A 288358-nucleotide genomic window follows, 5' to 3' on the forward strand; every position below is an offset into this window, starting at 1 on the left:
AAAAGGGGAGACATAGATGATTAAGCCAGGATGCTCAATATTTAACTGATGTTCAAAAACAGAAAATAGGAGGGATCATCATCGATGTGATAATAATAGTGAAGTTCACAGAGCTGAAAGATGTGTCTTCAGGTTACAAAGGTGCATTAGTACCAGCACAATGAATGAAGAAGACCTGCCTCTGCACACACCGTTGTTAAATCTCGGAATAGAAGGAATAAAAGAGAGATCCTAAAGCCTTCCAGAGAAAAGTCAGTTCGCCCACCAAGAACAAGATAGACTGGAATCATTTTTCCAATAATAAATGGTAAAATACAATAATGCCTTCATTAGAACTATGAAAGGGACATTTTTCAACCAGATTTCTGTATGTAAGTCAATGTTCAATCAGTCATGAGGTTGGAGAAAGGTACTGCGAACATGCAAGGATCTGGAAGGTTTACTTCCTGCGTTTCTTTGGAAGTCGCTTGTAGATGGTCTTAGATAAACGAAAGGACTAAATATAAAAGAGAAACCCAAAGGATTCAACGAACAATGGCTTCAGACAGGACAGGAGAGAAGGGAAGTCCCAGCGGGCGGCTGCACGCTGAGTCCAGAAGACATCCAGCCCGTCTCAGAACAGACGTGGAGTGAGGGCGGGGAGGCACCAGATGCTGCTCGTGAGAATTCCTAATATTGCCAGGGGCAACGACAGAGCACTATGCAGGAGAGAAAAAAGAGAGCTAATTAGAAGCCTTGTGGAGTCCGGGAGGAAAAACTGCCAAAAGCAAAATGTGGCTGTAAAATATGTTACCTGGGTGTGTTTTGAACAATAATTAGACTCTCTTTTTCTGTAATTAAATTTTACATTGGAAATCAATTTATATATAAAGCAAATCTATTCAGAGTTACAGGCACAACATAAATGTTACCAACCTTAACAGAATTACAGATAACAACTGAAAACTCAGATACCTGAGGTCGTGAGAATGATTAGGCTAAGCGAAGGTTAGGCAGTACTAATAAAGTCATCGAACTAAGTGGGAATTTCAGAGACCACCTATAATTGCTGGAAAAGAATAGTTTAATTATTTTATTGAAAGTTATATTTTTAATTTGGGGAGAACCTCCATGTCTTCCATACTGGCTGTTTCTTTTTCTCCACATCAAAAAATAAAAATAAAACTACCATATGGTCCAGCAATTCCATTTCTGGCCATGTATCTGAAAGTAATGAAATCATTATCCTGAAGATATATCTGTGTGCCCAAGTTCATTACAGCATTATTTACAATAGCCAGGATGTGGAAACTAGGTGTCCATCAAAGAATGAATAGATTGGGAAAATGTGGCACGTATACACAATGGAATACTATTCAGCCATAACAAGAAGGCAATCCTGCCATTTACAACATGGATGGACCTTGAGGGTATCATGCTGAGTGAAACAAGTCAGCCAGAGAAAGACAAAAACCATATGATCTCACTTTCATGTAGAATCTTAAAAAAACAAACTCATAAAAGCAGAGAACAGATTGGCAGTTTGCCACAGGCGGGGGCTTAGGAGTGGGGAAATTGGGCAAAGATGGTCAAAAGATATAAATTTCGAGTTATAAACAAGTTCTCGGCCTATAATGTACAACATGACTGTAGTTCTTAAAAATATATATTTGAAAGTTGCTAAGAAAGTAAATCTTAAAAGTTTTCGTCACAAGAAAAAAATTTTAACTGCATGGGGATGGTTGTTAACTAACCTTTTCGTGGTGATCATTTTGGAATATATACATGTAACAAATTACACTGTATACCTTAAACCTATACAGTGTCATATCTTAATGAAATCTCAGTAAAACTGGAAAAAAAGTTATAAAGGTGACCAGTAAAGAACTAAAAGTGGTGAAGCAAGGATACAAGAAGTAATGTGGATGGTGTAAGGAAGCTAAACCTCTATCTTTCATAGTAGGAAATAAATGGGTAGTGAATAAATTAAGTTTATTAAATACGTAATTGGATGAAGGTCATTACCAACAGAGTTAAGAACGTAACTGAAAGTTAGATGTGTCTGCCTCTGGGGATGGGTAGGTGGATTCGACATGAGAAATCAAACAGTAAAGTAGTTTTCATTTAGACCACTTTTATACCCTTTGGTTGTTTGAGTACGTTTATCTAAAAATTTTAAAGAAACATTTGAGAAAATTTTATAAAGAAAAGTTTTGTCAACGCGATGGCCTAATTTTTCTTTATCTATTTTCATCTATTCTAATCTTTGTTTTCTGAGGTGTTCCACAGAAATAGATTCATAAACGGGTTGGACAGATTTCTGACTAGTAAATTCATAAATCACTTTTTCAGAGAAATTTGGAGATTGCAGAAGATATTTTCAGTTGTATCTGTTATTTTGGAATTCAGTTATTATCTGACATCCTATAAAACATCTTATAGTACTGCTGTTCACTAAGTTCTTATAAGAATGGTCAGTAAGGTATTTCTGTCATTGGTGCAACAAAGGGATATATACCTTTTAGGGTTTGGAAAACAAGGATAAGTATCAATTAGAGTAATTATTGGAATGAATAACAAGATAGCATTATAACATATACTCTGTAGTGATGGTCATAGATGCTTTAAGTAAGAGTGACATGTTTTCTTGTTGCCAAGGTGAATGACAACACAGGCATCTTTTCATTGATATGGAGAGTACATAAGACAATGGTATAGTAGTCAGTGTCATAGTGAATTGAAGGTATAAAGTCTAAGTGTAAGGAGAACTTAGAAGAATGCTCTGAGAAATGGAAACTGCATAAAAAACTGAAATATTGGTGGAAATAAAAAGTCTGATTGAGGCAATAAAATCTGAATGAGAAACAAAATATCAGACTTTAATAAAATGACATTATTTCAGACAGGTAATTCCCAATACATATGGGAAATCACTCCATTTGGAAGAATTTTTTCCACTGTTATTTTAGATTTCTTTAACATTAACATACTAGTCGAATAGTTTTTATTGATTCAACTGGCAACTCTATATAAAATAAAATAGGAGTAATGGTCATTAACGATTTTCATCAAAAATTTAAGAAAGTACTCCAGTCACTTGGGACTAAAATTCTGCAAAATTCTGTGAGTTCAAGAGCAAAGAGCTTTAAGTAACGAAAGTGTCGTGCTAGCTAATAGAGCAGATGAGGAAAGTTAGAGGGTTGCCAATCTTGATTGTTACTTGAAAGATGTGAACTAAAAAAATACCTTAATCCAATCCTTTAGAGACCCATTTTATTATATTTGATGAAAATGATAGTACCTGCTTTTTTATGATAAGGATTTCAAGTAAGTCTGTGAAGCTACTTGTAAAGATTTGAAGCATATAGAACACAGAGACACACATAATGGTTTTCTAAATTATAGAGTTGAAATTCAGAGGATTATTTAAGTGATGTGGTTTGTATTATGTATAACATTTTAATTAAAAGCATCTACTTTATTATATACATTCAATTGTAATCATATAGGACTGGGAAAAAATTTTTTCCTTATGACTTTTGAAATTGTTGTATGGCATATACCCACATTCAAGGCATCTCTTACTGAACAAAACAATAAAACAAATGAAAAACCCTTTCTATAATTTTCTGCTAATAAAAGTAATATGTACTTTCCGATTTTTTTATCACATTCTTAATAAGGTCTCTGCCACCTTATTGGCTGCTTTGCCTTGGAACTGCATCCAATAAAACTGAGGTCATAGATAGAGTTCCGTATCCTAGCAACATGTCTTTCTCTTTCAACACTTTGCAGGTATTTCTTTTCATTCAAATATTTTCTTAGGGTTTGCTGGTTTCTAGGGGAGGAGGAGGGTGGTGGGATAGAGAGATAGCTTGAGAATGAATCTAGTAATCTTAGTACTCCAGGGCATGGCAGGAGGAGACCAGAAAACTAGGTGTCTGGGCATTACAATGGACTGTTAAGTTATTAGGAGGGTCAGAAAAGTAGGTCAGTTTTAAGGTAATGAAGTCAGATCAGAAGATCAGGAAAAGGACTTCGTGAGTCCAGGTAGTTGAAATGAGATAAAAAGGATGTAATTACAGAGTCAAGAATCTAATCACAACAGCAGATTTCGTGTACAGGTAGTGACCTTAATTTTGGAACAGGCATAGGGTCAGAAATTCAAACCCCAGATTATGAAGCAAATAAGTATCAGATTGAGGTCTAGTTGGGCAGGTGACCCAAGTTCATGGCCGTGAGCCTATCTTGGAGGCGAGCTCTGGTTTGGCGAGAGCCCTCTCGGGTGAGCGGCCGGGCAGGTGCAAGCTTGTGTCTGAGGTTAAATGGGAGAGAAAGGATGAAAGGAGTTTCTGAGCTTTTTAGGTTAATAAAAAGGAAAATAATCTTATAAATCACCTAATATACTGTCAGGTGACTTTGCTTGGCACGCGGGCTGAATGCAGCAGGCAACTAGCAGGCTACCTACCGGTGGTTTAACAGGCATCGGCAGCTTGGCTAATACTAACGAGACAGAGTTGCAGGCAGGTGACGTGGACGGAGCTTTTAACCACAGAACGGTTTTAGAAGAGCTCAGCGTTAGGTTGCATAGACCATTTTTGTTAACAAAACTGTTAATCTTAAAACATATTTGATGTTTATTAGTATTTGGTGGGAAAAAATCATATCACATATTTATCAAAAGTGTTAAGCTAATTGAAACATTACAAAATTTTTTTTTCAGTTCATTTCTAAATTTACAGCATTTTCCTGTGGGTTTTGAAAAATCTGTTGGTGTCCATGATCTTGAGCTAGGTAGCATTTGTTCCTTAGTTTGTTTTATAAGTATTACGATTAGGATCAGTGTGCTTGTAGCTAAGCATTTGAATGTCTAAGGTACATAACTTAGATTTCATAGATGTCCAGTCTCACCAGGGGCAGGAATATAATGCTGAAAAGAGTTTAACATTATATTTAGTTAGTGGAATCTTTGAAATTGCTCATCTAAATCCTTCTATAAATTAATTTAAAACCTTTGTTTTATGTAATATCACTATTATAAATCATATTTCTAATATCTGCATGCTGGTTATAGAACTATTTTAGAACTTTTGAACGTGCCCTTGAAAATATTTAAGAAAAACCTTTTTTATACTCTTACAGAGTCTGAGCTAAAAATGCCCCACGAAAACAATGTAATTGAAAGTAATTTTAGAGTAAAAAGGCTAAATTATTTTAAAAATTAACAATTGTATATTTTAATTTTATAAGCGGAGGTAAATAACGTCACCGTGGATTTATTTAGTTAGTGCACTTTTCCCCAGTTATTTGCATTAGCTTTATCCACAAAATGTCTGTTATACTAGGTGAATTTATTTTAATGAATAAAGTCAACAAGTAACATCATATACAAAAATACAAATCGTTATAGTAAGTTATTGTTGCACAGTCCCGGGACGTTGCTGCTTCTGTGTCAAAACCCTCAGGATGCTTTCGCGGATGTTTTCTTTCTCTCTTCTGTCTCTTTGTCCTAGACATAATGCGAGGTACTCTGACACTGAAGATACTTTGGGGAGGCCCAACTGGACAATAAAGCCGTCCTTTAAGGACAAGTTGACTGGGGGGGTACACTGTGCTACTGTGCTGGAAATGGCCATCACCGCCAGTGCCTTGGTGGCTTTAGAATGGGTTTCCTTTAGTCTGGTTATTTGAGCTTCTTTCAAAACTCCTAGGATCTATCAAAGATTACACTACTTCATGCAATTAGTGAAAGGAATATTAAACTAGATATGCTCACATGTCATCTGGTACTTGGGGGAAAATGGCTGAAATAAAACTTTTCAGGTTTATTCCTTTACATAAGATTATTGACTCATGTTTTTATCATACACTTAAATTATAAATGAGATTCTGGGATTTACGCGATACTGACTCAAAACATATCACTTGATCCTTCCGTGTTAGTTTCAGCATATATTTAAAGAATTAGTTGCATGAAGTGCACACAGTGCACACAGAAGTTTGCACAATGGGAAGGAAACGCAGTTAGAAGTGATAACAGGGGAGGAGGCGCCATGTCCGTTCTGACGGAGGTGGTCGCAGAGTCGGAGGTGGTCGCAGAGTCAGAGGCAGTCACTGAGTCGGCTTCTGTCCACAGGGCACAGGGCTCTCCTCCCTCTCACCAGCTCATTGTTAAAGAGTCAGCTCTGTGTGCCTCAGAATGTTCTAGAATTTCTTACATTTAATTAAGCAGCCCAAACTTCTGAATACTTTGCTTTGGTGAAGTCATATGATTGTTAGCCCGGTAATTAGTGTTTTCTGAATGGCACTCATGTAGCATGTGGGCTGCTGTGACCTTGGGGTATACAGAATGTTCGGGGAGAATGGCTAATACGGAACTGGCGGAAAACATAGTCAAAACTTAGCTTTTTTGGAAAGGGGAAGCATAGTAAATGGAAAGAGTGTTGAAAATCTGCTTACCAATTACTTGCATGTCATTTTTTAAAGAAGAAGGTTTCTAGTGAAGAAGTATTCAGCCTGAATTTTATTCTTCTTCCAAGGCAAGTAGGTTACCTGTCACTCCTGGAAACACTCTGTCAAGAAAATAGCTTTAAGTGTTTCTAGATGCTGCAAATAACATCTTCCCAAAATGAAGTCCTGTTTGGTAGCCCTGATTTTGTACCACAGTGAGCTGTGGATAATACATTTGTGTTGGCTTTTTAATACTCATGTTTTGCATTCCTGAGATGAGATCATTGCAAGTGCTGTTTGAAGATATTGTCTTTTCGTGTCATTTTTCTCAAGAGGAATACGTTTACTTTTGTGATTCTCTTTGAATCTAGAAATTTTATACATATCCATGTTTTGTGCTTTTGTTAATTATTAATATAGTTTAATCTATAGAATAAATGCTCATACATAATCATTTTAAATATAGTTGATATTGATTTGCAAATTCCCAACGTAGGTCAATGTGTTATGAATCTTTATTTTCTCTTTTAATCATAACTTAATGTAAAAGCAAATTGCTGTGGGGTTTTAATCCCTTTCCTCAAGAACTATTTTCACTTAGATGATTTGGGTGGTCCTTCTAGAATAAAACTAGAAATTTCAACATCAGTTATGAATTTTTAGCAGTATTGTCACTACTCACAAAACAAATGCAGCCATAATGTTTGCCAGCTCATTATATGTACTACTCCTTCGTTTTTTTCTCCAAATAGGCATGTAAATTAATGAGTGCTTTTCTTTCATACCTTCATCCTATTTCTTTTTTCTAATTCTCTACCTAAGTTCTCTCTTCTTTTGCAAGTCAAAATATTTTTTTCATTCTTGATCTCAGTCCTTCAGTATGTTTCAAAACTGACTATTATTTGCTCTAAAGTTTTTAACCAAATTAAAAGTTTTTTTGCCTTTTCTGTATGTTAAGCTCTGTCCTCTCTATCATCATGTTCGTTTAGTAGTATCACCGTGACCAACAACATGGCCTTTTAATTTTGTGTACAGAGTTCCTTCCAGAGTAAGCCAGTCTTTTGGAATTTGGGGGAATGTAAGTCCTTTTTTTCCCCCACCTTTGTAAGTGGTGGAGGGAATATTTTCACTGAAACACAAGGTAGGCTAATTTTATTTTTAATTACGACATCTAATAACTGTTGGTCTGAAAACACAAACGTGCTTTAAATGTAGCAAACATACATGTTTGGTCTTAGAGAAGATTTTGAATTGCTGTAAGGTAAATCTGCTGGCTCTTAGTTCTGAATATCTTTCAGTCAGTTAAGGAGTTAAAAAATATATATTTTCCATTGGATAGAACACAGGCATTATGTGTCAAGAAAGTTCTACTTTCGGCTTAGGTGCATTAGGTTAAAAAAAGAAAACATGCTGCCCTAAGAATCTTAAGACCTGGTTTCTTACCCAGACTTTTATGTGGCTTTACCTTTAATGAGTCTCTTTTCCACTTTTTATCAACCACCTGTCTTTCCCATGGCATATGGGAACACACTTTAAAAGCTTTAGCCCTATAAAAATACTATATAAAAATATAATTTTTTATTCAAAAACTCCACAAAAAATTACCTCACATTTAAAACCACTCTATAACACTTAATTTGAAAACATTAATTTACAAATTATATTAAAAGGTATATGTTGTAGGATATAATTTTTCAATAACTAGGGTTTTTAACTAGATGAATTTCAGTTTTTAATTTATAGTAAACATAAGATTTTATGTAAGAGATACAGTTTTATGCATTATATAAATTTAATCTATAAATTGATATGTTAAACCTTTTCAAAATAATATTTTTTATTCAACAAAATTTCCCTATTACTGTCTACTATTGGCTTTTTAATGTATATATTGTCCTTCCTTGAAGTCTGAATATCCACTTTCACATCAATTCTATATACTTAATCAAATCTCTCATATTCACATTTCATTTAGTGTATTCCTTTCATTAAGAAATAAAATGATGTATTTTATTTCAGTGGAGTAAAAGTTCTAGAACAATAAGAGTGAAGTTTTGCTTCAAAAATAACTTTGACATAAGGCGTGATCACAACCAAATATAACAGAAAGAATACCATTTGTCTGTTTTTTTAACTTTTAGCATGGAATAGTTCATGCTAAAAATATGTAATATAAACTAATAGCAAACATATTATATACTTAGATTATATGTCATAACTAACAGAAATCTGTAACTTTAAACCTAGTCATCAGGGTTTTTCTGCCCTCAAATTATATTTAAAACCAGCGGCAGGTTAAGTCCTTTCCTTCGCCCTCGTAAGATGGCAGCTGCCAACACTGACAGTTTTCTCCCAATATTTTCCCTTTGCAAAGGTCTCTGTGAAGTTTTAGGGAATATCATTGAGGACAGATTTGTGAATATTTACATGAAACATTTAAAATAAAAAACATACAGTAATAAAACTAAGTTATTATATAATAAACTCCTACATTATTTAGGATCTAAAGTAAAAGAAAGCTGTAAGGAGAATTTAATTGTATACGCTCCATAAAAGTAGATAGCAGATAGCAAGGATTGTTTTCACCAAAATTACTTATGGGATATCCATCTGGTCACCTTAGATTAACCCCAATCCCTTAAAACTTATACATTTATATTAATTTTTAGTGCTTATAATGATAACCTTGGGTTATTTTACAGTTCTAGAATATTTTCAAAATCTTCAAAGAAAGGTTAAAGGATTATAAGTGTGTATGGGGCAACTTGCTGTTCTCAGGACAGTACGCTCATTTCTTGCTGTATGTGCTACTTCAATGAATTAATCTTACTTATATACAGACCATGCAGACCAACAGCCCTAGTCCTTCCTGCATGAGATAAAATGAAAAGACTGAGTGAATAAAAGGTGAAAAAAATACCTAGGAAGGCCCCAGCGGTGTGTATAGGAGTACTCGGACCTTTTCTAGATGATGTAACCTGTCAAGAAATGAGCTGATCATTTCTTCAAACCTTTACCCATCTATGCGATTTTCGTTCCTGTGGCATTTAAGTGTCACTTTCTTGAAATGATAAAGTTGCAGAGCTTTACTGCCCTTCCCTATGACCAACAGAGATTCGCTGTGTACATTCTTGGACGCGTCTCTGCTGCACTTGTGTAAAAGTTTTTCTACAGAATGTTGGGACGTAGCTCATGAAAATGTTCGACTTTGCTAGGTAGTATCAAATTAATGCGCACTGGAGTTTCACCATTTTGCACTCATATCAGCTCTGAGTAAGAGAGCCACCGATACGCATCATTGCCAACATTTGTTACTGTCAGACTTCTTAATTATCATAAAGATAGTGATGGTAAAATGATACTGCATTTTCTGATGAGTAGGGAGGTTGGACAGCTTTTCTTGTGACTACCATCAAAAATTTGCCTTTCGTTAGGTGCCTGGTCACGTCTTTTCCTCATTCGGAGTAGTGAGTTGTTTGTCTTTATTTACTGGTATACTTAAGAAATTCTGGAGACTATTCTTTCGTTAATTACGTGTGCTGCAAATCTTCCCTTCTGGGTTTTATTTTTTCATTACTTCTGTGGTGTCTTTTGATGAACAAAGGTTCTTAATTATATTGTAGTCTAATTTATTACTCTTTTAAAGTTAGTGCCTTTCAGGTAATATTTATGAAATGGTTTCTTACCTCAAAGTCAAAAAGTCATCCCCATATTTTAAAAAAATGTTTTCTTTCATATTTGGTCTCTAATCTCCCAAGCATTGCTTTAAAAAAATAATAATTTTTTTTAGATATAATATCTATATCATACAATTCACCAATTTAAAGTGTGCTCAGTGGGGTTTAGTATATTCATAGACTTGTGCAACCATCATTCCAATCAATTTTAGAACATTTTATCACCTTCTCTCAAAAAGCTCATGCCCATTAAAAGTTACTCCTCATTCTCCCTCCCCTCCCAATACTCCAGCCCTAGGCAGACACTGATCTAAACTCTGTATCTCTGAATTTGCCTGTTCTGGTTATTTCTTATGAATGGAATCATACAATTTATGGTCTTTTGTAAGTGGCTTCTTTCATTCATTATGTTTTCAAGGCTCATTCACATCGTAGCATGTATTAGTTCTCCATTCCTTCTTATTACCGAATAATCCATTGTTTGTATATACTGTATTTTGTTCATCAATTGATGGACATTTTGACTTTTTCCATGTTTTGGCTATTATGAATAATGCTGCTGTGAATATTCATGTACAAGTTTTTGTGTGGAGATACATTTTATTTCTCTTGGATATATACCTAGGAATGGGGAGAAAAGTGATTTTTTGTCTATTGTGTAAGGGAGGGATCGGATTTCATTTTTCCTGTATGAGTAACTTACTGTCTTAGCAGTTTTTAACTGGTTCATCATTTACCCACTAAACTGCGATGCCACCTCTGTCCAGTGTGAGCTGTTTCTGGGCTCTCCATTATGTTTTGTTAGTCAAGTTTTTCTATTCTCTATGATAATATTACGTTATGTTAGTTACAGTAACATTATTTTAGTTCCTGATCTCTGGTATGGAATGTCAGTCACATCATCTGTCTCCTCTTCTTTAGGAGAATTGTGGTACCATGTTCATCCCTGCACATTTTAGATTCAGCTTGTCAAGTTTCTGGAAAGCTTTTGTTGAAATTTTCATTCAACTTGGATTGATTGATGCTGTAGATCAATTTAGAGAGAACTAATGGAGAGACTTTCCATCATCGTGCTATATCTCTCAATTATTTAGACCTTTAATGTCTTTCAAAAAAGCCTTATAATTAGAGTTTTGCACATCTTTTGGTAGAATTTTCTGAGCATCTTATACTTGTAATGGTTGTAAATGGTGTTTTATAAATTTTTTTTGCTGGCGTATAAAAATTAGAAATTATTTTTAGCATTGATCTTTTATTCAGACCTTTCTAAACTCATTATTTTTAATAATTTATACATTCAGTTTGTATTTTCTCTATGGACAATCATACCACCCATGATTAAAGGCAGTTTTATTTTTATTTTATTTATCTTTTTGTCATACAGTTAGTTATTAATACAAGTAGTGGTAGTATATCTTAATATATCTTAAAAGGGCTATTTTAAAACATCACAATAAAAAATAAATTTGCTGAACTTTTGGTAAATACACTTTATCTGATTAAAAATGGTCTCTTCTATTTCTGTTGTGCTAGGAGTTTCTGCCGTGGAATTTTATCAAATGTTTTTCTGTGTGTGGAGATAATTGCAAGGCTTTTTTCTTTCACTGCTTTAATGAAGGAGATAGTATTGTAGATTATTTTCTAACATTGCACCAACATTATGTCCTTTCAAATTTTTTCATGATGTGTTATCACTGGATTCAGTTTGCTAATAACTATTGAGATTGACCTAAGATTTTTCTTTTTTGGAAATGTTTTTTAATTGATGTTATGCTAGTCATAAATTGAGTCGCTGTATGTTCTTTTTCTGTTCTCTGAAAGAATTAGTATCAGAGTGAGTTATTTGTTTCCTAAATATTTGGTGGAACTGGCCAGTAAAGCCATCTGGGCTTGATATTGTGTATCTGGAAAGATTTTTTATTACTAGTTAAAATTTTCTAACAGTTATGGGATGATTTCATATTTTCCATTTTTTTTTAGTCAGTTTTGGTAAATTTTTATAGCTTAGAGACTTTTCCTTTTCATTAAATGTGATCTTTATCGGCATTTATAGATTTTTGTAAATGTTAAGCTGCCATTGTATTCTTTGCAACTTAGTGATTAGATATTTTATTTTTATACTTTACTGGACTTGTTTGCTAATTAATTATTTAGGATTTTTATGTCTATGTTCATGAGTGAGTCAACCTATAACTTTTCTTTCTCTTCCTATTCCTGTAATCCTTCACTATCAATATTATAACTTCTAAAATAGTTTGAGAGTGTATTTATCGTTCTTTATTCTTTGGAGAAGTTTATAAAAGACCAGAATGACCTATCTCTTGGGAGATTATTTTAGAACTCACCTATAAAATTATCTGTGCTTAATGTTTACTTTGTGGGAATATTTTAAACTATCCAATTTCTTCAATTTCTTTAGTAATTCTAGTTCTTTTGGCATTTTATATTTTCCTAGAAATCTGTTTTACCTATGTTCTTTAATTATTGGCATAATGTTCTTCTGGTATTATCTTATCTTTTTAATCTGTGACGGGACTGTAGTGTATCCTTTTAAAATTTTAATCTTATTAAAACTTTACATTAATTTATTTATTTAGCTGTTACCCATTTTTCTAGATAAGATTGTTAATTTATGCTTTTAAAAAAATTTTCCTTTATCACTCTTACCAGAAATTATTCTATATTACCAATTCCTTAAATTGGTTGCCTACTTCATTAATAATTACTCTTTTAAAAATATGTAAGTAGCATGTTAAGACTACATGTCTCCTATGGTTTGATTTCATCATTCAGGATTTGATTATATTTTCATTATCAGTCATTTCAAAGAATTTTTATTTAAATGTTATGAATTTATTTTTGAATAGAAAATATGTTAACATCAATCAGAATTTAAAAGTCGCACAAGTAGATACACTAAAATATCTCCCACTGTGATGAGAAAAACAACTTGCTGTCTACACATTTTATAGTGTGATAACTCTGTTCACACCCAGAGTCTGGACATTTAGATAAGGACTTGAGCTTAGGATTCCTGCCATAAGTACCTGCTTTGCTTTTCCTGGGGCTCCTTTTAAAATAACCACTTAGAGTTAAGCCTGTGAAAAGTTATTGAACTTAGTTTTTACCTAATGTCTTTTTTCTGTCCCAAGATCCCATCTGGAATAACATCTCCATTTAGTTATCATATATACTTAGCGTCTGTCCCCTTTGCTGCAATAGTTCGTCAGATTATTCTTATGTTTAATGACCTCGACAGTTTTAAGCAGTATCCTTTAGGAATTTGTAAAACGCCCTACCATTGTAATTTGGAATTCTTATGCAAGGAAGATTTGTCTCTTCTCCCTCACTTATTAATTGATTAAACAATTTATATCAGCATGTACTCATGAATATTTATTTTATCCTTTGGAATATAGCCCAATACTTGTTTCTAAAATCGTTGCAGCTTTGGCCGTTGGGAACTCCTTCATTTGGCCCCTTGTCCCTTTGATATACCTTCTTCAATGAACACTTCCTTATTCCTAGCACTGCAAGATGCCCCGGGCTGTTGTAGGGATTCCCCGCCCATTCCTAGAATCAGTTGTCCAAGGACCACCCGTCCCTTTAGTGGAGAATGGTTCTAGAAACCACAGTCTGGGCACCTGGTGTGCTCGTTGCTACTGGGATGTCATTTACTGAAGGTATCTCTTTCTTCCCCCACTTTGTCTGCTTTTAATTTTTTCTTCGTCTTTTGTGTCCTGCCATTTAATTACCTAGCATATAGATGCGAATTTCTTTCCTTTCTCTCATTTTTCTTTCTTTACTTTTTTTTTTTTTTTCATCCTGCTTGATCACTGTTCTCACTATTTCTATAGATTCTTGCTTTTCCTCAGTTCTGGAAAATTCTTAGTCATGATCTTTTCATATCTTTCCTATCTTCCCTTCTCTCTGTTTTCCTTCTAGAACTCTAGACATGCATTAAATCATCTTATTTATCTTCTATAGTTTTAAATATCTCACTTATAGTTTTTATCTCTGATGTTACTGTGCTGCATTATGGGTAATTCATTAATATCTCCTATTTCACCACATTTCGCTTCTGCTATGTTTAAATTGCCTTGACCCATTTTTTCCTATTTTTTATAGAAAAGTTTTATTGTTGGAAATTATGTTGGGTTCTTTCTCAAATGTGGTAATTTTTGCTTAATCTCTTCTAGTTTATTCATTTTATAATTTCATCCTTTGTTTCTTTAAATATTTAATACATGTTTCTCTTATTCCCCTTTAATGCTATTTTTCTCCTTCCATGTGGCTCATTGTTTCTGCCAGAAATGTCCTGTGTATCCTTCCCTGTTCCCAAATGGTACCAATTTATCTCTTAAGGCCTATCCTCAGATACATTGTTATATTTAGCTTTCTGGAATTCCTCCTAGCTCAAAGTAACTGTTCCCTCTTCTGAACTCTTAAGGCCCTTTGTCTTCTTTTATGGCTCGTGTGTGCGCGCGCGCACATGCGCGCATTCATGCATATGCATGCATGCACATGTACATGTAGCTCATGTTTTATGGTCTAAACTCTCGTAGGGAAAATGTTTTTCTGGAAGTCACTCATCATGGTGGCTTCCACATCATAGATCCTAATAAATAGTAAGTTATACATAGTTATAAATTAAATTGTCAAGAGTCTGGAAGAGTGAGCGCTGAAGTTCTGAGAAATCCGCGCCTGTTTTTTCCAACCCCTCACCCCAGCAAGGCGTTTGTGTGCCTTGGCATGACTCAGTTGATAGCAACACGATGTCGGGGTCTTGCTTCTAACATGGCGATGGGACACAGAAGACTGTCCCCTGGCCATGAAAGAGGGAGGCGAGGGCAGGAAGTAGACCGTTCTTTCCCCGCCACCCCCTGCGTGTGGCTGCACCTCCTGCCCCTCAGCACGTGGAGGTCGGGCCAGCCGTGGTTCTTTCTCCCCAGCAGCTCCTCTGAGGGTTTTTGCTTTTTCATGTTTGTATTTATTGTTGTCATTATTAATATCTCAGATTCATGCTCCTATGGTTTCTTATGGTTTATTTTGAGAGACCAAGTCAACAGCCCATCCTAGTCTGTCTGCCACCTTGATATCACTGAGCATTGATCCCTAGAAACATAACTGTTGTCACTGCCTACATCTTTCTACTCTTAGAAGATTTATCACCTATGTCATATTGTGATGAAACTGACAATGTCTTCTCTTATTAGGCCCAAGTATTGAATTCAAAGGCATAAAACAGGGAGTAGAAGGCGAGAGACTGCTTTCAGAATAATAGGTCTACAGCTGTGTATCTGTATACAGACATCAATACATCTGTTAATCTTTTTCACTGCAGGTGTACTGCACATTCCTTTGGGACTGTCCTAAATCAGGTTTTATAGAGAGGCAGGATGAAAATGGAGCGCTGTGTAACCTCCAGTCCCCAGGGCTCATATTTGTTATTATCGAGCCTTTTCTCCTCCTCCAACATAAATGTACTTGGCCTGTCATCCGTAACTCATGTCTCTTCCAATCTAGTGTAGAGAGGGAGTAGGGTCAATAGTTGAACTAATGGGTACTGACCACAATCCACAGTAAGGAAAAGCTTTGTGTATTAATAATACCTATCATATTAAGTCGTTGCAAAGATTATATAAAGTAATCTACATAAGATGCCTGTGTGAAGTAAATACTCAAAATTCTAGCAATTGTCATGTAAAAATTGTTAATGTTTAAAATAGAATGAATGCAGGATTTTTACTGAAAATGAAGTAGTCACTTACTGTAGGTATTTTGATTATTAAAGCAACTTCTCATCATAAGTTTTGTATTCCTATTATAACTTTGCCATTACTGTCACCTTTGGGTTTTCTGGTTTCCAGCCAGGGAAATACTGGCTTATGCAGCACTCATTGAAAGTATGTCATACATGAAATAGTTATCAAGTTTCAGAAAATGTTGTATTTATAGCTAATGTGTTGAAAATAATCATAATCATAATCATAAGTTCCTTTAGCTCGACCTAACTATTCATCTGGTAGCACGGAAGACTAGGTTCCTGATCAGCTGTCCCTCAGAAAATAACTAAAAAGGCTAGATAAAAATAATTTTTGAAGAATACTGTTAGTACTAGAAGAAAATATAGTGTATCACTTCTAAACCAGAAAGGAGAAGGGAGTTGAAGAAGTGAAAAAAAAAATTATTCATTTTGAATTTTTTTAAAAGGCAAAAAAAAGGGGGGGGGAAACAAAATATGCAAAAGACAGGGCAAATAGCACAGAAAAAGAGAAAAGTAAAGTTAAATATGTTCGCATATACAAAGTAATTAACTAAATTGGACTAAATGCACTATTTAAAAGAAAAAAGTTGATGAGATTTTAAAAAGAATTCAAAATATATATGCTATTTATAAGACAGGTATATAAAACTTGAGGACGCATGAGGATCGAAGTCCTAAATTGATTGATGTCTCCCCAGAATTCCATATCCACTCAGAACTTATAAACGTGACCTATTTGGAAGGGTCTTTGCAGAGGCAATCAGGGTAAAATAAGGTCACACCGGATCAGGGCGGGCCCTGAATCCAGGGCGACCAGTGTCCTTATTTGAAGAGGGAAATTTGGACACAGACGCACACAGAAAGTGACGTGATGATGGACGCAGAGGTTGGAGTGACGCATCTGCAAGCCAAGAAGCGCCAGGGGCTGGCAGCAAACGCCAGAGGCTGAGGGAGAGGCGTGGCACGGATTCTTCCTCGGAGCCTGCAGAGGAGCCAGCCTCGCCAGCACTTTGATTTTAGACTCGAATTCTGGAACTGCGAGAGAGTGAATGTCTGTTGTCTTAAGTCACTCTGTTCGTGGTCCTTTGTGGTGATAGTCCTGGGAAACTAGGATACCCCGTATGTTTAGAAATTAAAAAGCATACTTCTAAATGACTCATAAGTGAAAGAGAAATTGTAATGGAAGTTTTTAAAGGTTTTGAATTAAAAGAATTAAAAAGTTTTAAATGTTTTGAATTACAAGAAAATACCATATATCTAAACCTAAGAGATTAAACTTAAGTAGTAGTTGCCAGGGTATTTATAGTCTTAAGTTTACAAATCAGAGAAGAAGAAAGGATAAAAATAAATGAGTTCAATATCCAAAATAAGAAGTTAGAAGGAGGAATATGAAATAAACCCAAGAAGGTAGAACGAAGGACATGAAAATAAAAGCAGAAATCAATGAAACAAGAACAAAAATACAATAGCCAGTATTAGATGACTCTCAGGAGCATAATGTTGACTATCTGAAAAAACAAGTTGCAGAATAATATATGTGATCTTCCATTTACATAGATAATTTAAAAGAAATAAAACTGAATATGTCGTCTATGGGCGAAATGTTCTAGGCAGTGTTTCTGTCTGAGCGCGGATGGAATGGCATAGGTTTGGAGGATGAAGGAAGGAAGAAGGAAAAGAGGGAGGGAGGAAGGGGCATTTTCGCATGTTCGTTAGTCTTTTGCAATTCTTCCATAGCTTTCCTAGTCACAGCTTTTGCCTGCTTTTCCATTTTTGAAAACAAGGTTATGGCTGACATGGAGGCCCAAGTTCACAAGCTGAGAGAGGAGCTGATTAACGTGAACTCACAGAGGAAACAGCAGCTGGTGGAGCTCGGTCTTCTTCGGGAAGAAGAGAAGCAAAGGGCCGCGAGGGACCACGAGACGGCCGTCAACAAGCTGAAGGCTGAGTCAGAAAAGATGAAAATAGAGCTGAAGAAGACTCATGCTGCCGAGACGGAGATGACGCTGGAAAAGGTAAGACACGCAGCTCGATTTTTTGTAGACAGTCGAAACCCATACTTGAAACCCAGCTTTGCCACCCCTGTTTAATCTCCAGGTGGTGGACACAGAATTACTCTTCAGTGTATAAACTATTTAAATGGGTGACTTAAGTATCTTGCAGTATGTGTAAGTACCACTAAAATAATGCAGGGCGTTTCCTAACTCTTCTTGACTTTTCACTGAAGGGATTCTATAGAATATCCCATTTTCTAGTAATTAAGTACACATTGTGATAAAACAGTATCATGATGATGTCAGATATTATACTGGTTAGGAAAACGTGGGCTGTAGCCCTCAATTTTCTTAGGTTAAAACTAGGTTTCAGGTTATTACTAGCTTATTTAATGATCATTTCTAGATTTTACAGTTTTTTTTACAACAGTGTAAAATAATGACATATTTTCCCAGGTGGATATTTCAGATTTAGAAGTTTCTTTAGAATTATATATTTTTGAAATAAATGTCAATGTAGTGTTTACACATCTTGGGTTGACTGTTCTTCCCAGGAACAATCTCAAATATTCCTTCTTTCGATGTTCTGGAAAAGTGTAAATGGGTAGAAAATGCGAATGACTGTTAATCATAACAAATGTAAATTGTCCCTTGAGTTTCCAAGGACCATTCTATATTTGGGGATCAAAAAACCTCAAAAGCATAATTTAAGAATTTTCTGATTCCATTTAATTTTTCCCTTCTTCATTTTTAAATGATGTTCAGCCCTCATGGAGCAGGCATACCACACCAGCTAGGCACTACTCCACCGATTTCCACGGGTCGGGGTCCTAAGGTGCTTGCTTTACATGACCTAAATTGATCTGAGAGTCAGATTTCAGCCAACTTTGCCCTTGGCAGCATAACTCTGAACCCAGAAATCAATAGGACAAGGACTCTAAAGAGGCGGCAGGCAGCCTGGGTTTTTGGAGGAACAGCAAGGGGACCACTGTGCCTGGAAATGATAATGGGGGGGGGGGGAGAAGAAGAGGTGGTGAGGTCAGGGAAGACACCCCAGAGGTGGGCCAGGTCCCACAGGTGTGTCTAGGCCTTTGAAAGAGCTTCGTTTTGACTCTCTGTGATCTGATTCACATTTGAAGAGGACCTCTAGGCCTGCCAGTGCTGAGCACAGACAATCGAGGGCAGGGAGGCAGTAGGGAGGCCGGTTTAAAGGGCATCGCAAGACAGACGCTGGAGGCGCGGGCCCTGGGCAGTCGTAGTGATGAGGATAAGTGCTGATCAGATTCGGGTCATGTTCTGAAGGGACAGCTGACAGGACCCGCTGTTGGTTCAGATGCGGGGAGATGGAGAGAGGGACGGAGGAAGGGGGGCAGGCAGGGGAGAGAGAAAGGGCGGAGGAGAGGGATCGAGCAGTCAGGGGTGATCGCACAGTGCCTTGCTGGAGCCAGTGGACAAAGGAGTCGCCCTTACCAAAGGGAAGAAGGTGACAAAGGCAACAGGTTGGCCACCGGGACACGTTCCAGGTAGATGCCTTTTCTACAGCAAAGTGAAGGCAATAGAGACAATGCACTAAGCAGTACAAAATGATGTTTTGATGTTAAAATATGCAGAGTTTCAGGAATTAAGGAAATTTCTCTATATGGAATAGTTTTAGCCCTCTGACAATAACAAGTAAAAGACTGATGGAGAATGAAGATGGTGTTGCATTTATCTTTTCTGGTAACCCTTCCACGCACCTCACCTCAGCTCCAACGACCTCTGCCACCAGGTCACGGTATTTCTAAGTGACGTTCTTCAGTGACACAGATACCGGTGTAGCTCAATTTAAGAAAATTGGACACACTAAAGCTAGACTTAGAAGTCATACAATTTCAATCTTGATTTTCTTGCATTCTATATTCACATTTTAAATGTTTTCAAATATAGGGGTCTATGTTTTACTAGTTGACAGTTTACAGATAGTAAAAAAAAAAAAAAATCATATTAGAAACCATGGGTAATTCATTTGGCAAATATTTTGGAAGATTTTGTATAATCCAGGAAGGCATCGTCCCAGGCACTATGGAGATACACAGAAAAAAGTGGGGGAAAAGGTATTGGCCTCAAGGAAATTCTGAAGTGTAGTGACTGCAAGACATACACGTAATTGTATTGAAGGGTAGAGTGTGAATTGGGGAGAATTATTTTCTGTTAAGGCAATCAGGGAAGATAACTAGAGAGATGTCACTTAAAGTAGATATCAACTAGTGGATGTGCAAGATGGCATTCTAAGCCAAAGGGCCAGCAAGGGCAACCAGAACCCTATGCACAGCATAGAGGTGAATCAAGGAGAGAGGTGAGCGATCGGGCTAAAAGGCAGGTAGGGATCATTGCTAGTCTCCGCAGCTGTATTAAGTATTTTAACTTCGTTGGGTAAACAGAAGCTACTGAAGATTTTTACGCAACGGAGCGTCAAGAGTCAAATGATTATTAGGAAAATCTTCGTCAGTATGGGAAAGATGCCATGGTGGCAGAAGTAGTTGGTGGGGATTAATCCTCAGGTCCCCGAGAACAGTGACGATGGGCCGGAGCAGACATGCTGCAGAATCATTTCGGAGATGGCATCGATTAGACCTGTTAAGGGGTCTTCAACTCTTAATAAATTGGGAAGGAAGGGGAAGTTTCCGGTATGGGGAGGAAAAAGAATTCCGTTATGAACATGTTGAGTTTGAAGAGTAGTCGCTCAGAGTGGGGAGTGTCAGGAAACAGCCAGGCTTCAGGCCGAGCAGATGGCCGGGGCGCAGCCGAAGGGAAGCGGGGTAAAGGAATGTTTGCTCAGGTAGAAGTGGTGCTCCCAGGAGAGGGGGAGCACAGCGCTGTGAGCCTGGAAGAACGGAATGCTCCTGGGTTCACAAGGAATACAAGAAGAGAGAAGGGGGTTTTAGCGCAGTCATTCTAACCTATGCGGGCGAAGGCGCCGAGGCGGTCGGTCGGTCAGGGTGCGGGAGTCGCCGGCAGAGGCAGAGTCTGGGGATCAGGGCAAGGACGCCACGTGGCTGGTGTTACTGTCTTGAGTTTGGTTTTTGTTGAGTCGGTGGAATGAACCAACCCCGAAGTCCATACGGCAAAATTGCAAGTGCCAGGCTCTCCATATGAAGAGGAATTTGTATTTTCGATTGCTAAGTGTTTTTCCTCCACTAGTAAAAGGGATTTAGTAGTTTCCAGATGCAGTGGACACCTGGACTGTGGGTTCCCTGAACGCAGTCCTTGTGAAACATTCGTTTCAAACACTCAGGGTCACATGTGGTGCCTGGGACACAGGAGGCGTTCAGGAATGTTGAGCGAGTGAATAAAAGAGTGGTGATGAACTGAGAAACCCGGTACAGCCGCTGAGAATGGTAATAGGATTAAATACAAAAATCGTTATCGATTTTTCCAAATTTGATTTCAACCCCTCATAAATACTTTACATAGGATAAGATATATTTTATATTCAAATAGTCACTTGATTTTTTTTTTTTTGGTGTTGTAATTTCCTTCATTTTACTTACTAAGTTAAATACACAATTTTTTTTTCAGATATGGTTTTATCTTTAGTAGATATTTGAGTTCTTACTATAAAAGTTTGAATTAATACTAACAGGCCGGTAGGTAATCCTGTTGCTAAACTGTTTTGTCACTGTGCATGTTACTTGAATTCTTCATGTTGCAACTTATAGAAGGATTTTTCCATGTTTAAATAAATCTGAAAGTTAAAATATCTAGTCAGAATCGAGGGATTTAGAAATTTTCTATTACTAAGTATAAAATTGATGTTCGAAGAAAAGAGGAAATAACACCAGAATAATAAGTAATTTCAATGTGACATTCACTGTGGTGTGGGCTGTTCCTGTAGCCCGTTCAACATTAAGGTGATAGGAATTACTAACTCTAGATCCTGCCTTGCTCCTGTCAGCGGTGAGTCACACCTAGATGATGTCTTCAATGGCTTTGAGTTAAGAGATATGTGAAATACCTCCCAAGGTCAAAATTCTTGTAATAGAGAATCCAAAAGAATAAATGATTAACATTTGCAAAGTGAAAGCTGCCTTTTTAGTCTTTTAAAATCTTTTCAAACCAATTTGAAAGTCCATAAAATATGAACCTTTGAAACACTGCAGAACATTACTATTTAAATTTTGTTATGTTTAAGAAATCTATTCAGCTATTTTAAAAAATCACCTTTCTTGAAATAAAAGATATTTTAGAAAATATGGAAAATAGAGAAGTGTAAAATTTCCTGTTACTACCACCTCCCAGAGATAATCAATAATAATAATTTAACATGTATGTACAATAGCCACGTAAGCTGACTGAGATCATACTAAAAAAACAGTGTCTTTTGCTTTTTTAAAAGCTATGCTAAGAATATTCCAATATCATTTGACATTCTTGGAAAATACAGTTTTCATTGATTCATTGTATTCTATTTTATGGATATAGCATAATTTATTGTATTTTTTTATTTTTCAGCATTTTTAAGACCAAGGTCAAACGCTTATGATAGATTTGTTATTCACAGTTCATTTTCTGACAGGCGCCAGTTCATATTCATTGTCAATTTCTCTTACTATCCTAATGTTTTTCTCATCACCTGATATAACTCATTTTATATTTAGAATAATAATAAAACTCTTGGTGGCAAATATTTTCAGTATTTGCCTTCTAATTTTATCATTTGATTTTATGATACACAAAAAGTTTTGTTTGTATTTAGTGTAATCTGTTCATTGTTTCCTTTGAAAGTTCTTTATTATAAGTAGTAGTTTTAAGCTTCACGAATTGATATTTAAAAACATATGATCACATCAAACATTTTCCACACTGTAGTAAGTAAAAAGCTCTTATGAAATTGACATAGCATTTACCAGCTCGGGTTCCTGGGCTATAATTTTAATGGTATCTGAAGGATTATACTGGAATTCTGCCAGCCTGGAGTCATTAAAAGGCTTTGAGCAACAATTCAGCATCTTTTTTAAATTTAAGAAAAGCCCCATATGGTATAATTATTCAAAGCTAAGGTCATAGAAACTACTTAAACCTTTGAAATTTATAATTAAAGGATTAATATTAACTTATGAAGACATTGTCATTTTGGCTTAAAATGGATTTTTTAATCTCAATTCTGTGCTTTTTACTTTGATCTTTTCCCTGTCTTTTTTCTTGCTAAAAATATGAAATTTTGTATTCTTAAAATTTTAAATTAAATGTTATCCTCAGACAGTTTAGATGTATAAAAATTGCTTGACAAATAACATCCAGTATGGTTTTACAATATTCCACAAATGTGGATGACCTTTCTTCATCTGGGTGTATAAATACGCTACAGCTTAGTAAAATGGACTATAATGATGTCTCTAAATATAATAATAAATTAATGTACGATAGGAAAAACCCGCACAGATGACAACTTGGGAAACTTTGGGTGTGCGCATAATTTGAATGGGATAAATTGGTGTTCATTTTATTCAGGTTTAGAATTTTAAAGTATCTCCGAATGACTTTCATATTGTAAACCTTCGATGAATGGTGAACGGGGCTATGTCTTGTCTTATACGAAAGCTAAGACTTTTTTGGTCATTTTTGACAATATGTACTAATCAAATCAAATATTTTAGTTAAATCAGTTTGTGTATCTTCTTATGTAACAAGAGGAATCGGGTGCTCCTTAGAGACTCGGCTTTATGTCAGTCCCCAGCTCTCTCCTTTTTCTGATTCTGACGTGAGGCACCTGTTTCACAGTGATTTTGTTAAATAAATACTGGAATGATGTCTGGGGTGCTTGTTGATTAAGCAGAAGAGCAGAGTATCTGTCATCATTCATGCTTGAATATTTGCATTGTTGAGGTCTTACCGCCTCTACCTGAGCGGGCCTGCAAAGCTCAGTGCCAGGGTGGAGCCTCAGACACAGTAGATGGAAAAGCTCTGCGCCCTGCCCTGCCGAGTGGCGTCCGCTGGTTCCCAGAGACCCCTTTGCCATTTCTCCCTCCGCCTCTGCTGCATATTAAAGAGCACTCCTGTTTTCTGACAGTCTGGGAGGGCGAATCAATAGCTTCACTTCCAAGTCTGGTTTTCCTAGGCTGGAGAACTGTTTTACTTGGAGAAAATTAAAAGGCAGTCTATTTTATGTTAAGATTCTTTCAGAATAAAATTTAGAATTATAAATGAATCATTGCCTATTTTTAAAGTAAACATTTAAAGTTTGCGAGATTAATCCTACCCGTCGTTCTGTGGCCCGACTTTCTAATATTCTAACCATTATATGCAGAAGTGCTGCCATTCACCAGAAGTTGTTGGTTTTATCCTTTTGGACTTTGTTAAGTGAAAACATTTCTCCCTAGAATAAAGGAAAAATTTCTTAGGTCAGTGCAACAAAATGTAGTCATTTGACTTGAGAAGTTATTGAAAAGAAAAGTTTTATTCGCCATCTTAAGAGATTGATATCCAAACAGAATTGGGAACAAGTAAAATATGCAGGTGTTTGTCCTCAAATGCATTTGTGTGTGAGTTCATCCTTGTTTTTCGTGGGGTTTTGGGATGTGTGTGTGTTTAAGATGAGTACTAATAATTGTATGACCTTGTTGATACTTTTTAGCTTCATGGCCATATTTATAGGAATATTATTGGACAGTGCATCTTTTTTCCATAACACTGAAGAAAATAAAATAAATATGTATTTCAGTATTATCTTCATCCATATGAAACGATTACAAGTAAGAACAGAAATAATAATTCACAGCACTCTCCTCATAGATTACCATAAATAGGGTACTTGTACATCCTAATTTGCCTGGGAAAGGCCCAGTTTGCTCCTATCGTCTAGGTAGCCCATATGATTTAGCATTTTCCCCAATTTCTTTCACTCTTAAGCATGTGCCGGTTTGCACACTAAGTTATATGATTATCCTAACTATGAAGTACTTTCTGTGTAGAGGAGACACCTTTCCCTCTTATATCTCTTATGACTAAATTATTGGACACGATAATGCTGACTGCATGTTTTAAATGAGTGCCTTTTTAACAGTAATTCTGAACTAAGGTTATAGAGAACTAGACTCTAGTAATTTACTATTCTTACTAGCCTTTACTGATTTTTTTTTTCACATGAAGCAAACATTCCAGTAGTGTTTACGCCCTTGAAACAAAAGTATTTTCCATTTGTTAGAAGGCTCGAGGAAGCTGGTGCCTAGGGACAGACCCTCCCTATCTATACTCCTGCCTCCTTCAGAGCGTTTCTGTGAGGGGAGAGCAGAGGGCAAGCTGGCGCCCTAGGTGCTGGGTGTCGAGGGCCTCAGTTGCAGAGGGGTCAGAGGCAGGGGAAGAGCCCTGGGCTGAGAGTCAGGTCTCGTTTCAACCATTGTTCATAATGAAAGAGAAGCAATTATTCCATGTGGAATACATTTTCTTGACTCAATATGATAAGAATCAACTAAATTTAACTAGATTAAATATATTATGGGATACAGTGAAAAACAAAGTAAGTGACCAGAAAAAGTGCCATTGGCTTAAATAAAGCTCTTCATTCTCACAAGCAATCAAGGAAATACTAATTAAGACACTATTTTTCACATATTAAATAAGCAAATTATTTTAAATAATAGCAAGTATATTTTTAATTAACAATACCAAATACTAAGGGTGGAGTGAGTAAGTGCCCTAAAATACTGTTGATGGCAATGTCAATTGGTCCAACTTTCCTGAAAGCCTTTGGTACTCTATATTATGGACTTTTAAAACACTTATCTCTTTTGACTTAGTAATGTATTCCTTGATTAGCAGAACATTGATATAATTAGGGAAAACTCTGGGGTACCAGGATCTGGTTGCAGCAGGGACCATTTAAATAGTGTGGTCAGGGATGGCCTCGGAGAAGGCCGACGGAGGAGTTGGGTTAGCCAGGTAGTGCAAAGACCCCACGGCAGGAGCATGGCTGGCATGGTTAAGGAGCAGCCGAGAGGCCAAAGTGGAGTGGACAAGGGGGAGAGTGGGTCGGAGACAAAGTCCGAGGGATCCCAAGGGTCCTGACCGTGTAGGGCCTCGGAGGCTGGTGCACGGACTTGGACTTCAGCTCTGAGTGATGGGAAGGCATTAGGATATTGTGCCAAGGAGTGGTGTGATCTGACTCAGGCTTGAAGAGATCATTCTGGTTGTGTGAGAACCAAGGTGGGAAACCCCAGAAGGGCATGAAGTAATCGTGTGAGCTCAGAGAGATGCTGCTGGCTTAGGCCAGAATGGCACTGGTAGAGGTAGTCAGATTCTGCACGGATTTTAAAGTTGGAGCCAACCAGCTTTCTGGTGGATTTGATAAGGGGTGGAAGACCACAAAAAAGTAAGCCGCAGACAAGCTTACACAGTGGGGGAAAATGAAGATACTCTAGTTCATTTATTCGTGGGATAGGATTATACGTGGTTTTTAAGTTGTATCATTCAGTCTTGTCTAAACGTTTTTTATACTTTAACCACTTTGTGAGCTGAACAGTGATGTATAAAAGTCACCGCCTAGTTGCATCGCTGTCCTGCCCTACGTCCGAGGAGGGCATCTGCACCCTGCTGTCCCCTTTGTCACCACAATAAAAAAGGCTGTGCTGGCCCTCCCAGTGTGATTGTGATGTCACCGGCCCCTGCTCACCCTCGCCTGAGAGGTTGGAGGTTTCTCTCATACCCCGTCCCCTGGCCCAAGTCATCCTTCTGTCAGGGTGGGGAAGCTGGGCCCTCATTAGCATCAAAGAGAAGCTTCGCCTGGCTGCAGTCTGCTCTCATCTTTGCTTCTGCGACCTTTATGGGGGCCAAAGGAAATGTGGAACACTCTCACTGTAGACTGCTTGTCTCCCACGGAGAGCCAAGTCCCAGGTCTGATCAGAATAAAAGGAGGAAATGGTAATGACCCCAAGACAGAGCAGGCGGGTGCTCTGAGGCCCCTGAGGGACACAGGACCATCTGGCCTCAAAGAGAAGAAGGTAAGACTGAGACACCTTCCGTGTCCTTGAGACAGGGCCGTGTCTGAAAATCTGATCTCATCGTCGGGCTGGATTAGGCCTTCGCAAAGTAGAAAGAGATTTCTTTTCGTGGGTCAGGGATCATGGAACGAATGAAACTGTAATTACATCAAACTGAAATTAGAGTCATGCCCTGGGAAACACCCAGGAAGGTGTCTGGAAGTCAGTCTGTGAGGGAGGGGTAGAATCGGGTAGAACCTTCTGGACAAGATAGATTGTAAACTAATGGCATTTCCCTCCCTTGCTTAAAATCATCCAGAGAATCTTTGCCCACAACGAAGTGAAGCTGCCGTAGCTCCTGAGCTTTCTAGCTAAGGACTTGCATGATCTATTTTTTCTCTTCTACTTGCCTTGTTTTCCTCGTTTAATTTTTTAGCGCACAGTTCAGTGGCCTTGAGTACGTTGTCGTGCAGCCATCACAGCGTCCGTCTCCACAACTTCTTTCATCTTGCACAACCTAAATGGCCCCCATTCCACGCCAGCTCCCTCTTCCCTCCTCCTCCCCGCCCTTGGCCCCACCATCCTCCTCTCTACTCTGTGTGTGTGCGACCACTCTAGGGACCTCATTTGAGTGGAATCAAACGATATTTGTCTTTCCGTGGCTGGTTTATTTCGCTCAGTAGAATGTCTGCAGGGTTTACCTGTGCTGTAGCGTGTGTCAGAATTTGCATCTTTTAAAGGCTGAGTAATATTCCCCCGTGTGTGTATCAGACACTTTGTTTATCCTTGGGTCGCTTCTGCGTTCTGGCCGTCGTAAGTAGCGCTGCGGCGACTGTGAGCGTACGCTACCTGTTTGCGTTTCTGCTTTCAGTCCTTTCGGGGATGTGCCCAGCAGTGGAACCGCGGGACCACACGGGAATTCTGATTTTGCTTTTTCGAGGAGCGGGTCCTCCTGTTTTCCGCGCGCTGTACCATTTACGTTCCCCTCGGCAGCGCACAGGGCTTCCGATGCTTCCACATCATCGCCAACGCTGTTTTCGGTTTTTTCGTTGTCATAGTAGCCATCACAATGGCTGTGAGGTGGCACCTTCTACCTTTCCGAACCACGTCCCCCCCCCCCGCCGCCCCACAGATGCTGCGCTCACTCCGGCGACCCCCTTTTCCATGTCTAGGCTGCAGACAGCCCCCCCCCTCGGGTTTCACACGTGCTTCTCTCTCCACCTGGAAGACCTGACGAACTCCTCATCATCCTCTCAAATCTGGTATCTGTCTCTGTCTTTCACCTTCTACGCCGACTCAGAAGAAACCGTGCTCTTTCCTGTGCCCCTGGCACTCACGCCTCTCTTTTTAAAACATTTTTACCCAGATGTAATTTACTTGCAGATCATGTATAATTCTATAAATGTGACAGACTGTCGCCGCAATCGAGGAAGTATCCCGTCACCTCAGGTACTCCTCCTCACCCTTCGTTGTCACCTCCGTTTTTTCCCCTTTGCCGCAAGTCCTGGTAGCCACTCGTCTGTTTTCCGTGACTGCAGATTTGCCTGTTTGGGAACATAGACTAAACGAGTCGTTCAGTATGCTGCCTTTCGAGCCTGGTCTCTTTCCCTGGGCATCATGCATCCGAGTCACCCGCGTCATGTGTATCCGCCATCCATTCTGTTTTATTTCTAATAATACTTCGTCGCACTGATGTGCTAAAGTTTATCCATCCTCTAGTTGGAAATGTTTAGGTCGTTAAACATTTATCTAAAGGTTTTATGTGAACATACAGTTTTCATTTCACTTGGGTGAATAGCAAGGAGCAAGATTGCTGAGTTGTATGTTAAATATATTTTTTAACTGTATAGAATTTTGCCAAACTCTTTTTCCAAAGTGGCTTTATCGTTTTGCGTTCCCATCAGCTCTATATCTTCAGCAGTACTTAATATTGTCCAGTTTATAGTTTTATTTTAGCCGTCCTGATAGGTGTGTCCGATCACATACATGCGTATTTCTCTAATAACTAATAATGTGGAGCATCTTTTCATGGGTGTATTTGTCATCTGAATATCTTCCTTGGCAAAGTAAATGTTCTTCAATTTTGTATTTTATTTTCTTATTAAATTTTGAGACTCCTTTATATATTTAGGATACAAGTCCTTTATAAGATACATGATTTGCAAACTCTTTTCACTGTCAATGGATTAACTTTTTATTCTTTTAACATTATCTTTCAAAAGCAGAGGTTCTTAATTTTTATGAAGTCACATTTATCAGTTTGTTTGTTTATAGGTCATGGTTTTGGTGTCATATCTAAGAAATCTTTGCCTAACCTGAGGTCACAAAGATTTTCTTCTCTTCTAGACATTTTCTAGTTTTAAATTTTATAGTTAGGCCTGTGGTCCATTTTGAATCAGTTTTTTTTTGTATGTGAGAATGTGCAAGGTAGAGATTAAGGTTCAATTGTTTTAGCACTATTTTTTGAAAAGACTGTCCAATGAATTGCCTTTGCAACTTTGTTGAAAATCAATTTACCATACACGTGTGATATGCAACTGGATTGTATATATTTTGTTCCACTAAAATATATGTTTGTCCTTTTCCAATACTATATTGTTTTGATTATTGTAGCTTTTAGAGTCAGTCTTGGAGACAGGTAACATGAGTTGCCCAACTTTTTTCTTCCTTTTCAATATGGTTTTTCCTCTGGTAGTTGTTACGCTTTTCTTAGAATCCACATAAAGATATCTATACAAAATTCAGCTAGGGTGTATTTTTTTTAATTGTGTTGACTCTGTTTCTCAGTTTGGAGAGAATTAAAATCTTGTTTTTTAAAGATTTTTATTAAAATATAGCTAACATGCAATATTGTATTAGTTTCAGATGTGCACTGTAGTTATTCAACATTTATATACTAAAAGAAGTGATCGCCATGATAAGTCCCGCAACCATCTGACAGCATACAACACTCTTAGAACTTTATTGGCTATATTCTCTATGCTGTACACCACCTCCCCATTACCTACTTGCTTTATACCTGGAAGTTTGAACCTCTTATTGCCCTTCACCTTTATTGTCCCCTTTTTGATTTTTTAATTGCGGTTGACATTCAGTATTATTTTATATTAGTTTCAGGTGTACAGCATAGCGGTTAGACATTTATGTAAGTTACAAAATGGTCCCCCTCACCAGTCTGGTACACACCTGGCACTCTACAGATTTATTACCATATTATTGACTATATGCCCGACGCTTTGCTTTACTTCCTCATGACTGCTTTGTAACTACCAATTTGTGCTCCTTAATCCTGTCACCTTTTTCACCCCGTCTCCCAGCCTTCCTACCATCATCAGCTCGTTCCCTGCATCTATGAGTCTGTTTACGTTTTGTTTATTTTGTTCTTTAGATTCCACATATAGCTGAGATCACATGGTATTTGTTTTTCAATATTTGCCTTATTTCACATAATACCTTCCAGTTCATTTATGTTGTCAAAGAGGTACGGTTTCATTCTTTTTTATGGCCGAGTAATATTCCATTGTATCTACACACCACGTCATCTTTATCCAGTTGTCTGTTGGCGGGCACTTAGGTTGCTTCCATGTCTTGGCTATTGTAAACAATGCTGCACCAAACATAGGGGTGCATACATCTTTTCGAATGATTGTATTGGTTTTCTTTGGATAAATACCCAGAGTCTTTTGGTTTTTGTTGATTGTTTCCTTCACTGTGCAAATCTTTTTAGTTCGATGTAGTCCCATTTATTTATTTTTTCTTTTGTTTCCCTTGCCCAAGGTGACATATCAGGAAAAAAATATTACTTAGAGCAATGTTAGAAAGGTACTGCCTATATTTTCTTCTAGGAGTTTTATGGTTTCGGGTTTTAGGATTAAGTCTTTAACCCATTTTGAGTTTATTCTTGTATATGCTGCAAGAAAGAATCGAAATCTTAATGATATTGAGTCTTTCAACCCGTGAACCTAGACTGTCTTGCCATTTATTTAGGTTTTCTTTAATTTCTTTCTTCAGTGTTTATAGTTCTTAGCAAATAGATGTTACATTTATTTTTATTAGATTCAAACCTAATTATTTTATGTTTTTAACTTCAATTCCCAATTGTTTGTTGTTAATATGTAGAAATAGAACAGGTTTTTTTTATATTGGTCTTGTATCCTGTGATCTTTCTAAACTCACTTATTAGTTCTAGTCACTTTTTTGTAGATTCTTTGAGATTTATACATAATCAGGTAAATACCTGTTATTTAATAGTTTTTTACTACAAGGGATTAATTTTATGTTAATAAAGCAGCATATGTCAACATAGTTTATTTCTGACAGTAATGTATTTTATTACTAGACTGATGAATTTTAGAAAATAACTGCTCAAAACAAGCCTAGCATATGAAAAAATCAAACACACCAGTCAGAGAAAGTGCATACAGGGTATGGAAGCAGGAACATTTGTAATTTCCTAGTTTATTTTGTCGTGTCTTATATATATTATTTTTTAAAATAACAGTAATACTTATAAACATGATAAGAAAGTGATAGATATTTTTAAATACCTCTTTTTAAGATACTAGTTATTCTTGACTCTCCATATTAATTATTTCTAAAAATCGAGATGATTTTAAAATATTTTAGAATAATTAATACATATCTTCTAAATATTATGTTGAATTGAGAGCCTCTCCTACTTCGATATTACAAAATTTTGCAAATACAATATTAAGATCAAGCTCAAAATATATTTCTTCTACACACATGTTAAAAACTTGATGAAAAAAAGAACTGTCGTTTGTGGTATGCCATTCTTGGTGAATGAAGGACCTTTCTTAAAAAACAATATTTTGAGCTTCTCACATAGATGATGCCGAAAGTGAGGAAGGAGGCCCCTGCCTCTCCTAAACCCGAAGCGAAGGCTTTGAAGGCAAAGAAAGCAGTGCTGAAAGGCACCCACAGCCACAGAAAAAAGAGAAGATACGCACGTCACCCACCTTCCGATGGCCCAAGACGCTACGGCTTCGAAGACAACCTAAATATCCTTGGAAGAGCGCCTTCCCCCCCCCCCCCCCCCGGAGAAACAAGCTTGGCCGCTATGCTGACTACCGAGTGAGCCATGAGGAAGACAGACCACAATACACTTGTGTTCGTTGTGGATGTCAAGGCCAACAAGCACTGGATCAAACAGGCCATGAAGGAGCCCTTTGACATTGACGTGGCCAGAGTCAACACCCTGATCAGGCCTGACAGAGAGAAGGAGACATATGTTCGGCTGGCTCCCGACCATGATGCTTTGGATGTTGCCAACAAAATTGGGATCATCTAAACTCAGTCTAGCTGGCTAATTCTAAATATAAAAATTTTTCACTGTAAAACAAAAACAAAAAAAAATATTTTAATACTTGAGAAGTATTTTTTAAAATATTAGAATCCCAAATTGTGAGGATTCTTAAAATCTTTTTAACTCCTATGTTTTAAATTATATTCCTCTCAAAAATATTTATTTCTTTTGATTGATTTCTTACATACTTAGGGGTATATTTTGAACTTTATATTCTGATTCATAACCATTTCTTGCTCTTCTCTCTCTCTCTCTATACACGCGCACACACACACACACACGTATATATAATAGTAAATGTACACACATACATATATTCACAATTTAGAGTACACTGATCAATTCCAGTAATAATATGGGCTCTATCATTGCACTTACAGCTAAAACACCAGTTCAGCAACCAGGTGTAGAGTATTGTATAATTTTTTTCCTATATTTCAGAATGCATTACAAATTATTGAAAAAAAGAAAGCTACATTTTTAAGTGTGTGCAGATGTGAAGAAGTTTGGCTAGCAGAACTGTTTTTAATATTCATCTGCGGTATTTTTTTGGCAAAGAAAATGGACATTTGTTCCCACTGCGTGAATTTAGCAGATCAGTCGACTCTAAGGAGGCAACCCTGGGTCATGGAAAATATCTCATAAAACATTACTGTCTTTGAATCTTCTTTGCGACAGTTGCTTATGTTATCATACATTTCATATTATTATTGAATGAGAAATTTTAACATTTTAAATGAGCATTTAAAGGTTTATAATTTAGCTCTATGTTTCTATTAATTAATGCAATTGTAATATGGCTTATGGCATTTGTTCAACCCAGATGACTTTATTTAAATTAAAGGAAGTATCATACCTTTCAGAGACTTCCTGAGAATAAGCAATTATTAAAATCGCCATACCTAGATCATAACGAATGGTTCATTTAGTTCTGCACTTGGTGCCTCATAGCACACAGAGAGGATAGGTGAACTTCCAGGTGTCTGGTTTCCATTATTAATACCTTGTGGGTGAATGAGGCAACCTAGATATAATGGGCAGAGCATTTACTGTATCCTTAGCTCAGTGCTGATCACAGGATGGACTGTAACTTTGTCTCTGCTTTCTGGAAGCTTTTTTATTGTGGCGATAATGAGAAATACAAACATAAAAGGACTTTTAAAACTGTATAACTGTGCATAGTAAAACTCTAGATTAGGCTACAATGCTAGGAAATCTGAGAAGGTCTGTAGTCAGCAGAGGCTGTTTTATGGAGAAGGTGGTCCTTGAAATACAATATTTGAACTGGCACGAGATATGAAGAATTTTTTGAGGTGGTCCAAGGGGATAAAATGGGAACCTAAGTGCTTAGGATGAATTGGGGGAATGTCAAACAGTAATTATGAAAACCTACTTATAAAAAATATAGAAGACGACTTTTTAAAAATTCTTATTTTTAAACTTTTTATTTATACTACTGAAAAGTTTCAAAAATAATTTGTAGAGTTTTCATACACCTTAGACCCAGCTTCCGCCGTATCGGCATCTTATTATCCATAGTGCGGTCACCGAGACGGGAAATTAACGTTGGTAAAGTGCTTTACACTTACACTGGTAGATAACTACGGACCTTATTTAAATTTCACCCGTTTTCCACTAATCTTCTGTTGTTCCAGGTTCCACTCCAGGATCTCACATTGCATTTAGCTGTCCTATCTTTTTGGTCTCCGTTTATCTATGACAGTTTTTCCATATCTTTCATGACCTTGACACTTTTGAATAGTACTAGTTATTTGGTAGAATGTTTTTTCACTTTGGGTTTGTCTGATGTTTTTTCATAATTAGATCGAGGTTATGCATTTTGATTTTGAGCAAGAATACTACAGAAGTGATGATGTATCTTCTAAAGTACATTATATCAAGGGGTACGTGATACTGAAATGTCTTATTCCTGGTGAAACTGACATTGATCACTTGGTTAAGATAATATCTGCGCAGTTTCTCTGCTGTGAAGTTATTTTTTTCTCCTTACAGTACATAAACTATCTTAAGGAAATATTTTGAGACTGCAAATATCTTATTTCTCCTCAGACTTCCATCCACCAATTTTATCATCCATTGGTGAATCTTACCTACAAAATTATTGTTTTTTTTATTTTTGTTTTTACTTACAGTTTCTTTGAGGTTTTGGCATTTTCTACTTTAAGTAATGCAAGGGTGTTATTTTTTCATTTTTATTTTTTCATATCTTTAGGGGCACAATATATTGGAAGTCAAAGGCGACTTTTTAAATGCAAGTTTTTTTTTTATAATAAGGAATCAAACTTAGAGGGAAAATAAAAAAATAGTAAGATGAAGCTAGAGTAAGGTTGGTAAAAAAATACTGCCTGCCGTGAGGGTTTGTCTACCTCCTAGAGAGGGACCTCAATTTGACTCTGTATTTTCCAGGAACAAACGTGAAGAGAACATAACAGAACACGATTCAGTTCAATAAAAATTTAAAATTCATTAGTTCAAATTCCTGGAGTTGAAATCTTCAGAGAAAATTTTACTAGGGAGTTCTTACGAAGAAGACAGCATGTAATATGGTTAGCATCCTCAGCAACATTGTCATGGTACATAACACTTTTATAGGTTATTTTCTTAATGGAGTTGTAGTAAGTATTATTTTGGCTACTTTTCTAAAAATAGAATGACTATTAAAGTGAAATGTCAGTCTGAACTCCAGAAGTCCTTAAGAACTCAAACTATTAAAAGGTTTGTGAAATTATATGGGGATTGAACAAATTTAATGACCAGATACTATTACTTGAACAAAAATTGAATATCTGCTGTTTGAATATTATTGTACTAAATAACCAAAACCTTACTATAATAGTATTTTCTCTGGAGTAGAAATCATTTGATCTCAGACCATCTAAAAGGGATTAAATAGGGATGTCCCAAAATAACCTAGTTATAAGATAGTCTCGCAATATTAACCTTAAGGAAAAAGTTGGCAGAACTGAGATTTGCCAAGCATTTACCTTATTTGTTACAATTTTGCAATTCTTGGGAGATTTCTACTTCAGGTTTTGCTTCTGATGATAATTTTATCCACTGGAACTCAATACTGAGACAGAATGCTAGGAAAATAGAGAAAAGATATTCATATTCTGCTTAGATTATCTCATTAATTTTCTGATTCTAAAGAGCTAAAAAATAATTAAGATTTTTGACATTATCTTAAAATATGTGACTTTTGATCCACAGTGAAGGCTTTGCTGTTTTTAACAAAAAGCCTAAGAAACGTTTTCACAATATTTAAATGAATGGCCATCTACCTGAGGTACAATGTATGTGTGCATTTAGAACAACTTTTAGTGAAGGAAAACTAAATGTGTAATTACTTCTTTTATAGGATCACATTAGTCTCTGACTCTCTGGATTACTTTGCAAATTGATACATTACCAGTTTAATTCAGTTGAACTTCGTACTTAAGTTAGGCACTACAGTGTGAGCTAGGGAGTGTGCTGAGTTTGGCAGATACAAAGAAGAAAAGTTATCACTATTGATCAGAAAATATATTTTTACATAGAGACAGATTTTTTAAAGTTACAAATTAGTTTATATCCCATAAAATATAGCCGAGAATAATATAGCCCTAACCTAGTATCAGCCCAAATTAGATGAAGAGCTCACCCATGGTAGGTGGACTGCATTTGGCAGGGTCTGTCGAATTTACATGTTATCTGCATTTATTAGGTTATAACTGAAAATAAAATACTATAGAAGTTCCCAGTCTGTGATGTTTTGGCATGACTTTTAACTGCCCTATACCATCTTTCTAAAATCTGTCTTATATGGCCAGCAAATTCAACAGTATTTGAAATAAAATACAGATGTGAAAATTTATGTTTGTTTTTTTAAATACTTGGTGAGACCTTAGGATTGAACCAAGTGAAAAATGTTCAATGTTATAAACTCAATCTTTACAGTTCAGAAGATAGAAATAGCACAGTTTTGATCGACACTTTTGGAGACAGTCTTAGATTTGTAAAAATCACACGACAAGGACTTACGTGAGCATCAAAGTTTGATTTTGCTTTGATCAGACCTTTAAAAAAAGAAGGGAGGACTTTATTTAGGAAACCTTTTTGTAATCCACTTTTGGTTAAACAGCTATTGGTTATTTCAGCCTCACATGTCTTCACATCAAGTATTTCAGCTACTGTTTTATAATATTTTTAATTAGATAATCTTTTGGTTTAGTTCATATAACTTAGGTGGTTTTATTAACCGCCTAAATAAATGAAGAGCATTTGTCAATATGCTGAGTATTCATATTTATATTTAATTATTAATATATAATAATCCTCTTTATAATATTTGTAAAATAACCTTTATGTCCAAAATTACTTATATATTGTAAATATATATAAAATTTCACTTATATTTTCTGTTCTCGCACAAAATATTTTAAGTGAGGTAAGAAAAAAACATAATCCAGGTAACATTTTATTTTTTGCTTTCACGAATACTTACTTGGCAATCTCTAGGTACAAGTAGCTATGCTAGCATTTCTGGAAGAAAGAGCTATAAACAACTGCTTCTACAATTTCTTTACGGAATTATCCTAGGACTATTGAATGAAGGGATAAACGAGTACATTTTAAGCCCGATGACTGCACTGGTGAATTCTATCAATCATTTAGGGAAGAAATAACACCAACTTCACTCTTTCAGAAAATGTAAGAAGAGAAACAGTTTCCAACCTGTCTCATGAACTTAGGATCACCCTAACGCCAAAACTGAACAAAGACATAGAAAGAGAACTACAGACTACGGACACACTAAAGGTTCTTGACAAATTATTAACCAGTCAAATCCAGCAATGTATAAAAAGGGTAGCACATTATGGTCAAGTGGACTTTATCCCAGGAATGCAAAGCTGGTCCAACATTCAAAAATCAGTCAATGTACTTCACCACATTAAAAGACTAAAAAAGAAAAATCATCATGTCATCACAGTAGATGCAGAAAAGGCATCTGACAAAGTTTAACACCCATCCATGATAATAAAGAGCAGATACCAGAAAAAGAACCATCTATAGGTAACAGTGTACTTAATGGTGACAGACTGTTTGATTTTTCCTTACGGTTGGGAAGAAGACAAGAATGTTCACTTTCACCACTTCTTTCCACTTCGTGCTGGAGGTCTTAGTCAGTGCACGAAAAGCAGAAAGGAAAAAAAGGGGTGAGGGAAGGAAAGAAAGAGCAGACAAATCAGAAAGGAAGAAGTACAACTGCTTTCATGTCCTCTACATGAAATAATTAAAAGAAATCTACAAAAACCCCCAATCCTGTTTGAACTAATAAGTAAAGTTACCAGGGTCACAAGGTACCAGATCAATATGCAAAGTCATTTGTATTTCTATGTTTAGTGTGGATAAAGATATTTATTTTCTGAGTTTTTGTTTGCAAATAATTACTGTGTTTACTACCCTCCTTTTCCTTGTCATTTGCACCCCAACAATTTGATTAGGAAATGCAAGATTTTTTTTAAATAGAATTGTTCTTATTGAAAGTGGACATTGCTAATGTCATGAAACACATTAACTATCTTCTCTGTATTTGTATGTCAGAAAACACAGATCCTCTGTTTTGCATTTTCTTATGTTCAAATAAATTCTCGAAAATAATCGATGTAAGTTAAAACAGCTGATAAGCATACACAGCACAGCCCTGTGGGAGAGAATGTTTACTGTGTGCCTACCATGTGCAGGCCCTTTCACGTACCTTATCTCCCAGCCCTTTGAAGTTTATAGACCCTTAGACCAGCTGGAGATCCTGAGGCTCAGAGGAATTAAGCAGCTCACTCAGCGTTACACAGCTACAAGCTGCAGAACCAAGATTCGAATTCCAGTGTCTCTCCAAACCTATGCTAAGAGTTGTTTGCTTTCCATGCCATTAACCAGCTAATCTGGCCACCTGGTTCCATAGGTTACCTTGAGCAAAAGATAGAAGGAAATTGGTTTTATGAACCAGTTCATGCCAGTTGCGGCCCTCTTCATTCCCAGCCAGACTCTGCTCTGGGTCCCTAACTCCTCAGCACCCACACCTTTGGTGCACAAGTCTCCTCACCGGTGTTTCTTATTTCTGCCTTGATTAGTCTCCTTGAATATTTGATGTTTCAGCTCTTATTTGATCGCTTTGGACTTGGTCTCAGATCCATTCAACTCAGTGGAGTCCTCTTAATATACCTTTTATAGGAGAATTATTGGTCAGCTCCCTAGACAAAGAGCAGACCTTTTCTCAGTGTTTCTATATGGGATGACCAGAAGAGGAGTCCTTCCAGGATGTCCCTCAGTCACCTGGGTTCTGTGGCCTCACAGGAATGTTCTCCCATGAATTGTCTTATTTGAAATTTATGTTCTAGATGTTTGCTTTGTGCTTTAATTTGCACTATAGATTTTTACTTTTATATGAATAATTCTTTGGTTCAATAATAGCTTTAGGAAAGCAATGGCTGCTTTTGCTTTCAGTCTTAAAAATATTAAAATTGAGCTTTTATCCTGTGCAAATTCTAAATTTTTATACATTTATTTTTACAAAGTGTTAGTTCTCTTTTCGAATTTTGTATTGACATCTGTAGAAATCTCTATCTGTTTAAAGAGCAGCGCTTGAAAGTCGCTTTGATTTTTTGAAAGCTGCCAGATTATCGATGTCTTTGAGAGATTAGGGATGCTCGTTTGGGAGGTTGCCTTTGTCTAAATAAAACTAAAATCTTGTTCTTCTATTGTAATATTTCATCGTAATCTAATTGGTTTCTTATGGAGATAATATATAACAGGAACCAAAAATAGTTCAATAAAAAACCTTCAGTTATGAATGGGTTGACAGTTGTTTGATGGCTCAGGTGCCCTGTGCAGCTGCCTGCGACGGCTCTGTTGATAGACGTGGAAGTTTTCTGTGCTCCACGGGTCCATGTTGGGACAATGGTGTATTAAACACTTCTACTCCTTTTTTTAACTGCAAATCATCTACAAGGTGAAAAAGTCACTTTTCCATGTAAATATCCTGGAAAACAAGAAAGTGAAATCGAGGGGAGTAAGATGTTTTTCGGTAAGAAAAAGATGCTTTTAGTACATATGATTGTGACTGGAAAACAGCAATGAAAAAAATATATACTAATGGCAAGAAAACAAGAATAGTTTTATGTATATTTTAGTAGTAAAATGCCACTTGAATTTAGAGTTTTAGACCCAAAATGAGGCATCGTGTTATTGCAAAAATGTATGGCTCTTCATTTAACTTTCAGTTCTAAATAGGACATTGAAAAAGTTAAGAAAAAAATTCTTTAACTTAATTAAATAATTTGCTTAGAAAATTTAGATGTCGCTTGAAACACTCATTCATATGGCTTGGCCTTCATCGCTGTATCTTGTAACGTGATTGAACTAGCATGGAAGGAGCGAAGCGTGTCCTAAGCCAAACCATAGCTGCTCATAGCAAAGATGACATTAAATGTGTTGACCCATCGGTGAGAATCATTACCACCCACTTGCCTCTTGGTCATTTGAGTTCATCCCTCTTCTCCTCAGCTACCTTCTCAAGGTTATGACCTAGAGTTCTTGCAAATCCAGTAACTGTACCGCCCTGGAAATCTTGATTTCAGGCATCCCATTCTTTCAACCTCTCCCCAGGCCCCGTCTTTAGTGTAGGATTCTCACTCCAAGAGATTCCCCTCCCGCCCCCCATGGGGACTTCAAATCCATAAACATCACCGTTTTTCGCTTTCCACCAACTTCCCTGTGCCCTCATTTCCCCGCTTAGATTTCATGGGCCACCAGTGCAGTCACTTCCTTGAACTGCCCTCCACTTCCTCTCCTCTCTTTCCCTCTGCCTTCCTCACGGCACATTCCCAGCCCTGGGGAAACCAGATACTCACATGCTCTGCTCTCTCATATCCAAACAGTTGACATGGTTCAAGAGGAGAGACACTTATGCTAACTGGTCTCGTTTAAACTTAAGGCCAGAAAGCTTAAGTGGGCCCTCACTGCTGCAAGAGTCAGTCCATTTTCCCACCAAGAAAATGCCGTACCTCTTTTTCTGCTTAAACCTCCAACGTTGCCTTTTCATTCCCTACTCTCAGATGATGGCCTCTATTTCACTGGGAAAGCAGAAGGAACAGAAGCGGACCACCTCATCAGCCCCTCCATATCTGTTTTCCAGCTGCATCTGTACCTCACCCACTTGCCGTCCCTCCTGGAGGGAGCCCGAGCCCCTGTCCCAGGCCATCACTGGCGCACGGGGCTCTTCGCCCCCGCAGAAGCGCATTTCTCCTTTAATTAGCCATCTTTCCTGTTATATCAACATTTTTCTCTCTACTGTATTATTTCCAAAATCATAAAAACATGCTGCTATATTTTAAAGAATTCTTTGATCACCCATGCCAAATTATACTGCGGTAACGAATTGACCTCAAAATCTCGGTGGCTTAACAAATGTTTACTGTTAAGTTAAACCATACGTTAGCGATGTTTTTTAGGTCTAAGCTGGTTAATTATCAATTTCGTGTGATTAACTAATACTTTTGCAGATTGTGGGTCCATTGCTGTTCAACAGGAAGACTCCACAGTCTTCATCCCAACTGACCTCTCGGCAGTTTTGACACCGTCGATCACTCCCTCTTTGATAGACTTTACTCACGTGGTCAGTTAGGAGGAAGCTCACGCTCTCCAGGGGTTTCTCCTAACCGCCGGCTCCTCCTACTCCGTCCCCTTCACTGGCCCCGCCTCATCTTCACTCCTCTTCATGTTTCTTTACTCAGTCCCTAACTGATTTTGTTTAATCTCACAGCTTTTAGTGCCATCTGTACACCAACAACTTCCAGTCCATATCTCTTTTCCTAGTGTCTCCCTGGAGCTCAGACTTGTGTATCCAGCCCCTCCCTAGACATCTGCCCTGATGGTCTAATAGGAGTCTCACACTTCACACTTCTGCGACAGGGCTCTTGATTCTCCTGCAGTCTTCTGCAAGCCCGTCAGTAAGATTCGGAGTCATCCTCGACTGCTTGCTTTCTTTCAACCCCACTCCCCCTGTCCGCAAGTCCTGCTGGTTGTTTCAAAGCGCATCCCACATCAGACTGCTTCTCATCATCCCTGCCGTCACCGCCCTGGTCTAAAGGCCCATCAGCTCTTGGCGGGACCATCACAGTGGGTCCCACCTGGTCTCCCTGTTGGCACACTTGTTCCGAGTCTTTTCTCCACACATATCCCCCTGATCAAATGCGACCAGTGGCTTCTCGTTACTATTAGAACAGATGGAAATTCCTTAACTGTGGTCTGCGATCTGGCCCCTGTTCACCTCTCCAGCTTATCTCCTACTCCTCCTGCCTCAACTACGCAGATCTGGCCTGAGGCTTGCACCGTTTATAAATGAGCTGGGCTCGTTCCTACCTAAGGCCTTTAAACTTATCTTTCCCGTTTGTCTGGATTTCCCCCAGATCTTGTATTTCCCGGTGACGAGCTGGTCCCTGGCTAAATGTGAGACCCCTTTCACTTTCTATTATTGTACCTTCCCCTTTTTCTCCACATCACTTCTTATTTATGGTTTGTTTTTATTTATTTACTAACTTATTATTCACTATATTGTCTCTTGTGCCTAGAACAGTGCCTGGCATACAGTAAGCATCTGACAAAAATCTGATGCATTAGTAGATGAATGGATCGATATTTATTGCTTTTTCAACTAGAATGCCCCCATTAGACTGAAAGGATTTCATAAAGAATAATTCTTAGGCCTGTATTTCACCAGCCAGTAAAATCAACACAGACACTTATAGCTTGTTAACAACAGAATAGAACAAAACATTTTTTCTGCTTTTACGTCAAATCTGATTTGATACAAAAGGCAGCTTAAAATTGCGAAAATAACATAGGACTGGTAAACCTACGAAACAGCATAACCAAAGTAAAACTAAAGCAATAAAGGGAACGAAGCAGGTTCCATATGGAGATTTTTAAAGGTTTTCACCTTAGCAGAAGATTGAGAGATTCCATCATCTGATTCTCTGGTACCATGAATGGGTTAATTCAGATTATTTTTTCAGCAAGGTAATATTCAGAAGAATTTCAAAGAGATAATTTCAAGACAAATGAAAGGAAGTTCAAGAATGCCTCATTTATCAAATATTGTCCAGGAATAAAATGTTCCATGTGTCAGTTTCCAAATAACTGTATGTAATCCCTGTGTATGTGCCAAAACTTATGCTTTGAAGGCCGTTTCTCTAACATATCCCCTGCTCCTTTAAATAAAACGTGCCGACGACGTCAGCAGCCCTTTCTGACGACTCAGAGCGGTCGCTCAGCCTTGCGGAGCCACAGTAAGTGTCCCCGCTCTGTCCTTCTGCTTCTCTCTCCCTTTTAGGGTTCTCCTCACTCCTCCCTCTTCGTTCAGTTATCACTTTATTCTGATGGCAACTGCCTTCCATTCGTTACCTGATTTTTTACACCAGGAGCATGCGCAAGGGCCTCAAAGCCGCCCCTAAACAACCCACACGGGGTAGCCAGAACCCCAACGTCATCAGTGCTAGCGAGCTGTTGTCAGGTGACAGCACGAATGGCAGAGTCACTCGACCTGCGTTAGAACGATGGCGCTAACCAGGTGGCGCTTCCTGCCGCCACAGAGTTTCCTCTGCCAGTGGCTGTCCTTGGCTGGGTGGACGTGGACCTCACCTGGCCTGGTGGCACTTAATGCTGTTCTGTGACTAGGATGTCAAAGATGTAATTCATATTTAGAATGACCAGAGCTACCGATTTCAATGCGTGTTTTCTCAGCATAATTCCTAACACTCCATTCACTCTCAAAAGTTTTCCAATTTTGATGAATTACACATTTACCCTTATACATAATGCATTTTAAATAATTCACAAAGTGCTACTTTTTTTTTTCATTCAACCTAGAATGTAGCTGCCTGAAATTGGGAAATAAAACTCAGATAAGGGATTTTTTTATGATGGCATCAGAAATATAGTTAATGAAAAATTAGGCTCAATGTATTAAGCAAAAAAAAAAAAAAAAAAAAGTGAACCAAGGAAATTTTTGTCTGATATTCATTTCTTGTAGGGGAAATTTTGGCTGTTTGTATAGTACTCCCAGCATATGTATTGAGTGAATGATTAAATTTATTCATCTAATTTGACGTAGAAAATACCTAAAATTTGTTTTATAAAAAATTCTTTATAAATTTAGGTTATAAAACAATGTCATGAGCATAGATTATACATCTAACTTTAATAATATAGAAAAAACTTTGTTTACTATTTGTGAATCAAGATACAAAGCTTTTCATGTGCTTACTTAAATTAATTTTTCTTTTGGCTTAGGTAACCAAAAAAACACATTTTTAGAAATTATAGGTAATTAATCTCAACTCTTTTAAAACATGCTGAGACGTTATTGAAAGGTGGCAAATTCTTTTGGATGAGGTTTTGTTTAATGTTTAATTTCTCTTATCTGTGTTAAGTAAGCATCTGTTCTAAAGAAATATAATCTCAAGATATTAACAGCCATTAGCTTGAGGTTAAACAGGTGTTAAAAACAGAATTATTATTTCTGTCATTGTGGATTTGTCAACATCTAGGCTATATTAATCCATATTTAATACACAGTGGCTTGCCAGATGTAGGCGTGGAGATGAGAAAGATGGGTGAAGTGTTTTGTTTTATTTTTTAGTTTAAATAAATTGAAAAAAAAAACTTGAACAAAAAAATCTATAAATATAAACTATTTATCAACTTATTAAGTATCACGAAGTATGAGAGTGGTTCTCTCTGACTGTGGCCACAGTTATCTGCTCTGTTCTTCTGGTTCATACTCCGTGGTCCCGGGGAAGTCACCTTCCCACTGATGGCTCTCCTCATGGGAGGCCTTGCTCACAAACCTCGAATACATCCCACCGCATCCATAATAAAATCCAAGTTCTTTGGCCCGAGACTCCTGCCTTTGGCCAGAATCCTGAATTTTTACCTCTGTGAAGTCAGAGTTGAGTGGGAGACAAACAGGAAAGTAGATGAACCAATAATGAGAGATGTCCGGCGAAGCGGAGAGATCAGTGTGCCGGGGCCTTATACTGGGAATATTTGAAGCTTCCTGTCTGAGCTGTCAAGGACAAAGTGTTTTCTGTTGGTGGATATTCCTAAGGATCTCTGTTGCCAGCCACAGATTTTATTTCAAATGTGGGGGATAAAAACAAACCGTTTAAGGAAATTGCGCATAGAAAACATTTCCTCATTATTTTACCTCGAAAGAGAAGAAACACCGTAGAATTAAATACTACATTGTTATAGTTAAACTTTGTAAAACCAAGTGGAAGGGAACAGCTTTTTAGTCTATTTTGGGTTAAAAAATTCATATTATACCTTTGACCAGTCAAGGAAATTAAAAAATTTATTTTCTTCCTGTTTAGCTAGTGAGTTACTTAGTTCACATCTGTCGTCGTTGTTGTTGTTGTCGTTTGTTTTTAAACATTCTGAAGGGTTGTGACCATTTTAAAAGATTAAGAATCCACTAAAGCACTCCAGAACAAAGTCTGGTTCCTGATGCCCTTGCGTAGTGCTTTATTTCGTCTTTTTATTTATTTATTTTTTTGAGCAAGTTGAAAACAATAGTTACGTAGTTCATCAAAAAGTACTTCAAGGATTTTAGTAGCCTGAGATTCTAAAGCAATTAACTACATAACCTTTCCAAAAGAGAGACAGTAAAAATTCTTGGAATTTTGTCCAATTTCTCTTCTGAGATTACAGTACTAGAGATGAGTGCTTGAGACAAATGACAGGTATTAAGCACGCCAAGAGGCTGGTTTAGAATGTGAGCAAGGTTACGTGCAAATCGAAATGTAACTGAATAATCAGTAGAACATAGAATAACAGATAATGCCATCTAGGATCTAGGTTTCCTGTGGGTTTAGTCTGTGAGAGTCAAATAAGCCACGCAGGGCACTGGCAACGTTGAGTTTCTAAACCTACAATGCAGGGGATCAGATTGTGATCCACGGCATTTTCAACAGGTGAGATGCATCTCAGGGATGGCTTCACAAGGAGTGCTTGGGAACTCTTGGAAGTCAGCCGGCCAGCCAAGCTTTTCCCAGCAGTCCACTAACCTAGATTAGAATCGTTCATTCAGATGTCTATAAAAAGACATTGAGCTTCAATTGAATTGAGGTTATGCATTTATAATTTGTCTTTTATAACCAGATGTCCTGGAGCAGTGATAAGGATGTGATTTTCAGTTGATTGGGGTCGTAGGCTGACAGCTACCGAAAGATCCAAGGGGTAGGAGTCTGGGTAATGGAGAACCCCAGTGCTGGAAGATCAGCGAGATTCCAGGGGGACCTGCAGCTGTGCAGACCTAGCTGGCCCACGTCACCGAGGCACCACTTCACACACCACCCAGTCATGTCCATGGACGCTGCACACGTGAGCCGGGAGCATCTCCCAGCCTCTCCCACTTTGGCCAGGAGCCTGAGACAGCCTCGGATCAGTCTTCAGCCTCCCCCCTGCCGGAGCCACCGCGACTCTCTTCAGCAGCGCCCTCTCCCCTGGGTTCTCAGCGTCCAGAACAATGCACTTTCAGTGTGAAGATCTTCACACTGAGTACAGGAACCACTCTCATTTGGGCCTAAAAGATGACTTAATTTTTTGTGAACTTATTCACTAGCTTCAGTGAAGTAGGTCAATGAGTCTTCCTTGAACGGGCCGTTTCTAAACTATCCTTCCCAAGTTATTCAGGTTTATGGTGTGAAGCCACTGGAAATTTTTTAAGCAAAGATATTTCAAGACTGGAAACATGAGCCTAGGGTAACACAATGACGACACTGGGAATCAAGTGCAGAAAAACAGGCAGGTCATTTGGGCAAACGAAAATCATAAGCCAAACTTGGGATAAACAAATATGACAGCCTGAGGTCAGCTGCTGTCTCTTATCATCCTGAACTGAAAATTCATAGACTTTCAGAGCAGACAAGAGTGAGCAGGCAGATGGACACCAGCCAGTGAGCCAGGCTTGGTTGTTGGCACCAGGTACCAGAAGAGACAGCTAAGTCCGGAAGTTGACGTTGCAATCAGTGGGCGTCTCACCTGTCTCTCAGCAGACGGGTGGCAAAACAGTTGTGTCTGGGCTCAGCTGGTGAACTATGAGGCCACATGTTATACTGCTCCGGCAGAACCAGTCACTCACGATGGGAGCCAAGGAACGTGTGGAACAGAAGGCTCTGAAGTCACCGGTGGCCATCGTCGTTCCTGATATCCAGATGAGAAGCATGGTACACATCAAGGTGACCAGCTAAGATGTTGTCAACACGGCGACTAAAACAACAGTAGTAAAGATCTATACAGTTTTATACTTTTCTACTTTAATTGGTATTTTCGTACTATATAAGGTTTGGGGTTTTTAAAGTATGGTTCACATACAGTATTACATGAGATTCAGATGTACAGTGTAGTTATTCAACTTTGATATACCTTACAAAGTGATCACAATAAGTCTAGTAACCTTCTGTCTTTGCAGGTTTTTAATTACAGTTTAGTTTATGACTTCTACATAGAAGAAATGGAAATGTTAATGTTCCTTAAGTATTGTTGGCCAATTTTTAACATAATAATAAATGTGCGCAAAATAAAAATACCGTAGCATCTAGAATTTGTATGTTCTCCATCTTGGAATGTTATCCTGCTTCCAAGAGCTCCTGGATCATTCTTTCAGTTCAGCTCAGCAGGCGGTAGTGGCGACTTTTGCACAAAGCACTGTGCTAAACTCTATAAGGGAGATTCCAGGCAGAGTCCTGTGTTCTGGAGATGCGTAGTCCAACGGAGGAGGACAGACATAAATACGTAACTCTGCTACCAGACAAACTTCTATAGGTACCATCATGGCGGCCATGGTGCCTTTGTAATCAAGGGGAGAAGCAGAATGAGTGCTTCTCAGTGTAGGAATCTAGGGAAGCTTCTTGGAAGAGATGCGATTTTAACAGGTTCTTCTAGAATGTGTTGGAAAAATGACAAAGGCTTTCTAACTGGGGACAGCTTGAACAAAGGACTGCTTCGAGGTTCAGGACACTTTTAGAGAGTGGACACAGTGCAGCAAACTCCAGATGGAAGGAGTACGAGCTAATTACCCAAGTGTGAAAGGCACTGAATGTCCGACTCAGTTGTTTGAACCCTTGTTGTTTGTGTATTATGAGCCATTGAAGGTTTTGGAGTGGAGTAAGGTGATAGTTTTTAAGGAGATAATTCTGATATAGCAACCAGAGGTTGTCTGAGCTTTTGGAGTTTGAATCCTTCCTTCACAGCCTGGTAATTTAGAATGAGTTGTTTACTCTCCAAGCCTCGTGTTACATATTTGTAAAATGGCAATAATACCTCTCTTGCAGTGTTAAGTGAAGTAATTACGTAAAGCCCTGGGCACATGGTAAGAATTCACTAACTGTTCCTTTTAGACAGAGTAAACAACTCTTAAGGATCTAAGTAGTCTAGGGAGAGAGTCAAGAGTGTGCTGTGAGCCTCAGCGAGACTGATCCAGCCGCAAGTCCCAGCTCTCATTCTTAGCTCATGGCTTGTATGTTGATTAAATGGGAGAGCATGTGTTAAGGGGTTTTATATGTCTGGTGCTAAGGAAATGTGGAATTTTTCCTGAAAACCTACCTTGTGCCAGGTACCGTTGCATGCACCTGTAATACACCAGTGAATAAAACAGACTGAAATCCCTACCTTGTGGACCTCACGTGTAAATGGTCACCGTTGTTGGTTATCGGAAGGGAACACTGACCAAAGATGACCACAGCTGTCTTGGGAAGTGACACGGACGTTTGCTAGGCCGGTAGAGAGATGGAGGTGAGAGTCACAGGTATGATATCTGAGTGGGTGTTGGTAGAAAGCAGAGGGTCGAAGAGGACATCCAAGGTCATCAGATCATCAGCCAGGAGAGGGAGCACGGAGGAAAAGTATATTCAGCCATTCTTTTTGTTTCGTCAAGATCAGTTTTTTTGCATAACCGCTGTAGCAAGCCTTGATATGTAAGGACAGAGATCAAGCTGAAGGAAGGAGAGAAGCATAATGAAGTTAAAAGGATTATTGGCCAATAGTCCAAGAATATCTTTCCCAGCAGCACTTTTCCAGGAATACGCGAGTGGCATTTTTCCACAGAACAATTGTTAGAACTTAAGAATTTATTAACAAGCCCAGAGGGTAGAGATTTATCTCAATTTTACATCCAGTTTCCTTGAAGGATGGCTTAAGTCAGAATGAAGAAATGGAAATAAATGTATCTAGGTTTTAAAATATTTAGTGAATCAGATGAGCTCGCCACCTGCTGCTCAAGGACAAAAAAAATAAATAAAAAGAAAGGAAAAAAAATGAATCTATGAGATGGCGTATAAGTTCTTGCAAGCATTGAGAAACATATTTTTAAAATCACCTGTGTGGAAAACTTATAGGATAAACCTAAAATTTTTATTTTTCTAATTTTTTGGTTACAAAATACATAAAATAGGTAGATCATTAATATTCATTGCTGTCAGCAACACCAACCGTTCTGAAGGATTTAAAAGCATAGTGCAGACTGGCTGCAGGAGTTAAAGGAGTTCTAGAGGAGGTCAAACCCCGAGTGAGCGTCGGAAGCCCTCGGGGAGGCCGTTAGAAGTGCCAGGTGCCCACCCCAGACCTGCAGAATAGCATCTCGGGAGGTGGGGGAATTCTGAGGCGCCGATAGGTTCTGAGGCCAGGACTGAAGTAGGGGCTCCATAAATGCATTTCCATTGCTTTGCAGGAGTATCTTCTACTCGAAGTTTAGAAATCGGGTTTTCAAGGAGTGAGAATGGACATAATTTGGGCTCTATACAAGGCCATCGGGGTTATTGTAAGCCAACCCTTCCATTCAGAGGGCCTGGACATGCAGCTGGGGTGCGGGGCAGGGGCCGCTTTGCTGGGAACCCATTCAGTTTTCATTCTTGCGCCTAAAAAAGGTCAAGTCAGTTATTTTGTGTGTGTGTGTGTGTGTGTGTGTGTGTGTGTGTGTGTGTGTGTTCTCTAGAATTAGATTGAATATAGGAACTTCTATTGGCTTTGTCTATTTTACATCAACCAGACATGAAATCACACTTACATTAAGAAAACTACTACAATTCCTACATCAGTCTCGAGGGTCTTTGAAATTTCAGGTTGAAAGAGACGTAAGGTCTACATAGTCTGACATTTTCTGCCTGGCTACAGACTCGTGTTCGGGGAAAGGAAATTTCAGAGAAATTTACTTCTAATTCTAATTCAAGATCTCTAAATTTCAGAGAAATTCACTTCTAATTCTAATTCAGGATCTCTAAAAAGAGATCTTGAATTCACACGATTTTGACAATTCTATATGTAGTGCCTAGTTATCTCATTTATGCATTTTCTATATCATTATCAAATATAAAAAATTTTAGTCTCGATTCCTACGTTTGTGTTACTTATTTCAAATTAAATGGAGAAATTTAATCCTTTTCTTTGAGAAAGGAACATTAGTATGTGACTAGTCCCACATTGTTTTAATGAGAACAAAAGCAAAATGTTCCAAAATTACTTGCTTGAGGCTACAAAGCACGTTTAAGCAATAAAAATACATGAGAAAAAAAGAATTGTTTTGAAGTTCTTATGATCAGCTTATATAGGTTTCATTGTAAACTGATACTAAAGAGCCCCCATTATGATCTGTATATTTTGGTGCCAAGAGGTTTTTTTCTTATGCTAAATTATTAAGTTCTGTGAGCTGCTGGGCTGTCTTATAGAGATATAGTAAATCACATTATATTTTGTCATGGATTACACGGAGCAATAAATTTGGGAATAAAGATCAAAGTAGCTCCACAATCACATCTGAGTGTAGGAGGGATGTTTAACTTGTAGAAAACTGACTTAGGTGAAGCTGCTGCAGTTGTTGCGTGAATTTGAAGTGAATTTGGATATTTGCTTGAAAACGATTGGGGATCAAATCTCAAAATGACTTTCCATTTTTGTATTTAGTTCAGAGAAATTAATTCTAACACCTCGCTGTATGATTTGAATTAGATAAATAATTAATGCCAAGAGTAATATAGACTCAGTGAAAACTTTATTTTCATTACTTTTATGGTTAAACAATATATTCCATTCTATACTTATTTGGCATTTTGGGGGACCTCATGATTAGTTAAATACTCTCGTCATATTCTCTGACTCCTTGGAGCTGACTGCTTTTTACACATTTAAAACCATTAAAAATAAGCCAGCTTCAGATCACTAAGCAACCTTGATTATTTAGATCTTGATGCATATTATCCTTGCTTTGTGTTACCATAGAAATTATTTCAGGGTTTTCAAAGTTGATGATATTCATTTATTTAAAACAGCCAATCTCAACTTGTTGGGCTCTTTTCACAGAAAAATCTCAGTAGATGTGAGATAATTTAGCAGAAGTATAAGCAGAAATTATGTGCTTTATAAATTATTGTTCTAATACTTTTATTTAGGAAAGCGCTCTTAATCATATACTCGGTTAGTTAGCGCTGTGGTTTCCAAATTGGGCTGCTTGATTATCAGAAGCAGCAGAGAGCTTTAAATGCAGATTTCTGGGCCACAAGATCCTGGCCATTCTGATTCGGCAGTTGCTAGAATCTCAAGTAATATTTTTCTTTTTTTCACTCTGGTGTCACTCCTCCTACTTTCTCCTTTTGTTGTAACCCTGTTTGGAGATATATTTTTCAGTGTTACAGCTCATTAACAGACATTTAGGTTTTGCAAAATCATTTCTCGGGATTTTGGTTTTCTATTTTAGTTTAGTCTTCTGTTGTCATCTTTTTATGGATTTTTTTTCTCTAGTGAATTCTAAAGAATTTACACTGATGCTATAGCAAAGTGATCTTATATCAGACATAAAGAGCATGCTCTCCCCTAAAAATTATCTAAAGACTAAGACTCCCCATTCCAAATGGGGTCAAAATAACGTGTAATTGGGATATAGGTATGATGGCCTGTGGTGGTGCTGGTTTTGGTCTGAAAGTAAATAAAAGAAAGGCCAGTTGGTGAGTGCGTGCATCCCCAAGGGGAAGCGTTAGATGAGATGTATCGCGTAACACTGATACTGCAAAGGGACTGGTCAGAAGAAACCGAATAGGCTGAAGAACTCAGCGTCTATGATGGAGCCTGGGGAACACCCTTCAGAAGATCATGGAGATTCTGTTTGCAGGCCCCAAGCTCTTTTAACCGGCTTTTTCTCGTGCCCTCTGATAATGCTATGCACCTCCTAAGTCCAAGCTTCCCAGATTGGAGCTACTATTTTAGAGCATCACCAGGAAAAACCAAAAGCAAGTAGAGCTTTCAGAGAATGACCTGAGCCCACATGTTTGCTGTACTTCCGTGCAAGGGATCGTAGAAGCCAAGGACTAGAGAAATTAACACTGCAAAGAAAAGGGTTCAAGATTTTGTCCCCACTGCTCCAGGCTTACTCAGGGGCTAGTTGCTGATGCGAGTTGATGTGATCATATTTACATTTTAGATAGAACACCAGTTGAAAGGAGGCGGATATATATCAGACAGCCAAAAAAAAAAAAAAAAGTAGCTAGAAATAATAGGACAACCAGCTAGCTAGGAAGGCTATTGTAAAAATTCAAGAGTCTAGGAAGGTTATATAGTTCTAAGAATTTGTCCATTTCTTCTAGGTTATTGAATTTGGTAATGTATAGCCTTTCGTAATATTCTCGTATAATCCTTTGTATTTCTATGCTATCCATTTTAACTTTTCTTTTATTTTAGATTTTATTTGAGTCTTTTTTTTTCCCTTAGTGAATCTAGCCAGAGGTTTGTCAATTTTACTTATCTTTTCAAAGAACCAGCTCTTCATTAACTTTTTCTATTGTCTTTTTGTTCTCTATCTCATTTAATTCCACTCTAATTTTTGTTATGTCCTTCCTCCTATTAATTTTGTCCTTCATCTTTTCTTCTTTATCTAGTTCTTTAGAGCAGTGATCCCCAAACTTTCTGGCACTGGGGACAGGTGCTCCTATGAGAATCAAGTGCCTAATGATCCGAGGTGGAGCTGAGGCAGTGATGCTAGTACTGGGGAGCGGCTACAAATACAGGTGAAGCTTCCCTTGCTGGCCCACTACTCACCTCCTGCTGTGCGGCCCGGTACCTAGCAGGCCGCAGACCAGTACTTGTCTGTGGCTCTGGGCGAGGGTCAGGGACCCTTGCTTTAGGGTATAATGTGAGATTTTTCATTTGTGATTTTAATTTTAAAAATTAATGCTATGAACTCCACTCTTAGTTCTGCTTTGGCAGCATCCCCAAAATTTGGATATGTTGCATTGTCAGTTTCATTTTTCTGTGTATCTTTTGATCTCTTATTTCTTCTTTGATCGAATAGTTGTTCAGTAATGTATTTTTTAACCTCTGTATATTTGTGATTTTTCCAGCTTTCTTCTTGTAGTTAATTCCCAGTTTCATACCATTGTGGTTGGAAAATATGCTTGGTATGATTTCAATCTTAAATGTATTGAGACTAATTTTGTGCCCCCAACATATGGTCTATCCTCGAGAATGTTGCTTGTGCACTTGAGAAGAATGTATATTCTGTCATTTGGGCTCAAAAGCTTTACAAATATGAATTATGTCAGTTCGGTCTAATGTGTCATTTGAGGCCAATAATTTCTAATTGGCTTTCTGTTTTGGATGATCTGTCCATTGCTGTCAATGGGGTATTCAGAGGAAATATTAACATTTTCAACAATATGGGTGGATCTCGAGAATATCATGCTAAGTGAAATAAGTCAGATGGAAAAGGATAAAGTCCATATGATGTCGCTCATTTATGGGATATAAAACAAAAAGCAACAAACAAAACAAATGAACTCATAGACACAGACCACAGTATGATGGTTACCAGAAGGACGGGGGGGTGGGGGAGAATGAAGAGGGTAACGGAGTCGTATATGGGGATGGAAGGACTAGACATTGGGTGGTGAGCACACAACGGAGTATATACAGATAACATATTATAAAATCGTACACGTGAAACTGACATAATGTTATTAACCAGAGTTACCCCAATAAAGTTAATTTTTAAAAAATCAGGAAAGAAAAGTTGAGGACCTAGAAGTAAAAGTTGGTATGACTGTCAAGGATGAGGGGAAAGGATTCTGAGAAATTCTTCTCAGTTTCTGATTTGGGCGACTAAATGAAAGTGCCATTAACAAAGAAGAAGAGGAACAGTTATGGAGAAAAAATGACGGGGTTCATTTGGGACAGTTAGCTGAGTGCCTACGAGATATCTCAGAGAGTGTGTGTCCCACATGATCTGATCTGGATGCAAGGGAAGTCGAAGCTAGACATAAAGAGTTGGAAGTCATGTCAACAAAAAGGTGATTTAAAACCGTGAGTGGGCATGGGGCAATTCTTACTTAAAGTCAGCTAGAGATCAATAAACAATTGTCAGAGAAGCACCTGGAGAACCAGAAGAAATAATGTCATGGATGCCAAGGAAGTAGGAAATTTTAGTAAAAAGTTAGTAATTTAGCAAAAGCAAAATTTAATCTTTCGAAAGACTAGTAAAACACAAACTTTCCAAAAGACGAATCAGAAAAATAGGGAGAAGGCATAAATAGATAAGGGAGGAAATGGGGAAAGTGGCTACTGCTTCATTAAAGATCGAAAAGATTAATAGCATAATGAATGCCAATAAAGTCAAAAACCTGGATAAAATAGGAAAATTTTTAGAAAATGTGATTGAAGAAATAGAAAACTCTAATAGTCCTACAGGTGTTAAATAGAACATTTAGCTTTAAGTATTTCATCAATGATAACATCAGGCCCAAATGAGTTTATGCTCAAGTTCTTATCCAACTTTCAAGGAACAGATGATTTCAATAATATATAAAATCTATCAGGAGAAAATAAGGGGAGTATTCCCCAGTCCATTCAAGGCCAGTGTAATTTTGATATGAAAATCAGGGGCAGTAAAAATAAAATTACATACCAGTCTCATATTTACTGTTAAGTGTAAACCTTCTAACAAAAAAAGTAGGAACAGAATCTAGCAATATATAAAAAATGATTGTGACAAAGCTGGATCTAATGCAGGAATCCAAGGGTGATTTATTGTTAACAACCCATTAATATAAATCCACTGCATTACCAGATAAAAGGAGAGAGAATGCATATGATCATCTCAGATGAAGAAAAGATACTCAATGTCATTAGTCATTAAGGAAATGCAAATCAAAACAACAAAATACTACTTCATGTTCACTCAGATGGCTATAATCAAAAAGATGAACATAACAAATTTTAGCAAGGATGTGGAGAAATTAGAACCCTCACACTCTGTTGGTGAGAATGATGAATGGTGCAGTCACTTTGGAAGATAGTTCGGTAGTTCCTCAAAAAGTTTAAAGTACAGTTATCTTATGACCTAGCTGTTCTACTCCTAGGTATATACCCATGAAAATGGAAAGCATATTTCCAAAAGAAACTTGTACAAGATTGTTTGCAACAGTATTATTTATAGTAGCCAAAAAGTGCAAGCAACACAAATATTCAAACAACTGACGAATGGATAAACAAAATTCGGTACATCTGCACAATGAAATATTATTTGACAATGAAAATTAATGAAGTACCGATGCATGCCACAACATAGGTGAGATTTGAAAATGTGCTAAGTGAAAGAAGTCAGTCACACAAGGTCACATGTTATATAACTCCATTTATATGAAATGTCTAGCATAGGAAAATCCATAGAGACAAAGTAGATTAGTGGCTGCCAGTGACTTGGGGAGCAGTAAATGGCAAGTGACTAACAAATATGGGGTTTCTTTTTGAGGTGATGAAAATGTTCTGGAATTTGATAGTGCTGATAGATATATGGGTCTATAAATATACTAAAACCCACTGAATTGTAAAGATTAAAAGTGTGAAGTTTATGATATGTGAATTGTATCTTACTAAAGCCATTATTAAAAATAGGAAGTCTGACAATGCTAAGTATTATTGAAAATATGGAACAGAAAAAACTCTTAGATACTGTGGTGAGAACATAAGATGTCAGCGGCGTTATACTGTGAAGTTGAACGTTTGATTTATGAACCATCAATTCAACTCCTTAGCGCATGCCTTAGAAACTCACAGATATGCACCAGAAGACATGTACAGGAATGTTCACAGCTGCATGGCTCGTAGTGAAAAGCACGTGAAAAGTTCAGATGCCCCGTAAAAGAAAAATGAATGATTTTGATCTCTTCACACAATTGAATATTCTAAAGCAGTAAAAATGAAGGAAATACAACGTCAAATGAAACATAAACAAATCTTAGACATAGCAGTGTGTGAGAAACAGAACATTTCAGGAAATTACATAGAGCATGATTATGTTTGTATAAAGCTAAGAAAAATGGCAAACCTGAATCATCTGTTAGAGATACTAATACATATGATAATTTTTTAAACAAGGCAATAAACAAAATTTAAGAGAGTGGTTTATTCAGGGAGGAGGCAAGCAAGGGACGGAGTGGGCTGGGAGGAAGCACTGGCATTTCAATGCTGGAGATTAAGTCGTATGGTCATTTCAGGAGGGTCCTTTATCATGTTTTATAAACACGAAACATTATGTTTCTTTTGTATGTGTCAATTATATAATTTAAACATTTACAAATAAAAATTGTTAGCAATGGCACAAGCAGAGAGTACCCAGGCTTGGAGACATGTCCGAATGAAAATTGCTCCCCTACTAAAGAATCTGAGGTAAATAGTTATCTTCATGGGGTCAAAGTGGAAGAATGAGCAAGAAGGAGTAACTAGAACTGACTACAAAAGATGGATTTTGATAGCTAACTTTTCTAAAGGCCTGACCCTACCTATGGTTTTGCAAGCTCAGCTGTAGTGAAGTAACGTCTCTCTTCTTTCCACTTACTCATGCCTCAGACCTCAGCATTACTCAGCTAGTCCACGTCCAAGGTCTCAGGCTGTCAGGCTGTCCTTTCGATCACTCTTGCCTACCTTTCGTTTTCCCGTTCCCTCACGCTTAAAGAGCCTGGCCTTTGTCCTCGTTCCGGTGCTTCCTCCCCATCTCCGATCTCTTGCCATCTTGAACTTCTACCATTCCTACCTTGCCAAACCTCAGTTCCATTTCATCTTTCTTGTCCACTTTATCTGCAAGTCATAAAAGAAAGCCCAGGAAAATGAAAAAATCGCCCGTGGTCACACCGCCCAGGGTTAACTTCAAAGCTCGTGCCGTTACCCACAGTACTCGACTGCTCACCATTTGACAGTGGTTGCTGGAATAGTCAAAGCGTCTTTGAGTTAACGAAGAACATGGTTGGAGTGGGTTTGAGGGTTTGAGTGATGAGAAATTTTGCTGCACAGCAACAAAACTAACCGAAGACCCTGTGTTTGCGGACCGAATGTGGGAAAGGGCATATTTTATATAGGCATCGTGCTCACTGTTGTCACATGTTTTGAATATTATTTTTCAGTGAATCGGCATAGTAATTCTGTCTCACTCTGGATGATCCTGGAAAACTGGATAAGCTCTAGGACATTTTTCATTAGGAAGAGCTAATGACTAAATCTCTAAAGAATGTCCTCTCAACACCTATTCCAAACTTCCAAATTACCCAATAGAGGAAATAGAACTTTTGTTAATTATTGAGATTACTACTTTATATTGAACCCCCTACAAATCTAACATAGCAACTTCCTGGAATGCATTATTTTATGATATTTTTCTTTATACAAATGAGCCAAAAAGTAGATTTTCAAAAATAATTAGTAAAATATTAATGTGATTTATGAGTATGCCAAATGAGAACATCTAATTCCTAAATTCAAAACTTACTTGAGATAATATATTACTTGACCAATAATTTAGTTATACCATTTGACCATTGGAAAATGTCAACATTTTTTGATGTCTGAAGTCACATATTTGAAATAGATTTTCTATCTGCTTCTTAAAAGTAGTATACCAACAAATGTGCCACTCATAGATAAATATATTAAGTATATTTAAAGTTATATATGTTAAAATTTATTAAATGCAATAGTCATTTTCCTTTTGTCAAATCATGCAATATTAGATTTTGGCATAAAGCATAACAGTAACAAAAACATAAAATTATTATAGAAAGTAGAGATTCTTAAAAAATTTATTGACCCCATTTACATTTGGTCTTTGATGATAAGGGTCTTTTTTGCACATCAGAGAATAGTTGCTTCTTCCCTTGAGCAAACTCAAGTTTTTTTTCCTCCATCATTCTCTTCAAGTTTATATTTCTGCTCGAGTAATAAATGAGTTTCAGTTTCTGTGGCCTCTGCTTCAGTGCTTCTCTGAGGGTGAGCTTTTGAAATATGATTAGATCTTAATTCTTTAACTAGTTCCATAAGCTTGTTTCACAGTTTGCTTTCTTACTCAGTGAGTGGGGTGGAAATTCATGTAAATCTTATGTGATCATTTATGGGTGTTAGCCATGTAAATATATATGTCGCAATGGTAAGAAAATTAGTCCTTGTGAATTACAGTAAGAACATAAAATCAACTGTCCCTTGTTATTTTTTAGGTTATCTGCTATTAAATACACATTATTTTAGTCCACAATGTTGACCACAGTTATTCATTCTGTGTGGACAGAGAATGTATCTTATACTGATTCAGCGTTTTCAGAAACAGGGCCAAATTCAGGAATATGAGCACTTTTTCTGAGAATGGATTTACTAGTATTTATAGAGGATATAGCTTCTCTCTAGCATTTTTACAAAATAGGCAGTGGGGAAAAAAAAAACCACTTGAGAGTTCTAATTATTAGATTCTGGTCCTGGTTGTAAAGCAACTATGTAAAATGAGTCCGTCAGTTTTCTAGAAATGAATTAAAACTGAAGAGTCACTAAATAGGAAGCGCCGACATCTACAGGTGTTTTGCTGTTTATACTAGTTTGCCATTTTCTCAGGTCAGGTTTTTACTGTTTTTTTATTTGGGGGGTTAATTTTCAAGGTTTTGTTTATTTCAGTTCAAGTTGGAATTTATACATAATGGTAGAAAAGAAAAAGAATTCTTTAAAGTGTCCTTTCTTATAATAATTGTATGAAACTGAGACCTTATCCTTGACTCAAAGATTCACAAGTCTTAAGATGCAACTTAAGGAACTTTGTTTTATTTAGCTGTATCCTGACCTGGCATGTAGAGCCACCAAAGTCTCACCCTCACCCTTAATAGTGATACACCAGAAAAGGGTACAAATCTCAGGTCATAAATTTAGAAGTGCTTATTTCACTATCATCTCAATTTCTGTTTCGAGTCACCATTTGGCTGTGTGGCAGAAACTCCATACTTGTCTTAAGTCACCTCAAACTTCAGTCACTCTCCCCCTTCCCAAGGACAGCACGTAGGCCCAGGGGCTCTGCCGTGCCGTGGTGTGGGATGAGGCGTGGGGTCCTGTGTTCCTGGGCACCACCCGTCCACCCAGGCGTCCACTGAGACACCCGTTGTCCCCGCCGATCTTTGGTAGTCAGTGATTCCGGGTCACTTCTGTGTGATCCCTCCTTCCTCCGGGAGCCTCTGAGACCTGCCGTTCTCCGTGCTGTGTCCACACTGCGCTCAGACACCCACGGTCAGGGAGAGGTGCGAGTGCGCAGGGAACCTGCTTACACACACACACACACACACACACACACACCCACCCCACCCCCCCCCCATTTCTGCTTCGGGGCCAGTGTATCCGCCAGCGCGGCTCCGACGCGGGTCGCACAGCCCCTCGGCCCCTCCGGCGTGCGGCACAGGCCGCCCTGCCTTCCGCCGGCCCTGCCCGTGTGGCGCGTCCGCGCTGTCCCCACCCCTCATGCCTGGCCCGGCCAGAAACAGAGCCTTCCCTCAGGAACAGGCCCGCAGACGAACATTTTCCCTTCACCTCAGACTGTGTCTCCTTCCCCCAGTCCGGAGAACCATTTCTGGTGTGGAGCTGGGGAGAAAGTGGGGGGCGCAGGCAGAGCAACACCCACTGTGACTGACTTTAATGCCCCGATCCCAGCAGCCCAGGTTATGCCCGAAGGCCAGAAGTCACCTCCTCTGTCTTCTGTGCACCTTTGCCGTGCCGTCCTTCCCGAGGGGCACGGAGGTAGGACACCACGCCGGGGGGGTTGGGGGTGGGCGAAGACGCCAGGTTGGAAACTTCAGAAATCTTCTGATATGTGAAAATACGTTATTGCATGTAAAAAATCACTAAAACATCAACATTGCTACTCTGGATGATAGGTTACAGGAAATAGTATATATATTACATACATGTGGTTTTCTATACTAAAAAACGGCTTTATTATAAAATTTACAAACCATAAAATTCTTCTGTTTAAGAATATGGTTAATGAGTTTTTAATAAATTTACAGAATTGTCAACCATCTCTACACTCTGTATTTACTTTTATAATAAAAAATAGAGACTTTTTTAAATGGCCTCTGTTTATGCAGTAAGGTCATTGATGAGTTGAATGGAAGGAACAGGGTCAAATTGAGGAAATATGAATAGTTAGTCACCAAGCTTCTTGATAAGTGTCTTGAACTAACGAGTAAATGAAATGGAAGCAGAGGGTAGAGATTCCTCTTCAAGAAATGTGCCTGTGAAGAGAGGAAAGAAGGCGTGGTGCCTCAGCTTTACCCTGCTCCTTCAGGATTTTGTCCACGTTATTCTCGTCACCCGGAATTTTCTTCTCTTTCTTTTTCAGTTAGTTGATTCCTGTTCATTTCTAGCAGATGACCTTGAGCACGTTTTTTAACCTTCCTGTCTCTCAGTTTTACTGTCTATAAATTAGGATAATAATCTTGCCTATCTCAGAGTTTTTAAGCGAGTTAGATACGTCTAAAGCACTTAAAGAATATTTGTCAGTAGAGTAAGAGCAAAATAAATATTAGTAGTTTTGTTGTCGCTGTCATGATCATCATCATTATCATCATCATCATTATCCTTTAATATTCATCTCCTTCAAAAGCCTCTACTGTGAGGTATCTCATAGTTTTTCCCTAATAACACCCTGTGCGTAGCTCTTTCATGACACTTATGCTGTATATTATGTATTTACTCATCTGTCTCCTCCTCAACTATTTTAAATCTTTACCTCTGTAAATACACAGTGCCCAACACAGAGGAGGTACTCAACGTAAATGTTTGTGAAACCATCACAGGGACATGCCAGGATTTCAGGGAGGGGCTGTGTGTGCGTGCGTGCATGTGTGTGTGCGTCTGTGCGTGCATGTGTGTGTGTATGTGCTTGAAAAACTAGCCTCTTCATAATTACGTGGAAAGGAGTCAATGTAGGAAAAAAACAGTAGTGATATGAAGGGAAGGAAGACTGGGGAGAACCAATGGTGTCGGGGTTTTGATGGGAAGATTCACGTTTTGATGAAGGAACTTTACTCCGTTAACCAGTTATCATGGTGTATTTTCCAGAAGACTTTATGTGGAGTTGATATTATTTCTTCCTTAGATGTTTCATAGAATTCAGTAGTGAAACCACTTGGGCTTGAATGTAGGGGTGTGTGTGTGTGTGTGTGTGTGTGTGTGTGTGTCTGTCTATGTGAATACATAGGGATAAAGGACTCTGAATTTTCTATTTCTTGAGTTGCTTTTGATAATTCATATCATGTAAAAGATTTGTATATTTTGTCTAAATTGTCCAAAGCACTTTGGTAATGTGTTGTTGTTCATGACATTTCATTGCTGCTCTATCAGTGTCTGAAGGATTTGATAGAGATGCCCCTTCCCTCTCCTTCCTGATGTTGGTAATGTATGTCTCCTCTGTTTCTCGGTTTTATTTATCTCTTCTCAAAGAACCAGCTTTTGGTTTCATTGATGTTCTCTATTGTTTTTCTGTTTTCTATTTTATTGATTTCTACCATTATGTTTCTTATTTTCTTCTTACTTTTTTTTAAAAAAAATGCTATTCTCTTTCGAGCTTCTTCAGGGGAAGCTTATATCACTTATTGTAGATCTTCCTTCTTTGTGAATAAAATAATTCAAAGCTAAAATTTTTCACTGAGCGCTGACTTAGCTGCATTCCGCAAATACTTTGCTTCAATTTTCATTAACTTAAAAATATCTTCTAATTGCCTCTGTGATTTCTTCTTTGACTCATGGGAATTGGGTGTATATTTTTTATTTTCTAAATATTTGGGGATTATCAGATACCTTTTTGTTATGGATCTCTAATTTAATTTTATTTTGGTACGGAATGTAGCGTGTCTGATTTCAGTACTTTAAAAGTTTATTGATATGTGTTATATGTTCCAGAATGTAGTTTCTCTTGATTAATGGTAAGGCTGGTGGACAGTGTTTTTCAGATCACCTGTTTCCTTACTAGTTTTCTGTATACTTTTCTATCAGTTCCTGAGAGAGAAGGGTTAAAATCTCCTCTATTATAATTTGTGGATTTGCCTGTTTCTCTTTTCAGTTCTGTCGCTCTTTGCCTCATTTATTTTTAAGCTCTTGAAGTTAGGTAATAATACCCATTAGGATGGTCATATCATTCTTACGCATTAAATTATTTACCATTATGAAATATCCCTCTTTTTCTTCTGTTAAGCTTCTTTGTTCTCAAATCTACTTTTATATTAGCATACTGTCATATTCACTCACGTTTTCTTCTACGGTGCTGAATCTCTTGTTGATTCCATCCAGTGAAATTTTCCTTTCAGATAACATATTACTATGCTCTAGGCTATTTAGTTTTTATTTTTTATTTCTCTCATTATGTTCATGTTTTTGTTTAAATATTTGGGTTCACCATCTCTGTCATTTTAGGTCTAACTCCATGGACTGATTTTTCTCCTGCTCTTGGCTCACATATACCTGCTTCTTCTCCTGTCTCATTATTTTTTATTGGATGCTGGACATTGTAAATTTTATGTTGTTGAATGCTGAGTTTTCTTCACTTCTTTTAAAAAATACTGAACTTTGTTTAAGAAGCAGTTAAGTTACTTGTTTGATCCATTTGAGACTTATTTTCAAACTTCATTAGAGCAGATTTAAAGTTCACTTTAAGGCTAGTCTTACCCCATAACTAAAATGTGACGTTCTGTGAGCACTCCGTTCTGATTAGTCAGAACTCCGATATCTCTCAGCTTTGTGTGAGCTTTGAAAAGTACTTATCTTAAAGCTCACCTGTCACTTTGTACTTTGTCTTACAGAACGTAACCCTATACGTGCATAGCTAAGTGTCAGCAACAGTCTCAGGGGAACCCATGTAGATGCCGGGACCTCTGTGCGCTCCCTCCTGTCTGGTGCCCTGCGGCCATAGGTTCCAGCTGCCCCCGTCCTCCCGGCCTCTGGCCTTCCTCTCCTCAGTTCACAATAGTGCTGTGCTGTGCTTCGGGCCCAGAATGTGCCCCCAGAGAGCAAGGCGTGATTGCAGGGCCCACTTCTCTTTTTCCTTTCTCTTCCCGGGGCGACAGTCCTGTGCTTTTTGTTTCCCAACATCCTAATCCTAAAACAGCTTTTCTTATATTTTGTCTGGTTTTCTGGCTGTTTACTGTAGCAGATTAAATGTGGTCCCAGTTACTCCATCATGGCTCAAGCAGAAATCATGAATTTTATTTATGCTTCACAAATTTGTACCTATTTATTAGGAGGTAAAATGTAGAGATTTTCAAGTTTGAAAGTTCTGTAAATATTTCAAATTAAATTAAATATAAATATTTGTTGTGAATTCTCTGAATACTTTTGTCATAGGGTAGTGACAGTTATGTATTAACATCTGGCACCAACTTGTGTTAACTGTATTCGCAGTGTTTGAAGATGCTTCAAATAGATGCCTACAAAGCTTCACAGTAGAAAATACTGCTAGAAAATAATAATTTGAACTTTATGCTACATTTCAAGAATCTTGGAAGCATTCTTTTTTTTTTAACTCTAAAAACAAATATTTTATTCAGAAACATATGCTATTACATTTTAAAGAAAATTATTGTTATTAGATCTGGTCTTGCCTTAAATGTAAGTATTCTAGAGGAGTCTCCTAATTTTCTTCTTCCACATCACCTTCTTGGAAATTACGAATGTCTGAATTTTCACTGTTAGTGATAGGAAATGGAAAATAAAGGAATGGAGAACTTTTTTTTGAGTTAAGGCCCAATGCAAAGTACCCTGTGAGAATAGGGTGGCATTTTAAGGTGAATAACAGCCATTGACACCTTCGTGACAATTAGTCGGTGTGTTCCTTTCCAGTGCGTTTAAAACCGCAAGATTTTGATAGGAATTATGTAGAGGGAGTGGACCCACCCAGCGGGCTCTTTCACAGGGAAGAATGACCTGAGGAAGAGGCTGGAGGAGAGCAGAGGGCGCAGAGCAGGCCCAGGAATAAGCAGGAACAGTGAGAAGGAGCCAAAGATTAAAACAGCAGCAGCAACATAATAACCTTGATCACTTTAACATTATGATTTTTTCCCCTCATCTGTTATTCTAAATCTGTTCAGGCCATGCTGCAGACGAGTGTTTGAAAATTGTATTTCTCTACAGTAATGATAGTTATGAAAATAAGACTTGGATTAAAATACCTAATCATAACTTCGTCTTTGGTATGGAAATAAAATGTACCATCAGTGCCATCCTAAGAAGAAATTTATTCAAAAAAAATGTTTTGGGGACAGTTTGCATGATAAATTAGCTTTTAAGTTTCAACCATGCATAATCAGAGCCATTTAGATTTATCTAAGAAGTTCATAAATTTGGGCAGCTTTAACTTAGGTTCAAATACGTAGTAAAAACCTTGAAGGTTGATAAATTAGTTTTATTTCTTCGATGACGCTCATTATGCAGAGTATCGGTTTTGCCCCATGTCGCTGCTGTCAGTTCTGGAGGTTTCCATTTCACCCGCTGGTCTCACTTTAAATCCAGTGCTGGTCACTTCAAGCGGACCGTAGTTCTTCCTGGAGTCCTGGGACTCAGTCCCTTCCCAGTTTCCTGGATGCCTGTTCATATCCTCCCCTCACGCCTCAACTCTCCAACAGTCTCTCCTGCCATCCTCATGCTTGCCTGATGGATCTTTCCTTCCACTCCACGGGGAGGATGGGAAGTTGCTACCACTGTGGCTGGGTTTGATTTCCCCGCTCTTTGCAGCAAAGGCCCCCTCTTCCTCCCCGTGTGCTCTAGACCCCACCCCTCGCCCTCACTCAGGGGCGTGTGTCAGGAAATCTCTGGCATCATCTGATTTTCCCTTTCACAGCCAGACCTTTCCCATAAGCCCACACTCACGCTCTTAGTTCTCTCATCTTACGGAAGAAAACAACCAAACAAATCAGCCTTTTCTTCACCTACTTCCCCCGAAATCTCCAGCCCGTTTCTCTCCTTCCTTTTGTAACAAAACGCTGAACGAATTGTTTGTATCTGCTCCAGTTCCTCTCCTCACCCTTGAGCTCCCTCTAATCTGTCTTACGCCCTCATCCACTACACCAGAATTGCTTTTATCCCAATGACCGATGTCCTCCACATGCTTAAGCCATGTGGTTATTCCTCAGCCCTCACGTTACATGACCTCTCTGCAGCATTTCAAACAGTCGAATAGTCCTTGGAACACTTTCTTTACTTGGCTTCAGGATTCCTTGATTTCTTATCTCTCCGGCCATCGTCTGCTTTCTTCCTCATCTCCAGCCTTTTCACATGTGCAGGCCCAGGGCTCGGTAACTTAGACCTCTCTTTTTATATACACTTGTTGTCTCGTAGCATAGTTCTGTATGCCATTGATATACTGATGTCTGTATCCATGCCTCTACCTTAGACCAGTCCCCAAAGCTCCAGACTCTAATACCTACATTCTTACTTCAGCACCGGAGGTCCAGTAGGCATCTCCAAGCTTAATGTGTCCAAAACTGATCTTGATCTTCCAAAGCCCATTCCACCGTAGTGCTTCTGATGCAAGGTAATGACGACAACCCCATTCTTCTAGTTGCTTGGGACAAAAATCTTGAAGTTATCCTTGATTCATTTCTTTTTATCATATAGCATATCTAATTGATTCTACTTTCAGATCTTCCTCAGAATCCAACCACTTCTCACCACTTCCTCTGCTACCATCCTGGATTTTTAGTGAGATTCTCAGATGGCTTCTCTATCTGATTCTTGCCCCAAACAAAAGCTAAGTAATCTGATGAATACTTGCATTAATTCATGTCACTCTTATACGAAAATTCTTCAGTGACTTCATTTCACTCATCTCAAAAACCACATTCCCCACGGTTGCTTCGAACACCATGCAGGGTCCGGCCCCTTGAGCTCTCTTAGACCTCGTCTTGTCCAAGGGAGACATTGCTCACTGATCCAGATACACTGGCCACTGCCCTGTGCCTTGAGCATGCCATGCATGCCTCTGCCTCAAGGCCTTTGTGTTGGCTGGCTGGCTCTGCCTGGAGTTCACCGTGGATCCCTCGTCTCTTCCAGGTCCTTGCTTACATATCATCCTCTCAGCGTCCCTAACTTCCATATTTAAACATTATAAACTACCCCCTTCTTTTCTTCACTTCTCATCGCTCTCCTGCTTTGTCCTCTCCATAGCCCTTATACCCTGACGTATTATTACTTTGATAAGTTATTTTGTTTACTGTCTAGGATAGGTGTTCCATAAAGGTAGGGAGAGACTGTCTTTTTTGCTCACTGTCCTAGTCCTGATTGCCTGGAATGGATGGATAAATTGGACAGTCAACTGTGAAGGAACTTACTTGAGTTTGCAGGGTTCTGGGCTGGCTAGCATAGACTCATGAAGAGTAGCTGCAGCTGAGACACAGGCTGTCCTGCCCTAAGCAGCATCTCTGACTCCAACTTTTTTAGGGAAAAGCAACTTAATCTTTATGACGTTATAATTTTTATATTTCCTAGTGAGTAAATATTTTTAAAGCACTTTCAACAGTGCCTGGCAAATTGTAAGAGCTCTGTAAGTGTTTATTACATCAGCATCGAATACTTTATCAAGCATTTCGTGATTTAAAAAATATTGGCAGAATGTGAACCAAGAGAAATAGAACGTCGAGAGGTTCAGAGTGGCCTCAGTTCTGTAACGGAGAATGGCTTTGTTAATTACAGAGCTGGAATGCAGTCTGATGGCGTACCAGAAAGAATAGCAATAGTTGTATACCTTCTCTGTTCTCAAAAAACAAAACTGCCCAGTGTACTCAGTGGGATTATAGATACAGAGAGATCTATGAAATAAACTCTAAGGAATTGCTTTCGAACTTAAAACACATGGCCATTGTGTTAGCTCGGGTTCTGTGACAAAGCACCATAAACCAGGTGGCTTATCAAGAACTGAAATGTATTTCTGACAGTCCGGAGGCTGGAAGTCTGAGGTCAGGTGCCAATACAGTCGGTCCTGGCGGGAGCCCTCTTCCCATTGCAGGCTGAGTCTCTTCATCGCATCCTCACGTGGCAGAAAGGTCTCTGGCCTCTCCTGCCAAGGGCACTAATCCCTTTCGTGCAGGCTCCACCCCATGACCCAGCTGGCTCCCAGAGGCCTTCCCTCCACGTACCACACATTGGGGTTAGGGTTTCAGTGTGTGATTTGTTCCCTGGCCACCCCTGCCCCCACCCCTGATTTGCTCTCTGGAGAGATGGAATGAGAGGGACCCAGTATGGCTGAGGGCAAAAATGAAAATGGGATTGTGCAAGAGTCAGTATCCTGAACCCCTGTGTGCCCTTCTGAAAGCCTTGGCAGAAACATGGGGGCCGCAGCTCTGGGCAAGATCGTCCAGGAAGAACGTTTGGTCACATACTGACACGGGAAAGTCCAGGCACCTCTCTGACACCCTGCGATGATGTCCGTCTGTCACGAAGCCTGCGTATTTTAGAGGACCTCACTGTAAATAAAAAAGAAAACCAGAGGTTACCAGACATTTGAGGAAACTATCTAAAGTTAAAAACAGAGACCAAATCAGGCTGGCAAAACAAATAAATAAAAGGAACCCAGAGAAAACACAGATACTCATCAGATCATACAAAAAAAAAAATTAATATGTGTAGACACAGACATAGGTGTTTAAAGGTTTATATTGAATTAACACCCTCGGGAGAAATGGAGACCGTACTGAGAGGCGTCACGCGACCCGCTCTGGCGGGCGGGATCGAGTCCTGGCTGCGGCACGTGCCCGCCGTGTGCTGCCTGGCACGTTACTTAACCTCTCTGTGCCTCACGTTCCTCACCTGTAAAAACAGGAGCGGTGATGCTGTTCAGAGCATCAACAACAGCCAAAAACACTCTTGGAAACTCCAAATAGTGTGGCAGAACTTTTTCAATATCCAGTAGAAAAAGTTTAAAATTAAAAGTTGAGAAATCTCTGTAAAAGTTAATAAAGACAAAGAAATTGAAAATAGAAACAAGAATATAGAAACGGTAAGAAAAAGCCCGAGAGATCCAGCCATCAGAGCTCCAGAGAGACGCAGAACGAGGGCGAGACGCGGAGAGGAAGAGAGGGGATCACGGGGGGCAGGGCCGGGACCTCCGGCGGCGAAGGGCCTGAGCCCGCTCCGAAGGGCCCGCTGAGTGCCCGCGCGGTGGGGGGCGGAAAAGGCCCGGCCAGGGCACGTCGCTGTGACACTTACAGACACTGAGGGGAAGGGGAAGATCCCGGCGGCTTCGAGAGAGCGGGGAAGCAGGATTGGGACCCGAGTGGCAAAGGACATAATCGCGCTCTAAGTAACGCAGACTGACTCCGGCAAGGCCGCCCTACCTCCACGGCATAAAACATGTTTCTTTTACACATATTTGCCACTTCAAAAAATAGTTCCTGCGTGTTAGGCAGAATGGGGGCTCAGCTCTGGTCAGTGAATCCCAAATTCTCCTGTCCGCCTCTGCCCAGAGAATGTGTTTCTTTTTTCTCTTTAAACTAAGGGAACGAGTATGACATTTTCCCCCTCCTCCGAGTCCCCCTCACCCTCTTTCTCTTCCTCCTTCTCCCTTCTTTCCTCTCGCTTCCCTCACTTTACCTCCCGAGCCTTCACACTCTCGCTGTGTCTGGTTCTGTCTCTCCTCCTCCTTTTCTCTCTCTCTCTCCACAGAAGTCTGTGTTTGTCTAATAATTGGCAGGAGAGGTCTTTTTTTTTTTTTTTCTTTTTCTCTTTGCTTTTTAAGTGATGAATAGTTGGCATTAGATCAAAGACAAGCCCTGTGGTTTTCTGGCTTCTCCAGAAGGGCGGAGCAGCTGGCATCCGGCCCAGCTGCCTGGCGATAGGCATGTGGAAGAGATACCACGCTCACAGGTCACCGTGTGTGTGTTCACGTATGTGTGTTTTTCAGGCCAACAGCAGGCTGAAGCAGATTGAGAAGGAATATACTCAGAAGCTTGCCAAATCTTCTCAGGTAAGAACGCTGAAAGAAAAAAAGCAAAACCAAAAAAAAAAAAAACAACAAGCAACAAAGAAACCTGCTCATAGAAGCATTCAGTGTCTCCTGGATTAGTCTCATATTTTTGATGGGGATATGGATAAATAATATGTGCTTTTAATATTTATGTTAAAATTTTTAAATGCAGCATATTGAACCATTTGAACACACACGCACACAATCAAATGTTGTAAAACTAGCCCGTGCACTTGAACAAGCCCAGGCTGCTGCGTATTTCACAAGGGCAGGGGATGCACACCTACATTTGTGACAGCAACTTGATACCATCTGGGCTTTTTTGCAGTATTCCATTTTGCTAAGTCTAAAGACTGCTTAACAACAAAACTCAAAATGACAAATATTCTGTGTTAAATTAGCTCAACCATTGACTCCTTTTGGGAAAAAGAAGAGTTGTAAGTGCCTGTACCCATATCTTGCTGTACGTCGTTACTAGTGTAGGTTTAATACAAAAATGACCAATGATTGGGTGCGTGTCTCTACCTGAACTAATGCTCAGAGTGCCTTTCCTGCACTATAAGTTGTTATGATGATCCTACAGTGTCATCTAGGGAATCTCAAACATTCCTTAGTTGTATGAATAATTCTAAATAAATACTAATTTTCATTTTTACAGATAGATTAAGCCATTTAACTTTGTGGGCATCATAACTAATGACTTTAAAAATCAGCTTTTCTTAATATTTTGCATGTATATAGTGATTTGGGGTACTAAACTGAAATTTATGTACCATTTCATGAGTTACCACACAGTGGTAGTAACAGCAACACAACAAAACGATAATAAAATCAAGAATTTTATGAGGCACTAACCATACTGACTCATTCAGTCTTCATTCAGAATAACTCTGGGGTTAGGAACTATTATTGGCTCCATTTTTCCAGTTGAGGAAACTAAGACTCAGAAAAATGAGGTCACACAAGTTAGCAAATGACTAAGCCAGGACCCAACCTGGCTCTGACTTTGAAATGAAAGCTCTTAACCTTGACACCGCAAGCCTGGCCCAGTCCCTCACATTTTTAATATGGCAAAATTTCGGTGATAATAATCATGGAATTTCTTAGATTATACAATTTTTTTCTAAAATGTGCATATGTTACCTAATTCACATCCCATTAGAAAAGCAAAATGTGTTTATTTGAAAGATGGTTGCCTTGACTGCCATTATTTTAGACCTTCCTTGAGGAAGAAACATGAGGAATATCCTTTTTTATTCACTGAGAAAGATTCTTATAATCAAGAGAAATCTTATTTCTCCAAAAGTTAAAGTTTAAACTGAAACACGAAAGCTCCGCAGCTGGCATACCCTTTCTGTCTGCTTATTTTGCTTTATGTGAAATGGGGCGGCGGACCGAAAGTGAGATACGAGATAGCCTACAATGCTTAAATAATGAGCGTGAACATGAGTATTTATGTTTATCTAAAGGAATGTATGAGGAAGCCCAATTAGTTCATATTAAAGCAAATTAAATATGTTAGTGTAGAAGAAAGCCTAAGCTTTGGAGTCCAGCAGACCCGAATTTGAATACCAACCCTACCACTTACATGACCTTGAGCGAGTTACCTGCCCTCTCTGGAATTCAGTTTCCTCATTTGTAAAATGGGGGAGTGAGACTTAGGATAGTCATAGGATAGTTTTAAGTGTTCAGTAATACAGTGCCAAAAAAGTGCTTAGCTTAGTACCTAGAAAAGTATTTAATAACTGTTAGTGCTTATAATAGTTGTATTAAAATTGCAATAGAGGAAGGAAAGGAGGGAGCGAAGAATATAAAAAGGTATGGAATGAGCAAGAAATTCTTTATTTTTATTTCTTATTGCGTGTTTAAGAATTAATAAAAATCTCCCTCCAAAATTTGGCAAGGCATAGGGTTGCTAAATATTTTCACAAGTCAGGACATGAAGAGGAAGAGGAGGAGAAGTAAGAAAAAAAAAATTAGTAACAACTATCACATACTATTACCATCATTTCATAAATGAAAGAACAGTGCCATGGCAGAAAAGAAAAATAAAAAACTTAGAAAGGATAAAACATAGTTCACTCTTCTCATAAAAGGTAGGATGACAACCTTACATTGATAATATTTTGGTTGCCTACCTCTAAATATGAGAAGCATCGGTTGACAATTCAGTCAGTTCAGAAAAACAAATTATTTAAAAATGAACATTATAAAACAGAACCATGGATTGAATTTTCTGTTTTCCAGTTATAGTTTGCTGGAATCTCTAACTCACATCTAAGCAGAGGAGAACGCCAGAAGCAAAGTTGCTCAACTGTTTATTAGGTTTTTTAAATTCTCTCTCTCAAAAAAAAAAAAAAAAAAAACTTAATAAGATGAATGCATTAGTAATGAATGTGTTGGTGCCCAGGAGACCATCAGGTTAAATTTGGAAAATATTTTAAATATTTTTCTCCCTTAAAGGAATTTACTTGATCTTTAAGATTTTATCAAGTTTTTAAGACCTAATAGACCATGTACACCAAACCCTGATGTACCCAGGACCGTGCCCCTTCTGGGATTCTCAGCGTTTGCCAGGATGGCGTCATCTCTCTGGGCACACTCCCAAGTATTATTCTATCAGAATCACATATTTATTCTTCTAGGTTAATATTACATACTGCCCTTGCCTTTTCAGTTTTAATGCACTTTTCCCCACTCAACTGGCTCACTTGGTAGCCATTCATCAAAGAAATATTGCAGATCGCAGGAGTGTAGGCAGTTGTGGTAAAGGCCAACGCCGGCATGCCAGCGGGGCCCGCCCACTGCCAGGGGACAGGCCTCCCCATCGCCCCACGCCGGCCCCCACGTGCAGATGCAGATTGGTGTCTGGGCGTGTTCACGTGCCCCCCACGTCCCCACCTTCGTGCCACTCTGCAAGGGGGCCACCCGGAGTGCCAAAGGTGCCGAGAAGCCACTCTCACACTTACGGGGCAGTGTTCACGAACCTGCCCAAGTACTGCTTGTCTTGTCTGTTGTAGTTTACAGAACGGCTTTTTAAAAATCTCAGTCTGTGCTATGATCTGGAAAATCAGTAGAGCGAGTTAAAGGTGAAATCTCAATCTCTGTTTAGAATCCTCTTATTTTTAAGACCTAATAAGACCACTGACATTTATGCAAAGTATTAATTGCTTAACAATAATTAGTACCTGTCGTAGTTTTCATAGGTTAGGTTGCTTATAGCATCACCCCAAAATAGCTCTCCTTTTGCCTCCCAAAATACGGATTTTTTAATATTCATGTGGAAATGTCCTAATCCACTTCTTTCTCTGAAGCTAATACAGGGTACACATTTAGTTGAATTTTGTTTTGTAGTTTTTAATTATGATTCAATGAAAACTAGTGGGGTTTGATTATGATTGTATAGATTAGTTCTCATTTTTCTTAGAGACTTTTTACATTATTATTCTGAGAAAAGGCTAGATTATCTCAATGTCATATTTTTAAATGTGTTAAATTTACTATGATTATAGTTCTACTACTTAAACATTTAGTGAGTCCCAGTAACATGCCCTGGGCTAAGGTGAAAATAGTCTATTGTCTTATACTCTGTGTCTACAACCAGCTGGGTTTTGTCCCTTACCTAAAGCATCTTCATCTAGTTAGCATGATTATTTCTCAGTCTTAAAATAAATCTCAAATCTGTTTTGGAAATTGTCCGTATTTTAGCCACATCTGTTATTTCCATCTTATCTGTCTGTCAACCAGTTTATCCGTTTATCTACCCAAGGTGTTTCACCTTAGTGTTTTGACACTCTTCCTATATCATCTTCATAAGTTTTAAAAATAACTTTTCAAAAGTAGTGTCATTATTCCCCCCAAAGAATCTCATTATTCCCCTAAAGAATGTAAGGTTTCATTTTCCACAGAAAAGCAGGCATGCCATCCTCAGAACATCCTGGACTTTGCTTGTAGTTCCTTCCAAAACCTGCATTTATTTATCTATTTTTTTTATGTACTCTTGTCATAAATCTTCTGAAAATGAGAGATCCCTGTTTCATAACTGTATGGTCAGTTGAAGAACCTCAGTATTTTTTATCAGTCAATTAAAAAGGTAATCCAAATCTTAATATTTTTTAAAGAAACAGAATTACTTTGTACTTTAAAAATGTATTGCGTGATTGTGGTGGTAGATCTGTGAGTCTAGACATGTGATAAAATTGCACAGAACTAACACGCATGTGCGCGTGCACGCACGCACACACACACACACAATGAACACATTATAGAATTAAACTCACTACTTCTCCAAAATTGTGGTTCACTCAACTTGAAACACTGCAATAGTCATTGAAAGAGTAAGTTATTTTTACTATCTGGCCCCACGTTCTTATAAAATACCAGTCTTAAGTTTCATGTCAGGCCAAGGAAATCTGGCTCCTTCTTATCTCTGGCTCCTCCAGCTCCATGACTGTGAGCGAGCTGACTCTTCTGTCCCCCGGTTTTTGACATTTACTATAAGAATTTAACCTTCCCTGTTTCATTAGAAGTGCAATGAGAATTAATGGAATTTATGCCAGAATGGAAACATTTCATCAAAATTCAAAAAACAGATGAAAACATTTTCATTCTCAGTAAACGAATTCCTCTACTGGTAGCAGAAGGTTCAAGTTTGCATTCAAAATATTAACATACTCCTATTAAATATTTTGTTGTTTATTTCTCAGTTGTCTTAATAGTTAATTATTTACAAATTCTAAATGCTAAACTTTGATAGTGAGTTTGCTGACTTCTAAAAGCATAAATACTCCATACTTAATTGTAAATATGTTATCATTTATGTCAAGTCCTAATATTTTATAGGACTTGGCTTCTGAGAGGCCCCAGAAAGTTTTTATTTATTGCCTTATAATGCTGCAATCTAGTTTAGTCATCAAATAATAACTGGAAAAACTGAGATTTGAGGAAGATAAATAACTTGTCTGCTGTTTCTCACCAACTACCCCTGCCCGTAGAACCAACAGAATTATGTTCCAACCCAGGAGTCAGGGTCTTTAATGAGAAGAAACAGCCTTTTCCTGCTTTTAAAAAGTTGTCACTATTAAATTTGAAAGAAAGTAGATGCAGCCAAATCAAAGGAAGAGCAGCAAGGCCAGTGAGCCCGTTAATGCAAAGGTCCATCATCACGTGATCACTCGGCGACCTGGGAGGGAACCATGTCGTGGAGAAAATCAGTTCTCAAATGTAGAGAATACTACAGGAGGCTCTGAAATGGCACTGTGTGCACCCAAACAAACTTTCATCGATCTATCTCACTTAGGAAGAAAGCAACCTATTTGGAACTATGTCATAATAAACTTCTCTTCGACACTAAAACTTATTTTTAAAAAAATGAAGTAGGCTAGTTAGAGGAACCAGTTAGTGCAGTGTTTAATGTGACTGCATGGTTCAGATCTACCTTTCTCCTTGGCTGGATGTCATCTTCAACAGTGTGAAATATGTGACCTCTTTCTATGCCTCTGTTTCCCCATGAATAAAAGGTGGGCCATATTAATGCTGGTCCCCCAGGAGTAGATGACATTGGAGCTTAAAGTGTTTAGCAAAAAGCACAAGCATTAGTGAATACTCAAAAATTACTGTGTATAATTAGGTAACTATGAAGAAAGAACTCTGTTCCTTATTTTCTTTGGTTATGATAGTTCCAAGTATGAATGGCAAAAATAGCTTTTTCATTCTAATAAGTATATTTTTCAGTAAAATAAATCTGATGCATTTCATATTTTTGCGATCACAGATGTTCTTTCTTCTGATGAGTAAATATTGTGGAATGTTGGAGTGGAAATGTCTTCCAAATATATTTGGTTCAGCAGTTGTTCACCGTTCACAGTTTTATTATAGTCTTCTATTGTGTGGAATTTCATACGTTATAGTGTGTGATATGGTGATTGAAAATATTTAGTTTGTGGAATAGAGTTTTGCCAAATCCATTCTTTCGTTAAGCATAAATACATATAAAGTAGAGGGCTCTCGCGGAAGAATGTGAAGCTGGAGCATGCTGTTTTCATTTTAGATCATCGTGGAACTTCAGACAACCATTTCCTCTCTGAAAGAGGAGAACAGCCGGCAGCAGCTTGCTGCAGACAGGCGGCTGCAGGATGTTACCCAGAAGTTTGAAGATGAGAAGAAGCAGCTGATTAGAGATAATGACCGCGCAATCAAGGTAATCTGAAGACTTCAGTAACCAGTGGTACCAGCTGCTTTAATGTAATTAAAAGGAGGGCAGAAATCCCAGCAGTGGGCAGATGAATGCAGGTATCTGGCCTGTTCACACAGCCCGCAGTCATTCCATTCACTGGACTCTACCTTTGATGTATCCAGTGACTCAGGCCGACTTCCCTCTAAGAGATCACATGCCAGCATAAAAAGTCACTTTGGCAAGCCCAGTCCATTCACATTGAACAAATATTTGAAAAATACCGTGTCCTCTCTCTCGAGAACCACTTTGGAACTGTCTCTTGAAATTAGAAATGACTGTTTTAGCCCAGGACTGCTGGCTAATAAATTCAGAAGTCAGCTTCCAATTTACATTCTATTCTTTGCCCACATCCTTTCATTATGAATTCACATAATGAGAAATAACCTGTTTGAGGTTTGGAATGCCAACCATTTGATGTGCTTTGACATCCTACCGGGTGGATGAGTTGCTGCTGAGAACCTAGCTTGTTTCCACATGGCTTCAGAGGATCACACCTTTAATAGCAACAGAAAATTCCCTGGGCCCCAAGTCTTTAGGTGATAGGAAGTTAGATCTCAAAGTGGTTTTTTCTTGGCTTCATAGCAGTAACTATTATTGTAAGTGTCTACATCATGCTGTGTTTAATCTGTGAGGATAGCATCTGGAAACCTTTATAAATAAGATTTAAAAGGGAACAAAAAAATTTTTTTAAAGACTTCCCAGCAAAAGATTATTTTTCAGTGATTGCACTTTGTTCTAATAATGCTCAAAGCATTTAGAGTAATCATACAAAGCAAAGAAAAATAAAAGAAACATTTGGGTTTTGCCATTGCCCCTTTCTGCCTAACCCTTCTGTCTTTCTTTTCTGTAGCCTATTATAGGCAATCTGAGTAATTTAGGGGGAAGTTAGTGTTAATGTCAGTCGCTTTTTTATATATACGCCATAAGCCTGGACAACACAATGCAATAAAAAGCCTTAAGATATAGATGAAACCTTGGAGGCCATTATATTCAGCCCCCTCACTTTAAAGAACAGGACTCATTTTATTTGGTTATTAATGACACTTTTCGTGTATATTTTCATCTTTGATCCCCTCCCCCCACATGTGATATGAGGCAAAGACGTTTCCTTTTCATATTCTGGTAATTTAAAGAAATCTTTGAAGCTCTTTCCACTTATAAATGCACAGGAAGTACTCAACGAACCGAACTGTATAACTGTCTCGCTTTGTATGAACTAAGTTGAATACTCTGTTTAAATTATTTTAGTCATATAAAACTTTCATTTAAGTGAATTTCTTTTCCAGTGATGCCCAAATACCAAGTGGTAGGTGATTTCCAAATTTTAAATTAATAATTGAATCCCACTATAAGCAAAACGGGAAGACATAAATTTCCTTCATGACAACATAGTTTCTAGTATTGTTTCGTAAAGATTTAAAAAACTCGAAAGAAATATAATTAGTATAATTGCCTACTTTTAATTATTTGGTTTTTCAGTTTTAAGCCATTCGCCTGTTGAAAGGGAAAAACATTCCGATCCTAATTTCCACCAAAGTGTCAAATCATTAAGACCGAATTTAAAAGATGGCAGTATGTGTGTGTTCGTGTGTGTACAAAAAAGTAAATAAATACCCTCCAAAACATAGGTACCGTAGGTACCTGAAAATAATTAAAACTGCAGTGTAGAGAAGATATCATTTAGTTTGGCTTCCCTCAGATTTTGTGTAAAGTGAATGAAAGTTATTGTTTTTTACTAACCTACATCTGATCATTCATTAGCACGCATTGCCTTTTTTTTTCAGGCTGCATCACAAAAAAATAATAGGAATAATAGCTGATATCTATTCAGCACGTACCTTGTACCAGACTCTGCCAAATATTTTCATTCATCTCATGTTTTATCGTCTCGCCTAAGCCTTAACAGTAATCTTTATGAGGATCTGTCATCCCCATCTTACAAACGGGAAGAGTGAGGCTCTGAGGTTAAATAACCAGCCCAAGGTCACACTGGGCTGGTCACACCTAGCACCTGGCAGAGCCAGGCTCAAATCATAGTCTTTCTGATTTGAAAGCCGCAGCTATTAACTGTTACGCCATACCTCAGTCTCTGCATTCTGGTTGTGAAAGTGAGTCAGAGACCAGGTACACCAGCGAACCTGGAGATCTGTCCTCACTCTAATTTTCTGGCCTGAATGATGATAGCAACAGCCGTTTGATCTGGACCTGCTAATTTTATTTGCGGGTTTTATACATATAGATACATAGATAGATATAGATACTCAGAGACACAGTCGCTGTGAGGCTTGTATTTGGTTTTCTAAACCCAAATACACTGGTCTGTGTGTATATTAAAATGAGATCATATTTACCTAATATTTTGGAACATTAAATATTACCATATTTAAATATCAGTATTAAATCGTTCTGTAAAAGCATGCTAATTGTGCAGGGTACTTCCCGCCACTCTCTGGGTTGATAGGGTGCTGAGCTGTCAGGCTGTCGATGGAGAATAGCATTGGAGAGTGAAGCCAGTCCTCACTCTGCCATAACTTACAGTGTGTCTGTGGGTGAATGAATGCACCTTTCACTAAAGTAATTCTGTAGAGAAACATGCAGGCGTAAAGCAGTCTACTAAATGCACTTACTCAAAAGGCCACCAGGCTGGTGCAGGAGCACTTAATGAAACATTTCTGGAGGATCATGTGACTATCTATACCTGTTATTATTACTAAGTTGCCTGAGAGACATGCCTAGCCTTTGACCTATTTCCAGAGTTTGCCCCAGGCGACAAAGAGTAGCACTAAGCTTTGGCTGGCCAAAGAGATGCTCATCTTAGCATCCATCCATTTACCTATAACTCTATTACTTGCTTGCCTGCCACAGCACCTGCATTTTCTGTCTCCTTTCTGTACTTTTTCACCGTAGCACAAAAGCTGAAAACTATACGATAATGAAAATGATGTTGGAGAAGGACATATTTAAGGATATTGAAAATGTTTGCTAGATAGTTTGTAATGAAAATGCAGTTTATAAAACATTATGTACATATGAGATCACTTTGCAAATAGAAGAACACATAAAGAGAAAAATGATTGGAACTATATCAAACTTTTACCAGTGGATATCTTTGGTGGAATTTGTGATAATTATTCTCATCTTAGCTTGGTATTTTAAGTTATAACATAACTTTTACAATAAGAAACAATAGAAATTGTTTGGTAAAAAAGGAAGAGCCACCAGGCCAGAGGAGTCCAGTGAATGTTTGAGAGACGGGGTAGCCGAGGCTAACAGCGGGCGGGATTCCTACGGTCTAAGGAGCAAGAGAGGAGGCCAGGTCTTTCACAGAATGGCGTTCCTGGACTGTAAAAGAGTTATAAAAACAAACGTATTCTTACAGGTAGGTCTCTTATGCTATCAAATACCCTATCTTATAAAGTTGAACATGAAAAAAAAACTTTATCACTCGTTTACTGCTTTTACTCATTTCTTACCTTCAGAGTCAAGCTTCTAAAAAGAGCTCTCTCTACTGCAGACCCAGCCACCCCAAAACTTGGTAGTTTAGAGCAACAACGATGTTATGTGTCCATAAGTCTTTGGATCAAAAATTCGGGCAGGGATGGGCGGGGAGCTTCTTCTGCTCCATGTCCAGCATTGGCTGGAGTCCCGTGTGGGGTCCCACTCAGCAGGAAACGTGGCTGGGGCTGCAACATCTAAGTGGTTCCAGGTCCTCTCCAGGTGGCCTTGCCATCTCTCCAGGTGGCCTTGCTGTCTGGGTCCTCCAACTTTTTCCGCAGAAGCGGGCATCCAAGAGGGGAGTGTCGAGAGGGGAAGGCAGACCCACACTTCACTTAAGGCTGCCCCAGGAAGAGTCACAGCGGTACTGCCACCGCATTCTGTTGCTCAGGGCAGGTCCCAGGGCCAGCCCAGAATCGAGGGGGGAGAAATAGCCACCGCCTCTCGATGGGAAGAGTGCAGAAGTTGTGAGCCCGTCTTAAATCCACCACAGCTGGGTACGCTAAACGTCCAGTCGTCCTCTCCCAGCCATCCCTCACCTCACTAGATAGTTCAAAGGAGAAATGTCTGTATCTGTGTTCCTGCCACATGGGATCAACGCCGTTATTTAACTTTGTGGCATATTTGCAAACATCATCTTTTTTTTTTTTTAAGGATGTCTCCCTCTTGTTTTTGTAAAAATGAATATTGGCATATGCTCATAAATAACTTAAAATGCAGGGAGGAAAAAGGTAAAAATATTTAAAGTCATTCCAAATCCCATCACCCATAGCATTAAGGTGAACATTTCGGATACCATACTATGAGGAAGGAAGAAAGAAAGCTGGATAGACTTATAAAATGGGATAATACTTTAGAGTCTATGTTTTGATTTAGTTTAGAAAAATAAGTTAATGTTACTTAAATTCAACAGATAAAAGAAACTAGAATAGAACAGAATTGTCGAACTTTTGGACAGAATTTGGTTTTTGGCTGAAAAATGAGTACATCAGTATGCCGGTACTTCCACCCGTCACTCCTCGTTACCGCCTTCTGCTCGGGGTAATCGTATTATTTTTACACCGACCAGGTTTATGATATTCCTAATTTGTCTTTGACCATAACCTTTATACTCATTCCATCTTTAATGGGTGTGGTACTTACCACCAGGCCTGTTACTATAGCAACTTCATCCCCATAGTTTTTACTTGGATTTGGTTCTTAATTGGTTGGATTTCACGGTCAAATAGTTTCTTCAAGACTCATGGTACTGAGTTTTCTCATGTCTAAACATCTGCCGATTAACATACGTCTGAATGACTTGTTAGATGGGCACAGTATTCTTGTTCACATTTTTTCCCCTGAGAACTATAAACATTGCTCATCTGGCATTTAACATTGCTGTGGGGAAGAAGGCTGGCAAGACTAAGTCCCCCCACCCCGTGTAAATGATGTGCTTTTTGAGTGATTCCTGGAGAAGTTTTTCTTTATCGGCAAAGTTTAATAGATGAACCAAGATAAATTCAGTTGTTAACCAGGACACCTCTAAATGTCAAACCCAAATATCGGATGTTTCTAAAGCGTCCGGATTCTCTCCTGTCTGTGAGCCAAACTTACTGTAGCCTCTCTGCATTCTCTCTGACCCGAGGGAGAGCGGGTCACTGTGCAGTTCCCTGGTGTGCTCCAGAATCATGCTGCTTTCCTTGACCACAGGCTTTTTAGAGTTTTTGTATCATGTCTACCTTAGTACCCTTTATCAGTGCCGTTGGTGCATTTTTGCTGGTTTTTATTATTATTCATTCACTTCATTTGGTGTTGGAGAAGGAAATTCAGTCTACTCTGATCTTAGAAGCCTACTTGACTCCTTTATAACATTTGACAAGGAACCTGTGTTAGTCAGCTCTTGCCACAATAATGCTTCATGAGAAATAGTTCCCCGAACTTCGTAACTTATAACAACGTTTATTTTTCTTGCAACATGTCTGCGGATCACTGAGGTGCCTCAGGTGCAGACTGTGGATGGGCGAGGTTGACTGCAGCCTTTAGATTGGGTTCAGGCCCGGTTCTACATGTCTCCACAACCTCCTTACACTAGCGCTGTCTGGGGTGCCTTCCTCATGGTGGAGGACATCAGTGCAAAAGGACGGGCAGGAGAAAAGTCTCTGCAGCCTTGGCTCATTCTCTTTCACGTCAGTGGACAGGGAGGTGAAGACCCACGCTCGGAAGAGACCGGGGGCGTCTGGGAGCGATGGTTCAGCCTGCCGCACAGTCTCTGAAAGCCCCCGCGGCGCCGCGGCAGCACCCCTGCCGTCCGTCAGCCTCCCGAACCCTCTCTGCCATCCCCGCGTCCTCCCTCCTCGCCCTCCTTCTAGCACTCGGGTATCGGTGTGACTCAGACCTCTTCTGTTGTCTCTGTGTGCACTGTCCTGAGGCAGCCTCATCCCTTCCTGTAAGCATCCACGCACATGAATTTTGAATTTTCACCTCCACCCAGATGTTCTTTTCTGAGCTCTCAACCCATATTTCTAACTACTTACACATTTTCACTCGGATAGCCCATAAGCTGCTCAGACGAGACATGTCCTAAACCGAATTTATCTTCTTCCCACCCTTCCCTTGCCCCCAACCTGTTCTTTTTGTATCGATTTTCTGAATTAAAGTACCACCGTCGCCCAATCCACCCAGTCACTCAGTTAGATTCTGAAATCCTTCTTGAATGACCTCTTTCCCTCCCTTACCTCTCTGAGGTCAATTCTTAGAAATAACGCCTAAATATCTCCAAACTCTTACCCTATTCTCCAATCACTAGTTTCTGCCTTCTTGGTCAGACCTTCGTCGTCATCGACCTTGCCCATTACGATCCCGCCTATGTAGACTCACTGCCAGTACTCGAGTACTCTTAAATCTGTTCCTCATGCTGTTGATAAAGCGACCTTTCTAAAACACAGAGCATGCGGTTCACTACTTAAAATCCGTTAGTGGCTTTCCACTGCCTACAAATAAAGTCATGCTTGTCAGCATGGCGTAAGAAACACTTCGTGATCTAAACCAGCGGTTACCGAGGTGGTATCCTCAGACTCCTGCGGCTCTCAGACTGAATTTCAGGGGTCGGAACTATTTTTATAGTGCTGAGATGTCACTGGCCTTTTTCACTGTGCTCACGTTTGCACCGATGGTGTAAAAGCAACGATGGGTAAAACCGCCGGTATCTCAGCACATAACGAGGCAGTGACATGAGACTCTACTAGTAGTTCCTGTTTTCATCGCCACCACATAGTCGCGTTTTAAGAAAAGGAAGCAGTAAAGTATATTAATGTTGTCAAATCTCAACCCTTGAGAACAGACCTGTTTAATGTGAAGGGCCGGTACACAGAAGGCACTTCTGCATGCTGAAGGAGAATGGGCGTCTCAAGGAAAAGTGGCTGTGTGTGTGTGTGTGGTCTGAACTCAAGTCGCTTGGACAGAATGATTGACAGGCGAACTGCTTATTCAGATTTGAGTATTGGGCATCAGTTTTCTTGAAAATGAAGGACGTGAACCTGACACTTCAAGGACAACGACCGACTATATATTGTTGCCAATGATAAAGTTTGAGCTTTCAAGCAAAAATGAGAAATCTGGGGAACTTGCACCATCACTGTAAGCTCTACAGCGTCCCAAAACGTAAAGACGTTGCCGATGAGATTAGTGGTGTCGCTGAGGATGTAATAGGAAAAAGGGGGACTATGATGAAGTGTATCAACAAAGGGGCGGCTTCTGTAACTCACGGAGCCAGTGTTTTCCAAATAACCAGCACCCCGTGTTACAGAATCATACACGGCTAAAAGATCCATTCCAAGTACAAAAGAGGTCAGTGGATTTTAATGCAAGAGAAAGCAAATTTCCCTGATAGAGTCTCAGATCCCACATTGCAACTAACTTTTAAGAAACAATATCAAGTTTTGATGTAGTTACAAGATACAGTCACAATTATCCGAAAAGGCTACTAAAATATTCCTCCCTTTTCCAGTTACTTATCTGTGTGACACACTAGATTGTCTTCCTATATTTCAACTAAAGCAACATATTGTAGGAGATTGAATGCAGAAGCAGGTATGAGAATTCAGCTGCCTTCCATTAAGCCAGGCATTAAAAAGATTCGCAAGAATATAAAACATAGCCCCTCTTCTCACTAAGTGTTTTTGTGCTTTGGAAAATCATTATTTTTTATTAAAAAATACAATTATGTTCACACATAATGGGTTTATTACTGTTATTTCTAAATGACTTCATAAACAAATATTTTAATGTTTCTTGGTTTTAATTTCTAATATGGTAATTATCTAAAGATATAATCCACATAAAGAAAACCTCTTTGGGGTTCTTAATTTTAAGAGCGTCAAGGGACCGAAACCTCTGAGAACTGCTTGCCTAGATGCCGCTCTTCTCGTCACTTCATCAACTGTCGGTCCCCAGCATGCACGCCATGCTCCCTGCGACCCCATGAACTCCGGGGAAAGTCCTTTCCCTTTGGGATTTAAATGGCGTCTTTTCTGGGAAGTGTCCGAGTGAGAGGCTCCTACCAGCTTTGTTCATGATTCTGGAAAAGCTGTCACTGCACTGTGATGCTGATCCACAGTCCCTTCTCCAGAACCTCAAGGATGGTTGTGTGTTGCAAATCACAATGTGCACATTTCAGGAAGGTCATGTGGTGCTTGTATTTTATCCCCAGTGGGGTCTGCGACAACGCTCTGTACCCGAGCACACAAACACTCAGTGAAATGTAGGAATATCCCCCAAAACAGGACCACTAGAGACTATAAATGGCCCTGCAACATCAGTCAGGTTTTGTGGCCTCAGAAGGTAACCGCAACCTTTCAAAAATAATTCATCGTTTTCAGAGGAGTTTTGGATTTCAAGATTGCAGATAGGAGACCGTGAACTGTGTTTCAATTAATTCTCTTTCTCACTAACTAGACTCGAAGCCTCTTGCAAGCAAGCACTTACCACCATGTTTGGTTCAGTGGAAATGCTGGAAACACGCCGAATAAATGAATAATGCTCCCTCACAAATCCAGGCTCTAGAAACGAATAATGCCACTTTAGTCTCATGTTGTTTTGTTGATGGCAGCAAGCTTGTAAATATTTTCTGAGGGTGTGGCAGATATGCCAAAATAACAGATCCAGCGGCACCAGTGATGTGTTTTGCCTGATGAAGCAGCTTCTAATAAAATACCCTGCACCGTGCATGAGTTATCTGGGAGCATCATTTGGATGCTCCAGGGGGAGAAGGCCCCCAGAAGGCTGTGCGCCGAAGAAGCCAAGTTGTCTGAGCCTTGGTTAGCACCGGCCCCTCAGCTCGCAGCAGCTCATCGGGGGGCAGCATTCGAAATCGTTCTGTGGGAAGACTGTCGCCACACCGCCAGGGCTGAGCCCTTTCTTTGAAGCTAGTGTATTGAAAGTTCCTCACTGTGAAGCCAGATGTCCAAGCAGAGATTTCCTATCAGGGAGAAACGTTGTAAAATTCTTTGCTTGCAGGCATAGAAGAGAGGTTTTAAAGCCTTGCCGCTTCTCTCCCTTGGCCACTGACTAGAGTTCACGAGAAAAGGTCGGCTGCCGGTAGGACATCTAGAAATCTGGTCTGTGTTACCAGAAGGGCTTGAGGGGGGAAAAGAAAGAATATTTCATAAGATTGAGCTATTCTCACTGTGCTAAAAGCTTATAGGAATCCATTTCCCAAAGAATAAAATTGCAAACCTCATTGCGGGGTTTTAGTAGCATTGAGAAAGAGAAAGAAATCTCAGTGCCAAGCATCGAATGGCTTTGTTTGGGACCTGTTCATTATTTAATTCTTGTCTCCCCTGCATGCACATCCTAAGGGCACCGAGGGAAGTAGCATTTTCTGTGTGCCCTCCAGAATTAGAATTAATGGTGCTAAGAATAGAAATGTATTTTCTATCCCACCCAAGAAGGTTTGCCTGCTCACGCAGAAAGGAAGACAGCCATCCAGTTACAGTCGCATACAGCTTAAGTGCCATTTTCCAGGAAGAATGCTCTGGAAGATAAGCTTGGGTACAGTGTGGCGGTGAATTATGACCTGCTTCCTAGAGCAAGGAGAAGCAAAAACGATAAATGAGCAGAGAAGAAAAGAACAAAGTGTTTTACCCCGTACCTTTCCTCCAGTTCTACTGTCTGGAAAATTTTTATTTTATTTAAAGACTTGTTGAAGATTATTTGTTCAGCGGCAAAATCCTTCAAGCACTGAAAAATATTTTTAGCCCCTGGAACACTGCCTTGTATATACCAAGGGATCATTAGGATGTGATGAGTGAGCGCGTGAATAGCCAAAAGAGTGATCGAGGAACGCAGGTGAGAACAGCTCCTTCACCCACGGCTAGCCAGATTTCGGTGTCTGGAAGTCGCTAAGTGAATATGTGTGGTTAATTTTGTTATTACGTGCTTCAAAATATCTTTGGTTAATCAAATATGGGAATACGTAGGCATCATTTAGTTTTTTCAGTATTTAAGAAAAATAACTATATGGAAATATTTTAATCTTCAGTGATTCTGAACTAGTCATAGTAATTCAATCATCAGAAACCATTTCGAAAGTCAGTATGGTGAACCTAATGAGTACTGAAGTGTATAGTTGCAAAGCCTCAACAGCCAAAATTACTGAATGGTTACTGAGTATACTCATATGTGAACGTCCACATAATTATATATATTTACAAAGATGTATATATTCAGAAGCACTGGGTTATCTAGAACCCCAATTATGGAAGACTCGATAATGATTTAATATATTCATTAATAAAGTAATTTCGTGATGTCAATTTAATTGGCTGTCTGCCCATTCTTGCCAGCAGAAGCTGGGTTTCTGTTCATTCTCTGGTAATTCCTGCCCAACCTCTCCGACACCATTAACATTGAGGTCCGCGCCTCTTCCTTTCAACTGTCATGCTGTTGTCTCTGCTTCTGAGGATTTAGTCCTGAAGAATCGGACACCTCGCTCTTGTCCGCCTGCGCCCCACCCCCCGGCGTCAGCCTTGGCGGCCGCAGCGCCCAGTGGACGCGCTGGTGCCGCCTGCAGTGGCTCGAGTGAGCCAGGTGTTTCATCGTCAAGGATTCCGCCAGCTGCAGCATGTGTACCATGGAAATTGGCGCACACTGCTACAGACATTTTCTCTGAGAGCCGGTCATTAAACATTCGCCAGCGTACCACTGCTACAGCAGGTCCCTTTCCCCTACGTGCTTGATGAGACTGACTTCCAGGGCTCATGCCTGTGGTCATGGTGACGCCGACGCTCAGCCTCCTTACCACAGGGGCGTGTGGACAGGCAGGTGGACCTATGGTCTTCCACCCCTCTTGCTCCTCTTTCTAACTACCAAGCAATCGCCTGTTCTGCTCTTTCGATGTAAAGGATTCACTTCTTCCCACACTATTCCCTTAAAGTCCCTTTTCTAATTCCAGTATGGAAAGCATACAAAGTAGCCTATTACCTTTTCTCTAAATTCAGTGGCGTTTTCTCACTTCTAATCATTCTCTAAGTCTGGGCAGCATTTGACTATATTTACCAACAATTAATTGCCTTCTAGAATGAGGACTAGTAAACTTTTTTGTAAAGGGCCAGATACTAAATGTTTCAGGCTTTGCCGGGCATGTGGTTTATGCCCCAGTTACTCAGTCCTTGCTATTGTGCCATGAAAGCAGCCTTGGACAGTAGGTCAGCAGAGGGGTATGATTGTGTTCCAATAAAACTTTATTTACAAAAACAAGCTTGGTTCCAAATTGGGCCAGCTGGCCATAGTTTGCTAACGCCTGATGCTCCTTTAACTCGTCTCCTCGGCTGGTCTTTCCTCCCCGTGGGTGTTCCTCCAGTCTGTGTCCTGGACTTTGCTTCTCCTTTTCCCTTCCACAGTGAGCTCGTCAGCTCTGTGACTTCAGCTGTCACTTCTCTAGAGATGATTCCCAGAAGCCTCAGCCTGATTCCCAGTTGGGTCCTATATCGCACACTGCCTGTAAATCATCTCCTTTCGGAGCATGCACTACTATTTCAAACTCAGTAACTACAACATTGAATAATCATCTTCCTTTCCAAACTGGCTCTTGTTTCCAGTCTGTCAGGGTTACCCCCCGTCTTTCTGTTTCCTGTTAAAGCCTTTGGGCTCATCTTTGTCTTCTCTTTCCTTCATCTCAGTTTATCTGAAGTCCACCAGAGTCCTAGAGTGTATTTCTTATTCCTCTCATATGACCCTATTCAGAGCCCATCTCAACTTGCGATTGATTTAAAACAGCCTCCGCGCAGCTGATGGCCCTGCCAAAAGTCTCTCAGCTCCAGTCCAGTATGAAAGACTCTGCCAGAGAAACCTTAAATCACCGATTTCCTTGCCTTAGAAAGAGTGTTTAGAAATCAATAGGAAAACACGAACAAGCCAGTGGGAAATGAAGAGCAAAGGGTATGAACATGGAATTCACAGACAAAAAGCAATAACCCAGCAAATGTGTGAAAAAGATGCTGCTTCTCATTCATAATTAAAGCGATATAAATCAAAACCACAAAATTCCGAAGGGCCTGGCTGCCGCTTGATGGGCTTAAATTTTGAATTTGAAAAACTACCCAACGAGGAACTATCATCGCTGGGAGTACGAAGCAGCGCCGCCTCTTCAGAGGGCCGTGCGAGGGTACCGGCCCCCATTTTGAATGCACATATGACCTTTGGCCCAGCTGTTCCACTGATAGGAATCTATGCCATGGTTATACTTGCAAGGATGCACAGTATCTTTGTAGCGTTATTTGAGCAAAAAACAAGGAAATAAAATAAATTATATCGCTTTCATACGATGGAATGTCATGGAACATTGCTTATCATGGCAAGGTCAAAGTCTTGTGCCGGGCCCTCAGAGCCTGTCCCGATTTCTCAGGATCCCTCGACGTGAACATTGTGTCCTAGTCACGCGGGCCTTCTCACTGTCCACGTGGGCACGACGGTGCCTGTGTCCTGCCATCACTCACGCTGGCCGCCCTCCTCCTCGCGCCAGCCTCTTCATCTTTAGATTGTCAGGTATTAGCAAGGCCGTCTCACGGGCCTCTTCCCTCCTCCAGGAAGAGCCCTGGCTGCCACGGTCCCGGGCCCTCATTCTTTCATGAAGCTCTGTTATGAATGCTTAGTGGTCATTTCATTGTTTCACGTCTCATACTGATAGTTTCTGCATAGCACCCACAGTACTGGGCACCCAAAACTAAAGACTTAGTCCATTTATATATATATATATATATATATATATATATATATATATATATATATATATGTCTGTATAAACTCTACATATTGAATGCTAGATTTTACGTCTGTTATTGTTTTTGTTAGATTTTACGTCTGTTATTGTTTTTGTTTTTGTTGCTGTTGTTGTTAAGACAGCTTTAAGCACATCAACACCAATCTGGCAGTTAAAAGAAGTAGGGAACTCCCTCCCCTCCCCCACCCCCCCCCCCCCACCGCCCACCCACACACACAATCTGCAGTTAAATGTCTACTAAGCCTTTGGGTTAGCAAACTCCTGTTTTAAGACGCAGACATGTTAATGTGTTAACGTATTATACTACTCAAAGTAACTCACACTCTAATGTGAAATTGTTTATTCAGAGACTTTCTTCCTAACAGATGAGCTCGTCTGCTGGGAGGACTAGGAAGTGATATTGGAGGGAGAAGGAGGAGAGGGGAGCTGGAGAGGAATTTCAGAACCTGAGGAATGCAGCTCAGAGGTCTTCAGGGGAGGGGCAGGTACCTGAGGGCAGCAGGAGAAGCCACAGTTGGAAGAGAAGAAGGGGCTAGACTGGGAGGGGAGGAAGGGTCCCCGGAGCAGGAGGGACTGTTGGTGGACTTTGTTTCAGATGATCTTTGTTACCACGGAAGTTTAATACTTTATAAGGATTCTAACTGTATTTTACCTATGTTTACATGTATGGGTTGAGATACGGGTATATTTTTTTTAAAAGGAAATGGAATGTACATATATATATATATGTATGTGCGTGTGTGTGTATATACTTTTCCAAAAAAGATAGCATTCATATGCATATTTATATACATACATGTATATTTTCCAACAGTTACCCTATATTCTTAGAAAAAAAGTAAAGCTATGAATGAGCAATCATATTATCATAAATGATTCTGCATAAACATGCCTTATATATAAATCATGGAAAAGTTTTAAGATGGGTCTAGCTCATTGTGCTTTACATAGTGTTATTTTTAGGGGATGCGTCGCATAAGGAAATAGCTAATGAGAGAGTTAATCTATACAGTTTAATTCAGTTTCCAGGGAACTAAATCAAAATCAATAAATTAACGAAAACTTGGTTTTATATATGTGTTATGTTTTCCAAATGTATGTAATTGGGAGGAAAAAATAATGCGATGCTGTCATGCCATCAGAAATCACCAAAATGTTATCTCCAGGGTTGTCAATAGGAGGCTTTTGCTATCGTAGCAGCCGAGGCAGCAGCCGAAACTAAAGATTTGGAGCAAGAGATCTGGGGTGGTTGGCGGGTTATAGGAATGCTTTAATGTCAGGAACACAGAGGAAAAAGTGGAATTAAAAACAAAGAAACAGCCCCCATTGCTTTCGAGAGAGGCAGGACCATTTGCTTTTATGTCTCTGTCACTTGCTCCAGGATTCTTCATAAAGCCCTCCAACCACCTAAATAAATATTCATACGGCTGCTGAACATCTCATTAATAAAACAAGATTCGGTGGTAAAATATTTCAGAGTAACATATGATTTGCATCTCACCCTTGTTTAACTTTAAATCTCAAGCAATTAATAAATTAGACGAGAGAGCTTTTTAAGAAGTAACATCTTGCACCACAAATTGCATTATTTTTATGTGTAAATAATGATGAAAGGAGAGATTATTCCTTTGATGTCTATAAACTACACTGTAAAATATGCAGAAAACATTCTTGAGTTCACTTGGAGCCAAAACAAATAGACTAGTTCATAAAACAAAGCAGCAGCATTCTTAGAAACAAGCATTATTTTTTTCCTTTCTTTCCGATTGCTCTTTTTCATCTTATAGTCTTGCCATTCCTAGTGGCAGATTCATTCCCAATTCAAAAGTGGTGCTGGCTCACATCTCATTCAGAGAACTGGGTTCCCCTCAGGTTCCTCCCAATGAACTCGTCTTCCTGTACAGACCAGACCTCACCTGGAACGCCCACTTTTGTGCTGTGAACCATTTTGGTCGTTGTCACTTAAACTCTACTTATTGCAAATTTTAGCAAATATTGGCTTTCCTCAGAAAGATATATTTACTTCCTTACCTATTTTCCAAGATGGCTTATCTAATTTCAATTTATTTTTAAATAGTATCTGCAAATCCTCGTTTACAAAGTCTCTATGAGTTTGGCCTAACGTTTTCTTTGGTATAGGTAGTAAACAGTACTTCATCGTAAGTTAACGTCCACCATGGGCAGGATGCAGAAAGAGTTCGGGCTCCTGTTAGAACATAGAATAAGTTCAGTTTCAACATCACAGGGTGATTTGTGTTTGACTTCCGGACTGTGAATGTATTCTTCTTTGAACACGCTGTGTCTAGTGTGAGATTAAATACTAGGTAGATATGCTTATCTGGAGAGGCCAAAGATGGATGCTTGATCTAAAATGCCTCCCAGCCTGGACCATGAATATGCTTCCATGTGATCAACTTTGTTATGGCCCCTGGCTCAGCCTTGCTAACAAGTCTACCATTTTACTCCTTGGCCTAATGCTTTTTCATTAAAACTGGTCCTGAGCTCTGACCACCTCGGAAAAATGGTCTTATCTGTCCGATCCTGTGTCGCATTCCCTGTAGCTGGGTTTTTATTCTCATGTCTCTTCTGGATGACAGTTTCCCACTTGAGCTCATCACCTCTCTGTTCTCAAACATCATATTCTCATCCATCCTCCCCTTAATCTTAACAAAGTTTAATGAGCAACGTGTTAAATATAGTGGATTCACGTGGATCTATTTCATTTTATACCAGCTAAAATCATAGTCCCATGTTTTTTCGTTGATTAATATCAACTTAAAGCTAAAAAAAGTCTTAGAGAATTGGGCCCAGTGACTTCCCATTCTCCCGGTCCTTGTGCCCCATTTCACAGATGAAAATCTTGAGCCCACCTGACGCATAGTGCGGGGTCTTTCTCACGCGGAATCGGCAGCACCAGGACCTGGACCCGGTCTTTCTCTCATACTCCGTGTGTTCAAATACACCTGAAAATGGAAAGGCTACTTTTACTTGAAAATGTATGTGAGCCGCCAATCTTCTATGGTTCCTTGTGACTCAAGCAAAACTTCCCTTGGCTTTTAGACAGGAGCTCAAATGAAAAACCTATCTTTCATTTGGATTTTTAAGAATTGCTTTCCTCCGGTAGTTGGTTTCGTTGCTGTGATTTTTTTTTTTTTAATCATTAGTTGTCCTTGGAAACAAAATATTCAAAACCAATTTAGAAGAGAGGTTATGACTTGAAAAGCAACTTTCTAAACACTTTACTGAATTTAAAGAGTGGACATGTTATTGGTAAGTAACAGCCTCTTGCAGCCTCACAGATGTGAAGGTTCAGAGACATTTGTGCCAAGATCAGTTTGTGAGAAGGCTGAGGCATTTATTTGTTTTCCAAGAGGAAACTAATTATTTCGAGAATACATTTAGTACAAAGGACTTTATTTCTACGATGTGAAATGATCAATGACAAAATCGAGGGAGTGAATACAGCAGGGTTCTTGATTTTTGGAAGGGAACTAACAGAGGAATGAAGATGGCAGGCTCTGTATTATTTTGAGTAATTTTTCAAGCTTTGCCAAACTATGAAGTGTTATAAGAAACTTAGTTTTGTTTTGTTTTGTTTTTAATGTTGCCACTGCTCCATTTTTCTGAGGCTCAAAGTATCCTCTTAAATTAGCTTCCGTGGCGTTGTGTTAAAGAGAAGTATAGCACTTAATAACATGGATTCTGGAGCCAATCTGCCCGAGTTCAGGTCCTGGCCTCACCATTTATAAACCAGGGGGCCGCAAACAAGTTGTTTAACCCCTCCATGTCTGTTTTGTCATTTCAAAATGAAGAAGTAATGGCAAAACTTACAGGTATCACTGTGAGATTTAATGAATTAATGCTTGAAAAGCACTTAGAATAGTGTTTTCTACTTCAGTCCATATATAATTTAAATTATTTTTCAAAGACCTTATCCAAGAAGGGTTGAGATATATACAGATATAACCCATAGTAAATAAACTTTTCGACCTCACCCCCCTTCTCTTCTGGTTACTCTCTCCCCTCCATTCCTACTTGTTTTGTATTACTTTATAGTCTGACTTCCTTCCCTGCCAGAAACCCCACAGAACCTGCTCTTTGGGTTGCCGGTAGTATTGTTGTTGCTAAATCCACTGGACACATCATCACCTTCTGCTTGAGTCCCCTGCAGCATCCGACTCGGTGGAAGGCAGCTCCGTCCTTGCCACGTCATGGGCCCCTCGGCCTCTCTTGCCCTCAGAGCCCATCGTTCCTCAGAGGGACTCTTCTGGGCTTCCTTGCCTCATTAGGCTTGATGATCTCGCGGGCAGTCTCTCCTGCTACCCCCTACATTTTGACAATGGGCAGCTTTCCGCCTCTGGCCCAGATCTCCCAGATCTCACTGCATTCCAGATATTTCTAGAAGATTCTTGGATATCTACATAGATCTCAACGTACTTTCCGGAAACCTGACACTCACCATGTCCGAGACTGAAATTATCATCTTCCCCATCTCATGCCCGTTTCTGCTCCTGTGTTCTCAAATGCAGGCAATGGCACCATTCTCCCGCCTGACCCAACCAGAACCCTCGGCCTCATCCTCGTTTTCCTCCTCAGCGTCACGTCCCGCGGACAGCCGACTGCGGGCTCCGATCCCCCTCCGGCTCACCCTGTCCGCTCACCCGCAAGGGCCTGCCCCAGAGCAGGACCACACCAGCTGGCTCCGGGTCCCAAACAGGCTTCCGCCCCCAGGCCTGCCCCGCCCCCTTCCCTTCTCTGCAGCACACCCACAGTGACCTTTACTTCACTGGTCCCCACGGGCCCGAGGAGGCAGCCCGGACGCTCCAGCAAGGCTCCCAAGTCTCCACGACTGCCCGGCCAGCCTCGGTCATCTCTCACCTCTCCCCTCCTTGCGGCTCACGCTCCCACGATGACTTACCTTCTAACTCTGTGCCCGTGACGTCCTCTCATCTTCAGCTTTTGCCTTTCCCCGTCCAACTCCTACTGACCCCGCAGGTCTCATCTCAGATGTCTCTGTCCCTAGCAGATCTCGGTCATCCTCACCTCCCACGACTGGCCCACGTTCCGTCCTCGATGCTGCTCTTGTGCCCCTGACTCTCCCGCTGTGGCACTGACACACGTCCATAGTGGTCGCCGTTACTTCTCTTCACCTCCTCCTGGGCCCTCAGCTCTGTGAAAACAGGGCCGCTCAGCCCACTGCCTGAGACATCACGGTTACTCAGCATTCATCTGTTGGCTCACCGGGTGCTCACTGCCAAGTTAACCTAGACCTTAGTGACCCGTTGTGTGGGGACTGTATAAAGCAGTAAAAATATAGTTCCTTTTAAAAAGCACTTTCTTTTTTAAATGCTATGGCAATACATATTGCACAGACAACAAGCCGTTTTCACTTCTTAAGCATCAAAAAGTCCTTTCTCTCTCTCCGTGATGTGTTTTGGGATAAGGCCTCAGACTCACCTCCCCACCCCCCTTCTCTTTCCTTTCCTCTCTACTTCTTTCCGAGGCAAATAATTAATAGCATTTCTCTGAATTTTTCATCTAGAACGTGACAATTTTTTCGGGCTAAGAGAACAGTCATACTTACAGGCTTTACCCCAAGATAACAACATTTTCTGGTCCGTCCTCTCTCAGTTGTCAATCCCTAAACTATCTAGAAGCTCTGAAAAGTTGGACTTCTCTGTCTTTTCTCCTTACGAGGTTTATCCAAGTGTTTGTTTCATCATGTCGAGGCTAGATTATTCCTGACACAAAAATTTCTTTCATTTTATTAATAAATGTAAATATGTCCAAAAAAAGTTAAACTAAATCCTCCAAAAAAAAAATAATAAAATTTAATACAAGTACATATTTAAGTACTGGTGAAATAGACATTAAAGTAAGTGCTCCATGAAGAGAGGCTGTCTTCCTAATGAGGTGAGCTGAAGGTGCGCTTCGTAAAAATATAATCACTGATTCTATTCTATGGAAAAATAGTAAACGTTCTATTGAAATTAAAATAGTAAATGCAACTTCTAGTTAAAATATAGGAAAATACCACTTTTAGAGCTAGTGCATTTGCTTAGTCAAGTATGGAGAGTTTAAGAGATGAGTCAAATTTTATATGAATGGAGAAAAGTTGTCAGAAAAAAATATTTACAGGCAAAAAAAAAAAAAAATGGCAGAGGGACGGGAGGAGCACCCTTTAGTTTTTAGAGTGAGATTGCTACAAATGCCTGTAAGTTCTGCCAGGGGATTAGACAGTACAAACGGTTTTCATGCTTTTATTTCTCTTATTTCTTCTTGGCCAAGAAGTCAAAGGCCCTTTGAAACATTTTCACCTTCAGCCAACACTCATACCCTCACAAATTCTCTAGCTGCTAGTTTTCTAAGAAATAATGTGCAGGAAAATTAAAACTTGAAAACTGGGAATGTCCGTAAAAAAAGTATTTGAGAAAAACGTTTTGTATTTTTGTTTTTGTTTTTCGTTTTTTCAAAGCAATGCTTTGTATTTATTATGTGGCATCTATGAAGTACGCCTACTATGCTAGGAGACACTGAATGAAAATATGTACTTTAAATATCTGCCTTCAGGGTAAGCCCCAGAGCCAGGAGGAAGAGCCGGGGATTGAAAAGCCGGAGAGGAAAAAGTGCTAATCAGAGGAAGAGACACAAATTAAGTACATTGGTCAAAATTTGGCGTTTCTGAAAATCATCAAATAAGTTTCAACACCTTATTTTTGTTCTATTTCTAGTGTCTTTTTGGAGTTCTCTCTCTCTTCTGGGACTAACCTGTTTTCACATCTGTGAGATCATTATAGCTTAAAGAGTGTAAGAAGGAGCTGTGCACTGCCCATCCAGCCGCTTGCCCGAGGCACATGACATCCTTTCAAAGGCTGTTTCCTGGGACCAGGCGAGCTTCTAAATTCACAGTAAAGACTTTTAAGTGTGTTCGAGTAAGAAGTCCCAAAATATACATATTTCTTTTTTCTGAGGAAATCATATTTCCCAATGAGAGCCAAGTCATAAAGGTTAGTTGCATTTTTCTGGGAATTAAGTAAAATGGAACATGTAAATATAAATTTTATTGTAGCTGAGAATGTCCTCAGGCTTGAATTATTTGCACCATTGTTTGGAGACTCCTGGCTTATGTAGGTATAAAGTGCAGTTTTTTTAACTTAAAGGTTATGGCAATAATAAATAATTTCTAGAATTCGGACCTGTGACCGTAGCACAACTCCCAGTCCTCTGTTCCCTGCAGCGTTCTTGCCCGTCCCGGTCCCAGCAAGGCCCTCAGAATCAAATTGTCCCTGAAATGTCCCTTTATGGCCTCATGTCCTCTGTTTTTCTCCTCATAGTCTCAATTCCCTCTCTCATTTCCCCCATTCCCCCCAAATTTTGAACTTATTACCCTACAGGACTGTCACAGGGGAAGAAGGGCCCCCTCATCCCAGCAAGGAACTCCAAACACCCTTTCCGGCAGAAACGTTGTTGTAAGGGCTGGACGGGTCTCACAGCACAATGAGCACAATGTGATACTTCAGACACATGAAGGTTAAGTAATCTTTTTCAGGTTCATTTCTTGCCCTAGAAACAAACTCTGACTTCACTCTGACCGGTCCCCCCCACCTAGACTACTTCCCCCCGCAGCCTGCTACCGCCCCCAGATTCGTACGGGCGCAGGGCCATGCCTGCTGCTCGCCGTGCACTCATTCCTTGTCGTTGGCTTCGTACCCAGTGCCCAGTTCAGTATTTGGCAAATAGTGAGAACTCAGTGAATTTTTGTTGAATGAAGAAATAAACTTGGCATTTATATCTACCAACTAATAAAACCACATTCTTAGAAATGATCGTCTTTCTACTTATTTTTGGTATTAGCAGTAGTATTAGCAGTGGTATTAACAGTAGTATCAGCAGTAGTATCAGCCGTCACATCAGCAGTATTAGTGGTAGTATTAGCAGTGGTGTTAGGAGTGGTAGTTGTTGTAGTGATGGTGATCACCCCGATGGTGATGGTGGCCATGGCCTCAGCCATGACGCCCCCTATTCCCTGAACAGCATTGAGTTCTGTCGTCCGCCTGCCTGAACGTCTCTCCTTCCACAACGCCCCAGATCCCATGCTATCCTTACAAATGCCCTCTATGGTTCACCGGCTCTTCTTTTTTCTTTGGGAGTCCTAATTATAAATCCTGCTCCAATGCTCCATGATTTTTTTTTCCTCTGTTCTTTCTCCCTTAGCAGACTCTTCACTCCTACAGTCCTGGCTCTGTTCTACAGAAGAAACAGCCTCTAAGCCCTGACCCTGGTTTCCCCTCAGGACTGAGTAGACACCTCGCGGGACGATCTCTTGGCATCTGGGACTCCACATATCTCCTCCCACGCTTTCTACTCAGGACTTAAGTTACACTGAGATCCCCCGCTGACTTTTTTGCTTCCTTCCTTCCTTCCTTCCTTCCTTCCTTCCTTCCTTCCTTCTTACATAGAGGCCGTGTTTTCTGACTTAAATTAACCCCTTCCTTTCTATCACCATTACTTCAATCCAGTTCGTGTGGATTGCTTCTCCATGGACTCCGCTTGCGCCTTCTTGCTGCCTTCCGTCCAACTCCTCCATGTGTTACCAGAACAGATTAGTGAGTCTTGTATCTAAACAGACCTAATCATACGGCCCCCTACTCAAAAGCTTTCAACTTTTCCCCACTGCCCAGTGAAACATAAACAGCTCGACTAGCCTATCTACCCCTCATCTTCCAATGCTTCCTACTGTGTGCACCCCAGACATCCACCAGAGTGGACTGTTTTCATTGCCGAAATATACCCACTGTTTCCCTGTATGTAAATTTGTGATGAGGTCATTTCTTTTACTAGGTCAGAATATGGGAGGAAAGTTGGAGAACTGACCATATGTCCAGTTTTACACCTGCTGAGCCTGCGCCGTGTTATTGATATCTAGGAAGTAATCTGGATCCCTTTCCTGAGCTTAGGCGTTGCACCAAAGCCCCTCTCCTGTTCACCTAAGTAGGTGTGGATTCGGCCTGGAGTTCAAGGCCTCAGGTCTCTGACCCCACCCCCCTCTGCAGCACTGCCCCCTCCGCGTAGCCTGGGAGCTGCCCCCTTCAGACCAGCATGGTAGCTTCTCTGCTAAGCACACCCCTGTTTTCCTCGCATTTACTTTTGCAAATACTATTTCTTTGGCAGGCATTTCTTCCCCCTCCCCCACCTTCTGCCTGTCAGAACTGTAGCCATCATTCAGGGTTTTTCCCAAATGCGGCTTCCTACCCGGCGACTCTCCTGATCTCCTTGCGCTCCCCGCCCCCGTATTGTTTTATTGTATGTGGGCTTTTTAGTTTTCCAATTTATTATCGAAACGTTTAAACATACCCAAAAGTAGAGAGTATGTGTGGTACTGTGAACTCCCAGGTACCCATCACCCAGCTTCAGCAATTATCCAGATTCTCACTACATTGGCATTATCTCGCCTCCTTTTTTTTCTATGCTAAACTGTTTTAAAGCAAATTCCAGACATGTCATTTTGCCCCACGTATTTCAGAGTGCCTCCCAGAAGACATGGCTGTTACCTCATAGCCATGGTGCCCGTGGCATACCCGCGAATATTCACGAAGACCTTGTAGCATCATCTAATATCTACTTCATAAACATATTCCCAGTGGACTTTAAAATGCCATTTCATGGTTCATTTGCCTAAATCAGGATCCAGACAAGATCTAAGCGTTACATTCGGTCGCCATATATATTATTGTCTTTTTCAATCTAAATCAGACCATTCCTTTTTATTCTGTGCTGTTGACGAGCAGCAACCCAGTGACTTGTCCTGTACAATCTCCCACATTCAGCTTTTATCTGCTTGCTGCTTTGTGGTGCCATTGAATTCTTCCTCCATCCTTCCCTCTTCCTTTTGTTCTCTCGATTGGACGCTTAAGACACTCACCGTGTTCCCCTGCTTTTTGTCCTTGTCGCATACTTTCTGTGATAGTGGAAGCTCTTTGAAAGTCAGACCATGTCATACTGAACTTTTTGCTTTCTGTACGATGTCTGTCACATTGTATGTACTTAAAAATATCCAGTTGAATTATCTGTAAAGGGTTGTGATTCTTTTTTGCGAAAATGTGAACCAGAGGTCTTCTCGATGTGAAGAAATTTATTTTAGGAATCAAGTTGCCAGCGAAGTCTCAGTAATAGGTCACCATTTCCTAGTTTGCACTGAAGGAATTACAGCCGGCCTTAAAGTCGCACATGCTTACATCCGAAGATTCTCACAGTTCGGAGCATTATAAAGCACGTAAATGAAATTTCCAGGTCCCCTACATTGTCGCTAGGGCCACATAGAAGTGATTTCAGAAGTCAACTGTGTTGTGCATTCAGCGTAGAACTAGGTCACTAATCACTGTTTTGATCAGGAGAGTCTAATTTTGCTTAGTAGTCCAGAATTCAAACTGAAGGTCTGACTGTGAACACACTATCGCGAGTCCTCTGTATTGTTGATAACTAACTGCAATCCAAGCTTTAATAACTAAAAGGGAGTGGAGAAAACTTCAAAAGGTTGCATGATAAATGTTTTTGACAATGTGTCAGCTGAACATTAAACAGGATCTTTGTAAATCCTCTCATTCTAAGTGGTTTAAACGGAAAGTTTTAAACTTCTTCCTTCATACGTATTAGCTCTGGATATCACAGTATCCTAAGGTTCAAAAAGAAAGAAAGAAAAACACACTCTCTGGCATATATAATTCCACCCCCTGCGTGACTGTGGAGGTGCCGGAAACGGGCTCACCTGAGGCCGTCCACCTCCACCTCAGACGTTTTCTCTTTCATCGTCTAGGAATGTGCCAACATTCGAGCAGGATGACTTCCTTTACAACCCGATATGACCGTTACACACAATTACAGAAATATAGACGAACACACACAGTAGTAGCAATGCTCCCCTAACGCCAGTTTCCAGGGCATCTCACGATGAGAATACTGTTGGTCCTTACAGGGATAAAATGAGGTCTAGAGCTGGGTAGTACCAAGGAAGTGTGTGTGTGTGTACGTGTGTTCACGCGTGTGTGTGTTCATGTGTGTTTCACAGGGAAAAAAAATGTGTAAAACAAAGGAGGTTTCTTATCCGTATTAGTTTCCTAGGGCCACCGTAATGAAGGACCAGAAACCAGGTAGCTTAAACAACAGAAAGTTACTGCCTCACACTTCTGAGATCAGCACGTCAGCAGGGCTGTGCGTCCTCCGAAGACTCTAGAGGAAACTCGCCCCTTGGCTCGTAGCTTCTGCGTCTCCCACGATCTTTGGTGCTCCTTGGCCTGTCGGTGTATCACGCCTCAATCTCTGCCCCCATCACGGCGTCACGTGGCCGGCCTCTTCCTGTGTGTCTCTTCTCATAATAGTCTCCTCTGTCATATGGGATTAAAGGTCCACTCTACCCTAGAATGACCTCATCTGCCCCTCATCTTCCAAGCCAGGCTCACGTCCCATGTGGTATTCAGTGGCCTCTGACTGGTCTCCCTGCTGTGACAGAACGAATTCCTAAAGCAGGTTCTCCTGCACGAATTACGTCACACGGGTTAGAAAATCGTGATTTTTAAAATTGTTTTATTTTTTAGAATTTCCAAGCCATCTCTCACTTACTTAAAATTTCATGTGTTTCGCCTCATTCTATATTCCCAAGCTTTGGCAAAATGCTTGTGCCTGGCCTTTTCACAAACCGCCGTGAGGCACACGGGCACTTGTTCCTGGGCCCGGTTCCCCGCACACAAGGAGGGAGTGTGAACGAAGCCTCCTCCCCGTTCTGCCCCTAGATTCACCCACGTGTCTTGCCGAGACTCTTCAGGAGCCTTCAGTGGGCCTCGCCGGCCGGCACCACCGTCTCCGGTGATGCCCGAATGCTCTTCCTGTTTATCAGTCTGGTCGTCTTAGGCCCTTCGTGGTCCCCCACTGCTCCAGGATAGACTCCCCGGCCCTCCAAGCCGCCTTTCCCAGTCAGAGCCCGTTGTCCGCTGGCTGTGCCGGTCCGCGTCGTGCCTGGCCCTCTGGATGCAATCTGCGGGGACCCCCGCCTGCTCCTCCTGGCAAACGTTCTCCAGTCACACGCTCCCTCCTCGACCGAGTCTCCTCCCCGCGGCGCGTCCCCGGCACACGTCCCTTTCCTCCTGTGTTCACGCTCGATGCTCGTCAAGGCTTTTCTTCACTGCCTGAGTGGCGTTACAATTATCCTTTTAGAAGTTTGTCGGACACATTCGATTTGATGCTTTTTGAGGGTAGTGTTGGCACAATGCCTGGCACACGATGTGTGCTCAGATTACAGAAATACTTTTATTAATTTTTTTTTTTTTTTGAAATTGATTAAGTAATCATCCAAAGGAAATGGCATTTAGAAAGAATTGTGGAGAGAGAAGAACCTAGGTTGAGAAATGTCCACAATTAGAAGCAGCCAGTGGAAGAGGGAGGACAACCAGGATTTCGTGGCAGCAAAGGGAAACGTCTCTGGAGAGAGAGGGTCGCACAGAGAGGCCAAGGGGCGTGAAGATGTGGAAACGGCCGCTGGGTTGCCAATGAGAGGGTCTTCGCTGACCTCGCGGCGAGCACGTTTACAAAGGTGCCGGAGGCCGAAATCGGGTTACAGACGAGGAAGGGGTCAGGACCGGGGAGACATACGGGTAACGCAGTAGAAGGCTGGAGAAGGGCGGAACGTCAGGGTTAAAGGACCCCCAAGGGTGTCTCCCCTCAGCATGCATTCTCCCACACGACAGGCGACAAGCAAGGGGGCTGGTTTCTGGAGGGACGGCTGGTCAGATGCTGGCAGGGCCCAGCGGGGGGAGAGAGAGGGGTCAACAGGTGCAGCGGACCACTTAGGATTTGAAGAGATGGAGACGAGGACCCAGACAGAGGCGTCACCTCGAGAACACGAGGAGGGACGCCCCTTCCGACATTTGAGGGAGCGGACTGGGGGAGACCGCTGTGTTTATCCAGGGGCAGGGCATGAGGGGCCACGGTTACGTCGTCTGAGGTTGAGGGGGCGGCATCTGGAGAAATTTCAGTGGGAACATCCCAACTGTTTTAAATAAAGGGCAGCTTGATCTGTATATAGCCGGTCGATGTCCCCAGGAACTATCGTCATGCTGTCAACACTTTACCAAGCGTTTCAGAGATCACTTTAAAAATGTGGAAGGGTGGGGCTCATCGTCCGAAATGAGGAAAAGGTCAGATAAATTCATAATACAAAGAGGTATGTAAATATGGTGTCATATGAGCATAATGACTTGCTGAGAAATGAGAGTTTTCTGCAATCTAGATCTGAAATGTTTCAAATGAAATGTTTCAAATGAAATGAATCTCGACTTCAGTTTTGGTAGAGAAGAAATTCACAGTTTGTTGGAGGGAAATTAGAATCATGCTACAGGCTCAAGGCATCACATGCGTGAACGATGAGCCCTGCAGGACGATTGAAATTTAAGCGAGTGACCTAGGGGTGCTCCCTGCCCCCGACCCCCCCCCCCCATTGCTCCCTGGCCTCGCAGCAGAAGAGAGGTGGCCTGTGAGGCTTGAACAGTTTACACTGTTCTGCAGAGACCCAGCTTAGTTGTAAGTGGTTATCACACTGGCTGAACAAGGAAATTCCTCTGTGGTCCTGAGAAATCCTAGCTGTGGCTCTTGAACTTGATCCTGGATGTCTACCACCCGAGATAAGAACTTGTTCACAAGTGAAGCTGTCTGGATGGCAGAGGGGGGAAATGTGCTTTGAATTTCCCGAGCAGAACTATGACGGCTGCTCTCAGGGCAGAGGTGGGTCATGGCAGGATGGCCCTCTGTGTGACGAGGGAAACGTGAATGAGCTGCGCTCGGAGGTTCCGGCTTCCGTAGATCATCAAAGTCTTGGAATAACATGATTTCTTTTCCGGGAACCTCTGCTAAGACCAAGAAACAGTAACTTTTTAATAGGTGCATTTTTAGGACTTTTGCAGGAAGTGATTTAGGAATTTTAAAGGACTGAAAATAAGTGAGAGAGAGAGGAAAAGAGAGAAAAAGTGAAAACTTTCTTATTCTTTGGCAAACACACGAGTTGTTTTTTATATTGGCCACAGTATTTTTGTCTTTCATGTTGAGTCAGTAGCCTCACAAGGACTATAGCAATAGCTCATATCAAACCGCAGTTTCTCATACATGTGGTTTCATTGCAACAAGTCAAAAATTTCCACCTGAAAGGAATTTTGCTTTATGTGGAGAGTAGCATATGTATCGGGTTAAAACCCCCAAAGAGCTCCTTCGCTTCATACCAGTATCACAAGAGACCGAATTATGAGGGTTAACGAAAAAGCGCTTGCTTGGGCTGTGAAAAAAAAAATTAAAAACCTGAGTGTGAGCCATTAAGAAAAAAAAGAAAATGATACTGTTGTGTTTTGAATACGTTAGTGGCCTCCGCAGTAAATGTGGTTCTGGTTTGCTTTAGGTCTGTAGTACGAGCTCCCTCTCCGTCACTGCAGAATCACTAATAAAATTCTCCTGTGGTTGATTACTCATGCTGGAAAAGTCTGAATGAAGAAATCACTTGAAAAGAAATTTTGACCGGCATTTCAGTTGAAGAAGACTGGTTACTTTTGTTAGTAGATTTAGCCTATTTAAAAAAAATAAAAATAAAACAGGAATTATAGTGGCCACTGTGAATAGCCCGTGAGACCACCCAGTAAAAAATGTCACTCACTCTCTGCCATCAAACCGGGGGCTATATCTCCTCATCTGGGGGTTTGGTCTTCTTGCTGTATTCTACTTGTTTAAGATGTGATTTAAGAAAAACTAATTCTTCAGAAGTGACATCAAAATAGTGAGGTTTTTATTGCTTTTATCTAATTTCCCCTTTCACTTAGCAGTAGTAGAAAAAAAAAACATTCACCATTTCTCTGTCAATTTACATGTCAAAACCTACTCATCAGAAAAGATTGTCAGCACCATTTGTAAACTGAATCGAAGTAATGCTACTTAATCACATGTGGGGCTTATTTACAAAGCAGTTGAGGTTTACATGAGAGTCATCTTTATCTCCCATTTGTAATTAGTGTCTTCACTGTAGTCACAGATCAGGTGTCCCTGCTGTTTGAGCGGTAAACCAATCAGCGGGAGATGGTTTATATTAAGATTTTATAATCAAAATATTTTATGACACAAACTTTTAAATCATATTATATGTTCTAAATGGAAAGCAGACCATTACCATTAAAAAATAAACCTGGAATTTCACTGCACGCAAATTATATCTCAATAAAAATATAAATAAGGCTTCCCTTTCCATTTATCTTCTCCTTAGGTGAAAATATAAACCTTTCACTCTCTACTTCCTTCACCTTGTGTCCAAAGTACACACGGCACATCCTTCTGCACCCCACCTACAGATGAATGAATCATCTGTTTTCTCTGAAGTAAGACAGTAAATTCAAACCTCGTGAAAGGAAAGATATGGTGACTTCATGTTTTTGAAGTCAGAAAAGCTTAAATGTTTTTTTAATTATGGAAACGTGCAGACATACACAACAGGAAGGAGAGCAGTGTGCAGAACCCCCATCTCCCCATCACCCAGCTTCGCCAGTTTTCATCGGTTCGCCAGGCTGGCTTCTTGCTGGCAGCGGTCTTCGTACAAGGACTCTGCTTTCCTTCCTCATTCGGCTCGGCTGTGCAGCACTTGCTGCTCACAGGCCCCTTCTGCACTGCATCCTGCAGAGGCTCAGCTGCTTCCTTGCCTCGTGACCACAAGATGACTCTGAGGATCCCAGTTTTATAATTATGTAGGGCAAAACTTAATCCACAGTCCTTTGCTTACATCTGCTTTGATCTAGTCCCTTTAAATAAAAGGACACCATAATATTCAAGGCTCCCACTCCCCAGAGAACACGTGGGACGTGTTCCACGCAACCAAACCGAGGAAAAGATCCATTTGTCCTTTGCCCCTCGATGTACGGCAGGCCCAGAAAAACTGGCCCATAGGCATCAACAAATGATGATGTGTGAACAGGCCAGACACAGCATTTTGCCAAGACGAGGCAACACAGAATGAGGCAGACTGTGAGTGCAAAACACGCCAGATTTCACGTCAGCGAGAACTGGTCTGAAAACTCTTAGAAAGTGGGAGGGCACAGTTCCGGAGTCTGTGGAGCATAAAGGTGTAAGATAACGCACCTCAAGTGGGTCAGGAGAAGCGTGACTTCCATTCTGTTGCTAGTGGATTTTTCCACATTTCTCACCAGCGAGGTTCTGGTAAAGATGACAGAGTGGAGAGTTTGAGAGTGTCTGGTGAGGACCTGGAGTGCGGGTGTTCTGCGTGATGAGCGGGAGACAAGCTCGTGCTGAGACCGCCCCCTGGGAGAGGGTGGGACGGTCCTGGCTCCCACAGCGGGTGCACCTGCCCCACCCCCGTGCTTGGAGCTGGCTGAGACGCTGGCCGAAGGCAAGGACAGAAGTTTCTAGAAAGACTTCTGGTCATATCAAAACCCTAAGTCCAAAAGCCTCTCTGTCACATGCCTTGTGCATTGGGAACATTTTGATTATATCTTTTTACCACCGTGGCCCAGTATTTCCCCCTTCCAGTGATGTTGTCCTTTATTAAATAAGTTTTTCACCACTTTATAATTGAACTGAACTTTCGTTTCATTTATTCATTATTAAAAGGCGTCTATCCGCCATCATTTCATGTTTGTTTAATTGATTCAGAACTACGAGAGAAACTGGTTTTTAATAAGACGACACATAACTCCGTAGTGCATGGTTTTATAGGTTGAGTAGCTTGTTTGAATCATGTTTATAAATTTTATGAGAATAGCATTGACTATAATACACATTTTTCCCCCAAATCAACAGAAAAGCTCTAGTACAGGTGCTATTTCATGGCTGTGTTTTAACTACCAGGCCTCCTCCTCGCCCTGAAAAGTCTATTACCATGTAAAAATCTTTTACACTTTAATTCGCTCTAAGTATTTTCGTATTTTAAACAAACCATATCAAATTATCCTATGACCTGCTTCCTTGTGGTGGACCCTCATTGTTCTCGTAAAGCTTATTACGTTATTTACATTTTTCTTCTGGAAAGCGTCAGCGTTCGTTCCCCGCGAACACAGAGCTCCTCGGCTGCGGGGACAGCGTATGTCCTCCAGCAGGCCGGCTGGCGTGGCATTTAGAGGCGCGTTTAGTTGGAAGAAAAGAACTGCCTCTTTGGTGACGACGCAGGTTAACACAGCAGAGCTGAGGGCTGAGGAATGATGCTGCAGAATCAACAGTTTAACTGTTCCAGTTGGGTTTTGGGGGTTTCATTTTGGGGGCAGGGGGTTGACCCAACGTTGGATATTTTGTTCTTTAATTATCTTGGGCTTTTCTCAGGGGTAAACTGCAGATTTTGATGTGTGTGTGTGTATGTGTGTGTCAAATAGGAAAGTTTTTGAATAAAGAGGCCACAATGTGAAAGGAAGTTCCTTCTTGTACTTTGGAGTAATTGTGGTCATTTTCATGTAGTCCTTATGTCGAATTCTGAGGCTGGAGCTCTAACGGCCTAATAATTTTTTTAGAATATGAGACGAGGCACAGCTGCCAATATCAACTGCCAATTTCTTTTCATCTAGTACATTTTAACTTTTTTGAAAGTGGAATATTGTTCGGTTTCTCTTCAATTTTTAAGCTGATTTTTTGAATAGATAATAAAAGTAATTTCTAGACAAACTGCTTTCTCCGATTAACTTTAGAAAGAGCACGTTTTACATCCTTGGGTAAACTATGAGCAAATTCGAAAAGTGGTACCTTTTTGAAAAGCAAATGTAATTTCTCTTCTATTTTGATAGTATTGATAAAAAATGGTGGACTTAATAGTGTCCTCAAATGAGAAGCGCGGAGGAAGGATCAGATCTAATTCTGCCCCCAGTCCTGTGAGGAGCTCCGGTAGCTGGGTTCCTGTCACACCAACTTCTGCCCCTCCGCCTGCTCTTCAGTGCAAGTGTCACCCACAGGGCAGGTCTGAGCCTCTTCTCTCAGCGTTTGCCTCCCCGGGGAAGGGAACCCATCTGCATCTCTGTCAGAGACCCCCGCTCTACTGTTCAGACCCAGCTTCCTGGAGCCATAGGCCCTCTTGGAAATCCCACCAGCACCTTAAACTCAACTTGTCAAAAACTAAACTGCCCCCACCAACCGCCCCCACCTCTCTGATTTGCTCCTTACACCGTCGTCTGGCCATTCAGTGCCAAAGCCTTGCGGTACCTTTCAGCCCCTCTTCTCCCCGATGCCCCATTGCTGAAGCTGCCACACCCTCCCCCTTCTCCATCCCCACTGCCCTCTTTCCGGCCCTCGGCCCTCGCGGATGACCTTCAGCTTCTGCAGCAGCCTCCGTACACAACCCCCTGACTTCACTCTGCAGAGTTATTTCCACAAAAGTCAAGGGGAAAAAACAGTCGGGCGAAAACAGGGCCAAACGCTGCCATGGAATGAGGAAGAAAATTAGCTGTGGCTTTGACATTTGGAAAGTAACGAGTGAATGTGGAGGGTCGTGGGGGCAGGAGGCAGGGCCGATGGGTGCTGAGAGGATCCGAGGGGGATGGGACGCCGAGTGTGGGCCGCTCCCAAGGGACTGCCGTTGGAGCACAGGAGGGAGACAAGGCAGGAGACGGGGGACAAGGCAGGAGACGGGGGACAATTTTTTGTTTAAGACAAAGAAAATACATGTCTCCTTTATTTTCTTTCTGTGAAATAAAAATACAAGCTAAAAAAATAAATCAAGGGAGTGTTTATTTTATTGTGGCAGAAACCAGACAATACATTATTGCAAATAATAATTGTATGTGTGTATGTGTAGATATAGATATTTGGAAGGTATATTTGTATTTGCTGTGTTTTGAGAAACAGAATAACCTTTAGTTTACGGTGCCATATTATAGTTCCGATACTTCGTAAATTCTTTCACAAACATGAATTCAGTGTCAGGTGTGTGCCAGGCATGGAGGTGGCTTGGCACCAGACCCGCAGACACGAAGAAGAGAGAGCCCCGAGCCTCGCGGACAGGAATTCTCAACGCTAGGTAGATACAGCCCCGAGGAGTCCATACTTAGCTCTCGGGCTGGGTCAGGGCGATCACACCACCAAGCAGAGCAGGTGCGGCAGCCTCCAGGCAGAGAAAAGAGAAAATGAGGACAGAGGGAGAACGAGGCAGTGTGGCGTAGCAGAAGCGAATTGAATTTGAAGTTAAGTGTGTTAAAATCCTGCTCCAATGCCTTAGTCCTGGCCGCGCGGACCCGAGCAAGCTGTTCAACCTCCGTGAGCCTCAATCACGTCCTCTCTAATGCAGATGAAATAATACCAGCTGCTCGAGATTGCAGTGAGGGTTAAAAATCAATCCACTCCATGAATGGTCCGCTCCTGTTCTTGTTGATAATGGCAACGACATCAGCAGGACACAGAGGTTTCCTGGGTCTCAGCATGGCCAGAGCCAGAAGACCAGCCTCCCTAAACTCCAGCTGTGCGCAGGGCTTGGTGCAGCTGTTCTTCAGGGGTGCTGGAGTGTGGTTTCACCACTGCAGTTGGAGAATGACATAACTAGATTTAGGTTTAAGAAGACCACTCGGACAGTGGCATGAGGATGGACTGGAGAACAGGAAAGAGTGGGAGCAGAACAACATGGAGAAATGCTGTCTCCAATACAGTAATCGTTACTCTCCCCGATTATGCCATAAGAGAAGAGGCGAAGATCCTGTCTACTGCTGGCTATCACAAGGGGGAAATGCTGCTTAAACTACAAGCATAGGAGCATTACCTTCGTCATTTGGGAAACGAACCACAATAGCAGAATTATCAACGAGAAGGGAGAGTTTCAAGTTCATTGTCACGCTTGGTTGAATTGTGAATTTTATAGTCATGCATACTATCAAAGAGCACCTGCAGCTTTTAGACACGTTCTCAAACTATGTTAGTTTTAAAATTAGAGCCTCTTAGCCTAGGGTTCATTCAGGAATGGGCTTCAGACAATGAATGGACTCCCTGAAATCAGAGGCAAAATCATAAGCATTATTTTCCATGAGGGAGCGACCATATGGTACTCATCAGATGCTCAAATGGACCTAGAACCCAATAAAAAAAAATTACACTATCTGTAAAAAAGGTCGAAAGAATTTGTAATGGACACTAACTCAGGCATTTTGTCTGAATTCCAGACTTTTACAACAGCTGCTACCACCATCCCACTTGGATGTGTCATGGGCGCCCCAAACCTAACGTACCCCCGGCGAAGCTCCAGATCTTACCCACCTCTCCCCGCCCCCCACCCCTCCGGTGGGCATGCTTCTACCTGCTCAAGCCCAAATCCTTGGGGTCTTTTTTTTTTCTCCCTTCATGTTTCATGCTCTGTATCCACACCCGGGGCTGTCATATCTATTTTCAGCTATATTGGGAATCTGACACTCCCCCCCCCCCCCACCCAGTTGCTACCGGCCTGGTCCCATTCTCTAGCTTTCTTTCCCAGTATATTTCAGTGGCCTCGACTCTGCCCCCCTCCTTCTGCCCTTGCCCCCCTTCTGCCTCTTCACAGCCGCCTGCCTTCCCACCCACCCCTGAACAAAATCTAAAGTGCTCAGCCGCCCTCCGAGGCTTCACGTGACCCGCCGTGACTTCGCCCCCGTTATGGCCCTGACGCGGTCACTCGTCTGTGCGCAGCCTGCGCAGTGGCCTTCGTGGCTTCCTCCAGCATGCCACCTCAGGGTCTTTGCGCAGCGTCCCCTGCCTGGGAGGTTCTTCCCGTGGACATCCAAACGACTTGCTCTCTTCCCCCTCAGGTCTTGCTCTGTTAGGCCTTCTGGGGCCATTCGTTCAATATTGCAACACCTCTCCCTCCGCTCCGCTCCAGAATATCCTCCTTTCTGGCTTTATTTTTCTCCTGCACTTCCCGCTGACATGTATCGTATTTATTATTTGCTTGTTGTCTGACCCCCATTATAACGTAAGCTTCATGAGAGCAGGGAATGTTTTCGTCTGTTTTCTCTCACTGCTCTTTCGAACTGTAGCAGGTTCGTGACATACAGCAGAAACTCAATAGTCTTGTTCGAATGAATTTTATTTCGAGAATTTATTTGGCATGTTTGCAGTTACCATCTCGTGTGTTCTGCTCACTGTAACTCTCTGTGTATTATATCTGTAATTACATCAGATGGTTTGAATGGATCCTGTTTCTTTTCTAGTTCACCTTTACTTAAAATAGTTAATTCATACAATAATAATTATTGATCTTTGTGGTTTCTAAGGGCCTCATGTTAACCTGAATTCTGTTTCCAACAGCTACTTGGCATCCGAGAGTTCATCTCTGTGCACTTCTTACAGGTTCCTCAACTTCTACACCACCCTCAATGACTTAGTAAAGATATTCCTTTCAGGTTACTATAAGAGACTCAATCTACCATAGTATAATTTTGAAAAATGTCATGTTGTTCCCATATTATAATTCCTAGCTGTCACAACACTTTTCAGAGTGTAAGTGTACCTTGCAGGTGTGCCCATAGAGTTATTTTAATTAGAAACAGCTTTATGCTTTATTGCATGATTGTGGTTCTATGCTGGGAACATAAGAGACATTTTTATAAAATAAATTGACACCTGCTAATGTGTCTGTTTTATAAGTTTGGAATTTTTTATACTGGTTATTTCTGAAGTAGAAAACATCTGTGCTTGACATTTAAAATCTGGTTTTGTTTGCCTGAACTCTTTGGAACAGTAATAGGCTCGAGATCTGAGGTCTTTTTAATGCCTGTTTTTCAAGGGTGCTAATTTTTAATGTTTATGTGTTTATCTTACGCTGTTTCAGGCTTTACAAGAGGAACTGGAAAGCCGTTCTAATCAAGTGCGATGTGCAGAGAAAAAACTACAGCACAAAGAATTGGAGTCACAGGAACAGGTACTGTGCCCTCTCTCTCTTGGCTGGGTTGTTTGTTTACTTTCTCCAAGTCAAGGAGCTTATGTATTTCCTGTTTCCATTGGGATGCTTTGGCTGCAAGTAGCAGCCTCCTCCACTCCTAGTTGGCATAAGCAACAAAGAGGTTTACTACCTCACAAAACCAGAAGTCTGTAGGTAGGGCAGGCTCTGGGCAGAGCGCCTCAAGGCCCTGGCCTCGCTTCTCTGACGTTTCTGTGGCTCTTCCTCCTGTGTTGACTTCATCCTCAAAGCAATTCCAAAATGGCTACAGCCATTCCATGAAGGCCTAGCGATATCCTGAGGCAGAAAGGCACTTTCTGCTTCCGGAATCCCCTTCTAAAGAGTAAGGAGACCTTTCCCAACCACGTCCCACCTTCCTCCCGCCCCTGCCCCACACCCACACACACCTCCCTTCACACCTCATTGGCCAGATCAGGTCACGTCCTCAGCCTGGCACGTCCAATCCCTAGCAAGAGGACTGAGGGTACCAGAACCAGCCTAGACCAATCAGAGGCTACCTGCCAGTGATGGAATTAGCTGGGGAAGAATAACCTGCTCAAGAAAGAGGCGAAATGGATGTGGGGTATGCAGCTAACAGTGTCTGCCATGTCATCACATTAAAGTAAATGGACATGATTGCACTTAGAGATATAAGTGATGTTTTCTCTTGAACTTTAATTTTCCCCTCTTTCTTCCTGTCATACTAAAAAAAATAAATGTAATATAACCAGAATAATCTAGCTATGACAATAGCTAATGATCTGTTTCATTTCCAAATGATAAGATTATTTTCATTCAACTCTGCTGGTTATAGTTAATCATTCTTTGTGGTAATCTTGATAATTTAAACTAGAAAGTCAGTAACGTATCAATAAAGATGATGAGTCTCAACGAACCCTTTTATAAATGCATCATCCTCAGCTATTGGGTATAGTATTGCTAAGTAATCTGTACGCACAGAGCCTGCCACAGGATTGACAGATGTTTATACTTTGGTTGTATCATAGTAAATTCATTACAGGAATGTTGGGTTAGGTCATTTTGACCTTGTGGGAAGAGTCAGCACTGAAATTAGGCTGACAGGGAGCTTTTTTCATCTCTGGAGATGTTTACAAACAGGATCTCGAGGTAGGGGATTGCACGAAAGGGCATATATGTCAGGTAGGTATGTGTATATCATATATGTATATGATATGCATAAATACGTATATGCGTGTGTATATGTATGTTGTACACGGTCCATGTCATAAAGTCTAATAGCATCACATAATAGGCTAATACTAAGATGAAAATATTAACTACATTGACAGATACTGTATCAGAAACATTACACATATTAGTGTATTTTTCCTGGTGATAACTGTAAACAGCCAGCATTATCCTCCCCTTTTCACAGATGACACACTAAGACCCAGAGAGACTGAGTGACTCAGATGGTACAGGTGGACTCACACCCAAACCTGTGCTCCTTTTTTGACAGTTTTTAAGTTACAACATTGCTAGTTCATTTAAAAAAAATAAAATTTAATTTAAAAAGCTGCATAGCAACGACGGGGAAAAGTACGTTTATTGAGTATGGCGGGCAAACAAACATAGGCTCCAGACTCCTGATACAGTAGCGGTAACACTCCGCGGGCAGAGGACAGCCGAGGGCAAAGGAACCAGAAGCAGTCAGACAGCCACAGGTGAGACGCCTCCACAGCCGGCAGCGTGGGATGCGGGCGGGATCCGCACAGGGCAGCTGAGCTCCACCGTCTGTCCAGGACGCTTGTCGCTAAAGGAAGACAAGCTTCTGAAAAGCAGGAAACGATGCCCGCAGGAGAACTGGGGCTTCTCCAGTTTGTGATAAAACATAACCGAATGTAAAACTTTATTGGCATCACTCTAATTCATGGCAAAGCTTCACACAGAAAATTCCATAATATATTAAGGGTAAAGAACTTAAGAAATCCCAAATGAACAATAGGGAAGGGTTCAGGAACCACTTTGGGTCTTTCTGTTGTTGTCGTTGACTCTTTTTGATCATCAAAGTTGCTTTCATCTTTATGGCGACAATAGCTTTTTAGACTATTTCTTACACTAATTCCCGATATCTTCTGTTAGGCTACAAGTTTACCAAAGAATGTCGGAATACCCATGGGTAAAACTGAATAGTTCATAATTTTGCAACTATGAAATGTTGGGTTCTTTCCATCAGATCCTAGGGTGTAGCTAGGAAAAAAAAAAAAAAAAACGTTTCAACAAAACTGAAGAGCAGATAATGAGCACTTACTAAATACTAAATACTATTCATCTATATTTAATTTAACTTTTATTTTGCATGAATTTGACCTACACCTCCCCCCTTTCAATTTGTGACACTAATAGGAGTAGTCAAAATAATTAAAGATATTGTCACGTACAGTTTTGGGGGTCCGCTTATGTCTGAGCTTACTTCAGATGTTTAAAATCTTGAAATTGTTGTATATAATATTCTTCTTTCATCTGTCAAAGCAACTGCAGTAACAGTAGCTACCCAGGCAGCAGCCAATCAAACAACAAATGTGTGTAAAACAACTTCTTGAAACTTTCTTCTCTTTCTTTTCAACCCAGTATTATTATCTTGCTACTAGTTGCGTAAAGAATCAAAATTGAAATTGGCAGAATTACAAAGGACAATTTCCTGGACTTCTTTTTTTTTAACTTGCTTGCTTTAAAAAAAAAAAAAAAAAAGGTTCTGTTTTTCATTTAAGAAAAATTCCTGTGTTTTGATTCTATAAAAACAAAAAATGAATGAGGCATTTTAAAAGTTGTGTTTTTAATTAAAAACGAAAAGCTGCTTCTCATCAGGTCTTGATGGGTGGTATCCTTGCTGCCCAGCACTGGCCTCGGTGCCCTCAGCTCTGTCCCCGACCTCCTCAGCCGGGGCCAGGCAGGCAGCACAGTGCCCAGCAAAGGCTTGTTCGTCGTGGTTACAGAGTTAATTTGCTCCTCATGCAGATTCAAGATAACCCAAATACAATTAGAAAATACTAATTTTCTGTACGTCAGGCTTACAGAAACATGATCTTTCCTGTAATCCACAAATAGTAAAATCATTAAAAATCATTATTATTTTTATCCTCACCAGGAGTTAATAATTTCTAATCCCAGATAAGATCTGAGCAAGCATCCCATAATTGCAGCAAAGGAGGGGAGGTCAGAGCTCCGATCAGACCTCCTCCTGGTGAAACGGAGTCATCGGGACGGGCTGCAGCGGGGCCGCAGTGGCGGGCACAGGGGAGGACTGCTCCTCCCCGCGCGGTTTGCGGGCTGCCCACTCCCAGGATGCGGTTTTCCCTTATCGCGAACACCGCGTAAAATGGCTCTACATTGCGTGCCGGTCAGGTTCAGGGACGTGTAAACCTAACTCTCGTTTTCAGGAGCAAATAATTCATCATTCACAATGAGACTAAGTAATATGCTAGCCCTCGCCTAGATAATTCAGTCTGGTAAATTATAGAAAAGAGAGGGAAGAAAAGAAATAGTTTAAAAATTTACTTGATATTTTTCTTAACACCACACGAAGCACGTATTTGTCTCAAAGGTACTAAACAACGACAGGTTTTAACCTAATATAATGTAGATAATAGTGTACACGTAACAGAACCCCTGTTTGGAACTGGGTGTCCTAAGTTTTGAAAGTATTAATAGCTTTGATTACATTGGTCACTCAGTTTCCCAGAAGATTATTTTAAATAAATTATTGAGATAAAAAAAAAAACAATACTTCAGAGATCTCCTGATAAATAAAATGCAATGTCGTGCGTTTCTCAGCTAGGCCACACTTTTTTTATACTCATCCTTTTGGGCTTTGACAGGCATGTGCTGGACAATGATAGATGCTGAGAAGAAGCAAAAATGAATGAGTTACAGAGCAGTTTCCAGTCTTGAAGAGCAGAGAAGAAATATATAAAGTGTAGGCCCCAGGCATGGAATTTAGAGTAGTTTTTTTCCCTTCTAAATGGCTCAGAGGCTCAGAATCACAGGCGCGGAGAGAACACAGCGCCGGTCCTGCCGTCCGTCCCCCCCTGGCCCCGTGAGGAAGGAAGGGGGGGAGCATCTTTCGCTGGTAGAAGGTCAGGGTCCCACCGCCTCAGGCAGGGCTTGGAGTTTGCCGACACACAGCCGTTTCAAGAGCCTGCAGCCCTCAAGGGAAGCGGGTCCTCGTGGGCAGTCGGAGGAAGGGCAGTGCCCCGGCCCGTCTCCAGGGGCACCTGGGCTCCTGCCTGGCGCCTCTGTGGCCTTATGGCCAGTGTTTTCGAGCGGCTGCTGCTTTAGTATCGGATCTTGTCTGCTGTGTCCTGGCAGTAAGGGTCTGGGTATCGCAGGCTCAGGTAACCCATAAATTGTCTTAAAATACAGCGAAAAGCGTCGTACTTAACATTTCCATCGCGGCTCTGCAGTGGCCCACTTTATATTTCAGTCCTACACATGTCCATTAATTTAGAAGAGAATCCGGTGAGCAAAGCCGGTCTCCGTGGTAATCGTATGTTTTGGGGGAGGGAGCGGAGATTGTCCCAGAGACCACTGTGGGGAGGGGAAACAAGACAGGCTTCAAGGACAAGGGCGACCCAGTGGGGAAGCGCTGCCGGTTCTAAGTCCTCCTCTGCCACTAGTGGAGCAGTCACGTGGTCTCGGGCAAGCCACTTAACCTCTGCGGGCGTCAGGTTCCTGAAATGTCAGTGATAATACCTTCCCACAGGGTTGACACGAGTGTCAAAACGAGATGAGTGTGTGTGAGATACTTCAAAAACTATGAAACGTAATGCAGATGCAAGTATGCGGCTGTAATTATCCACAGAGGAGACGGGGACACGCGAGCTAGACAGACATCGACAGAAAGGACATCGGAACAGAACGAGGGAGGACATGGAGCTGAGACCAGAGACCGAGCCTCATTCACGTGACCGTTAAGGAAAGAAAAGAGCCGGCCCTGCTGCCCTCTGCTCTTCACCGAGCGCTGTGCTGGGCCATTGGAGGCTGACCTCAGACGCAGTGCTGAAGAATTCCCTCATTAGTCAGAAAGCAGTTGTCAGCATTGAGGACTTTTTTTCTTTAATCGGGTTTTACATGGTTGCGTTTATCCTTTAAAAAGATTTATCCGGCAGCGGATGAGATGAACAAGAGATAAAGAGAAATTCCGAGGTCGTAGGCACTAAAATTCACATCACGAGTCACAAGAGAAATCAAGAGGGTTTGAACTGGGAACAGGCGGACCTCCTTCTGTTGTGCTCCGTGATGTTTTTTTGCAAACCGAAAGCAAGACCCTGCACCCGCAGAACGGTCGTGACGCACCTGGCTGTGATGCTCGTGGTCTGGAACCGAACCCACCGTATCCCCAAGGCGCGCCTGTGTCGTCGAAGGGAGTGGGGAGAAAGGAATAGATGTGAGGCCTCACTTAAAATCCACAGAACACAAAGATGTAGAGGGCGAAAGGAAGGACTGTGTCAAAAATAACGCCCCGGGCCCGAACCGGCACGCCGGCGTGTGGCCAGCAGCGCTAGCGTCGCTCTTTAGATGTTGGGCCTGAGACGCCAGCAGCGGGACGTTCATCGGGCGACGTGTAGTTGAAAATCCGAATCTACAACTCAAGAAAGAGCCCTGGAAGTGTGAATGTGTCTGAGTCATCGTGATGAGCAGATGCAGCAGAAGCTCACAGATGCGGGTGACTTGGACAAGGAGTTGAGAGAGAGAGAGAAGAGGGCCGTGGGCTGACCCACGGGAAGGACCACATCGAAGGGACCGAAGAAAGCGGGGGAGGGTGCAGAGAGGCCTGCAAAGGAGTGAACGGCCAGAGATCGCAGAGCAGAGCCAGAAGGCTTTGAGGCCATGGTAACCAAAGGAAGTTCCCTACTGGGCTTGAAGCTCCGGAGGGCAAGGACCCTACCGTCACCCACCAGCGTTTGCCGAACCGCACTGCTCTGTAAAGCCCGATGGCCCTGCGTCTCATCCTTAAATGGCCTTGCCCCCCCGGGTCCTCCTTTCGTCTGTGCCCTTGTAGCGTTGTCCGTGACCTCTAGTAAGTATTTTCCCATCGGGCTCCGATGACAGCGGAGCGGGCTCCTGCGCTGGGACCATGTCGTGTTCGTCCTCGTATCTCAGCATTTAGCCTAGCGCCTGGCCCCTGGAGCACTCAGCGAATTCAGGGAAGGAGGACAGGGAGGAGAGAGGGAAGGAGACGGGAGAGGAGGAGGGAAGGGGGGAGGACGAACTGCCTCACACGCCGCAGGGAGGTTAAGGACGAGGAGCCCAAAAGCCACCAGACTTGGGTGATTACAGAGCCTTCGGTATCGTGCCTCCTAAATACATTCTAAGTGGAGTTTTTCTAAATATATTCTTGAGTAGACTTTTGTTAAAATGCGTGTTGTAGATATTCTCTTATAATTTTCATCTGGGGTGAGCAGGGTCATTGAGCCTTCTCATGGCTCATCAGCTGCCCCTCAGGCATCGCGGCCCCAGGAGGGTGCGCACACCGGGGGGCCGAGAGGAACCGCAGCGCCGGCGCCCGGTCCCGACGGCCCACCTTTCTTTCCTCTTGTTTTTCCCCTCAGTCATTTTTTTTTCAGCTTCATTGAGGCGTAATTGACAAATAAAATTGTACCTGTTTAAAACGTACAACATGACGATGTGGTACACTTTGCGAAATGGTTGCCACACTTTAGTTAATTAGCACGTGTAGCACTTCACATAATTACTTTCTTTGTGTGCGGTGAGAACACTTAAAACGTACCCGCTTAGCAAGTGTCTTAGCAAGTGTCAAGTACACAATACGGTCTTGATGCTGTAGTGAGCTCCCCAGAACCGCCTCGGAACTGGAAGTCCGTACCCTCTGACCATCGCCCACCATGCCCCCCGGCCTCCAGCCCCTGGGAACCACCGTTCTTCTCGTTTCTGTGAGTCCGACATTTTTCTTTTGTTGTTTGTTTTTTAATTCCACACGTGAGTGAGACCCTCTTTCTGTCTGGTTTACTTCTCTCTGCCCCGTGTCCGCCAGGCTCATCCTTGTTGTCACAAGGGCCTTGCGGCCCACCTTTCCGCTCCTCTCTAAGGGCAGCTTTCCCTCCCAGACCCCTCCCCTCAGAGCAGGAAGGGGACCGACAATGCCCTTTATCTTCTCCACAGAGAAACTTGGCATTCTGCTGCCTCCTTCCCAGATCCCTGGGTTTAAAGAATAAAATTTGGTCCCTTTAGTATCAATACCTTTTGGGTAGTGTTAGACATTCCTAGAAGTACTTTGGCTCCTTCTGCCCGTTATACCATTATAACTGCTCACTCATAGTCCCAGAGAATTTATTTCCCTCCCACAGTGGCCAGTGATCTACCGGGGAGTAACATGGATTTGAGGAGAAACGACATCAATATATTGAAAGCTTTCATTGGGTACCACTGGTTATCTTTAAACCACCTCAAGTCATCATCAAGGGTAACCCACAAATCCATAGAGTCACAAGCAGCCTTATGGAAGAGGATGCTATGTAGACAGAAAATCAATTCAGCAATAATCGTGACAACTGTTGAAAGGTCTTTTACAGATTTCCAAGCCTTTAATTTCCATTTTCCATAACGGATTTTAAAACTTCACAGTCTTAGCTGCTATTGGCTAACTCATCTGCAGTGAAATCTATTTAAAAGTCCTAACAGCTCAAAACTATGTTTTGTTCCAAAGCACATTATGAAAACAGGGATAATAATTGCAACAGAAATTTAATTCAAAGACTTTTATTGGCTTTTCATGTGTAATGGTTATTATTCTGGCTTGTTTCAAGTAATTTTAATAACCACAGTTTATTTACAAAATTCAGACTAATTCTTTTGTTCCCATGCCAACAAAATACATTTGTTCCCAGACAGCTGGTGTGATGCATCATTCTAAAATCTGAGTTGTTATGAGGGATACAACCACATTTAATTTTGGCCACATCTTACTGTCAATGAGAGTTGGAATACACGCCTGTTTTCTCAAAAACACGAATCACAGTGTCAGGGACATGAGTATTTTCATTAAAATATACATCTCATCACAATATCCCTTGTAAATCAGTTATTCTGGTAGATTTTAGGGGCAAAGCAAGTTAAACATTAATACCCAAAACCGCCACTACAAACTATACACGATCACAGGGCCATTTTAAGGGATAACCGAATGGGCCCTGCGTTTCCTCATGGCTTTCTCGGATTCTCTCTGTTTTTAACTTCAGTGGGCTTGTTGTGCTTTGGGGGAAAGGGGAGCAGGGAGGCAGGTCCCCGAAGCGCCTGCTGCATGTTTTTAATCCTGCCCTTTGCTGACATACCAAATCCAAGTGTCAGCAGAGCGCCCACTGCATCAGTGCAGCTGTCTTTCCACAAAGCACGTTCTGCATTGTCGAAGTGGCTCCTCGTCCGGGCAGGGAGCACTGGGGGACAGTGGGCACGGGGGCGAGGGCCACGGGGTGACCCAGGGCTCCGACCGGGGCTGCTGGCAACGCCCGCCGAGGGCTGCGGGCCTCATCTTTCACTCCTGTAATGGAGGAATGTGATAATACATTCTCATTTCTTTCGGTCTGATTTTTTTTTTTTCCTGACAGTTTTGGCTCTCATTTTAGTCTTTTTAAAAATTATTTTTAATCCAAAAATGACTTAATCCAAACGATTTACTCCAAATCAATAAATTATGGAGGCACTTAAAAAAAGGGCAGGAACAAAAGCTTTAAACCAAGTTGTGTTTTATACTGCCTTTTACAATAGTGGAGAAGAATTATCGAGAACTAACCTGATTAATATAATCTCCTGGGAAGATAAAAAGGGAGACTGTGTCCTCGAGCAGTGTCCTATCAAGGCTTACCCTCCTGGCAGCGACTAAGCCCTGAATTCCTGGACTCTAGTGAACAGCTGGAAAGAGGAAGTAAAAAGAGGAGATAAATACAGAGCTGGTAAAAGAGGGTGTGAGTCAGCTCGATACAAGAGCGGAGCGCTTGCTATTTATTGTGCTCGTCACGTTCAGAGAAGAGTATCGAATATTCCAAGATGGCACTTACTTGCAATTCCTTGTCGACTATATTCCAGACAGAAAAGATCTCATTTTCCTGTTGAGAAAAGGCTGTTGTGAGGTAGAAGCAACTGAAATTGTTTGTTGTCCAACAGATGACAGGGCAGAAGTATTTTTAGAGACACCAGGTGTAGATTGATTTTAATTAGAAATAAAGAAGGAAAGGTGATTTTTTTTTTAATACAAAGGAAAATTCAGAAGTTTAAAAGACTGTTTGAATATACTTTCCATGTAGATAACCTTTCGGATTTCTATATAGAATTAGAAGACATAGTTTTAGTTGGAAAAAATATTACAATAAAATGTTCAGGTGCAAAGGATGAATCACATGGAAAAACTAGAATTAGTAAAGAATATAGCATTTTTTCATACTTTTATTTTGTTTTATTATTTTTTTTTAGGTGAGGCAACCCTCGGTCGACCTCACAGATTGCAAGGACCTTGTCAGCTTACAATCCCTTATTTATTTTTTTTATTTTTTTATGCCTACAGCACCTGGTCTTCCTAGGTGGTCTCCCATCCAAGTACTAACCAGGCTCGACCCTGCTTAGCTTCTGAGATCAGACGGGATCGGGTTTGTTCAAGGTGGCATGGTTGTTGACGAATATAGCATTCAATAGCGTTATTAAAATTTTGTGAAATATAAGACCTATTTTGAATCAGACAGCCTGATACTCAGTTCTGAGTGCGTAGACACGACCCAGAAAATTCACCCTGTGGGAACTTCTATTATTTATAATGGAGGAAGACAGGCTCAGCGCCCTGCTGGTTCAGCAGAAAGGAGTCAGTGGGCTGACAGCACCTCGTGCCTGATACCCCCTGTAGAAACAGCAGCAGTTTTCTATCCTTCATCTTTAAGGTTTTATTTGAATGAATATCCTTGCCGAAAGAATGGAGAGAAATGGGAGACTAGACTGAATTATCCCAAATGCTTCATTCAGCACATAAGATTGGGAGATTTTACTTGGCTGGATAAACGGAGGAAGATAAATGAGATGGTAAATCCGAATGTGTCATGGTAACTAAAGGATAGCTCAGAGTGAACTCTTCTAAACCCATAAGTGACACTTTCAACATTTCAGTTCAAGCCACTAAATATTTACTGAGCACCCACTATGTACCAGATTGTTTATTGTCTCTGACATACGTCGATGAACAAACCAGAAACATCCTTCGTCTCGTGAAGGTTACATTTTAGTGATACGTTCTTCACAGCCTTTTGCATTTTCGTATGAATTTATACTTCACTTGTCAATTTCGAATAAGTCTTCCAGTCCATGGACATAGTATATCCTCTACTTTATTTTAAGCATTCTTTAATTTTTCAGTTATATTTTTGTCATTTTTTATGAAAGTATATTTTGCACATCTTATGTTAGATTAATTCTTATGCACTTGACATATTATGATGTGATTTTAATGGCATTATTTTAAAATTTTTATTTTCTCACAGTTTGTTGGTGACATACAGAAATACAATTGACTTTTGTACTGATTCCTTTTATCACATTAAGGAAGTTTCTATTCTTACGAAGAGTCTTTTTTAAAAAAAAAATATATATATAAATGAATGTTCACTTTTCTTAAATGTCATTTTACATCTTTTGAGATAATAGTACGTAGTCTGTCCTTTATTCTGCTAATGCACTGAACTTCATCGATTGATTTTTCTAACACTAAAGCAGCATTGCAATTCTAGAATAAGCCAATTTTGATCATGATGACTTTTTTACCTTTTGCTGGATTTTGGTATGCTAACATTTTATGTAGGATTTTTATATCTGTGTTTATGAGTGAGATTGGCCTATAATCTTCTTTTATTGTAATGTTCTCGCTAAATTTTGTGATCAAAGTTTGTAAGACTCATTAAACAAACTGTAATGTTCCCCGTTTATCTGTTTTCCGGAATAATTTGTGTACTGTTGATATCATTTTATCTTTAAATATTTGCTAGATGAAGCCATCTGGATCTAGAGTTTTCTTTGTTGGAAATTTTTCATTTAATTAGGATATACTTTCTTTAGTGGTTACAGTATTCAGAGTTTCTGTTTTAGCTTCTGACTAGTTCTTTCTCTCTTCTCTTTTTGGGGCTATAATTATATGTATAATAGGCCTCCTAACTTTGTTCCCTATGTTCTGTATTCTGGATACATATATAATGTTTTAATCCAGCTTATAGTTTACTATTCTCTTCTTAGCCGCGTCTAATCTGCTATTAAACTCATTCTTAGTTTTGGTTATTATATTTTCTAGAGCTGGATTTTCTACTCAACTCCTTTTTAGTTTCCTATTCTGTGCCAGAATTCACAGTCTTTTTTTTTCTTCTTTTTGTTGTTGTTGTTGTTGAACATATCTATCTTGTTTTTTTCAAAGTCTAGGTCTGATCATCATTATCTGGAGTTCGCATGGACCTTACTTCCTTGTCCTTCGTTTCTCTTGGCTTTTGGTCTCATCGTCTTTCTTTCTTGTCAACCTGGCTATTTTTGGTTGAGTACCACTTATTTTATATGGAACTGTATAGAAATAGTTTGAGACCTAGGGCGGTGTTAATTTTCTTCCAGGGAGAGTTTACATTTGCTTCTAGGTAGGCAAGTAGTGGTACTTGCCATCTCGAATGACCTTAATCCATTTTAAGGGACTGAGATGATTTGAAGTTAGACTTCAGTTCTCCAGGGGGCTGGCTGGTCTATTTCCAGTTCACTCCTCCTCCTAGGTGTAGCCCTTAGGGATTTTACCAGTCAGTCCCTTTTCGTGAGCCCTGGACTGCGTTTGTGTCCGCATGCTCTGTGTGTGTGTGTGTGTGTGTGTGTGTGTGTGTGTGTGTGTGTGTGTGTGTGTGTTGCTGTTAAAAGATCTGTTCAGTTTCTCAGCCTCTCACCACCCGCTCTAGGATTGGCAAAGGCCACAGTGTAAAAATGTCCGCAAGTGCCAGACTTAGAAGTTCTCTCGATGTCTATTATCTCCAGCATCTTAGCCCCATAATTCTTCCCTGTCTTGTTAGTTCCCTGCTTTGAGGCCGACTTGGGAGAGAATGATCTAAGCTTCTATAACTAGAAGCGGAAATCTCTTATTTGCATGTCTTTGAATTGCTCGATCACATTTATTGCTAATTTTTTTTTTCTATTGACTTTTTCTAATTTGATCGATAGAAATTTATTTTCTTACATATTCTGATTATTAAGGATTTGTTAGTTAAATAAGTTGCAAATTCTTTCTCCCAGTTGCTTATCTTTTAACTTCTATATTCAGTATTTTAGTTTTTTGAGAATTGTTTTGTTTTTTTTTTTCTTTATGGCTTCTCAGCTTGCTTAGAAAGGTCCTCCGTACCCCCAGATTATAAAATATATTCTCTTATTTTCCTCTAATACTCTTCAGAGTTTTGTTTTACACATTTAACTCTCTTCATCCACCACAAATTTATTATTATGTGCTGTGTAGGACAAGGATTGTGATAGACAGACTGTCCGCTCAAGGACGCTCATCCCCTAATTCCTAGAATAGTGAATATGTACATTACATGGGGGAAAAAAAGACTCTGCAGATGTAATTAACATTACTAATTAGTGACCTTAAAAAAGGGAGGTTATCTCAGAATTTTAGAGTACTGAGTCAAGTCTAAATTCAGGGTCACTTAAGGGTAGAGGACTTTCTCTGGCTGGAGGCAGAGGGGAGGGCCCGGAGAGGTCTAAGAGCCAACACGATTCAGTTCACCGTTGCCAATTCAGAGTTGGAGGGGGCAGTACCAGGAGGATTGCAGGAGGCCTTCAGGGGCTGAGAGAGGTTCCCTGCCAACAACCAACAAGGCAGTGGGGCCATCAGTCCTACAGCTGCAAGGAACCGAACCTGTCCACAACCTGAATAAGCTTGGAAGTGATTGCTCCCCTGGAACCTCTAGATGAGAGTCTAGGCCAGCCAACACCTTGATTTTGGCCTTGTGAAACCAGAGCAGAGGAGCCAGCTGAGCCCCTTCAGACTTCTGACCTATAGACCTCTGACATAGTAAATTGATGTTCTTTCAAGCTGCTAAATTTATGGTAATTTGTTGCAGCAACAACAGAAAACTAATACAGGGGTCTTATGTTATTAGTTTACTTCCAAAGAGATAGCCAGTTATTAGTACCATTTATGAACTGAGATGTTCTTCTGCCATTTATTTGAAATGCTACCTTTGTCAAGAGTCAGATTTTCCATATATACATGAATCTGTTCGGGCCTTTGTATTCTTTCCTAAGACTCCATTTCCTGTGCCAGTTTGAGTCATTTATCACCGTGCTTGGGAGCATGAACTCTGGAGCCACAGTGCCTGGGTTCAGATCCCGGCTGGGCCACTTCCACTTACTTCCTATGGCACTTTGAGCGAGTTACTTTAATGTTGACCTCAGTTTCCCTGCCTTGCAAATGGGTTATAAGTACTAGTACTCACCTCGTTAAACAGTCGTGAGGATTGGCATTTGTTATAAGTTAATACCTTTAGCAGAGCTCTAGCACATAGTAAATATCATCTGTAGGGGGAAGGCCCCTCTTGTCATCCTTTTTTTTTTTTTTTAGAATCATCTTATTCTTGATCATTCACACTTTCATATGAATCTTAGAATAATTTTGCCGACTTCCTTTTTTTAAAAAATCCGGTTGTCTGGTCGGAATTGCATTGAATTTACTAATTGGTCTGGGGAGAATGAACATCTTTGCAATACTGAGTCTTCCCATTCAGGAATTTTGCCTCTCTTTGCATTTCATTAGATCTTCTTCTGTGTCTTTTAGTATGATTGAAATTTATCTTTTGAAAGATGATGTACATTTCTTACTGAATTTATTTCCAAGTATCTTATGGCGGTTTTTTCCTCTCGTAAATTTTTCCTGTACATTTTCCAAACAGTTATTGCCAGTGTTTAGGAAAGCATTCATATTTTTTGTTTATATATATCCAGCCAACCAGAACTATCAATATTCTAATGATATTTCAGTTGATTGCTTAAATTTTTCTAAGTAGGCAATTACATCATTCCTAAATAGAGGTAATTTTTATTTCTTCTGTTCCATTTTTCATCTCTATTTTTTTGTTATTGCGCAGGCTAGACCTTTAGATCAATATCGAGGCGTAGCAGTGATAGAATGTGTCTTTGTCTTTTACGCGGCCTTAATGGGGATGCTTCTTAGGTTTCACTCAAGCATTTTGGTTTCCGAGGGGTTCGGTTAGCTACTATTTGTTGGGTTTGGGCACATCACCTTCATTATAATTACTTGTGTTATGTTTTATAATTTCCCGCGAGACTAGGACTCCTTTGAAGGCCGAGGATATATTACAGTGGGAACACGCGCGCACACGCACACGTATGTACATCTGCCCCGTAGTCTGCTTTCACCGCAGAGAAGATAGAGTGCGTCTGTGTCGTCGTCGGGGACTTCGACCATTAGAGAGACACACGGAGGGCCTGAGAGTCCTTTCGAACGTGCCGGGTGCAAGCAGCGCTCCCTTCCAACCCCTCCTCTCACCAGCCACGGCGTCTTCCTGGCCCACGCACACTGCTCCTCCGCGGGTCTCTTAGACACCAGGTGGGGCCTCGTCTCCAAGGCGTGGAACCTGCCCGTATTAGGGGGTCGGAGGGCACTTCTCCCCTTCCCGCACATTCGTACTCCCCCCCCAGCTCCACGCTGGAGCCCCGAGACTGCGATCGGGGGCCTCTTTTCTGCACCGTCGCCCTGTGGTTTGACCTTTAGATTCCTGGCCCGCCGACTGTGGTTTTCCCTTTTGCCACCTGTGTATAGCATTTCCCTTTCGACCAGCTGCATGTGTGTGTCTTACCCGCCGCTGCACAGCCACACAGCCTCAACAGACCCCTGAGAAGGGCATTTCCCTGGAGAAATGGCAGCAGACATTGCTTTATATGTTTATATCGTAATATATTATACCTATTATATTCACATTCTTTATTATAATGGTAAGTTATTCTTTTGAGGACAGTGATATGAGTTCACTCCCCAATCGTTTGCCTTGAGCTTATTAATCTTGGCGCCTGCCCCGACCACAGCATCCACACAGTGCTTTGCAGGGTAGGCATTTGACTTCTTGATCAGTGACTATATGGACAATCCATTCTGTTAATTTTTGGGTTCCGAGCTGGCTGGCAATCAGATTTATTATTCTGAAGTAGTGTCTGCCTAGTTTTCATTCATCTTTAAAACTGCTAAAATTTTGCTTATGCCTGTACTATTTTAGTGAAGTTTGTAAAAAATTTGTTGTAATACATGTGAAAATTATGTTGCCTAATTGTGGCTGGTTCACTTCTTCGTGAGCCGTGGCATTTAGGAACGTGTAAGACTAGGACAAGACGAGGTTAGCTTGAAGCTGGAAGAACACAATGTGTTTTATAGCTGGCTCTTTTTGGTATTTTGTTTTTAAACAGGTGACAAAAAACGATAAAAATGTTTCCATTCGTGTATCCAAAGATGTTGCCAGCGAATAGGAAACTTTCTGAGAATTTAAATTAAGAGGTTTTATTTCAATTTTTTCTGAGTTTTAACAATATACAGAAACTAACAGGATCCAAACAGTGAGTTGAAATCCTGCCTATTAAGAAATCCTGGCTTTGGTATATATGCAGCTGTATTAGGGTATAATTAGAGCATATTTTGAAAATGACAGAACACAAAAATTTTACACCCTCAGAAGCATCAACAAACCTCAAAGAAGATCTGCCTTGCTGAAAGGAGAAACAATTTATTTTCAACAGGAGAAGCCTCCCGGTCATGCACTAAACACTTATTGTACACCTACTGTGTGCCAGGGATGTCAGCCAGGCAGGGTCATCTCTCCCCAGAGGAGCTCCTAGGCCCATGCCCGACACCCTTAAAGTTAACTTGTGGTGGTCCGTTAACCCCGCGCCACCCCGTCCTCCTCCTGAGACCCCACCTTTGCGATCTCTCGCCGACTCCTGGTCGTCGGCGTCACCCTTTGCCACAGGCAGCCCGTTCCCGCTCTCTCTGTCCTGCTTCTCGGCTGCACGTTCTCGTCCCCACTGGCGTCAGCGGTCTGTGTTCTGATGGCTCCCCAGTTTCCATCCTGAGAGCAGAACTCCTCAGACTCAAGCTCTGCGTTGGTATGTGCGTGATGAGACGTGGGTCTCAACCTTATGCATCAGACTCCAGAGTCCAAGACCTGAGGCTTTAGGGAAAAACTCCATGCTGCTCAATCTAGATTTTAGAGGTGATTGAGCTGTTGAGTTTCAATGTCCTGACAGCTGTAAAAGGGAAGAGAAATGAGTCATTAATAGGCAATAGTCATAGGTTCATCTTAGTACCAGGCAAAGTCAAACTGGTGTGTGGGTTCGGTGCCAAGAGACGGGCCAGCCGCCCGGCTCCTAGAATGTTCCCCCCACGTCCTTGCAGAAAACTGGTTATGGGGCAGGGGGTGAAATGTCCAATGTCAGGGACCAGAACTGTATTTTTTAATTAGAGACTTATTAGTGTAAGTTATCCCTCAAAATGTTCACTCATCAGAGTCTTTACCCAAAGAAAGTTCTGCACGAAGGTGGTGAGAAGTAGGAAAGGACTGGGCACCAGAGCAGGGTGCAGAGGAGGCCAGGGCCCTGCGGGGGGAGGGACGGGAAGGAGAGCCCAGGAGAACAGCGTCACTGGACCGTGGTGTGCAGGTCTGGCCCGGGAGCCAAACAGAGCCCGCCCAGACCTGACCGTGGCTGAAAGGGCGGGGCTCGCTCCACGGAGGGCTGAACCGAGAGAAGAGAGACCAGTGTGAACAAAGCCGGAGAGGAAGGAAACCCTTCTTCTCCCATCCCGGGACGGAGGGGAAGGGGGCGAGCTTGGCGGCGGCGGCGGACAGTGCTCCGGTTTAGCTCCAGCTTGTGTCATCCCAGGAATGTTGCTCACCAAAGCCACATGTAGTCAGGTGGTTTTGGACTTTCCTCTGCCCTTTGTGGTTATGAATTATACAGACTTTTAGTGCTTAACTACAAACAGAGGATTTTGCAGGTGGGGGAGAGGAGTTATGAAAAAGAAAAATGCTGAAATACAAGTCACTGGGGTAATAAGTTCTCTTGGATGTGGGTGGAAAGTTCCTGACTTAGAGCCGAGGGCTTACCGTGTATGTTGAACAGCTCAGCATACCTGGAGGGGCCGGGGATTAGTCCCAGAACAAGGCATAGATGTTTTTGACATGTGAATTGTTTACAAGCTAAAAACATAGTGGGGGGAAAAAAAAGGCCTGGCCCTGTCACTGGCTTTCGGTTTAGTTAAATGAAGTAGGTCCCCTAAGAATGGTGTCCGGGCATCGGCCCCACTCGGAGGGGCAGGAGCAGCCGCCGCCCAGGTGCTGTGGGAGATGCCGGAGGTGACCCGAGCTGGGCCAGGGTGGCGCCTGTGACGGCTGCACAGCTGGGCATTCTGTCCTTGGTGGTGGGTCCAATTACATTTATCTTCGCTGTGCAAATGTCACAAAGTGATCCTGATCCTGTTTCCATCTTTGTCGGCCTAAATGTATGGAATTTAAAATATACCTGGACCTAAAATTAATTACCACCCTAACTACTACTGCTGATTTTTAATCTCTGTGAGACTCCTCTCAACAGACGTGTGTGTGTGTGTGTGTATGTGTGTGTGTGTGTGAGTGAGTGAGAGAGAGAGAGAGAGAGAGAGAGAGAGAGAGAGAAAGAGAATAGGAATGTTTTTTAAATGCATGTCCTTAATATAATAAATTATAACGGTACAAGAGAAAGAAATACAGGATTTTGGAGCTTTGGGGGGGTCACTATTTTCTCTGTTGTTCCGTTGGCTTGGTTGGGGGGCTTTTGTTTGTTTTCCGGGGGTTTGCTTTCTAGCACATCAGGTGGGACCACAGTTTTCATCAATCCTATAACATGTGCCGACTCAGAAAATGTAATTTTCTCCCTAACCTGTCACCCTGAAGTTGCGATCACTCCCTGTAATTCACTGGGCTTCTACGCTTGGTTCCCTGGACATTTTCCCAAGCTTGTTCAACCATTAGCCTTCTGGACTTCTGGGTTTAAGTACTGTCAGATCAAATTTAAATCATGTGTTGAGGCTTGGTGGGTCCATCATTGTCCTCAATTTAAGAAGCATTATAGAGGTCACGACATCGCTCCCAAGAAGGCAGCACTAATCCCTCCCTGTGTAAAGGGGACGCCGGAGTGTGCAGCACACGGAAGGCCGCGGCCCCTGCCGCCCGGAGCCGCGAGAGCCCGCCATGCTCTCCCTTCCTCCCCGCTCACTGTGTACTTCCAGGGACGCAGAGTGCAAAACCAGATGTAAACTATTTTTCAAATACTCCTCTGACTTAGCATTAAATTTCCCTTAGACCAGATGCCAGTGTTTAAATAACATCCTGAAGGATCCAAAGAGAAGGAATTACTCATCGTGTTTCATTCATATAAAATCTGAAATAAAGGGGAGAGAAGTACAAAGAAACCAAAGCACCTTGAATATGCCTGGCCAGACTCTAATAATGCAACAGGAATATTGCCTCACTTATGAAAGCTCAGAAGCGAAGGGCTCTTTTTCTTTAATTATCAATTGAACATCCCATTATTTATTAGCGCTCTTCAGTAAAAACAAAGGCAGACCGTTCCAATTTCTCTAGCAAAGCGGTTTGGTTGTATTTTCAGGAGATTATGCAACACTTGCTTTCAAGTGGCTCTGTGCTTTAATCACTTCCATTTACTTGTTTTATTGATTTATACCTTGCTCTCTGCAATTAGCGCTTTGATGGCCTGCGTCAATTAAGACACACAGCAAGTAACCAACCCCCTCATTTTGGATCAGGTGATTTTTGGTGGCGCTCCCCAGTCATCACAAAAGCTTCCCCAGGCGCACATGCCGGCGAGTCCTGAACTGCACCCGGGGCCGGTCACTGGCAGACGGTCCGCACGTTGCTGACCGTTGGTCTGTAGGTTTCTCGTAAGGTAGCGGTTTTGTGGAAAGGCCCCCGTGCAGTATAACGTGGAGGCCCGTCAGAGGTTCGCCAGCAGTGGAGGAGAGGCACTGAGGTTAAGCAGCACGAATTCGTAGCTGACCCCGTCAGCGCTGTGTGTGCGTGTGTTTTATTATTGTTTACCTTCCCCTGCAGCAAAAGGCAGCAGGTAGTGGGGAGAACCTAGAGCTGGGGTCTGGCCCGGAGGACCCAGCAGTGTAAGACGTTAGTGTAGAAAGCCTAGGTTAGCTCAGCAAGACAGTTCGTGAGGGAGCTGACCCACTAATTTGGAAGTGGGGAGGCTCCGAGTGACGAGAGTCGCAGTGCGGATCACGGCGAGGAGGCGGCAAGGCTGTCGGGGGTGTGGGGCGGCTAAGGGGTTGGGGCAGATGTCAGTGATGGATGAGCCAGTCCAGTCGGCAGGGTGTGGCCATTTACACAGTGGCCATGGTTACGTCTCTGGCCGATCGGTGGGGTTAGCTCGCCAGGTACAAAGTCACGGCCCTTGGCAGAGAACCTCAGCCCTGGTCAGATAATCCACTCGAAATAACTGGTTGGAACTCGTACTGGTTTCAACAATAAGAATCTTTCGGTTTATGTAACTGAGAAATGGTTGGCTTCAAGGGAGGCATAATCCAGTTACTCAAATTATGTGACCAAAAGCCAGTTGTTCTGTATCCCTGTTTTAGCTCCATTTCCTTGTCGCTGGCTCCATTCCCTGCATTGTCCCCTCGTGGTTCCAAGAGGACTGCCAGCCCTTCCGGGGCCTGTGCTTCCAGGCTTAGGTCAGCAGAAAAGAGAAAGTTTCTCTCCACAGAGGCTCCTGCAGAAGCCCTGGGCTCCTGTTTCATTGGCCCTGAGCGCTTAATGCCAGCAGGGACCGTGAGCAGTAAGTAGTAGTCCGGGGAGCCGGGGAGGCAGGTGCTCCATATGAGCGGGTCAGCGAAGCAAATCTCAGCCGGGGCCCCGAGGCCCCTGCATCCTGGGTCCAGGGAAACGCCTGGCTGTCTCCAGCTGCTGGGCTGAGGCTACCGCGTCTCAGCAGCTTGTTAGGGCTGCGCTTGCAAATATAGCAAAGACCAGGCGACACAGAGGCGTGGGGAGGAACAGCGGCTGTAGTGCGGAACGGAGTCGTTTAAAGTGAGGTGGCATTATGGGCTGAGTGTTCGTGCATCCCTAAAATTCATATGTCGAAGCCCTAAGTCCCAATGCGATGGTATTTGGAGATTTGGGGTGATGAGGTCACGGGGTAGAGCCCTCACAATGGGATTAGTGCCCTTCGTAGGAGGAGACCTTGCACCGTCTCCGCCACGTGAGGACACAGCAAAAAGCTGGCAATCTGCAAGCCAGGAAGAGAGCGCTCACTTGCACCCGACCCTGCGGCCACCCTGACCTTGGACTTCCAGCCTCTGGAGCTGTGAGCGATAGATGTCTGTGTCTCAGCCGCCCGGCCCGTGTACTTTGCTGTAGCAGCTCACGCTGACTGAGACAGGTGGGAGCCAAGAAGCCAGAGGCGTCACCATATGAATTTGTGAGGACACTGAGCCCCGACAGTGTGAGCAGGAAGACTACGAGAGGAAGACTATACTGGAAGCTTTGATACTATCTTGGACTCCGCCCTCTCCGTCAGTCGCAGTTTATAAGCATTTCACCGCCGAGTTGGGTTGTTTCCACCTCTAAAATGTCACGTCGCTTCTGTTCATCTCCATCCTCCCTTCTGTCATCTTTGAATCCTGAACACCTCGTGTTTGAATGAAATGGTCTCTTTCTAGCTGGTCTCCCTATATCTCATCTCTGAATTTTCTTCCTTAAATACCACTATCATCATGTTTTCTTCTGCTTGAAAAAAACAACTGGATCCCACTCGCTGCCAAACCTTTACAGTTCTCTGTAGCCTGGATTAATTGACAGTCCGATGTGATCTCAGCATTTCCCAGCCAGGCTCTCAGCCGAGCAGGCTCTCAGCTTTCTTACCACCCTCCTTTTTATCTTGGCTCCTGTCTTTTTTCCTTCACCTGGAAGGAAAATTTCTGCCCATCCAACTGCTCTTCACCTTTGGGAGCACAGCTCAACGCGTACCTTCTCCCTCAGACCTTCCCAGACAATTCCATGCCAGAAAGATCTTTTTATTCCCCCAAATTTCCATTATGCTGATACTCAGTCCCCCCATAGCTGGATGTATGATGTTTATAGGCTAATTTTGTTCTCAACAAGATCATAGACTCCTTGACGGCAGGGTCTAATTCTTCCTCTGTGTTCCCCACAGAGCATAGACTAGTGCTGGTAAGCTGGTAGGGGTTCATCATCGACTAGAAGAGGTAAATAGGGAAACGCGGATACGAAACGCTTGTGTCCGGTCCTGTGTGTGCTGCGGGCTGGGTGTCCGTGTGGCTGCTTCGCCAGTCCCAGCAGTTCCCCGCCTGACCACCCTTCTCGCTCTCCCCTCCCGTCCCCGCCTGACCACCCTTCTCGCTCTCCCCTCCCGTTGGCTTGGAGTAGTTCAAATTAAGAAGTCGAGGTTGCTGCTGACACGGTAGCTGAAAAGGTCTGTATGCCTAAGACTAGCCGCCCTTTGACACCGTGCACCCTAATCCTGAGACGGTCACACTGGCCACCCCGTTTTCTGCCAGAATTCTTACATTGGCCACATATGATCCAGAAACGAAATTGAGCTAAATCATGGGTAGATTAAATTTAAGTCTCAGACAAATCGTCTCAAAGTTCCTATTGCATCAAACGTACATACTTACTTTGCCTTAAGAAACATTGAAAATATATGCTAACCTAATTTCACAATACAACAACCCTTATATTTTCAAGATTATTGGACATGACAAAGGTCAAAAAAGCCACTGTTTTAGTACAGGGACATGGGCTCACTTGAGTATTTAAAATCGTCCTAACGCCTAGAGGAAGCAAGATTAATTTTCTCAAAACTGGAAAAAAATGTGAGCATAATAGAAGATAAAATGGTATTCTTGTCTCAAAAATCTTGGACTTTCTGCGGCCAACATCAGTTTTAAATACATGTGCAAAGAGAGGGAATGAAATTGCTGACGAGCCCTAAGTTACCCGCTCGGGCACGGTAGCTACATAGAAAGATCCTTCTGACAGCGGCCTCTGATGGCCGGAAATCAAGCAAAATGCACCCTCGAGAATTCTGTCCGAATAAGAAAAGACACCTTTTCTGTTTGTTTTCACTTATAAATGAGGGGGTTGGAATTTTCACCATAATACGTTTTACCTTGTGGTCTAATAAATACGAATGACAGCAGTCATAATATCAGCGCACGACATTCTGATTTTCAGTAGTGAATTTTCTCTGTCACTGAAGCAAAGAAAAAAGCTGTCCCAATGAGGGTCCCAGAGCCCTCGGCCACCTTTTTTGTTGTTATTGTCTTTTTACTTTCTACTAGGAATTCTTTGCAGATATCATCCGAATACGTGTCTAGATTTCAATACCTTTTTAATATTAAAGAAATGTCTTCAATGAAATGAACAAAATCTTTCTGCTCTTTATTTGACCTGTGTTAGTTTGATGTGTTTTAAGAAAGATCTGGGCAATAGTTTTATTGAAGAAGGCACCAAGACCTTTCTGGAAAAGCACGCTAGTGAAAATAACGATGAAAAAAGGGTTAGACAGGGAACCTCTCGCTCCATCTAACGTAACCAACCTTTGCCCTCCCCACACAGTTTCTGAAGGTCGCGTCGATTCTGTGTAAGTTAAGAGCAAAGTACTTAGGTTTTCAAAAGATAATTTAACCATTTCTAACAGAAATTTTACTTTCCAGTATGTCCAAATGGACCAAGCCAAGTTAATATTTATATTGCCAGTTTATCCGACACATAAAAGTAGAGACCTTAGTCTCTCCTAAAAGACAGAAAGCGAAGAGCTCCCTGTCCCCCTTTCTCCATCCAACGTAGGCAGGTGTAGCTCTGGTTAAACGAGCCCAGAGTGGCATGTCACGTGCATCCTGCTTCACGCAAAGTCCAGCCTACTTAAGGTGACAAAAATACCTTTACGTTGGCAAAAATAATCCATGTAATATTTTCAGACTTCAAATAAATAATGATGTAACCTTACTTTTTAAGCAGCATTGATCTCTAATAAAACAGAACCTAACTACTTATCTACCCTCAGGGAACCCACAGTCCAATAGGAGAAGGCATATGTAAGTCAATAATTATAATACTGCGCAATAAAAAAACAGAGGCTCTGAGGTAAAGAGGACCTGGACGTGGGTCCTGGCTCAGCTACTCATTAGCTGTGTGAGTGTCAATAAGACGGGAACCTCATTAGGCCTATTTCTTCATATGTGAATAGCCATAAAAGTACCACACGGAATTGGCGGGAAGATTAAATGAGATGTGGTACATGCAGGGGGGGTGCGATGTGGCGCCTCATACGCCGAAAACACTGTGTGAGCCTCAGTCGATGATGAGCCTCATCACAGCAGTCGTAACTGTTAGATGCGCAGGATCCCAAGGCGTCTTAGAGGAGGGAGTAGTTACCTCGACCGGAAGGCTGAGGAAAGGGGGCCCGGAGAAGCCTGCCGCAGCCGGTCGGGAGGAGGGAAGGGCAGAGAAGGGGCGGGGAACAGCATGTGCAAGTCCCAGACAGGCATGGGATGGGGGGGGGGGGGTGCGAGTTATTACTGGGGCACAAGGTGTCCTGGAGATTTAGGCTAATATCAGATAAGAAGGTTCTTAGGTGATCTGTGTATAAAACGTCTTGATAGGGGGAAAAAAAATCTTTGAAGTTTTTTTACAATGCGGGTGTGGGAGGCAAGATCAGATCTGCATTTTTGAGAAATGGGCAGCAGCAGAGAGAAGCAGGGGAAGAAGAAAAACGTGGAGCAGGACAGCCCCACCACCGAGTTCCTCCCCCTGAAGTAGGAGTCGGGATGGATCAGCCTCCAGTGAGAAACCTTGAGTTTTCCCCTTGTCCTTAGAGTAAAGCGTGACCTTCAGAGCCCTAACCGCACAGTCTGCAGCCGTCTCACTCGTCCCTGCCGATCACATGACCCCCACCCACACCTGGCCTCTTGCGAGCCCCCCAGCATCCCACACGTTCACCTGTGTGCTCCTGCTCTCTCCTCCGCCGGAGAGTCCTCCTCCCTCTTACCCGTCGAGAAGACTTCCATTGTCCCACTTAGAAGGTATCAGTCTCTCTTGTTTCTTCCTTGGCCCATTATACTTCACTTATGTGTTTGTGTAGCTCCTTTTTAAACCATTTCACACTCACCCTTTGCTCGTCCACTCAGAGCCACGCAGAGTAATCGCCCTGCATACAGACCCCGACGTGGTCATTCACGACACCTAAATGCAGTCTCTTGATAACGTCACGTTCTCTCACTTTTAATTGAATGAAAGTTGCTTTTATCTCTGCTGTGTAAAGGTGAACAACTGGTGAATTTAGTCAGTTACTGTTCACAGTGGTGTTTGGGGGTTTTCTGCCCCGAGGTTGTGGGGTCTCTGTTCCCATTAGCTGGGAGGCAGGGGGGATTCGTGCACAAAACCCTCATTAGCGTTAATTGAACTGCCTAAGTCAACCCCAGGGCACCTGCAGAACAATGGCCGCCTTTGTCCTCCCGGCGTGCGGTGTGTATAGGATGCCATATCTGGCAAGAAACGCCTTCTCGAACACGAGGAGATAATTGGTACTTTGAGGGAAAGATTTAACTTATTTATAATTGTCAAGTTTAAATATGCAGAAAAGAAAGAGCAGTCATAGCTTGTCTCTTTTGAAAAATGTTCCCAAACGAGGTCAGAGAATTCTCTGACTAAATCAGATATTTTGAACAATATTTAGCTCAAGGTTAGACGTGGACACTTCTACTATCAGTTTGGCTTTACAATAAGAAACAACGTCTTTGTCAACAAACCAGTTCCATCTCAGACCCCCTTTATTTGTAGCGTCGCTGCTCACCATTCATGTGCCGTGTAGATGGTCCGTGTCACACGTGGTGACGATGACATGCGAGCCAGAGGGCGGGGTGGCGGTCTTATCTTCCTTGGCTGCTTGGCAGCGGCCGACGCCTAAGCACCCCCCGTCCCCTGGGAAGCCCCAGGCCGAGCTCCCCCTGCTCCCGACTTGCGTCCCACCTCTCTGGCCACCATGCCTGACCCTCCGCTCTCATGTCCCAAAGGTTGAGCCCTTCGTGTCTCTTTGCTCCTGGGACTCTCCTGTTCTCTCTGCCCCCTTCACAAGCTCTTCCGCTCCCGGGCCTTCGGCTTCCTCTTCAGGCCCGTGAGTCTCAGGTCCGCAGGCCAGGCTTTTCTCGTAAACGCCATGTCTGCCTTTCCTCACGAAGGACTCCCTGGCACCTGAACTAAGCAGGTGCAAACTGAAGCCGGGTCTCGTCTCCCAGCCACAGGCAGACCAGCCCTCTACCCCTCGCCCTGTCACTTTCCCTCTGGGCAGGGAGATGGCCGAAGGCAAAAATTCTCATTTAACGCATCTCTCACTTTAAATGTTTACCAGCCAGTCATCAGCTTCTGCTTTATGACCTCCCCATAACTGTCACCTTAGAACGAGAGCTTCTCACTCTCCTAGATCACCCTAGCCACCTCCCACTGTCCCCCAAATCCCAAGCTAACTCCTCCCTTGAGATTTCTTTGTAATATTTCTAGGTTAATCCTCCCTCCTCCCCCTCCCTGCCTCCCAGTCACGAGGGGGCACGGTGCAGGTTCAAATGTCGAGTTCCAGTCCTGGTTCTAGCAGTTACTGGGCGCCTGTCAGCTCATCTGTGAAAGAGGAATGAAACTCTCCATCGCCCAGATTTCACCTAGGGATCAACGAGAATCTTCCCAGTGTGTAGCTTCTTTATCTGTTCCCGAATGCAGCGTCTGGCATAGATCGGGTGTTCATAAGTGTTCATTTCTCTTTACTTTCTCTGTTTTCTACTACATTAAATCAAAACTTGTCAGCAGGACTTTTACTGCCCTCCATAATTTCAAGGTCCCACCTACCTATTCGACCATAGATTTATTTAGTCATTAACTTCTTAAGACAATATTTACTGTGTGCCGAGTGTTCGAACCTTCCTTCAGCGTTCAAAGAGGAAACGTCAAATGGACTTCAACACCCCCGGCAGCCTTACTGAGTATCAGTCGCACTCCATAAGTCTTCTTGGGTTTTTTATTAACAAAGTCAGTTAGGTCTCAAGAGTCCTTTTTCCCCCTTGGTTGGGATTTCTTTCGGTCCTCCTTTGACAGACACTACCTTTGCGGGAAGTCTTTAAAAAGGCTGATCCGCTGGCTCTCTGCAAGGAAGGACAGGTACTGTAAACGAAGGTGACAGTCACTCTGCCCCGCCCCCCAGTGTTTCCTCCACGCCATTCAGAGATGTATCTTACAAAGTAAAGTGGGCAAGTTGCTTCCTTCTGACACGCATAGACCGGGCCCTCCGAGCGTCCACTTTCTTCCACGTGTGCCTCCCAGACGTCCCCATTCAGCCTCCTCCTTCTCCGCCCCTGGCTTTGCTGCACGGATCGCAACCCTTGAAAGGAAGAGAGTGTTTACAGTATACATCAATCTAAGTGAAAGGAATATCAGGACCGATATTAGTAGCAAGAAAAACATTAGAAATAGCCGCCGAAAGTATATGTTCTGCTGAGAAAGAAGCCCGCATTTAATTTTAGGGAAAAGGGGACGCGTGAGTCATCGACTGTCGAGGCCCTGCAGATAAAGGCAGAGAGTGAGGAGCGCGGAGGAAGCACAGAGCAGGGGGCCGAGCGGGGGTGCAACAGGCTCCCCTCCTTCAGGGAAAATCTCTAAGGTCACTTTTGATCTCAGCAGCCGGGCAGGCCCTGGTGTTCGCCTCCGGTCTTCTCCGCTTTGAAGTTGGCCTACTTATTAATAGCCACCGTGATGACAGAATCTGCTCTTTGTATTTAGGGGAAGGTTTTGAGATTAGTTTACCTTAGACATTCTGAAGATCCTGTCATCTTAAGACAAAGACTGACCCAACGCCAACACTTGTCTGCTCCGGGGTTCTGAGTCATTCATTCACTCAGCAAACATTTATTGCGTTTCGGCCATATGCCCGGCAGTGGGCTGAAGACGCGGGCCGCAGCGGTCGGCAGACCGAACCCAGGCCCTCCCTGCCCGTGGCACCACAGTCTAGGGCGCGTCTCAAGCAACTTTCTGTAAAGGGCCAGAGAGCGGATATTTTAGGCTTTGCCAGGCCATAGGATCTCTGTCAGGACCTCTCAGCCATAGATAATACATAAACGAATGAGCATAGCTGTTTTTCAAAAAAAACTATATTTGCAAAAAGAGGCCATGGGCCAAATGTGATCTTCAGGCCAAAATATGCTGACCACTAGTCTAACAGATGCCACTCATAAATGCAAGTTATTATTTAGTATATTCTCTGTTTTTTCAGTTAGTACTGTTTGGGTTGTAAGCAACAGAAAATCCAGCCCAAACTGAGAAATCTAAGGACAGGGCTAACTTTTAAGTGCGGCTTGATAAAGGGCCCAGTTTTTTTCTCTCTAGTCCTCAGCTCTTTTTCCTCTGGGTTGTCTCTACTCAGCCCAGCTCTCATTCTGTGGTAGCATGATGGCTGTCACAACCCCAAAATGACATTGGGCGAAGTCCAGCGAGTGAGAGTCTCTGTCCCATGACTCTCCGTGACTCTGCTTGCCTAGACATGGATCGGTACCCAGGCCCCAGACAGTCACACCATGGGTGAATGTGATGTGAGGACTGGCTAGGCCTCGTCACATGCTCCAGCCCTTGGACCGTGGGTGGGACAGAGAGCCGGGGAGGGGTAGATTCCAGTTACTAGAAGACTCTTGGGTGGATGCTGGGGGTCAGACCTCCCAATCATCCACTGAGTGTATCTTGTGAATTCTAAATGAGTGTGTACGAAGACCACATTTGCTTATAGGAGCTCGATAATATGGTTTCAGCTTCTTCATCTCCATCAGGAGATAAAGAATACAGCTTATGTGTCAAATACTGTTCAGAGTTTTAGTATTTATTCACACACGTTTATTTCACACCGCAACCGCAGACTTGATACATTGACAGATCTGTGCACCCCATTGGTAAATTCTTGGCTTCGACCACCTCACCCATCTCCCCACTTTTCTATGTGTATTAGTCCTTAGGAGTGGACTTAACAGACCCATGCTTGCTTTTTGGCATCAGGCGTAGTTTGAACTACCCGAAGCTGGATCTAGAGCATCTAAACCTAATTAAAGTGCTGGGTTCCGATCATTCTCTTCCTCCTCAGGCCGCCATTTGCCCTCAGTGCCAGAAAACTGTCCTTCCTGAAAGCCTAACCCTTTCCAGAAACCAGTCCGCACTTCCCATCCACTTCAGAGGCGCCGGCTGCTCAGTCAGTCCGCCACCCCCTCTCCTGGGGGGCCCAGGCTCATCAAGCAGCGGGCTTCACCCCTGTGGAGGGGACACTGGTCCTGTGAGCCGCACCCTCAGTTTGAGGGGACACCAGTTGAAACGAGCCATAAGATAAAACCAAATTGGAGAAGAGGGGAAATTAATATTTAAAGGTTTTTAAGAAAATTACGGTCGCTGTTATATTTCCACTTTACATCTTAGAATCGAAGTACCCAAGGGGTGCCACACAGCACCTTCCCTAAAATGGATCGCTGTCGGCAGTTGCTGTAGCAACATGTAATACCTTAGCCCCGCTAAAACTGGGATGTTTTAGAAGGCAGTGCGTTTTTTCTCAGCTGCACTAGAATATTTTTTGCACCATCTTTTACTACTAGTACTTTCAGTCGTATTCCTCAAACCACGTTGGAATTCAGTATTAAATCTTTACGTTCTGTATACTCACTCCCCCAAGAAGCCCATGCAACACCTCTCTGCCGCACAGAGGCGCATCGCCCAGAAACGCCCTCCACGTTTCCGTCTGTGTGACATCCTACCGCTCCCAGCACCCGCCCTCCCTGTGTCCCGCCGCGCCCACCTCTCATCGGAAACCCAGTGTCTTTTCGATGCGCTCTGCTTGCCCCACACCCCAAACTGCGGTGCCCGCCCGTGTTCGCCCTCCTTCGCAGTATATACTGAACTCTAAGTTCCTGTTCCCCCCACCTCCCGCGTCTCCTACCCCCTGCAGCCAACGCACCAATCACCACCTCCCGCGTCTCCTACCCCCTGCAGCCAACGCACCAATCACCACCTCCCGCGTCTCCTACCCCCTGCAGCCAACCCACCAATCACCACCTCCCGCGTCTCCTACCCCCTGCAGCCAACCCACCAATCACCACCTCCCGCGTCTCCTACCCCCTGCAGCCAACGCACCAATCACCACCTCCCGCGTCTCCTACCCCCTGCAGCCAACGCACCAATCACCACCTCCCGCGTCTCCTACCCCCTGCAGCCAACCCACCAATCAAACTCGGTTTGCTTTACGGCTAACAAGGACACGGTTCTAAATAAATGGAAGTCTCCCTTCACCGTAATTGGTGGAAAGCTAGGCTGCTTGGAGAGGGAGTTTCGAGCTGAGCTCCTTCCTTTAAATCATTTAGCATGGAGTGACGATTCTTCACCTGTGAGCCAGAGTTGTTGATGAGGGTCTGAGAAAATCCATACCCATACCAAGCATTGTCAGTAGCCCGGATGCATACTATGACTCGGAAACAGGTACTACTGGTTTTCAAATATATGATTGTTTTAATTATAAAATTCATTTAAAATTGACTCTAAATTCATCAAAGCTTTATGTCATCATGTACTTAATCAGTGGATACTAAATAAATACAAAAAGAGGTTTAAATGGAGTCCTCTAATTATGAATATATACAATAATTTTCTAGAAAGACGTATAGTATTGCAAATAATTAGAAAGCAAAAGTCTAATGATAGAGGATTGGCTAAGTTAAATATATATAATTCATAATATATAACATATAGTGAAATATGTGTGTATAACCTCCATTATATGATGTAATAACTAACATTTACTAAGTGCCACTTGTAAAACTCTGCACGTGTTACATCATCTAATCTATACAACAGCCTTGAGAAACGACGATGCCCATTTTTCTGGTGAGGAGGCTGAGGCACAGAGCGGTTAACCTTCCTGGGGCACACAGTTAGGGGCACGACCCAGATTCAGCTCCAGATGTTCCTGCTCCAGACTCTGGGCTTTTAAACCCCCCACTTTACTCAAGGGAATTAAAAGGCAGGGTACAGTGCAGCCTGCCCTTTTGTGCAAGATGGCTCTCCGAGGCCCAGTTATGAGACGCCCCTCTGCTCTAAACGCTCAATAGTGATTGGCGAACATAAGAAGAGAAAAGTAAAAGGAAGTGTTTGGTATCAAAAACAGGGTGAACATCTGTGTGGCCTAGAAACAGAATGGAAGCCCAGAGTAGGGAGTGAGGCCGAAACCACGGGCATGGGGCTCTGAGTCCAACAGCGGTGGAGGCCGCTAGGAGGAAAGACCCCAGGGTCCCAGGGACCGAAGATGCACGTAGGGCTCTTAGACAGGTAAATCACAAGGGACTGGGTCACAGCTTGAAAGTAAAAGCTGGTATGGCCCCCTTCTTGAAAGGAGACTGAGGAAAGCTGTGGCTCACCCCGACCCGGGGCTGCGGCTCCTCTGAGGTTGGAAGGCAGTTGCTCCAGACACAGCCTCATCACTGGGGCCTGACAATCACCCCACAGCAGGGTCTCCAGTGTCCAGAGGTCCAGATGGAGGCAGTGGGAAAACCCCGTGGGACAAGAAAGAATAATTAAAAAAAAAAAAATGAGAAAGGCTCTATGTGAAAAAAAGCATCCAGGCATTTGGCAAGTGAATGGAAAGAGAGCTGACGTGTCTGCTGTTCCAGACGGGAGGGGACCCTCCGGAGTGACAGGAGGCGAGAGGCGCACCGAGGCCAGACTGCGGGCCCTCCTTGGCTCCATGACGCACTTTGATTTTGAGTGTAAAGGTTAAGCAAGTTCAGTGCAAAAAACAAAACCACCATACCAGTATTACAGTCGTCCAGGTGCCCGAAGGAGATACTCTGTATGGCCCCAGCGGCGGTGCAGAAAAGTAGAGAGAGATTTAGGAGATCACAGCAACAAAATTCTTACTTAGTTACCTTTTTCCTCTGCTTAACTGACCCCAAAAATGCTTGGTTGGATTTTGTAAAGTAATATTAGACACAGTCACATCCCTGAACTGCTTAACTCTTACCTTAAAATAAAATAATAAATGACTCTGCATGTTATTTTAAAAAGCATGTAAAAAACAAAACAAAACAAAACAAAACCCATAGCACTTTTCAGTGACAACTCAATAAATGGCCTTTTCTTTTCTCACCTCTTCGAAAGCAAGCTCAGTAGTGGGTACAGTGGAAACTTTTTCAGAGAACTAATTTAAAGATTGAAAGGACTCACGCAACGTCTCAGGAAAATTAATTTAAAATAATTAATACCAAAACATATCCCAGTGAAGAAACTGAATCAAGAAAAAAGAAAATCAGATGGGCATCCAGGCATAGAAAGAAAGTCACAGTCAGGAGAGAAAAAATAATTAATCTGGCTTCAGATTTGACCATAGCTAAATATAATGCCAAAAGACATTGGAAAAAAATGTCTCGAAAGTGGGATAGAAGCATTTTTATACCCAGCCAAATTGTCTTTCAACTGTACAAACAAGTGGGCAGACACTCTGAACAAGCAGCGTTACAAGAAACAGAGAAAACATGAGTCCTTTTTAAAAGGGCAGTAATTCAAAATTTTAGAGCCATTGTTGAATGATAGAGAGATACAGTCAATACAATAGCTGTGAACCCTCAATAAAGGTTGCCCTGAAGGTCAAATTTATAAAGCATGTGTTTTGCTTTACATTTGCCTTTCATTGAATCAGCTGACAGAGATAACTATCGGACTTAAGTCCAAGAAAAAAAGGTGGGAAGGATCAAATAGTGCATCAGTGCGAGAGAGCATTGTTCATTATTTCTATTTTTCTGTTTAAATGACAGATTATAACATGTCTCAAAAAAAAAAAAACTTTGCCAAAAAATATGAAAAATGCTGGAACATTTGCCATGAAATTTTAATAGGTAATGAAATGAACAATTTAGACATATTTCTTCCTTAATTCAGTTTAGTATAAGAAAAGTTGGTACAATTTAAAATTATTCCCAGTAATCCATAGACTTTTCTAACTGAACTCAGTTGCACATATTTTCATAGTATATCATCTTATTTCTAGATATGTCCACTGAATCATTTATGGGAAACATTGCAATTCAGCTTTAATGTTCCGTGAAGGTCACACAGGGCACTGCACGACAGATTTTTAAATTCTGTGCCATCACAGATTAGGATGAAGGGAAACAAAGAAATATAGCAATAGAAAGACACCGGGGCACACGCTCGCGTTCAGGCTCGCGCTCCAGCACCTCTTCATCCACTCGGGCGCAGCCTTCCGCCTTCCTCAATCGTGTCTGTGTTTAGCTTTTAGAGAGATGAGTGGGACGGGTCACCGACCTTTTCTTTACCAGCCTCGTGGCCATCAGTTGTTGAGCACGGGCCCGATTGCATCTGGAGGAGTTGGGGAGCCCACGAACCAGAGACGCCCACGACGACAAGGGCGCTCTGGTCTGCCTGTGGTGAGGAGACGTGGAGGCACGGAGGAGTAGATTCTCCATTCATATCCTCATTATCACGAGGATTGTGTCACGCGCCCAGTTTGGTACCTCGCCAGTTTGGGAAAGAAGCACCTTGGACTGACATTCTGCGAATGGTCCTCAAACCACAGTTCATTTTGATCATAGTCCACGTCCTGATGAAGGAAAGGATACAGGGTTAGCACAGCCTACATCGTGAGCGGAGAGGACAGGTGTTTTGCTTGTCCAGTACTGAAACTTTCGTTAACAAAGATCGTGAAGAAATAAAGTCTTGTTACAGGGACTGTATCTCCCAGACTCACAAGGACAGACTGAGTACCTTTTTCAGTTTGTAACTGTTTCCTCTTATTTTATTATCTGGTTTTCAATGCCATAACAAACGTACCTCTGTGATGAATAGATATTTTTCTGGGATTTGTTCAAAAGAATTATTTCTGTGGTAGAAAAAATATATATATAAGCTTTTGTTTTTTTTTTCACTTCAGATAACTTACATACGACAGGAATATGAAACAAAATTTAAAGGGTTGATGCCAGCATCCCTGAGACAAGAACTCGAAGACACTATTTCCTCCCTCAAGTCGCAGGTAATTACGAGAATTGAGGCATTTTCCAAGGGTTTAGATGATATGTATATCCTAGGAAAAAAAAACTTGCAAATAAGCTTTATTCTGAATTGATGCCAGAAATCAATGTGATGTCGCAGCATAACCTACTCCCCAGGATGAATTGGCTATTGTTTGAGGTTTTCTTTTCTCTTATTATTATTATTTTTTTTTTAGAATGTTTTTCTTACTAGAGTAAGGACTCATTGTCTCAATGAGATTTTCTTGAAAGCACCCTTGAAATTGAAAAGTTCGGTTATGGTTACTTTTATTCATTTACAGTCTGCATTCCAGGACAGCGTCTCCCTTGTATCCTTGGTTCCGGGCCCAGCATGCCATCACCGCACACGCTGCTGGTCCTTCACCGTGCGCAGGTGCAGGGCAAGTGCAGACGGTTACGTTAGAGACATTCTCGCCCTGGTGCATTTTATGTAGTAGTTAAAATCACAAGGTGCATTTTAAATGTCAGGCAGAATAATGACAAGGTCTTCAAACAATTAGGTTAACTATTTCTCACTGAAATGTATAGTTCTCGGTAGTTTATAAAATATAATATGAGAGATAAAATTGATAAAAATTCATATCCTTAAAGTTATTTAACAACTTCCAACATGTTTTCTCTATATGCTTTATAAAGTTCTATAAACATATGTACTTCTCTCTGTCTTATATATTGCTAGTCTAATGAGTTTTTAACTCTAACATGAGAAAGAGTTCACGTATTTCCATTTCTAATACACTTAGAAATTTAAAACATACCTTTTTTCCTACAACAATCGTGTTTCCTCCTTATTTCTAAGAATTCTCTTATGGCTGAGATTGATTAAAAACAATAGATCGCACCCAGAACAGCCAAAACCATCTTGAAAAGTAAGAGTAAATTTGGAGGACTCACACTTCCCAATTTCAAAACTTAATACAGAGCTATAATAATCAAAATAATGTGACACTGGCAAAAAAAAAAATAGACATACAGATCAATGGAATAGAATTGAAAGTCCAATAGCAAAAAAAAAAAAAAAACCCTTACATTTTTGGTCAACTGATTTTCAGCGCGGGTTCCAAGACAATTCAGTGAGAGAAGATAGATTGTGACCGTGATGACTGTAATCCACGTGCGAGTCATGCAGGTGGAGTCCTTCCCATGCCGTCCACACGTTAACTCAGACGAATCACAGACCTAAATATAAGAGCTAAAACCACAATGAAGCTCTTAGAAGAAAACATTACTTACACTTCTTCAAAACTCTTCAGAAATCTTCTTAGAAGAAGGCATCAATCTGTGTGCCTCGGGGCTCTGGGTAAGAGGTGTTTTTAGTTATGACGCCAAAAAAAAAGCAACAGAAGAAAGAAATAGGTGAACTGCGCATCATCAAAATTTAACACTTTGTACTTCAAAAGGCACCATTAAGAAACTCGAAAACGCAAACCATGGAATCAGAGAAAATATTTGCACATCATTTACCTAAGAAACTTTTTTTAGAAGGACACATTTTTTTCTGGAAAAGCTCCGTGAGGAAAAGAGAGGTCTTTGCCCTATGTGCCATGTGACAGTGCCTGTCACATAGTAGGTGCTCAATACGTTTATTTATGACTAAAAGAAATGGTATAGGGTGATGAGCCTCACGTTAGCTATTTATAGTGTAAGATGAAACCTGGTGTCAGCTCTGCAGGACCCGGCACCTTCAGAAGAATGTTTTTTATAAAGAAAGAAAGGACGGAAGAAATCCCAGATCCACCTGCAGGGCTTCTGTTATCATTTGTATCGTTTCACTGTAATAAAAGCCACTTCAGCCTCCTAAAACTGGATGTTGACCCAGAAAGAGAGCGCCGCCAGCTGCCCTCGCGCCTCGGCGCTGCGTGGAGGAGTCGCAGGCCACGTATTGGAGCACATTTAGTTTGAAAGTACAGGTGCCTGTGTTTTGTGAAAATTTTTGGAATTCCAATTGCAAAGCATGGTGGGAGAAGGGAAATTGTATCAGTGTAATCTTTGTATCTATCAAAATTGTCAGTTGTACAATGGGTCAGGTGAACAATTAGACAAAATTAAGACCACAACGGTATTACAGGCAGGCCGCGCCACGGGCACCGTTTGGCCGCCCATTTAAAAGACTGTGCTCTCCCTTAGACAAAATTAAGACCACAACGGTATTACAGGCAGGCAGCGCCACGGGGACCGTTTGGCCGCCCATTTAAAAGACTGTGCTCTCCTCTCCCGCAAGCGCAGTTTCTGTTCTGCCAGATGTACTCTCTTGCATAACTATGTTTCAGAATCAACCGTTGCCATGGTTTCAGTTCAGACCAAAAACGCAAGAGTAAACAACTCCGAAATGATCAAATACCACCAACTCGATTACATCCGGCCATGGCATATGTTACCCCAAACCGTTCCTATTTGGTTGTAGAAAAGGTGCTTTTGAATTTATATCTGATCTAGGTATTTTTAATAGTAATAGAATTATATTCTTCAAAATAATCAAACCACATTGTAAGGGTCCGCTTTAAGAGAATATGCTAAGCCACCTAATTTTGTCCGTCTCACAGGCCCCCAGGAGTGGGGACATGGGGTGGTATTTGCTATGAGCTCTGAACTAGCCAATTCCTATGGGTCATTTCATGTCATCCTCATAACCTTGGAAGTAGCTGCCATTGACCCTATTTCTCAGATGAGGCATCAAGAACTCAAGTAACTTTCCTAGAGCCATAAAGGCCAAGCCAGGACCAAGTTGAACCCAAATCGGCCTGACTCCAGACGAAGCCGGGCCCTTTCCACTGCAAAACACCATCTCTCCAACTCTAAGGAATCCCCAGGATGGTCTGAGGTTTCTGGAAAGCAGTCATTTTCTTTCCACTCACTCATCCGTTCATTAAGCAGCCAGTGAATACCAGCTCCACGCCCAGCCCTGAGGAAGAAACCGGGGGTTCATAGATGAGTGAACATCACCCCCGCCCCCAAAGAGCTTTCAGGTTTGGGGGAGAGATGTGAAAACAGATGCTCACGAGGCCTGTGAGACGTGCTGACGGTGGAGTAGAGGGGGGGGCCACCGACCTTGCCTAGGGTCAGGGTCGGAGACAGCCAGCAGCTGGGGCGGAGGCGAAGAATGCAGTGGACGAGGTGACATTTGAAGTGGATAGTGGAGGATGGATGGGAGACAGTTAGCCAGCCATTCCAGAAAGAGAAATGTCCTGTGCCAAAGACACGGGGTAGAAGGTGTGATGGTGGGAGGGCGTGAGAGAGGAAGCCGCGAAGAGAGGCTGGGGAGCAGTTCGAACTTGATTCTCTAGTCTCTGATGGGCTTTCAATAGGGATGTGGTGCTATCAGATGTAAAAAACAAAAACAAAAACGGAAAAACCCCACCCCCACACCATTGACATTCTGCAAATCCTCTGAGTTTTCTCTAAGGAATCATCTGAATTTAAATAAAGTCCTACTATCAGTTTTCATGTTATTTCCATTTTAGCTACGTTCATCTCTTCTCATACAAGGTGTCTTTTCTAGGTTAACTTCCTGCAAAAGAGAGCATCTGTGCTTCAAGAAGAGCTGACCACGTACCAAAGCAGAAGGTACAGCCCTTGATCAGAATGCCTCCTGGTCAGTTTGTATTGTTTTACACCTGTGAGTCTCCTGGTTTAATGTTAGTCTTGATTAAAATTCTTAAATATAACATCAATTTTTAAAGGCTTATTTTTAACAAAAAGCCTGTCTTTGAGAAGTCTCCCACCTCTCCTACTCACAGTGCTTTAGTCAGTATGATCAGAATGAGATGAGAGAATCCACAGGCACCTGGCAAGTCCAGGCCACACCTGCATAGTCACGACAAGATGTTGTCTTGAAGCCCAGTTGCAGGATTAAGGAGACAGAGTGTCTTCCTTTTAAGATAGTGAAATGATGCAATTCTTAATATGGTAGCCCACATCTTCAAAGTCATGTATCCCCTGGAGGTTTGGAGCGGTTACAGATGTTCTCCAGAACAAAACAGATTAACAGCTCAGTGATACCGCCACGTTCGCCACGACTTCTGTGCCCCCAACGTGTACTTCTCGGGGATACGTGGGACCTTTTCACCAAAGGTTCCCGGAGACATCACCGACACAGGTGATATTTACCTGCCCCGATTCAGTCGAATAGCCTTCCTTTTAGTGTAAAAGTCCAAACCACTTATTTGGCATTTAATTAAAAGTGAAGACCCTGCAAATCATTCACTTTTCAAGAGTCTGTTGCTTGCCGTAGATAGGATTTGACCCCTTATAGGCATAAGTGATGAAATTCCGATATCAAACGTTCTTTTTAACCTCTCACCAGCTCCTCTTGAATTAGAACATATTTTATGACCGACATGACACCCAGAGAAAGTCGTAACTGAGATTTTTGACTTTCAGGTAACTGCATGAGGACGCACCTGGATAATGCCAGGGAGTGCAATGGAGTCGCCTGCCTGGGCAGCACTGTGGACTTCCAGCGGGTTTGAAGATTTGGAGAGTGGAAAGTAAACTGTGAGATCAATGGCATTTTTTTTAATACTTAAGTGTAATTAAGATCATAAAAACATTCATCACTCATACACTAATGGGGTGGTTTTATTTGTGTCTGCCTAAGTTATTTTTTTAACATTCCTTTATTTCTGATTTCCATATTTATGTGCATATGAGTGTATACTGAGAATTCCGTTTATTGGGAAAAGAAGTGATTTCTTACAACATGCCCGGTTAATGCTTTCGCATAGAATTTTACCAGTTGCATATGATCAAAATCACGTTTGTAGTATCATATCAGAATTTTTTAAATGTTTACATTGTTTCTGTGTTCATATTCGTATTTTATTAAAGTATTATTTTGTATTTGTCAATTTTTTTATTTTTTCTTGCACCTCGTTTGCTAAAATAAATATGACATATGCATGGTATTTTTCCCTAGAAAGTACTGACAGTCTCAAATTATACTATAGGGAAAAATATCTTATGTCATGTCAAAGATCAAATTCATACCTAGTGCATTTATGTAGAATAAAAATCACTGGGTCGCCTGATACCAGTCCAAGTACTTGTCATGTTGGTCTCTAATGTGATCCTGGGACTCCCGAGGCAGAAAGGTGTCAGAATTTCATGTGGCAGCTATGGTTTCATTGTTACGCTCTTGATCTCTCTTTGTACGATTGTTGTTTTAATCATAACGTCAACCGACACTTCTTTAAAAAGCCTGAAAACCTAGGGGCGCGTTGGGAGGATACTGAACGCGCTGGCAGGTGGTGGCATGGTAGCTTCGGCTGGTCCCGTTTTCCTCCTTGAGAAAACCCGGTGTCTGCCCTCCTGTGTGGAGGTGTCAGTCAGCACCCAGATGCCGGCAAGCAGTGAGTTGCTGGCCGGTTAACCCTCACTGGCCCCGGAACTTCTGAATTGCAGTGGATGGACGCGCGATATTTTTTTTGACTGCATTGTTGTGCGTGCTCGGGGCCCTCTGAGACACTAAAACTCTGGACCGTGGGCGGGGTTGAAATCATCTGGTTTACAGTAAAAAGGACAGGGCCAAACATTTATTTACACTTCTTCAAAATTATTTTCTCTTTCCCACGCCCAACTCTGTCATTCGCTGCCCAAGGATTAATCGTCCCCTGTTTGCACTGTAACTGAGACGTGGAGATGATAAGGAAGTGAGTTTTCACAGCCACTTCCAAAGCCAGGGCCAGGACCGGCCTGAACCCTGCCCTGGGCTGGCTCGCAGTCGGGGAGCCTCATGCTCTCCCACTAGATCATCTCTGCCCGGTCACCACTCTGCCTGGCCATGTTCACCCTGACACCTCCTCCAGGAGTACAAGTCTCCGTCTTTTGAAAGATCGGGTTTTTCTTGCATCTATAATAAATTATAGTCCCAGCTTAAAGAATAATCAGGAAAAAAAACAAGATTGTAGCAGAAGCTATTAAAATCCACCTAACGGATGAGGACAATTGGTACTCGGTCTATGATTTAGTACTCGGGAAGGAAAGATTAAGGCCACATGATTAATTTTAAGTAGTTCTCTACAGACCATGAAAAACGGGTTGAAGCTCAACAGATTTCATTAGGAAGGTTATTAGCTGCTTGAAGTGAAAATACTTTGTGGATTGTATCGTATGCTGGAATTAGAACTCCCACTCAAGAGTATTTGTTTTCCGTGAGTCAATGTCAGTAGGTGTTTTGGAAAGTTGCCTGCTATTCTTTCTTTGCCTTATTTCAAGGGTTATGAAATTACAAATACCGGTGAACCTTTGACATTACCCAGATCCTGTTTCTTTTCAGAAGCGTGTCATGTTCGCCTGGGAGTAAACGGACTGAAACTTTAGGTCAGTTTGATTGTATGTGATAGGAATACGTGGCCGACACTACTGTTTTTGTGAACGTTCTCGGATAAAGGAAGAGAGAAAAAAATTGCTCTCGGTATGTTTAAGATTTTTTACTGAATTAAGCAGAGTACAGAAATGGCTACTGAGAGAACAAGCAAGTGCTCAGGAAATAAATCATGAACATCGTGCCTTATGACAAAATCATCTAAGGTTTCATCCTTCCTTTTATCTGGAGGAAGATCAGTTGTTCATCACAGCACCTAATTTAGTTTCACTTCGAGTTATTGTTACTGGTGGTGGCTCCCGAGTCATCCACCTGTAATTGTCAACAGGTAGTTGTGATAAAGCGTCAGGAGGAAGCTGAGCAGAAGGAAAACTGGGATTGCAGGGTTCTCGGTGTGTGTCATTATCCAGTTATGGGGTCGGGCAGAGAAGGGTTAACGTGGAAGTTAGCCGTCAGTCATCTGCCTATGTCGTGGTTTTGTTTGAGTCCACCATCTCTGCGTCACCGAGCAGTGAGCCATTTCAAGGGGCTGACCCTTGATTTTGCAGCCTCCCCACTCAACAATCAACTCCTCAAAGGGTAGCTCTTCAGGGCACAATGGAGAAAAAAGGAGGACTAGGAGAGCGGGAGCAGAGAATGGGTGGACTTGCTTCATAGTTTGTATAAAAGAATTGACTGTGACTCAAAGGAAATAGCTCAGATTCAGACATGACTCTGTCATGTCACATATTAACAGCGATCGTCTCAGAAACGGACATATGCTTATAGTGGTGAGCAACCTCGTTAAAGGAATCTGCAGAGAAAGTGCAGAAGGAGGAAACTGTGAGTTTGAATTAACAATTAACGGCTCTCTTATTGAAGTAACATCACCATCCACAGAAGGCCTTGGCGTTTCGGCTTTCTTTCTAAGAGTAGAAAGGAAAGGTAAAACATCAAAAATGATGGGAGAAAAGTTTCAGAACACAAGGTCATTTTAATTCATGGTTTCCTTAAAAGAGCTATCTCTTCTCAGCTTTCATATTTTGTTCAGAAAGGTCGTCTCTTTTAAGCCTCGTCATTAAAGACAGTTTGTTCTTTAAAGTGAATTATCAAAGGGTGTAGAAATTGCAAGTTACTGAAACTAAAATGCATGATCAATTTTAAGTCTGCTAACTAAAGCTTACTTAAAATTGGATGTGCTTTTGTCCTGGCAGACCCTTTGATAAAACCAGGAAAAGATACATGGTTGGTCAATTCAAAGTAGGAAAAGAAGGTAATTAGATAAAACTTTTTTTTTTTTTCCAACTCTTGAAGTGGTCCTCGGATGTGGAGACTTGATTAGGAAGCTGTGGCATGAGCTGTAATAGTATTTGAAAAGTAAAAATTTATATCCCAGATTTTGACCCGTATCAACATCCATCACTGTGTTGGGTTAGGAACTGAATTAAATTTCAGATCATATTATTTATCTCTCATGTGGAGGAAGAGAAATGGCATTTGTAACATAAGACCTAAGGAATTTTAAAATCTGGATCCCTCACCAGTATCTAGTTCAGGTGAAAATTCTTCCAGACATTTCCAATTGTAAGCGAAGGTTTCCATCAGGCAAATGTGTTAAAACCAAAGACCCGAGATGTTGCTGTAGATTCTGCTGTTTTTAGAACAGAACTTAGTCTAGACGTGAGGCTAATAAATGCTCCTATATCCTCTTCGGGAGTCCAGCATTTAAGAGAGGCCTCATGAAAAACACCTCGTTGGACACAAAGACTTGATCACCGAGCAAAGGGAGAGGGCTGCCTAGTGAGAAGCTGGTATGTTAATTAGCTCAAATGCAGCGACATGGGCGGGGCCATTCTGTCCACACCCCTTTACTCCAGCCGGAAAGAGAAATTAGTTGGTAGGAGGAGTCAACTTATTAGCTTTGTTTCCGTAGACAATTCTCTTCCCCCGTCTGGGCCTCACTTGTCTAATCCAGAACAGAAAGGGGCATGGCAACACCAGTATTTCCCAAACTGTGCGGCTTCGATCCCCTAACTCAGTGTTTCTCAAACTAGTACTTCATCAATCCTCTTCTGTACGGTTCATCTTGAAGTAGCCGCGTCACGTGTAGGAAACGCGGCACGCGACATCCGCTTCCTGGAAATTCACACTTAGATCGCTCAGTCACTCCTTCATTTAACCAATAGTTATTGATTGCCTACTATGTGCACATGAACCCCCTCCAAATCGAGTGGCTTAAAACAGTAATTTGTCATCTTTTGGTACTGAAGGTTGGCCAGGCTCAGCTAGGCCGTTGTTACTTGAGTTTCAAACAGCTGAAAGTCAGGTGTTGGCCGAAGCTGCAGTCACAGGAGGCTCCATGGGCTCGAGCCACGATGGCTCACTCACAGCTGTGAGCATCCTCAAGAGCAAGCCCCACAAGAGACGAGACGTGAAAGCCACCAGCCGCGTAGACCTGAGCCCAGCCATGGCTCAGCATCACTTCTGCTGTATCCGTCAGAGACAGCGCCCACCAGAGGCAGAGGCAGAGGGCATAGGCCCAGGAATGCCACACACAGGGTCATTTTAATGACCTGTGCCCATCTCTAATCTGCCACACCCCATGCTAAAGAAACCTCTCTGTATCTTCAGCCTGGACTCTCTCCTAAAACAATTTAATCCGTGGACTGGTTTTTCTGTGGTCCACATATTTTATTGTACAGAGTTCTGTGAAATACTGATTCGAGAAGCCCAGATCTAGGTGATTGCTAAAAAGCATCTTCCTCTGCAAAATGCTGTCAATCTGTGTTGCGTGCGATCGCAGGTTAAATGAGCCCCGAGTTAGGGATTTCGGTAAGGCCGTGTCTTCCTCCGAGATGCTTCGAGAGGTGGCAGCTACCACGGTCACGTGTCCTTTCATCTCTTCTCTGTGTGGGGCTTGGGATCCGTTGTTCATCGTAATTATCTTAGCGAGTGTATTGTTATAAAGGTCCACCAAAACCCATACCCTGTGCTTAGCACGGTTTTTTTCTTCTTTCGTGGAAATATCAGGCACACGGAAGGATGTGAACTTGATGAGCCTGTGAGGGAAAATTTCCTGAACCACAGAACACTTAAAAACTACTCAGCTAAGCAGAGCATAATCATCCAGATAAACAAATGAATCAGCCTCCTAATTGCCCCGTTAGCTTTCTCACGGCTGCTGAGTTATCTCTATCTGTGCCACTTAGCCCGGCCCCTGGGCCTTACGATTCTCGGCTTAAACCTGCATGCGGGATGTAAACATGTAGAGGAAGTTCGGGCCACCATCACATTGCCCAGCTCTTCAGTTCTTACTGAACGTTGCCGATGACTGCACGATCACCCCCAACCTGGTGATTCGCGTGTGTTTTGAAAACTGGAGTTCAGCTCTGTTCAGCCAGCAGAGCCTGACAGTCAAAGGGTAAAAGGAAAATAGAAAAGACATCGTTTCCCTAGGAAGAGGAAGTATTTTCCTAGTAAGGTGGAAGAGAGTCCTGAGAATAGTATGCTTTTTGCAGAAATATCTTGACACCGACTGAGATTTCTGAACAGCGAGCTTGCGTTTCCCAGCCTTGCTTCACGCGCCGACCGAAGCCATCATCTCCCTGACATCCGCCCCCACGTCGCTCGTCAAGTTAGGCGTAAACTCGGTTCCAGTCCAGTTTCCCTTGAACGCTTTCGTTTTTCCCAGCTACTGCCATGTCACAATCCCGTGTGAAATCCTCTTCAGAACTGATAACTTGGCCCATGACATATCATTGTGTTTGTAATAGAAACATTTATCCAAGCCAGGCGCGGCGGTTCCCGCGAGGAGCCCGGGCGGGATGGCCTCGTCGCGTCTCCACCTGCTCCCTCGCAGAGTTAAGGATCTGCCGGCAGTGCCCCGCCTGGCGTGATCCGTCCCACGACAACGTCAGGGAGCCTTCCTCTGACTGAGTTCCCACTGTGTTATCTGATTTTCTTCTGGAGTATTTTTATTTATGCTTTCGGGCCTGCGAATTTGGAAGCTCCTAGAATACAAATCAGGTGGACTAAGAGAATTCTTTTTAAAAAAAAAAAAAAAAAAAAAGCTTTCCTACATCTTTTTTGGAGTGTATGTATGTGTGTATGTGTGTCAATTTTTTTTTTTTTACTAGGCTAATTAAGATAGTAAAACTAAGTAGACCTCCTACTGCCGGCGTCTGCTGTTAGGTGCTTTGCCTGAAACCATGCGATGTTCATTCTCTCCGCCTTTTAATTGGTGGGGGAGAAAGAGCGATTGGCCCCATGTCCACCTCACATTGCAATGATCGTTCTCTCCGTGATACCACTTCTAACGTGCGAGCAGCATTCGGACTTCAAGCAAACTAGAAACTGAACTCAACTCTTCAACACTTGAATAAATTTGCTCCAAAACTGAACATCCTGCAGTCCTTTGCCGAATACCTCATCTGAGCCTGGGACTGTGAGACGTACAAAGACCTGCTCCTTGCCTCTAAGGAGTTTGTGATCCATGAGAGAAAATAAGACTTACGAAGAGAAGAAGAGACGAGACAATAATACAAGAGAACGTGATTTTCGTATAGCAGAAATGCCAGATATTGTGGGAATTCCAAAGAAGTCGCAACATTTTGAAATCGATTCTCATAGCAGAAAGTGACATTTAAGCCGGACATTGGAATATGAGTAGGATTTCAATCGGTAGAAATGTGGGAATGGCATTCGGGATGGAGCTACCTAGCCAGTAGAGTCTTTCAGATCGTCTCGATCAGAGCATACTGTGAGAAGCATGGTGTGAGCGGTGTAAAAGGTGTCTTGGAGTCGGATTATGGAAGTCAAAGGGAACTAAGTTCACTGGCCACCTGCAGCGCCTGCGAGGCCTTGCCATGTGGAGTTAAGGGCTTTGGAGTCAGGGATCTGGAGTTGGGCCAGTTGCTTAGCTTCTCTAAGTCTGTTTCCCTATCTTAGAAAATGGAAGAAAAAGTAGGACAAGATCATGAAGATTAAATGAGATAATACATCAGACAAGTCTAACATGCAATACACATTCAAGACGCGGCAGGTATTTTTATTTCCTGACAATCCTCAATAATTTCCTAAGGCGAAGTGCTATTTATATTTGAAGAAACTGGAGCCAAGAGAAGTGCTTGGCCAAGGCTGTGCTTCTAACATACGATGAAAGCAGAAATGGGAGCTTATGTCTCTCTAATTCGCCCATCCTCGTTCCTTTAACCACACTGCATTGCCTCCATGGGTAAGGAGAGGTTTGGACTTCATTGTATAAGCAATAGGGGGCGATTAAAGAATTTTGGGCATGGGAGAGACACCATCAGAAACGGCAGTAGAGCATTTGCCTGGCAGCAGCATGAAGCCGGGATAGTTTAGCGGGGACAAGAGGCTGGAGGCAGAAAAACAGTTGGGAAATGTGAACAAGAGTCTTATAAATTGGACCAAATCCCCAGCAAGAGAAGCATCTCTCTGTGAATGGAAAGTAGGTCACGGATTCAGTAGCTACCGTGGCACCTGAATGAATTCGAGGTGATTGGGGAAGAGAAAGTAACAAATGTGGGGCCAAGGTTTCTAGCCTAGAAAGATGTGGGGTATAGATTTGAGCTGGGGGAGAAAGACGGGTTTGGGTTTAGACTTGTACTGAGCTTCATCAGGTAACTGGAAACCTGGGTGAAATGTTGCTGAGACAGCTGAGGATTTCACCAGAAAGGGGGAAAGTTTGGGGAAAACAAAAGAAGAGGAAGAGGCACAGAAGGGAACCAGGAGGAAGTGAAACATCAGGGAAGCTGAAGAAAAGAATTTATAAAAGAGAAGGAGGGGTAAGGAGCGGACTGCGCACAGGATGAGGCAGGGTGCTTCGGGGATGACTAAGGAAACCCTTGAGGAAGAAGTCAGGATGCAGCGAATTCATTCCTCAAGGGTCCAAACAAGGGCGCGGTGGCCCCCAGACATCTACAGTCCTGAGATGAGTGGCAAAGAGCAGGTTTCCTCCTCCCATTCTAGAAATCAGTTTGCAGTTGACAGTGGTTCTACCAGACATCAACCCCACGAAAGCACGGGAGCTCATGCGGGCCCCGCTGTGTGAATACACGCCTGGCATTATCTACGGAAGTTTAGGGAAATGTTTTTGAAAGTTCAGTAATTCTCTCATCATACAGTCTGCGCCAATTCGTAATTTTTGCAGAGTCGCTAAATGAATTTAGCCATTTTGCAAACTAGCCTTCGGGATAAATCACGATAACAAAATTGATCACCCTGGAGGGACATTCCTCTACATTCAAATATTTTCATTTCTGATCCTTACTGATGTGGAATTATCATTGGTTTTCAGGCATTTTTATTTTTCCAACAACAAAAAACTAGGTATCTAAGTAGAACTTGATCACGAAATTACTTTCTTTAAGGTCCCACAGCCCGCCCGCCCCCCCACCAAAGAAAACAATAGTTAAGAAAACCAGACACACGATTGTGAATATTTTGGGGGGTAAAGAAGAGTACTTTCAAAACAGCAATTGGAGGATGATATGAGGGCTTTAAAATTGAACACCAGGAGTTGAAACAATCATTATAAAAAGGAATTAAATTTATTACAACTCTGAACAAATAGGCAAGACTTTCTCATTACATAAAAGGATTTCGATACCCTCAATTTATTAATATATTTTATAAGTGTTTACCACATGTCTAGAAGCCATAAATGTCTTCCTTTCCTTATTTTTTTTTTTATAGTATGGCATCAAAGTTTCCCTTCATGCCAACACTGAAAGTTATTATTAATAGGAACTTAGAAAGAAAATAAGGCAAGACATTATAATTCTTTCAAAATAGCTTAGATTATGGGCTAATTTTAGAGGGATAGAGAAAAAATGTTCTTTTTCTACTAAGAAAAATGGAGAACAGGGCATTTGGTCACTTTATAACCTCCAGCAGGCAAAGAGGAGGGTATAAATGCTTTAGAGTTGCTGACTATCCTCCAAAGAAGTGACAAAGCATTCCCGATTTAGCCCGGTGCCCTGGGACTGTTAGGAGAATTCAGTCAACTCAAGCTGGCCAGACCATGGCTTCCCCATGGTCCCCCACTCGGAATGTCTAGAGATGGTTATGGTGACTGACTGTGCCACCATGAACATAGCTTCAGATTTCTTTGTTATGATGGAATATGCCCCTCCCAACAACCAAAAAAAAAAAAGAAGAAGAAGAAGAAGAAAGAGAGAGAGAGGTTGGGACCAGGCACATCTTCCAAGCATGTCCGTGTACAGCTCGTCCATTGCATAGGTCAGCAGTATAGACAGTGAGAGGGAGGTGTGTAGACACTGAGTCAGGACTTCGCTGCTGCCGATACCCTAGAAGTGGTGCCACCTTTCCGCCAGACGGCATCAGCTAAAAGCAAGCCGAGCGATGCCGTGGGTGATGACGAGCTCAATTTTAGAACACTTGCCACTCTGCGCTGGATAGGACGTGCTTTTCCAAACCCAGGTGCTTCAGGAACTTCAGATGGACAAGATTCCAACAAGTGTTGAGAGGTCTTGAGTTTTGTTCCTAGAAATATATGTAAAATTAGGAGTAGCATTTACCATCATCTGGAAGGAGTTTTTGGGGCCAAAATAAAGAGTCTTATTTTAGATTCGTTTCACTATAATGCCATCTAAATAACTCCATTTTTCATACTTAGATTTTGCGCTGTAACTTGTACTTGGCCATAATGGTTTTGTCTGTGATTGTGCCCCTAAGGCTGATTGGATTTTCCACTGTGCCTTCTGACCAAAGAGAAGAGAAATATGATTCTCTTGTGTCTTGAGGCAACTTATTAAATGTCTCATTGTGCAAATATAGTTTATAATACTGGAGGGCAAGAGCTTGTATGGATGGACACATTTAATTCCTAACACTGGCTACACCAGCATTTAGGCTAGCCTTAGGTTCACCATCCAGATAAACAGATGAGAAATAATGGCTACAGAATTGTCCAAATAGTGGTACGTTTAAGATACAGAAGTCATAATGTCGAAATCACTTAGACCAACTTGAAAGGGGGACATGCCACCTGCAGCTGCTACAGACAGCCCCTCACTTCCAGCAGCTCGTCTTGGTACCCAGCCCTGCCTGCAGGTCTTCTCTTAACCTGCATCAAGATAGTACTAACCACCAAAACACATATTTACTAAATCAGCAGGATGTACAACCCATCTGTTCAAAGTCAAAGCGGTAGGGATTCTTCTGACTGACTGTAGCTTAGAAAAAATAGATCTTTTTTGCAACATTTTATTTTTTAAAAAAATCATCAAGTAGGGGAGGGGAGATGTAAAGGGGTCGAATATTTGGTGATGGAAGGAAATTTAACTTTGGGTGGTAAACACACAAACACTGTACATATCACAGATTATTGAACTGTACACCTAAAACTTATGTGATTTTCTTAACCAATGTCATCCCAATAATTTTAGTTCAAAAATAGTAATTAAAAAAAATCAAGTGTTAAAATGTTTTCATGCTTTACTATATCTGAGAAAAGCAAATGTGATGTGTGTGGATTCTTGAATCAACAAAAGGATAAAGAAAGGCCCTAGTTTTGGAAATAAAGCATTTATGCAAAAGGAAGATATCTTATTTGAGCACGATTTTGAACGACACAAACATTTTTGAAGCATATATAGAACCAGTTCCTTGGTTATAAGAAAAAGTGATAGGCTCATTTATAAAGTTGGGGAAAAAGTTAATGGCATAGTAGAAACCAAGTCCGATGCAGCGAATCCTTATGCCTCAGTTTGGGCAAAAGAATCGCTCCTCTCCTAAACACGTCAGAACAGGAAGACATCTCAGCAGCACCAAAGCCGCGTTCCATCACTTCTGGAAATGAACTTGTTGGTTCGATGTCAAAGTGCAGGAGAAGGCATCCAGCACCTATTCAGAAGCATCAGAGAATTCTGCAGAGAAGCTAATGCGAGGGAGCAGCGCAGCCTTCTCCGCCAGCAGTCACCACTCAGCGGATTTCTAGAGCATCCACTCACGTTCGACCCACAGTGACCGTTTTCTAGAGATGACTCTAGATTTGAATACAGTTCCGAGGCCCTTGGAGCAATGAACGATGCTGATACAAAGATGCCATTTTCTGTTTAACGCCGTCGAGCTCATTTTAAGAAAACTCATCCAACCCAGCCCATGAAGAAAAGCCTTCAAAAAGGAACATTTATGATCTCGTATTTAAGTGATTTTTCTAAAATCAAAGTTCAGCTATTGAGTGGCCGAATTATGTCTAGATCCCAAATTTTTGGTTCCAAAGCCATTCTCTTCCCCTTGTTGCTTATTTTGCTCCCAATTTCCCCTTAATGTTATAGACACATTAACTTTGTGGTGATACGAGCCAAGCTATTTCTGTTGCAGTGGTCACACTTGGGTCAATGTCCATTTACTGGTTTCTTCAATACTTTATGCGTCCTCCTGGAAAGGCTAGAAATACAGCCCTTAGTGACCCTGCGAACAAAAAATGTGCTATAAGGCATCAAAGCTTAATTTCATGAACCATCTGATAAGACATTTTATAGGAGAACAGCACTTGCCAGAGTCCCAAAGAGTGGCGTATGCAAGAGTCTGCTCTGGGGCAGGAGGGTGACGGAGTGGAAATTGCAAGATGCCTCCTGGCACAACTTGCAGATGCTCTCTGGTCTCAAGCGATTGCCCTTCCGGGCCTGGCCTCAGTTTCCCCTCTCTCCAAAAGAGAAAGATTCTTCTGCGCAGTGGGAAAAAGGCCTGTGAGGAAGCCGCTGCCACTGCCAGGGCCGAGTAAGGAAATTCCTTTCCATTTCTTTCCCATTATGTGCAAGGTTAGAGTGGCCGTCTGAGGTAGGCCTTCCCTTCCCCTTGAAGCTAGCCGGTCTTCGCACGGTGATGTCATGGAAGCAGCAGGGAGAACGAGAGTCTGCACTGTGCAAGCCTTCGGTCAGTATCTCACAGGTCCTTTGGAACTCGGAGATTCTGTGACAAAATCCTAGAATGCAGATAAGTAGCTCTACTTGGGCAACGGGAGAGAAAAGTGTGGAGCAAGCAGACAAATCCTTGATGCCTAGCCAGATAACCTCACGTGGGGGCGTTATTAAAACTGGATGCCTTTGTAACGGCTCAAACTCATAAGGACTTGGCTTTCTCCTTTCTGGCGTCTCTGATTTTCCGTTTGGAGATGATGGAAACACAACTGAGGGACGTGAATGAAATGTTGCTGGTTCCCAGATGTCGCTCCATAAGGAAAGAAGCAAAGCCTCCCCTTTCCAAGTCCGAGTCTCCCTGTTGCTGAAGACAGGCTCAGAATGTTACATCTCATTTGTGCTTGAAATTAAATGCTCCAAGACAGCATAATGTGCAAATCATACCTCAGGGGCCAGCTGCTCCTGGACCCTTCACAAGTCCTCAGGAGGTGGGATTACTTCAGAATACTTCTGGAATTTCCATCTCTTCTGTAGTTTGCACATAGCTTGAAAAAAGGGGAGGCAAACAATTCCTTGAGAGAGCCCAGCCTTAGCTGCTGGCCGTGTTTACTCTTGAACACTAAGAAACATACCAACTTTGAACGAAAAACATTCACGTGCAGATCAGTCCTGATTGGAAATCTGTCTTCTGAGGGCAAGCCACTTTCACAGACATTTCTCCCTGAATCCTCACACCTGTGCTGTGAGTAGATCGATCGATATCAGCTTTTCTTTACAGGTGGAGAAACGAGGCTGAGAGGTTATTCCCCAAGGAGAAACAGTCCTGCTGGTGGAACAGGGACTCGAACCTAGGTCTGTCTGATGAAGGCCTTTCCGCTAACCCAGAAGAGTGGACAGTGGGCCTCACCCTGCACATTAGAATCACCTGAGAAGCTTTTAAGACACACCCAGATTTGTTGCCTGCCTCAGACCAATTAAATAAAAAACTCCAGTCTGGAGCTGGGACTGCAGCCTGCAAACGCTCCTAGATTATTCTAACGTGCAGCGCCAGGGTGAGAACCACTGCTAAAGGAACATCCAGTCCCAGACCAGAGATTTCCAAGAATCCCCTGTGAGGAATGGAGGAGGAACCCCCGGGGAGGAGGAATCCCCCCAAGGCGTGCCACAGCCGGCCACTAGACGCACACTTCGTGGGTGCTCTGAAGTGTTTTCTGCTGACGGACGTGGACCTGCCACACCGTGGAATGAAGTTGCCTCTGAACTGCAGAAGAGGCCACTTCTTTCCTACTTCCGTTGGCCATTTGGCTGCCTGTGGGTGACGAATGCGTACGGGGAGCCTGCGGGGTGGCCCCAAAACGTTTGGCCTGGGCGACCCCAGGCACAGTTGCCCTGAAATGAGACGAGAAGGCCGCAGGTGGTGCTGCGGGTTGAAGGGAACAACCAGGAGCTCGGTTCGGAGATGTCCGTTCGGTGCTTACGCCCATCGAGTTTGTAGAGTCCGCGGCACAGCGCAGGGGGAAGTCGGCCGCGATGGCCGCCGTCCCCATCCCCGTGATCACGCTCCTGCCGCCGCTCCACCTCGAATTCCGCAGCGGTCGGAACTCAGTGCAGGAGCTCAGTGCAGGTCAGTGTGCGCTGTTTGCTGGCTTCTGATTTTGTGCAAGGTGCTTCCGTGGCCTGGTGCCTCAGTAGTGCAGGCGGGGTGGTGTCTGTCCTGCAGGATCCCCAGTGCTTACCCCAATACCCGGCCGCTAAGGTACCCAGCCATCTCCTCAGACGCCATTTTCCTTGCCACCGCCACCTCCCCATACACACACACAAACACACACACACACCCTAGATGTCCCAAGGCATAAGAATAACCTTCACACCACATTTTTTTCTTATTCCTTTGGACAAAAGAGGATATTTATTATATAAAAGATCAGAGGACAAACACCACAAAGATTGTGTTGAGTTCCAATTCCAGTAATGGTGGTATGGCTTGTATTGAACTAACTCTCTCTGGAAGATAATAATTAACTCTTGACAAGACCATTAAAAAACAAAACAAAACAAAACACTATTTGGAGGCACTGGAGAGTGGCCAAAAGCAGGCATAAACTAGAGGGGATTCCACTCTTGAGAGAGGGGAACTCTACTGAGGACCACATTACGTAGTCTTTTCCCTGAGGGTCATCTCCAGTCTGCGTGACATGAGGAGACTAGAACTTAAGCGAAAGCCACGGACTTATTGCTCTGAGGTACCAGAAGACATCATCGGAGCTGCCAGAGTGGCTAGAAATTGAAGGTGAAATCTAAGAAAAGTGGTAGCTCCAGGCAGGGAACCTCAACATCTGCAGATGAATTTATCTCAAACTCATGGCCGACCCCTGACCTGTCAGTGTGCGGGGAGACACTTTTAAATTAAGGAGCTGCAGAAAGCGACAGCTGGGAAGCCGAAGAAGCACAGAAGATACGTCGGCGCTGCTGCCACAGAAGAAACCGAGCTCGCAGCTCGTGTCTCATCAGGGTAGCTGTGGGCCGGCAACAAGCAGCCACTCTGGTGGTCTTCGAAGAAAGATGACATCCAGTCACTGTAGCATTTAAATCACGATGACTAGGATATAATGAAAAATTACCGAACATAAAAGAAAACCAAAAAGTAATCTTGCCTTAGTCAAAAGAAAAAGCAGTCAAAAGAAACTGACCCCAATATGTATCAATTGTTATCATTAGCAGACAAGGGCTTTAAGGCAATTTTTATAAATATGCTCAAAGACTTACAAAAAAGATCATCGTAATAAATTTTAAGATGGAAAATTTGACATGGAAATTTTAAGATAGAAATAGGAGGTTAAAAAACAATTGAATTCTAAAACTGCAAAGTGTATCTGAAACGATCGTTTTACTGGGTGGGCTTGACAGCAGGTCGGAGACAGTGAAGAAATGTCGGCAAACAGTAGAAAGCATCCGATAGGAAGGAAAAAGAAACACTGAAAAAAATGAACAAAGCTGCTGTGATTTCTGGGGCAATAACATGTGGTCTAACATATGTGTAATTAGAATCTCAGAAGCACAAAGAATAAGGAAGAAAAAAAATCTGAAGAAATAATGGCTGAAAATTTAGTAAATTCGGTGAAAACTATCAACCCACACAGATCAAAGAAGTTCAGCAAATCCCAAGCAGAATAAATTCTGTAAAGAGAACTGTACTTAAGTACATCCTAGACTGTTGAAAAACAGATGTACAGAGAAAATCTTGAAAGTCACGCACACACACGAAAAGATAATATGACCAAGAAACTATGTTAAGAATGAATGAATACTTCTCATCAGAAACACTGGGGGTCAGAAGACAATGGATCATGTATAAACTGCTGAAAAGATGTCAGAAACAATCTTAACTTCTACTCCCCCTCCTACCTGACTGCGTGCGCAGCCTGCGTGTGCGCGTGTATGTGTGTGTGGTTCTATGCAGTTTTACCACACATACCTATTTTGTTTCATTTTGATTTTTTTCCTAATGTCTATTAGCATAAGACATGGTTTTGTGCTGAAGAATTTATAGTCTGGTTAAGAAGACCAAGGAAACATGTAAGAAAAGTTAAAATATATATTTAGAAAATGTTTTATTTAGCTTTGTTATTGAGGATAATTTATACATAGCAAAGAACGCAAATTTTAAATGTAGAACATGATCAGTGTTACATATGTGCACACAATGTAATAAGCACCCAGATGAAGATGTGAAGCATTCCTGTCACCCCCCCCCCCCCGCCCCGGAAGGTTCTCTCGTGCTGTTGCTCAGTCGAGACCCCCAACCAGAAGTAACCACCAGGCTGGCTTCTATCACCAGTTAATTTTGCTTGTGGTTAACATTTCATATAAATGGAATCATATAGTATATTCTCTTGCGCCTATTTTTTTTGTTTGTTTTTTGTTTTTTTAAATTAAACAAAGCCCCTGTTTTAGCTATGTTATTGTTTGTATTTACAGTCAACTTCTTTTTATTAGTTTGTTGTATTCCATTGTATAAATATCCCACAACTCATCACTCACCTGTTGGATACTTGCCCTGTTTCTGGTTTGGGGTTATTATGACTGTAACTGCCATGAATATTATTGTACCTGTCTTTCGGTGGACGTGTGCCGTATTTCCTCTAGAGCCATGTTGAAAGTAGGATTGCTGGTACATAGGCCAGACATAGAGTTAGCTTTAGCACATAGTGCTAAATAACTTTACAAAGTAGTTGAACCAAGTTACACTCTTGTCAACACGTACGAGAGTTCCCATTGCTTGCCATGCTTGCCAACACACGGTAGTCTCAGTCTTTTTAATCTGAGCCATTCTGGTGCCTGTGTAGAGTGAGGTCACTGTGGTTTTACTTTGCATTCCCTAATGAGTAGCGATGGTGGACGTGCTGTGTCATCCGAGCACGGACGGGCCCATGTAGGAGGTACCTAAAGTTCGTTCGATTAAGTTGAGTCGGCTCACTCCCCTGTTGCTCTTCGCCAACCCCCTCCCTGCCTCGACTTCGCATGGAGCCCGTGGGACAGAATTTTTCAGGAATCAGAATGGGAACTAGGAGAGAAATACACCTACCCATCCCACCTTAAGGCTCTGCCTTTGAGATAGAGGCAGTAGCCCTGCATCCTTCTTCCCAGGGACCTTCAGTGGGGCATTGTCCTGGAATTCTTCACAGCTTCCCTACAGCGGAATCACTCAGGACTCTCTCTATGAATTGGCTACGAGAAGGAGAGTGGCTGTCTAAGTTTATGACATCAAGATGGTAGCACAACTAAGGTGGGAACCGGGGTCCCGAATCTAAACCCATGGCTGAGCTCACGCAGAGAGCCCAAGACAAGCAGCACCTGATGCCCGCACGAGTCCCTCCACTCCGGTGCTGCCGGGTTTAGGACAGCAGCCCGTTGCCAGGTGGCAGATACGTGGGGAGCAGCTGCCTCTCTGCCTTGGACCCTGGATCGGAACGAGCGCTTTTCATCCCCACCTAGATATTAATCACATTGCGAACTGCCAGCCCGTCGCCAGCTGCATTCCTTGACGGCCCATGTGTTAATAAGGCCCGAGCACTCCTGGCACGCTGGGACACAATGCGTGGATTCACCAGACAGGATTACAGAAGGGGCTTTTCTTTGCTGCGCCAGGCCCGGGAGTTTGTGTGCATTTCTGCTTCAACACGGCATCTCCAAGGAGGCTTTCACTTTCTAAGAAGGATGCTACCCACTGAGCTATTCAGAGTAAGTAAATGAGAAAATGGGTTAATAAAATCCATGCTAGAGAAAAGGAAAATAAGATTAGGAGGCTGACGTTTGGGCTGAGAGTGCTTTTCTGGGCTCCAGGAAAAACGGAACAAGATGATTTATTTTTTTTTTTTCTAGCCCAAAGGACGTCATGCCCACAACACCAACACTAATCCAATTTTCCTGTTCTAACAAGTATTTTATCAACACCTTGAAAGTTTAGTTCTCATACCGACTTAGCTACTAGTTCCACTTTATAGATATATTTTCAATTTCTTTGGCAGAACTTGACGATACGATGCTTATTGGCCCCGACACAAAAGTCGCGGGGTATGTTTGATATCATTTTTCAACCATAACCACAATTTTGGGAGTTCCCACTTTTAAAGCCCAAAGAACCTGTGAGTTAATTAAGAGGCGTTTGGGTAGCTTGGATAGTGAAAGTCCGCAGCCAGCCCGGGGTGCCAGGCCCTTCCTGGCCTGGTTAGAATTCACCTTGTTTGGCGAACAGACAGTCATGACTTTTCTCCTTAACCAGAGTTAGGAAGGAAAAAGACACAGAGAAGCTGAGAACGGACAATTTCACCGGTTAAGACTCTCTCCCAAACTTTCAAGCTGAAAGGTTTTTGAAGAGTTTCAAGCATGTTTTTGCAAGACATTAAAAAAGAAGAAAGGTTAACTATAAAAATTGAAGTTTGGCAGGCAGTATTCCCCGAACTCAATGCATTGCTTGTGGTATTTGGAAAAAAGAAAAGAATTTTGCTTTGAAAATGTCATACTCCAAAGAAGTTTTTGTAGTTATTTCTAGGGGAGTTGACTCCTATTTAGTTGAATGGATGATTTGACTGTTCCTTTAAAGATACTTCAAACTGTTCCAAACAGCTTTTTTTTTTTTTTTTTTTTGGAATGACAGAGGACCCACCCTACACAACACTCCAATAAAACAGAGCAGGAGGGAAGTCGTTTCCATTTCAGTGGAGAAACGATAATTACAAAAACGTTACATTACACGGCTCATGCCTGATCATCTTAAAAAACATGGGAACATGTGCCATTCAGCTGGCCCCAGGAAAGTCCCCAGATGGGAGGCGGGCAATCGGGTGACCGTCGGAGCCTCAGAGAGGAGCTCGCCACCACGCCGTACACGCGACGGTTCTGCTGCTCTTCATTCTTCCACGTCACGTGGCTCGGGGAGGCGCTGGGAGGAGGGCGGCTGGGCTGTCACGTCTCTGACTTGCTTCCCTCTGCATCAGGGGACAGCCACGCCGCCAAGGCCCTGGCGTTGCGGCGGTTTTAATCAGGAGGCTGCCAGCAGGGGATGGCGCCCAGCGTGGCGGGCACCCCGGGGTGGGGGGGCCAGCTTTCCACTGGGGGGAAACCGTCTGCGTGCGAAAGGACGTCAGGTGACAAGACGTGATCGTGACGGGCGGTGGGGCAGCATCTCGCGGCTCCGGCACCGCTGCGTTCGCGCAGAGCGATGGCAGTTGTCTTCCGTTCCGCGCGGGTCGTGGTGCTGAGACTGTGTTTGCTGAAAGAGACCGTGGAGGCGATCGAGCCAGCCCAACGCCCTCACTCCACCGAAGGAGAAGCTAAGAGATGGATTGGCTGGACCGAACCACTCCAGTGCCCTTGACTCTAGGTGGGCACTAAAATGGGTGTGTCCCCTGGAGCGCCCCCTCCACTCCGCCAGAGGAGGGCTTCAGTCTTAGCACAGTGCCCGGCGCAGAGTGGGTGCTCAGTGAATGTCAGCGGGAGCGAGTGGACAGCCTCGGCCTCCATCCGCTCCTCCCAAAACCAAAGGCTTCTTGCTGGAACGAAAGGGTTCCAGCAAGATCACTGAGGAGTGAATTCTGCTTTCCTGTTGACTTCTCCTGCAAGGCCAGACAGAGTTCCTGCGTCCTGGAGGTCCAGGGGACCTCGAGGATTAGTTCAGTCTATTAGCGCACACATCGAGGCCATGGCTTCGGCCCATCCCGTTGTCCCTGCGCCGGCACTAGAGATTATGTCCTAGTCCATCGTGTATGCTTGTGATGGGTCGTGGAGCCCAGACCAGGGAGCTAGAGCGGCTGGAGGCAGATTCATCACCACCGCGGGATGGGCAGAGCCGGTCGGCAGGATCAGGTTGCAAGGAGGAGGAGGAAGGTCTAGGACACCTCGGATGTGCTTAGTCATGGGCGTGGCAGACTGCCAGGGATTTTGAGAACTTGGTAGCATTTGACTCTTCCTAAGAATGTCTCCTTCACCTTTATCTCCTCTCCTGTTGCTTCTCGGGCCAAGGATCCCCCAACTCTGAACTTCCTTCTGCTCTCCCCAGCCCTTTGAGCTAATTGCCGGCAATGTCTAATAGAATCGGGTTGCATTTCCGAGCTTCACCAGTAGGTGCCCCTGTTTAACTCACGATGGGCTTCAACTTGTACCTGCCATTTGTCACTTGCCTTCGACGGAGCATCAGTGTTCGATTTGGACAATACTGTAAGATGACGGTTTTGTCAAACAAAGGCTACTGTAGTTCTCGTACCCTCAGCAGCAAGTCCGCAGTGGTCTGCGACGGCAGCCACAGCCACGCGCCGGTGCCGCTCACGCCCCGGAACGTGCTAGGACCTGAGGGTACACAGGAAGGCGCCGTTTCTAGCCTCCAGGAGCTTATGGTCTTGGGGGCTCGATGACTCCATTCTTATCCATTTTGCGTACACAGATCAATTATTGAAAAAATAACAATGAGTGTCCTGAGCTCCTGCTAAAACTGCGCCCTCTAAGAATCCCGACAGTTCTCGGAGACAGGGACTCTTCGCCGTCGCACAGGCCAGGAAACTGAGGCAGGGGGAGGTTGGGTAACTTGCCCTGGGAAACTTGTCCTCAAGCAGTATGAGACAGAGCGAGATGTCGACTCAGGTTAAATCATAGATGCAAAGCCAGGTGACTGGGGTGGTGGGTGTGACTTGCCGTGGGGTCTGTGGGTCTTAAGTTCATGCTTCACTTGTCCCCTCCTTCCTTACCCCTTGTACGTTCACACACATGCACACACACACCTCATCTCCCCTCCAGTGGGCGCCTGGGGGTGAGGAAGGGAAGCCGCCCATCCTGGGAGTGCCGACTGGGGCCTGTTGCTGCTTTGAGGCCAGAGTCTGGTGGAAGCTTGTTAGAAAGAACGTCCCTGGCGTCGGGCCCTCTCGCGCCTCCGACACAAGTAGGTGTTCCTGACACCTGCTCTCATCACACATGAAGCTTTTCTCTCTGAAAGAGACATAAAAGGAAGGCCTCTTACTCGGCTCCTGAAGTTAGACTCTCCGGCCTGCAGCCCCTTTGGAACCCTCATGGTAAATTCTAGTTTGGTTTCACTTGGTAATGAACGTCCATTTTCTCTTGCTGCAGAAATGTCTGTCACCCCAAAGGGAAATATGGATAGGACAAGGGATGCAGAGGACTCAAGCCAACCCCTGACTCCAGGTCCCCCAAAACATCTGGGGGTACCATGCTGGAGTCCCAGGGCCTCTGTGCCAGCCCAGAACCCTTCCCCACACGCCTTAGTGCCAGGCCCTGACCAGCAAGCAGAATTACCCATCAGAAGCCAGGATTAGACTTCCCAAAAACAATAGTTAAAAACACGCTTCATATCATATCTTCTTTTTGTGAGGCGAGAACATTAAAAGAAACATTTTCAAAAGTATTTTAGAATAACCCAGGGCATTTTAAACCTCTTTAAAAACAATTCCAGTCCTTCCATGTTTTTTTTCCCCTGCCATTATAAACATCCCCGAGCATCTTACTTTCCAATGTGCAAAGATTAGAAAACCACTATAAAAGGCAAATCCTGGAGTGAGGAGGAGAGATTACGATTATTCCTAACGTGGGCCAAGTTAGGCTTACCGTGCTTTTAAAACCTTTTATTTCTTGACTGTCAAACTGTTTGAGCAGTTGTAGTTCTGGAAAAAAAAAAATGCAAACGAAACCCTCCAATTCAAGTAGAAGTTCCTCCAGGGTCTGCACAAATCATATTAGTAAGCGGCTTTTATGTATCTAGAATAATTACGCTTGATTTGAAGAAGTTTGCTTTTTGTTAAGCTAACTTTAGCATCCATTCTAATCGGGAGCAGATGCACTGTAGACCAGGCAGCGACTTTTGCTCACATATAAATATCTGTGTTTACATACATGTCACTTGTCAGAGACAAACACAACCTGTGACATCCGCCGCCCTTTACAGTTGCTCAAGTGACCCTGAGTTTTGGTAAATTCTCACTGGGTAGACGAGGTCACCTGCCCCCCTCAACTGGGAAGTTGCTGCCCAGGCTCAGGTGCCCGCGTCTTCATCCCAAGAGCAGAATGGCTCTAGCACTGTGGCTCCTTCCGAGTGACATGCCCACATTTGCGACGCCTCCCCCTCTGAGAAATGGCAGAGTGACCTGGAAGAAACAGTCAGCTGAGCCTTTACAGGAATCCTCTCTCAGAGAAGGAGTTCAGTCCCTGGGAGAGAAGAGCCCCAGGCCTTCAGAGAAAGTATGAGAAACATTTTTATCTTTTCACAGAAAGCAGCCTACTTTTCAGAACCTGCTGCTTTTTGATCCCCGCCCCCCACCCCCGGAGTGCTCACCGAAGAGTGTGTATAAATAAGACAGAAGAAATAAAAACGCAGGATGAGGCGTTTTGAAATAAAAACCTAAGACGGGCTCATTTCGGATCAAATCATAAGCATAAATATTGGGGTCCCCAGGCAGTTTGCCCTCTTCCCCAGCTCTGGCGGGAGGGCCCGACTGATTCCCAGGGACACAGGAATGCACGGCTGGCCGTGGCTTCCTGTCTGACGGACTGGGGAGGGACCCGGCGGGGCGGGGGGGGGGGGGGGTAGGGGGGGCACGAGCTGCCGCCCTTAGACCAGCAGGAAGGCCGGGCCCAACCCTGGGCTCGGAGAGCCCGGCGGAGGTCTCGCAGGCCGGCGAAGGGCAGACCTGTCTGCTGGGCTCTGGGTGCGGAGTCCCACCCCGCAGCTCGGTGACACACGGCAGGAGGTCTGCTCTGTCAGGGCCTAGCAGACGGAGCAGGGAGCTTTCCAGATGTTGTGCACACTCAAGCGAGGTTTTATTGTATTCCTTTTTTTTTTTTTTTTTAATGAGAAGGGGAGTAGTAACAAGGGCAAAAACGTGAGCTTTCGCATCCTCAGTTGGCGGTGCGCGTGCGCGTGCGCGTCGGGCGGGAAGAGAGGCGTGGGCGGCGCTGGAAATGTCGCGTCTGGACCGGGAGAGGGGCCGCCTCCCGTGACCGTGACCGTGACCGGAGGTGGCTCCGTGCTGCAGCGCTGCAGGGACGCGCTCTTCCCCGCTCTCCGGCTTCCATCCTCTCCGTGCAGACGAGCGTTCCAAGTGGGATCAAAGGAAGCGGAGAAATGAAGCACGCATTGCCAGCGTCGGTTAGCACCCCACCATTCCTGCCTCACCCCCCTTCCCCCCCTCCGCCCCCAAACAAGGAGAGACAGACAGGAGAATGACCCAGACTTTGAAAAAATAAAAAATAAATAAATAAATAAATAGAGGAGAGACTCGTGATGCCTTTTTCTCCCAATGATGAGGATCCACGTTGAGTCTGACGTTTCTCTTCAGTGGGCCGCAAAGTTCCCTCTCTCCTCTCCATCAGAGAGCCTCTTTGGGGGAGAGACCTTTTTAACAAGCCATTTCCTGGCACGTGAATAGCCGGTCCCTTCCCCACTTGAACAGTGTCCTGCACCATGTCAGACCGCAAAGCCCTAATTAAACCCATTCTTTAATTGTGTCTTTTTGCTTCATTACCCCCCCCCCTTTGATGAGGGCTGAATCTCTCCGATCGCCCCGAAATCATCCCTTTCTCTTTCTTTTCGAAAGAGGATGGAAAATCGCTCACGGGGGAGCTGTCATTGGGGATTTCCCTCCTTCCTTTTTTTTTTCTTCTTCATCAAGTTGGGGACACAGGCCCTTCCCTGCCCCATCCCCCATCTTCTGGAGCAAGCCAGCAGTTAAAGGACATTCACACCTTCCCCCTTCCCAGCTCCCCTATTCTTATGAAGTTTCCATTGATTATTGTCCCGAAATTCCTTGGTCGGTCATAGATAAAAGGATAATGACTTCAAAGGGAAGAGTTAAGAGTTTAACCCCAAGCTAAGAGAGTGGACAACTAGATAATTGAGGGTAATAACCCATCACAGACTTGCTTTCAAAGGATCGCCAAGCTGAAGTCTCAGGTGGCTTTAATTTTATTAACATTTGTAGCCACTGACTTGAGAAGACGGTCTGGAGTCATTAGGGGCTTCAAAGCTGCAGGTAACACTGCGCCCGGCCAGCAACCTGACATCAATTTGGGCCTGAGCGCTCACGGGATGGCAGCCATTGCCGCTAACTCCGAACTGCTCTGCCAAATCACAGACCCCTGCAACTCCGAGGGGGGGGGAGGGGATCAAAGGTCCTGCTTGGCCCCCACCGCTTCACGACGGAGGCAATCAAGAAATCAAACCGAATGAAGACTCGCAAAAAGCGCACGCGTTCTCAGAGGCCGGGGATCTTGGCTCCCGCCCTGCACCCCAGATCTGCTCTGCACTGGTCTAGGGGGCGGGAACTAGGTGTCAGGAGGTCTCTGGAGGTGGGATGGGGCCTCCTGACCTCCCCTCCCAGCCTCAGCCCCTCTCAGCCTTCCTTGCATCCTGAGAGATGCTCACAACATTCCCTGGTAAGAATGAGGCCTGAGGCCTGGCTATCAGGCTGATACCCATTATATGACTGAGAAAATGGCATTTCAAAAGGGTGAGGTGTCCTGCCCCCAAATCACCGGCTAGCTGTGGGCTAGCTGGTGGTCAGCAGAACCGAGACCAGGGGCCAAGCTCTGACTCTGCAGCTCCCTACGAGCCTTGGGGACCACAAGCTGGAAAGTCACCCGAGGGCAACTCCACAGTGATTGAGCGTAGACACTTGCAATGTCCCCGCTGGTGGGCAGCTCTCCGAACCCCGAGGTCGCCGTCCCGCTCTGCACACCCGCATGTGGCCCTTCACTCAGTCCCGAAGGCAAGAGAGAGGTCCTCCTCGCAGTCTCCACGGCCCCTGGGGACCCAGCACCCTGACGTGCTGCCGGATCGCCCAGCTCCTGTCCCCATTCTCCAGGCTTGGAGGGGAGCTCGCTAGCCTTCCGGGTCACTGAAATTGTGAGGCCTTCCCGGTGCATGGCTTCAGGCTGTCCTTTTGGCCGTTAGAAGTTTAACAAAAGGCCTGGGTCACTGAAATTGTGAGGCCTTCCCGGTGCATGGCTTCAGGCTGTCCTTTTGGCCGTTAGAAGTTTAACAAAAGGCCTTTGAAATGGATCAACGCTTGAAGAGCTGCCAGGGCAGCTACAGCCTCTCTCTGCAGCCTGACTTTGAGCCTGGTTCCCCAAGCGCATTCCTGGGCCTGGCTGTTGGGAGACAGGACTGGGCCAGGGTGGACGGAGGGTGGACGGAGGACCTTCACGCTGCCGGCATCCTCTGCCCTACCCGCTCATCTCCTCCCAGAGCCACTCGGGTCCCCCCAAGCGCCAAAAAACAGCCCCCAGACCACCGGGGCACCGCGGTACTCACCACGTGACCCAGACGTGTTCACGCGGTCGCCCGCAGGCCCGACACGGTCCCATCCATCTACAACCCTCACTCCAGTCCTTGTAAAAACCTGCTCTCGAGAAGTCTGCGACCGTCGCAAAAGGGTTGGCAACATCTGAAGCTGCGACCCCAATTCCTGGAGTGGAATTTCACAGTTCGGGCCTCCGTTTGGAGAATTGGGAGGGCAGGGGAGTCGTCCTGGCACCTCCGAAGTCACACCTTCGTCCAGGCCCCCCTGACCAGGGGAGGGGGCTGGCTGTGGCTGGGAGCCGGCCCGGCCCCTTGGCTTTGGCCCCTTCAACACCTGTCACCTGTCATCCAATCAGCTGGCCCACCACAGACTCTCCTGGATCACACGCAGGTTAGGCACTCCAGTGAGAGAGCGTGGTCAGTTCTTTGCATTTGGTTTGTTCTTGGAAAATTACCAGAGGGGGAAATATATATATACACACACACACACACACACACACACACACACATACATGATTATATATGAATGATTCATTCCAGAATCCAATCCAAAATCTTTAAAAATCATCTGCTAATTTAGATGCAGCCCAAATATTCCTACAAGAAGAAGGAACTTGGAGGTAACTGGAAACACCCCCCTTAACGTGCCCCGTCTTTCCTGCCGGGAGCTGCGCAGACACCTCCTGCATTTCTCTGCCCCAGAACTCCTTGTCAGCAGAGATGTGCCTGAGGTCGGGGTCACAGATCCCGGGCTCCGGGACAGAGCAAGCCCACATGTGAAACTGGATGCCGAGGATGTGAGTATCGCCAACCTTTGATTTTTATGATGTCGTAACCCAGATGTCTTAGTTTACACACATGTGCGGTGTGTTGGAATAAGCCCAGACTTTGAAGTCAGACAGACATGTGCTCCAGTCCAGATTCTGCCATTTACCCACCAGCTTAGCCTGGGCAAGTCCCATATAGCCTCTCAGAGCCTCGGTGTTTCCGGTGACGTGTGATGAAATACAGTCGCTTGGTAGTGAGGCCTCAACGCGACCTACCTGTGCTGGGCACCTGCCTCATGTGAACTGCTGGGAATGTAAAGGAGAGGGAATCTCACCCCCACCCCACCCTTGAAGAGTTTAGGGTTCAGGGATATGGACGGAGGCTCCCTTGCCATCAGTAGAATGCGAACTTGAATGTCCTAGGAGAACCTGGCCATCCTGGATCATGCCCCCTCTCTCCCATGCCCACCTGGGGCCCCAGCGTCACCCCAGTGAGATGGGACCTGAACCCCGACAGAGGAGCCTTCCGAGGTGACACTGTTTTATAGGGAGTCGTTGGTTCGTGGTTCTACCAGAGAGAGAAGGCGGAGGAGCCGCCAAGGGCAAAGGAAGCTGATTTGCCAAGAGAGAGGCAATGGCTCCCCTGCCTTACAGAAAGGGGCTCGGTGGCTGTGGAGCACCCCGAAAGGCTGGCCTGGCCCTGGAGGCACGTGAGGCAGGACAGGCCTCACATGTGGCTGAGTGTCAGGCCACAGGGGAGGGAGAGCAGGGAGCTGGCTCTGGGCCTGGTTAAAGGCTCATCAAAGTCGCATCGACTGGCTGACTTTGATCTCTATCCTCAGGTCTGAAGAGGTAACTCAGATGTTCAGTGATTAATTGCATTTGGGTAGTGATCACATGGCTTCGTGGTGTCTGTGGCTCGTAGGGGCAGACCAAGGTCTCTGCTGGCTTCCCTGCTGCAGGTCGAAGTTCTGCCCCTTCATCTGCACGAAGCCTGCAAGGGCGGCCACGTGCCCGCAGGGGACGCTTGGTAAAAGTCCCTTTCCTCCCTGCCGGCCCGTGTCTGACGTCACTCACCATTTCGTCACCATTTCGGAAGTGGAGTGTGCCCGGACATTCTTGGAGAACTCCCCCAGGCTGGAATCATGTTTTTATCCTTGTAACAATCTTAGTGATGGGTAGGGCAGGTGGTGACATCCTGGTTATGGGAACCAGGGGCAAAGGGCACTGAGTCACCAGTGGATGGGGACTTGCCCTTGCCCCACATCCAGGTGAGCAGTGGCCGCCCGAGGTCAGGCCTCCGGGCCCTGCAAGCCCAGCGCCGACTCCGGCTTCGAAGCCCTGTCGGCCGTGCGCGTGGTCCGTGGCTGGCTGTGAGGGCGACGTGGGGCCGGCGATCCTTCCTCTGCCGTGCGCCTCGGCCCCTCGCAGCTGGGAGGAAACTTTTAGGGCCACAGGGGCCCCGTCATCTTGGAAATGGAGCTGATGCCACAGTCCTGGTTTGGACTTTCCTTGACCGCCTAGATTTGAACCGTGTCCGTGCTTCCCGAGCATGGATTCCTGGCCAGGTGTGGCTGAGACCAACGCCCCGCGATGGCTCCGCGATGCCCAGGCGGCCGGTCTCCTGCCTGCAGCAGACGCCTCCGGGCTCTGCTCTCGCAGCCCTTCCCCGCCCCTCCCCGCCCCTCCCTCACACGGCGAGGGCCCTGAGAGGACAAAGCCTGCGTCTGACCCCCGCTGACACTGTCCCTGAGCCGAGGACGGCGCATGGTGCGTGGCAGGCACCTACAGACAGGTGGGGGGCCCGTCGACCTGGCGATGCTGCTTGGAACACGGCGCTGTGGTCTGACTGTGTTCCCCTCGAACCCTGCCCCCCCCCCCCATGGTGCTATTTGGAGGCGGGCCTTTGGAAGGCATTTCCTGTTAGATGAGGTCATGAGGGTGGGACCCCACAATGGAATTAGCATCCGTATAAGAAGGCGGGGAGAGCGGGGGCCCTGTCTCTGCCAAGTGAGGACGCACCGACCAGGTGGTGGTCGGCTGAAAGCCAGGAGGAGAGCTTTCACCTGGAACCAGATTGGCTGCCGCCTTGATCTTGGATCTGCAGCCTCCAGAAGTGTGAGAAACAAATTTCTGTTGTTCAAGCCACCGAGGCTCTGGAATTTCGTTAGGGCAGCCAGAGCAAACTAATGCACATGAGCACGATAAACCCAAACAGGTACATTGCTGAGTAAAAACCAATTCCAAGGCACCTCTGCTGGATTCGAGCGTCGACACCTGCTAGAAGTTTCTGTTTGTTTTTAATTCTGGGAGAGGGAATTAAGGCATTTCTGGCCATTATTTTAGTCTGCATGTAATGACAACTCTACCATCATTTTCTTTTAAGGCTGTCTTGGCCCGGTCTAGTCTGAAAATCAGCAGACTAGCTCCCTGACCCCCACCCCTGGCCCCGAGTCTCCGGAGCAGAGCTCCAGGCGTCCCCAGGGATTCCGATTCAGGTGACAGGTGCGGCCCACGGTGCTGTCTGGCACCCCTGGGCCCACGAGCAAAGGCCACGTCTAAAACTGGGCTGACACGCTCTCACTCGGGGATCTCAATTGATTCTGTTATCCACTTCGTCCCACTTTTTCTGTTTTATTTTTTGAGTTTCATGACTTATTTGCATGTGACATACAGGGTCGACAGTGAGGCAGGTCTCCCCACAGCCGAACAGCGTCACCCCAGCAAGGACGAGAGCAGAGAGACAGGTCCGGGAATGCCATTCTGACCGCTCTCAAGGCACGTGGACGTTAGCTGCACCTTCTCAGGCCCAAAGTCACCGCTGTCCCCGGTTCGCTGAGTGTCGGCCGGAGGGGTGGTGTGCGTGTTCTTGAGTAGGGGGGACTGGGCGAGGAGGGATCTCCTAGACCCGGCCCTGTTCCCTGTGCACCTCGGGCCACTGAGCAGCACTCAGCGCCTCCCGGGGCCTGCGGGACTCCCGGGTGGCGCCTCCTGCCTCTGCCAGCAGCCAGCGCTGCCCTTGCCAGGAGCTCTCAACTGTGGCCCCACAGCCACGCTTTGCAGCTCCTCGCAGAGCGAGGGGCTGTGCGGCCTCCTGTCCCACGGACCCAGGGCCCGTGGGGCTCTTCCTTCCAGGCCCTCAGCCCTGAAGGAGCAAAGCAAGTTCTGCTCTGGTCCCCTGCCCGCTGCAGGGAGGGGCTTCCCCCGGGGCCCATGGGGGACAGAGACCCACCCATGCGGGAAGCCTCCTCTGCTTTCCGTGCAGAAAGCCCTGGGGTTGGGGCAGGAGAAGAGTTAAGTTCTGGGCTGAGGCTGCAAGGCTCAGTTTCCTGATTTCCTGTGGATGACATTGCCTTCCTACAAGCACTGACACATGTTGCTTTCATCTGTTTCGTTTCAAGACATGAGTACACTCGCTGGAAACTGCGCTTAATAGCTAAACTCAAAACATTTGGATTTCCTTTCCTTCTGGACTCTGCTGGTATGCCGCACTCTCTTCTGGGTTCGTTTTTTTGGGTGGTGTTGGTGTGTTTTGTTCTGTTTTGGTTTTTTTTTCGGCCACCATTTTTAACCCAGCAAAAAGAGGCCGGTGGCTTCCTAGTCGATTGTCTCAGGTCCATCTGCTACATATGGGCTATTTTGCTGTTATTTATTTATTTGTGTGTGTGCGTGGGTGGGGGGGGGGTGTCAATGGCTTATCCAACGCCCTGGTTGTAGTGGGTGAACAGCATCTCCCAGCCTCTTCCTCTGCTCAGCCCTTGCCCCACCTGTCTCGGAGAGGCCTGGCCTGCTTTTCTGCAGGATGGGCCAACGGGCTCTCCTGGAGGTGGCTGCATCCTTGGGCTCCATGACTCACGGCTTACACTTTCTGAATGGAGCCTCCAGAGCAGAGGTGAGCTCGTCGGTCTGGACCCAAGGACCGTGGGGAACAAACAGGCCAGGCTGCCAGGGGGTGGGACGTGGACAAGTCTCCCCGGGGCCAGGACTTAGAGGAAGCAGGCCAGCATCATCCGCTTGGAACTGGGTTGGACTCGTGTTTCCAGACCTGGTCGCAGCCGCTCACGCTCCCTGGGGCCACGGCGGCATTGTCTGTGGACACAGTCTGCCAGGCGAGCCGTCAGTCTGCACATGGAAAAGTCTGAACAGCGGCCGCCTGCCTGGTCTGCGGTGACTGCCCCGTGCTCAGCATGCCCAGCCCGCACCAGGCTCCCCGAGGATCTCAGCCGTTTTCCTCTGGGGAGGCCAGGGCGGGAAGGGGGAGGGGGTCACAGCCAGTTTCCACGAGAAGGGCGGGGAACGTCGACAGGGTAGTTCATTCCCATTTCACAGCTGAAAAAACTAAGGCTCAGGAAGGGCAAAAAAAAAAAAATGTGCCCACACTGTAGACCTTCTAAGTGGCGAAACAGATATGAGTCCAGGCCAGAGGCCTCCCAAGTGGCTTTCCTCCGGGTGGGGGTTTGGGGGGCGCAGGAGGGGTGATTCCATAGCGTGCGTGCGTCTGGCTGCTTCGGGAAGAGTCCCCACTCCTCCCCCTCTTCTGCCCTTTCCCCCTGCTCCCCTCCCCCCCAACTCCGGCCTCTTCTGCCCAGCAAGCGCCATGTCAAGCAGGTAGGAAGGATGTTCACAGAAGCTCATGGACAGGTGGCTGTGGTCGTGCGCGCTTTCCCCAGGACGAGAGGACAGGACGGTTGGGGCCAGGCTGCCGCCCCTTTCAAGTCCGCGGATCTGGCGGGAGTCGGAGAGTCGGAGATGGCAGGAAGTGTGGAGAACAAACGCTTCCCGGGGAGAAGCCTGCACGGGGCATGGAAACACTGGAAGGATTACAGGAAATTTATTACTCTTATCTGCTCAGACTCGCTAACAAAAGTCCCCGCGCTGAGGAAACGGACTTCGAATTCCATAAAACTATGTATACATTTTCTTCTAAGTTCTTGTCCGGTGGTTCCCGGCGATCTGTTCTCTGGCTTGCATGTGTGTGGGCGTGAGCATAAGGCAGTACAGCGGCCCGGACGCAAATGCAGATTTACCGATTGTTGTCTAAAAATATGGTCGGCGTGAGACAAACAATGCCACGTCGCCTTCGAAGGTGGCATTTCTGAGAGGGACAAAGCTCTGTTGATCTGTCATGTTGTCCCCAACAGGCCCTGGGTGGGAGTGTCTGATGCCAAAGTCCCTTGATGGGGACCCTGGGTTGCACGACATCCAAATGTCCTTGAATGGCATCGTCTTCCGTAACCATGGGAGACAATGCGATACCAAGCTCATTTCACATATTCAACCTGTTGGACGAAGGCATTCCTAATTGGAGGGGGCGGGTCACCCAAGGATGGCCTGGAACACCCTCTTTGGTGGTTAATTATTTTATTAAAAGTAATATAAAGTTGCCATAGAAATTTTGGAAAATACAAGATAATATTGTTTGTTTGCAAGGACCAGAAACCCACTCAGTTGACCCCAAGGGGAGATGGGGGTGTGCTACAAGAGTGTGTGTGGCTTGGGGGGCTTCTCTGTCCCCCAGGACAAGGCTTCTCCTTCTGGGCCCTGTTCCCGCATGATTTCAGCAAGTCCCTGGTCCATGGCAGCCTTTCCCCCAGCCTCACTCTGGCCCCCGGCCACAGCTTTGGCTCCCAAGAAGCACAATTTCTTATTTTGTTTCTTAGAGCAAATTTCTGGGCTCAAGAGAAAAGCTGAGCAACCCAGCTCACCTTTCTAGGCCTGGCTACTCAAGTCATGTGGTGCCAGGCAGCCTATGACGGGCTGTCCACAGTGACATGGCCAAACCTAGTCTGTCTGCGTCGCTGCACCCAGAAAGGGGGTGGGGTCACATGGCACGAAATGCCCGCCATCCAGGCCTGCCCCTCAGGCCTGGGCTGGGGGTGGGCAGCACCCCAAGTGTGCTCACGCGAGTATAAAAGGCAAGAGAAAAATGACCCATAATCCCACCACCTGCTAGTCGAGTCTTTTTCCTATGCTTTGTACCTGGTCCAATGCGTGTTCTACACAATTTTCACATCTTGCTTCTTGGAGTTAGCTTATGTCATAAACATTTCCAATATCATTACAACTGCGTTACCTTTTAAATGACTACGTACTATCCCTATGTGCTACTTATATTGTGTATCTAATTTACCTAATCCTCTAGAGATATGAATGTTATTTCAAATTCCAACGATTATACATCACCCGGAATGCTTGGAACAGCATCGGTACACAAGATGACATGCTAGACTCGTTGATTCTAGGTGTGTTTGGGAAATCCGGGGCTTTCTCCAGAGTCGGAGGAAGGGTTGCTCTTCAGAAGAAGCCACAGGGACAGAGGGTAGAAGTGGGTCCCAACCTCTCAGCCTCTGCCCCAATCCATGCTGTCGTTCTTGCATGCGGGACCTATGGGTGGGACCGGAGACCACAGGCCGGCACCTCTTCCCCCATCCAGGGAGTCCCAGGAGTACCTGCTCCGACCCAGGCTGTGTGTGCGGGTAGCAGCCTGCTGCCTTCTGAAACCTTCGCTCTTATCTGATGAGCCTGGCCGCCTCCTGTGGATGAGCCGTGCAGTGGGGAGGAGGAGTGGAGTGAAAGGTGCCGGTGTGTGAGGCCCCCGCTGGTGCAGGGCAGGGCCCCCGGGCAGCCCAGAGGGGCCTGGGTCACAGGGCGAGTCGGAGCCAGAGCCGGAGCCAGGCCTGGGCTGCAGACCTGGGCGCTCACCGCCGACCCTCCCCAGTTGTGCATTATATTAGTAAGAACACGTTAGCCACCTGGAAAATTAATAAAGCGCCTCTTTAGTTGGATGGCTCTCATCCTTCAAACTAGCGGCTCAGACCCGATGGCTTCAGATATTTAGGCCCGTCGGTCAGAGAATGGGAGGCAAACACTGGACCAGCGTTCTTAGGAAAACTCCTATCTGCTGAAGAGGCCAAAACACAGGCAGGCCTGAGCCCTGGGCCCCGAGGCAGCGAGTTCCCGAGGGGCAGAGCCCACACAGCTCCTGGAGGGACGTTCGCCAGGCAGCCCCCTTCCAGTCGGGGCGCCCCCACTGCCCCAGAGGATGTCTAAGCATTGACATCCTCCAAGGCGACGATGGCCCACCTTGAATTCCCTGCCTCATTGGGAGGATCCCCGTCTCAGGGAGCTGTATGACCTTGAACTGTTTACTTACCCTCTCTGAGCCTTGGCCTGTGGCTGGTGACAGCACTGTGCGCGTTGGGGAGGCCTGGGGAGTCGAGAGGCTGCCCCCCGAGCCTTGTTCTCCCCTCTGCAGCGTTCACGCCCAGCCCTGCCGCTGTGTGCTCACTACCTGTAACCTCGGTCAAGCGCCCCGGGCTTTCTAGTTGGGCTGGCTTCGTGGGCGTTGGGTCTGTGCCGTCACATTCCTGCCGGGGCCCCCACATTCCTGCGGGGTCTAACGCTGCGCTGTTGCCGTCTTGAAATTCCTCAGAACTGCTGGACACGCCGCATTTTCGCTTGTCACTGTGTCCTGCCTCCGGGCCTGTGTTCCCCTCTAAAATCGGTTGATAATAGTAGTCGATAATAGGGAAGTAAGCAAGGTGACCCTTGAAACCCTTCGCAGAGGGCCCGGCCCACAGGAAGCGCCTCTTCTCCTAAACCACGTGGATGCCCTCAGCAGGACCCGCCCTGCCCCTTGGTGGGCGTCTCCTCCTCAAGCATCTTCTCTCCCCCTGTGGACTCTGAACCAAGGATTCGAGTATCTAGGGCTTGCGGGAACCCCGTCGGTCTCCTCTGAATGCTCGAGGCCCTTATCTGGAAGGAAACTGCTAACGACTCTGTCTCTGGTTTATGGCGGCTTCTCTGTCTTTATGGCCTTTTTACTGCGCTCCGCCCCGGGGGTTCAGACATCGCCGCTCTTTGTGTGAGAAGATGGCGCCAAGGAGGAGCCATCATGGGTGGTGATGGCTCGTGACACCCACCTTCCCTCTGGGGGACAGTTCAGGGCAATTCCTGACATCAGCAGCCCAGAAGCCACACTTACAGGACCAAGTGCGGGTCACTCTGCCCAGGCCCCGGGATCGGCTTCCTGGAGCCGCCGTGCCCTGAAATGTACGAACAGCAGTAGTGGTCATTCTGCTTCCCTGTGCCGGACCCCGGGGCGGCCACTCTGCATGCACGGTCTTGATGCCCGCAGCTCCCTGGGCCTGTTGGGTACGCGGGACTGGGATGTGGGAAGCATGTGAAAAAGGGGAGCTTGAAAATCACTTCATCCTTGAACGACCCTTAAAAAAACGTATGTACCCTGAGCTCCACGTTATAGATGTGGGAAAGTAAGGCTTATCAAAGATATATACACAGCTTACTCAAGGTCACAGCTAGTCGGTGGCAAGGTCAGGGTGTGAAACTCGATTCATATTTCTGACTCCAAAGTCCAAAGCGCGCTGTTGCTTCTCATTCATTAATTCCTCTGCTCCCTCCTTCATTATATCATGCCGGATACAAGGGGAGTCAGGCAGGTGGAGAGGAAACCTCGAATGTATTGCTGGTCGAGGAAGTGCACGCGACAAGCCGCCATCCTCGGCTTCCTAGAGCTGTGCCCCGCCCGGGTCAGGCTTACAGGGGACACTTCTGCCCTTCTGTCCCCTCCCCACCCACTTTCAGCACGACGTGCCCTCGGTGCAGGGCACGGCGCTGGCTGCAGAGACAGTGGGAGACGCAGGTGGGCTTTGCGTAGCCCTGCGGTGTCTTTTGATGAGGCTCTGCCCAGCGGGGCTCTGGGAGCCCAGGCCAGGCCCATGCAGCAAGAGGACCACCCAGGCAGGGGCACAGGGCACACACAGGAGTCAATAGTCCAGCACTCAGAGGAGCTGGGAGGGGCTTAATCCTGGATTCCATTGTCACGCTCCAAGCCTCCCGTCCACACGGCAGGTGGGGCGGCGGGGGTAGTGCCAGACACCGCTGACCCCCACACCAGGATAGCACAGCGGGTGTATCTAGAAGACACACGGAAGCTGCCCAGTGGGTGAGACACGCCCGCATCTCACACGTGGGCACTTCGTCGGGATGTCCTGGCTGGCGGCAGCACACGCGCCCGGCAGGAAGTCACAACATGCCTGCGGCCGTCGTAACGCTCGCCCCTGAGGATTCTCTTTGACAGTTCTTCTTTTTTTTTTTTTGGACACAGAATATGAATAACTTATGGAATCTATACCAAAAAGAATCGATGAAACACAGCATCTTGCAGGATTTACAAAGGGAGGAACGAACGCACGGGAGGCAGGAATCATACCCCCGGTAGTCACACCCCGACTGCTAAAAATGTGTGAAAACCAAGAGAGAACGGCGTGCGTAGGGGGCATCTGTGGCCGGTCACACAGAGGGCGGCGGACAGCCCGGGGAAAGAGCACGCACTACTGGGAGAATGAGAAGGACCAGGACGGGCACCCTGAGCTCTCCTGACCTCTCCCCTCGGGGCCTGTCATAGGGATCCTGGGGGGGGGGAGGGGAGCAACAGAATTACAAACCACAGCAATGCTGTTCCATAGGAGCCCAGGGAAGGGCCTGGAGGGCGGGAGGTGGGGGTGGCAGGTGCCGTCAGGCTTGGGGCTGGAGGGGGAGGGTACTGGTGCTTTTGAGGGTTCAGGTCCTAAGGACACAGAGTGGTTGACCATTTGCAAGTATAGTTTGGCTTCTGCTTCCCCGGGCTCTGCATCCATGGTTTCACCCAAAGGCGAATGGATAATATTTGAAAGAAGGTCACGTTGCTGCTGACATGTACCGCGTAGTTAGGCCCGTGGTGGTAGCGATGGCATTATCTCCTAAACAATACAGTGTAACAACTGTTTACATAGTGTGTACATTGCACGGGGTAGTCTAAGTGCAGTAGTCCTCGATAATCTTCGGGGGACGTGTTCCAAGACGCGCACCCCCGGAGGATGCCTGAAACCACGGATAGTCCCGAACCGTGTATAGGCGCTGGTTTGTCCCACACGTCTGCACCTGCGATAAAGTTTAATGCCGTTTCCATCTTAGCTAAGCACTTGTCACACGCTGTGGCTCTACCTTTTGCAGTTCGAAGTGTGACAGCAAAAGTAGCATGTCTGTCTTTCTCCTGCTCCACAACTGCAAGGACGGAAGATGTGTTCTGAGTGACCTCGGTGCACGAGGTTTTCCATTCCTCATGAAGTCGAGAACCTCCGCCTTCCAACTGAAAAGAGCCTTTTGCGGCTTCTCTATGGCAGGCTCGAATCGCCAACCTCACTGCTCTTGCACTTGGCACCGTTGTGGGGCAAAATAAGGGTTCCTGGAACACAAGCACTGTGAAACCGCGACAGTCGACCTGAGGTTCCATCGCCCGTAGCGTTACTAAGGTGACTAAGGGGCAGATACACTGGACAAAGGGACAATTCGCCTCCCAGGCGGGACAGAACGGGATGGCTTGAGATTTCATCATGCTCCTCAGAACCTTATGCAGTTTAAAACGTACGACTTATTTCTAGAGCTTTCCATTTGGTATTTTCAGGCCATGGTTGACCTCAGGTAACTGAAACGGTGGAGAAGGGGGGAGTACTGTGATCTAGAGGTGATTTAGGGGGTACGGGAGAGCGTGTGTAGGTTACATGCAAATACTACGCCGTTTCGTATAAGAGCGACCAGAGAGTGTCCCTTATCTGTGGGGATCCTGGAACCAATCCCCTGGGATGACCAAGGAACGGCTGCACCCGGAAGTGTCACTGTCATCTCAGTGAGGCTCGGGGGAGGGGTGCACCTGCAGGAGACTCCCCTATCCCCCGTTATAGACTAGTGGGGCGCAGAGGCAAGGTGGAATGTATGGCAGGCCCGGGGGACAGGGCACTGACACCTCTCAGAAACTGAATCGACCTCCGCTTCGAAGGTGCGTTATTTCATTCCCATTTTATAGCCATTAAGAGAAGAGGGTCTGGAACAGCCAGGCCGTTCTTAGGTTTCCCGCAAAATGGCTCGTCTTCGCCAAGTGCTCACCAGTTACCGGGCGGGGTTCTAGCCACTTTACTCTCTCACCTCATTTAACCCTCACGGCAACCCCCAGTACTTCCGTTCCTCCCACTTTATACTTAGGGAAACTGAGACACGGAGCAGTGACGGACCCTCCCAGGTTCAACCAGCGCACCACACACTCCCCTGGCTCATAATTACCCTTCGGGATAAAGAAAACCCCTTCTTCGCAGGGCCCCCGGGCTCTGCCAGGCCCAGAGGCCGGTCCGCCCCACCCTGGCCCTGGCTCTAGGTTTCTATGGGTTCCTGGAGAAGGCACAGCTCCCCCCCGCCCCGGCTTGTGCGGGTCCCGCCCCCCGCTGCCCGCAGCCCAGCACGCTTCCCCTCCGACGTCCTGCCCAGAGACTTACACAGAAGCGGTCAAGATAGCCCCAGGGTTATCAGCGTGGCCCTCCCGCGACGTCCCCCAGAGGCAGTGGCGGGGGGCAGCGCTCCGCCTTCGGTCCCACTTTGGAGACAGGTGCCACCCTGGCTCTGGTGGAAAAGGCCCCCCTTCTCAGCTGAGCTCACAGTCCTGAGGACCCACGCAGGACCCTCCATTGTGTTGTAGAGTTTAAAGTTGACACCTTTTTCCCAGGGAAATTCAGAGGAGGGACCCCCCCTGGCGGGGGGGGGCGGCTGGAAAGGGGGAAGGAAGGTGCCTTTGTAGGGGTGGAAAAGGTCAGAGCTCAGGGTCGGGGCTCGGAGGTCACCGGCCGGCCGTAAGATAAGAAGAGCCAAGTTCAGAGGAAGCAGGGGCTGGACCTGCACAGAGTGGGGGCCGCCTGAGAAAGCAGAGGACGGGGCGAGGCCTCGAGGGCATCCCGCGCCCCACACCCCCTTCCTGGGTGGCCGAGCATCTCCTGGCCTCTAGAAGCTGGGGCTTCTCCAAGGCACCCCCTGGGCTGCCACCAGGACGAAGCGGACACCTCCAGCCCCTCTGCCGGCTGCTGTCTCGCACCTGCCCCTCACACCTGCCTGCTGCTGTCCAACTTTTGCCCACCCTGGACTAGAGAAAGGGAAATGGGAGGAAGCCCCTCATTTTTTGTGACCGTATTTTTCCGACCCCCAAAATCAGGCACCCAGATTTTTACCATTTCCTGATTTGTGAATTAACGGAGTCAGGCAAAAAGTTTTCCAAAAGGCAGGGATAATGCATTGAAGAAATTGATCTTTTTGGGACAAGAAATACTCGGTTCTGCCAAAAAGAAATACTCAGTTCAGTGGGAGGGGAAATGATAGCATCAGCTAAAAGTCCGACCTTCTCGCCTGCTCACCTGTTGCAGTTGGTGGCATCTGGCTTCAGCCTTCCTCGTCGGAAGAGCTGGGGCTGGCTCGAGGCTTGCTCATTCCACTTCGTTTTTTTCTAACATTCCCTAAGTGTTGGGGTGATTCGTTGCAATTATGAGATTTCGTGGTTTCAATAATTACTGTATCTTTTTCGATGCTCCAAAGTCCTAGGGGAAAGTATCAAGAGAACTTAGGTAACAGGAGGTGAAGCTCAACCCACACGTTTTAATGTGTTTGAGATACTCATGTTTTTGCTAAGAAAACCGTTAAATGCGTTCAGCCACATCTGATGTGCAGACAGCTTCTTCTTGTTTGTTCAGGGGCATATACTCTCACGATGCCCCGGCATTAAAATGGTCGTCAAAGAACAGAAAAGACTTCTCCAAAGTTGTTCTGGGCCGCCCCGTTCAGGAATTCTGAGAATGGCTTTACAAAGGTCATCGTCATTCAGAGAATCAGCCCCTCACCCCTGCGACTGTGGGCACCGCATTTTAATCCTGGAGCTGCTCTCGCTCCCCCAGGTGCTCTCAGTTAAGGAAGAGAGCCCCCATCCCGCGCCCCAGGGGAATGGACGACGGGGTCTACCACATGGGACTGCCCTTGGGAGGGGCGTGGAGCGGCGGCAGGAGACAGGGCTGGAGACTGGCCAGAGCCAACCATCTTGCCCACCACGCGAAGGGCTTCGGGCCTTCTTCCGAAGGTTCCGTGTGGCCAGGTGAGGCCCCGAAGCTGGGAATGATGTGCACAGTTTCAGATTGCCGAATGCTCTCTGTGGTGGCAACGCGTAAGGGAGGGGTCCCAGGGGCGGGTGGCCATTAGCCGCAGGCAGGGAGCAGGACGAGAACACATCGCTGTTCGTGGCTCGGGCCAGAGCCGCAGCTGTGGCTGTGAACACGTGGAGAAAGCGTGACATGAGGAGATTTTTAGGCAGGAGAAGCTACAAGGCTGAGTGGCCCCGGGTTCTAAACCGAGGTAGCTGGGGACGGCGAGATCACTGTCATAAAATCTCATCGTCAGGCACCAGAGGGGGATGGAAAAGGAGAGAGAGCTGCATGTAAGCCAAGCCACTCACCGGGAAAAGTGGCCCCGTGCGACTTAACGGCGAGGACGTCCTTTGCCTGACTGAAAATGGTCTTCCAGGAGGAGAGACTGTCTCGGGTGGAGGACACAATGAGAGACATGTAGACAGCGAGTGTAGACTCCTCTGGAAAGAAGTTTGCCGGTCAGCAGGCAGGAGGTGAGGACATTGCAACGGCACCTTCAGGTTACATAATAAAGCAGCAGGTCGAGGACTTGACCTGCGGAAGTTTCCGTAATAGAGAGCAGAACCTCTCCAGATGTCCGGGGCTGGCCTGGGACGCTGCCTGGCATCCTGGCCCACTGTGACAAATCCTTTGGAGGCAGCGAAAGCACCTAGTCAGCAGAAATGCTCAAAGCAAATCAAGAAACACTGACAAGAGAGAATAAAGGAACTGATTTCCAGCTTGGCAAACCTTCACTTTCCAGAAGTTGTTAAAAACGAGCAAGATGAGATGTCAGGAGTAGGAAGGAAAAAAAAAAAAACACATCTATGAGAGAGCTTAGGAACAGACCCATTTATTAGCAAAGTCTCATGTGTTTCTAGCTGGAATGCTGACTTCAGGGTTTCTTTTACTTATTTTTTACTTCCTTTTCTGAAAACGACTCTGTGTGTGTGTGTGTGTGTGTGTGTGTGTGTGTGTGTGTGTGTGTGTGTGTGTGTCTGTTTGACACAATGGAGAAGATAACTTTAAAGATCAGAACCTCTTTCTGGATTTGTTTTAATATTGATGGTCTCTTCTGGTTACAAGCTCAGGCCGAAAAGCCCAACTCCAAGATGATGAATGGGGAAATGCCTAAGACCCCAGACATTTGTAAAACGCACTTGAAAGTAAATCAGATCAGCACGTTTTAAAATTATTGTTTCGCTTAACTGTGTTTTAAATTTAACATACCAAAGATGATCAGTTTATTAACAAGTAAGTTTTCCCCGACACATCAATAGACAGACTTTTTCAGGAAAACTTGACTTTTTCGCTTGTGGCTTCAAAATCTCCACTTTGACATTCTGGGTCCCTCGTCTGCAAAGGGGAGAGGAAGTAGGGAAGCGGAATGACCAGAAGTTAAGTCTGATTTCTCTCCACTCTTCCTCTTTAGTAAAGTGAACCACTTACACGGTTGGAAGAGAAATCAGAGTATTCTCTTCCTCTTCTTGGGCTTTGTTAAAGTCCATGCTCCCTAAAGTGGGCTCACCCCACTGAGGGGCCCCGAGGAAACACTGGCTACCATAAAAGACTTGGTGGAACCACCCAGGCTCTGGCCAAGGGTAGCCCAGTGCTGGGGGTCAAGGCCACATGTAAGTAGGGGCAGAGTGATGGGTGCTTCAGAGGAATTTCAGGCTGAAGCCCTGTGGCGATGCTTTGAGAGGAAAGCATCCCAAATCATACTTATTAGTCCTGCCCGGACAGAACGTGCTCAGGCCCTCTCCTTAGCCAGCCCTGCCCTGGACTCCTCCCCGCAGAGTGCAAAGCGAGGAAAGGGGAGGGGCCAGGAGTCGGGACCAGCTTCAACACAGGCGGAGCGAATTTGGGAAGAATGTCTTCACCTCCTCTTTGTTCAATTTCTCCATCTTAAATGATGGGTTGAATTAGATGACACTTTAAAGGTCCCCTGGCTAGAAGATTCTGATATTTCCTTTGGGGTACAAGGTAGGATGGGCTTTGAGAGGTGGCGGAAAGGCACAGCCACCTTTGCCTGCCAACTCCCCGATATCCTCTTCAGGGAAGATGGCGGTCATGGGCGCTCACCTCTGCAGGACCTCCTTGGTCAGCTTCCAGGAGTGGGGCTTCTAATCGGTGCGCATCTTTGCTTTGGAGTTGGAAACTTTCTTCCCAGAACAGGTAACAGACTGTTGAGGGCTGACTACGCAGAAATAACCACCATGTTTTGAGCACTTACTGTGTGTCAATCACCATGTTGGGCGTTTATCTTACTGCTTATCCTTACAGCAGCCTTTTGAGGGGTGTGTCCCCCATTCTCCAGGTGAACACCTGGGGACTCAGAGTGGTTAGGTGACCTGCAGTCTTAGGAAAGGTTACCTGCGTCTCTCTCTACCTTTCTCCCTAAACAAAGATACATTGTCTAAGGTGGCACTTTTCCAAAGAAATAAAACACAAAGTCACTGATTTTTAGTGAGCGATGCTTGGGTCTGAGCTCCCTGGAAGTCACAGCTGCTGTGACCTCCCCTCTTGGGGAACTTGTGGGGCTGGCTAAAGGTTGGAGACCTGGCCAGATGCCTCTCAGGAGTGCCGAGTCCTCGTTTTCTTGGATTCTAGGATTACAGCCCAGTACATAATTCCAGAAAAGAATTACTCTCTGCTTTATTAAACTTGTCTGCACTTAGGCAAAGTGGACTGTTTATTCTCTGTAGGGTTTTTCTTTAAAGGAGGGGGGAGAGTGAGCATGTGCAGAAATCCATCACCTTGCTTTACAGTTTCCAGGCAACCATGCAGGATTACAACAAGTCACATGATATCACTGCTGCCAGCGAGAAGGGGAAAATGGAAAACTGTGCTATCTTGAGAAAGGGGCTGGGTGTAGGCAAAGGACTTTGGATTCTCCTCCAGAAATATTATCAACAAGTAGTCAAAGACCTGGAGGCTCCAGAGGGCTCCTGGCTTCTCCTAGCCCAGCCTCCTGCTGGATGGGCAACGTACCACCAGATATGAAGTTGGGGCATGGGGAGGAGGAGTGAGATGGAGGGGGAGTCATGGGCCCAAGGTGACCAGGCACCTGCTCTAGAACCCAGGCTCCCTGAGGGGTCATTAGTGAGAAGATCTAACCTGAACTAGGCCTGACTCCTGCGTCCCCCTTTCCCGTCCCTCCCTCTGGCTGCTGCAGCCCTGAGATGATGAGGGAGCAGGGCCCGGATGATTAGGACTGGCTGGGGGACAGCGAAGGGTCGGCGAGGACAGCTGGGGGTGGAGGAAAGAAACCACCCGCGAAGACCAAGTTTCCACTTCCTTTCTTAAAGCCTCCTCTTTCTGATCGTTGGTTATTTTGATTTTGGATGTTTTGATTTTTCGGTCTCCCCTCCCCCAACACGTGGATGAGTGTGTGTTGTGTGTGTGCGCACACACACACACACAACACACACTGTGCTGTTTATACTGTAGACGCTTCTGTGGCAATTCATCTCCTTCTGGATAGACTTTTGTTCCTGTACTAACACCCTCTGGGGCCTAAAGACTCCCTGGAACCACAGGGACAGCTTCGCTTCTGGCTCTCCTGGGTCCCTGAGGGGGGTGGGCATGCCCTTGGCATGGGTCCCACATATCAGCCTTGCCGAAGGCCGAACTGTTAGAGAGGAGCCGCCTGCAGTGGACTGGCTTCCAGTTTGCTCATGCCCAGCAGCTGTCCCAAGGCAAAGATGAGTCATCGGGCCACACTCTCACTGGTCTCCCCGGTTTGCCCTGAGGTGACTGTATTCCATAGCCTGGACTGCTGGCTTTTTGCCAGCCTGGCCGCCTGGGGAGGTGAGCCCAGAAGGGCAGACCATGGACACAGAGAAGCAGGTGTTGGGGAGGGAGATGCCACCCGCCTTGGCACCTAGTCCCTTGTCGCAGCCCCGGAGGCCGGGGGTGGTTGAGCACAGCCCCTGCGGCTTGCCCTATCCCGGCAGACCATGGGGTGGGGGGGAGGGGGGGTGGTGCATGTAGCTTCCTTCTCTTTTCCTATCCTTCCACACTTCTTGCCTGTTTCAAAGTTTTGAACGCCTAATGACAGGTTGGAAGCACCTCTGCCCTGAAAAGGGTTTGTCATCCTGTAAGTTCGAGAAGAAAGCAAATAAAGAAAAAGAGACTAGGTTGAAGAGCCAAAGCCTTCTACAGCTCTGCTGGCGCTGGGCTCTGCCTTCCGTTTCTGGAACAAATTTGGTTTACACCTTTATGTTTTTTTAAGAGGAGAAGTAGTTAATTGTTAGCTCGTCATATGAGGGGTCATTCTATAACAATAGATGAGTAGATAAATAATGTCCTAGGTTCGTGGCATATTTTCTTGTTCCATGCAGTGAGAAGGTTGTGCCTCATAAACATAATTGGGGGAATGAGCAGGAGTTCAAAGGTGACAGTGGGGTGAGGAGTTTTCAATACATTAAAACTGTGGGTGGAGGGGGAAAAAGACATCACATGTCTGTTTAATATGTAACACGGGAGGCTGGGGGATGCTTGCGGGAGAGTGTTGGGTATGCGGTTGTCACGGAGAGGTGGTAGGTGGCTGTGTGCTCAGGCCGGTTCTGATGGCCAGGTTGGGAAGCCAGGGTTAAATCTTCAGAGAATCGAGGCATGCTTTCTAACGAGGGGCTGGCAGATTCACACCCCCATTCACACATCCACAAACTCACACACTGCCCTGTGGTCCTAATTCGCAGGCAGGTACAGTGCCTGCATCATCGGGAGGCACATGACTTTCTGTGTCCCGGCCAGCGTTCGCCCTATGACATTTGGCCTGTGGATCTCAGGGCAATAACTCCTTTTTCAAGATCCTCCAAGCCCAGATTCCCAGGGAAACTTGAATAGAGGTGGAAAAGCGTTTGATGATAGGAAAAAAAAAAAAAATTCTGCTTGCTTGCAGTTCTTGCGACGGCCAGAATGCTACAATAAACTGTTGCTTTTCAGAGCTGGGAGGACCAGGGCCGGCAGCAGGAGGAAGACAGAGCAAAGGGGCCAGAGAACTTTAAAGACTGAATCAGAACTGGGGCGGCGGGGGCCTGGCGGGGGGCGGAGCACGGCCGGGACCGGTTCGCAGGGAGCGGAGCGTGCGGCTGGGGCGGGCCGACCCCGCGCGGGCGGGCGCCCGGCGCTGTCCCTTTAAGCCGGGCGGCGCGGGCCGGCTGAGCGCGGCTGTGATTGGCGCGGCGGGATCACTGACTCCCCGAGCCCGGCCCGGGGGAGTCGGCTGGAGCCCGCTGCGCTTTGATAAGGTCCTGGCAACTCAGTAATAACCCAAGAGTCGGGAAATAAAAATAACCCCTCATAGCAATGGATTTCGGGACCGCCCGGCGTCCGAGGCGCCCGTCTTCCCCGCTGAAAGCCCTGCTGTAAAAGGTGGGGGTGGAGGCGCCGCCCCAGCAGAGCCGCTTCAAAGGAAGCCCCCCTGGGACAGGGGGCGAGGTCGCGCCCAGCGGCGTTGCGGGCGCCAGGGGCGGGAGGGGGTCCAGCCGGCCGAGATCCGGCCGGGAGGGGCGGTGCGACCCTGGCGGCCCCCAGGAGGGGCGGCGGGGCCACGGGGGTCGGCCCGGGGTGCGGCCGGCGCGTACCTCCCTTTCAGGACCGTGCGCTCGGCTCGAGCCTTTGAAGTGCACAGTTAAATCCACAGCGCAGTTTTTGTTGGAAGCGCCCGGAGGACATTTGGTGCGCGGAGTGACTGCTGGAAACAGGACCTGTGTTGAAAGCTGGGCCGGGCGGGGGCCGGTGGGGCCGGGGGCGGCCGCAGCGGGGGCGGAGGCCCGCTCGGATCTTTTGCATAAAAGGGGCGGCGGGGCGCGCCGCTTCCCCCTCCCTCTCCGGTAGATCTCGCACTAATCCGGGATTGTTTCCCCTCACCCCCCTCCCCTGCTGTGCGACTCCCCATGTTCCCCGACGCCGGGACCGGCCCGGGGGGGCCCGGGACTGCCGCCGCGAGCCGACCCGGGGTTCGGGGCCGGGGCCCTGCCCGGGGCACCAGCGAAGTCTCGCCGCGGAGCGCGCGTGCGGATCAATGGTGAGTGCGGAGGCCGCGGCGACTGGGCGGCCCGCGCGCTTTGATGTGCCGGGCGGTCCTTTGAAGTTGGCAGGCCGGCTATTTCGGGGCGCGCTCCGGGCGGCTGCGGAGGAGAGCGGCGGGCCGGGCGCCCAGCGCTCCGGGGGGCTTGCCCTGGCTGCCCTGAGCTCCCCGCGCGCGAGCCCCCTCCCCAGCGGGGTAGCAGGGGCCCCGGAGGAGAGACTTCTGCAAGTGGCGGCTGCGGCGGGGGCGGAGAGGGGGCAGATCCCCCCCGGGGAGCACATCGCTGTCGTTGTTATGGATGTGAGTCGGGTTTGAGTGTGCAAGGCTTTGGAAGGTGGGATGAAAGGTTGGCGGCGCCCCCCGCTTGCCCTCCCCTCCGCCCCCTCCCCCCGCCGCTCCCCCCGCCCCATCCTCCCCTCCCACCTCTCCCCCCCTCCTCTCTTCCCCTCCCAGCCACTGGTCCGCGCTTAGGGCCCCTGAGCGCTGGCCGAGGCTCAGTCTGCGAGCAGGAGCTGCCCGAGCCCAGGGCGTCCGCGTCCTCCGCGTCCCTCCACCCCGCCCGGGCCCCGCGCCCCCCGCCGCCCCGGCCCCCTTTGCGGAGAGGCAGAGACTCCGCGCGTCGCCATTTCTGGACTAGGCTGCTGCTTTCCGTGCTTTTTCTGCGGGCGCCTCTGCGAGCGGCGGCGCGGGGCACCGACCCGCGCCCGGGCTCGGGGCGCCGCGAGCGCCTCCCGCGGCTCCGGCCCCGCGCTCCGCGGCGCCGGACGCGTTCAGTCGGATTCGGGCCGTGGGGGCGGGCCGGGGGGGCTCTGCGGAGATGAGATTCCGGCCTGGGGCTGCCTTCGTCTTCCAGGTAACGGGGCCGCTCCACCTCCCCTCCGCCAGCGTAACGCGGCGCTACCGGCGGCCCCGCCACTGCCGGCTGAGCTAAGCAGCCCCGCGGCCTGAGGCCCGGGGCGGGGGCCGCGCGCACCCATCGCGGACCCGGAGCCCCGGCCCCTCGTTCCGGGTCGCGCCCCCTCCCCCCGGCGCGCCCCTGCCCTCCTTAGTTCGATCCTTCCCGTGCTGGGAAAAGAGCCTTGTTTATTGGTTAGATAAGACTTTTTCTTTCGGAAAAAAAAAAGAGACAGGTTTGATCAGAGTTTGGGATTCTTGGCACAGGCAGTGGTAGCGTGAGACGGTTTCTGATCCGGTTTTGTAGGGTTCACGGCTTCGGGAGGTGGGTTGGGGGGGCGGGGATCACCGGGGCGGCGGATCCGGAGGCTTCCCTGCTCTCTTGCAAAGTTTGAGGATCAAAGTCTGGTGTGAGTGAGTTGATTTCTGGTTCGGGGGAGCGAGGAAGACAGAGGTGTAGACTGAGTCATATTCTTGGCGGGAGGCGGGGGCGCGGGAACGTTTACAGCCGGGAGGGGGGGCGCGTTTTCTAGCTGGGAGTTCGGGAGCCCATTCCGCCCGGTGCTGGGCGGGCTTCTTTCTCCGTCGAAGATCTTCTGAATTTTTAAGGAGTGGGAAGGGGGAGCGCAGAGGGAAGGGGTGGGTGGGGGAATGGGAACCAGATGCCGGGGAAGGGCACGTTTGGAGCTCGAGTTATCTGTGCGCAGAGCGGAGTGGGGAAATTTACCGAAATTGGTTTCACCTGCACACAGCCCTGCGGCTCCGAGTGCGCGTCTTTGGAGTCGATGCTGTCGGGGGGAGGGGAGGACAGCCGGGTAGGCGAGGCCCCCGCTGCCCCGCGTGCACCGCGCCGAGTGGGTTTTGGGAAGGTTGTCTCACACCTCGCGTGCCCCTCCGCCCGCGCCTCCCACCCTCTCAGCTCGCATCTCCCCTTCCCCGCCCCTTCCCCATCAACACCCCCCACCCCGCCCCCCAAGAGTGCGGAGCTCAGATTTCGCCTTTGAAAAAGCTGCGTCTGATACTTTAGATGAGCACCTCGCAGATAGCTGGGTTGCTTGATTTGAATTTGAGGAGTTGAAAAGCCTGTTTACTTTTTTGCTTTGATGTTGGGTAGATCTGGTTTTGATTAGATCAATACCCTTTTCTCTCCCTACCTCCCCCCTTCCTTTTCTTTCCAGAAAGGAGGCTCAGATGAGCCCCTGCTGACTTGAGAGAGAAAGAGAGACCACGCTGATTGCTGAGAGGAACTGGAAGAAGAAGAAAAAAAAAAAAATTCCCAAACTCAGTGAGGAGAACTCGCTCATCATGAGTAGTGCTGTGTTGGTGGTGACTCGCCTGCCAGACCCCAGCAGCAGCTTCCGCGAGGATGCCCCCCGACCCCCGGTCCCTGGTGAAGAAGGGGAGACCCCACCATGCCAGCCTGGGGTGGGAAAGGGCCAGGTCACCAAACCGATGCCTGTCTCCTCCAACGCCAGGCGCAACGAGGATGGGTTGGGGGAGCCTGAGGGGCGGGCATCTCCGGATTCCCCCCTGACCAGATGGACCAAGTCGTTGCACTCCTTGTTGGGAGATCAAGATGGTGCTTATCTCTTCCGGACTTTCCTGGAGAGGGAGAAATGCGTGGACACGTTAGACTTCTGGTTTGCCTGCAATGGATTCAGGCAGATGAACCTGAAGGATACCAAAACTTTGCGCGTAGCCAAAGCAATCTACAAAAGGTACATCGAGAACAACAGCATTGTCTCCAAACAGCTGAAACCTGCCACCAAGACCTACATACGAGATGGCATCAAGAAGCAACAGATTGATTCCATCATGTTTGACCAGGCGCAGACCGAGATCCAGTCGGTGATGGAGGAAAATGCCTACCAGATGTTTTTGACTTCTGATATATACCTCGAATATGTGAGAAGTGGGGGAGAAAACACAGCTTACATGAGTAACGGGGGCCTGGGGAGCCTAAAGGTCGTGTGTGGCTATCTCCCCACCTTGAATGAAGAGGAGGAGTGGACTTGTGCTGACTTCAAGTGCAAACTTTCGCCCACTGTGGTCGGCCTGTCCAGCAAAACCCTGAGGGCGACAGCGAATGTGAGGTCCACGGAAACTGTCGAAAATGGATACAGGTAAGACTGGCCAGGGCCTGGCGGGGTGGGTGGTGGATGATACTGGACTTTGCATATGTTTTGAGTTAAGTAAGGTGGATGGGATGGTTGGTTGGATGTGCTGCAGAGGCTGACAAAGGTCTGTTGAGAGCCAGGACCTCTGGCCGGGAACCCTTTGATCTTGCTTTTTGTTGTTTAAAGGGGGGCGGGGGCGGGGGGGAAGTGATGTACACAAAGCTAAATGCCTGCCGTCTTTCCAGTGCCAAATTCAAACACTGGCAAGCAGTATTTATTAACGTGGGTTCCTTAGTATCCCGGGCCGGTCTTAGAAAGGGTTGAGAGAGAGAGAGAACAGCAGCTTTTGATGCCTCTGAGTCACCCAATGCACTAAGCACCGGTTTTGGAAGGGGTCATTCACCACTAGTCAGTAGAGAGTGGAATTAATGTGGCTAGGGAGGCAGCTGGGTTGTGGCGGAGGCACAGGAAATAATGTGTGTACCCATTGGATGTGGGGGTAAGTGGGATCTTTTGAACTATTATGTGAAGATAAGAGCCAGCAATTGGCTTAACAGCTGAGCTTGTGGGTCTCTTTGTAGAATTAGGTATTTACCCAGCAAGAAACCCTCCTGACTAGGGAGGGCCCTGTGACTTTCCTTAATGAAGGACCCTTAGCTCTGGAGTCTGCTGGTATATTAAGCTAGGTTTTAAATGCTTGCAGCCCGAGGGGCAGACCTCAGTTGATTATTTTGTTGCTCAGTGCTGACAGAGCAGAGGTCCTGGCCGGAGAGGAATGGGGCCCTGGAGTACTTTCTCTTTTTGAAGCTTCAAAGACAAACAGTCCTTTACAGAATGGCCAAGTCTTAAGGATCTTGACCTTTGCAGGCAACTTTAGACCTCCTGTGAGAATGAGTTTTTCTGTTTCCTTTTCTCCCCTTGCTGAATATTCAAAGAGAGAATAAGCCTCTTAATTCTAGGTTGTTGCTTATGGCATATAAGGGAAGGAGGGTGGGCTCTTGATTGCTATCTCAATGGCTTATCTAGCTAGCTGATGTGTATTTTTCCATGTGTTAGGAACCTGGGCTGCTGTGGAGATTGACCTCTCTCTGTAGGGGAGGGCCTCCAGTGTCCCACAGGAGGAGCAGCAGGAGGGGCAGGTTAGCGAGGTCTGAGCCTAGGGCAGTGATTTAGGGGCAACCAAGACAGCCCACTATTCGCGAGTTGGGAAAGACTAGTTTACCAACCACCAGGGGGCGCTCTTATGACCCTGGAAGCCGCTCTCAGACATCTGGTCTACACGTAAGTGCAACCAATTGGCTTTTCCATAGGACCACCTGAAGGAGTTGTTTCAGCATCTTTCAGCTTATGGTTTCAGGTTGTTTTGGAGGAAGATACCGGGTCTGGCCTCTGCAGCTGGGCAGTCACTGGGCACCTGCCGCTACTTCCTCGTTCCATTATATTGACATTTGGATAAACCTTTGCCAGCCTCTGTCCACTGGTCACTGAGACTGCTTAAGGCCTGGGGTAAGGCCGCTTCTCCTGGGGCCTTCTAACAGTGGGGCTTCTGTGTCTCCCCCAGTGTCAGGACCCAGAGTGTCTGTCACCTTTGTAAATAGCACCATGTGTGGTTTTGGATGTCATCAGTAAGAAAGCACTCAGAGGCAGGACCCTGCTGTGACCCCTCCCCTTCGTGGGTGGGCAGTAGAGACCCAGCCTCGGGGTGCCCCTTCCCCTTTCAAAGGCCTCAGCTGGGATAGGAGCAGGATTAAAGTTTGGGGAGGTTACTCTTTGTGAAGCTTTTTGATCCTGGAAGCCAGGACCAAAGATGCTTTGTGCTTCCAGTACTTGCCTTCTTGATGCGTGACCTGTGGGCATTGTTGGTACATAGATGGCTCCTTTCCATGGGCCTCTCGAGTTTCCATACTGTATTCTTGCGTGCTTTCTCCCACTGTTGGATTGATACAAAGTATTTTACCTGGGCATCATGAAGCCCAGATATGTTAGCTGGGCGTTGTCAAAGAGAATTTGAGCCATACCCAAATGTCATTTTTACACGCAAGATACTGAAATGCACAATGGTGTGTTGGGAGGCATCCCAAATTATTCAAAGGCCCAGCTCCCAGCCCCGTCCACCACTTACTACCCCATGTGCCATCTGTAAAATGAGCAGGCACCATCCCTTCTGTTTATGTCAGGTTGCTATTAGGATTGAAATAATAAACATGAAAGCCCTTTGCAGAGGGAATTGTTTTGAACACATGTAAAGCATTGTAATTAGTATAATTTAGTAACGATAACGATCGGGTATGTGAAAAGGGCAACTAGGTTAGGATACCACTTTCAAAGAGTGACTTCTGGGTTCAAGCCCATGTTCACTGTAAAGCTTTAAAGTATTTCCCCCTTCCCACGTGTCAGCTTTCTCTACTTGCTCAACAGTAGACAACTAAACTTTCCAGCTAGTTCTTGGGATGCGTAGGGGTCCTCCCTAACTCTTTAAGCCCCTCTCCCAATACACTCATCAAACACGGTACCTGGTATGGGACGGGCTTAGGCAGTTAGAAAAATGAATGAAGCGGAAAGCCTGGGTGATGCTCGGGGTCTCCCTTCCCCCGCTGCGAGGAGCAGGCTTGGCAGCTGGATGCCCAGAGCACTGGCTAGTCTTCCAAGCCCTGTGTTTACCCCGGGCACTCAAAGGAGCCTCATTTTTCATGACTTGTTTGTGTCCTTACTGATTTGGTGTCAGGTTTAATATAAATAGTTGGAACGGAAGAGCAGGAATTATCCTCAGAGGGAAGGACTCTGGTTTGCAAGTGGTTGAGTGGGAGGCCTGGGCTTTTGATGGTCTCTATAAATAACCCAAAGCAAGAGTGACCTGTTGGTAGAAGCACGTGTGAAAACCCCAGCACACAAACACACACACAGGGCGGTGAGGTGTGTGCGGAGGGGGCCGTGGGCCCAGGAGCTCGGCCCAGCATTTATTTTGGGAAGGAGAAGACAGCGTTGGGCGCACAGAGCACCCCCTGTGCCCGCCCCGTTCTGCGCTGGTCCGTCCTCGTGCGTTGCTGCCCAAGGCGGGTCTCATCTGTCTCTCATTGGACCCTCTGCTCTGGCCTCACTTAAAATAAGCCGGGCCCAGATGGCCCTCTGCTGGCTCCAAGTGCCTCCTGTTCTCTGAAAGAACTCGCTGATGAGGCGCGTTTTTGTGCGAAGCCATTGGAATCAAGCTTGGCTTCAATTATCAAAGAAAATGATGCCATAGGAAAGATATGCTGGAAGCAGTAGGCCACAATTAGGGGATGGAGGCTCTGATGAAGGCAGTTTGCTAAGATCCACTTGTAAACGTTCGCCTGTTTTCTCAAGGCCCCGTTGCCCGCTGCTGTCTCCATGTCCCTTGATGGTGCCTGAGAAAATTGCTTGTCGAAGACGAGTGTTGCCTTCCGGGCAGTGACTTTGTGAGTGAATTGTCAGAGGGCTTTTGGAAAGCCTAAACACAACACAGCCTGAGAAACCAATACTTTTTAAGCTGCATTGTTTTGAGAGGGGACCAGAAAGAGGCCCCAAAGGTCAGTTCTGTCGTGCTCCTTTTGGGGCCGCCTTTCCCTGGTGCCTGGGGAGGGGGCAGGGGCCAGGGCATCTCATCGAGAGGATAAGAATAAGCTAGAGGGAAGAGCAGCAAAACATTTCACTCCCCTGAGGGTACCGGAAGCCTCCGCTACCTGACAGCTGAAAGTCCTTTGCATATTGGAGCTGCAGACTTGGTCTGCCCAGTGCAAAATCTGTACCATAGGCCTCCACTCTCCCTAGGAATTTAAAATCCTTCCAGCAACTGGGAGCACAAATCCTGAAGAAATAATCAAAGCATCTGGGTACAATTACTGTAGCATAGTCGAGTTTCTTTCCTTTTTTTTTTCTTTTTTTTTTTTTTTAAGTAATCACAAGAAAACAACTCTAATCCATTTTTTTTTTTTAAATTATGTGGTCATTTTGACAAAGTTTAGGGTTCTTCAGAATTGAGTTTCTGTCTCTCTCCGCCTCCCTGCCTCCTTCCTCCGCCTCATCGTGTTATGGTTGTAGGAAAATCTAAATACTCCACCGCCGTCAGCTGAGCGGAGAGCAGTATATTCCATTTTTAACGACTGGTCACACAGTAGCCCTCTATTTTGGAAGCGAAGGGAAAGGAGTTTATTTTGGGACCCATGCGTTCTAGTAGTGCAAAGCTGTGTGAGCACACACGGGATCTGAGTGAGGTGCCTTTTTGGTGTGGGGGCGGGAGGAATGTCTCCGAGTCATTTTCTCCCTGGAGGCTGAATTATAACCCTCGCGTTTGGGACATTGTTGATGTGTTAATACCACAAAGATAGCAACGCGGAAGGGGTGGAAAGAGTGTTTGAATGCTATTTAAGGCTGTTTTGATCCTGCTCTGTGCCTCTTAGCCTGAAAAAAAAAAAAAAAAACAACTTTTCAGCAAGCCATTTCGAAGGTCCCAGGTCCTTCAGGGACGTTCAGCAAAGTCTTGAGCTTCCGCCCCCTGCCACGGACTCCTCTGTTCAGCACTGGGACACACGGGTGACGAGGACGCAGCTGGTCCTGCCCTCATGGAGCTTACAGCCTCATCCCCCGGGGCAGGCGCTCAGCACGTAAACACACCGTGGCTCTTAACTAAAAGCCACGATCACTGACTGCTGCGGAAGAAAGAGCTCCAGGAGGTGTCTGTTTTTGTTGGCGGAGGTTTGTGTGGAGGGTGAAACTGCGGTCCCCAGCCCCCCTCCCCAGAGTGCAGCGCCCTCATCGGGCCTTTCAGAGGACATGAGGGTGTCGTGCAGATAGCCGTGTTGGAGCCGCATGTGTTTTAGAAGGCTGTCCCCACCGTCCACGGAGGCTGTGACTCCGTGACTTACCCACGGTCACCCAGCTGGCCCAGAGCTAAGACAGCGCCAGCACTCAACCTCTTGATTTCCGTGCTCTATCAAGGGCTTCCAGAACTTACTTGTTTCTGTGTTTCCGAAGATAGGAAGGGGTCCCAAAGAAATGAGCTCATCCATCTTGCTCCGAGCAGTGGCCCCGTCCAAACACCGCAGACAGCTGGGGACTTCGGGCTGTCCCCATGACCTGCCCCCTCCGTCCACTGCTGGGGCCATTACGAAGCACTTTCCTCTTTCCGGCTTGTGAAGCCCACTTCCCCGTGCTCTGCCTTCCGCGGTAATGCCCGACAGAACCATCCTCCCCTTTTCTAATTCCCTTATCAACAAAGACTTTCTACTGAACGGGCCCTCATTCCTTCTGTTCTCCAGAAAAAAACACTGCGTTTCCTTAGCTGTCACCCCCTCCCTCCGCCCCCTAGCCCTGGTAGCTGGGGACCCCAGATTGAGGGCCTGGGGAATGGAAGACCTGACCATCCTCATTTAGTCATCCTTCAAAGACCTGGGGCGGGGGGGTGACAGCTTTACAGATGTGAGAACAGGACCAGGGTGACCAAGTGGCAGTTCAAGTTCACTCGGCCCAAGGTATTTGACAGGTTCAAGTGCGACGTTCCTCGTTTGCGCTTTCTAGCCAGTTCTGCACCCGCTCTGTGTTCCTGTCTTGCTCAGCAGCACAGAATCGCGGTCCCTGCCACCGAGCTCCTGCAGCGGTCCCGACGTGGGTCTCGTGGGGCCGAGTCTCCAGCCTGGTGGCCTCCCGCCCGGTTCCTGCCCCACACCACTCCGTCACCCCCTCGGGTGGTCGTGAGGATGCAGGACGATGATGTGGCGGGCGTTCCCTGAGCACCTGCTGTGTGCCGAGGGGGCAGCCGTGACAGAAGCAAAGACCCCGCCCGTACTAGGTGCGCGTTCAGGGGTAGCCGCTGGTTTTGACCGACTAACGCTTCGGAACGGAGGGGCTCGGCTCAGATGGTTCCTGAGAGTTGCGGCCGTGACCCTGACGGCTCTCGCTTTGTTCCGTCACTTCCAGATGCCAGCGCGAATGCTCCTCAGAGACGGGGACTGGCTCTGCTGCCTTCCTCCAGTGCCCCCCCCCACCGTGGCAGTGACTCCCCGCCCCCCCACCTCCTCCCGCCCAGCCTGGTGGCACAGCCTCTGGAAAGCCCTCGAGGTCCCCGCGCCCCTCCCTAAGCCAACTCGTTCATCCCCAGACTGAGGAGGACTGTTACCCGCGTTTTCCTCCCCTGGTCCTGGGCGGCCTCGCCTCAGATTCCTGCTTTTTCCCATCGCGGTTCACCGCGCTCCCACCTGGCCCAGGAAGCCATCCAGCCAGGCACGTCCTGCCCATCACGAGGTGCACCGGGACGACCTCCTCCCGGTCACTCATCACTCGTCCTGCCTCTTCACTCTGGAACGTTTTCGGACGTGGAGGCGAGTCCCCGTGTTAGGAGACGAGACGGGACGAGAGGGTGAGGCGGGGCCAGGGTCAGCCCCACGCCCACCAGTCCCGGCTCTGCGGTCCAGGCCCGGCCGCTGTGCTGGGGACCACCGGGGGCACACCTGTAAGGTGGGCACTGGGCTCCTCCTCCCTCAGGTGGCTGAGGATTAAAGGAGGTGATGGGCAGGGAGGTGCGCCCCTCCTCGTGGGCCTGCGATGACGCTGTCTGCCTCCCTCGTGCCACCACCCCCGCCCCCGCCCCCAGACCCAGGGTCCAGGGCAGTGCGGGACACGTAGTCAGTGAACAGAAGCTCAGAGAGCACACGCAGAGCGCTTCGACCTTGCATGGGTTCCTCTCAGCCGTCAGCCCCAAGGTCACCTTTCCAGATGGGCTGCAGTGGCCTGATAGAGTAGGTTCCCTTTTCTGAGCCAATCCCTTCTGCAAGTGATTTCTTTGCCATTGGTGTAGACTCGGTGGGCCCAGTGGTGAGAGCCTGGTCTTTGCAAATAGGCGTCCCTCAACTTCAGGCTTTACAGACCTCTTCTACCCCGCCACCCTGCCAACCCCCCCCCCCACCACCCCTTAAGTCCCTCACTGGTGACACAGAGCAGTGTGACCCAGCAGGGGACAGGCGCACTGGTTCTGAGACGAGATCAAGAGGGCAAAATGGGGAGGCCGAGGCCACCGAAGCAGAAGTGGGGAGACACCGGGGGAGGGGCCCGGGCCTGCCTGTGCCCCCGCTGGCCTCAGCAGCCCTGGGAGAAGGGGGCCTGGGTGGGGGAGGCGCGCAGAGGCCCAGCTCAGGATGGGACGGAGGTCCTCCACATCACCTTGAGCTTTTCCGTCCCATCTGTCCAACCCCCTGGGCCCAGGGCGGAGGTGAGAGGACCATGCCAGACTCCCGGCTGTGTGCACCCCAGCACTGTGCGGGCAGCTGTCGTGGGAGCTAAAGATGCCTCGGGGTCCTGAGTCTGTGTTCTTGTGGCACAGGCTTGGACAGGGGGCCGGGAGGTGAGAGATACCCCATCTGCACCAACTTAACTCCCCTCTTTTTATTCCACAGCCTCTCCTCCTGTACCTCCCCCCTAAACATAAAAGCGTGTATTTAGAACTTCGCAGGATCCCCTGGACTGCCTCTGGGGTCCTCTGTGTGGGAGACCCGCCTTTGGGGGCAGAGGAGCGCAGCCCGCTGCCTCCCCGGGGCGAGGTGCTGGCTCCACAGGCCCCTTTGGTGGCCCCTGCTTTCTGCCCGCACGCGCTCCTGGCCCCGGGCAGCAGGCCGGCTTTGGGCAGATTGTGGGATTGAGCACTCAGCCGTCCTGGGGCCACCTGGCCACCTGGGCTCCTGGCGAGAACCCGCGATGCACTGCTGTCCTTGTGTTCCTGCAGGTCCTTCAAGAGGAGCGAGCCTGTCAATCCATACCACGTAGGGTCTGGCTACGTCTTTGCGCCAGCCACCAGTGCCAATGACAGCGAGATATCCAGTGACGCGCTGACCGACGACTCCATGTCCATGACGGACAGCAGCGTGTAAGTATTCCGGTGTCCGCGTCGTTACGTGACTGGCACTGTGACCCACCAGGCCAGCTGCCCAGAGTCCCAGCCATCCTCACTTGGTTTGCAAATCCCGTGTGTGTGTGTGTGTGTGTGTGTGTGTGTGTGTGTGTGTGGACACCTGTGTAATGGGGGGTGGCGGGGGAGGGTGCCAGGGGTGCGGTGCTGCCTGTTGAGGGTGACATGGTCGGCTGGGTAGTGTTGAGCTTAGAGCCTTGAAACAGAAGTTGAATAGTACCGTAACAAGAAAACTAAAGCAAGGGCAAAGTTAAGAGGAAGAGGAATATCTGTGAATTCCTTGAGCTTGACACCCCATCTTCTGGTCCCCATTTTGCCTGCCTTGCCCGTGGGCGGAAGCGCTCGGCTGCTCTTAAAAGCCAGGTGTCCCATCTGCAGAACCAGCAGGTGGGGGACAGGACGGCACCAGAAGGGTTCGTGTTCAGGTGTTCATTGTCTTTGAAGGAAAGGCATCGAAGGTGGTGTCAGAAATCCGGAGCTCTAAAGGGCCACCGCGTGTGATACCCATGGGTGTGTTTGCATGGACATCATCCAATTCAACAAGTGTTGGAATGCCTGCTCTGTGTCGGGGGGAGGGGTGCGGTTCTGTCCTAAGTTGGGGTCGCTTCCAAAGTCGCGTCTGATCTTGCATCTTTTGCAGATCGATGGCAGGGTTTTGAGTTTTGGGTCATTCGCGGTCATACAGGGCGATCGCTGGGTGGAGAACAGTTCACATTCTGTATAAGTTTCCTAGGGTGTGTATGGAGGGTGTGGGCCTGGGCACCCTCCTCTTCTTTCATCCTTTGAGATTCTGATTCAGGAGACCTGTGGGGGGCGGGGCAGACGTAAAACTCCGCAAGGGCTTCTCACCCGATACCACCCTCTAGAAAGGTTCTCTGAAGCCTTTTCCCCAGATATTTTCCAGTCGGCATTTCTGCACTGAAGGAACAGTTTCGAAGGGCAAGCCTGCTGAGCAGTGCGAGTTCTGGCATACGGACTTGAGAGTTTGCTCCTTTTTCTGGACCATCTATTCTTCCAGCTTGTTTGAAATGATCTGGTTTCTGTTGGCCAGTGTCTTGTTGCTTGGCCATGGAACCGGTTGGAAGGAAGAGGGTGAGGCTGCTTGGGGACTCTAGTATTGATTAAAGTCCTGTGGCTTTTACTGCGTTGCCTCAGATTCCCGTTGGTAAAGGGAGGGATATCCTTAAGGTGAAGCGTTGCACTTTAATGAAAGAATAGCATTTTGGCATGAGTAAAAATAAGGTAAGCACACACATCTCTCATCCAACCTGGAGAAAAAAAGCAAAAAAAGCTTCCCTTGAGGCCAGACTCTTTTAGGTATCCATACTTGAAAACAAAACAATACTTTCATGGATAGAACTTGAAGAAAAATTATACTTTGGTGAACATAGAGTTTTTGCTTTGTCTTTATTGAATAGTATTAGACAGGCATACTTTATTTCCTGATCCGAATAGTAAACATCCAGATCTGAATTTCATAACGTCAAGATCTGTTGTAGATTTACCTCATGGAATACAAGGTTATATGAGGCTATCTGCCCCCACCCATGGGCGCCCCCATTTCAAAATGGGTTTTCTTTTTTCTCATCTTTCTGTTTGCTGTCATTTTTTTTTTTTTTTTTTTTTGGTCATTATCTATGTGCTTGCTACTAGTAGCATTATTCCTTCAGTTTTTATGATTTTGTGGATTGCATGGGCATCTTCGCATTATGTGTACAGTAATGGTAAGTTGGATTTGAAGGGAGAGCACTGAGAGAATCTCCTAAGTTAAAGCAGTTTACGTAAGTCTAAGAGGCTTTAGTCTAGAAGGGTTTCGTTTAGAAGGGTTTAGTCTAGAAGGGTTTAGTTTTCTGAGAGGCTCATTTTGGCTTGCTTCCTGGGCCCCAGCCTGCATTTTGGTCCCCATCTTCGAGATGTTATTTTGGGTTCACGATGAGATAACTTGGGTGTGGTCCTCTTACCTGTTTGAGCCTCCCAAGACCAATCGGAAAGGTCAGCGGTCCCTTGTGACTCACAGATGAGGAAGTAAAGGTCGTACTCGAAGGCTCCTCAGGTAAGAGTTGGAACCCAGGTCCAGGCCAGACACAGACCCCTGCCCTTTACCTGGTACTCCCCGCCAGAAGCACAGACATTCCTGACACGAGTTACGTTAGTAGAACTAGTGCATAACGAGACCCCTGAGCCACTTTGAGTTTCTTCTATTTTTACTTAAATCAGTGATCACTCACACTGCTGCTTTTTTAATGGGTTCAGGGAAGAGGGAACGCGTTTTATCTTCTTTCCTGTACCCTCCTCCTTTGCCCCTCTTTCTTCATCCCCTTCCCAAAAGACAAACTTCCTCATCTTCATAGAGGTGCCATTAAAGCTCGCAGCCTTCCCGGCTGTCGCTGAAGCACTGTGGACTTGTGCAGGAGAACCACTGTCAGGGCTCAGAGGAGCTACCTGCGCGAGTCAGCCATTCTGGGTAGCAGGGCTTCGAGTGTGGGCTAGTGGGGTCCCCTCTGATACGGCACCGGCAGGGCAAGTCCCTCATGGAACAGCTTTCTCTTTGGGACACAGCACATTCCCTTAGGTCCCAAATGGCAGAAGCTCAGGTTCCTCCCAGGTGAAGCTACCTTGGCTCGGTGATGAATAAATCAGGGTGCCAGTGCCAAGAGGAGGTACCTGGAGACGGGGGGCTCAGAGTATTGGCTCTCACCTTCCTGACATCAGCATTGGGAGGTGCTGAGCCTTCTCCCAACTGAGTGGGCAGGTAGTCAGGTGTCGCCGTGGCAACTGGACCCCCCTGGGCATGTTTATACCAACTGGAAAGGCAGTTCTCATGGGTGCAGGATCACCCTCTCGGGAGTAGTTTGTCCAGGGCTGTTGGCTTCATACTTCCTGTGGTGGGGACAAGGAGGTCTTCAGAGTAAGAGCTCGTTGGATGGGATGTATGTTCAGGTTAGAGCTTCCTGTGGGTTCAACTGCCAGGCACTGGGGGTCCCCAGGGCCCTCCCTGCTCTCCTGTCCAGCAGACTTGACGTCCCCTAAAAGCCAGGTTGTGCGTGGCACTTTCTGGCCAGCTGGCCCTGGGTGTGTGTGATCTGCCCAGTGTCAGGCGGGTCACCCGGGATCCCAAGGCTGGGATTAGTCTCCTCTTCAGAGCTCTGCCAATTGTGGGCCAGGCGCAGATGAGAGCACCGAGCGCGGCATAGAGTGTGTGGGGGATGAAAAGCCGAACTGAATCGCTTTCAGCCCATTGTTCATCCGGGAAAGCTTAGAGGGATAAGAGGGTAACAGGCCCTTTTGAAATTTCCTTGGCCGAGTGAATAGGAGCGCCCCGTAAAGCATGAAAAGGTCCTGGCTGTTTCTCCTGGTCACAATGGCCAGCTCCGGGGCTGCCAGGGGGGCTGCCAGGGGCTGGGGAGTGGGGCCGGCTGCCCTGCTGGGAGCTGGGGAGGGGACGCGGCTGGGGAGGGGGGAGAGGGGGTCACAGACGGCCTTCAATAGACTCCAGAAGGTTGGAGTTCATTAGATACAAGCCCAGGGAAGCGATCGTCTCATTTGCAACAGCACCAATTAAGTCCCGAGGCCTTAGCGAGAGAGGCCTGGGTGGAAGGAAGCCTGGCTGGGCCAGTCCTGCCCGTGGTTTTTCCAGGGATGTGGGACGCCCAGGCCTGGAGGTGCCGGTGGGCAGGGGCTTTAAAGCAGTCATCGCCTTCCCCCAAAGCCCACTGCTGACTTCTGTTTCCCCACTAAGTAAAAAGCCCTGTTCAAGATGGCTGGGATGTGGGTCTTCTCAGTAGGCCTCCGAGAAGGCTGTTTTACGAGGCTGTTCCTCTGAAGCCTGCCTTCTCAGAAGGAATGGCTTTTTCAAATTTTTTTTTTTCTTTTTTGAAAGTTAGCTGCCAGACTGCTAATGATGTCTTAAGTCCCAGTCTTTGGAGTGTTGGGGACAGAAGCGTTTTGGGGCTGCTCCGGGGGGGGGGGGGGGGCGAAAACCTCAGAAGCAGCAGGTTCTTTGCTGCCCAGGTGCGATGTCCCTTCTAGAGGCGGCCAGGAGCTGCGAAAGCGACACCCACACGGCGTGGATCCGGGTCGCCGCCTTTTCATTTTGTGCAGGAGCCGCCCTTGGGATCCGGACCCCCTTGACTCATAGGCTGCATCTGCTCTGGAGTGGGGGCTGGGGGGCGTCGCAGAACCAGGGCGAGACTGTGCACGCCGGTGGGGGGGGGGGCGGCGCGCAGGTCCCCTTACTTATTTATTTTTATCTCCTTGGATCTCATTTACGGGTTTAGGTCGGACACCAGGGAAAGCATCCGTCCGCGTGAGCTTCAAATAGCCCCTTATCTGACAAACGGGGCTTTTGATGCCGGCGGCGGCCGGAGGCGGCCTTCCGAGGGGCCGCCAGATGGAGACGCGCGCGGGCGGCTGAGCGCACGCGCGCGCAGGTTCAAAGCCTCGGGAGCGCGACGCGCAGGTTAGGCCGGGCACCGCCGAGTCGAAAGGCTGAGCTAATTGGCTCGGCTTAAATGGCAGCTAAGTGGAGTCCACACTTCAAACCCAGCGCGCCCCAGAAACAGCTGGGCCCGGCAGCGGGCTCGTTAGCTAAAATGTTTCTAATGAAAGGAGACTGCGCGGGACCCAGAGTCGGGTGCGCTTCAGCCCGCAGTTCTGAGCAGCCGGGAAGCGGGGCGTGGACGTGCAGAGCCCGGAGAGAAGGAAGAGAGGCCCCTCTTCTGGAACGAGGGGCTGTTTTGGAAGAAGATGCTTGGCAGGGGGAGAATTAAAGCCACATTGCCTCGAAGGCGCCTGCTAAGCCTCTTTGAGCCTCTTCAAGTGGAAGCCTCCCTTTTCCTGTAGTGGGTCCTTCAACTGCCCTGGGTGTAATGGGGTGTGTTGGTTGATGTGGGGTGGGAGGGGGTGGGGGCGGATGTGCTTAAAAATCATTCGTTCCTCTGACCTTTAATTGGCCTGTGACCTGCTTCCCCTGCCCGCCTTCCATACCTACCTCTTTCCTTTCTGCATTATATGGAAAAAGAAAAAGGTTAAAAAAAAAAAAAACCATAGAAGCTCTGATTTCAGTCTGGGAGGAAAGGAGAAAAGTGGGAAGGCTCCTGGAGGACACTCAAGGACAGAGTCTGGGAGGAGATGGACAGGAGTGTCGCATTGGGGCCCATAGGGTGTTTTGACTCCTGCCCCCCAGGGTCGTCCAGAAGAGGCCTGGAACGGTGTCATCCTTTCTTACGGCCGCAGAAGCAACGCTGGTCAGGAGAAGGATGTGATCGTGTCTTGCAGCCCCGGGTAGCAGAACTTGATTAGCCCAACATGAGGCCCAGTCTGTGGGACCCATTTTCGGTGGGAGACGGGGACGGGATGGTCACTGTGGGGAACCGGCTGGCATGCCCCATTGCCAGTGAGTACTGAGTGGTGGGGGAGGACTTTCCAGAATGTTACCCAGAGCTCCCATTTCCCTTTTTTAGAATGTCTGGTGACTCCCTGGGCCTTAGGGAATGGCGCCCCCATGCTCAGACAGGAGGCTTGGCTTCTCCTCTTGAGGCTGGGAGTGTAGGTTGTTGAGTTAAGGACTAAATTCGGATCTGGGGACTGTGTGTGACGCTGGTCATCTGTCAGAGGTGGGGAATTAGGGCTTTGGGGACAGCGAAGCTGGATTATACGGCAGGTGTGTCTGACCCACAGCGGGAAGTCGGTACATGGCGGCCGGCAGCATCCCATTGGAATCGGTCACCTGGCGTGGAATTTGGTTACTGGTCAAGCCATGTTTGCTTGTGAGAGCCCAGTTTTCTGCCATGTCTTATAAGCGATCCCAAGGTGAAAACACTGAGTTTTGGTAAATAAGCCACAGGCGATTCAGTAAATTTCTGGACTGAGAACCTTTATCCTACTTGGCCTTCAAGGGCCCAGTCAAGTCCCAGGCCTGAGCGAGCAGAGGCTCTCTGGGCAACTCTGCCTGGTCTGGTCAGCCGGCTCACGCTCCCACAGCGCCCGCCGGCTCTGCCCCTCTCAGCTGTCCTCTGGGACAGGACTCACAGGTGTAAGTCCTCGCTTTAGATCTTGTTCTCGCTTTTCCCCTATACCCTCAGTATGATCGATTATTCTTTATGTGCCTCTTAACCAAGGCTTGGCTAAGAGGCCATTGATCTATCGATCTGCCGTGGTCCGCACCATCCCCACGGCGGCCCTGTTCTCTGGCCCAGGTCAGCAGACTTCCGGAAGAGGCAGCCACTTGGAATTCTAGGGCCTTGCAGATAAGGAGCCAGAGCAGAGGTCAGCCTCCGGCCGCCCCTGGGTATTTTTAGGCCCCGCTGTTTTTCACCCACTGCTGCTGAGCCAGAGATGTGTTTTCTTCATTTCACTCTACGATGAGCAGAAAGGGAAAGGGAAACAGCCAAACACCTCATTTCAATATTTACAGCCTCCCCAGTATGATTCAGTATGGAACTGTTTGAACCCTGAGGCTTTTGTAAATAAGTGGCCTCCGGTGGTGGGAAAATCGTTCCACCTTGACCACCCCACTGCTTTCAAGAGCAAAATTCTTCTTAAAAACATCATAGCATCTCCGGGTCATGCTTCTAATGAAGACTAACCGGACTGTAGTGTACAGGCTTTTCTTACCTCCACTTGCTTTCCTCCTCCTCTTCTTCTTCTTCTTCTTTTTTTTTTTAATATAATGATGAAGGCCCTGGGGCCCATACTGCCTTCAGGTCTTTGCGAGGACTTCATGACACTGTCCCCCTGCCCGCCCCTGGCTTGCCCTAAAGCCAGTGAGTACTAAGTGGTGGGAGGAGACTTTGACCTTGCCACTCCGGTCCCCCCGCCCCAGACCAGGGGTCCTCTCTCATTTCCTGCAGTGTACTTCATTCATCAGGGTACTTACCACCTCCTGAGGAAATGCAGATCTTTCTTTTATCTTTTGGCTTGTTGTCTGGACCACCCCGTTAGAATATAAGCTTCAAAAGGGCAGTCCTCTGCATTTTTACCCACTTTCTTCACTGCTGTCTTGCCCAGTAGCCTAGAACAAGGTTGGGTCATAGTAGGTATTCACATAGTTGAACGAATTGCGCAGAATGCCACATAGTAGGTAGGGGCTTCCTATTTATGGCCCACATTGGTCCGTCCATATGTCTTTGACATTTCATTGGTTAGGAGTGGTAGGGTTTGGAGCTGAGGGAAAGAAGAAGCCCAAAGGTCGGCCTGTGGTGATTTATAAGAGGGAGAAATTTGGAAATGACGGGAGGTCGACCATTGGAGAATTACGCATACCTTCACTGATGCCCAGCTCAGCCTGCTGCGACTCTGGTGCCTGTTCCTATTTTGCCCTGGTGTGCTCCATAAGGCATACCTGGTTTCCTGATTTGGGGTGGTGTGTCACCATGGCAACGGACTGTTAGGTGGACCAAAGGGGTCTTGGAATCTCCTGCTTGGAGAACCTATAAAATAGGGGAGCCTTCGCTCTGACTCGGCTGGCTGGAGCATGACCCAGTTCTGAGAGAACAGCCTGAGAGATGAGCTCACCAAGCTCTTTCCAAGTCTATGGTCCCGAGTCCAAGAGAGAGCCATGTCCAGACACGGTCGATGGGCAGGGGGTTCAGCCTTGGCGCCTGGGGCGAGTGGCTCACGCCCATGGAGGCGTGTGGCCCTGTCCGCTGGTGGGGTCTCTGCACGTCTTGTAGCATCCCGAGTGCTGGAAGCATCCTCATGAGCCTGTGGGTTCTGTCTTTTCCTTTCCCGTAGAGATGGAATCCCTCCTTATCGTGTGGGGAGTAAGAAACAGCTCCAGAGAGAAATGCATCGCAGCGTGAAGGCCAATGGCCAAGTGTCTCTACCTCATTTCCCAGTGAGTATAGCAGCGCGGGGGTCATCTAGGGGAAGGGGGTGGAAGGGAAGACCAAGCAAGAGGTGCTGTGTGAGTCACTGGGGTGTGACGCTCAGGGGAGCTCACACTGACCTACCTGGACCTTTACGTTTTCTCAATTCACAAAAGAAGATTCTCAGTGAGAAAGAAACCAGTTGCTTCCCGAAACCAGGACAGAATAGGTGATAATCCATGTGGCTCATTGGGTTCCCACTTGAATGGAAGCCCCCCCCCCCGCCCCGAGCTTTTGTCCATTCTGTTAACATCCATATCCAGAGATGCTGGAACCGTGCCTGGCACATACTAGGTGCTTAATAAACACCTGTCAATTGACCGAGTGAACGAGGAGGCTAGAGGAGTCTCTGCCTCCTGAGGGGGGAAAATCACATCCCTGGGACATTCTCCTTGTGCTGACTGTGCAGCTTGGTCTTTTCAGCCATCCGTTTGGCCATTTACTCGGCCATCTCTCCTGCTGGCTTCTGAAGCTCTGGAGGGCAGCCCTTCCAGCTTGTCTGTTTCCAACCCCAGACCTTGGCTTAGTGCCGCTGTGGAATCTGCACCTAGCACGTGCTAAATGAATGACGTGTGTAGAAAACGAGGATCCCATGAGCAGCTTCTTCCCGCAGTTGAGATGAGAGGCCGGCGTGCCGTGGACATTTCTGGGACCGCCCCTTTTGTGTCCACGGCCTGGAGGACAGCCAGCACGTGGCCCCCTGTCTTTGAGAGAGCCTCCCATCTACACTTCAGGAGCTGTGCTTCTGGCAGGACCCAGGCTGCTGCTTAGGGCGGGGAGGAGAAGGCTCAGCTTCGAGCAGCATCCCTGTTTGTGAATCCTTCCTGCATGCTTCCAAGAATCCAATAGGTCCATGGGTTACATTGCATTTAGAAAATTAACACTCCGAATTGCTAATCCCGTGTTGCCTTAGTGCAGATTATTGGTGGGGCATCTTCTCTGACAGCTCTTTACACAGTCTTGGGCAGACTTAACCTTGTCCTAAGTGAGCGTATTAAGATTGCTTTCCTGGGGAAGTACCCCGCCACAAATACAACAGTGTTGACGATATAAACTTTTTTTTTTTCGATGGGGCAGGGATGTATGTGTGTTAATAAAGTTCTATCACCCAAGCTTGTAAATTAGATAATTTCATCCTGGGATGTGCAAATCGACTTTCTGCACAAGGCAGCCCTTTGATGGGGGGCCGCATGGAGCCAGCCTGAGTGAGAGGGGTCATCGCCCACAGAGGGGGCTTTCTGTCCCCTCTGCAGCTAAGTGGCCGCCTCGGCGAGCCCCACTCACCTGCTGGGGGAAACACCGGCCCGTGCGGGTTGGCTTTTTGCTGCCCCCCCACCCCACCCCACCCCACTGAAAAGGCAAAGCCAGAGCGAAATGAGGAAGGAGGCAGAACGGCGGAGGAGGGAGGGGGCGGGCGAGATGACAGGGGAAGGACAGAGAGCCGGGCAGCGGGGGTTCTCTCGCCGCTGCTGTTGGCAGGCGATCTCGCCGCCTTTTCATATTCCGCACTTGATTTGGAGATGTTCCCTTTTCCCTTGATAGATCAGCTTCAGGCAGCCAAACTCAGCAGTGTTCTGCTACTAGCCCGCAGCAGCTTTCTTCATTTTCTGTACAAAGAGACAGAGAGGCGGGGTGGAGGAAAGCAGGCAGATCTAGGCCAGTGTTGAGACAACACCGCCTCAAAGGTGCGCAGTGTGCGGCCAGGAAATAAATTACCGCTTCTTCTGATCCGGCCCTGCGACTCCCTTCTTTTCCCTCCCTTTTCCTCCCCCTAACCCACCTCCCTTCCAATCTTATTTTTTTTTTTTTTTAATTTCCAGCTCCCTTTCTGTTTAGACTCCACTTTTTATTCCTTGAGTTGGTCTCTCTCTCTCTCTCCCCTCCCCACCTCAGAGGCTGCCTTTTTTTTTTTTTTTTTTTTTTATGTTTGACAACAGTCTTTGAAGATTTTCTACTTCAGAGTAGCTACTGATGGGCTGGTTGTACTACAGAGAGAACAAGCGGGGCCTCTCGGAGTGCGACCAACTGCTCCTGCCCAAGGCAAACGCTGGTGGGGACCATGGCGCTCCATGAGGCCGCGGCGCCGGCGCATAAAGCTCGCGGCTGCCGGTCGCGCTCTGCCCGGACCCGGAGCCACCGAGCACGTCGCGGGGCCGGGGAGCTCCGGCGTGGCCGCCGCACGCCCCGGCCGGCCAAACATGCCCTGTCCCTTTCCTGTAGAGAACCCACCGCCTGCCCAAGGAGATGACCCCTGTGGACCCCGCCGCCTTCGCCGCCGAGCTGATCTCCAGGCTGGAGAAGCTGCAGCTGGAGCTGGAGAGTCGCCACAGCCTGGAGGCCCGGCTGCAGCAGATCCGAGAGGTAGCCCTGGCCCTGGCCCTGCCCCGACCCCGCTGCGCCCCGCCGCGCCCCGGGGTCCCTCGGCTCACCCCGCGCCCCCTCTGCCGCCTCCACCGCCAGGATGAAGAGAAGGAGGGCTCTGACCTAGCGCCGGGCTCGCGGGACGCGGCGCCCCCCCAGCACCCCCTCTCCCTCCTGCCCTCCGGCAGCTACGAGGAGGACCCGCAGACGATCCTGGACGACCACCTGTCCAGGGTCCTCAAGACCCCCGGCTGCCAGTCCCCGGGCGTTGGCCGCTACAGCCCCCGCTCCCGCTCCCCGGACCGCCACCACCACCACCAGCACCAGCAGCAGCAGCAGCACCCGCACCCCCTCCTGCCGCCAGGGGGCAGGCTGCCCCCCGCCGCCGCCGCCGCCTCCCTGGCCGGCTGCCCCCTCCTGGGCGCCAAGGGCTTCGTGACCAAGCAGACAACGAAGCACGTCCACCACCACTACATCCACCACCACGCCGTCCCCAAGACCCAGGAGGAGCTCGAGGCGGAGGCCGCGCAGAGGGTGCGCTGCTTCTGCCCCGGCGGCCCCGAGTACTACTGCTACTCGCGGTGCAAAAGCCACCCCCGGGCGCCGGAGCCCGGGCCCGCGGACCAGTTCGGGTAAGTGTGGGCAGACCCAACTGTCGGGCGGGGGCTTCTCTGCAGACCAGCTGGGGGGGTGGGGTCAGAGGTCACAGGCATTCCCCTTCCGGGAGGCAGGGGGGGAGGCCCAGGATGTGTGATGGGGCAGGGGCAGCAGGTGCATGTCACCTCACTCCCTGCCCGTCTGTCCATCCGGCTGGGGGAGCCTCAGAGATGTAACGCCCTGGGCGGGTGTGGTCTCGGGTCCCCACAGGGGCAGCAGAGGCAGTACCCTGCCCAAGCGCACCGGCAGAGGCTCGGAGCCGGGCCTGCCCCTGCCCACCAGGGAAGGAGCCGGGTCCCTGCAGCTGCCGGGGGAGGAAGGAGACAGGTCGCAGGACGTCTGGCAGTGGATGCTGGAGACTGAGCGGCAGAGCAAGCCCAAGCCCCATAGGTAAACACCGCAGCCGCCACTGGGCACCAGGGTTGGGGCAGTCGCCATGAGGCATTGTGGGGATGGCTATTTTTGCAGTCGGCCAGATACTGATGTGACAGGACTGTTTGCTTCTGCCATCTTAATATTAAAGGTTGGCCTGAGCAGACCACAAAAATGCCATGTTTTTGGCAGTGCCTCCTGTTCGTGTTATGGTAGTTATTTTTTTCTCCTTTCTGAAGGCAGAATAGAGAAGTCACATTTTCCAGTTTTTCTAACCCAATTCCTTTCCTTCTGCTTTCTCTCCCCTTATTCCATGTTCAGTGCCCAAAGCACAAAAAAGGCCTACCCCTTGGAATCGAGCCGTGGGTCCCCAGCGGAGCGAGCAGGGCGGCACCACTTGTGGGGGGGCCGTGCCCACCCGTTTACCCAGGACCCCGCGATGCCTCCCCTGACCCCGCCCAACACCCTGGCACAGTTGGAGGAGGCCTGCCGCAGGCTGGCTGAGGTGTCGAAGCCCCCAAAGCAACGGTGAGTGGAAGAGGCATCGGGGTGCAAGGCAGGGGTCGGATATGGAGGTGAACACCTGGCTTGTTGCTAAGGGAAGGGTCTTCTTTTCTGCTGGGTCTGGTTCCTTCCTCAAGGAGGAGGAATTGCTTCTGGCCACATAAGATTCACCTTTCCAACCTCTAGAACTTGTTCCCTTTGGTGTCCTTCATCGTAGAACTGACCAGGACCTGTTTAAGTCATGCTTAAAAGGAGCAGAAGACTTCAGTGATTCCTTACAAATGCCTGGGTCATTTAAGGCTGGTTAGATGAGTGTATAAGAAGCCATGACTGATGAGGAATCCTGGGGCCTTCTACCCTTTGCCAGAGCTGGCTGTTTCCAGTCCTGGGCCCCCAGGAGGCTGAGGGTGGATGTTCCCAAGATGCCTTCCAGGCATCCGAGAGCCGCTGTTAACATGAGGTGTTAGTTAGGTCTCCCATTGGCTGGAAGTCGGGTCTGTGTCTCTGCAGGAGACCCCAGAGAGTAGTTTTCTGTCTACTCCCCATCCGCCCTGGGGATAGCAGGCTTACCTCTGAACCCTTTGTCCCGGCTGTGTCCTCAGGTGCTGCGTGGCCAGTCAGCAGAGGGACAGGAATCCCTCAGCCATGGGTCAGACAGGAGCCACACCCTTCTCCAGCCCAAGCCTGGCTTCAGAAGAGTGAGTGTCTTTGCCTGGCATTGCTCAGTTCCATCCAGTGGTTTCTGTTTCAGCGTGTTCATTCACCCTCCACAGTTGTGATTTTTGAAAACCTTTTTTTAGTGTGTGAAATCACCTTGATTGTAATGTTAGTGAACACAGATGTTGCCGTAAATTAGGATTTCGAACCCCCTGCCTGTACTGAGCCGCACATCGTGACTTGTACACAAGTGTTCCTTCCTGAAGTGATGGCTGGCTCGGGGTTCCTGGGCACCCACTCATCCAAAGCTGAGGCATGAAGTCATTAGCAGGTGGGGGAGAGGGACCCTTAAACCCGGCTGGAAAAGCTGCTCGCACCCAGCTTGCAAGTTAGCAGGTTGGAAACCTCTTTGGGTCACACTGAGTGGGGGAGATGGGGCCTCCACCATTGCAGAGATGGAGAGACAGTGATCTTTGTTCTGCTTGGGGAAAACTGTGTCTCCCCTAATTGTACGTGATTCATTTCGTAAATTTATACTCTTGCAAAGTGGACAGAGAAGCCTGGCTTCTCGTTTAATTACAGGATGGATGGTACATTTAAGAAGAAATCTGCGGAGATCTAGAATGGTCTAAATAATTTTGAAAAAGTTTTTCTTAGTTCGTCTTGAGCAATAAGCAAATGTTTCAAGTCCTGAATAAGCTACCACCCCGGACCCTTTTGTTTTAATTGGTTGACGTTAGCCTCCCAGCTGTTTGGGCCTGTAACTTTTTTTTTTTTTTCCAAGCCACTCTACAGAAACTCAGAATAGACGGGGAAGTCGGGATGACTGGAGCTTACCCATAACCCAGTGGGCCGTAGTGTCCCACGTCCCTGCCCTCCTTGCCCTCTTGGGAGGTGCCCTGAGTTGGTCCCTACAGCACAGCCTGGTCAGGGCGAGCATCCCTGTGGCTGTCGTGGCTTCTCCTCTCTCGTCTTCGTGGCAAGAGCCCCGTTGGAGCCCGCCTGAAAGAGACTACTCTGATCCCCCCCCCCCATTTGGTGGTAGGGAAACAGGAGCAGTTGGTACAGCCAAGGAAATTGTCCCTTCTCGTGCGCCTCATGCAGGTGACCCTGGGGTTGGCCTGTGTCTCCGCCAGAGTGACTGGCTCACACCCAGGTCGCGTCTGAGCTCACGGCTACGGCCTCGCTTCACCTCTGAAGACAGCGTTTGGAGCGCGTGTGAGTGTCTGCTGCCTTCACGTGCTAAACTTGTTTTCCATCATCTTCTTTTCAGTCACAAAGAGCCAAAGAAACCAGCAGGGGTCCATGCACTCCAGGCCAGCGAGCTGGTCGTCACTTACTTTTTCTGTGGAGAAGAAATCCCGTACAGGAGGATGCTGAAGGCTCAGAGCTTGACCCTGGGCCACTTTAAAGAGCAGCTCAGCAAAAAGGGAAATTACAGGTACGAGCCCTGCAGCTTCTTCCTGCTCCAGAGCTCCTTTGCTCAGAACCCAGAGCCAGAGTCTTCCCTGGCCTGGCCAGACCTGGGAGTGGTCAAGAGGAAGGGGGCTCGGGACGGGCTCAGGGTGGCTGTGGGGGTGGGCTGCCCGGACGCTCCGTCCCTTCTCATTTCCTCTCCCATCACCACTAACGAATAACTTAGCAGCAGCAGCTGAGAGGGGCTCTGGGTGCTGGAAGGGTTTTTTCTACCAGGTGAACAAGACGCTGAGTTTAAAGGGGACATTTTGCTGTCAGAGGAGAGCTGGGCTGGGGCCGTCTGTGGAGCCTCTGCCTGCAAGGGAGGTTGGTGCAGGGTGGGGAGACGGACAGACAGACACACAGATGGGCAGACCAGTAGTTCGGAGACTGCTCTCCTGGCTCGGGTGTCGAGGAGGCCGTCTGAACCAAAGGCTCGGGGCAGGGCAGAGACCACCGCCTGGAATGTAAGCAGCGTTCTCCTCACTTACTCTTCTGCCTGGGGAACTGCCTCGCCCTGTGTCGTGGGTCATGGGAAGGAGGAGCTCTCTTTTGTCCAGAACAAAGAAGCGGGTGGGCACTGGGTGGACAGGGCGGCCACGCTTCCTTCCAGGACCTTGGGAAGGGACCTCGCCTCTGGGCTTCCCTTCCTGGTCTGCACAGTGGAGATGCCCTGCCTCCCAGCGCCCTGGAGAGGGTAAAGAGCCGAGAGCCAGCCCTGGGCCATTTCTCGTTCACTTTCCCCTGACACGGGACAGGTGATGACTCCACCTGGGCTCATCTAGAGTCCTACCTGCCCTTCTCAATGGCCTTCATCCCAAGGGAGCATGTGGGTTCTGCTCCATCTATATGTCGGGTCCGGCATGCAAGCTGGGACAAGGGGGAGGCAAGTGAGGTGCTCAGTAGAAGGAGAGGCACTGTGTGAGCCCAGAAAGTGCCCAGAAAGTGCCTACGCATCCCGCCTCCAGCTGAGGAGGGCAGTGGAGAACTCTCATGGCACTTAGCAGCCTGCCAGGTGGGCACGGGCTCCTGAGCCCCAGACCCGCCCCTCCCCCAGCAGGCCCTGTGTAGTTTTACACCCACCTCCACCGGGAGCCGATTCAGGCAGGGGCCCGGAGTGGTTCCTTTGTCAGGGGAAGGTTTGGGGCTCTGGCTGGGGCCCCGTAGGTGGCCGGCGAGCAGGGCGTGGAGCCAGGCTTGCATCTTTCCCTTTTGCACCTGGGCAGAGACAGTTCTGAAAGTGTATCAAAGGGATTGAGGAACAGGCCCGGCTTCTTTCTCTATCCTGAACAGACACAAGGTGAAACTAATTACACAAGCGTGCCCCTCCGGGGCTCCATTCTGATCTCGGCTTTGACCCAGCGGGGCTCGGAGGGGAACTGCAGGTGACCCACGGGGAGAAGGGCCGAGGCCGCGGAGCAGGGGGGCTGCAGGGGAGGCTCGGAGCGCAGCGCTCCGGCCACATCTGGCTCTGATTTTTTTTTTTTTTTTTTTCCCAAGGCACACTTAATAAGCCTGGCTTTGAAGCCCCGGCCTCCCCTTTAATGCACAACGACTCGCACAAACGGTCCACGCTTAAATTCTTTACTGATTGGATCAGGCTGTGGCCAGGCCCTTCCCAGCCCCTTATCTCTCTGTGCGAGCTCTCCCGGCTGGCTGGAGCGGGGCTCGCGGTCCTCCTGGGTTGTGGGGGCACGGGGTGCCATGCCTCGTGTGTGCCCCGCCCCCACCCGCAGGGGCGGTGCCCTAACAGTTAATGCACACCCCCTCACCCTGCCCCGCCCCCCAGTAAAAAGCCCCATGAGGCCGGGGCCGGGGAGCGGGGGACCTGGGCCGCGTTGAGTAATCTCACTGTGGCAGCGGTTCACAGGGAGAACGGCCCCTCCAGACGTGCCAGATGCGATTGGTGCCAGATGTCAGCAGCAGAGTTTGCCACATAAAGCATGTTGCAGTGGAAAAGCCCGTTTTCTTGGAGAAAGTGAGGGCAGCGAGCCCTTTTGATGTCTCGGGGGCGGGGCTCCGGGAGCGTCCCCTCCCTCTCCGGGAGAGGTTGCAATTATGGAAAAGGTCGTTTGCACCGTTTGCCATGAAAGCCCCACTTGGGCATCGCGAGGCGAGCTGGGGGTCGCCTGTGCCCAGTACCCACTCCCCGCTTTCTCACCGTCTCCCCCAGATAGTCCGAGCCCCCCCTGCATGAAGCGTTTTCGCCGCCGGCCCACCAGACCCATGCTGTTCACCCCGATGCTTCAGCCCAGCCGGGAATGCTAAAAACAAAGAACCTTGACTAAACCCAGCTGTTTCGCTCAACTTAGCCTTATCTCCTATGAAAGTATTTGGCTTGCCTTCATTAAGGAAAAAAACTTAGCTCTAACCAAGGGGAATTAATTTTTTTTTTTTTCAGAGAAAAGATAAAAGCAAAAAAACAACCCATAACCCTGAGACAATTAAATATTTTAGAGAGGCTGTCCGCCTCCCCCCAGGGGACTGTGACCCTCCCTCTGTGAGTGGCCCTTTATTGGTTGAAGGTGACAGCTTGCAGGGGCCAGTTTAATCCGACTGAGGGGTCTTGGTCGCTGGGGACAGGGAGGGAAGAGGACTTCGCTTCGTGTCCTCGGGAGGGGCCTGGGAGCCGGCCGTCGCTTCCGAATGGGTCTCTCCTGAGAGAGACTGGTCATTTGAGTCCATACAATTAAACAGCCTCAGAAGAAAGAAGGCTGGGTGGGATGAAAGAAGCCTTTAATCAGCGGGCATAATAGAAGGGCCCTTAGTGTTTGACCTTGGAGGGGTGGGTGAGAGGGGGAGGGACCCAGGGGAAGAGGGGCTGGTGTTGTCTGCTACCCTGGGAAGCAGGACCGCCTCCCACAGTGGCTGTCCCGTGGCCGTGCCAGAGACCGGCTGGGAGAGCTGGCACTCGGGCACCGCATGGTGGGAGGCACAAGAGGTGTCCGCCTCCAGACCGATGAAACGAGCCGAAGTCTGCCTTCCACAGACTTCCGCGGATTCAGGCGAGGAGTCTGGGGTCTCTTGGAGGGGACCTCCTTCTTGGCGGCTGCTGCAAATGAACTCTGGGCCTGCTTTGCCCTTCCCATTCCCGCCTCCCACCAGCCCCCCAAAAAAGGGACAGAAAGGAGCAGCTCTGGTCTGCAAAGTACGCTTTTCACAATGTGCATGCTCGTTGGTGAGAGCAGCCTCAGAGCTGTTTGCAGGGGGGGGGCCCGCCCAGGCCGCCACTCCCGGGGTGCCCAGCTTACCCCCGAGTGGCCCAGGCCTGCTGGTTTGTGCCCCTCGGCCAGCCCGGGTAGCCGAAGGCCGAAGGCCTTAGTACAGCTCTCAAGATTACCCGTCTTCAGGGCGCACTTAGCGCTTCTTCTAGAGTAGGAAGCGCACTTTGACCGAGACGCTCTCCGGGTTTTTCCGTTCAAGGTATTACTTCAAAAAAGCGAGCGACGAGTTTGCCTGCGGAGCGGTGTTCGAGGAGATCTGGGACGACGAGACGGTGCTCCCCACGTACGAAGGCAGGATCCTGGGGAAGGTGGAGCGGATCGACTGAGCCGCCCCGTCTGGCGTCGGCCGGGCGTGGGGGCCACAGCGGCCCACGGGAATGGTTCTGGACGTTCGTTCGTGACCGCGGCGAAACATTTCGAAGGAAAAAAGAAAGAAAGAAAGAAAAAAAAAAAACCAATGAAGACACAGTCTAGGGATGAACCGGCCACTGGGCCTTTGGGAGGGTGGTGGGGGGAGGTTGGTTTTCATTATTCACGAGCTGGGTACTGAGATAAGAAAAGCCTGAACTATTTATTAAAAACATGACCACTCTTGGCTATCGAAGATGCCGACTGTATTTGAGAGACTGCCATACATAATATATGACTTCCTAGGGATCTGAAATCCATACACTAAGAGGAACTGTGTATAGCTCACCTGAACAGGAATCCTCACTGATATTTATTGAACAGATCGATGACCCCTGTCCCGGGTTTATGGATATGCTGCTTTAAATAGGAAGGGGGAGAGAGGGAGGTTTTCCTCGTTCCCTCCAAACGGAGGAGCGGAACTCGGAGTGCGTTAATGGTGTCTTCATTAAAAGAGGAATTAGGCTCTGCCCTGCGTTTCTCCAAGTGAAGACAGACTTTTATTTTTTTTTTTAAACGGTGCCCTGCCATTGACACACGCAGAAATTGGTGCATTTTTTTTTTTCCTATGCTGCTCTATTTTGTCATAAAGGTCTTGAGGTTTGACTTAGATTACACCATCACCGCCACGTGGAGGGTCATTATTTAGGGGGGTGACCCATTGCAGAGGAAGGCAGAGCCTCATGGGGAGGGGTCCCGGATTCATCCTGTAACTTGTAGCTCCCTACCGGGGCCCGGTGGCTGAGGCCCGCTAGAACCTCGCGGCTCACCTTGTGCTCTTCTTGAAATCGTAGTTCCTCGGAGTTCCCCACCCCCCCTTGATTAGTCTTTGTGCCACAGCCATTCTGCACAGAAGCGAGCCGTGCGGGGAGGCCTGGCCGCACCCCCTCCTCCACACCCCTTCATCCTGACGTCCGGGTTTTCGTGTTAAGTTAATCTGTACATTCCGTTCGCCGTTGTTACCTGTACTATACGTGTGTATATATCGTACGACAAAAGAGTATTAATCCACTATCTCTAGTGCTTGACTTTGAATCAGTACAGTACCTGTACCTGCACGGGGTCCCCCTCCGTGTGTCGCCCTATATTCAGGGCTCCAGCTTTCCCTTGTTTTTTGAAAGGGGTTTATGTATAAATCTATTTTATGCCTTTTTATTACAAGTCTTGTACTCAGTGACTTTTTGCCATGGCATTTTCTCCTACTTATACTGTAAATTATGCATTATAAAGAGTTCATTTAAGGAAAATTACTTGGTACAATAATTATTGTAATTAAGAGATGTAGCCTTTATTAAAATTTTATATTTTTCAAAGCATTGGCCTCGTCTTCGAATCCTGGGGGGCAGGGAGCAGGGCAGAGGCGGCCTTTGTTATGTGAACATCTTTCTTATGTGCTCAGTGTCTCGGCTGCTCGGGCCTATCTCTAACGACCTGATCTGGGCCAGCCCTGGGGTTTTTAAAAACGATTTCTTCACCTGGGTGCGGGCTGAGGGTTTTCTTGTCCTGGACCAGGCTGCAGACAGCACTTCCTCTGATGTCCTACAGCCTCTTCCGGAAGTACCTCAGGTGAAAAGCTTCTCAGAAAATGGTATATAGATGTGGAATGTTCCGTGAGCTCATCGCTGACCAGCCGCCTTCCCAGCGGGGCTGGGTAGAATCGACCGATGGCCTCCTGGAGGGTCTGGGCTGGAAAGGGGGCAGGAGCAAACAGCAGGTGGTCCTGGAAAGGGACAAGGGCAGTTTCTGCAGAGCAGTGGACGGTGTAATACGTGTGGCCGTGGAAGTCGGCGGGCAGTTTGCTTAGCGTCCAAGCACGTTGCCCTACGCTAGAGCACTTGGGGGGGCCAGATCGCATTTCGCATTGGGAGAGGAGGTCTGTGTAAAGGAGTCCTGTGATGAACTGTTCCCAGCAACAAGTTGGACTTGATGTCTCATGTGCTGAGTTTTCAGGAGGTGAGGTCTGAAGCGGATCTGGTTCCTGCTGCAAGTTGGTGTGAGGCCGACAGGTTAGATTAAGGAGAGGCCCTGATTGATTGGGGCCGGGGGCCAGCTTGAACTAGACAGTGTCGAGGCGCCTGGGGCAGCTATGTGGGGGAGTAGTTGAGGCTATGTGGGAGCTGGACACCAGGCTGCAACATTCCTCTCTTGATTTTTGTCCTAATGATGCAGCTTGCTGCGCCCTTCCTCTCCAGGCTAGAATGGGGTCCCGCAGCATGGGTATCCCAAAGCCACATTCAGAAATGTTAGGCCCTAACCCAAGAGAGATGCAGCCTGCTGTGTGTGGTGGGGGCGAGGGGTTATGACTTTAATCTTAGGGACTTTGAGTTGGTTCATCCAATGAGAATAATGAGGAAAAACAGGCTTGGGGCTGAGACTCAGCTGGGTTCAAGCCTCTGAGCCACCACCTTCTGGGGGACCAACCATACGCATCTGTGAGAGGAAGCCAGACTGGCCATCGCCCATGTTTGTACCTCTTCCCAGAGGGTCTGTTTCTCTGTTGCTCTCACTTTAACCACCAGGCGCCCTTCGCCTGGCGTGGGTGGGCTTCTGGGATGTGGGCCCCTGGCGTTGCAGAATCGCCTGTGCCTTCCTCTGAGGAGAGGGCCTACAGTTTTATTAGAGCCTTAAAGAGATCTGTGACTCAAAAAGCTAAAACACAGCTGTGCTGCCAGCCCCTTCCTTCCCTGTCCCCAGCTCTTCCAGAACCCCTCTCCCTCCTCCCGCCCCTGGGTTCTCACCTGGGATCTGGCGAATCATAGTCACCCGCCCCAAACTGACAGATGGGACAAGACTTGTGCGTCTCCGGCCTCTCCGGGTGTTTCTCTGCTCTAGTCTTCATGGCTCCAACCCCTTCTAGGCCCAGCTTCGAGTCGGGCTCACCTCCTTGGTCCTCATCTCCTAGGCACTCTCCGTGTGCGCCGGCCTTATTTCTCTGACGGTTGACCGACTAATCCTCAGTGAGGGGCAGACCGTGGGGCTGAGTCCACTTCAGGTTGTGTCTCCTCGGGGAGCCACAGTTTCCTCATCGATTAAGTGGGGATCATACATGTGCCCACCTTCGAGGGTGACTGTGATGAAGCGAGGTGACCTGGCCCGGCATCTTTGCCAGCATCTTTGCTGGCAGCTCCATCCTCATGACCTGCGTTATCAGCTGCTCCTGTGGAACTATCACCCCCCCTCCGCCCTTGCTGCAATACCTGGACTCTGGCACCCTGCTTCCGCTCCTGCGACAGGACCAAGAAGGTGGTGGGCAAACGGGCTGGCAGGCTGCTCGGTTTGGAAAGGCTTCCAGCTAGAGCCGAATCTTGGCTCGAAGCTTCTTAACGTTGTTCTTCAGTCAGTCTGTGACCTTATGCTCTCCTTGGAAATTCTACGTGGACTCTCGCCTATGTGGACTCTTGACATTTTGTGCAGAGCGGCTGGAAATGGGGGGGTTGGGGAAAGGAGTGCCGATTTACTCTCCTCCCTCCCCAGAACTTGGTGGGACCATAATCACGCTGTCAAAAGGAAGGAAATTGGCAATTTCCCCAAAGAAAATGTTCTATCTATTTGAATTATTAGGTAAGATTTTTTTCTCGTTATTTTGGTAAAGAAAAATGTTTCTTTTTTTTCGCTGTTAGTGAACAATTTCACTGTTAGTAAACAATTTGGAGAATGAAACTCTCCAAATGACACAGGCGTTTCAAAAGTGTGATTTACATCTTAACAATTATTTCACTTTATCCACCTAAAAATCTGATAAGAGAGTGAGCGCTTTCTGGCCTCTGTGACTTGTCCCAGGAAGTAAGTAGTAGTGACTTGGTTTAAACAAATAAACAATTATGCACACACACACACACACACACACACACGCCACCACACACAAAACACACGGCCACACACGAAAAGTTTTTTAAGACATTTTGGTAAATGCTGGCTGTCACCAGAGTTATCCCAGGGAGTAGCCGTTGTCGTCTCTGTGCCTGAACAGGTAGAGTTTGCCCAGAACCTTAGGTCGGGCAGCTTATGAGACATCTGTGTGCCCAGGCGTGTGCGTGTGTGCGTGCGTGCGTGTGCGTGTGTGTGTGTTGGGAGGACTGTGCTTCAGAAAGGATCTGCCACAGAAGGAACAGTGCCCTGAACAGGGGGTTCTTCACCTTGACAATGCCCAGTTCTGAAGACATAATCAGTCTTGAGTTCCAACCACACTGACCTGTTGACCCGTTAGTTCTCAAGTGCTCTGCTGCTCAGGGCCTTCGCATGTGCCGTTCCCTCTGCTGGGCCTCCCCCTGTCCCCCCCACCCCCACACACACACAGCCTAAGTTCATCTTAACTTTCTAAGTCCGTCTCCTTTTCAGCCCTCAGGTCTTGACTTAAATGTCAGAGGTCTTCTCTGACCTTTGGATCCACGTGCGTCCTCACCTGACCCTCCCCATCTCCATCGCCGGACTTCATTCTTTCGCCGTACGTTCCAATCTGGAACTATACAATAATTACTTAATTGCCCACTTATTCATCTATGAGGCAGGGAGTAAATGTGCTTTTATTCACCCTCGCGTGAGGTGCTCAGTATCCGGCGTAGTGGCTGGTATCTACCAGTCATTCGATATGTATGGAATTGAAGCAAAAAAGATAAAAATAAAAATAGTCTATAGGAGTAGGACCTAAGATTAAGGCAACTGCTATCAACACTTCGCAACATCCTTCCAGGTTAAACTACATAAACACACACACACACACACATGCACACACACGACCATACAGTGTACACTATTTCGTAATCTGCATTTTTCACTCAATAACATGTCATCGGCGTATTTGCATATCAATAAATATTTTTTATATTCTACAACATGACAGATGTATGGCTGAACTATCATTTATTTAACGAGTTACTTATGGTTGGGCATTTCTCTAGTTTCCAAAGTCTGCACTTATAGGTCACGTTGTAATGAAATCTTTATAGCTAAACACTCCCTCGGAATGCAAAGTCTTTAATTATTAGAATGAAGGTTTTTCATGTAGGATTTCTGGATCAATGGTCCTTGTTAGGGCTTTTGGCCACATCCTGCAAGACCGTCCGAGGCAGTGGCGTACTTGTCTCTGAATCCCCAGGGCTTTGCACGTGATCGACACCCAAGTTTGTGCCATCGATTTAAATCTCCAGCCTGGATAGTCAAGGCTCCCTTCAGTCTGAGCCAAGATGGCCTTCCTGGTGTTATTTCCACTTACGGGCTGAGCCGAGCAGCCTTGAGCAATGAACTTCCCTCTACCTGGGTCCGCCTCTTCGTAAAATGAGGATGGTCGTTCTTCACAGCACTGATGCAAGTTGCTAAGGTGAGCACCGTTCTTAGAAGAGAATCTGGCCCACGATAAGGGCCCCGTACCTGTCAGGTGCTCTCGCTGCCTCCAGCCTCCACTTTCTGGTCTTCGTGCCGGACTTTGCTCAGCCCTTCTCCCCCCTGGCTGTCACCTGTGCCATGTGAAGCCAAGCTGACCCCATGCTTCTCCCTCCCCTCCCCCAGCCTTCTCTCTCAGGACCCCAGTGGACTCTGTTTTTCTCGAGTGCTGAGCCTATGCTCACCTACGCTATTTTTTTTCTTTTTTCTTTTTCCTCCCCGGAGTTGTAAGCCACATCGAGAGCAAGGCCTGTGACTGAAGCCTTAGGTAAAATTCATCCAGGTACCCTGTGACCAGACCAGATCATCCTCCTTCAACCAACATTCGACTTCGCTCCATCTTTCCAAACTTGGGCTCAAATTATGTTTGGGGAACCCCTGCTACTGAGCCTCCCATGCTGCTTGTGTCAGACATGGTACGTGGAGAGGGTCAGGGCGAAGATCCGATGGTGGCGGGGGTTGAGGGCCGGCTTTCTCTCCTGCCCTCTCCCATGATCGCAACAAGAAAAAGCTGGAAATTAGCTGTGTGCGATGTGTCTTCAGTAGGCTTGCCAGATTCAGCGAATTAAAATCCAGGATGCCCACTTAAGTTTCGATGTCTGGTAAACAGTAATTCTTTAGTATAAGTATGTCCCATGCAATAGTGAGGCCGTATTTACACTAGAAACGTATCTGTTTATCTGAAATGCAAACTCGGTTGGGCATGCGGCATTCCACCTGGCAATGCCAGTTGTGGTGGATGCTGTGGATTGCCCCTTCGGCCATCTTTCCTCTTTATTTGCAGCGTGCCTTCTCGTACTGCGGAGGTGGGAAATCTAAACGCCACATTTTCCAGACCGCTTTGTGTCCAGAGGCAACGTGGGTTCCAGCATTTAGGTTTGCTCACTGGGAGGCAGAGGCATCTTCCTTTGGCTCTAGTCTGTGGACCAGCAAAGTCAGGGTGACACAGGGCTTTATGGCAGCCTTGTGGGCCTCTGTTCCCAGCTCCCTGGGTGCCAAGGGGCATTGAGCTGGGAGAGGTGGCCAGAGCCTAGCCATGGGCTCCTGGACGTGCAGTGGTTGTGGCTGCTTTGTGGAAGCGCAGATGCCCATGGTAGGGCATTCATAAACACGCCCTGGGCAGGCGGAAGTCACCGCCAAGGACTCAATCTATTCCATTTGTTAACTAACGCCTTTAACCAATTTCGAAGCACTTCATAGCCTATATTAATTCAATCTCTGTTAAACTGCTGTCTTCGTTTGGGGCTGCTGTAACGAAGCGCCACAAACTAGATAGTGTAGAACAACTGAAATGAATCATCTCACCATTCTGGTGGCGGGAAGTTCAAAATCTAAGTATCTGCAAGACCTGCTCCCTCTGACACCTGTGGGGGTAGCAGGGCTCTCTGCCTCTTCCAGCTTCTGGTGGCCCCAGATCCCCGAGGCTGGCTCGCGGCCTCATAACTCCGATCTCCACAGGGTGTTCTCTCTGTGTCCTTCTTCTGTACACGTCTGTGACTGTGCCCACAGCCCCCCTTTTCATAAGGGCACCAGTCGTAATGGACGAAGGTCATGGTGACCTCATCCAAACTCAATTACATCCTCAAAGACCTATTTCCAAGTAAGGTCACATCCCAAGGTGCTGGGTATTAGGACTTTACCATAATGTTTTGGGGGACACAATTCCTCCCATAACAAATACCTGAAGTGGTGTTTGTCTCCTGACTGATGAAACTGTGGCACTTGTCATTTTGTCTGTCTCCACACACACACACACACACACACACACACACACACACACACACACGGGCTGTGTTAAATCTTTCAAAGAGAAAAACTTCAAGCATCACCTCAAAGAGAAACTTACTATGACTGCGTGTAAGACCTCTGTACTGCCCCATCCCCAGTAATGACATCCTCCCCACCTTCTCCCTCCACAGATCTGAGCAGACTAAGCCAGCTTCTCCTGGGTGCACTCTATCCTGACTCCTACACACACCTCTGCTTTTCATTTCCTCTCAGCCTGGGGCAATATGGAAAATCCACGTTGTCCCAACTCTGCCTGGCTGAAGGTTTGGTGGGGCCTGAGCCTGTCTCTCCAGGTTCATGGTAAAACAGGATGAAAAGTAGGATGTGGCAACTGTCTCTCCAAAAACTATCTTGGTGACCAGGACATAAAACCCTGAAACAGGTCGTTGAGTGAAATAACGGAATTTCCATCTCCAAAGATTTCCACATGGAGAATATGAAGCCGGTGTACCTCCTGTGGCTTTGACACCTCTTCTGGCCCAGAGGCTGCACCTTGACCAGACGAGCCGGCCAAATCTCTTTCTCGCTAGGATTCTGAGTTTGGCACGCGTTTTCCCAAGGTCACTAGGGGATCTTTTTGGCTTTCAGGAGAGGGTTTCTGTCCTGGCGGGGACCTCCACTGATAAACGGAATCTCAGCTCACCCCCAAGCAGGCAGAGGGTGCCCCGGTATCGATTTCCATGAGGGTAAATTCTTTTTGCGATAATCAATTATATAAATGATTTGCGAATCCGTCAAGTACTTGGCAGGCCGAAGACAGCAAGAAGCAATTAGTCTTCTGATCAACATGGTTTGTCAACATAAAAGCTTTGGGCTGAGGCATCCTCCAGATGACACCCACTTCTTGGCATGCCTGAGATGGCCACAGGCCTTTGTTGTTTATTCATCCTGCCCAAAAAAGCCCGGGGGGTGAGGGAAGGGGGAGGGGCACACACCGAGGGAGGATCACAGCTGCCCTCCATCTGAGCCCTGTTCGCTCAACAGCAGCAGGCTCAGTGGGAACCACGATCTCAGCTTGCAGGCCCAGCCCCTGCCTGGAGAAAGAGACCCCTCCCAACCTCTCTCTAGCAGGCCGGGCTCCTTTAGCCACCTGCTTCCCAGTTGGCCAGAGGCTAATTATCCAGGCTGAGGGGTAGTCAGGTCCCCAGAGTGAGGCAGAGGGAAATAGTGAGAAAATGAATTAAATGGAAGAGTGGATTATGATAGTAAAAGGTTGGCTTATAAAATGTTTGACATGAGCACCTTAGGTTTGTTTGTTTGTTTTTCCTTCTTTATTTTGTATTCTTCCCCTGACCGAAAAGAGTCATGATAAAAAATTCGAAAAACACATAGAATTATACAAAAGACAAAGAAACTCACCTATAATCCTACTATCCAGAGATGCCAACTGATAATATTTTTTTGGTCTATTTCTTTCTAATAGATAGCATACTCTCGCTCATACTCTAAGCATCTCATAATCTTTAGGATAAATCCCTACCTATGTGAAGACTTTCATTGTTTCAAGCAGACTTTGTGGCCATTTCTGCAAACTGCCCCAGATCCGCCTCAATGTCCCAACATGTACCAACTTTTCCAACAAGAGGAAACAGCGCAGCCTCTGCTACCTAGAGGCAGGAGGCGGGCCATGCCGAGGACAGGCTACTAACTCTCCAGGAATTATAAAATACACTTCTGAACTGGGAAGGAAGGGCTTGGAGTTCCCGCCTGCCCTGCCCCTTGGCTACTGGGAGGTACCACTCCTTGATCAAACCTCTTGATTCACCTCCTGCTTGCCTCCTCGCCTCCCAGCTTCGTACAACCCCGGATGAGGCCTCGTTTCTTGTCCTGGTTTATCTATACCATTTTGTCTCCACACACAATGTCCCGACAATCTCTATACACGACATGAGTTCAATCTGTTCCAGCCCAGTGTCTATATTTTTGTCTCTGGAAAAATAGCACCTAGGTTTTCCTTTGGGGGAACACCCCTTGCTATAAAAATGGCACATGGTCCAGCCAATGAACATGTTCTATCACTTCAGCTACCATGATTGGTTCGGGGATGAACATGTGACTTGAGTTGGTCCAATGAGAGTCAGCCCTGGGATTCTGAGAATGAGGTTTCTTAAACAGTAGGACTAAATCCTGGAGCTTCTGGGGGCCATGGCAGGAGAGCGCCCACCTGGGGTTGAAGCCAGAGAGGCGTGGAGGCAGAGAGAAAGATTCTGATGACATCACTTGGATCCTTAGATTCAACCACCCAAAAGCCCAGCCTCGTGAGTCAATAAATCCTGTCATCTCTTAAGTCAGATTGACTCGGGTTTTTGTTATACTCGGCCAAAAGAATTCTGACTAATAATACTGCTCCTGTCCTGGGGGTGGAGAGATCTGTTCTCAAGGCCAGTTTCAATGTCAGAGAGCCCAAGTTCCTGGAGGTTCAGGTTCGCCTAACACACGGTCCAAAATGGAGAGAGGGTCAAGAGGAGAAACTGGCTGCTTTGACAAATGGGATGGAATGATGAAGAGATTCTTCGAGTTATGGAGGATGCCATGTTTGGAAGCTCACAACCAAAGGCTTAGGGTGTATAATGGCCTTTATTTCAAGTGACTCTTGAGACCTGAGCCCAGTTTCACTTTTCTCTGCCGAACGTCCTCATCACCAGCATTACGAGCGCCTACTGAGAGCTACTAGGTGCCAGTGTAGGAGGCTGGGGTGGGCGACACAGAAGGTCCCCACCCAGGAGAAGCACTGGCTGAGACATCATAAATCAGTGTGAGAAGCTGCCTGAGTAAAAGTTTGTCTGGAGGCCAGAAGGGGGCCATCTCTGTTTGGGACCCCAAGAAGAAGGTCACTTCTGGGCTGAGACGGCAGGGGTCCCGGGGATTCATCAGGAGAACAGTGGGAGGGCCATCCCAGGAGAGGGAGCCGCTCTGGCTGAGCCATCTGTGGGAAAGAAGAGGTGAGAGCGGCGGCTGTAAACTGGAGCAGGTGAAGGGCGCCTTGGGCTCTCCCAGGTGGGTGCTGTACCCCAGCTGAGGGTGGGAGTCGACTGTTCTGGGAGAAGCTAACCAGGTGGAGACATGGCAGACGAGGATGGAGAGGCCCAGAACCAGCAGCACCAGCCGAGTACTCAGTCCTCTGCCTCCCCTGCCCCTCCCCTCCCCTCCCCCCTCCCTCCTCCCGGCCCTCCCGCCCGCCTCCCATCCCCCCTTCCCTCTTTCAGTCTCTTCCTCCTCTTTCTCCTCCCTCCTACCCCTTTTCCTTCCTTTTCTGTCCCCCATCCCTGCCTCCTCCTCTTCCTGTCTCCCCCTCTCAGCCAAAGTAGGGGCATAATCTCTAGGACTGGGACAGCCCTGGTCCTTGCTCTTCAGCAGCTACAAGCTCTCACTGGCTTATTTTTGCAAGAGATGCCCCTCCCACAGCCCTGGCCACCCCCCAGCCCCCCAAAAAGGGGGCCCTAGAGGCCAGGATGCCCCCTATCTCCCCTGGAAGGGAGGTCCTGAGATAGAAGAGTCGGGGGCCTGGGGAAGCTGCCAGAGCGTCAGAGAAGTGAGGACCGAGCTGACTCTCTTGTTATGATTTTTCTCCCCCCAGGGACCACGAGCAAAGACTTCTGGGCTCAGAGCCTTTATAGATTCTCACTCCCTTGGCAACCCAGCACCCCTGTCCAACCTGGAGTGTTTAATTACCAAGGAAAAGAATGATTTTTTTTTTTTCCTGAGAATCCATTTAATTATTTGATTGCACAGTAACCAAAGAGTGCGAGAGGCCTGTAGCCAGAAGGGACTTCAAAGCAATACCTTGATGTTGCTGAGTGGGGCATTAATGGGTTCTGAAGGCAGGAGATTGCTAAAGAGAGGGAAAGTATTCAAAGCGCCTCGCCATCCTGCCAGCAATCTCGAAAAATGCATAAACACTGGACTGCTCCTCCGGAGAGGGAAGGCGAGTTCAAAGGGACGGGGAGAGTTTTCATGTAAAGTTTAGAGTTTAAGGCGTGACTGTTGGCTATGGAGCCTGAGCGTTTGAACTCTTGTTTATTAAAAACAGTTTCCCAGCCATTCAGCGGGCTCCCAGAGACAACAGAGAAACGCAGACTTTTTCAGTGCGGAAGATTTAAAGGCTGCATGGATTTCTACCTAGGGTTTTCGCCCCCCACCCCCACCCCCACCTCCTGTGCTTTTGTGCTTTCTTTTCTTTCTTTTTTTTTTTTTTTTTTCTCTTCCTTTTCTTTCCTTCTTTATTTTTGGATCAAGTGTTTTTTTAATCCCACTATCAGAGGAAGATGGCAGCAGAGAGAGGCCTCCATTCTCAGTTCTACCCAGGAGAGCAGGTCGCCCTGCTCCTTCTGCAGGGAGGCTGGGTGCTAAGCTGATAATACCCCCTCCCCAGCTCGCACGGGTGCCCCAGGAGCCAAGGGTGCAAAGCGGGGGGGGGGTGGCCTAGATTCCACCCCCTGCCCCCTCTGCCCCTGGCTGGCCCAACAGGGCTGCCAGAAGTGGGGCTCTCACCGCCCTCTGCTCCTTTTCGTTTCTAGGGGATTGGAGGAGGCCTATCACCAGCATCTGCTCTCGGAAGAAACTCAGAGAAGGCCTTCAGCTCTCCAGGTCTGATTTCCAAGCCCAGGAACACGGGCCTGTATCTTATAGTGATTGTACACTCTTCCTTAAAGAGAGAAAAAGAAAGAAAAAATCACATCTTAAAGCTGATTTAAATAAATTCTCGGAGACCTCTCCAGCCACAGGGCTCTGTGGCTCCCACCTCCAAGGCCTCAGTTTCCCTGATACTGATTGAGCCATCCTTTGGGCTACCAGGTCAGTCTCATCGGCCCCTGGGGCCAGGGGGAAATGAACTTCACCTCATGGGCCATGCTGGCACCCTGAAGGCTAGAGAGAGAGCTTACTGGCAAAGCCGCAACTCACCAGAAACTCCGGTCTCTGGGGACTCTTTCCTTCCAGAAGCACGCGAGCTGTTCCCTCTCTGCCTGCCCCTCGCCCTGGGGTCCCCCACGAGCACATCTGCCTTCTGGGCGCCTGAGCCTCCGGAAGGCCATGGCCGGGCTCTCCGTAAATGACGGCTTCTCAGCTCTTTCTTTGAGGCTGAAATCTCGCCCAACTCTACTCTCCCACGCAGCTTTATTCCAATACGAGGCACAGGATTTCTAAGTAAACATTTTGTTTCGCTTAAGCAGAAGCCCCTATGCTACCAATTATCCTTTTTTTTAAACCTTTACATGGAATGTATCTGGGCCGCGCCCTTCCCCCCCTCAAGTTTCATGGGAAGAGGGGTATTCAGGGCAGTTGCAACTGTCTTTAGGACATAAGAGGAAAAATCATACATTCCAAACCACAACATGCATGTTCACACCCACGTGCACTCTCTTTTCAGTGTGAATTTCGTTTCTTTCTGAGTCAGAGGCAGCCGCCTGCTGGCAAATGTTTACCAACCAGCTCTCTAAAGAACAAGCCTTGATCTGTAGCATTTGCCAATTTCCAGGGTGTAAATGCTCCAGAATTGCAAAGTTTCTGAGATGACCCCCACGGAAGCCGCCTTGCCTTCATGATGGCTCCATGCCAAAAGACTGCTCCTTAGGTAAAAGGTTAAAAAGCCTTTGGCTTTATTAAAACACCCATGGATGTAGAGATAAAAGCCTAAAGGATGTGGGGTTGGGGCAAAGGTTATTAACATTTATTATATACTTTCTTTGTGTCGGACACCATGCAAATGGCATACGGGCAAATGGCTGCGTGTCCATGTCCATATATGCACATATGCATGTATTAGCAATATAGCGTAACACTATCGATTGAACAGGGCACATCTTTATCCTCGTTTGCACCTGGTTCGACCCTCTTCAAATTCTAATTGGGAAACATGGAGTCAGTTTCATAGGATGTGAAGGGTTTTCAAGTCACTGTTGTCTCACATCCCATGTCTCCAATGCTGAGAGATTTGTTCAGGGTGATTTGAAGTTAGAATCATGCACTTTTAGTTACTTGATGGATGGAAATTAAAAACAAAAAACAAAAACAAAACTTCAAGGTAGCGTTTAAAGTCATTTAAAAAAAATCCATTTTATTGAGGTGTCATTTGGCTAGAATAAAATGCTTCCTTTTACCACAATGAAAATATAAAACATTTTCTTCACTCCTGTGACTTCTTTTGAAGTCACTCTGCTACCCCTAGTCAGTAGCAACCACCAGTCTGCTTTCTGTCACTGTGGATGAGTTTAGCCCAGGTTTGTCAACCTGGACACTTTGGACATTCGGGTCAGATAATTTTTTCCTGTAAGAGGCTGATCTCTGCACTGCAGGGTGCCAAGCAGCATCTCAGCCTCTCCTTACTATATGACATATGTCAACTTGTGACAAACCTAAAATGTTTTCAGATATTTCCAAATGTCCCCTGGGGGCAAAACCACCCACAGTTGAGAATTCCAGAATTTCATATAAATGGACCGTACAGTCGATACTCTTTTGTGTTTGACTTCTTTTGTGCAGCTTAGTTTTGGGGGTTCATCCCCGTCGTCGTGTGTCTAAATAGTTTGTTCCTTTTTATTGCTGAGTCTTAGTCCATTGGATGGATGTACCAGGACTTGTTTATCCACTCACCTGTTGATGGACATGTGAGTTGTTTTCACTTTTGGAACGTTAGGAATAAGTCTTATGAACATCCATTTACAGGTCTGGACATATATTTTCACTTCTCCTAAGGAATGAAATGGTTGGGTTATAGATAAGTCTATTTTTAAATTTACAGTTCCAAAGTGATAAGTTTGATCATTTTATATTTCTGCTAACAATGTATGAAAATACATGAGAGCTCAGGTTGTTCCACATTGTCTCTAAATTGGGTCTGATTAGTTTTTTTTTTTTTTTTAACTCCCTGCATTTCTTTGACAAGGAATGACATCCATAACCTTTTCTGTGCTTTACTGGTCATTAATGTATCTTGTTTGATCACATCTTTTACCTCTTTTTAAAACTGGGTAATTTGTTTTCTTCTTATTGAGTTATAAGAGTTTGTATATTCTGGATACAAGTCCTTTGTCGATGTTTATATTTCAAATGTTTTCTAGCAGTCTGTGGCTTTCTTTTTCAATTCTTTAATGATGTCTGCAAACAGTAGATATTTTTATTTTGATGAAGTCCGGTTTATTCATATTTTCTTGTTTGATAGTGCGTTTGTGTCTTTTCTAAAACATCTTTGCTTACACTAAGGTCGATAAGAATTTTTTTCTATTTTTCTTCCAAAACTTTTAATAGTTTTAGCTTTTGAAAAGCTTAGCTTAGTGCTCGATGTGTTTATTTTTGTCTGTGGTATGAAGTAAGATTTAAGGTTCATTTTTTTCTCATACGGATATTCAGTTTTTCCACCACCACTTTTGAAAAGGCTATTCTTTCTTTATTGAATTATTTCGGTACCCTCATTAAAAAATCAACTGACCACATATACGTGGGGCTATTTTTGGACTTCCTAGTCTATTCCATAAATTTATCTTTATGCCAATACCACAATGTCTCATTTATGTCACTTTATATATAAAGTCTTGAAATCAGATAGTGTAACTCTTCCTAATTTATTCTTTTTATATAAAATGTTTTGACTAGTTTATTTATTTATTTTTTTTGTATTTCTACATACATTTTATAATCATCTTGTCAGTTCCTATCAAACAACAACAACAACAACAACAATAAAACCTCTAGGATTTTAACTGAGACTGAGTTGAATTCATAGACAAATTTGGGTAAAACTAACATCTTAACAACACTGAGTCTTCCAACCCGTGAATGTAACATATCTTACCATTTATTTAAGTCTTCTTTAATTCCTCTCAGTAACATTTGGTCATTTTCTGTGTATGTATTTCAGATATATACATTTTAAATTTATTCCTCAGTATTTCAGACTTTTTTTTTGCTATTATAAATTGTATTTTTATATGTTATTTTCCAATTGTTCTTTGGTAGTATATAGATACATCATCGACTTTTAATTTTGACCTCATACCATATGTGCTTGCAGAATTCACTTCTATTAGTTAAAAAAAAAATAGTTTCATATCTTCTATGTGTACAATCATTTTATGCACTGACTAGAACCTGATGTAAAATGTTAAATAAAGGTTATGAGTTCAGATATCCTGTCTCATTTTAAATCTTCAGTGCAAAGTTTCAGTCACTTATCATTTAGTTTGAGGCTAGTGACAGGTTTGTTGTAGATACTCTATATCAAGTTGAAGTTGTTCCCTATTTCTATTTCTTCAGAGTTCTTATCATAAATGCAAGTTTTACTTGGTCAAATACTTTTTCTGTATCTATTGATCTGACCATATGATTTTTCCCCTTTATTGTGTTACTGTGATTTACACTGGTTGATTTTTAAATGTCAAACCATCTTGGTATTCCTAGGATGACTCCAATTTAGTCATGATATATTTTAACTACTGCTGGATTTGAATTACTAATATTTTGTTGAGTAATTTTACATCTATATCCATGAAAAAATACAGGTCTGTAGTTTTCTTTTCTTGCAGTCCTTTGTCTTGTTTTGCTGTCAGGTTATGGCTGCCGTCATAGGATGAGTTGAGAAGTGGTCCCTGTTTTCTGAAAGAATTCATGAAAGATTGGCATATATCTCCCTTAAATGTTTGAATTTACCAGTACAGCCATTGGACCTGGAGTTTTCTTTTGGGGACAATTTTTAATTGCAAATCAACTTCTTTAATAGATTAAGGGTGTTTCCAATTTTCTACTTCTTCTTGGGTCGGTTTTGGTCATTTTTGTTCTTTAAGTAATTTTTTCATTTTATCTACATTGTTAAATTTATCAAAAAAATGTTGTTCATGATATTTTCTTATTATCTTTTCATTATCTTTAGGATTTGTAACAATGTCACTATTTTATTACTGATAATGATAATTTGTCACTCATTATATGTTCTTAATATCATATGCTTAGAAATGCTTCCCCATCTGAGCTCATCATAATTATTTACTAATATTTTTTGTTTTTCTTATTAGATTTCTAAAAATCATAAATTTGTCTGTTTCTTCTCTTTCCTTCGCCTGCCTTTTTTTAAGTGGTCCATTTACCCAATTGGTGTCTACCTCTGGGGCTATACGTCCTTAAAACCTAACGATCTGGCTACCAGCTCCCTTGCCAATTAAACCAAAATCTTCAAAGGACAAGGAAAAGGAAAGATTGCTATCATATAAAAGTAGCCACTGGCAAACCTGAGGCATCATAAGTTACTTCTCTCTCAAGACCTGCCCATCCCAATTTCTGGTTGTGCTACATCTATGAAAAGATCAAGACAGGACGATCTCCACCCCAAGGATGCTGGTCTTCAGAGACGGTAGTCCTGGGAGGTCAGTGATGGCCACGTTCATCAGGCCTCAGACCTGTGACTGGAAGCCGATTTGTCCTCCCTGGCATCTCCCTCTCTCTAGCCCTTTCCAGACACAGCTGAACCACATGACACCAGGCTGCTGGGTTTACCCCAAAGCATAAACTCTAGAGATGGGTAGCAGCGGGAGTGGGAGAAAGAGAAAGAACATGCTTAGAGCGCTATGTGCTAGATTATATATATGTGCAACTTCATTTAACTCCACAGCTGCACCATGCACAAGCACCGTCCAAGGCTGTCGAGATGCTGGGCAACAGAAGTAGAAATGTCCATGTGATTTGGGTCTGGGAAGTCATCAAACAGAAGCACCCCAGTGGAAGGTCTGGGGCAGGAGCAGGAGGTGAGAGCTCCCAAAGAGCAAATGAGGTAGGAAAAGATATAGGGTCCAGGCAGGTCGACCTTGAAGAGACTAGAGCATGCCTGAAGACGAATGGAGAGGACCCAGTTAAGAGAGAGCCATTCGAACTGCAGGAATGAGAAGGGATGATTGACAGCGTCCCAAACTAAGGCTCACAAGAGTCAACTTTTTCTTGACTGCCACGCAACATTTCCAGCCACAGTGGATGAAAAGAGTAAAAAAGTGGAGTAAAATGCTGACCCCCCCCCCATACCCCTCACTTCATTCCCATGACCCAAGTCAAGTACTGTTCTCCTTTCCTGTCCTCCCAACCCCCCTACAGAAGCAGATTCACGATCACTTCAGACAAGCTAAGTCTCTGCTTGCTTTGAAAGAGCATCCCCAAGGATCAGAGTTTGGGAACAGGAGGCCCAGGAGATCTCCACATTGACAAAGAGAAGGATTCCCACTAACAAGTCCAATTTAAGCTGGTTTCCCTCCAGCCGAGGGAGGGATGGGCATGGAGCTGTGGTTCACCGCCTGAGACCCTAACACAGGGCAGGGGCTGTGTGGGGCGAGCTGCCTGCCGGATTTTACCTCCTGCAGCATCTCGCTTTGCTGAGATGCCTCGCAAGGGTCAGAGCAGGGTGTGGGCAGGCGGTCACAGAGATGCTGCTTTTGGAGTCCTCCAGCCGGACCGCCCTGCTCCTAGCCTCGTTCTAGATGGGGCAGCCTGGACTCTCACTCTAGATCTTAGTAGCCCCGGGGCCAGAGAGCTGAGCAGTCTCTTATTAAACCTCAAAGACTTCTTTGTTCTATAGTCGAGGACCGAAAATTCAGGGCAGCGTCTCTTGGCTGGTTGCTTGGAGGTTGCTGGGAGAATCCCTCAGTGAGAGAAAAAGAGGTTTGGACCACGATCACAAGGAGGCTCTGTCCACTTCTTTTTTTTTTTGCTTGCTTTCTTCTTTTTTTCTTTTTAATTTAAATGAAGAAACAGGACTTCAAGCTTGCGTTTAGTGCTCACCACACAACAGCCTTGGGAACTTTAAAACCTACTGAGGCTTGGGCGCCACCCCTAAAGATTCAGACTTGATGGGGGTGAGGTGGGATCCCCCAGGGAATGCTCATGTGCCACTAAGGCTGAGGGCCACCGGCTTATAACTGCGGCGTGTTTTACATGTTTACCTTTAATACTGATTGTGGGCCGGTGGGCACCGGTTTCCACCCTGGCAGAGTGTGGTGGCTATCAGCATCAGTAGGAGCTCAAAAGTCTACGTTCGAAGCCCTTGATAAATGAGTCAGTCCCTGGACCTACTCTGGCCCAGAGCAATTTTTTTTTTTCCTGTAATTAGTACCAGCTAGTGCAAGGCCTGAGGGTGGAGGATGCACATGTAAATAAAGCATCTCCCGGCCTCTGGGCTGTTGATGGTTTTCTCTCTCCACCTAATCACTAACCCTAATTAGAACTTTCGAGGCCTGGTTCCCCCAGCGAGGCTTTCTCTGACCAGCCTAGACCCCGGTTCCTTTTCCACGCTCCTCCCCCCAGGGATTTCTCTGCCTTTCGAATTCAGAAAGCCTATTTCGGAGCTTCCATCCACCAGCCCAACTAGAAACATCATCCTCTTTGGGGCAGGGCTGACCTTGAACTCCTCGGAAACCCACAGGGACGTCTCCGTGATAGGTACTCGGTAAACATTCTTTATTCTGGGAGGCTAGTTCTCCTTGAGTGGATGCTCTTGGAGCTCTCTGAGCCTCAGTTTCCTCATCCGTAAAACAGGAATCATAGTATCATTCGCGTTGAAGAGTTGACGTGATGATTAAATGAAATAAAAGAACACTTTTTCTGGACCAAGGCATGTCTGAAGAGCTTTATTTGTATTAATCCGTTGGGGTTCTCACAGAAAGAACCCTGTGAGACAGGTCCTATTGTTACCTGCGTGTGACAGTGGGGAATCTCTTTCTTCCTTCCTCCTTCTGTCCCCTGGAGGACCTCTGACACAAGTTGCTAAATACTGGGGTTATGAGGGAGACTCTACGAATTCAAGGTCAGACATCCCTGCTCTAGATACGGGGCCTCCCTCCCTCTTTTTCATGGCTCCCTTTCACGTCTCCCTATTTTCTAGGCCTCCGCTTCATTCCTGCCTTTCTGGATTAAGCCCAAGGAATCTTACTTTTCTCTTCCTAGAAGGCTCACCGAGGCAGCTGCAAGGGGTTGCTTAAACCTCCCCCCTCCAGGATGAACATTGCCTCCACCTGGAGACAGAGGCAGCTGCAGTCAGCATTGGGTTTGAAAAGCAGTATCTCCTTTCCACTAAGCATGGAAGGTCCTTGATACAGAGATGACGCCCTATGCACACTACTTTCCTTACTCAGGACCCGGGTGTTCCCCTGGAGGAGGTCCCAATGGTGCCCCCTCCTGCCCACCTTCTCCACCCACCTCTTCCCTTCAGGAATGTGGTTGGAGAAACTGTGATCTGTGGGATGCTGGCTGTGCGGGAGCGACAGGACCCGGAGGGCTCACGCCCGGTGCGCAGGAGACGACCACGCCTAGTGTGCTCGGCGAAGGACAGAGGTGCTCGCCAATGGCACGGGGCACGAATCGGAAATCCAGGAAGGACTTCAGAGAGGGCGGTCACAATCGTAGGAGAAATCAGCAGACAGAAGACTAGACATCTAGGAGCCCGGGCGAACCCTGAGTGTGTGGAAGAGCTGGACCCCTTTAAGAACCTCCAGGAGTTGCTGGCACACGGGACCCTGGGAGAAAAGAGATGCGAGGAGGTGGGAGACCCGGTCAAGACCCCAAGACCCCGTGTGGAGGACCTGGTGCCTCCATCCGTCTGGCTGAGTTTTCACAATGAGTCTTAAAATCCATCGAGGGATGAAATTAGCATAGAGGGCTGCAACCGGCCTTGAAAATACAGAGTGGGAAGTGTAAATGAATGGCGCGTAACAGCGGTAAGTGTCTGCGAGATCTGAGTTTCACGTGTACGGAGGCGTGTAGGTGTAGGGGGCGTTGCCAAGGAACACGCTGGCCGCCGCGGGTCATCTGTGGGTCACGGCCCCGTGGAGGAGGGCCCAGGGAACGCTCTAAGGGCTTCATGGTCCATCTCCCGACTGCTCTGCCTGGGTGCGGGAGAGCCGGGAGGGGCCCGCGGCGCCCCGCACCTGTGGGCTGCTGGCATTTCCTGAGGCTGCTCGTTCTTTGAAGGCTTAACTGCAACGTGCTGTGTAGCAGCTCTTGCTGAGTGCAAAGCATTGGCAAGGGATAGGGGGTGGGCGTGTGGACTCACTGCTTAATTAAAACAGGGAGAGGTTGACATGAGGGACCTTTCGTGGTTTTTGATCTCTCTCTCTCTGCTCGCTTTCTAACTTAAGGGGGGAAGAAAGCTGTTCCCTTCTCTTTCTTCTTCAACCTCTTCCGTCTTTCACGGGCCTGGCAGGTGCCGCTGGGCGTTCCGCCCTCCCCGCGCCCCCTCCCCCTCCATCCCGAAGGTCTGCATTCTGGGTGCAGTTTATAACAGGGTGTTGTTTGTTGGGAGAGTAACCATTCGCCCTGGAAAATGACTTCGGTCTTGACCTTCTAAAGGGTTTTAAAAATATAACCGTTTTTGTTCTCCTACAAACCTACGTGAAAATATTTCATTGCAAGTTTGGACAATGCCTGTGTTAATTGGCAAAAATGGAAGTAACCGAGGTGTTGCGGCAAGCAGGTCCAAGTTTCGCTTCTGGCCCAGTCCTTTATTGGCAGTGGCCTTGGGAAGGGTAAGTTCTCTGAGCCTCTGTCCTTCCCCGTGGAATGGGTTGCCATGGGGATACATGAGCTGAGACAGGCAAAGGGCGCAGCGCGTGCGGCAAAATGGAACGGTGCTCCAGCCGACTGTGGCGTGGTCGGAGACGTCGTGGTCTGTGTCCCTCAAAATCTGCTGTCAATCAGTGGCCATGGGAAGTTGGAGCCAAAAAGTGGGTCGCCCATCCGAGCCCTTTATTTTACTATGTGTGGGGAAACTGAGGTCCAGAGACGTGAAGTGATTTTAAGCTAGCATCATGTGATGAAGAGATCAAATAGAATACACCTGCGCCAGTCTCTATACAGGGCGGCTCTTAAAATATCAGAACGGCGTATTCCGCTCCTGCCCTTCGTCCCCAGAGACGTACTCGTACAAGCATCGGTTGTGTGCGGTCGGCAGACCCTTTTGTGATGGTGGTCTCGTGTAGAGCAGAGCCTGACTGTTCCCCGAGCCTTTTCATTCTGACAGCTCTTATTTCATTCCAGCAGACCAGAGGCAGGCAGGGTTACCGGTGTTGGCACCGTATCTCTTTTTAGAAAGGGAAACTGAGGCTCAGAGGATTAAGCGTCCAGCGCAAGTTCACACAGCTCATGAGTGGTAGTTATGGGGGCCCCAGTGAGGTGCCTCTGACCACAAACTGCTGAAGAGGCAGTTAGGGAAACGGCGGCCACCGTGAACCCCTCAAGTCAAGGACAGCCGTAGCTCAAACTGGGAACCTGCCAGCTGGTGATGGGTATCAAGGTACAGCCAGTCTTCATTTCACGTCGTCAGTAGACAAAGTGCTGTAAAAGGAAACTGGTTTTACTGTAGGCTAACTGCTATAGACCAGAGTTAAATTCCTGCGGCGCCTCATCAATGTTATAATGAAATGAACGTGAATGAAATGACGTTATCCGAGGACGCTCTGCAACCACTGAAAAGCAGCTGTTGGTGATCGAGACCTTCCATAGATCCCAGCAGAAGCCGCCTGGGCAAGCATCCCTGTGAGGCTCCGTCTCCAGCGGAGTGAGACCAGAAAACTCACCTGGCATTTTGTCTCGTCCCTTTAGGTGACAAGGAAGATGCGCTAAGGTAAGCTCATTAGTCGTGCCGGTTTAAGGGAGACAGAGCTAGGCCCTCGGCGATTCCATCGGTCAGCGAGTGTGTGTGTGTGTGTGAACTCATTTCTACGTGGAGCTGCGTTTGCTCCTGTCCGCAGGGCCTGAGGACAAGAGCTGAGGTGCCGGCAGTGTTTCTGGGCCCTTCCCTGCCCTGCCCCCCCACCCCCCTGCTGCCTGCCAAAGACGGGACCAACGTATGGGATCTTCACTGCAGCACAACCTTTCACTCTCTTCGGATATTGGCGGGTTTTCGTTTGTTCGTTTAACTTTTTATTTAGAAATCATCGTAGATCCAGAGGAAATTGTAAAAAAAAAAAAAAAAAAAAACTATGGGGGCTCTGTGTACTCTCCCCCCCAGATGTTTTCAATGACAACGTCTTGCATAATGATAGTTATAGAACAACGTCAAAATCAGGCGCTGACGTTTGTCCAGTCCTTGAAGCTCAGGCGGCTTTCGCCAGCTTCACATGCGCGCATTTGTGCGTAGGCGCGGTTCTGTGCAGTTTTAGCGCGTGTCGATCGGTATGATCACTGCCGTGACTAAGATTCGAGGCTTCTGTCACCCTCCCCCGCAGCCCTCCACTCCTGGCAACTGTTAATCTGTTCTCTGCCTCTGTAATTTAGGTCTCAAGAATGATACATAAACGAAATCAAATAGTATGTAACCTTTAGAGACTGGGGTTTGAACTCTGCGTAATTCCCTTGAACCCCACTCAAGTTGCTGCGCATATCGACAGCCCGTTCCTTTTTCTCACTGAGTGGTCTTCCACGGTATGGGTGTACCTCAGTGTGACCGTTCACCCACTGAAGGGTGTTTGAGTTGTTTCCAGTTTTTGGACCGTTAACAAGTAAATCTTCTCTGAACGTTTGTGTGTAGGCTTTTGGGTGAACATCCATTTCATTTCTCTGGGATGGATGTGTTGGATACTTGTATGTTAACAGCGACGCTTTGAAACCTTAGGGAGCGAATTCTTAAAGCAAGGAGGTCAGACACAGCAGGGTGGGAAAGATATTTCTAAGCACTGGATTCTGTGGGAACGTCTCAGATGACATCATGCGTTGTAGACTTCTCGAAGGTGGTGGGAGGTGCCTAGAATGTTCTAGAACCAGGTCTTGGGAATTGCTGTCATAGACCTTAAAACCTGGGCCCGCTACGCAGGGGACTTCACAAAGAACAGACCACGGACAGCTTCAGGAGAATGGAGTAAGATCCCAAACGCTGTCACCCGGTCCCCTCTCCAGCCTAACCATCCTCAATCATCCGTTTATCAGCTTGACTCCTGCCCTTACCCGAGAAGGCCCCTTGCTGCCCCAAGGCCCCTGGCCGGTGCTCACTGCGTTCCCATGGTCCGCCTCACCCAGAGCCCCACTCCCTCTCCCTGTCCAAATTCTAACCATCTCTGCCCCATCTCTCCCAGCCACTCCTGGTTTCTCCTTGCCTTGATCTTGTACTGGAAATAGTAAGCGGCTTTCAAACATTCTTTTAGTCACAGATCCCTTTGTTCCAAGGAAATCATACCCAGAAAAATACACAAGTAAAACTGAGAAAGGCAGAGCCCTCAGATCAAAGTTAGAGTGGGGGAGGAGGGGGCCCGGAGCCCTCCCCACCGGGGCTCCCTCCCTCAGACGCTCCCCTCCGCCCTCCCTGCCCTCACCTGACCCATTCCCCCCGGGCTCCACAACTCCTGGCCCGGATGGCGAAACCCAACATTTCACATGATACAAATGTCTCGTTCTTGCTCTGAACATGCGGGGTTCTCTAGCACCCCCCCCCCTTCTGTCTCTCTTGCTCACACAGCAATGGTTCTTTTCCCATCGAGCTGTTGTCTCATTCACGATAAGCCCTGTGCCTCTGCCCTCCTGATATAGCAGGTGCAGCCTCTGGGGGTGCGGGGGCCCGGGAGGAGCAGCCCATCTCTCATGCCCCGGGACCTCAGAGGCTGGCGGGCGGGGCTGGAGCCAGGCCGCAGGGGCTCTTACGCCAGGGCTGGCTCTGCCGACAATGGCCGTGCGGCCCTGGGCCAGGCCCCAAACCTATGAGGGCCTCGGTCGGCCTCTGTCGGGCACGAGGCACTTTGCCGAGGCGGCATTTGTGAGCTGTCTACATGCGTCTCGTTTCATATGAACGAACGTGCGTTGGGAGCCTGCTGGGTACAGAGCAGGGTGTGAGTTTGGGGCCCTCATCCCCGACCTTCACGACGACCCGAGGAACGAGGGACGGCCGCTGACCCGTTCCCGACGCGAACACGCGGGCGGCACGGCGACACAGCTCGACCACGGTCACCCTGGACTGAGTGGCGCCTGGGATTTAAGTCCCCTCAGGTTTCGACCCCGAAGCTCACATGTAACCCCTGCCGGTTATTCGGGCTCATTTAATTGGTCGCCGGGTTAATGTGCTAAGAGACAAGGACCCCTTTTTTAACCGCCGGTCACTCCCAGTGAGTCTCGGGCCCCTCCGCCCCTCGGCAGAGAGTGAACACCCCTCGAGGGGCATTCGCAGCAGCTACTACCTAAGGACGCGCGTCCCGCTCAGGGGAGAGACCGGTGCTCATGTCCTTCTCACGACAAGTCAACAGGTGCTTGTTGGTCACGTCAGCTCCCACGCAGTCAGCGCCATCCTCGTCAGCCTGATGAGTATTATTTCTTACAACTGTGGGGAACCCAGCCCGGCTCACAGAGAGCCAGAGGAAAAGAGACCTAAGGGAGGTGACTCAGGAGGGGAGAAATGGGGAGCGGCGATTCAGGGCTCATGCAGGACTCCCGGGGCCGGGGGACAAAGTCAGCATTTGCCTCGTGTGGGTCCCAGCCTCCTGCCGGCTCTGCAGACGGCTGGCTGTGGGTGACAGTGTCAGGGCCATGGGCCTTGCTCGGGGGAAGAGACAGGCCACAAACAAGAGGCGGAGCACGTGTAATTATATAGGGTGTTGGAGATGGTAAAGTGCTCTGGGAAACAGAAGAAGGGGAGCAGAACTGGGGGGAGCAGGGGTACAGTGTGGGTGGTGGGGGGCTTCGTGTGGGCATAAGGTAATAGGTTATCATAATAAAAAAGGGAGGCCGCGCGGAGAAGGTATCATCCAAATAAAACTTGACAGCAGCAAGGGATATCTAGAGGGAGAACATTCTAGAACAAGCCTGGTTATGATGCCTGCCTGGCCCAGCGTGGGCGCCGGGGTGTTTGCGGAAGGAACAAACCTTTAGTCCCCGGATGGTGAAGCCCGGGGTCAGCCGGCGTGGAGGGGGTATGTTTAAAATCCCTGGCAGTGGTCCCCAACGCCCTCCTCCCCGTTGAAAGTGACCTCTGAGCATCAGGAGCTATTTCTGCTACAGCTCAGATTCGCAATTTAACCTCCTCTGTCCCCTTCTCTCCTTCCGGCCGGCGGTACCCTCCCAGACACCCACTCTCATCATTCTTGGGCCCCCCTGTTGCCACCCTCTAATTTGGAGCCCTTATCACACCCTACCTTTTGTGTGGGAACCAAACTAAACATATTTGGGGACTGTTGTGCTTTTTTCATATTATGAGTCAGTCTCTCCAGCTTTCTAATCCATTCTCCCACGTGAATAGTTGGCAAGAAATAGGGACCTGGTTCTCTGCTAAGAGCCACTATTACCTTCAGCTCACAGGGGCAGGCCGGGCCACATGGCCTCCTATGTATGACTCCCAGAGGGTGGGGGCGCTGGGGATGCCCCTCACCCCCACCCTGCAGGCATTGTACCTGGCCTCTCCTTCTCAGGCTTGTGCACCTTTTCTCTCAAGGGGTCACCTGCTGACTTAACGAGAAGGGAAAACCAGCCTCGGACTGAGTTGAGAGAGAGGTGGTCACCCGGGAGCTGGGGGTGACTCCAACTCAAACGTCTGTTGAGCACCTACTATGTGCCAGGCCTTGCCTACATGCTGGGGATTCAAAGACTCAAAAGACAAATGTGCAAACAAATAATTGTCATAAAAATGTTAAAGGTGCTCCGAAAGAAGTTCTTGGCACAGGCATCCAGGAAGGGGACATTGCGTTGGAGACGAGAGGGATGGGGAAGTCTTACGAGGCATTTTTAGTTTGGAGTTAAGAGCAAAGAATTTAGAGACAGATGTGGATTCAAATCTTGGCTCTGCTGCTGACGAGTGGCATGACCTTAAGTTTCAGACTGGCTGAAACTTAGGTTTTTAACCAATAAAATGGGGGTGAATAGGGTTGCTGCGGGGATTAAAAAAGATTGCATACTACCTGGTAGCGATCATGATGATGGAAGGAGATGTCGTTATGTGCCTACTCCCTGCTGCTCAGTGGGGTCCGAGGACCAGCAGCATCTGCCTCACCTGGGAGTTGGGAGAGATGCGGACTCTCAGGCCCACCCCAGACTCACCGAGACAGAACCAGCATTTGAACAAGATCCCCGGGGCTATTTAAAGTTCGATGATCACATTTCCCTACCCGACCTCCCGGGTCTCCGGGAGAGCAGATGAGAATAAATGAGGAGCTGTTTGAAGAGCAGAGGCAGCTCTGCCCAAGAGAGTACCGAGGAGAAGGCATGTGGGGTCCAAGGCCAACACAGAGAAAGGTGACAGCAGGGCAGATGCCCCCGAGGCTGCTGGCAAGGAGACCCCAGCGCCGTTTGTTAAAGGCCAGTGCCTTTGTTGCCTCCTGTTAATCCTGTGAGGGAGGGAGGGACTCTTCCTGGGCTTGTGGCTATGGCGGAAAACGTGACACCTGACGGATGAGATCGAACGCAGTGTATTGTTACACGTCCTCACATCCCAGGGGAAGAGGAGACGGCATGCCATGCAGGGCCACGTGGGGGCTGCGCTTGGGCACAGGGCGAATAACCACACTTCCTCATCCATGGAAATGATAGTGGATCAGGTCCTACTGCCACGTAAGTCAAGTCCTTTTTGAAATTCTTTGACCGTACTGGAATGCAGGATGTTGGTTCTCACCAGGTCCTGGGAGTCTTTACACGACACGGAAGTTCTGTTGCGATGGGGCTTGCGGTGACCACGCGTGACGGGCGCACCTCAGTTGGCTTAAACTGCGTAATGGACTGCACCATTTTCTGATCTTTTCGCACCTCTGTCCTGATGGCGGGTCCCTTCGGTGTGGCTGGAGGCCAGGTTTAACCTTAGGGTACCTAGGAGTCTCAAATATCCTGAGAGTGGTTTAGGGTTTGACCTCTAAAGGTGCAGGCAGCCAGATCATCCAGACCTTAGGTGTTCGTTTTCTCTTCTGTGCACGTTGACAGGTGGCTGGAGTCTGCACTGCCATCCAGTGATTGCTGGAGAGGGCAGCCTGTGCCAGGAAGGCTCATTGTTCCCAGTAAAAGGAGTCTTTCGGTTTTGTGACTACTGTGTGGCTGATGGTCATATCTGAGATGGAGTGTCCCTTATGTGCAAAGTCCCACATCTAGTTCCTAAGGGGGTTTAAAAGCTAGAGATTCCTGCTGCACAATCGCACACGTACACGTAGGAACAACTCAGGACTCTTAGGTGACTGCATGTGGCCGGGTGCAGACCAGGAAGACAGCCCCGATGTACACTTCTTCAACATACTCCTGTCCAAAATGGGGAAAGAGGCCTTGGATAGTTTTCATTCTTTAGTTGCAAGTCAAAGAAACCCATGTGAATTCGCTTAAGCCGGGGCGAGGGCTTCTCTCTCAGGATATTGGGGGGATCTTTTGTAAACCGAAGACAGAACACCATGTGTCTAGTGATCTGTTGCTGTATAACAAGCCACCCCCCAACCTCGTGGCTTCCAACAACACTCATTTATTGCTCCCGCATCTGCAATCGAGACGGGGCCCAATGGGGAAGTCCGATCTGTGGGTCACGCGGTGTCAGCTGGCTTGGTTTCTTGGGGACCGGAGCACCTGCTTTCAGGATGGCGCACTCATATGGTCGGCAGGTTGACGTCACCACCTGGTGGCTCAGCTCCGGTCCTTACCTCTCCCCACGGTCTGTGTCTCATGGCAGGGTACCTGGGTTCCATTGATGAGTGTCTCCTGAAATAGAGCCATGTGGAAGCTGTCTCGCCTTTTCGGACCTAGCCTCAGAAATCACACTGGTCATTTCTGCCACGTTCTAGGCGTAGAGGGAGTCACGAGGCTCGCACCATTTTGAGGGGAAAAGACACAGACTCTCTCTCTCAGTGGAATGGCGAGGCTCTGAAAGAGCATGTGTAGAACAGGAAACATTGTAAACATTCTAAAAAATACAACATACCGCATTCGTCACGCCTCAGAACGAGCCTGGAAATGTGAACGGGAAGGCTCCTTCTCTCTCCAGTCTCTTGCTCCATTTTTCTTGGACATTTATTCCATCTCCTTCTCTCTGTGTAGACTAGTCTTTTCTGTTCTTTAGTCCCCACAGCAGCTCCTTAGCTTATAAGTATTTGTGTTGTTCCAGTTTTTGCTGAGATAAACTCTCTCCTGCTTATAGTTCCCAGGAGAGGGAGTGTAATGGGCCCAATCAGGTCAGGTGTCTCTTCCTGGATCAACCAGCATGTCCAGCGTCATTGTCGTGAGCCAGAAACAAAAGTGTTAAGAGCATCTCTGTGGGAATGGGCAGACATTTTGATGAATGTCTACCACAGGGTCTTATAGCAATGACTCGTGAGCAGGACATAGCACCAGGCTCTCCGGGTAGTGTTGTTGATCTTCCTGGGATGACCGGTGAAGGAGTGATTTGTTTTGGTTGGAGCAGGAATGTAGAGTTTCATGAGCAGAGCTTATGTAATTGTTCTCTGCCCTTGGGAGATCAAACAGGAAGAAATGAGAATAAAAAAAGAAAAAAAGAAAACAACAAAAAAAACCCACAGTCTTTGACTAGAATTTGATGGATCTGGGTGAGACCATCTGGTCTACCATTTCCAACTTCAGTCAGGTGAAATAGTTATATTCTCAGATGTGAAGACTGAAGAATTATAATTAGCTAGTGACTGAGAAGGGGAATAGAAAACAAGCTCTTTTACTTCTTGATATAATTTTCCCCCCTATATGGACAACTCTCTTGGTATCTTGAACAGGCTAACAATATAATGCAAGAATTGATAATGGCTAAGACATACTGTGCTTACTGCAACAGGCTTTCTGAGAACCAGCCTAAGGAGACAGGTGTTACTATTACTACTTCTGATTTACAGATGACAGTTGAAATAGCTTGTCCAAGGTCACAGTCAATGAACAACAACAAAAAAAAACTAACTAAATTTGAACCCAGTCTGGCCTCACAGCCTGTACATTTGACCTTGAAACCGTTGACACATTTCTAACCCTAGGCATTTAGAATGGCTATCCTGTCCACAGTCTGCTGAGAGATCAGACTTGTCATTATTCTGATATCATGTGACCCCTTCCAGTTAGCTGATTGGACCAGAGGAAAACACCTGACTTAAGAACAGACAATTCATTAGCTAGCTGGTAGCCTATGGGAACTGTGGCCCGGAACTTTCCCCGACAGAGATAATGATGACTACATTAGGCCCCTCAGATTCTCTTTCTTTAGAATTTGAACTGGAGATTTAGAAACTGAGAGTCAAGTGGTGATGGGGATAGAATCACAATAATCACGTGCTGCAGAAGATAAGGAGAACTTACCTGGATGCTTAAGTTGTCTTGGGTCCTGGTCTTTTTATTTTCATCACATTCAGTCTCTGGAAAATCTGGGTTTGGGGCTGTTCCAGGGTTCTCGTGGGAATTCTCTTTCTCATTGACTCAAGTTTCTTAAGGTATATCCTTCTTATTTGAGGCACCCCCGAGTGAGCCCGGAACCCTTGCCAGGGGACATCTGGAAGGCAGTTAGGCTTTTGTTGTACAAGTAGAAACTAACTCGATTGTCAGATGAGAACGAGATATTTGATTTGCCTGGTAAAAGGCGAAAAGCTAAACTAGTTGATCCTGCTAGACCTGGCATTCTGTGATCCACTGATGTTGGGTTGTCTGGAAGCAGGATGAATCTCTAGGTATATAAATGATCTCATCTGAGTGAACTTCAGCACTGGATGAATTATAACTAGTTCTATACCATATTGGTCAAGACTATTTAGGTTCTATATGATAGAAAATCAATTCAAACAAACTTAAGCAAAAAAGTAAAAAGAAAGAGAAAGAAAGAAAGAAAGAAAGAAAGATGGAAGGAAAGATGGAAGGAAAGATGGAAGGAAAGATGGAAGGAAAGATGGAAGGAAAGACAGAAAGACAGAAAGAAAGGAAGAAAGGAAGAAAGAAAGAAGAAGAAAAAAATTTACGGGGTCTGGTTCAGGCATGACAGTATCTAAATCAGCGTTGTCTAATAGGACTCTCTGTGACAATAGAATGGTCTTATATCTGTGCTATATAGTATAGTAGCCACTAGCCCTGGCTATTGAATACTTGAAATGTGGCCAGTGTATTTGAGGAACTGAATTTTCAATTTTATTTACTTATAATTAATTTAGATTTCAATAGCTTGATGTGGCTAGTGGCTACCGTATTGGACAGCTATCTCACTCTCTTGGGAGTGCTCTGACTGGCTCTTCTTGGCTCATGGGTCCATGACTGCACGAACCACCCTCATGGAGATTGGAACTCTGCCCAGATCTGGGTCACGTGTCTGACTCTGCAAGCAAGGTTCGCCTCATCTGAACCACATAAGATATAGGTCCCTAGTGGACAGAGGGTGTCTGTATCAGAAGAGGGACAGCAGAACAACTTGGCCGGCAAAAACTGTGCCCGCACAGCCCACCCCAGCGCACCGTATGCTCCGTTCAGAGGAAGAGGGAGTGGAGATGGCAAGAATGAGGGCTCGCTCTGCAAACATTCATCAGGACCCTGGGCGCCAGGCACTGTGTAAGCTGCTAGGAACACACATGCAGGAGTCATGCCCACAGCAAGAAAGAACAACCCTGTTCCTTCCCACTTTGCCAGGGGAAGCCGGCTCCTGAAGATACAGTCCCAAAACAGGGTGAAAAGTGCCCAGATAGAGATGGAGAAGTACACTGTTATCAGGACGACTCATTTTGTCTTAGATTAGCAAAAAAAAAAAACAAAACAAAACAAAAAAAAAAAAACACAAAAAAACCAGCAAGCTCTGATTTCTCATAGTTTGCAAGCTGCTGACATGCCGAGGAGAGACTTCTGTGTATTTCCCCCTCCTGAAGGGAGCATTAAGAAATTGCTTCAGTTCTCTTTTTTTTTTTTTTAAAGATGGTTTAAAAAAACAAACAAAAAAAAATCTGAAAACAAAGTCCAGTCTTGGAGAGGGGCCAGAGTCTGGCTGATGGCTAGGCATGAGTTGTCTAAAAATAGAGTGGGGCTGATTAATGAATGTCTAACACCGAGATCAGACCTGGAGGATGCAACAAGAGAGACAACATGTACTTTTTTGGGACTCTGCGCTCCTTTTAGAGAATTGCTCAAAACCATGTTACCCAAGAGCTTGGCCTGTGTGCCTGCCAGTCCACTGAGCTGGAAAAGAGGTTCTTCTCAGTAACGCCTGGCGGACGGTGGCAGGGGCTGGGGGGCTGGCCTCCAGTCCCCTTGGCCTTCTCTCCCCATCCCCACTCTCTCTGGTCAGTGCCCAGCAGAGCCTGTCCTCATCCCACCAAGCCTTATTGGGGTCAGCGTCGGGGGCGCTCAGTGGCCAGCTCCTTCCATCTCCCAGAAAACATTCCTGGGCTTGGTTAGCCCAGATCTCTGTGGCATGGGCACCCCTAGGCAGTGGGATGTCCGAATAATGGTTCTGTTTAGTGAGGGATGTTTATTAAGTCTTATCCCACTTAATCCTCCCATCAAGCCTGTGAGGTGGGTCCTTAGTAGCTTTAGTTCCACAGGAGAGCTGAGGAACTCAGACGTTGACAGCTTGCCCAAAGTCATGGAGTTCGTAAATGGAGAACCGGGCTTTGAACCCAGCTACTGGGTCCCAGAGTCCACACGATCCACCACTACCCACACTACAGATACCCTGCAGTATTAATATCCCTACTTCACAGGTGGGGACAGGGGCGGGCTGGCTGGTTGAGGGAAATAATTAGGAAGTTGGTTAGGGATCTGGAGCCCCAGGCTTGGTCTGAGTTCCGCCTCCAGTGTGCTCTGTGACGCGGGGCTGCCACCCACCCTTTCTAGGCCTTAGTTTCTTGATCCGTGAAAAGCAGTGTCATCTTTACCCTGCCAAAATTATAGCCATCGCTTTTGAGCTCTCTCCACCCCAGTTCTGGGCCTCGCACTGGTCGCTCTCCACGTTACCCCGCTGAACCCTCCAACAGCACTCCGAGGCAGAGGACACCGGTCACCCACAGGGTTCCACGAGTGACAGACTCAGAATTTGAACCCAACCAAGTCTATTTGGTCCCAGGCCCCTTAGCTTCTTTCTATTTACAATGCGAGGGGAAAACGCTGTCTGCTCGTGGTCCCGTCCCCCAGTGAATGGGGGTCTTTCCGAATGGGGGCAGAGAGGGGAGGGGTGAGGATAGGAGCCAGGGACAGACAGACAGACAGACTGTGGCCCCCAAAGCTGAGGGAGGGAGGGCTGAGGTGACCACAGGGGCCCGCTTCCCTGTCCTCACCTCCTGGTTGGAGTTGGATGGATCCGTTGACCGTGCCCTGTGCTGGGTCTCTGGGCCTCCTGCAGCCACCGTGAGGTTTCTGATTCTCCCCCTTCCCTCCTGGGTGATAGACGTTGTTTTCTGGCCAGTGCCTGCCTACCCGCTTCCCCTCACCCACCACCCTCGGATTTTCTATTTCGTAGCTCCTTCAACTGCAAAGAGAATTCACTTTGTCCCCTGAGGACACTAAAACCTCCAACAAACAGTCTCTAATAATAAATGCCCCCCGCCTCTTTTTTTTTGCGGGGATCAAAAGCTCCCCAGGCGCTTTCAAAGCGAGCCAGGGCGCTTTGGTGATCCTGCACGGCCTGGAATGCTGACCGGCTCAGGAGAAAGGACGCTTGGCTCGGGGTGGTTCCTGGGCTTTTCCCGGAGGCAGCGAGTGCCCTGCCATGCAGAGGGCAACTGGGAACAAAGTGGGGAGAGCCGGAAAGAATTCCAGGCCCCCAGGGCTGAGAGGCAGGCAGAGGGGCCTTGCCTTCCCCTACAGGAGGCGGCTGGGCCCAGCCTGTGGGGCGGCTCTGCCCGGAGGGAGGTGGCAGTCTGGGATGTTGGTGGGCACATCTGGACAGTTCTAGCTGGCTTCCTAGGCCATCCTCGGGATTGGAGGAATTTCTGAAGGCTGAGCGTTACCATGGCCACCGGCCTGTGTTGGGGGCTTCCAAACAAGATGAGTACCCCCTTCCTTCCCAGAGGTCCTCAGCGAGTAAGGAGCGAGGTGGTCAGCCAGCTGCTGCCGGCCCCTGGGCATCCCTCAGGCCTCCCCTGGGCCAGGTGCGGTCTGGCTTTAGCATCCGGCGTAGTACGTCGTGTCCCGTTTTCCCCCAACTGGCTGGGCTCCACTCGGAGGGGCTGCTGTGAGGGGCGCCCCTACCCCGTGTAAAACCACTCCTCGGCCATGATGTGGCGGGTGTGGGCGTGGACTCTGGGGCCAGGCGGCCCTGCGTTTAAATCTTGTGACCGATTGCTCTGTGTGACTCTGGGGCCACGCGGGTTGCGCCTTGAACCCCAGTCACCGGATCAGACGGATGGGCATGTTAAGGTGGCTCGGCTTTACTCAGGTTGTCGCGAGGGCTCGGTGAGATGGCGAGTGCTTCCTTAGCACGCTGCCGGGACTTAAACGGTGTTCAATAGATGTTCGCTAGTCACAGTGATGACAGACGTCATTGAAAGAGCGACTGGATTCCGCCAAGTGTCCGGCATTTTGGTCAGGAAGCAAGGGGGAGACTCTGGCGGCCTCGGTCTTGCACCATCCTCCTCGCTCAGCTTCCCCAGGACCTCAAAAAACAAAGTGTGCCTTTCTCTGGTTAGAGAGTCCGTCGCTCTGCGCCTCCCAGGGGCAGCCAGCCCCTCGGCCCCTCGGCAGGAAGCCCCCTGGTAGATAAGGCCTTGCTGTGACCTTTCACCTTTTGGCCCCCGAGTGAAGGACCATTAACCAAGCTGCCTTCCCCAGTCTTTTGTGGGGTGGGGGGAGGCCTTTGTCCAGCTGTCCCACGGAAAGAAAACGTGTACAGCAATGGCTTCCACCCTCAGACCGCATCTGAGCATCACGCCGCCATCTTTGTTTGCTCAGCCTTATAATTCATAAAGTTCCCTCACGTGTGCAATCTCATTGGGTTTTCAGAGACCACATGTGTCTTATCCAAGGCCAGGACAGGTGGCCCGGTCTCCTAATTTTCTAATTCGTTTCCATCGATTCTACCAGGCTTCCAGGCAAGAGGCAGGAAGGGCTCCACGATGGCCTCCATTTCTGTCCCCACACTCCTTACTAGGCAAGATTTCTAGATAAAGCTAAAGGGGAGATAGTTACTCTTTATGTTTATTGAGGTCATTCTTTTGCCAGACACTTTATATAGGTTATCATATTGGTTCCCATTTAGTCCTCTTGAGAACCCCGTGAGATGGGTGTTCTTACAGTTTGAAGAGGAAGAAATGGATATCAAGAGGTTAAAGAATGTACCCAAGGTCACAGAGCTGCAGAGAGGGGGCAAGGGTGTGTACCTCGATCTGCCCACCATCCGTGTGCCTTGCACTGCGGTGGGCTCTTACATATGCAGCAACCCAGAACAACTTGAGCACAAGCCTGAGACTGCACAAATTTTCCAACAGCAAGGTGGACATGGGGATTTGGGGAGTTGAATATGGGTTTTGGGGGAGCTCAGCCTTTGGAACCAGGCAGACTCAAACCTGGCTCTGCGGCTCCATCACTGTGAGCCTTGAGTCAAGCATCAAACAGCATCCACCCAATGGGAGAAGTGTTCCCTGGCTTGCAGGATTGCTGACCGTGTGTGTGAACTGTGTGCAAGGATAGTAGCCTGATTATTCCTGGGAGACTGGAAGAGAACGCAAAATGAGCAGGGAACCCCTTCGCTTTTTCTTTACTCTCTTCCCTCCATACTTCTCACTCACTGTCAGTTCACTACAGATGGAACAAACTACCCCACGGGTCTTTAGGAGCATGCTCTGCTGTGCTCAGATGGTAGCGAAGGGTTTTGTTCTGCCTCACAGACTCGCCACTGCAGAGAGCTGGGGTCTAAGGGGGTCTAAGAGCCCCTCTGCTGATCACTCACAGCCCTAGAGGCTAGAAAGAGTCTAATGGTGAAAGCACACGAAGGTAGACGAATGCCTTATCACTCCCAGCGTCAGCACAGACGTAATTCAATTCCACAAACACGTAATGGCCACTTATTTTGAGCCAGGGAAGGGACCTGACTGTATCAGTTAGGATTAGGTTCAGCTGCAGGTAAGGAGACCTCCAGGAGGAGCGGCTTAAACAAGATGCCGTTTATTTCCTCTCTCCCATAAAGGCCCAGAGGCCACTGGTCCAGAGTTGGTGTGAGGGCTCTGCTCTGAGAAGCCCTTATGGACCGAGGCTCCTTCCAGCTCACTGACCTCCCTTCCCAATGCCTCCCAGTGGTCTGAGTTGCCAGCTCCAGCCATGGCGCCCATCGGCAGCAGGAAGGCAGGCCAGATGAAGAAGAAATGCAGAGGATGTGCTCTGGCGGTCTCTTCATGACGGCTCCTGCAAGCTCCCACATGGTACTCATGCCCAGGTGGGACCGGCCAAACTTGGTCACATGACCACACTTAGCGGCAAGGGGAAGTCGGGTGTCTATATGCCCAGCTAAAAATTGGGGTCTCTATTATTGTGAAAAAAGGTGCACTGCCGTGTCTCAGTTTTTATTATAGAGTAGGCACTAGATTTTATTCTCTTTGTCTTGACAACTCTGCCATTTGATTCATTCCATCCCCTTTATATAAATGAGAAAACTGGTCGCTAGAGAGATTAAGTAACAAGGTCTGGGTCACTCAGGAAGGGCATCGTAAAGCTAGGCTTCTAGGAGAGGCCCTTCTGACTCTCAAACCTGTGCTGCCTCCTTCTCCAGGCCAGTGCTAGGGGTCGGGGATCCCCCCCAGACAATAGGACACATTCTCTTCCCAGCATTACTTAAGAAACGATGCCATTGTAATTTTGTGGCTTTTCAGAATGAAAGGAGGTAACCGAAGTAGATTGTGTAATAGATGTTGCAATGGTCAAATGTGTTTCCCCAAATTCCTAACACCCGCTACTTCAGAATGTGACCTTACTTGGAACTGGGGTCCTTGCAAGTGTAGCTAGTTAAGTTAGGATGGGTCATACTGAAGTAGAGTGGGCCCCCTATCCCATATGACTGGTATCCGTAAAAGAAGATGGCCATGTGAAGACACAGAGATGGATACAGGGAGCATGCCACATGAGGATGGTGGCAGAGATCAGGGCGATACAGCAGAAGCCAGGGGATGTGGCAGATTGCCAACAAACACCCAGAAGGGGAGAGATGTCGAAGAGATTTCTCCCTCACAGTGCTCGGAAGGAACCGACCATGAAGGTACCTTGATCTTGGATTTCAGGTTTCCAGAGCTGTGAGAATACATTTCTCGTACGTAGGCCGCCCAGTCCTCAGTCATTTGTTAGGACAGTCTTAGCAAACAAATACAGATGCAACGTTTGTCCACTGGTTCATCGTAGAAATTATTTCAGATATCTGTGAAGATGTATCCGATTCTTGGCAAGGAGGCACCTGGATTTCTTTGATAAAGGGACAGGGGCCTTTACTCTGGGTCGTTCCCAGGTTTCGTCCAGGGCCACCAAGTTCAACACAACTTTCATCGAAAACCCTTCTAATGTTCCAGGCACCAAGCTAGATGCACGACCCAAAGAAATCAAACTAGACTCAGAAGAAATCAGGGTACTATACTTAACACAAAGGAAAATCTTGGGCTTGGCACTGGGCCTCTCTATTTTAAGCTCAGACATTCCTGGTTGCTGGCTGCTCTGTGCCTTGGCATTAGGTAGGGTGAAAAGGGCAGGCCCCAGTTAGTGAGCTTCTCTGCCGGATGAGATCAATAAGCCCAGTTCAGAGGCTGGTATGCAAAGACCAAGTCCTTTCCTGGTGGGTGGGTGGTGAGCCAAGTTGTCTCGGCATTTGAGTTGCTTCATCTGTGGCTACTTATCTCACTGGGTTACAGCCAATGTCCCGATGTGCTCAGGACTGGCTGGAGGGTCCTGCCTATGAGTGCGGCCTGCACTCCTGACCCATGTGGCTGATTTCCAGGCAAGTCTGCACACTGCTGTGGCACGTTTTTGCTTCATGTTTCAGATCTGTCCCCTTGCTCCATCTTTATCACATGGCCTGGAGCGTGAGCGTGTGTGCGTGCACGCACGCGCGTGCACCGGGATAACACAGATTAGATTTCCTCTCCTTAAGAACAGCTGGTACTCCGACAACTCGACAACGAAAAAAACAAACACCCCGATTAAAAAACAATGGGCGAAGGACTCGAGCAGATATTTCTCCAAAGAAGATACATGAACAAGAATGTGAAGAGATGCTCAACATCCCTATTCCTGAGGGAAATGCAGATCACAACCATGATGAGATACCACTTCGCACCCATTAGGATGGCTCTTCTAGGGGGAAAAACTCCCAGAAAATAATAACTGTTGTTGAGGATGTAGAGGAATTAGAAACTCCTGGGCATTGTTTGTGGGTGGTTCCTCAAAACATTAAACATAGAATTACCGTTATGACCCAGTAATTCTGTTTCTAAGTATACACCCCAAAGAATTAAGAGCAGAGACTCGCATAGAGATTTATGCCCATGTTTCTAGCAGCGTAAGTCACAAGAGGCGGAAGCTGCAAACAACCCAAATGGATGAGTGGGGTGTGTGCACATGACAGACTATCACTCTGCCTTAAAGGGAATTGAACTGGCACACGCTACGACATTGACAGACCTCGAAGACATTACACTAAGTGACGTAAGTCAGATACGAAAGGACGAAGATTGCATGATTTCGCTTATGTGAGGTCCCTAGAGTAGTCAAATTCATCGAGGACCAGAAGGAGAGCAGTCATTGCAGGGACCGAGGGGAGGGAAGCGGGAGTCAGTGTTTCACGGGCACAGAGTTTGACTTGGGGATCATGAAAATCTTCTGGAAATGGACGGTGGTGATGGCCGCACAGTAATGTGAATGTACTTAATGCCGCTGAACTGTGTACTAAAAGTGGCTGAAATAGTACATGTTATGTTACGTATTTTGCCACGATAAAAAAGAATGGCTAGTAATGACACCTGCTGTTTACCAAATCCTTCATGTATGGTAGTCAGAGCATCTTACACGCATCAGCTCCTTGAGTTGATCGTTGCTACTGGCTTTGTTTTAAGGAGGTGGGAGCGGAGGCTTAGAGAGGCTAGGTCGTTTCCCCAGGACCACGTGGCCCATCATGAGTAGCAGCAGCAAATCCAGAGCCTTCAAACACAGCACACTCTGCCCCCTGCCCGGGGTTCGTCATCCTGCCCCGGACACTGCCTCAGACACAGTAGACACTTGTTTGCTTCCGATCACTGTGGAGCGAGGTACGGACCCCAGCAAGTAACCGGAGCTCACCGGGGTGTGGTTGAATCCACATTGCATAGGATATGTCGGAAGTGTCCGAGTTTAACTTTCAAAAAATTAAAAACGTGACTATGACCAGCGTAGTGAGCATGAATCCAGGCCCAGGACTGGGACAGGGCACAGGTGGCCCCCTAGGAGAGATCCTGCCACCCCAAGTCCCAGCCCCGCATGAATGGAAGGTGTATTTAATCCATGAGCTGGGGAACCAGCAGGATGGTAAAGCCGGGTCACGTGGGTGAGCTCCGAGAGACTAACGGATGTGTCGTCACTGAAAACAAGAACGCTGGAAATGACTTTGCTCGGTTAAATTAAAAACTGGTTACTGTCCTGAAGGGGACTACAACGTCACCTTCGGGGCCTTCTTTTCTGCCAGACAGGAATCCTTGCGCCCCTACTGGACGAACATCCTCGGCTCCTTATCGATCTGCTGTAAGGGGGCATCTAGAGTCTCGGTCTTAATAATAAATAAGAAGAAAAGATGACTGCATACTGAGCGACCCTCTGGTATTACTCAGATCCCTTCTTCGGAGCCCAGTGGTGTCCCCAGCCACTGTCATATCAGTTCGGTATTGCTCGAGGCGGGAAGAACCGCCTCCCCCCAGAGGTCACGCCCTCCCTCCCCCGCCACCCTGGGTGGTCGGGCACAGGGGTTACAAAGCCTGGTTCTCTTGCTTCCATTTGGGACCGCACCGGAGGGCCACTCCAGATCCAGTCCTTTCTGTAGGATGGCTGAGGCCCCGGTGGCGACCACACCGCAGGCCAGCCTCCCCTTTGCCCAAGTCTTCCTTCCTCGCCACTCACCACCTTACAGGTGTATCTCCTGAGAGCATCCTCAGCAAACCTTGTGCCCATGACTGCCTGCCTCAGTGCCACGTCCAAGTCTCACCCGGGATGGGAAGGCTCGTTAAACAATACTCTTCTATGACTTTGGAAGGGCACGAAGTAATCTTTTGGCCTTATTTCCAAGTTCTTGGGTATTTCTCCTTAACAGAAGTTGGTAAAAAATCTGTGGAACGAACAGACAAGAGTGGGTGGAAAAGCTCCCCACACCTGGACAAACATCGCCGGCTCCCAGAATCAGCCTCCAGGCCCCAGAGAGGTGTTGGGAACTCACAAGCAGTTGTCCCCTGGCGAAGGTGAGGAATCTGACTGGTCAGCAGTTGGTGCCTGGGATCAAATGAGATTCTCCACCTTCGGGGAAGAGTGAGAGAAAGCGTGCTGAAATCCTCAGGGGTTTGTTTTCGGTTATATCAAACGGGCCTGATTGGAAAAACGGCCGGGCCTGAGTGCCAAGCCGACAGCCCCCACGCTCGGAGCCCACCACCGTCGCCGAGAGCCAAGTTAAGCTCAGAGCACATCGGGGCATTTCAGCTCCTGCCTCTGCCTTTTCCTTTCTGAGACAAAAAAATAAGGTTCTGGAAGGTGCAACTTAAAATAGACCTTTCATAAAAGATTCATTCCTGAACAAGAATGTCGCGAAAGCATGAACCGTGCAGTGGGCTCCAACGTGAATTCCACTCCAAGTATTTGGTGGTAATTATTTTTAACATTCTCCCACAAAAGGCGCTTTTCAACTCCGGGAGAGCAAGAAGGATCCGTAGGGATCGGAGCCAGGTAATTTCTTCACTGAGGGAAAGAAAGTAGTTTCAGGTTTTAGGTACTGATCTAAGGCATTTTGGAGAATAAGGATGAGTATTTATTAAATAGCTATAGGTTGAAGAGAGAGAAAAAGAAAGGAAAAAAACAAAAAACAAAAAACCAACCAAGAGCCACTGCAGAAAAAAATGCCTGAAAAGCAGAGGCTCCAATAAGACGTAAATCACCTCCAGGAGAAGACTGGGTGCTGACGAGCCATCAGTAAACACCCAGGCATTGCTAAGGGCGTGTGCACCAATGGCGTTAGAACCATCAGATTGTGGAATTACTATGAGACTAGAACAGGGTGATGGCATTTCTGTCTGCAGAGGTGTCTGCCTTTGAGACCTGGCTTCCATGGGGATCCCCCGTTGGAACAGACAGGCTTGCTTTCCACCGACATCGTGTTCACCAGCGAAGTCAAGTGGGCAGAAGCGACCCTCTCTGGGCAGTCTCTCCACCTCCACCGAGTTTTCTGCTCTTCGGTGTTCTTCCCAGATCATTTTACCAGGCTGATTGGGGACATACCACATGTCAACAGCATGAGTTAAGATTCTGCGCTCATTACAGCCTTCTGCGGAGGGGTCCCTCGGTCTCCTTCCTCACCTCCATGGGGGCTCCTCAGGGTCCATCCCACCTGGTGTCTCGGCCCAGATCGGTTCCCCGTGGCCAGTTTCAGAGCTATATCATTTCTAGGGGCCACAAGTTGCACACAGCCTCGGACCAGAGGAGATACATCAAATCCCTAAATGTCTGATGTGGTTATGGCTCTGACATTCACCATAACCGCTGGGCTTTCTTTCTTATGCTTTGTGGATGATGATAACTGCTGCCCTGGTCCACAGGTGCGCTTTCTAGAAGCTTTGGAGGAAGGTAAAAGAACACTGATAAGTCATTGAGGTTTGGCTCCAGCAATTCTTTTCAAGAAGAGAGAGGCAGTGTCGAGGGCCACCTGGGTGGAGGCAGAGCCCACGCGAGCAAGAGTAGGGATGCACCGAAGGGCGGGCGCTGGCAGCTGGGATGGAGCCGGGGCCGGGGCCGGAGCAGCAGCTCCTCGAGGACAGACTCTGGGCCCAGCGAGGGGATCGTACCACGGTCAGGCTCCGAGGCACAGGGAAGGGACAGAGCCAGATCAGGACAGGAGCCAGGCATGGCGCCCACATCCCTGCAGAAGCCGGGGCTAACCCGGGCTTGCCGTCCGTGGATTTGGGGGATGGCAGGGCAGGAGTCCCCCAGTCCCCCGCTTCATGTCTCCTCTGGGAATCGGGTTCAGGCCGTGGAAATCCTTTTAGCTGGCGGAGCGGCACTCCTGACAGGAGTCTAAACAGAACCCCGAACTCTTGGCTAGGGCGACCACGTCACCCTGGCTGGCCCAGGACTTTCTGGGTTTTAGCCTTCCAGGAACCCTGTCAGTCCTGGGCACACTGGACATGCGCACCCCACCTATCAGGCACCCCCACCCCACTCCCCACTCTCACGGAGGAGCAGTGGGGAAAGACTTGCACAGAGGCGGCTTCCGGGCACCCAAGGTCACCTCCGCAAGGTGAGTGAGGCATTTATAGGAACATCACCCTTCCATCCGCTCACCGCCCCCATTTAAAGGAAGACGACAGATGGCAGAGAAAGGAGAGAAAAAGAAAAATTCCCAATGGTGTTTGGAGGCCAGTGTCCCGTTCCCAGCCTTAAACACACACCCATACAACACCTCGGTCCACTCGGTGCGTGGGTGTCTGTCTGTCTGTCTGCTTGTTTTTTAACACCTGCTGGGCACCGGTGGGAGGTAATAGCAATCCCCATTAGTCCTAAAGCACTCACTGCGCGCCAGTCACTGCTGCAGGTGTCTTTCCGACACGACCCCTGAGGTGAATACAATGATTATCCTCATTTTTCAGCTGGGGACGTGGGACCTCGGAGAGGTTAAGACATTTGCCCTGGTCGCAAGTGGCAGAGCCACAAACGGAGGTGTAAACGAGACGCGGAGGTGGGAGTCTGTGCAGGTGGGAGAGCACGTGGCACGTGGCAGCGTCACAGCGCAGTGTGACTCGCGCGGGGCGGTGTTGGCGTGGGGGGGGCGCAGCAAGTTCGTTTGTTTAACAAATGCTTATCGCTCGGGCTGCCTCCCCTGGCAGGCACCGATCTAAATGCATTCGCAACTGTGAACTCAACTCATCCTCACCGTCACCCTGTAAAGTAGATGCTCGTTGATGCCGTAAACCAGGGGTTCTCAATTACAGGCAATTTTGCTCCCCCCAAGGGACATGTAGCAGAGTCTGGGGACATTTTGGGGTTGTCGCAACTGCAAGGGGAGGGATGTAGTGGCGTCTGGTGGGTAGAGATCAGGGATGATGCTGACTATCCTACTGTGCATAGGACGGCCTCTCTCCCCCCACCCCCCATCAAAGAATATCCAGCCCGCGATGTCAATAGTGCCAGGGCTGAGAAACTGTCATAACTAGGGCCCTGGGAGGCGTCGCCCGAAACTGGTGGTCCCCACGGCCCGCCCCCCATTCCAGAATCAGGCTAGAGCAGTTTGTCCTTGGTTAGCTTCTCGCGGTCTTTCCACCCCAGAGTTTTAGTCGCCCTCTGGCCACGCCCCCCGGCTTTGTTCTGGTTTGTTACGACAGGGAACTGTGTTTTACAGTTACTGCCCTTGAAAGCGCTGTCAACGGCATTCACAGCCATTAGCAGGGTTGGGGGTTGCCAGATCGGTAGGTTCAACCCCGCGGGATGACTAAGGCTCAAATGCCCTCTAGGGTTCATCCAGCTGCTCGGTTGCCCAAGCCTCCGCCAGGCTGTGGAAACGCTGGCCAGAGACGAAACCAGAGTTCAAAAAGGAGTGAGGTCATTCCCGGGGAACACCTCCGAGCTTGTGCTGGCTGGCTCCCTGCTGCAGGCCGGCACCTGCTCTGAGCAGGCCGGAGTGGGGTAACTTGGCAGCCCAGGGACCCCGGGCTCCATCCTTTATCTCATTATGCACTGCTATTCTTAAATCCAGGGGATTTGAACCAGCTGGGGCTGCAGCCGGAACTTAGTCCTTGGAGGCCCGGAAGCTTAGCTGCCTCCTCCTGGGAGGCGTTCCGGAGGTCACGCCATCTCTCTCTGCTGCACGATAGAATTTTCCCAAGACCGGTTGCATAATTTCTAGGGCCCAGCGCAAAACAAAAATGGGGGCCCCTTGTTCAAAAACTATTAAGAACTTCGAGACGGTGACAGCGAGAGCCAGGAGCCACGCACGGGGCCCCAGAGGGTTGCACGGCTCGCGTGCCCACGAAGCCCTGCTCCCACGTCACGTTGCGGCCCATGACCAGGTGATCCTGTGAGCTGGTTTACCTGAAATGGTCCTGGTTTACTGCCCTTACCCCAGAGTAATCAAGAGCTCCCTCCCCCTTTCACACTCGACACTACCCTGCTTTGGACACCAAATTATATGGTCACCTTATGATTACAGAACCACCTTCTAAGTAGTTGTGCTTTCATCCTATTTATGTTACATCGCCACCCGAAGTCTGGCCAGTGGGTAATGTTATTTTTGGGACGAAGTGATAATAGCCCTTTGCATTGACTGTCATGGTACATTAAACACATGTTCTTATGCTAACGTCACTCCATCCTCACATCCAGATCTGTGGAACAGCGGCTTTGGCTTTGCCGTGGCACTAAGTAAGGCTTAGAGGGAGTGACTGGTCTTTTCACAGATGCTTGAGTGGCCGCTCAGTGGCAGATCTAAGGTGAAAGCCGGGTTACTTTGATCTTCAGATAAGGTGACCAATTGTCCCGATTTGCCTGATATCGAGTGTGTTCTTGGGGCACGGGGGCTCTCAGTTTTAAAACTGGAAAGGTCCTGGGCAAACCAGGACCAATTGGTCACCCTAGTCACAATCCATCATACTACGTAGCCCTCATGAATTTTTTAAAAAATGAATAATATTATAGTAAGCATCTTATGACAATCCCTTCTGGGGCTGGACTTCTCTTTAATACTAAGGAGGATTTTTGTCATGACTGGTGGTTGAGTATGGAGACGAGATGCTCAAATCAAGAACAAGTCCTGGATGACATTTTGTTCTGTGTCCCCCTAGACTTTTGTCTATGTCTCTGTGTGTACATGTAATACATTTTTGGAATCCTACTGGCGACATTTTTTTCATTTATAGCAGGGATCAGTACAAACTCTTCCTGTACAGGGCCAAATAGTAAATATATTTCGCTTTGCGCACTATATGGTTTCTGTCGCGGCTCCTCAACGCTGCCATTATCACGTCCGTGTTACGATAAAACTTTATTGACAAAAACAAACGGTAGCCCAGGTTTGTAGCTGGCCGATTCTTGATCTATAGTGCATACATCTTTCCACGCCGACTGTTAAAGGATAATTTTCAAAAGGTAAAATTGCGACAGTCAAGCACGTATAAAGCAGATGTGCCGAAGATTCTGTTCAGCTCATTAACTAATGAGGGAACTCTTGTAAGATGTTACAACATGTTCAAAGGGGAATCTGAAGAACAGACACGTATATCAGCGATCGTAAATGCTGAAAAGAATTTTCTAATAGATGCAAATGTGTTAATACCTTCATGGCAATACTGCATTATATGTGGTTTTAAGCGCTGGCCTTGAGTCAGACAGTTCTGGGCCCCCATCCTGGCCCTGCCCACTGCTGGCTGTGCCACCTTGGACAGGTTACTTCACCTCAATGTGTCCTCATCTCCAAAATGAAGATGACGATAACGGCAACTACGTCATACGCTGTTGTCTGGACTACCTGTGATAACCCGGGTAAAGCCTTTTTTAGCACAACGTCAGACCAAAGGGCCCCTCGGTAAATGTTAGCTCTTGTGAGCCGTCACCAACAGGATGACTGCTGCTACACAGCAGCCCCTTTCCAAAATATACTCCTCAAAGCTGGGAGGGTGAACCACTGACTAACCATTCCCGGCCCGTCTCCATCCCTTGTAGTGAGTGGATCTGTTGATGCCAGATCAAGGATGGAGTCGACTTTACTCTCTGTTCTAGGCAAAGGCATGTGACTCGGGCCTGGCAAATCAGAATATCGTATTCCTCTTGCCACTGGAATAGGCATATGACCTAATCAGAGCCAGTGGTTCCCGATGAATCTTTTGCTGGGACTTTTTGAAAAAGAGACTTATTGGGAGAGAGGCTTGTCAGACTCAAACCTGGGAGGAGGTAGGCTAGAAATTTGCCATTGTGTCTCCACATGAAACTTGAGGATAAAACAAATATGAAGTGGAAACAGAGAGGCTGGGTCTCGGTGACATCTTTTGAACTCCTGGATCAAGCCATACCTGAAGCTAGATACTTCTTAACTTTTTAGTTGCTCTAGCCAATACAGTCCCTCTTTTGCTGAAGTCAGTGTAAATTGGGTTCTCTATTATCTTAACTGAGAGACTGGGATGTTCTGATCTATGGGGCATCGAGACTCTTACAAGACCATGGCCAGGGAAGTCGCATCTTCTATCCGTCTTGTACCTTGGGGACTTCCCTGGTCTTTGTAGAGGAGCTGACTATGACAGGGTCTGTGCAGATTCGGGCACTGATCACCTCCAAGATGATTTAAAGGGAGGGGTGAGCCTAGGAGAATGTCAGAGAACTCTCTCGACCCTGAAGTCCTAGAAGTCTACAAAGCAGCTCAAAGATGGTAATTTCATACCTCCGATAATGCTGCAAAAATCTCATCTGGATATGGGTCAGCTGCCAGCCCAACCTTAAACACTGGCTACGCTTTGGTGTCAAATTGTAATGCTCCACTTTCATCTTCCCCTGCAGTTCCTTCTGTTTTTCATTTCTCCTCCTCTCTTTCTCTGGGCTTTTGATCTGTTCTCTATTGTTATCGTTCAGGCATTTCATGCCCGAACTTTCCAAGTCCTTGTAATCCAACCATAACAACATCTGGGATCCGAGGTCGTGTGTTAATGTCAGCTCCACTTGATGCGTCGGGACCGTGTGCTTTGCCGGATTACTCTACACCTTTGTTCCATGAAGCTGATTTTCCTCCCAGCCTGAGCGCCAGGATTGTCCAAGGAACTTTCCACGGTGGGCAGGATGTAAGAAGAGCTCTAGGAGAATGTGCTTTGGTATCTCGCCTGACCTCTTCACCACTGCTGGTGGTCTACGCACCCCTTTGCCTCTGACGACTGGCCCCTGGGGATCATGGTTCCAGATCTCGTAATGTCCCTTCAAGGCACCCGGGCTGTGGATTAGATGTGTCAGACCTGCCCTGAGCTACTTCTCTGTTGTTCCTTATTGGCCGTTTAGTTGTGGACAAGTCACCTAGCCTCTCTGAATTCCAGTTCCTCTGGAGGATGATTTCGAAGTGTAGGGTTGTCGTTAAGGGTCGTGTTCAACACAATACTTTATATAAACACTTACTATAAAATAGAGTCATCGCCTACTGTTTGTCAGTCGGGACACTTTATCAGGTAGGTTGCTTGTGTCTTGCCATTTAGGCCCAGAGCAACCCTACCGAGGAGATACTGTTTCCCATCTTACAGACGAGAAAACAGAGGCTCGGTAAAGTCAATATCAAAGTTCGCCCTTGCCCGGTCTCTCGTGCTGCTTGGCACAAAGCGGAGACATACAGTTGTCGCTTCCAGCACTAGATGTGACTTCTACATCTCTCCTTTCTCTGCACCGAAGTTGCTGTGGCTTTTTAGACGATGCTGTCACCACCTGGTACTAGGAAATAACAACTGTTCACCGAGTCCCAAGACTACATTTTATACCTGTGACAACTGAAACTCTTCAAGGGACAGAAATCAAATTCTAACTAGACAGAACCATGTGCCTTACTTGGGTAAAGGAAAGATTCAGGGGGTAGATCTGGTTTCCCTCCCAGCCAGCTCTGAGTCCCGGATGGTCCTTCGAACCCTCCCTCTGCATCTCCTGGCCCTCCATGTCTCTGTCTCTACCTCAAGATGCCCCTGAAAGTGCCTGGGCTGTCCCATCTTTCCAGCAAAGCCACAGGGAGGTCTCTCTGGCTCTCTTAGATCACGTGCCCATCTTCAGGACAACCACTATGGCCAGGCCTGGGTCATAAGTCCACCTTGGTGTGGGGAAATAGAGTCATATCCTCCCCATTGACTCAGGCAGAGTGGGGACGCAGGCAGTGACCGTCAAGGGCCTTGCTGGTCAGCTTCATGGTTCAGTGTCCTGAATTCGGTTCCAAACTTTGGTGCTCTTATCCACTTTGGTCTCATCCCAAGCAATACTCTCCCTGATATTACAAGTTTGGGGTGTCTGTCTATGTATGTATGTATGTATGTATCCATCCATCCATATATGTATCTAACTTCGTATCTATCATCTATCTATCTTGTATATATTTTTCTAATATACATGAAAGTAAATATATAACTGTGAAAAAAATATGTACTCGTGTTATCTAAAACAATCTCTTTCCACCAGGAGTTACATCAGACTTAGGGAAGCCCTGAGCTAACCTCGTCCACAGCTGGAGAAACAGGGTCTAGTGCAGCTGAGGAGCCCGCAGGAGGGCAAAGCCAAAGTGGCAGAGACGGGACACGAAGGCTGGTTCCAGCTTTCACCTGTCATTATTTTTTAATTCCCCAAAGAAAGATAATGTCGTGACCCTGACCCCTACCCTCTCCATGTGCTTAGCTTCTCTGTGCCTCCGCCTGTAAAATGGGACACGGTGAAAATGTTTACTTCATAGAATTTTTATTTGTATCAAATGAGTTAATATTTATAAACCACTTAGGGCAGCACCTGGGACATAGTGAGTATTATGTGTGTGCGTGCGCGTGTGTGTCTGTGTATGTGTAGTCATGGTAAATATATGCTCGTAACTCATATTCCAAATCCCCTGGGGGAGGAATTCAAATTGTCCTCCATCACTTATTTGGGAACTTCATTTTCACCCAGAGGTGGAGCTGGAAAAGCCACGGGTTAAACAGTTCGGGTAGATATCACTTTACACAAAATCGACACACGGAAGAATGCCAGAAATGCTCTCTTCGTTTCTGCTTAATCTCCTGAGCTTCTCTGCAGGCCAGACAGTCTGTCAACCTCGTTGCAGCGACCACAACTGGAGATGTTCCGAGAGCTTCATTTCAAGGAGCCACGAGATGAATCTTTTCTCTTAAAAGGGAAAAAAAACAACCTGTCCTTACTTTGTCTGCTGCGTGAGTGTGTCAGCACCATGGCTCACACAAGTGCCGTGTTCAATGCAGGGACATTTCGGATGTGCTACGTGACCAACAATGACAGTGTGCTTTTTCTAGTACATCCTCCTTTCTATTCATAAAGCACCAGAAATTTTATCTTAAGTTCCAACTTAAAGCACAGCAAAATCCCATCCCTAAAGAGGTCTCTTTATGGGGAAGTGATCATCTGCGCAGGAGCTGAGTTCGATTATACTTTGAATTAGCAAATATCTTTCTTCTCCATCTCTCCTTCTCCCTAAATCAATGGTTTTCAAACCTTGGGGTAGCCATTTTGCACCCTAGGGGATATTTGACAATGTCTGGAGAGACGGTTTTGGTTGTGACAATTGAGGGGGTACTACTGGAATCTAGTGGATAGAGGCTAGGGATGCTGCAAACATCTTACGATGCACAGGACAGTCCCCCACAGCAAAGAATGAGCCACCCTAAATGTCAATAGTTCCCAGGTTGAGACATCCTGCCCTAAAGCAATAGCAATAACAAGAACAACAGAACGCTGGCAACTACACGAGTGTAAATGGAATATTTATAATTGCTTTTCGGTTTCTAATGCCCCTCAAGAATTCAGGTGCACCTGGTGATGTGTGTGATGATACACATACTATCTTGGTCTTCCTTGAAGCAGATGCTTACTAGTCTGTCCTGGATTAACTTGATTTGATTTACCTTTAGGCTTGAAAGTAATGAGTACATTGTTTAAGAAATGTTGTTTATAACACATCTTTTTACTAATTAAATCTGGCCTCTTCTCTGGGAGTTTCTCTGGAGGTGAGATTTTGTCCATCTTCTCATGGACACAGAGGACACCTGCCAAGAGAAGAGAGGCTAAAAGCCATCGCCGTGGTGCTGAGCTCCCCAGTTTCAAACTCCTTTGAGTCCAGTGCCAGCCTTAGCAAAAACCCTATGTCCCCTGGACAAATGCTGTTTAAAAATCCGAAGGCAGCTGCTTGGGGCGGGGAAGTCCTAGGTGATAGAGAGGGACCGTAGAACTCCCGCTGGCTTCCTGCCCATTGTGTTTTGATCAGCCCAAGTCCTGGTTCTCCGTCCCTTCTGTGTACAGTGAGATGACAGCCAGAGTTGGACATCCTGTGTGATGAAGTGGTGTTTCCTCACAGGAGGCCACTGTGGAGAGCCTCGCCCCAGCCTCCAGGAGACAGCCAGGTCTTGAACTGCCTGCTAGGGACAAGACTGATGAATCCGACACAGCACCTGGAAGGACTCATCCTAATGAGTCAACTGGCAGTTAGCACTGGGTCCCACTGAGGGATGGAACTGTGTCCTTTATTGTCATGGACAGGCCTGGAGCCAAGGAGGGGAGAAAAGGGGAGAGCAAGGGGTGAAAGAGAGAAGGGGTCCATGTCAGGTGGCTGGCTGGGCACGTAAGGTTGGAATCGTCAACTGGTCGACTACACACAGCCAGTGGGCAGTGAGGCCGGCGGCCTCTGGAGTTTGAATCCCATCCTTGGGAGCTTTACACATCTCCCTAACCCTCTACCTGTCCTCACCAGGCCCCTGACCTGAGTTCCTCTCCTTGACTGGAAGCCTTAACTTGCTGTTTGGACCTTGGACAAGCTCTATTTTTAAGAAGGACGGGACCCAATCACTGACGCGGCTGCTCTCGGTGACTGGAGCCCAGGGCTGCCTGCCTTTGGGGGACAGGGAGCTGGTTCTGCCTCCAGGATGGGGAGGCCTCCGAGGGGTCCTGCCAGCTGTCCCTGACATAGGAAGGCCATGGTCTTGTCTGGGGAGCTGACTGACTTCCCTATGTGAGGTAGAGAAACTAGGAACCCCACCCCCCACAGGTCTGAGGCTAGAGGCCCCCATTCCAGTCACACCACTCCCTTCATTAGGATGCTTCGAAGAGGCTTGAAAAGATTTTTACCCAACTCTAAAGCATCAAAGAAACCATATCTATAATCCCACTAATCAATCGTATACATTATTTACATTTCTCTGATGCTCCTTTCATTTTTCATCTGTAAAAATATATATTTTTTTATGTAGTTGTAATTTGGGAGCCTACATATTTAATTCAGCATTATTTCTTGTATATTTTTCCAAGGTTCTACCTAGTACTCATATTTATTATTTTTGCAACTGCCTAATATACCATTGACTTAATTACACTGAAAGTTAGTTCTCAGTCCCGCTGTAATTTAACATTTCTTTTGCTTTTAGATTCTCGCCATTACAGAGAGGTAATAAACATCTGCGTGTAACCAGCCCCCTTTTTTTCTTATTTTGCATTATTTCCCTTGGGTAAATTCCTGGAGTGGGATTACTAGGTTAAAAGAGATGAACATTTTTATGACTCTTGATATATGTGCCCAAATTATTGTCCAAAAATGGCCGTATCAATTTTCATAGTCATAAGAGATATATGAGTATGTTTTACTAGGGGTAGGGGCAAGATTTAAAATTTTCAAAATAGAGTTTATTAGTTGTTCTTTTTTCTTCCTCCTTCCCGTAATGGGGGATTTTAAACCTATGACAATCCTCTAGCTATATGCTTCAAGTGTGTTTTTCATTTACAAATGCTTTTTAACATATCTAATGCCCTGGTAGGAGGGTTTTTTTTTTTTATAGTCTGTTATTAGAAGACCTAACAAGTAGTTGATTGTGTTTGGTGACGGGTTAGATGTACATGGGGCCAAATGCGGAGAAGACAAGATTTTCAGGTCTCTGGGTAGGATGCCTCGATCACGGTACCTGAACAAGGTTGGGAGTAGAGGAGGGACCACTGGGGTAGAAGTTGGCCACAAGGGGAATTGCGGCTGTGGTTATAGCAAAGAAGAAACACAAGGTGGAATGTGGAATGTGATTTGGAATGTTGCGGGTTCAAATCCCACCTCCACCCCTTAGAAGTTGTACGAACTCTGCAAATTACTTCACATTTCTGATTCTTAGTGTCTTTATCTGAAAAATGGGGTGAAAGTACATACCTCATGGGGTTGTGTCGAGGGTTAGATGAGATAATATGTAAAATGCTCACGTCAGTGCCTCTCATTCAACAGAAAGAGCGCAAAGCATGGCAACTATACCATGCTACTGTTATTAACATATTGCACTAAATAACAGTATGTTTTAATGCTTTTCCGAGATGTGCGGAACAGTGGGAGAGTATGCTTGCTCGTTTTGCTTAAAATTCGGACTCTTATTTGCGTGACTAATCTAAGGCCAAGATAGCTTTTTTTTTTTTTAAAGTGACAGTTTCATTTTCAAGGTCTGAATGAGGTCGCACACTATAGAATTATCTGCCACTTCTGCCCCCCTCTCGGCTGATGGATCACTAGTATCTCTATTATTGGAGACCAGATTACCTCCTGTTAACCTAAAAATAAAAGGCCTTTCAAAGCAAGAGACATTAGCACTTATTCGAGATCAAAGAATAGCTATTCAGATGGCACAGATTAGGGAAGAAGCCCAAACAGTGTTTAATTAGGAGACAAAGGCCATGAGTATTTTTGAGAAAGGAAGGGGAACAATTACATCAATACAAAGAAGGCATTTCTGTTGGTGCAGATAATATACCATTCCTGAAAGGCAAGGCGGCAGCTGATTGGAGTATGGGCGGGTTGGGGGCCGGTGGTCAGACGGCCTGGGGTTCTGATCTTAGCTCCGCCACTCACTGGCCAAGTGATCGTGCACGATTATTTAGCTTCTCCAAGTCTCAGTTTCCTCATCTGTAAAATGACCATATTAAAGTACTTTCTTCACCAGGTTGCTACAGGATTTTAATGGCATATTATATCCGTAGTACTTCTTAGCAGCCAAGCACGTTCGAGCTATTAACGGTATTATTTTCATTTCCATTAAAGAGGTGGTGGAGAAACAGGGGTAAGTTACGCTTTCAAATATGTTTCTAGTCTTTCTGAAATTAATTCACCTTCCCGGTTGCATTCGACTTAAGCTAATACTGAAATCGTTTGGTATTTGTGGAATCCATTTCGAGTGATTGTCAAAAGTCACATCTATGAGTGTTTCTCCAATGACCAGTTTAGGATGCGAATGGATGATGGGGGTTTTCAACTTCCTGCTCTTTAAATTGATATGGACGTAGGGGGCTTAGGACGGCACCCTGGAATGTTCACGTCTCTACTACGTAACACAGATAATTCTCGATATCAAGACTAGATTTCTGTAGCCATTAATTGTCTTGACAAGGACCGCTCAGGTGGGTTTTCCCCAAAAGTCTGCATCTGCCTTGTCACACCTGCCCAATGGCCTCATCAATGGATAGTCAGGTGTCAGGCCAGGAGCCCCTACCTGCACTGGTGAGTGGAGGGAGGATGGAAATCCACTGGAATATCCATTTTAAGAAAAAAACTGTAAGAGATTCAGTCAAAGCTGATATAAATTGTATGATTCCTTACCTGCCACTATATTTCCAATTCTGTTTGTTTCTCCCAAGCTGTCACCCTAGATCCCAGCGAGAGCAGATCTGGTGACCCTAAGCCAGGTAAATTTTCAGAGCAGCGGATGTCTCCTTTGGAACTAAGGTAGAGTCACCATCATCCGTTCTTTCTTTGGATGGGACCGATGCTGGGGGCTTGGAGATTGTGCCAAAGGAAAGACATCAGCCGTATGTGTGTGCAGCTGCCATAATGTTATTAGACATACTCCTAATTAATCCCTTGGAATCTCAGGCATTTTTCCTTCTGTCCTTGGCTCAAACGAAGGTGTCTTAACAACTCCTGGCCTCTGAGTTCCTAAACGAGCCCCGCCCTGCCAGCCAGCCTGCTATAATTTTATCGAAATGGGACCCATTCCCTTTGATCTCCTCTGGTTTTTAAATCCAGCAGTTGTGTGTTCGAACTTCAATGGAAATGGGGTTTCAAGCTTCCTTTTTCATTATCTTTCTCCAAGATAAAAAAGAGCAAAAGGGAAAAAAATGTCCTGAGCTTTGTAGACGAGGCAATACTTTTATAGCCATTTCTTTATCTGATTTTATCAGATCAACAAACTTGTTTAGAAATGTATGTCCACTTGCATCTCCCCATTATAAAGATGGCTTTCCTTAAAAGTAAATAAAAAGACCATACATCTAACACCACCCTCACCTCCCTCACTGCAAACGCTGGAGACCTCCTTCTCTGTCGCTGTTGTGAGTGAGGGAAGGTGTCTGTGTGTTCTCAAGCTTTGGAGGTCTGGAGGTGAGTTCAGAGCATGTGGATCAAGGATGACATTCAACCCTTCCAACAAACTACCCTATTTTTCAAAAAGGAACTCTCTGTTCTTGGCAGTGTGGGGAGAAGAGACTTCTAGATTAGAATAATTAAATATCTGACCCACGACTCCCCAAATGCCTGTGGGTTCTTCGGCTTTGATGTGGGCAGCTTACTGTAGAATGGAAAAGTACAGCTTCTTCTCAAGGCCGTCAGCATCTGGGAGTGAAGAAGGCAGACAGTGAGGAACTCCAGGGTCTCTGGCTAGAAAACAAACAGACAGGACCCTAGCCAGAGTATCTGGGCCGCGGGAAGTTGAGTAAGCATGAGTCTTGCCGGCATAACTCCTTCACTTGGCTGATCCGTGGCTCTCACATTCTAGCCTCTGCCCACCTCCACAGCCCTGTCTTGGCCCCGCCGCCTCTCACTCTGTCCACCCTCATCGGCCATTTCCAATTCCTCCTCCTTGCCCTTCTCTCACCCACCACAAAGCCTTTGCATAGGCCTAGAATGCTTTCGTCTCCTTTTTCTTCACATACGTAACCCCTATTCACCCTTCAGCCTCTGGCACAAGTGTGTATTAGTTAGGATAGGATGAGTTAAGCTGCAGTAACAAAGAGCCTTTGAAAACTCAATGGCTTAACACGGTAAAAGTTTGTTCCTTTCTGCCATTAAAGTCAAATGTGTTTCCATCAGCTCTCCTGGCCGCTCCTCAAAGCAGGATCCTGGGCGCTTCCCATTGTCTGGCTCTGCCGTCTTGGCATTGGGGAGGCGAGAGTGTAGAAGATTGCATGGGAAACGTTTGATGGCCAGGCCTGGAAATGGCTTACTTCATTTCTGCCTTAATTATATTGGTCAAAACCTATTCACTGAGATGCAAGGCAGTCTGGGAAACGTAGTCCTCTTATGTGCCCAGGAGGAAAATAAAAGTCTGATGACCACGTCACATGTACCATTTCCCCAAGGAGGCTTTTTGCTACCTCCCGGCCGGATAGGGCCACATCTCCCAAGTTAAGGCACCTGTTTTACTCTGTTTTTCTCTCCTTTGGAGCACTTGTTACAACTGCAGTTTTACATTAGTTTGTGTGATTATTTGGTTAAAGTCTGTCTCCTTGACGACAGGGTGAGCGCTATGAAGGCTCGGTCCTATCACGTGCTGCCTGGAACACACAGCAGGTGCTCAATTAATAGCTTTTGAATGAAAGAATTAATCCATCAATACAGTTTCAAAGCCTTCAAATGCAGGTGCTTTTGGACGAGACCAGGATGAGAGAGGACAGGAGAGCCCTGGAAAAATGTCTTTCCCTGGTCGCTATGAGGCTTGCTGTACATGAGGGGAAAATGCATCTCGGATGGCAAGGGTGCCGTGTTAGCTGTCATGTTAGTCAATATTCATAATTGCAACCAACAGAACTCACTCTGGAGTGTTCAGACAGAAAAGGAATTTACTAAAGGACATTCACAGAAGCCAGAGAGGTCCAGAGAACTGGCCTCAGGGGCTCTGAAACCTGACAACAATGTCCAGATGACCCAGGGATACCCTGGCCACTCCTCGGGACAATGCCAGGGAGAACCGGGGGCCCCACTGCAGAGACAGCCTCTGCCTCAGGAAGCCAGATGTTTACACGGCCAGGCTTTACTCTATGGATTCTGTGTCATGCCCGCTTCTTGGAGTCACTCCCGAAGCCATGTGCCATGAAGGCGTTTCTCATTGGCTAAGCCCGAGCACGCGGCCACGCCCTTGCTGCTAGGAATTACGAGTGTAAATTTCTGGCTCCCAATTTAGTGAGATGCAGACCAGCAAGGCGGAAATAATCCTGGTAGAGGGTATGTGCTCAAAGGTGGTGGGTAGCTAAAAAAAAAAAAAGGCTAATGTCCACACAGGGAGCTTTACGTCTGTTAGGAGCCTGGAGTGGGGACGTTAGGAAAGGATGAAGGGACTAAACAGAGTGACCTCAAGTGCACTAAGGAAACGCCATGATTTTTTTTTCAAAGTCTGAAGAAAAACATAGGACCACAGAGCTAAAGATAGTGAAAAAATATATTTTAAAAATTAGGCACTAAATAGAAATTGTTTCAACCCTTCACATTATTTTTCACCAGTTTGCTTTGTTGTTGTTGTTGTTGTTGTCGTTGTTGAACTTACTTTCCAAAACCAGACAGCAATAAAAGCCCTGAGGAACAGATGGCGGAATGGGGGGAGGGAGGGCTCAGGATAGTTCCAGCCCACCCCCTGTTATCTTGGCTTGAATCTCGGCAGCTTCTGCCAGAACTCAGGTTTTCTGTCTCCAGCAGGCGTGACAATGGTCTGAACCAGGGCCCTTTGGTCATTGGTGGGGCGCTGGGAGCTGGGAACCCAGCAGCACAAAGCTGCCCCTTCTTCCCGCCTGGCAGGACATACTTTCCAGGAATGCCATGAATGCCGGCTGCTGTCATGCGCGGGCATCTTCCAAAGGACACTCAGTGAGTGGTGGAGGTGGAATACTGATTGCGTTGCACTGACAGAGCCCTGGCATCGCACCAACCTGCGGAAGACGCGAACGTTGTGCAGAGCGGACCCTAAGCTGGTCGGGAGTGAAGGGAAGGAGCCTTAGAAGCCGAGTCTCGAATCTGGCTACAGGCTGTGGTATGGAAGTTTCCCTTCAGGCAAGACCCATGTGTGAGGGAACAGATAGACCGAAATGGGTTACAGCCGTGTGGTGGGGGTGGGGAATGACAAAGACAGACAGCCCAGATGCCCTTAGATCAGCCTCGAAAATCTGCAGGAGACACAGGAAAACCTTACTGTAAGACGGTCACAAATTTCACAGGGACCAAAAAAGGTAAAAATGTTTATTTTTCCTAATACGGCCTATATATAATGCTCTTCGGAGAGACCCCCGGGTGTTTCTTCTTCCTCTTTTCTCCTGTATCGGTCGAGAAAGGCTAGCTTGAGCTGCAGTAACAAATACCCCCCTCGAATCTCAGGGGCTTAAAATAGCAAATATTTCTCTCTCGCACACTCCACACACATCCATCATAGGAGGGCAGGTGTTCTGCTTCTCAGGCGGGTATGGAAGCCACCATCGTGAACATTGCCAGGCACTGTGGCAGAGGGAAAAGAGAGTTCCCACAGATCTCTCCGTGGCAGTCAAATGCTCTGGTACGCAAGTAACGCTTCTTGAAATAATTAGCAAGAATTAGCTACCTAGTTCCTCCCAACAACGAGGGGGCCGGAAAATGCAATGTCAGCTGTGCAAAACCTAAAAACGTAAGGTAAAGGCTACTTACCACGCTTTCTTCTCTTCCTCAGTTTTATACACTCTGCTTTCTCTTTGGGGCCTCATTCCATGGAGGAGGCTCAGGGCCGGGTCCTTTCTGTCTCAGGCGCATCCCTTACCTCTAGTCTTCAGCTTTAATGGAAGAGGACACCTTCGGTTTCTCAGCGTGAAGCATCTTCAGATTAGATATGTCTTTCTTTTGCTATTATTGATGGCCTCTCATGGCATACCTTTGGGAGGTCCTTCTGCTGATACAATCTGTTCTTTTCTATCATTTCATATAAAAAAAATCTCTAGGCAAAGTGGAGCGGGGAAAGGAAAGAGTGAGGGGTAAAGAAGCTCTCATCTCGATGCACATGTAAGGGTTTCTTTTTAGAGTTAGAGATGTGACGCTTATACGTTGTTATCTGGGAGGAGGAATATCGTGGCTGTCCTCCACCAGCTGTACGAGGAGGCGCAAGTTCACACAGATACGCATTCAAGAACCATTCGCCAACAGTTCTCAGAATGTGACCACTGGACCAGCATTAACAGCGCCATCCGGAAACTTGTTAGAGATGCAGATTGTTGGGTTTCATCTCAGATATACGGAATCAAAATCTTCATGGGTGGTGTCCCACGAGGATGACACTCACTAGAGGCTGAGTACCACCGGCATATGCCATCGCTTTCTTTGTGGTTTTGGGCAAGTACCTGATCCTTTCTGGGCCTTGTCTCACCTGAAAAATCAGAGCAGGGACCTCCACAGGGTGGTCAACGGCGTTCTTTGTGTGGAGCATATGACAGAGGGTATCGCCCTTCTTTTCCTCCCCGAGGCAAACTGTTCTTTCCCAAGATGGTCACAGCAGAATCTCCCTCCCCACGTGCAATTCGTATACCGTGACAATCCTCCCACCGAGTGGCGGGGTCCACGTTCTCGCCCTTGAACCTGGGAGTACCTCGATGACTGCCTCAATGCATAGAGTAGGACGTAAGTGATGTCGCGTGACTTCTGAGGTTGGAAAATAAAAATGCCTTGTATTTCCACCTTGGTCTCTTGGGATACCCACTCTCTGGGCTCTCGAGACTCAGCCTCCGTGCTGTGAGGAAGCCCAAACTAGCCCATGTGGAAAGACCACCTAGAGAAGCCATGTGTCAGCTAACAGCTCAGCTGAGGTCCCAGCCGACAGCAGGTGGCAACCATCAGATGGGTGAGTGGGGATTCCTTCAGATGGTTCCAGCCCCTGGTAGTCAAGCCATGCCTGGCCTTCCAGTTTTCCCATGGAGACATCAGACCTTCTGGAATAGAGACAAGCTAGCCTCACTGTGCCATGCTCAGACTGCCGCCTGCAGAATCTGTCAGGATAAGCTCATGGTTGTCTTATGCCAGTATGGTTCCCCCCCACCCACCCCGGAGGGATGAAAGGTGGGGTGGGGGTGGTTATACTGCAAAAGAAAATCAAAATGCTCCCCATACGTTGACCTGGGAGTTCAACCATGCTGGCCGAAAGGGTGACAGTGGAATGGAAATGTGAGTAAAAGGCAAAGCACCCCATGCAGGGGATCAGAGGCAACGGAACTTTGAAGAATAAAGAGTAAGGGGCTGAGATGGAAAGGAAGGTTTAGCTGCTGCGCACCTAGAGATGGTCCCCCTGGAGCCTGCCCACCGGGCTTCCTCCTGACACTTGCAGGACTTGGGACAGGAGTGCAAATGGAGGCCCGCACGCCCCATGTCTAAATAATTAGACATTAAGCGCAATAAATCAAGCCAATAAACTGTTAAGTATGTTCCATCCTCCTATCATTATATATATAAGTTCAGAACGACCTAGAGGACCAGGCTGAGAATCTTGAATTCCAGGGAATTCCTTGCTGGAAGGTGGTGACAAATGACAATCAGACCCCGGCTCATGACCTGCCTTCCTCGTAGTTTCTCTCTCCCTTCCGTCCCGCATAGTCTCAGAGTCCTCATTTGTAACGTGAGGCTCTGAACGTTATCATCTTCTTAGCATGTGATGAGGATTAAAAGTCATAACTGTGCTGACATGTAGTAATTCCTCAATAAATGGGAGCAATAATAATAATGGTATTTTGACATTCAATATTTCAAGCGCTATCATGTGGAAGGAGACTTTGATCTATTTTATATGGCTCCGGGGTATATAATTAACATCAGTGGTTAGAAGTTATAGGCAAGCAGATTTTGGTTCAACCTAGAAAGATCTTTTTATAATAATAAGGCTATAAAAATGAGTTGAAATCCTTTGGGAAGTAGAAACGTGTCAGATGGAAGCTAGATTAGGGAGCCTTAAAAGTTTACTTGTAATTCTGACTGTGTGAAATTATCTTGGGTTCATATTCACATTTTATTTAATTATCTATCTTTATTCAATTATCTATCTGATCTCTGTCTTAGATAATTAGCCTTCAGTGTTAAAAAAAAATGGTGTACCCACAATTTCTACATCACACCATGCATTTAAGTAGAAGCTTGGTAAAACTTCTGTGTAGTCATAATGGTTTAGACTATTCTAAGTTTCTAAAACTCATCTACCTTAGCAAAGAAGGAGACTTTACTAGAAGAATACTGGTAAATAATATGGAATCCAAAGAAAGTTTGAACTCCAAGTGGTGAGAGGGAAGGAAAAGCAGATGAGTCTCAAAGGCCTCATGGAGCTAGGAATGAAAACATCCTTGAGCTACCTCTTATCCGCATCTTCCCGTCTTGCCTCCATTGATCCTTCTCTCCCGTCACTGGCTTCATCCGTGTGGTGGACTATGAGCCTGGCCACCCCAGGCTCCACATCACACAACTTCGGCCACCAGAAAGCCTGGCTGTCTTTCTCAGTCACAGTCCCTCGCTTCTCAGGCGTGGATTGTGATTGGCTCAGCACCTGCTTTTGACCAATCGCATGTGGCCAGGAAGGTGACGGGGTTATGTTATACGAGGTGATTGTTTCTAGGATAGTCATGTAGGGGGAGGAGGAGGGCATGCATGGGTCTGGAGGTGACAGGAAGGGGCAGCAAGACTGGACAGACGTGTGTACTGTGCAACCCGCGGACCTTGGATCTCTCCACTAGGCCTTTGGCTCTGCCAGCCGGGACCAGTGGCATTGTTCCTTGGGTGGACTCTTAGCTGGGAAACTCATTGTTAGGAGTGAAATCTTCTCCTCAATAGGCTTCCTAAACTGAAAGCTGCTTCCGGAGCATTCTGAACCACTTCAACTGCTGCCTTGACAGTTCTGCCTTCTGACAAATGAGCTGGCGTCTGGGGGTCAGGCCGACCCAGTGGACAAAACCGTCCCATCATCCCACTCAGCGGCCAAAAGACTGCGCAACCCGGACATGCGGGTTGAAGGGGTTGTGGCGAAGGCCTCGGGAGGAGACCGGAGGGCGAGAAGTTATGCGAGATGCTGCTTGCTTTCATGAGTCAAGTCCGGGTCTAGGATTCTCCTCACATAGCAGGGCTTTATTCTCCTGGAAAAGCTTAAATCCCAACTGCTTTGCTTTGAGGACAAAATTTTCTGGACAGTCTTAGGAAGGACATCTTGGCGAGGTCAAGCCTCGGATGAGCTTGTCAGGATGTGGGGCTGTGTTCACATACTTGAACCCTGAAATCTAACTGGAAAACGTTTCACAAATACGTGTTTGTATATGTGTGTGCATGTGTATATGTGTCTCACACATATGTGTATATCATTTTTAATAATGATGATCTTTTTAAGATCATGACGTTCTCCACACTCTTCCTTTTCCCTCCTCAGAAGGTTTCCGAAACTTACATTTCGACAGCATCGTGCTTTGCTAATAGGGGGTCACAGAAAACCTGGGGGGCAAACAAGAGACTTGGGCCAGGGAATGGGGAGTGGAGTGTGAGACGGGGGTGGGGGTGTCATTCTGCCGTTTTCCCAGCCAGAGGATGTTTTCACAGTGGGGCATGTCTCAGCGTCTCAGAGCCCAGGGAATCGGGGCTTGCCCTTTGTCTCCGGCTGCCTCTGGCAGGCTCACTGACCATCTGCCTTGGCATCGCAGGGCCTGTGGCTGAAGAGAGAAACAGAACAAAGCCCTCTGCCCACCTATTCTCCAGGGAAGGCTGGAGGAACAAAGGAAGAGGAGCCGAAAGAATGTAGAGGAAACAGAGCCACAGTCAACGGTCTGCGTCGTTTCGTTTCCCTCTTTGCCTGTCTATTTCCGACTCATCCTTAATGTGACCTCGTAGGTAGATAGGTAGCATCTTCCACGTGAAGCTTCCTCTGGGGTAGCCGCCCTCCTCAGTGCTCACAAAACATCGCCGTGTTTACCCCGGCAGGCGGCTCTCTCAGGTTTTGTGGTGCCTGAAATTCATACAAATTTGGGGAGATCTTCTTTAAGGAAAAGAATCTAAATTATGAATATAAAATTAGGTATAAAACTGAATATTTACTTAGAAGAATTAAATAAATCACGGAATTATAAATTTGTAAAAGCTGGCAAAGACTACCAATTTTTAAATTAACTAATTCTGCTACCCACCTCTATAAAGCCTGGTTTTTTTAAATTCCCATCTCCCTACCTCCCTCCCTTTTGAACATCATTAGCTTATTCTCTATATCTACGGTTGGTTTCTGTTTTGATTTTATTTATTTATTTTTTATTCTACATGTGGGTGAAATCACACAGTATTTGTCTTTCTCTGACTTATTTTACTTAGCTTAATACCCTCTAGGTTTATCCACGTTGTCACAAATGGCAAGATTTCATTGTTTCGTATTGCTGAATAATATTCCATTGTGTGTACATACACACATCTTCTCTTTCCATTTATCTATCGATGGACATCTAGGTTGCTTCCATATCTTGGCTATAATCAATAATGCTGCAGTGAGCATATCTTATCAAATTAGTCTTTTTGTTTTCTTCAGATAAATACTTAGAAATGGCATTGCAAGATCGCCTGGCAACTCTGTTTTTAACTTTGGGGCACCTCCAAACTGTTTTCCATAGTGGCTGCATTATTTACATTCCCACCAATAGTGTACGAGGGTTCCCTTTTCTCCATATCTTTGCCAGTACTTGTTATTGGTTGATTTATTGATGATTATAATTTTTTTCCTACAGTTTTGACTGTATGCTCTGTAAACCAAAATTAATTTTAGACTGTACTAAAGAATTAAAAGCATTTATTTGAGCAAAAGGAGCTGTAGCCTGGGAGACACAGATTCAGGTAGCAACTTAAATTTTGTTTTACTGAGACAAAGGGGAGGCTGCCTTTTCTAGCCAAAGTTCCCGCCCAGGTTCCCAATTAGGTCTGTTTTATGTAAATGAGGTCCCTAAATTGTACAGTTCTGATTGGACAGGGCAGGTCTCAGTCCATTGGTAGGAAGCTGAAACCAGATTTTTCCCTGCAGTGATTGGCCCAGACCATCGTGCAGGAAGCCAAGGGTTCAGCCTGAGGTTCTCCCCAGTGTACAGAGTATATGAGGAGTCCTTGTCAGCAAATGGCCACTAGGCTGTTATTATTCATAATATTTGAGCCCTCTGTTGACGATGAGGAGTCTGTCTCAGCAGATAAACTCCTTCTTGGGGTTCACACTAAATGAAACTTTTTTCTTGGAGTCCACGACTCTTTGATTGCCTCTTCGTATAGCGATAATTTTGCAACACCATTTTCTATAGGTAAATTAGAAAGGTAATGAAATCTTTACCATTAGCAGGCTGATTGAAATGCGATGGTTATTTAATGTTGGAACATGGCACATACTTCCTGTTTGTGGTAATGACACAGGTTCGTGCCCTACAAACACAAGATCCAATACATTCTATTTCACACAATTCCCATCAAAAAACAACGCAAATGCATGTGCATTTGTAATTGTATGAGCTATAGCACTGGGTTGATACTGACGTCAAAATAGAGGACTTCCGTTTGAGGACAACCAGAGTCTCCGCTTCAATTTTACACATCTGATAATTGGAAGAATCTTCCACAGGCTGGATGGCCTCTGGCTCCATCTATTTCAAACCTTATTTCTCCACTGTCCACAACTTCTGCGCGTTGTGTGGGGGGGAGGGATCAGCACGGTAGGCGGTTGGCTTCTTCCTGGAGGCCATTCTTCCACTGTCATGGCTAACACTGACTTCGTGAAAGGCAAAGGTGATTTCACACTACATAAACACATGCCACAGAACCCAAACTAAATGTATCCCCGGTTCAGATTCCTGGCCAAGTCAGACTAGAAAGAGGCAGTGGTCTTATAATTACTTTCCAAACATGTTACTTTGTAAATTTTGCAAAATGTTTGGCCACGTGAATATAGTACGAGGGTCCCTTTCATCTAAGCGATGGGCCTAGAAGGTTATCTTTGTACTAAAGCTGCCTTTGACTCCATCGTAGCTTTTCTTTCCAAAAGTACCAGTTTGTCTGACAACTCCACCAGGACAGAGATCGTGCCTTGCCCTTCCATGAGCCAACCAGTGGTGTGCCAGTAAATGTTTAACAATATCGCCAGGAAAAAAAAAAAAAAAAGCTTATATAATAATAGATTGGTTGGCAATAAAGGATGTGTGGCACACAATTTTGCAAATAAAATGTAGATTCCTTGTGGCGTGCACCCCATTTAGCTAATCGATGCTCAGAGAACGCTTTCATTGACTTCTGTCAAACTCGTATCTGTAGCCGACCTACAGTTGCGATGGAAGAAAGCGTGGTTCTGACATGAGAGTTGACTGATATTTTCATTTAGAAACTATTAAGTCGAAAGCGAAACGAAGACGTATCTAGGCATTTCACTCATTTGTCAGTGATGCGAGTGACTGCGTGAAATCGCATAGTGCTTTTTGAATGCTTGAAGAGCATTTCCTGGATTTATTGGGTGTGCGCTAGTCACAGTGTAATTAATGGTTATAGAAATGACACACTGTTAACTTTAACCTGCATTATTAACATCTCCTTCACCACTTCCGTAAGTCTAGATAGTTAAGAAAACAATAAATCAAGCCTCAGTCTGTAGAGTTTTCCAGTTACCGTGGTGTAAATATTCCCACCATGGCTGATTTCAAGGGACCAATGAGAATGTCGCTGAACAGGGAGTTGGGGATGAAGCACAGTGGCCCATCGTTACACACTATTTCCACCTTACATATACTACGGGTAGAAATAACGTCAAGTAAAATGTAGTAAAATGACTAGGAGCGATGCGTTTTGAATTTTTATTACCTTTGTTTTAAAATTAATTTACTTAATTATAAGTTTATATAATTTAATGTTAAATAATGGCTTTGTTTTACAACTGGTTTGTAGAATTCCCGAAATTTTAACAACGGGCACTTGCAAGCTGGTACCGGCCAGCTTTAGCCGGGGTGTTCCCAGCACTTAGCACGAGGCCTGGCCCAGAAGAGCTACTAAACACATGTTTGTCTAATGAATGAAGGCTTTCAGAGTGACTGGTCTCTGACTCTCCAAGAACCTAGGCCAGTCACCCTCTGTCTTTCCATCTAAGGCAAGAGGCTATTAATGCCTACTTCACAGAGGTGCTGGGAGAGTTAATTAAGGTTCACTAAGTGCTTTGAAATCCACGGATGAAAGGCCTGGTGGGGAGAGCTTTATGATTATTCCATGCATCATCTTAAGAAGTGTATGGCGATGATACCCACCTGGTACTTTTCATCTTCAAAGTGTTCTTCAGATATTAGCCAATTAAACGTCACGGTTCCCTGCCCAGTGAGTGGGTGTCCTCTAGAGAGGGAACCTCTTGGCCACCCACGAGTGGGGGTCAGAGCCAGCATCCCAGCTCCTCCAGCTGCCGGCTCCCACTTGGGCTCTGCCTTCACCTTCCCAGCCGTTGGTCCTCTCTCTTCTGCAGTGTGGAGAGAGGCCTGCATAAGCCCATGACTTCGAAACCTCTTTGCTGCTTTCTCAAGTGTGTGTGATGCTACTCGTTGAATGTCATCGGTTCTAAGATGCAATTTTTTTTTTTTTTTCACATTTGAACATCCCTGAAATCTGTGTGCATTCTACAAGTGATGAAAGGTCACAGTTCGGTTGGAAGTGTTTCCTTCTCACTGACACATATAATAATGATGTGACACACAATTGCTGTCACATGCCAACCATTGTTGAAACACGGTATTGCCACTCATTCTAGAACTTATAGCTTTGTGGCTTACTTCCTTCTAATGTTTTTAGAAGAATCTTTTCTCCCCCACTCCCATCACAACAGTAATATATGGTCACTATATTGTGCGGAAAATGCAAATAATTAAAATGAAGGCAACAGTAATCCTAAATCTCATTTTGTGTGTGTATGATATTCACAAAGTAACCATTACAGAGGTGAAACACTTTCAGCTTGAACCTGCTTCATGAACGTTTTTCTCCATCACTTATTTAAATCTAGACAGTCAAGACAGCAATAAAACAAGCCACAGAGTGTGGCATCTGCATTTCTGTGGTGTGAATACTCAGAGATCAACGCCAGCCTCATGTTTCTGCATTTCCTCCCAGTTTTTTCTTCTTTCATTATTGGGAACATCCCTCTCCTCTGATTATAAAGATAACTATGCCTACTATAGAAAGAAAATCAGAAAATTAAACCCCAGTATAATATAAATATAGGTCACCGATAATCCCACTGCCCAGAATGACCAGTATTAAAACTGTAACAACTATTATATTTCTATGTTACATCAGTAACCTATGTTAATTATAAAAAAATAGACAAAAAGAGGGAAAAAATGTACTGTTAACTTTCTGATCAATATTCTTCTATCACATGTTTATATTTGCCTTTATGTCTATCTGGAGGTATCTATATTTATAACCATACACACAAAATTGAAAACATAAAATGTGTATAATTTTCCCTGATTTTTACATTTAACTTGTGTGTTGCCCAGCAGTATTTAGCAGAGTTAATCACATAGGTAGATAGATGATAGATGTTTGATAGATAGATGATAGATTAGATAGATAGATAGAAAGATAGATAGATAGATAGATGATAGATAGGTAGATGTATACTCTACAATCCAGCAGTTCCATTCTTAGGTAAATGCCTGCTTAGTTTGCAAAGGCTGCTGTAACAAAGCTCCACACACTGGGTGGCTTAAAGAACAGAAATTCATTTTCTCAGAGCTCTGGAGGCCAGAAGTCCGGGGTCAAGGTGGGCTGGCTTGGTTCCTTCCGAGGGCCATGAAGGAAGGCTCTGTTCCAAGTTTTCCTTCTTGGTTTATAGATGGCCATCTTCCCCCTGCATCTTCAGTCGTCTGTCCTCTGTAGGGCAGACATGTCTGTATGCAGATTTCCTCCCGTTGTAAAGGCGCCAGTCATACCGCCTTCGGGAGGACCCTACTGACTTCTTTTCAACTTCATTACCTCTGTAAAGGTCCTATCTTCAAAGACGGTCATATCCTGAGGTTCTAGGGGTTAGAAGTTCGACATGTGATTTGGAAGGTGGGGCACAACTGAAATTTCTATGTCCAGCAAAAGATATGGATAAGAATGTTCATAGCAGCCTTATTCATAATAACCTCAAATTGGAAATAACCCAAATATCCATCAGTAGTAGGAAGGATAAAAGAATGTGCTACATTCATGCAATGGGTTACTACACCACAATGTTACCAAACCAAACCAAACCAAACCAAACAAGAAACTAGAGCTACGCACAACTGCATGTGTGAATTTAATAGAAAGAAAACAAACTCAAAATTCCATACTGTTTGATTCCATTTATATGGAGTTAAAGAATAGGCAAAATAAATGCATAGCACTTGAGGTCAGAATAGTGGTTATCTCTCGAGTGGGAAAGGCCAGAAGAGGTAACTCTTTGAACAATCTTCCCCAGAGCTCCCATACATTTGGGAGGATTCTTAGAGCCTTACAATTTGTTTCCAAGTGAAGACTGGCCCTTAGGTAGCAGGAGGCGGTGTGATGTCCAAGGCACATGCAGGTCTTTTAAGATGTCTTATTTTCTAGTTGTTCACCTTCATGCTTGCCCTTTGAGGCAATACAGTCTCAATTCTTGGTTGGTGGGACTTGAGAAACCTTTCCTATGCTCCCAAGAACTTTTATTTGCATAAATGTTCGCTAAGAGGACATGTAGCAGTCACTATATTAGTTTTTGAATCACATAATAATAAATGCTGAAAACATCATCTACTTAAGAGCTACATTAGCCTTTACTCTACAATATACCAAACAATTTCATTGCGTTTTGTTCAATAATTTATTTAATGTATATACATTAAATCAGCACTGATTGATCATGTACCGACTTTGGGGCAGATGATAAACAGCTTGTGGACTGAGCTTTTTATTCTTCTTTCATAGCTAAACAGTTTCTGGAACAGTGCTAGGACCCAAGTAAGAAGAGGAATTGCTTGACATTTGAATGGGGAACATCAGAACCCCCAAATATGTGACTTCAGCTATAATAATAGATAATCCCCAATAACATGCCTTATAAGAATAGCTGCACTGCTAACCTTAGCACCTTACCTTTGAGTAAATAACAACTCTTTCCCTTTTCGCAAATGGAGAGAGAGAGAGAGCTCGGTGGGAGGGGGAAATAGCTGGAGATAATTAGTGATGATACTGGATTAGAAAGAGTGGTTTAGGCATATGGCCACGAAGGCCTCCTAATCGTTCATCCTTAAGTTAGACATTCCTACCCACCTTGACTCTCCAGAGCTTTGGGCCCATCCCGCCAGGGCAGAGGGCCTTGCGCGTGGCAGAGAAGGGATATGAATGCCCCGACACAGCCGCTCTGTGGCCATGGCGAGCCCAGGTGGCTGAGCCGAGCATGCCCAGTTCCTCCTGCCACCAGCCAGCCCCGCTGGTGTGTAGAGCAGGGAGGGGATGCGATGGGATGTGAGACCCGGACGTGGAGCTGACGGAAGCACGAAACTGGGGAGGCGGAGGCTCCGCTAACCGAGGCCCTTAGATCCTCCCGATGCACGAGTCGGGATTCCTGGCCGAGTCTTGTGCGGGTCAGCAACCTTCCCAACCCCATCAACGCCGTCTCCTTCGCTGGATGTGTAGCTTTGTGCCGATCTTTGACATGGCTTCCCAAATCACGTTTTTTTATTTCCAAGGAGGGGTGTGTGTACGTGCACGTGTGTGCGTATGTGCGTGTGTGTCGTGTCCCGTCCACTGCAATGCCAACGTTCCACCGTCTATCTAAAATTTCTGTGGAGTTGTGAGGCCCTTCACATCCTTAGGCCTCTTCACTACAGTTAATTTTTCTCTTCTTCCAGGGCTCTTTCCCATAAACAAAGAGAAGTGGATGGTGGTGCTGGTGCTGGTGGTGGCGGTGGTGGCGGCGGGGCTGGCGGCGGTGGCAGTAATGGTCTTCTTTCTCCATTATCTCCTGGGAGTAACTCACGCAAGATGGGGTAAGCTTCCGCTACTGGGCTCGCTCACTCTCTCCGCCAGGACCTGCACCCCCAGATCTGCTGTACTGCAAGCAGGGCTCAGGCCTGTTACTAAATAATACCGCTCGAACCGGTGAGCTATCTCATCAATAGTGGAAACAAGAAATATGACATCTGCAAATGTCAAGGGTCTAGAGCAGGGGTTGGCAAACTTTTTCAATACAAGGTCAGATAGTAAAGCTTTTCAGCCGTGTGGACCACGTGGTCTCTGTCCTAACTGCTCAATTCTACCGTTGTAGTGGAAACTAGCCATAGAGAATAAGTAGTCAAATGTGTGAGGCTATGTTCCAATAAAACTTTATTTACACTTATTTACACAGAGACGGCTGGCCAGATTTAGCCCATGGGCTGTAGTTTGCTATCCTCAGCTTCGGCACTGAGTGGATCTTCCCTGAGCTCAATTAATTGGAAAATATAACAGACCACGGTGATGAGACTGGGTTCCAGTCCCAGCTCTGCCTCTGACCAACTGTGTTACTTTGGAGAAGTCACTGACCATCTCTAGAACAGTTCAGTTTTCTCTTCTGTAAAATTATTAGGTGAATCCGCATCAGAAGTTGCAAACCAGCACTTCAGGGTTGTGTCTGGCACCCAGATGTGTGTTATTTGGCCTG

The 288358-nt window shown here is 45.9% G+C and overlaps 2 protein-coding genes, 1 long non-coding RNA gene and 2 pseudogenes across 8 annotated transcripts; 3 read left to right on the top strand and 2 right to left on the bottom strand.

Moving 5' to 3' along the window:
* Positions 1–23089: 23089 nt before the first annotated feature.
* Positions 23090–147600, top strand: LOC118603773 (centrosomal protein of 112 kDa-like). The gene is made up of 7 exons (XM_036221980.1): positions 23090–26842; positions 68428–68490; positions 74540–74689; positions 109276–109365; positions 142453–142554; positions 146073–146137; positions 146954–147600. Exons 1-7 carry the CDS (start codon positions 26681–26683, stop codon positions 146955–146957), a joined length of 636 nt encoding a protein of 211 aa, XP_036077873.1. The 5' UTR covers positions 23090–26680; the 3' UTR covers positions 146958–147600.
* Positions 31460–32175, top strand: LOC118603772 (annotated as a pseudogene).
* Positions 81711–92754, bottom strand: LOC118603774. Its single transcript, XR_004951233.1, has 3 exons — positions 92398–92754; positions 90350–90442; positions 81711–84282 (listed from the first exon to the last, which is right to left on the bottom strand). It is a non-coding gene; the product is annotated as an uncharacterized LOC118603774 (long non-coding RNA).
* On the bottom strand, positions 118913–119031 carry LOC118604345 (annotated as a pseudogene).
* Positions 147601–190921: 43321 nt separating the features above from the next.
* On the top strand, positions 190922–221119 carry AXIN2 (axin 2). Of its 6 annotated transcripts, none has more exons than XM_016143679.2 (11): positions 190922–191371; positions 193447–194391; positions 202115–202255; positions 210032–210134; positions 212386–212526; positions 212626–213158; positions 213394–213573; positions 213877–214083; positions 214662–214757; positions 215990–216157; positions 219595–221119. In XM_016143679.2, the coding sequence occupies exons 2-11, from the start codon at positions 193574–193576 to the stop codon at positions 219719–219721; spliced, it is 2514 nt and encodes an 837-aa protein (XP_015999165.2). In that variant the 5' UTR covers positions 190922–191371; positions 193447–193573; the 3' UTR covers positions 219722–221119. The 6 variants fall into 6 exon arrangements, with proteins under 6 accessions (XP_015999165.2, XP_015999169.2, XP_036079099.1 ...); XM_036223205.1 differs by lacking the exon at positions 190922–191371 and adding an exon at positions 191550–191674; XM_016143681.2 differs by lacking the exon at positions 190922–191371 and adding an exon at positions 191963–192227.
* The last annotated feature ends 67239 nt before the right edge of the window (positions 221120–288358 follow it).

The sequence above is a fragment of the Rousettus aegyptiacus genome, unplaced genomic scaffold (assembly GCF_014176215.1).
Source record: "Rousettus aegyptiacus isolate mRouAeg1 unplaced genomic scaffold, mRouAeg1.p scaffold_m13_p_6, whole genome shotgun sequence".
NCBI lineage: Eukaryota > Metazoa > Chordata > Mammalia > Chiroptera > Pteropodidae > Rousettus > Rousettus aegyptiacus.

Excerpts from the sequence above, each read along its gene's own strand:
- LOC118603773 (XM_036221980.1), top strand. The coding sequence starts at position 26,681 with ATGTGGAACACTCTCACTGTAGACTGCTTGTCTCCCACGGAGAGCCAA. Across the intron at positions 74,690-109,275 it reads ATAATGACCGCGCAATCAAG|GCTTTACAAGAGGAACTGGA; the intron begins GTAATCTGAAGA and ends ACGCTGTTTCAG. Across the intron at positions 142,555-146,072 it reads TTTCCTCCCTCAAGTCGCAG|GTTAACTTCCTGCAAAAGAG; the intron begins GTAATTACGAGA and ends TGTCTTTTCTAG.
- AXIN2 (XM_016143679.2), top strand. The coding sequence starts at position 193,574 with ATGAGTAGTGCTGTGTTGGTGGTGACTCGCCTGCCAGACCCCAGCAGC. Across the intron at positions 202,256-210,031 it reads TCCATGACGGACAGCAGCGT|AGATGGAATCCCTCCTTATC; the intron begins GTAAGTATTCCG and ends CCTTTCCCGTAG. Across the intron at positions 214,758-215,989 it reads CCAAGCCTGGCTTCAGAAGA|TCACAAAGAGCCAAAGAAAC; the intron begins GTGAGTGTCTTT and ends TCTTCTTTTCAG.